General features: G+C 41.5%; 4 protein-coding genes and 3 pseudogenes across 12 annotated transcripts; 5 read left to right on the top strand and 2 right to left on the bottom strand.

The window, feature by feature from the left end:
* The first annotated feature begins 45,187 nt into the window (after positions 1–45,187).
* Positions 45,188–57,760, top strand: CAVIN1 (caveolae associated protein 1). The gene is made up of 2 exons (XM_037810062.1): positions 45,188–45,828; positions 55,232–57,760. Exons 1-2 carry the CDS (start codon positions 45,358–45,360, stop codon positions 55,931–55,933), a joined length of 1,173 nt encoding a protein of 390 aa, XP_037665990.1. The 5' UTR covers positions 45,188–45,357; the 3' UTR covers positions 55,934–57,760.
* Positions 57,761–75,738: 17,978 nt separating this feature from the next.
* On the top strand, positions 75,739–158,590 carry STAT3 (signal transducer and activator of transcription 3). Of its 8 annotated transcripts, none has more exons than XM_037808176.1 (24): positions 75,739–75,967; positions 129,563–129,691; positions 131,044–131,188; positions 131,812–131,910; positions 138,592–138,687; positions 138,850–138,931; positions 139,121–139,215; positions 139,387–139,538; positions 140,992–141,150; positions 141,259–141,351; positions 142,160–142,219; positions 146,692–146,721; positions 146,821–146,914; positions 147,021–147,068; positions 148,890–148,973; positions 149,921–150,019; positions 150,181–150,316; positions 151,074–151,126; positions 151,305–151,399; positions 151,522–151,661; positions 152,161–152,373; positions 155,337–155,379; positions 155,665–155,777; positions 156,449–156,504. In XM_037808176.1, the coding sequence occupies exons 2-24, from the start codon at positions 129,564–129,566 to the stop codon at positions 156,502–156,504; spliced, it is 2,313 nt and encodes a 770-aa protein (XP_037664104.1). In that variant the 5' UTR covers positions 75,739–75,967; position 129,563. The 8 variants fall into 8 exon arrangements, with proteins under 8 accessions (XP_037664104.1, XP_037664102.1, XP_037664103.1 ...); XM_037808174.1 differs by having other exon boundaries at positions 129,541–129,691; XM_037808175.1 differs by lacking the exon at positions 75,739–75,967 and adding an exon at positions 121,374–121,447 and having other exon boundaries at positions 129,541–129,691.
* Positions 84,426–108,101, bottom strand: LOC119514776 (annotated as a pseudogene).
* Positions 158,591–160,007: 1,417 nt separating the features above from the next.
* On the bottom strand, positions 160,008–177,939 carry LOC119513188 (signal transducer and activator of transcription 5A). 2 transcript variants are annotated; one of them, XM_037808170.1, is made up of 21 exons: positions 177,834–177,939; positions 176,949–177,096; positions 176,559–176,659; positions 176,131–176,307; positions 175,633–175,789; positions 174,428–174,517; positions 173,637–173,811; positions 169,566–169,696; positions 169,137–169,288; positions 168,514–168,669; positions 167,901–168,080; positions 166,536–166,623; positions 166,311–166,433; positions 165,864–165,956; positions 165,180–165,386; positions 164,468–164,562; positions 164,237–164,367; positions 163,618–163,773; positions 162,856–162,907; positions 162,466–162,573; positions 160,008–161,453 (listed from the first exon to the last, which is right to left on the bottom strand). In XM_037808170.1, exons 4-21 carry the CDS (start codon positions 176,256–176,258, stop codon positions 161,291–161,293), a joined length of 2,385 nt encoding a protein of 794 aa, XP_037664098.1. In that variant the 5' UTR covers positions 176,259–176,307; positions 176,559–176,659; positions 176,949–177,096; positions 177,834–177,939; the 3' UTR covers positions 160,008–161,290. The 2 variants fall into 2 exon arrangements, with proteins under 2 accessions (XP_037664098.1, XP_037664099.1); XM_037808171.1 differs by lacking the exon at positions 176,559–176,659.
* On the top strand, positions 176,807–193,740 carry LOC119513192 (annotated as a pseudogene).
* Positions 193,741–195,864: 2,124 nt separating this feature from the next.
* On the top strand, positions 195,865–253,371 carry STAT5B (signal transducer and activator of transcription 5B). The gene is given in 23 exon segments (XM_037808180.1): positions 195,865–195,984; positions 229,935–230,072; positions 232,564–232,720; positions 233,871–233,960; positions 234,836–235,010; positions 237,686–237,816; positions 238,095–238,169; positions 238,171–238,250; positions 238,725–238,752; positions 238,755–238,811; positions 238,814–238,884; positions 239,327–239,506; positions 239,879–239,966; positions 240,046–240,168; positions 240,741–240,833; positions 242,812–243,018; positions 244,172–244,266; positions 244,372–244,432; positions 244,435–244,504; positions 245,330–245,500; positions 249,651–249,702; positions 249,987–250,094; positions 250,646–253,371. Coding segments are annotated over 22 exon segments (2,367 nt in total). The 5' UTR covers positions 195,865–195,984; positions 229,935–229,944; the 3' UTR covers positions 250,773–253,371.
* LOC119513193 lies at positions 246,833–249,643 on the top strand (annotated as a pseudogene).
* Positions 253,372–254,665: the final 1,294 nt, after the last annotated feature.

Here is a 254,665-nt window from a genome sequence, read left to right as displayed (position 1 = left end):
AGCATGAAGGAAGGGAAGAAGTCAAAATGACCTGAGCGGCGCGTGTGCGCGCGCACTCTCAAAAACATTATGTTTTTTAGTTTTGCGGATGAGAACATTTGAGCTCCCGAGTAGGGAGTAATTTGCTTAAGGAATGACTTGCTAGGAGAGCGCTTGTAGTCATTACCGCCTTAAACAAGGTCTCGTTCGCTTAAGTATGAAAACCTCTTTCTGAAAAGGTACTTGATTCTGTGTAGCAACTACAGGGTCTGTTTTTCTCCAATGACCAGTGGGAATAACCCCATAAAATCTTATGTTGTGAAAGAAAATTTTCATCTTGTTTAGTGGATTCATGTGGACTCATTTGACTAGTTGGGGTACTTTTATTCCTCAGAAAAACATAACTTTTTTTATAAATGCAAAAGTGATACATGCTTATTATTTTTCAAAAGGCCATCCTCAAATGATATTGGTTCCCTTTTCTTGCTCTTCTTACAAGGAAGGAGTAGGGATCCCACGTTTGTAATAACCAGAACCATATCTAGAAAAACTCGGAAAACCGGTTATTAAGTCTCCGTGGGTGGTGGAAGCCTATTTAGATTCAAGTGTAATAAGGGAGATACTTCAGATAAAAACCTGATGCTGATAATTTAGTCACCCTGGCAGAAACATTATTCGTTTCAGTTAAAAGCCTAAACGAAATAATGAAGGGCAAGAATGGACGTTTTATTTAAATTTTCTGCCTCACTTTATGAGTGAAGATATAACTTGACTGTAAGATTTCCTTGAGAAGCACCTTGGAGAGACACAGACCTTTCCTGTTCCTTGTCCTCTCAAATGCTTTCTCAACTTTCTTGGCAAGGCAGATAGGGACCTACATTTGAAAGCCTGCCAAGTTTTAGAAAACTATTACACAATTACTGTCATTTCCTTCCTCTGAGACTAAAAAAAATAACCTAGGAGTCAGCTGCTTGCTAACCACAAATTTTTCATACTACACCTTTTAAGACAGCCTTTCGTCTGGACTCACCTCATTTCCCTTGACTTCCTTGAAAGTGCATTTTCTTAGAGCTTCTTTCCTAATTTCATCCCCTGCCATCAATCCTTCGCCAGTGTTATATTTCTTTTTCCTCCATGCTCTCTTCTTCCTTGGCATCTTGTCTGTGTCGGGCTTAAATGTCTGTGTGTCTCTTATATCTGTTTTTTCATCCATCTCCCTTCTCCAGGGCTCAGAGATGGAATTTCAGCAGTCTGCTGGATAATGCCTTGCAGGCAAGAAATGCTTGCTGAGGGACTACTATGTGCCAGACGTGGTATTAGGTGCTGGGCATAGGAAAATGAAACGGACACGCTTCCTTTCCTAGAGGATCTCACAGTTCAGTAAGAAATAATTTTCTAATAATTACAAGAGAGAGAAGAGTGCAACAATTAGTACTTACTATGTGCCAGGCACTTTTCTAAGTGCTTCATAAATATAAACTCATGTAATCCTCACTACAGCCTTAGGAGGCAGATAATAGTATTATCTCCATTTAACAAATGATGAGCTGGAGGCATGATAATTGGTCCAAGGTCAGTCAGTTGGTAAACGGCAGGGCTAGATTCAAACCCAGCCAGTTTAGCCCCAATTCTGTGCTCTTAGGTGTTGCATTATTCTGCCTCTCTAAAGAGTGCTATCTCTGAATCCTTCCTGAATTCAAATCTTGACTTGCCGTTTAATAGCTATAACCTTGGGAATCTCTAAGCCTCAGTTTTCTCATCTGTAAAATGGGGTTAATGAGGGTACTTACCTATATAGTTATGGTGTGGAATGAAAGGGACTTGGCACATCCCTGGCACTCAGTAAGCATTCAAAAACCGTTAACTGTCGTCATGGTCATCATCATCGTTGTTGACGTTGTTGAGATACAAAATATTATATAATGGGTCTGAGTGTCAGAAAAGATTACATCAGGAAGTGACATTTGAGCAGAGTTTTGAAAGATTATAGTTCTTACCAGATGAAAACTGTTCCTTCTCCTGAAACCCTTAATCTTGCTAATGACATCACTGTTTTCCTACTTAGCCAGGCTCCAAGCTGAAGCCATCTTTAATTCCATTATTTCCCTTTCTTTCCACATCTAATCAGTTGCACTGTCTTGTTAATTGTGTCCTCCATTATTTCTTGCCTCTATCTCATCCTCTTTATTTTCATTACTGCTGACATAGCACAAGTCCATTCTCCATCTCTCAGGTAACTAAAGGAGTAGTCCATTGGGAGGCAGTATGTTGTAGGGTAGTTGAAAGACCACAGGCTTTTCAAACGGCCTAAACACCTTGAATCCTAGTTCCTTCATCTATTCCCTCTGATATCAAATGTAAGAGGAATAGATCTCAGCTCTAACAATAGAGCAAGTTAGTTCACCTCCGTGAGCTTCACTTTCCTCTCCGGAACCCTCGGGATTTTATCTGTATCTCTTTAGTGGAAAGTAGTACTTTCTATCTGGCTTTTTGTTTTTTCTTATTACTAAACTGTGAACTCTTTTTCCCCCTTCATTGGCTTTATTTATTCAATAATAAGTATTGTTTATTGAATGAATGAATGAATGAATGGATAGAAGATCCTGAAAGAAATGTAGGCCTCCTAATGGAAATCTCCTATCAATAAAAGAACAGAATCATACCTTGCCTCTTTTCTCTATTTCCCTTTTGTTTTATGGATTTCATTATCTGTGGGGAGGAGAGCTTATGACAAATGCTTGTATTCTTGTAACAAGAATATGAGGGCACTTTGGGAAAGGCTCAGAGGAGACAATAGAATGAGAAAATATGTGTGGAATCAATGAAAGCTTTGAAGGATCATTAAGTCCAATATAATCACAGTGTTTACGTTTATATTCCATTTATGGTTTTCAAAGTTATTATACCTATAGAGCGTACCTATGAGGAAAATGATTTTTAAGTTCAATGATGAAGAATATTTTTATGAATAGCTTTCAGTTACCAAAAATCTATCATTCCTTTAGCAAACATCTAGTAAGTGCATGGTGTATATCAGGCATATTGCTTGAAACTGAGAACACAAAGATGAATAAAAAGCTCAAAGTCTATCAGAGACAAACCACTAAATGTAACATAACATACATAATACACCAGTGATTGGAACAGAAGGTTAAGGAAGCCCAGAAAAGAGAGTTATTAGTCCTGTCTAGGCTCAAGGAAGGCTTTAAGAGGACCCGACATTTGAGATGGGCATTAAAGGATGAATAGGGGAAGGGGGAGAGAGGCTAATAAAACAGAATAGAAATAGTGCTAAGATTAGGCTAAAATTAGGATTGGTTTAATTTTCATCATGGTCAGGAAGTACGCTAACTTAGCCCAAAACTGATTGAAACATTTTCATCTGTAGTAATCAAGCAGTCATACTGATTTTATCTCTAGTTACCTGTATGCGTCCCTAGGAAAAAGAAGACAAAAAGGATTGTCTGGATTGTGCTTAAGTCTTTCTGTGACCCTTGAACAAGTACAGCATATGTCCAACAAGAACAAGTGAAAAATGTTGCTGACACACTTAGAATTTCTAGAAGAGCAATTCCTCAGGAGGCTTAGGCAGTAATGTGGTTCTGGGTATCTAAACTGAGTTATTCCTTAGCATTTGTGAAAATGTCTAAACAACAGTTACAAAGCTTGGTTCTTCACTACCAAGATAAAATAGACAACAAAGGCAGTGATCTAACCAATGAAATCTCAAAAAAAGTTACAAGAAGTGTCAGCATAGTAAAATGAATAAAATGAATGTGAGTTTTTTTTCCTGACTTTTTTCCTCTTTCTCATTCTTTTTCTTTACTTTTTAGTTTGAACAAACACACAACTGTCCAAATTTCCACCATTGAAGGGTCAGCTCCTGTTAGCTTATCCAACTCAGACCCTAGATAGGGCCTAGAGGAGAATGTTGATGTTAAACAACGTGTTTTGAAATACCTATTTTGCTCAAATGTCTCTCTGTTCTATATGCTTCCCCTTTTAATTTGGGGGAGGAAATTTTGCTGTGCGTAATTTTCCTATGTACCTGCAAGTGGTTGGCAGCAAAAGATAAAATTTTGCTTTAAAATTTTACTTCTGTTTGTCTGCTTCTTTGAGATGACAGTAGTTCAGTTCAATGATCATCTGTGTACAGTCAAATAATTTTTTTGTTTTTTCTTTTTTTGTAAAATTAAACTCTAATTCTTAAACTATTCTACCAAGGATCCAATTTGAGTGTTCAGTAAGAGAATTCTTCTACCGCAAACTTTAGGTGACCTTTTATAACTTTTGACCCTTGTTCTTGAAATTTTGATTAGCAGGTTCCATAGAAATTTCTATAGATGTAGTCCCTTTTACAATTTCACTATGAGTTCCTCAAAATAACACTTCTGCTCTTTCTTTCAAAGTCTGTGAGTATTTAAAATAAAGGACTTTTGTAAGAAGTAAAAGCCTCTTCAAAATAGATTTTGAGGCTGCAATAACTGGAATGTCGGCTCTGCTAATGATTATATTAACAAGGAGATATGAATGAGCCTAACGCATGTGACATTTATGCAAGCCTCATGACTTGTATGACTGACACATGAGGCAGGAAACCTTTTATCTTGTGGGAGTTAAGGATGCTGTGGAAAGAACCTTCTTTAAAAAATGAGATTTAGAATATATGAGAAAACTTGAGATGAGAGGAAGGAAAAGATTGAATAACAGAGGGCAGAGAAGCCTTGTTAGGATTGTAGATCTGCACTATGTGCCCAGGAAAGTGAGAAACTAGTTGAAGGAGACTTCTGAAGTGGAGAATCTCACAGTGTTTCTGTATTGGGTTTCTAGTGACTTGAAGGAAGGGGGTGAAACCAGGAGTTAATAAATGCATTGGAAAATTCCAGTAGAAAGGATCTAATTGATTCAGTGATCAAAGGATTGATCAAACTTGAAGTAAGACAGAAAGCTCCAGGAGGGTAAAGAGTCCTGTCTTTCTCTATTACTGTTGTATGCCCAATATTTAGCTTAGTGCCTGGCATTCAGTAAATACTTAATAAATATTTTTGAAAGAAAGAAAATAAAACTGGGAATGTAGTTTCTTAAACTGTGGGCAAGTTGATGTCTGGTATTTGCATTTGTATTCACATACTTATTTGAAACTTGAGATTGCCATGCTTTATAATTGAATTATTTTTGTTTTATGAAAGTGGTTTACTGGGCTTATGTGATACTTTAAGGAGGGAACTATGGAGAAGGGAGCCTGTAGAAAACATGAAGGGAAAATGTATAAGGGCATGGCATTCAAAAGAAATATTTTCTTAGAAGAGGCTGAAAGTTATCCTAAAGAGAATCTTCTGTTGGTTATTTCTTTTCATTGGGAATTTTAGAGATGATGAATACAGGTGAAATGAATGAGAATTGGTTTTAATCACAGATACAGAAGAAATGTAAAACTTATGAGAATACTATGTAAAATCATAAATATAATAAATATAAATATTAATAAAATTTTAAAGTATGGGATGCTTTTATTAAAAATTTTATAAATGAGACAACTGGCTTTCTTTTTTTTACATTTTTTGTTAGATTTATATCTAAGTACTTCATAGTTTTTAGCAATTGTAAATGATATTGTATTTTCAATTTCAGTTTCCATGTGTTCATTGCTAATATTTAGAAACAAAATGGATTTTTGTATGTTTATCTTGTATCCTGCAACTGTGAACTCACTTGTTAGTTCTAGGAGTTTTTTCATGAATTTGTTGGGGTTTTCTATATGCACCATCATGCCATCTGCAAATAGAGTCAGTTTTATATCTTCTGTTCTGATCTGCATGCCTTTTATTTCCTTTTCTTACCTTACAGTGCTGGCTAGTTCTTCCAGTACTATGTTGAATAAGAGTGGTAAGAGCAGACATCCTTGTTTTTGATCTTTGGAGGAAGGAATTCAGTCTTTCACCATTAAGTATGATTCTAGCTGTAGGTTTTTTGTAGATTTTTTTATATAAAGGAGAGGAAATTCACCTCTATTCCTAGTTTTCTGAGAGTTGTTATCATGAATTGGTGTTGAATTTTGTCAAATGCATTTTCTGCATCGATATGATATGATCATGTGGTTTTACTTCTTTACCTTGTTAATATGGTGCATTACATTGATTGAATTTCAAATATTGACTCAGACTTGCATCCTTAGAATAAATCCCACTTGGTTATGTGTATAATTCTTTTTTATTACACTGTTGAATTCTATTTGCTAATATTTTGTTAAGGGTTTTTGTGTGTTTATTCATGAGTGATATTGGTCTGTAGTTTTCTTTCTTTTTCTTTCTTTCTTTCTTTCTTTCTTTTTTTTTTTTTTTTTTTGTACTTCCTTTGTCTTGTTTTAATATCAGAGTACTACTGGCCTTATTGGATGGGTTGGGAAGAATTCCCATCTATTCTATTTTCTGGAAGTGATTATTTAGGATTGATGTGAATTCTTCTTTAAAAGTCTGGTAGAATTCTCCAGTGAAGCCATCTGGGTCCAAAGATTTCTTTCTGGGGGAGTTTTTTAAATTACATAATGAAGTTTCTTAACTTTTATTTATAGGGCTACTTAACTTTTCTACTTCATATTGGGTGACTTGTAGTAGTTCTGTAGTAGTAGTAGTTTGTTTTTTTTAAGAATTGGTCCATTTCATCTAAGTTATCAAGTTTATGTGTATAGAGTTTTTAATAATATTCACTTATTATCCTTTTGATGTCTGCAGGGTCTTTTGTGATATCCCCTATTCCACTCCTGTTAGTGGTTGTGTCTTTCTTTTCTTTGTATATTTTATAGACTTAAAAAAAATTTTTGTGTGTGTCATTGATATTCTCTATTATTTCTCTGTTTTCATTGATTTCTATTATCTTTGGTTTTTTTTCCATCTGCTTACCTTGAGCTTATTTTGCCCTTCTTTTCCGAGTTTCTAAGTTGAGAGCCAAGGCTATTGATTTGAGACATTTTCTTTTTTCTAATGTGAGTGTTAAATGCTTTACATCTCCCTCCAAGACCTGTTTTAATGCACAAATTTTGATATGACTTAATTTCATTTTCATTCAGTTCAATGTATTTTTTTATTTCCCTTGAGACTCTCTTTGATCTGTGGATTACTTAGAATTTTGTCTTTTAGTTTCAAGTGTTTGGAGATTTTCTTGTTATATAGATTTCTAGTTCGATTGTGTTATGGTCAGAGATGTATGATTTCTGTATATTTCAATTCTTTTAAATTTGTTGAGGTTATGTTTTATGTTTTATGATCAGGATATGTTCCATGGGTGGTAGAAAATAATGTGTATTTTGCTGTTATTGGGTACAGATTCTATAAATGCCAATTAGATTCTGACGGTAAATTGTGGGGTTGAATTCTACTATGTTTTGCCGATTTTCTGTCTAGTTTTTCTATTAAATTATTCATAATAGCCAAATGGTGGAAACAATCCAAATGTCTATTAACTGATGATAAATAAAGTATAGCATATTCTTACAATGGAATATTGTTTAGCAATAAAAAGGAATGAAGTATTCATACATTCTACAACATGGATGAATTTTGAAAACGTGCTAAATGAAAGAAGCCAGTCACAAAAAGACCACTTATTGTACAATTCCATTTTTATTAAATGTACAGAATAAATAATCTATAGAGACAGAAAGTAGATTAGTGGTTCCTAGGGGTAGGGTATGGATGGAATGGGAGGGTTTCTTTTTGGGGTGATGAAAACATTCTAAAATTAATTGTGGTGATGGTTGCACAACTCTTTGAATATACTAAAAAATATTATGAATAATATCTCAATAAACTTACAAAAAATGATTCAGCAGATTTGAAAAAAATTACCATATAGAATATTTAGTAATGAAAAATACAGTAAAATTAAGACTCAGTAGATTAAAGCAACAAAATTGGGGAGGTGCCCCAGAACTGAATGCAAACAAAAACAAATATTCCCATAAGTATTTCAAATGAATAGCAGCATCAAACTGAAGGAAAAGAAAAATAACTCATTTAAATAACTTTTGAACAAGGTATTTTGATTATATGCTCTCAATCTAAGCAGAAAACAATGAACTGCAAACTATTTTCTTGAATTCTTCTTAATAGTTTGTTTTTCATATTGGTATGGGAACAACAATTATGAAATTATACTGTAGAATTGAGCAAATTGACATAAATAAGTTGGGAACCGGAGTTCTCACTGGGGAAAAAGGGAGATACAAATGCAAGCAGGGAAGGCAAAGAAGAACCTTGAAAGGTGGAATTGGAGGCATCAGTTTAAAACCCATGATTTCTTTAAAAAAAAAATATCTATATAGCTAGATACATATTCTAGATGTCTGCTGAAAGGGCTTAGAGCAATAACATAATGAAATAACATGCACACCTGGTGCCCAGCTCTTGGTTTCTAAATATTATTCCTTACTAAAAGGAAAAAGGATTTCTTGGAGAAATGAATGACTCCAGTGCTGGAACAGGGAAAGTACAAGTTAAGCTTGGATCATCCTGTTTGGATAGAAAGTAAGGACGTGCCCTCCTCCACCCCCAAATGATGGGAGCATGTCAAAAGGACACAAAGGAATTTCCACTTCCAGTAATGGCTGAGTAATTCCTATCAGACCAAGCTTTCTGCAAATAAGGACCATATACTCTGGGGAAAATATTGTTTAAACTACCTGAAGGCACTGGTGAGCAAAAGGAGGAATAGTTTGGATGGGGATTGATACTTGGAAGAAGGGAAAAGCACTGGATAAGTTTCCTGTTTTTTACACCTTTTAGCATGAGGGCAGTTCACAGTCTGCAAACTGAGCGGTTAAAACTTAAATGCAAAACCCACTATCTTATTGGCTTGAAGCACTAATAGGCAGAGTTCAGGGCAATCACAACAGGTGGAAATTGTATGTAAGCATGTGTGCATGTGTGAAAACTCAGAAAGGCAACAACCACAAAGAGGGAGTCCCAAATTCTGTGCATAAATTCTGCCCAAATATCTAGCTATACATGCGTAGAGCAGCCTTTAGCTAAGGCTAAAATAATAGAACTGAAGTTTCAACGTTTCTTTCCTACTAAAACAAAAATATCAATACTCCCCAGAGAAACATGACAGAATCCAAACTCTCTGCAAAGTATCATTCACAATGTTCAGGATACAAACCAAATTACTAAACATGAGCAAACAGGACATATGACTCATACTCAAGAGAAAAGGAAATCAAAGTTGACCAACCCTGGGATGACACAGTTGTTGGAATTAGCTGATAAGGATTTTAAAACAAGTATCATAACTATATTCAAGTACATAAAGGAAAATATGGTCACAATAAATGCAAAATAAGAAAACTCAGCAGAGAAAGAGAAGCTATGAAAAAGAAGCAAATGGAAATTTCATAAGTAAAAAATAAAATATCAGGGTTTACAGTCTGATACATAAAGAGTTTGGAATTCACCATTCCCATCCTCACAACAAGAAAAAAAGCTGAAAAACTGAAAGCCAAAAACTCTTCTTAGACCTATCAGAGAATTGAGGTCACAGGGAAAACCATCCTCCACCCCAAATTTGAGAGATAGACAGATGCAGAGAATCACAGCTAACTGGGAGCAGAAACCACAGCTGGAAACAGCATCAGGTAGGAATACTTAGGTAATTGACTAAATGCTGGAGACTGAGTATAGGCTAGCCTGAGAAACAAAAACTAGTGGAGGCAACCTTAGAAGGGCCCCTGTGCCAGTTTGAATGTACTGTGTCCCCCAGAACGCCATTATCTTTGATGCAATCTTGTGTGGGCAGAGGTATTAGTGTTGATTAGATTGTAATTCTTTGCTTCCATGGAGATGTGACCCACCCAACTGTAGGTGATAACTCTGATTGGATCATTTCCATGGAGGTGTGGCCCCGCCCATTCATGGGCCTTGATTAGTTCACTGGAGCACTATATAAGCTCAGACAGAAGGAGCGAGCTTGCTACAGCCAAGAGGGACATTCTGAAGAATGCCCAGGAGCTGAGAGAGGAACTGCAGATGAGAGACAGTTTGAAGACGGCATTGAAAGCAGACTCTTACTCCAGAGAAGCTAAGAGAAGACAAATGCCCCCAGAGAACCTGAGAGTGACATTTTGAAGAGGAGCTGTGGCCTAGAGAGGAACATCCTGGGAAAAAGCCATTTTGAAACCAGAACTTGGAGCAGACGCCAGCCACGTGCCTTCCCAGCTAACAGAGGTTTACTGGACGCCATTGGCCATCCTTCAGTGAAGGTACCCAATTGTTGATGTGTTACCTTGGATATTTTATGGCCTTATGATTGTAACTGTGTAACCAAATAACACCATTTATAAAAGGCAGTCCATTTCTGGTGTTTTGCATTCTGGAGCATTAGCAAACTAGAACAGCCCCCATACTTTCATTAGTTTAACCTCAAGTAAACCCACCATCTTTCACTCTGAAGATCTGAAAGAAAAATTCTCTCATGTTTCTGGCAGGGAAAGGGGAAAAGCAGTGTATTGTTATTTGAGAGTCTTTGTCAGACAAAGACTTTACTAGGAAGAAAGATTTTAGAAAAATATCTCTCATGATCATAGATGCAAAAGTACTCAATAAAATATAGCAAGTAGAATCCAACAAGGTATAAAAAAAATTATTTTCTGCAGCCAAGTGGGATTTATTCCAGGAATGTAAAACTGGTTTGACATTCTAAAATTGATTAATGTAATTCATCACATTAACAGGGATAAAGAAGAGAAAATCATATGATTGTATCAATAGATGCTGTGATGGTTGGGTTCATTGTGTCAACTTGTGGCCAGGTGACCCAGCTGTCTGGTCAAGCAAACACTGGCCTAACAATTGCTGTGAGGACGTTTGAGGCTGGTTGATAAAACCAACAGGCTGGTTTAATTTGGATCATCAGTCAATTGACTGCAGCTGTGACTGATGACTCATCAAAGGGTGTGCCTTCCACAATGAGAGAATGCAATTGGCTGGATTTGATCCAATTAATCAGTTGAAGGCTTATAAGCAAGACAGATAGAGGACCTTCACTTCTTCTTCGGCTGCCCAGTGGAGCATTTCCTGAGGAGTTCGTCGAAGTTGCCAGTTCGTTTCCTGAGGAGTTCATCGAACACGTTCGTCGAAGATCCCAGTTCATTTCCTGAGGAGTTCGTCGAAGTTGCCGGTTTGTTTCCTGAGGAGTTCATCGGACATCTTCCTTGGAGTTCACAGTTTGTTGACGGCTCTACAGAATTTGGATTCGTGCATACCTACAGTTGCATGAGTCACTTTTACAATTTGATAATCAGAGACACCTCTCATTGATTCTGTTTCCCTAGAGAACCCTAACTAATACAACTTGGTACCAGAAGTGGTTCTTGAGAAACAGAATCTTAAAATGGGCTTTTACAATTTGTTTTCTACTCTGATTAGATTCAGAGGCACTAATGACTCTATTTCCAATAATCAGGAGGGCACTGACAGTCCATGGCATGAGTTGGGAAAGAAAATACGCAAAATAGCACCATTTGATTCTCCTAATCATACTCTAGTACGAAGCAAGGCTCTGGGTGACAGTGTTTTCGACACTTTCACGGAGTTTTGCAGTATTAAGAGGTATAATGATGTTGGCTGGCTGCTCTTAGATACTTTGGATACAGTTGTAAGAGAAAGGGATGAGCTAAAGGCTTCAAATTCAAAACTTAAACGCCGTATGACAGATGTAAAAGTTTCCATGTGTGCCCTGAAAGAAAATCTTATATCCTGTGCCTGCAGACTGGAAGTTTCTGAAAACCAGATGCAGTCTCTCATTGTGCGAGTAGCACATTTACAATGTAAACTAAAATCTCAACCTCTCAGGGTGTCTGCTGTTAAAGTAAAGGCATTGATTGGAAAAGAATGGGATCCGGAAACTTGGGATGGGGACATACAGATTGATAATAATGGCAGTGAGGACATTGGAACCCTGGATTCTGCTGGGTCATTGTTGGATTTACCTGTAGAGGGCTGTCCTGGGGAAACAGCTTCCCTACCTCCAGTCTGCCCTAAGGAGCCTGCCACCCAACCCCCACCTAAGGAGATTAACCCTTCAGTGCCTGCTAATCCTGTAATCACCTGCCCTGAGGAAGCAGCCCTCACTCCTTTGTCTGGAGAGATTAATCCTGTTTTAAGAGATGAAAATGCAACAGAATGTCCTGAGGTGAATGGCTTGAGAGATAATTCTAACTCTTTTCATGATCCACCCCCACTACCAGTTTTTGCTTCAAGACCTATAACTAGGCTCAAGTCCCAACAAGCCCTAAAGGGTGAGGTACAAAGTGTGACCCATGAGGAAGTACGCTATACTCCAAAAGAACTGTATGAGTTTTCCAACTTATACAGACAGAAACCAGGGGAATATGTGTGGGAATGGATATTAAGAGTGTGGGATAATGGTGGAAGGAATATAAGGTTGGATCAGGCTGAATTTACTGATATGGGTCCACTAAGCAGAGATTCTGCATTCAATGTCATAGCTTGTCAAATGCTTTTTTAGCACCTATTGAGATGATCATTTGATTTTTCCCTTTTGATTTGTTAATGTATTGTATTACATTGATTGATTTTCTTACGTTGAACCACCCTTGCGTCTTGGGATGGTCATGGTATATGATTTTTTTAAATGTGTCTTTGGATTCAATTTGCAACTATTTTGTTGAGAATTTTTGCATCTATATTCATTAGGGAGATTAGCCTGTAGCTTTCCTTTCTTGTAGCATCGTTATCTGGTTTTGGTATTAGAGTGATGGTGGCTTTATAAAATGAGTTAGGTAGTGTTCCATTTTATTCAATTTTTTGAAAGATTTTGAGTAGGAATGGTGTCAATTCTTTTTGGAAAGTTTGGTAGAATTCCCCTGTGAAGCCATCTCTCCCTGGGCTTTTATTTGTAGGAAGCTTTTTGATGACTGATTGGATCTCTTTACTTGTGATTGATTTGTTGAGGTCTTCTATTTCTTCTCTGGACAGTTTAGGTTCTTCATGTGTTTCCAGGAAATTATCCATTTCTTCAAAATTGTCTGTTTTGTTAGTGTACAGTTGTTCATAGTATCCTCTTATGATTTTTAAAATTTCTTTGGGATTCATCGTAATGCCCTTCTCCCCCTTGCTCATTTATTATTTTGTTTATTTGGGTCTTCTCTCTTTTTGACTTTGTCGGTGTAGCTAAGGGTTTGTCACATCCCAAGCCAAGTGCTGAGGAGGGTGCCCAGGGCATGGAGGGCTGTTCCCCTCCATGCTCATCAGTCAGCTCCAACCGTTCATTCTCTGGTGGCATTCCAGGCTGAACATTCATTGGTCTTAAATGCAGTCTCTCAGTTTCTCCAAGTCCATACTCACTATGGGTGTAGAAGTCCCTGCCTAGCTGGTAGAACCCTGAAACTGCTGTTCTGGAGCATGTTCTGTCCTTTATCTAGTGTTTTTATGGAGGAGAGTTTTGTTCTGTCTCTCCTAATCCACCATCTTCCTGGAAGCCCCCCTGTGTGCCCTTTTACCAAGTAAAAGTGCCAGGTAACCAAGCTCCTGGCTTTTCTGATGATCATTTTTTTTCCTTTCCTTTATGATGAACAAAATTCTTAATTTTAATGTTTAATTTATCAAATTGGTCTCTATTTTATACCTTTTTTGTCCTTACCCTTAAGTTGGGGAAAGTGGAGCAGAAAAAATGTTCTATGTTATCTTCTAAAAGCTTTCTTTTTCTAGGTATCTTACTGTTATTGACTTTCTAATTAAATTCTATTTTGGACAGAGAACATACTTTGTTAATTCAATCCTTTAAAATTTATTGAGACTTCTTTTTATGGCTAAGCATATGGTTTATCTTGGTGAATATACCAGTTACACTTGAAGAAATGTGTATTCTGCAGTTATTTGGAGTAGTGTTCTATAAATGCCTATTAGGCTAAGGAGGTTGATATCATTGTTCAGATTTATATCTTAACTGACTTCTTAAATCTAATTGTTTTATCAAGTGCTGATAGAGAGTGTTAAAATATCCAAGCATTGGGGTTTGTGCCGGTTTGAATGTATTGTGTCCCCCAAATGCCATTATCTTTGATGTAATCTTATGTGGGCAGATATTATCAGTGTTGATTAGATTTGCATGGAAATGCGCCCCACTGAACTATAGGTGATAACTCTGATGAGATATTTCCATGGAGGCATGGCCCCACCCATTCAGGGTGGGCCTTGATCAGTGGAGCCATATAAATGGGTTGACAAACAAAGGGAACTCAGTGCAGCTGTGAGTGTTGTTTTGAAGAGGAGCTACAGCCAAGAGGGACACTTTGAAGAAAGCACAGGAGCTGCAGATGAGAGAGTTTGAAGATGGCTATTGAAAGGAGACTCTTGCTCCAGAGAAGCTAAGAGAGGACAAATACCCCAAGTACAACTAAGAGTGACATTTTTGAGGAACTGCAGCCTAGAGAGGAACGTCCTGGGAGAAAGCCATTTTGAAACCAGAACTTTGGAGCAGACTCCAGCCACATGCCTTCCCAGCTGACAGAGGTTTTCCGGACACCATTGGCCATCCTACAGTGAAGGTACCCAATTGCTGATGTGTTACCTTGGACACTTTATGTCCTTAAGACTGTAACTGTGTAACCAAATAAACCCCTTATAGAAGCCAATCCATCTCTGGTGTTTTGCATTGTGGCAGCATTAGCAAACTAGAACAGGGTTTGAATGTCCCACTCATGACATTTCCAAGTTTTAATCCCCAGTCCTGTGCATGGGAACTCATTTATAATAGGCTCTTTGGAAATCCTGTTTAGATGAGACCAACTTGAATAAAGGTGGGCCTTAATCCATTATGACTGGAGTCCTTATAAGGAGAGGAAATCTAGACAGAAACAGAAGCCAGAGGAGACAGAAAGAGAAAGATCGCCATGTGACTAAGGCAGATTGATTGCCAGTAAGCCACCACAAGATTGCTACAAACTTTGAAGAAGGCATGGCTAACCGATACCTTGATTTTGGACTTTCAGCTTCCAAAGTGTGAGCTGCTAAATTCCTGTTGTTTAAGCCACCCAGTCTGTAGTATTTGTCATAGCAGTCCTGACAAACTAAGACACCATGTATAATTGTGAGGTTGTCTATTTCTCCCTCTAATTATGTCAGTTTTTACTTCCGGTATTTTGAAGCTCTGTTATTAGGCATATTTATATTTATGGTCATTTTGTCTTCTTGATTAATTGACACTTTCATCATCATGAAATGCCCCTCTTTATCTCTGGAAATACTCTTTGTCTTGAAGTCTACTTTATCCAATATTAATATAGCTACTCTAACCTTCTTATGGTTACTATTGTATGCCTTTTTCTATCCATTTACTTTCAATCTATCTGTGTCTTTATATTTAAAGATAGCATGTAGTCAGTTATTACTTTTTTATCCTTTTTGACAATCTCTGCATTTTAATTGGATTATTTAACTCAGTGATATTTAATGAACTTGATATGGTTGGATTCAAGCTTATCGTTTTACTACTTTTTTTCTGTGTTGTCTCCTTTCTTTTTTTAACTTTTTATTTTGAAATAATTTCAAATTTACAGGACAGCTACAAAAATAATTCAACTCCAACATATCCTCTCCCCTCCCCCCAGATACCTAGATCCACCAATGTTTACATTTTGCCACCATTGCCATATCACTCACTCTAGCTACCTATCTATCTATCTATCTATCATTTTCTGAATGTTTGAGAGCAGGTTGCACACATTGTCATCCTTGAACACATAATATTTCCGTGTGCACTTCCTATGAACCAGGATATTCACTTACATAGTCACCTTACTGCAGTTATTAAGTTCAAGAAATTTAACTTTGATGTAAAGTTTATACTATGTATTCCAACTTTTTCTTATGTCCCAATAATGTCCTTTTGAGCCTTTTCTCCTCCATTTTTAGATCCCATCCACTAACATGTATCGCCTTTAAATAACATTATCTCCTTAGGTTATCTTTCCTTTTTTAAAAAAAAAATTATCTCCTTTCTTTTTTAGTAGTCACTTCAGAGATTACAAAATAAATCATCAACACTTTACAGTCTTTTAAAAGTTAATACTATACCACTTCCCACAAAATGGAAGAATATTAAAATCATATAGCTCTATGTCCCCTCTCTCCTGTCCTTTTTACAATAGCTGTTATACATATTTTATCTACAAACATTGTAATCCCCATAATTCAATGTTATATTTTTTACTTTAAACAGTAATATTGTTTTAAAGAAATGAATAAGAAAAACTAGTCTTTTATATTTGTCCACATACTAACTATTTCTGGTGTTCTTTGTTTCTTCCTGAAGAGACAGGTTTCTATCTGGTATCATCTTCCTTCAGACAAAAAACTTCCTTTAGCATTTCATGTAGTATAGATCTAGTGGTGACAAATTGTCTTAGCTTTCACTTATCTGAAACATCTACCTTCCTTCCTTCCTTCCTTCCTCCCTCCCTCCCTCCCTCCCTCCCTCTCTCGTTCTTTCTTTTTGTCTTCCTTTTTGAAGAACATTTTCACTTGTTAAAAAATTCTAGGTTAACAGTTATTTTACTTTAGCACCCTAAAGATGTCCTTTGGCTCTTATGGCCTCCAGTGCTTCTGATGAAAAGCCAGAAGTCATTGAAATAATTGTTCCTGAATATGCAATATGTTGCTTATCTCTAGCTGCATTCAAAATTTTCTCTTTTCTTTCATTTTTAGCAGTAAGATTATTATGTGCTTAGAGTGTTTTTCTATGTATTTTTTCTGCCTGTAGTGCCCTAATGCATGGATTTCACAAACTTGGGCAATTTTTCAGATGCTGTTTCTTTAAATATTATTTTTTCTGCCCATTTCTCTCCTTCTAGAACTCCAATTATACATATGTTAGATTTTTAAAATATTGTTCTTATAGGTCTCTCAGATTCTGCTCATTTTTTTTCTGCTCTACAAATTAAGATCAAATAGGATAATTTCTATTGATCAATCTTCAATTTCACTAATTCTTCTGTTTTCTCCAATCTGCTGTTAATCTCATTCAGTGAATATTTTGATTTTTTTTAAGATTTAAAATCTTTTTCCCTTTGAATTTTTTAATACACTCTATTTTTTAGAGCAGCTTTACATTTACAGAAAAATTGCAACACCCTCTCACCACCTGTGATGGTTAGGTTCATGTGTCAACTTGGCCAGGTGATGTGATGCTGCAGCTGTGACTGATTACATCAACAAAGGGTGCGTCTTCCACAATGACAGAATTCAATTGGCTGGATTTAATCTAATCAGTTGAAGACCTTTAAGTGAGACAGATAGAGGACCTTCACTTCTTCTTTGGCTAGCCAGTGAAACATTTCCTGAGTTCATCAGAATTGCCAGTTCACTGCCTGAGGAGTCCATTGAACACCTTAATTGGAGTTGCCAGTTTTCTGCCTGCCCTACAGAACTTGGACTCATGCATGCCCACAGTTGTGTGAGACACTTTCATAAAATCTTATATTCATAGACATCTCTTGTTGATTCTGTTTCCCTAGAGAACCCTAACTAATACCACAAGTACTGGGAGTAGTTCTTGAGAAACAGAATCTTAAAATAGGCTCTTACAATTGGTTTCCTACTCTGATTAGATTCAAAGGCACTGATGACTCCATTTCCAATTATCACAGTGGCACAGTCCATGGCATTAGTTGGCAATGGAGCTACGCAAAATATCACCATTTGAGTCTCCTAATCATACTCTTGTATGAAGCAAGGCTCTGGGTAACAGTGTTTTTGATACTTTAACAGAGTTTTGCAGAGTTAAGAGGTATAATGATGTTGGCTGGTTGCACCTAGATATGCTGGATAAAGTTATAAGAGCTAAAGGCTTCACATTTGAAACTTAAGTGCTATATGACAGATGTGAAAGTTTTTATGTGTGCCCTGAAAGAAAATCTTATATCCTGTGGCTGCAGACTTGAGATTTCTGAAAACTAGACCCAGAGTCTCATTGTGCAAGTAGCAGATTTACAACGTAAACTAAAATTTCAACCTCGCAGGGTGTCTGCTGTTAAAGTAAAGGCATTGATTGGAAAAGAATGGAATCCTGAAACTTGGGATGGGGACATATGGACTGATAATAATAGCAGTGAAGACATTGGAACCCTGGATTCTGCTGAGTCTTTGTTAGATATACCTGTAGTGGTCTGTCCTGAGGAAACAGCCCCCCAACCTCCATTCTGCTGTGAGAAGCCAGCTACACAACCTCCAGCCTGCTTTGATGAAGCAGCTTCCCAATCTCCAGTCTGCCCTGAGGAACCTGCCATCCAACATCCACCTAAACAGATTAACTATTCCGTGCCTGCTAAACCTATAATCACCTCTCCTGAGGAAGAAGCCCTCACTCTTCTGTCTGGAAAGATTAATCCTGTTTCATGAGGTGAAACCGCAACAGAATGTCCTGAGGTAAATGGCTTGAGGGATACTTCTAATTCTTTTCATGACCTACACTCACCATCAGTTTTTGTTTCAAGACCTATGACCAGACTAAAGTCCCAAGGGGCCCTGAAGGGTGACATACAAAGTGTGACCCATGAGGAAGTATGCTATACTCCAAAAGAACTGTATGAGTTTTCTGATTTATACAGACAGAAATCAGGGGAATATGTGTGGGAATGGATATTAAGGGTGTGGGATAATGGTGGAAGGAATATAAAGTTGGATCAGGCTGAATTTACTGATATGGGCCCACTAAGCAGAGATTCTGCATTCAATGTCATAGCTTGAGGGGTTAGAAAGAGCAACAACAGTTTGGGTGGTTGGCTGAAATGTGGATCAAAAGGTGGCCAACATTATCTGAGGTCAAAATGCCAGAACTGCCCTGGTATAATGTAGAGGAGGGGATTTAAAGGCTTAGAAAGATTGGAATGTTAGAGTGGATTTATCATGGAAGACCTGCTCACACATCCCTGGAATGTCCAGAGGACACACCTTTTACCAGGACTGTGAGGAATAAATTTGTGAGACTAGTTCTGTCATCCCTGAAGAGCTCTGTAGTCACCCGTCTCTGTAGGTCAGATACTACTGTGGGAACTGCTGTCACTGAGCTGGAATCCTTAAACACAATGGGGATAATCAGATCCTAAATCAGCAGAAGCCACTTGGCAACAGTTAATCACCAAAGACAAGGTGGGCATGGCTACCATAATGGAAAATAGGCCCAAAGCAGCAGTCAAAATAATCTGACTCATAGAGACTTACGGCATTGGCTAGTAGATCATGGAGTACCTAGTAGTAAAATAGATGGGCAGTCTGCTGAATTCTTGTTTGATCTGTATAAGCAGAAGAATTCTAGGTCAAGTGAACAAAAGTCTCCCTTGAATTACAAAAAAATAGAGTAATGGCCCCTAAATCAGTTCCCAGAGTTGAGACATTTTACAGATCCAGAGCCCCTTGAATGAGAGGAACGCCGGGTACCCTTGGGGAAGGACCTTGTTATACTGCCAAAAATTTACACTTAATCTTCCTCCCAGCCTTCCCCAGGGGGACCTATGCCTTTTACCAGGGTAACTGTGCATTGGGGAAAAGGAAATGATCGGATATTTTGGGGATTATTAGACACTGGTTCAGAAGTGACATTAATTCCAGGAGACACAAAATGTCACTCTGGTCCACCAGTCAGAGTTGGGGCTTATGGAGATCAGGTGATCCATGGAGTTTTAGCTCAGATCCATCTCAGAGGGGGTCCAGTGGGTCCCTGGACCCATTCAGTGGTTATTTTCCCAGTTCTGGAATGCATAATTGGAATAGGCATACTCAGCAACTAGCAGAATCCTCACATTGGTTCCCTGACTCGTGGAGTGAGGGCTACTATGGTGGGAAAGGCCTGGAGGAAGCAGCTAGAACTGCTCCTGCCTAGCAAAATAGTAAACCAGAAGCAATACTGGATTCCTGGAGGGATTGCAGAGATAAATGCCACTCAAGGACTTGAAGGATGCAGGGGTGTTGATTCCCACCACATCCCCATTCAACTCTCCTATTTGGCCTGTGCAGAAAACAGATGGGTCTTGGAGGATGACAGTGGATTATCATAAGCTTAGCCAGGTGGTGACTCTAACTGCAGCTGCTGTTCCAGATGTGGTATCATTGCTTGAGCAAATCAACACATCCCCTGGTACCTGGTATGCAGCTATTAAAAATTGCTTTTTCTCAATTGCTGTTAATAAGAACTACCAGAAACAGTTTTCATTCAGCTGGCAAGGCCAGCAGTATACATTCACTGTGCTACCTTGGGTGTATATCAACTCTCCAGCCCTATGTCATTATATTGTCCACAGAGATCTTGATCGTTTCTGCCTTCCACAAGACATCACACTGGTCCATTATATTAATGATATCATGTTGATTGGACCTAGTGAGCAAGAACTAGCAACTACTCTAGATTTGTTAGTAAGGTATTTGTGTGGCAGAGGATGGGAGATAAATCCAACAAAAATACAGTAAAAATTCTAGGTGTTCAGTGGTGTGGGGCATGTCAAGTTATCCCTTTTAAGGTGAAGGATAAGCTGTTACATCTGGCCCCTCCTATGACCAAAAATGAGACACAATGCTTAGTTAGCCTCTTTGAATTTTGGAGACAACATATTCCTCATTTGGGTGTGCTACTCCAGCCCATTTACCGAGTGACCACAAAAGCTTCTAGTTTTGAGTGGTGACCAGAACAAGATGAGGCTCTGTGACAGATCCAGGCTGCTGTACAAGCTGCTCTGCCACTTGGACCATATGATCCAGCTGATCCAATGGTGCTGGAAGTGTCAGTGGCAAATAGAGATGCTGTTTGGAGCCTTTGGCAGGCTCCTATAGGAAAATCACAACGCAGGCCCTTAGGATTTTGGAGTAAAGCTTTACCATCCTCTGCAGATAACTACTCTCCATTTGAGAAACAGTTGTTGGCCTGCTACTGGGCCTTAGTAGAGACAGAACGCCTAACCATGGGCCACCAAGTTACCATGAGACCTGAGTTACCTATCATGAGCTGGGTGTTGTCTGACCCACCAAGCCATAAAGTTGGGCGTGCACAGCAGCACTCCATCATAAAATGGAAATAGTATATATGAGATAGAGCTCGAGCAGGTCCTGAAGGTACAAGTAAGTTCCATGAGGAAGTGGCTCAAATGCCCATGGCCCCCATTCCTTCCACCTTACCTTCTCTTTCCCAGCCCATAGCTATGGCATCTTGGGGAGTTCCTTACAGTCAGTTGACTGAGGAAGAGAAGACTCCGGCCTGGTTTACAGATGGTTCTGCACGATATGTAGGCACCACCCGAAAGTGGACAGCTGCAGCACTGCAGCCCCTTTCTGGGATGTCCCTGAAGGACAGTGGTGAGGGGAAATCCTCCCAGTGGGCAGGACTTTGAGCAGTGCACCTGGTTGTTCACTTTGCTTGGAAGGAGAACTGGCCAGAGGTGCATCTGTTTATTGATTCCTGGGCTGTTGCTAATGGTTTGGCTGGATGGTCAGGGACTTGGAAGGAACATGATTGGAAGATTGGTGACAAAGAAGTCTGGGGAAGGGGTATGTGGATAGACCTTTCTGAGTGGGCAAACAACATGAAGATATTTGTGTCCCATGTGAATGCTCACCAGAGGGTGACTTCAGGAGAAGAAGATTTTAATAATCAAGTGGATAAGATGATCCGTTCAGTGGATACTAGTCACCCTCTTTCCCCAGCCACTCCTGTCATTGTCCAATGGGCTCATGAACAAAGTGGTCCTGGTGGTAGGGCTGGGGGTTATGCATGGGTTCAGGAACATAGACTTCCACTCACCGAAGCCAAACTGGCCACAGCCACTGCTGAGTGCCCAATCTGCCAGCAGCAGAGACCACACTCAGTCCCCGATATGGCACCATTCCCTGAGGTGATCAGCCTGCTACCTGGTGGTAGGTTGATTACATTGGAGCACTTCCATCATGGAAGGGGCAGCGATTTGTTCTTACTGGAATAGACACATACTCCAGATATGGGTTTGCCTTCCCTGCACGACATGCTTCTGCCAAAACTACAATCCGTGGGCTTACAGAATGCCTTATCCACGTTCGTGGTATTCCACACAGCATTGCTTCGGACCAAGGAACCCACTTCACAGCAAATGAAGTGAGGGAATGGGCACATGCTCATGGAATTCTGTGGTCTTACCATGTTCCCCATCATCCAGAGGCAGCTGGGTTGATAGAACAGCGGAATAGCCTGTTGAAGACTCAATTACGGCGCCAACTAGGTGGCAATACCTTGCAGGGTTGGGGCAGTGTTCTCCAGGAGGCTGTGTATGCTCTGAATCAGCGTCCACTCTATGGAGCTGTTTCTCCCATAGCCAGGATTCATGGGTCCAGGAATCAAGGGGTGGAAACAGGATTGGCACCACTCACTATCACTTCTAGTGATCCACTAGGTAAATTTTTGCTTCCTGTCCCTGCAACCTTAAGCTCTGCTGGTCTACAGGTCTTGGTTCCAAAAGGAGGAGTGCTTCCACCAGGAAACATAACAATAATCCCATTGAACTGGAAGTTAAGACTGCCACCTGGCCACTTTGGGCTTCTTATGCCTCTGAATCAACAGGCAAGGGAGGGGATTACTGTACTGGCTGGGGTGATTGATCCTGACTATCAAAGGGAAATAGCACTGCAACTACACAATGGAAGTAAAGAAGAGTTTTCCTGGAATTCAGGAGATCCCCTAGGGCGTCTCTTAGTACTACCATGCCCTATGATTCAAGTCAATGGAAAACTGCAACAACCCAATCCAGGCAGGGTGACCAATGGCCAAGAAACTTCAGGAATGAAGGTTTGGGTCACCCCACCAGGCAAAGAACCATGGCCAGCTGAAGTGCTTGCTGAGGGTAAAGGGAACATGGAATGGGTAGTGGAAGAAGGTCATGAAAAATATGAACTACGGCCACGTGACCAGTTACAGAAATGAGGACTATGATGACATGAATATTTCCTCCTCGTTTTGTTATGATTATGTTTGTATTTGTCTGTAAAGCAAATATCTTTGCTTTCTTCTCTGTCTTATCCCCTTATCATATGGCATAAGCTGTAATGTTCATTTTGAAGGTACGGTTTTAGGTGATGTGTATAACTGCCAAGTTGACAAGGGGTGGACTGTGATGGTTGGGTTCATGTGTCAACTTGGCCAGGTGACCCAGCTGTCTGGTCGAGCAAACACTGGCCTAACAATTGCTGTGAGGACGTTTGAGGCTGGTTGATAAACCAACAGGCTGGTTTATTGGATCATCAGTCAATTGACTGCAGCTGTGACGGACTCATCAAAGGGTGTGCCTTCCACAATGAGAGAATGCAATTGGCTGGATTTGATCCAATTAATCAGTTGAAGACTTATAAGCAAGACAGATAGAGGACCTTCACTTCTTCTTCGGCTGCCCAGTGGAGCATTTCCTGAGGAGTTCGTCGAAGTTGCCAGTTCGTTTCCTGAGGAGTTCATCAAACAAGTTCGTCGAAGATCCCAGTTCATTTCCTGAGGAGTTCATCGAAGTTGCTGGTTCGTTTCCTGAGGAGTTCATCGGACATCTTCCTTGGAGTTCACAGCTTGTTGACAGCTCTACAGAATTTGGACTCGTGCATACCCACAGTTGCATGAGTCACTTTTACAATTTGATAATCAGAGACACCTCTCATTGATTCTGTTTCCCTAGAGAACTCTAACTAATACAGATGCAGAAAAGCATTTGACAAAATCCAACACCCACTGTTTCAGTTTGCTAAAGCTGCTGGAATGCAATATACCAGAAATGGGTCGGCTTTACAATGGGGATTTATTAGTTTACAAATTTACAGTTCTAAGACCATGGGAATTTCCCAATTGAGGCATCAACAGGATGATACCTGGACTCTGAAAACAGGCTGCTGGCCTCCAGGATTCCTCTTTCACATGGGAAGGCATATGGCCAGCATTTGCTTATCCTTCGCTCCCAGGCCTTGTTGCTTTCAGCTTCTGGTTCCAGTGGCCTCCTCTTTGAGCTTCTGTGGGTCCTCTCTCAGCATCTCTGGGGCTTTTCTCTCCAAGCTCTCTGGGTGTTTCTCTCTCTCTCTCTCTCTCTCTCTCTCTCTCTCTCTCTCTCTCTGTTTGTCTCTCTCTCTCTCCACGTTTCTCTTTGAGCTCTCTGGGCTTTTTCTGTCTTTTATCCTCATAATGGATTCCAGGAAAGGATTAAGACCCATCTTGAATTGGGTGGGTCGTGTTTCAATTGAAACAACCTAATCAAAAGGACCACCCACAATAGATCTGTATCTGCAGGAATGGATTAAAAGAACATGGCCTTTTCTGGGATACATAACAGCTTCAAACCAGCACACCCACACAAGAAAAAAAAAAAAACAGAAATAAAGGAGAACTTGACATGAATAGGAACATATACAAAAAACTTACAGCTAGCATCATACTTAAGGGTGGGAAACTAGAAGCATTTTCCCTAAGATTAGAAACAACAAAAGGTTGTCTTAAATATTATTAAGATGTCATTTCTTCCCAACTTGATCTATAGATTCAGTACAATTTCAGTCCAATTCCCAGCAAGTTATTTTGTGGGCATTGGTAAATGAATTCTAAAATTTATGTTGAAAGACAAAAGACCCAGGATCACCAACACAATACTGAACAAGCACAGTTAGAGGACTAACACTACCCAACTTCAAGACTTACTATAAAGTTACATGGGTCAAAACACATGTTATTGGTGAAAGAGTGGACAAATAGATCAATAGGACAGAATAGAGAGGCCAGAAATAGACCCACACAAATACAGTCAATGGATCTTTGACAAAGGATAGTCTTTTTAACAAATGGTGCAAGAACAACTGGACAGCCACAAGCAAAAAAAAAAAAAGAATCTAGACACAGACCTTATGTCTTTCACAAAAATTAACTCAAAATGGATCACAGACCTAAATGTAAAATGCAAAATTCTAAAAGCTTTAGAAAATAATATGAGAGAAAATCTAGGTGACTTTGGGTTTAGTGATAACTTTTTAAATACAACACCAAAATCATTAGGGAATTGCAAGTTAAAACAATAATGATAACACCACACACCTATTAGAATGCCTGAAATCCAAAACACTGACAACACCACATGCTGGTGAGGATGTGGAGCAACAGGAACTCTCATACATTGCTGGTGGGAATGTACAATGGTACAGCCTCTTTGGAAGTCAGCATGGCAGTTTCTTACAAAGGTAAACATAGATTTACCTTATGAATCACATTCCTAGGTATTTACCCAAATGATTTTAAAACTCATGTCTATGCAAAAACCTGCACATGAATGTTTATAGCAGCTTTATTCATAATTTCCCTGAATAGGAAGTAACTAAGGTGCTCTTCAAAAGGTGAATAGATAAACAAAACTGTGGTAATCCATACAATGGAGTATTATTCAGCAATAAAAATAAATGAGCTGATTGTATGGTGTGTAAATATATCTCAATAAAATGGCTTAAAATACTATACAAACTATAGAGACAATAAAAAAATTGTTTTCTGGGGTTCAGGGGAAGGAAGGAAGGGATGAATAAGTGGAGCACAGGGTATTTTTAGGAAAGTGAAACTATTCTGTATGATATTATAATGGTAGATACATGATGTTATGCATTTGTCAAAACCAATAGAACTGTATAACATAAGGAGAGCAATCTAATGTAAACTATGGACTTTAGTTAATAGTAATGTATCAATATTGGTTCATCAGTTGTAACAAATGTACCACACTAATGCAAGAGGTTAATAATAAGAGAAAACTGTGTGCAGGGTGGTGTATTAGTTAGGGTTCTCTAGGAAAACAATCAACAAGAGATATCTATGAATATAAGATTTTATAAAAGTGTCTCATGCAACTGTGGGTATTCATAAGTCCAAATTCCATAGGGCAGGCAGCGAACTGGCAACTCCGATGCAGATGCTTGATGAACTCCTCAGGAAATGCTTTGCTGTCTGGCTGAAGAAGTGAAGGTCCTCTATCTGTCTTGCTTAAAAGTCTTCAACTGTGATTGGATTAAATACAGCTGACTGAATTCTTTCGCTGTGGAAGACACACCCTTCGTTGATGTAATCAGTCACAGCTGCAGCCATTGACTGATGATTTAATAAACCAGCCTTCTGGTTTATTAACCAGCCACAAATGTCCTTTCAGTAACGGTTAGGCCAGTACTTGCTTGACCAGACACCTGGACACCATCACCTGGTCAAGTTGACACATGAACCTAACCATCACAGTCCACCCCTTGTCAACTTGGCAGTTATACACATCACCTTAAACTATACTTTATCTCTAAGTAGAGAACAATGACAGACATATATTTTTCCTTTCAATACCCCCTGTCCTGTGTACAACCAAAAACACACTAAATCTCTCTAGAATAGGGTGCAAGTCCTTGGGTGACATTAACTCTCTTAAAATTGATTTCCTGTAACTTAAATACTGCAAAATGAGCAATACAACTTATGTCATATGATAAGGGGATAAGATAAAGAAGAAAACAAAGATATTTGCTTTACAAACAAATACAAACATGCTCATAACAAAACAAGGAGGAAATATTCATGCCATCATAGTCCTCATTTCTGTAACTGGTCATGTGGTCATAGTTCATATATATCACTACCTTCTTCCATTACCTGTTCCATGTTCCCTTTACCCTCAGCAAGCACTTCAGCTGGCCATGGTTCTTTGCCTGGTGGGGTGACCCAAACCTTCATTCCTGAAGTTTCTGGGCACTTGGTAGTCCTGCCTGGATTGGGTTGTTGTAGTTTTCCATTGACTTTAATCACAGGGCATGGTAGTACTAAGAGATGACCTAGGGGATCTCCTGTATTCTGGGAAACCCTTTTTTACCTCCATTGTGTAGCTGCAGTGCTATTTCCCTTTGATAGTCAGGATCAATCACCCCAGCCAGTACAGTAATCCCCTCCCTTGCCTGTTGATTCAGAGGCATAAGAAGACCAAAGTGGCCAGGTGGCAGTCTTAACTTCTAGTTCACTGGAATTATTGTTGTGTTTCCTGGTGGAAGCACTCCTCCTTTTAGAACTAAGACTTGTAGACCAGCAGAGCTTAAGGTTGCAGGGACAGGAAGGAAAAATTTTCCTAGTGGATCACTAGGAGTAATATGAGTGGTGCCAATCCTGTTTCCACACCTTGATTCCTGGACCCATGAATTCCGGTGTTCTGGTTTGCTAATGCTGCCATTTCACAGAATACCAGAAATGGATTGGCTTTTATAAAAGGGGCTTAATGGTTACACAGTTACAGTCTTAAGGCCATAAAGTGTCCATCAACAGTAGGGTACCTTCACTGGAGAAAGGCCATTGCCATCCAGAAAACCTCTGTTAGCTGGGAAGGCATGTGGCTGGCATCTGCTTGCTCCCAGGTTGCATTTCAAAATGGTGTTCTCCAGAATGTCTCTTTGTCAGCTTCTCAGGGCAAACTCTGGGCTAGTACCTCCAAAACTCTGCTTTCAATGGCCATCTTCAAAATGTCTCTGTAAGTTGCAGCTCCACTCTCAGCCCCTGTGCATTTTTCGAAGTGTCCCTCTTGGCTATAGCAAGCTCGCTCCTTCTGTCTGAGCTTATACAGTGCTCTAGTAAACTAATCAAGGCCCACGCTGAATGGGCAGGGCCACACCTCCATGGAAATTATCCAATCAGAGTTATCACCTACAGTTGGGTGGGTCACATCTTCATGGAAATAATCAAAGAATTAAAGTCTAATCAACACTAATATGTCTGCCCACACAAGATTGCATCAAAGATAATGGCATTCTGGGGGACATTAATGCATTCAAACTGGCACACCTGGCTATGGGAGAAACAGCACCATAGAGTGGACTCTGATTCAGAGGATACACAGCTCCTGGAGAACACTGCCCCAGCCCTACAAGGTATTGCCACCTAGTTGGCACCATAATTGAGTCTTCAACAGGGCATTCCACTGTTCTATCAACTCAACTCCCCCTGGATAATGGGGAACATGGTAAGACCAGAGAATTCCATGAGTATGTGCCCATTCCTTCACTTCATTTGCTGTGAAGTAGCTTCCTTGGTCAGAAGCAATGCTGTGTGGAATACAATGACGGTGGATAAGGTATTCCGTAAGTCCATGGATGGTAGTTTTGGCAGAAACATTTCGTGCAGAGAAGGCAAACCCATACCCAGAGCATGTATCTATTCCAGTGAGAACAAATCACTGCCCCTCCCATGAGGGAAGTTGTCCAATGTAATCAACCTGCCACCAGGTAGCAGGCTGATCACCTCGGGGAATGGTGCCATATCGGGGACTGAGTGTGGGTCTCCGCTGCTGGCAAATTGGTCACTCAGCAGTGGCTGTGGCCAGGTCAGCGTTGGTGAGTGGAAGTCCATGTTGCTGAGCCCATGTATAGTCTCCATCTCTACCACCATGACCACTTTGTTCATGAGCCCATTGGGCAATGACAGGAGTGGCTGGGGAAAGAGATTGATTGGTATCAACTAAAAGGGGCATCTTATCCACTTGATTAAAGTCTTCCTTTGCTGAAGTCACCCTCTGGTGAGCATTCACATGGGACACAAATATCTTCATGTTCTTTGCCCACTCAGAAAGGTCTATCCACATACCTCTTCCCCAGGCTTCCTTGTCACCAAGTTTCTAATCATGTTCCTTCCAAGTCCCTGACATCCAGCCAAACCATTAGCAACAGTCCAGGAATCAGTATACAAAAGCACCTCTAGCCAGTTCTCCTTCCAAGCAAAGTGAACAACCAGGTGCACTGCTCAAAGTCCTGCCCACTGGGAGGATTTCCCCTCACCACTGTCCTTCAGGGACATCCCAGAAAGGGGCTGCAGTGCTGCAGCTGTCCACTTTCGGGTGGTGCCTGCATATCGTGCAGAACCATCTGTAAACCAGGCCGGAGTCTTCTCTTCCTCAGTCAACTGACTGTAAGGAACTCCCCAGGATGCCATAGCTATGGGCTGGGAAAGAGAAGGTAAGGTGGAAGGAGTGGGGGCCATGGGTATTTGAGCCACTTCCTCATGTAACTTACTTGTACCTTCAGGACCTGCTCGAGCTCTATCTTGTATATACCATTTCCATTTTATGATGGAGTGCTGCTGTGCACGCCCAACTTTATGGCTTGGTGGGTCAGACAACACCCAGCTCATGATAGGTAACTCAGGTCTCATGGTAACTTGGTGGCCCATGGTTAAGCATTCTGTCTGTACTAAGGCCCAATAACAGACCAAAAGCTATTTCTCAAATGGAAAGTATTAATACAAGATTAATATGCAAAAGTCAGTAATGTTCCTATACACTAGAAATGACCTAACTGAAGAGACACACTCAAGAAAAAGATTCCATTCACAATAGCAACTAAAAAAATCAAGTACCTAGGAATAAATTTAACCAAGGATGTTAAAAGACATCTACACAGAAAATTACATAACTTTACTAAAAGAAATGGAAAGATATTCTATGTTCATGGACAGGAAGCTAAACATCATTAAGATGTCAATCCTACCCAAACTGATCTACAGATTCAATGCAATATTAATCAAAATTCCAACAATCTACTTTGCAGACTTGGAAAAGCTAGTTATCAAATTTATTTGGAAGGGAAAGGGGCCTCCAATTGCTAAAAACATTCTAAAAAAGAAAAATAAAGTGAGAGAACTTACACTTCCTGACTTTAAAGCCTACTACAAAGCCACAGTAGTCAAAACAGCATGGTATAGAGGCAGGGCAAAATGGTGGCATAGAGAGGTGTGGAATTTAGTTAGTCCACTAGAGTAACTAGTAAACAGCCAGGAACAACTAGCGTATAGTCTGAAACAACTATTGGGGGAAATCCGTGACTGGACACACATCGTACACCAGCCCGGAATGGGTGGAACGGCTGAAATTGCAGCATAAATTTGTCATTTTTTTCACTCTTTCTTTTACTTTTTACTTTTTTCTTTTTTTACTTTTTTCACCTCTTCCTCTTTGTGGAAGAAATAGAAATGTCCTTACATAGATAGTGTTGGTGAATGCATAACTATGTGATTATACAGGCAACCATTGATTTTTTACTTAGGGTAGAATGTATGGTGTCTGAATAAAACCATCTAAAAAATAAACAAAGGGATACAAGCACTGGAGAAAATGTGGAGAAAGGGATGTACTTAATCCCTTTAGGGAAGTAGAATGGTATAGCCCATCTGGAGGGCAGTGTGGTGGTTTCACAGGAAGCTAAGCATGGGGTTCCCATATGGTCCTGCAACTTGATTATTGGGTATACACTTGCAAGAAGTGAAAAGAGGGACATGAATGGATATTTGCACAGTGGGGTTTATGGTGTCAGTATTCATGATATGCAGTGGATGGAGGTGGCCTAAGGTTACACCGATGGATGAATGGAATGGTGAACTGTGGTGTATATGTACAATGGAATATTGAGCTGCTACAAGAAGGAGTGAAGTTCTGAGTTGAATGGACATTGAGGACAGTATATTGAGAGAAATAAACCAGAAATGAAAAGAAAAACATTATAATGTCTCACCAATATGGACTAACTATAATATGCAAGCTCTGAGAATTGAGTCTGAGAGCATAAGTTATCAGGGGAAGGCTTATTGTGAAGGTTCCTAGATTGTAAGCACTTACAGCAGTTACTTCTATTTCTGAGTTGTAATGGTTATTTCTAAATTTTGAGATGCTGAGCTCTTTGTGTATAATCTGGTCAGTTTCTGGAAATTTGGGTATCTGTGTGACACCTGAGATTCAGAGCCAGAGTCTAGCAGCTATGAATGTCAGCATTACCCCATATAGAAAATGTTAAGGAGTCTGAAAAAAGAGATCAGACTTCAATTAGAGATATGAATGAAATGGACTTGGTTAGAACTAAGGTCAATTAGACTGAAGGGTAAAGGATGATATTGACGGTGTTTTTAAAACTTCAACTTCTGTGTGAGACCAAAGGAAGAGATGTTTATTAGGTACAAAACCTATATTTTTTGTAACACACTATGTAATTTAACTTGTATGGTCAGTTTATTCAAACAACATAATTACATGGAACATTGGATAGGAAGTGAAATCTGGTTGGTTGGTACAGGTTAGTGTGAAGCCCCAATACATCCCAGAGTAATTTGGGCAGAGAATAAAGATGTATTTGCAACGCCCCCTTGAGGGACTGGGGGAAAATGTGGAATTATTAAATTTCCCCATAATAATATTCTCACAAGCATTGGGGGCTACTAATTTAGAAGGCTGAGACCTTGATCTTGGTGCTTGCCCTTATGAAGTTTGTTATTGCAAACGGGAGGCTAAGCCTACTTAAAATTGTGCCTAAGAGTCACCCCAAGAGAGCCTCTTTTTTTTGCTCAGATGTGGCCTCTGTCTCTAAGCCAACTCTGCAGGTAAACTCACTGCCCTCCCCCCTATGTGGGATGTGACTCCCGGGGGTGTGAATCTCCCTGGCAATGTGGGACATGACTTGCAGGGAATTGCTGGGCCATGGGATTTAGAAAGCTTTCTTGGACAAAAAGGGGAAAGAGAAAGGAAACAAAATAATGTTTCAGTGGCTGAGATATCTCAAATAGAGTAGAGATCATTCTGGAGATTATTCTTATGCATTATATGGATAATCCTTTTTAGTTTTTAGTGTTTTGGAATAGCTAGAAGGAAATACCTGAAACTGTTGAACTGCAACCCAGTAGACTTTATTCTTGAAGACGATTGTAAAACTATATGCTTACACTGTGTGACCATGTGATTGTGAAAACTTTGTGACTCCTACTCCCTTTATACAGTGTATGGAAGTAGATGAATAGAAAAACAAGGATCAAAAGTAAATGAATAATAGGGAGAGATAGAAGTATGGGATGTTTTTGGTGTTCTTTTTTACTTTAACTTTTATTCTTATTCTTTTTTGTGTGTGGTAATGAAAATGTTCAAACACTGATTTTGGTGATGAATGCACAACTATATAATAGTACTGTAAACAACTGATTGTACACCATGACTGATTGTATGGTATGTGTATATATCTCAATAAAATTGAATTAAAAAAAAAAAAACCAGCATGATATTTGCACAAAGATAGACATATTGATCAATGTAATTGAATTCAGAATTCAGAAATAGACTCCTAGATCTACAGTTGACTGATTTTTGAAAAGGCCCCCAAATCCATTGAACTGGGACAGAACAGTCTCTTCAACAAATGCGGCTGGGAGAACTGGATAGCCATAACAAGAAGAATTAAATAGGACCCCTACTTCACACCTATACAAAAATTAACTCAAAGAGGATCAAAGACCTCAATATAAGAAACTGTACTATAAAACTTCTAGAAGATACTGTAGGGAAATAACTTCAAGACCTAGTATTAGGAGATCACTTCTTAGACCTTACACCCAAAGCACAAGCAACAAAAGAAAAAATAGATAAAAGGGAACTCCTGAAAATTAAAAGCATCTGTATCTCAAAGGAATTTGTCAAAAAGGTGAAGAGGCAGCCAATACAGTGGGAGAAAATATTTGGAAACCATGTGTGTCGCTTTGAATGTATTATGTCCCCCAGAAAGGGCCATATTCTTTGATGCAATCTTGTGGGGCAGACATAATAGTGGGGATTAAGTTGGAACGTTTGGATTAGGTTGTCTGCATGGAGATGCGCCCCACCCAACTGTAGATGATAACTGATGGGATATTTCCTTGGAGGCATGGCCCCACCCATTCAGGGTGGGCCTTGATCAGTGGAGCCATATAAACTTGCTGACTCAAAGAGATGGAACTCAGTGCAGCTGTGAGTGATGTTTTGAAGAGGAGCAAGCTTGCTAGAGAGGAACGTCCTGGGAGAAAGTCATTTTGAAACCAGAACTTTGGAGCAGATGCCAGCCACGTGCCTTCCCAGCTAACAGAGGTTTTCTGGACACCATTAGCCATCCTCCAGTGAAGGTACCTGATTACTGATGTGTTACCTTGGACATTTTATGGCCTTAAGACTGTAACTGTGTAGCCAAATAAACCCCCTTTTTATAAAAGCCAATCCATGTCTGGTGTTTTGCATTCTGCAGCATTAGCAAACTAGAACACCGTGTATCTGGTAAGAGACTGATATCTTCATATATAAAGAAATCCTACAACTCAACAATACTACAGACAGCCCAATTATAAAATGGGCAAAAGATATGAAAAGACACTTATCCGAGGAGGAAATACAAATGGCTAAAAAACACATGAAAAAGTGTTCATCTTTACTAGCTATTAGGGAGATGCAAATCAAGACATCATGAGATATCATCTCACACCAATAAAAATGGCTGCCATAAAACAAACAGGAAACTGAAAATGCTGGAGAGGATGTGGAGAAACCGGGACTCTTATTCATTGCTGGTGGGACTGTATAATGGTACAGCCACTGTGAAAGACAGTTTGGCAGTTCCTCAGAAAACTAGATATTGAGTTACCCTACAATCCATAATTTCACTTCTCGGTATATACCCAGAAGATCTGAAAGCAGTGACACAAACAGATATTTGCACACCAATGTTCATAGTGGCATTGTTCACTAGTGCCAAGAAATGGAAACAATCCAAATGTCCTTCAACAGATGAGTGGATAAACAAAATGTGGTATATACATATGATGGAATACTATGCAACAGTAAGAAGGAACGAAGTCATGAAACATATGACAACATGGATGAATCTTGAAGACATAATGTTGAGTGAAATAAGCCAGATACAAAAGGAGAGATATTGTATGTTACCACTAAAGTGAACTCCATGAAAAATATAAAATATGTATCTTATAATGTAGAATATAGGGGGCCTAGAGATAGATAAAATTTAGTGAAGGGAGAATGATAATCTAATATGTACAGATATGACAAGGAGGATGAACTTAAAGGTATGGAATGGTCAGGTGTGACTATGGTTTGCTAATGGGATTTTAAGGATCGGTGACACATTGAAGGTAAACATGTTCATAAATGGTTGTTTAAAGGCATGTAACCCCCCACAGAGTAGCATCAGAAACCTAAATAAGTGTTAACATGATATACTTACAAGGTATGACACTGGTGCAGAGGGTTAACAACAGAGTGGTATATGGAAAAACTACCCATTACATATTATAGACTATATTTAATAGGAATATCTTACCAACACTATACTAATACTAGGGATGAATAATTAGCAGCTGATAAGAGCTCTGGGATGTATTATGTTATGATAATTGTTTAAAGTTGAGAGTGATGAAGATTGTACAACTCAGTGAAGATTATGTAAGAAACTGACCATTTATCTTGGGATAGAATATATGTTAAGTGAAATTAGAAACCCACTACTTAATAAATCAAGCCCTCAACTTGAGGTTTGCTCTTGTGAAACTTAGGGTTGTAAATAGGAGTCTGAGCCTTTCTATAATTATGCCTAAGAGGCACCTCCAGGGAACCTCTTTTGTTGCTCAGATGTGGCCTTTCTCTAAGCCCAACTTGGCAAATAAATTCATTAACCTACCCCCCATGAGGGACATGACTTCCAGGGGAATGAATCTCCCTGGCAACATGGGACATGATTCTGAGGAATGAGACTGACCCTGGCAGCGAGGGATGGAAAATGCGCACTTGACCAAAAGGGGGAGAAAAGAAAGGTAACAAGCTGAGGTCACAGTAGCTGAGAGATCCCAAATAGAATCAAGAGGCTATCCTGGAGGTTTCTTTTATGCAGGCTCCAGCTAGACATCCCAAAAGGCCACAGTATGCCATGCTCTTACCAAAAGTAGTCCCCAAATACCCAGGTCCCTACCTGAGATTCTATAAAAATGCACTCACTGAGTTGTTTTCTTTTCTTTTGTTTTGTTTTTACTCTCTAAGTTTTATCTTTCAGAAACTTAAATCCACCAGAGTGTTCCTATACCAGACAAGTCCTAAAACCCAGAGGCAACAGTCTTTTTAAGAAGAACAATCAGATGCAGTCCCCTTCCCCATACTGTCAACACCCCCTTTCAATATGAACAAGTTAGGGTGCTCACTGCCTAGACAACCCTGAAAATGGAGAAAGAGATTAAGTGAGAGGAAGGGGCAGTAACAAGCAAGATAAGATTTAACAAAGGTCTACGAATACTAGAACTTTATATCTATCTATCTATCTATATGTGTGTGTGTATATATATATATGTATGTGTGTGTGTATACATATATATATATATTTAGATGTTGGTGTGTTGAAATAGCTGGAAGGAGGTAAATGACACTGTGGAACTGTAACCTATAATATACTTTAAAATTTGCTCCATAGCTACCTGTTATATTGTGCTTTGAAAGTTTTCGCCTTTCTATATATACCCTATATTGCATAACAAGGAAATAACTGAAACTGTGAACTTTAACCCATAACAATTTCTGAAATTACCTTTATAACTGCTTCTTGAGCTGTACAACAAAAGTTAACACCTTTCTGTATGTATATTTCACAATAAAGGAAATAGCTGAAGTTGCGGAACTGTGACCCATGACATTCTTTGAAATTTGCTCTCTAACTCTTGTTAAATCATACTTTGAAAGTTACCACTGTTATGTATATATGTTAAAGTTCACAATTTTAAAAATGCATTTTAAAAGAAGACTATTAGAAGAAAGCATAGGGGAAAATCTTCAGGACCTGGATTTGGCAATAGTTTCCTAAATATGACACCAAAACCACAGGCAACAAAAGAAATAAATGGGACTTCATCAAAGTTAAAAACTTTTGTGCATCAAAGGACACTATCCCAAGTGAAAAGACAACCCACAGAAAGGAAGAAAATATTTTCAAATAATATATCTGATAAGGGATTAGTACCCAGAGTACATAAAGAACTCCTACAATTCAACAAAAAAAACACAAATTACCCAATTAAAAATGGGAAAAGTACTTGAATAGATATTCTTCAAAAGAAAATATACAAATTGCCAGTAAGTACATGAAAAGACGCTCAACATCATTAGTAATTAAGGAAATGCAAATCAAAATGACGAGATACCACTTCACACTCACCAGGATGGCTATTATCAGAATGGAAAATAACAAGTTGTTGGTGAGGATGTGGTGAAAGAAAACTTCATGCATTGCTGGTGGGATGTAAAATGGTACAGTCGTTGTGGAAAAGTTTGGAAGTTCCTCAAAGTGTTAAACATAGAGTTACCATATGACCAAGTGAATCCACAACTAGGTTTATACCCCAAAGAATTGAAAACAGGAACTCAAACAGAAACTTGCATGCCAGTGTTCATAGCAGCATTATTCACAATAGCAAGAGGTGAAAACAACCCAAGTATCCATCAACAGATGAATGGATAAAAAAAAATCTGGTATGGACATATAATCAACTATTTTTTAGCCATAAAAAGGAATAAAGTTCTGACACATGCTACCAAAAAAAAACAAAAAACAAAAAAAAAGAGCATGCAGGATTTTTCTAGTGTACTGGCAATGTTTTATTTTTTTTTCTTTTATTTAGGTGGTAGTTTCATGAGTGTTCTCTTACTAATAATTTGTTAAGCTATATATTTATGATTTGTAATTTTCCTGTGTGCTGTTTTATTCCCCAATAAAAAGTTTTCTCTTTCTTTTTTTTTAAAGGGCCAGACCCAATCATCACTAACCACATTGGCTTGAAACAGCCCTCGTGCCAATCTGAGAATCTGATAAGACAACAGATTCTGTTGTCTTGACAACTTACTCAAATGGTTCAGGAAAAAAATAATTCTTTTGTACTTAAAAAATATATTTTTTCTGTAAATTTGAAATAAAAAAATTTAAAAGTGGAATTTGTTTTCCAGATAGCTTTTCCCATCTTGATCACTCTCTTATTTTGAACTCCTAAGCTTTGATGGGTAGAATTTTTATCTTTTTATAATAGATACCATCTATTTGTTAGAGAACACCTCTTCTACTTCTTAATGTATTTATTTCCTCAATGAGATTATTAATACCCAATGGACATATTATGCTTTTATTTCTTTTGAATTCCCTTGTGGTATCAAGTAGCCACTTTTAATAACCACTTGTAAACACTAAAGGGTTTTGACCAGGAATTATCTGAATAGTTCAATTGCCTCTTTCAATTTAAATCCATGGAAAAACCATTTAAATAATCTCTCCTTGAGTCATATGATGGATGTAGGAACCAAGTATGTGCTGACTGCTCTTTCGCACCAATCAGTGGCCCCTGGGATTCACAGAAATATGTGTCTTGGTGGAAAAATGAGTCACTCCTCCAACACACAGCTGGACTCTCACACCCAGAGCACAATGGGAACGCGAAAATTGAAGTGGAGCAGAAAAAAATCTATATCCGAACAAGAGTTCACACCTTCCTGTTCTGTTACATTGTGAAATGGAAACATGGTTTCCTGGGAAAAGTGCCAGATTCCACAAATGAAATGCTTTTGCTTAAATGTGCACAGCTGCTAAATACTTACTGTGCTTATTCAGAGTGCCTTGTTTTAAAGGTCTGATCTTGGTTCCAACTGGAAAGCTGAAAGGAAGGGACTCCTCTTATGCACAACAGAATGAGTTTTACAGAAAGAGTCTTCTTGATTGCCAGTTCTTGACTGGTTCAAGAGAGAAAGGGTAAAAGGGCATGAATATTTCTTGCCAACCATTTTGCACCAACCATTTTTATAGCTCCTGTTTTAGTTTGCTAGGTTGCTCAAAGCAGATACCATGGAGTTGGTTGGCTTTTAACAATGGGAATTTATTAGCTTACAGTTTGAGGCTATGAGACTGTCCAAATCAAGGCATTATCAAGGTGATGCTTTCTTCCGTGCCGGGAATCCTTGAGTCCTCCGCCACATGGCAAGGCACATGGGGGCGTCTTCTGGTCTCTCCTTTCTCTTCCAGGTTTCATTGCTTTCAGCTTCTTGCTTCCCTGGCTTTCTCTTTGTCTGAATTTCATTCTCTCCTACAGGACTCCAGTAAGAGGATTAAGACCCACCCTGGGCCACACCTTAACTGAAGTAATCTCATCAAAAGATCCTACTTACAACAGGTGTATACCCAGAGGAATGGATTAGTTTTAAAAATATGATTTTCTGGGATACATATAGCTCCACACCAACACTGCTCCCTTTACATATATGACCACATTTAATCCTTGAAACAACATTAGCATTCTTTATTATGAGAAGTTCAAATGCAGACAAAAGCAGACAGAATAATATAATAAATTCCTATGTACCTACTACATTGCTTCATCAATTATCAACACATGGCCAATCTCATTGCATCTGTATTCCCAACCACTTCCCTCCAGATTAGTTTGAATCAAATCCCAGATGTAGTATCATTTCATCTGTAAATACTTCAGTATTTGTCTCTAAAATATAAGGATTCTTTTAAAAATATAACTACAATGCCACTATCATACCTTTAAAAATAACAATAATTCCTTAATGTTAGCAAATATCTAGTCTGTTCAAATTTCTGTGATTATCTCATGAAATTTTTTGTTTACAGTTTGTTCGAATCAGGATCACAAAAGGTTGTAATTAGTTGATTGACTTTTTCTTTTCTTTCCTCCCCCCCCACTTTCTTTCTTTCAGATAGGATTTTGAAGTCTCTTTTAATTTAGTGATGTCCCCTTCATCATCTTCTCTTGTTTTCCCCATCCCCCACCCTACCCCTCTCTCTCTCTTGCAGTTTATTTGTTGGAGAAACTGGGTTGTTTGTCCTATAGAATGTCTCACATCTGGATTTTGCTGACTGCATTCCCACAGTGTTGTTTAATATTTTTACGACCCCTGTATTTCCTACAAACTAGCAATTATTAGATCCAGATATTTGGTCGGATTCAGGTTTGATTGTTTTGTTCTTTTTTTTTTTTTGTCAAGAATAATTCACAGGTGGTGTTGTCTACTTTCTTTTACAACACATCCCAGGTAGATAATGTCAATTCTCTCTTTTTTTGTGATAAGATTAATGGGTGGGTTTAGGTATTCTTCTATTACAACAATTGTAGAGTTCCCCATCAGTTTTTCTCCTCACAGTTTTAGTAGGCATTAATAATGATTATTTAGATCCATTATTTCACTCAAGGCTGCAAAATTTTAACATTCTAACTCTATAACCAACTAGTTAGTAACCCTGAGGTACATTTCCAACAGAAAAGATAGGATAAATGCTTAATTATTTTACTTTATTTACCAGATTTAAGAATAATGTGTTGGTTCTCTAGCATTTTCCAAAGGTTATCAATTAGTTTTTTTTTCTTTGTTTAGCTTCACTGTGAACTCATGAATTTTTAGCATATTTGATGTATATTTACCTGAAACCAAACAACTGAAAAGGCAAATTAACAATGCTTTTCTATGCATGCTTTGCTACTTGTATAAGAAAAGAGAGAGAGGTCAATTATTATATAAATAAATAAGCCTACATCAGGAATTTATTTTTGAAAGCATTGTCCAGGGTATAGCATAGGATTAATACATCCTTAATCATCTATGGCTTCTAGTACTCCTACTAAATAATGAAAATTGCAATATTTCAGACTTCCCCTCTCCCTCATCCTCTACATGCAAGAAATTCATGAAGGGTCTGGTTTTTGAGGAAAGATATAACGTTTTGTTATATGTGTTGAATCGGGGATGATGCTGGGATATCCAACCAGGGCTGTAAGCAGTGGGAGATGAGGGCCTGGCATTTGGGAGAGGTATCAGAGCCCAAGGCTGATTGTTAACAATATCAAAATAATTTTGGACATCTTGGAAAATAACCACAGCATCAACCCAGACCCCGCCCCCACCCCAAGAATCCCCCAGAATCCTCCTGGCTGCCTGGGATTCAGCAAACACTTGAGGACCCCCTGGGTAATGCTGGGTCCAGCAGGGTCCCCAGAATCCTGCTTTAGCACTAACAGGCAACAGCATCCATTCTGACGAGTTGATGTCTGTGCCACTGGTTTCAAATATTTTTAATATCTCTCCATTTCAGGATCAGACACAGAGTTTAGAGTCATAGTAAAGCGTAAGGAAAAAGGAAAGTGACTGAAACTAGAGCAGAGGGATGGAGACAGAACATACATTAAGAAAATGGCACAAATGTTCACAGCAGCATTTTTCATAATAATCAAAAAGTGGAAACAACCCAAATGATGGAAGAATAAATAAAATGCAGTATATCCATATGATGGAATATTAGTCAGCCAAAAGGAATGAAGTACTGATGCATGATAGAAGATGGATGAATCTTGAAAACATTATGTTGTGCAAGGGAAGCCAGGCACCAAAGACCACATATTTGTGTGATTCAATTTATGTGAAATGATCAGAATAAACAAATCCATCAACAGAGAAAGTGGTTAGATTAGTAGTTGCCAGGAGCTGGGGTGGTTAGGAGGAAATGGGAAGTGACTGCTAATGGATATGAGGATTACTTTGAGGGTGAGTAAAATGTTCTAAAATTGATGTGATGATGGTTGCACAACTCTGTGACTACACTAAAAACTATTATACATTTTAAATAGGTGAATTGTATAGTATGTCAATCATATCTCAATAAAGCTGTTATTAAAAAAAAAGAAAATGAAGGGAAGAAAAAATAAGCTAGCAAATGGACAAGAAATAAATAAAAATAACCCAGGGTCACAAAGGCCAAGAGGGGAAGAGTCTTAAAGACAAATTGGTCAGCAGTGCTAACCCTGAGAGTGCAAATAAAATTAGAGGAGAGGTAATTAAAGGGATATAGAGATTATTATTGACTTTGAAAGCTTTTTTGGCAGAGAGAAAGCCACCTTTCAGATAAACTGTAGAGGCTTAAGGACTGAATTGAGGATAAGGGATCAGTAACAGCAGCTGTAGAACACAACTGGTTGGAACAGGAGAAAGTGGACGGACTGAACCTTGAGGAGGCAGGATGGTGTTTACTTGGGGGTGTGTGGGTTTTTTTGTTTTTTTGTTTTGTGTGCGTGGTTTTTTGTTTTTTGTTGTGTTTTGTTTTGTTTTGTTTTTTTTAGGATAAAAGAGACCTGTGCATGTTCAAGGAACAAGAAGAGGAGTCAGGAGGAGGTTTTACAGCATTTTCATGAAGTTAATTTGTAAGGCTTCCCTGAGGCTAAAACTCTCACCTTGCAGCAAACCTGCTGTGTTCTTTCATGTCTAGCACCAAACTGTGTGCAAATTAACACTTAATAAATAATTTAGATTGATAATCTGATTCAAAAAAGTTATCCTACACATTAATGTTTGAAGGGGAAGAAAGGAAAGTATTTTTCTGGAAGAGAAATATATAAATGTTATAGGTACTTTTCATATATGTGAGAGACACAAGTATAGTGCCTATGAAAACAGAAGGAAAATAAATCAGCTGGCTGTGACAGCCGTGAGCCAGCTGCTGAGGGCTAGTCTTCCGTGCCGGATGGTTTTCCTGACATGAACACACATCATTCATCCCAACCATTTATTATTAACAAAGCACACTATCTCCGTGAGATCTCTCCCAGCGTGGACCCCATGAACTCTCAGGGTTAGCACTGCTGACCAATTCGTCCTTAAGATTCTTCCCCTCTTGGCCTTTGTGACTCTGGGTTATTTTTATTTCCTGTCCATTTGCTAGCTTATTTTTTTCTTCCCTCCATTTTCTTTTCTTTTCTTTTTTTTAATAACAACGTTATTGAGATATGATTGACATACCATACAATTATCCCAGCATGGACCCCAAGCTGAATGGAACATATTGCATGCTGCGTCCCTCACAATTGTTGGACCTCCACATAAATAAACTAGAAAGATTTATGGCAGAACCACAATATGAGATGAACAATGGTTGGCTATTCCCTCACTTTCACATCTCCTGCTGCTCCTGCCTGGGATATCCCTTCCCCTCCTTTACACTGAACATTGTCCTGTAAAGCCTTCTCTGCTCCCCCAGGCTGCAATGGCAAACTTCCGTGGGCTGGAGCACCTACCCCATGATATCAGAAACTATTTGAGCAGCCTGTCTGTCTCCCCTGCCACACTGTCAGTTTCTCAACAAGAGGGAATGGACTTTATTTAAACTCATTAAAATCCCCTATCAGCCAGCTGATGGCAAGTAGTCACACTTCGCTGAATGAATGAATGGATGGAGGAGGATGAGTTACTCTAGAGGGTCTGCAAGTTTCCTGCTGCTGACAGGATTGCATCCTGGTGTTCTTTTTCTAGGCCAAAGGGGTTGTTTGCTTCATCCTCTCTAACCCTTTCACAGACTCTCTGAGCAGCTGAAAGAACACAATGGAGCAGTGTGCCTTTCAGCAAACAGAGTGAGCAATGGAAAATGCAAATCATGAATCCTGAATGCAAGCAACGACTTGATGAATGCAATTATAGCTAAAGAGAAACTGCCTATTTTCCCTGAAATAGAGCAAAGCGCTCTGGAAGAAGTGTTCTGCTCCAGTTCCGGGTGTCAGCATTAGTAAAGCTAGTGTGCCAAAGCTCAGCATGCCCCCTGGTGGATTTAGCTGGCATTCGATAAGAAGAGGAACATGAGAGAAACTTAATGTGGATACTTCTTGGACGTAGGAATGCAAGGGTAGGGCCCTTTCTGCAAAACTCTCTGTTAAGGAGGCAACAAATGAGTCAGAGATGTACTCACTGGACTATCCCTGGGACCTAACTTGACTCATCCACAAATACTGCCATTCTTTTTTTTTTTAGTTTAAATATTTTATTTACACCAAAAGCAAAATTTATTATAATTGCACTTTCCTGGCTTTTAAAAAATTGTAGTAACATTTATAGCATAAAATTTTCCACTTTAACAATTTTAAATGTACAATTCAGTGGTATTAATTACATTCACAATGTTATACTACCATTACCACCATTCATTACCGAGACTTTTCATCATCAGAAACAGAAACTCTTTACTTTTTAAGCAATGACTCCCCATTCTCCTTCCCCCCAGCCACCATTAACCTCTAATCTGCTTTCTGTCTCTGTGAACTTGCTTATTCTAGATATTTCATGTAAGTAGAATCATACTATACTTGTCCTTTCGTCTCTGCCTTACTCCACTTAGCATAATATTTTCAAGTTTCATCCATGTTATAACATGTATCAGAACTTCATGACTGTTTATGGCTGAACAGTATTCCATTGTAAGGGCATACCACATTTTGGTATTTCTTTTTGAATCAGGGGAATAAAACTACTTTCTTGATAGGAAAGCCAGCGAGGTGTGGACTTATTTCTTTTTAGCTAGTAAGCAACCACAGAAACAAATCAACCACTAATAGTCCTCAACAGCATCATCCCCAAAAATGAGGATTAAATTGTAATCTGTAAATGTCCAATGATACGGAACTGGTTAAATAAGTATAGCTAAATTTACATAAATACGAGACAGCTCCATATGTAATGACACTGAACAATTTATGAAAAAGTAAGGTATAAGCAATATATATATTTGATCATACATGCAGAGATGTTCTATAAAAGGTTACAAAAGAAAATGTTAACAATTGTTGCCTCCTGAGAAGGAAACTAGTTGCTGAGGACAGGTAGAAAGAAAACTTCTTTTCACATATTTCCTTGTGTGTTATGTGCAATTTGTATCTTGTGTGTCACCTGTTAGAATAATGTAATAAATTTTTAAATGTAAGAACCTTATGAAGGTCCAGTAAAGTTCTCTACTGTCTCTTGTTTTTTCTAGAAGTCATATCAATTCTCAAGGAAGCAACTTAAATTGTTATAACACATTTTCTCTTAAATTCTGAAATAAATTGGTAGTTTGTCAGTTCTAGTAGCTATATGTATATACATGATTTTATATACCAGTTCATTCTACTTGAATCTGAAATGAGAAAGCCACTTGTTCCTGAGGAAATAGCTACTGAATTGTTAGGAGAAATATCCTATTCAATAATCTTTCAGGCTCTGCCACAGACGCTGAGCTGTGGAGCTGCTTTCCAGGTTGGTGGGTTCTCCCACCATGTTTATGGGGCCTGGGGTCCTGCACAGCAGTTTTTTACTCTTCCAGACAATAGATGCCACACTAGAAGTGACCTTTTGCCGAGACCATCAATCATCCAGATGGGGAAACCCAATCTTGGTTTCCTAACCAGGGAAAAGGTTTGTAGCTTTTCTGTGGGGAAGAGACTGGTGATTGCAGAGAACTTAGCTCCAGTGCCTGCTAGAGAGCAAAATGGGTATGTGTGTATGAGGACTCACAGCCTCTCTTTCTCTGGACTTCTGCTCTTCAGCTAAGGGCTCTGCTTTAGCCCAGAGCTGCCTACATTGCTCCCATGATGGTTGAAAGTATGTCTATAGTTAATCCTCAGACCAGCAGGCTTAACCACTGAAAGATATAGAGTCCAAGAAAGCAGGAGTCTGGGGAGCTGGGTTCACCTGCCTGTGACCTCTGGCAAGTCACCTGCCCTCTCTGGGCCCTACTTTTCCTGTCTGTCAAATGAGGAGGCAGGATTCCATCATCTTTCTGGTCCATGAGCCTTATTCTCCAGGATCTGGGGGTGAGGGTGGGGGGTGGACTCCTACGGCTTACTTAGTGTCTACTAGGTCTCTGGGGCAGGGGGAGCACAGAGAAATAGAGAGAAAGGTTAGAAGTGGGTAAAAGGCTCTACTTCCTATGTTATTGCCCCTCATAATCCCACAGTTTCAGCAATCTCAGAGGAAACTAGGGGAGTTTCACAGTCCCTCACCACAATGACCTCGACTTAAGTTCTCTCCTTCCCTCCCGCAAACGACCAACAGTGTTTGGTAACTTTTGGGGGGAGTTGGGGGTCGGGGGCCCTTGAAAAGATTGTGAAAGTCATGGATACTTTTTCTCTCAAAAACTGGGCACAGGTAAAAGCAATATTTTGCATATAATTTCAGGGTCTTGGGGTCCACCTGACGCCCAGTCCTAGAACTTAAAAGGTTGAGGTGAGGTTGCCAGGGAGCAGAAAAAGCGAGAAAGAAAAGTAGAGCAACACTCTTAGGTCTGGGTTCCCTCCCCCAGCTCACATTCCTCAGCCTCAGTCCCACTCCCGCCGCCCCCGCTGCCAGCAGAGGCCCTGATCTCCTGCGCCAACTATTCCAACCATCCTGGGAAGGGTGGGGCCCTCGGTTCTTGGGCTCCCCTCGTCTCCCCCCTCATCGGTCTCCCCTTCTGCCCCAGTCCCTCCCTTTCTGGGGTGAGGCCAGCCAATGGGCGAGGAGACTCCGGGGTTTGGCCTGGGAGCCGGGGAGCTCACCGATTCCCCTCCCCACAGTTCTGGCCGCTGTCCCGGTGCGCACGGACGTGGCTCCAGTTTCCTCTACTCTCCGCTCTCGCCCGCTCGCCCTCCTCCCGCTCCTCCTCTCCCTGTCTCCAGCTCCAGATCCAGCTCCACTCAGCCGGCCCCGCGCGGCTCCGGGTAGCCATGGAGGACACCCAGCTCCATATCATCGAGCAGCCGCTTCCCGGGTACCCGGACACCGGGAGCCTGGGGCCCTCCCCCATGGGGGCGCCGGCGGCGGAGGAGCCGTCGGGGGCCGGCTCTGAGGAGCTGATCAAGTCGGACCAGGTGAACGGAGTGCTGGTGCTGAGCCTTCTAGACAAAATCATCGGCGCCGTCGACCAGATCCAGCTGACTCAGGCCCAGCTGGAGGAGCGGCAGGCGGAGATGGAGGGCGCCGTGCAGAGCATCCAGGGCGAGTTGAGCAAACTGGGCAAGGCGCACGCCACCACGAGCAACACCGTGAGCAAGTTGCTGGAAAAGGTGCGCAAGGTTAGCGTCAACGTGAAGACGGTGCGCGGCAGCCTGGAGCGCCAGGCCGGCCAGATCAAGAAGCTGGAGGTCAACGAGGCCGAGCTGCTGCGGCGCCGCAACTTTAAAGTCATGATCTACCAGGTGAGCAGGCTGGGCGGACGGCGCCCAGAATTCCCGCGCCCGGCCCGCGTCCCTGGGCTTGGGGTAGGGGACCTACGCCGCGGCATGGCTCTTCTGCCAGCCCGGCCCCGGGCGCTAGGGAGACCCGCCCTCCTTCCGGCGAGCGCAGCTGGGGTGGGGAGAGCGGCGGACTCCTGGGGCGCGCAGAGGGGCGCGCTCCGCACCCGAGCCTTCTCACCCAACCCCCTCCCTCCGGAGTCCAACTTGCAGTGGAACCGAGTTAGGGAGCTGGACTCGGAGACGCGGCCCCTCGCAGGCGGATTCTATCGAGGCTCTGTCAAAAGTCTTCCAACTTGGGGGAGAGTTTCGGGGAAAGCCAGGCGTCCCTGGCTGCTGTTGGGGTCCGCTGTAAACGGACACTAGCGGCGGGGCCCGCGTTGGGCCCTCCCGCGCGGCCGACCCGATATAGCGGGTGATTCAGGGCTCAGGCATGCACCGGCGGGGGCTGCGCCGGGCGAGGGACGGAACCGCCACCCCCTCCGGCCCTGCGCCCCCTCATCAGCCTCGCTGCCCACCCCGTCCCCTCGCTGAGGTCTGCCCCGGGCCTCCGGACACTTTCAGGCCCTTGGGGCTGCCGCAGCCCGTGACGCGCCTGCACCCTCGGCCTCTTGGAAGCAGGCGGAGCCGGGGCTGGAGGGGGGTAGCCGTGGCAAATGCAGGCGAGGAGAGGCGGGCGCGCCCAGGCCGCTTGTTGCTTCCTCTGCACCTCTCCCCATTCCTCCCGCCTAGATAAGAATGTCGTTTTTGTGCCATAACCCCAAATAAACCTGGGAATCTCAATGTTGCTGCTCCTCTCCATTCTCCCTCCCCAAACCCACTGGGGACAGCCTGAGCTGAGGGCCTGGTGGCCTTGGGCTGGGCGGGAATGTCCCCGCCCTGGCCTCTTCTCTGCTTCCTTCTCTGCTTCCCTCCCTGCCTCCGGGGAGCCTGGTCTATGCTCCCACCCAGTGAGGTGGAATCATGGTGGACTTCATCTATGCCCCCTCTTCTCCTTCCTCTCCCTACGGAAGGGAATGGAAAGAAAAGAAAGGAAGGCTAGATTTCCCACATGCCCTAAGTGAGAGGGATTCACTGATTGCTCTGTGGCCTGATCAAGCTGGGTTCTGAGGCACCATCTGGGGTGATATATCCTTGACTGGGTTTCTCTAAGAGGAGCCAAGAGAGATGCAGATGACCAGAGTTCCGCAGTGCAACATATTGTCAGTGGAACAAGTATTAGGGGAGAGTAGACACAGGGAGGTGGGGGAGCTGGTACCTAGCACTATCTCAGGAGGTGGTTATGGGTCAGAATTCCCCCCTCCCTTTCCCACTGCTGAGGCACTTGGCCTTCAAGAAGGTTTTCCCCCACTTAAGAGCTCATTCTGGTAGAAAATGTTTCCTCAGAGCTGTTTCCATTTAGTAATCTAGCTGCTCGGAAGAAGTGGGATTGAAGTGGTGGGTGGTGGTTTGGTACATGCTTTGTGAGATGTTTTAAGAAAACCACCTAGCACTGGGGAGCATGGAGGAAAGGAGAATAAGACAGGTACAGGGACAGCAAGCCAGCTCGATCTTTTCTCCAGAGCCCAGTGTGGTGGAGGATCGCCATGAAGGTTTGGATGGGTGGCCCTACTCACTCTAAATGTCCCAGATGTAGAACCTGAGAAAATTCTTGGACTCGAGGTGAAACTCCCTATGGAGATTCTGAGAGAAGGACAGATACGGAGGGAGAAAGGCTTCTGCACAGAAGCCAAGGGCATCCTTCTGTTATCTGCTCCAGCAGTTGGCAGGGATCTGTGTAAATTGTGGGGGGTGGGGGGTGGGGGTGGTGTTAATCAAAGGGTGGCTTTGACTGCATCTGTACTAAACCAGGCAGAGAGATGAGGTAGAAAGAGCGGCTCACACTGAGGGCCCTGAGCCCCCAAACCACAGGGGAAATAACTAAGAACTCCCTGGGAGGAGCCAAGAGATAAAGAAAAGATTCTATCAACAGGGGTGGGGCTCGGGGCGGTGGGGAGGTGGGGAAGGAGGGTGGGCGGGAAGCAGAACTTCCCTGAGTGGCTGAGCAGATGTTCCAGGTGGGGGAGATGGGGTGGGGTACTCAGCTGCTAGAGGAAAGCAGAGGCCAGGTCCTCCCTGAGGTCTGCAGGCCTGGAAAGAGAAAGAGGTAAAAATAGCTCTGCTCCTTGGCAGACCTAATAGGGAAGACTAGGAGTGGTAGCATTTATGGTAAAATCGAGCTAAAGGGGTAGGATGCTTGGGTGGCCAGGCAGCGGGAGAGAGATTCGGAGAAAGGCCTCCCAGGATGGTGCGAGTTCTTCGGAGTGGAGCAGGGGGAGGGGATGCTGTATTTCCCACTCCAGATGTGGGATGTGATGATGTGGCTTTGGGGGTGGGGTGGAGGGGAGCACAAAGGGTGGGAAGGCCCCAGCTATAGGATCATGCCATCTAGCTTCCATGCCCTATTCCTGTGGGAGAAAGAAGGAAATCCTCTGAGTGGAACTCCTAGCCATAAAGAATTCATAGGTTATGTTTGCATTTGGCCCACCTCTACACACACCCCAAAGAAGAAATTCAGCATCCCCCATCCCAGGCAATCAGAGCCCTAATCTTGAATTCACTTCCGAGACCTTAATTGTCCTTCTCTGTTATTTCCTTCCCTGTTCCCCAAACAAAACTAGCAGTTGAGGTGCCACCTAGCTAGGCAACAGTTTGTGAATGAGTTAAGTGAATTCTACTAATAACGAGGGGTTCATGGGCTGAGGATGCTGGGAGATCAGGCCAGACCTTGGCCTGGAAGTGGTTGCTCTAAACCACCATGCAAGTAAGGGGAGCTGTGATCATTAAAAGGCAATTCTTACAGGCAATGATTTGGATGTTATCAGAGTTCTAGAAACCAGAAAGGGGGATAAAATGGAAATAAATGTTCTCTGGAGCAGTTTAGACAAGGCAAAGTTAGTGACCCAAAAAAGGTACCAGCAGCCAAGACTTATCAGACCTGCTCTAAGTACTTGGGGACAGGACTGGGAAGCATTTAAGGGATTAAGTGGCACATAGGCATTAAAGAGGAGGCTACCAGGGCTGGAATGACGACCTGCTGGCTTCCCCTGCCCAAATCCTAACCCAACCTTAGCTCCTTCCTGGACTCAAGGCCAGTAGGAGTTGCCTTATCCACAAGAGCACCAAACCTTTCCCCAAAAGTATTCCCAACCTCAGGTCTGGTCCCTCTCACCCCCTAAACCTAGTAAACATGGGAAGAGTGCCATGCCCTCCAAAAAGCTGAGTTTAGGTTGTTTTTCCTGGTCACTGGATCCACCACAGGGAGGATGCTTTTAGGGGTTCCCAATTCTAAAGGAAATCATGCTATCCCCCTGCTCCTCCATATACATGTAAAATCTGACTATTGTAAAGATCAAAGTCTAAATGGTGAGGAGATGGAGACAGCAGATTGGGCAATGACAATGAGTGGGGAGGGAGCATTGTTGCTAGGCAACTGGCCCCAAAGACCAGCAGTGGTTTGTGCTGTCTATTTGAACCACTGTTAATATTTCATCATTCTGTCGTTACAAAATATTTGAGCTGAAAGAGGCCTTAGAGATAATCGATTAACTTCAACTCCTTCACTTTGTAGCTGAGGAAGATGAGGTTCAGAGAGGGGAAGTCAGTTGCCTATAGTCACTCAAGTGATTGGGGAGCAAAGCTGGGGTCAAACCCAGGTATATCCCTTCTTCTGCTACCCTTGCTGCTCACTTCCTCCTCCCACTCCTGAGCTTTGCAGCAGGAATCAGAGGGAGGCTACCTCTATTGAGGATTAGTTCTAGCTCCCTCAGTCTGAGGCAGACAGTTCCAAGGTCCTGGTACAAGGTCTGCTTTATGTGTGTGCAGCGGTGGCTGGGAGTGGCCAAAGCTGGTGGCCATTAGCTGCTCAGCTTCGAGAGTGCTGAAGTAGAGGCACTGTGTGGTCACCTGGCCCAATGACAGTGGGAGGGGAGGGTCCAGGATGTAAGGAGTGGCGTTCCCTGACCAGACTCTGCAACTGGCTAGGAGAGGGCCTCCCTGCCACTCCCCACCTCTTCCCCTGCACCCCATAGGGCAGGTTGGGACCTGCTGCTTTGATTTTTGTATGGCTGCAGTCCTCAGCCATCACCACAGTTGCCTGAGCCTGGTAATGCCCCCAACTGTTCCCTCTTCCCTGACTTCTCCTGATTGCACAATGCAAGAGCAGCAGCTTAGCCCATGAAGAAGGAGAAATGGGAGCTGTTGCTGGGTGCCCCAGGATGCTGGCTCACCTGTCATAAAGATAACTTGATTTTTGATCCTGATTTTTCTGTGTCCAGTATCCCAAGTCATGGGTGAAGTGAGGCAGGAGGTGAGAATGTAGCCAAAGGGAAATGGCTAGGATGTCCTTCTTCCATGCCTTTCCCTCTCCTTATCCAGGGTGGCACCCAGTACCCACCCTGTGGGGGAGAATAAGGAGAATTGGAAGTAGCAGCTTCTAACTCTGCAGACAGTGAAGTTGTTTGCTTTCACTTTTACTCATCTGAGCCTCCTTAATTCGAGTTCAACAATTGGTCTCTCAGAAAATCCCTTCTCCCCCAAGTAGCCTTTTTCCCACACCACTCAAACTGCCCAATAGCACCATCCCAGGACCACACAGGGTAGGAATAGAGGGTGGGGGCCCAAGGGCGGGACTGGAGAAGACTGTTGACGGAGGAAGGGAGGGGGTTCACAGTGAAGGTTGTGTTTATTAATTCATGTGCCTGCATTTGTCCCACCCCTTTCCACCTCAGGGCCCTCTTGATGAAGCATTTAAAATGTGGTTTCTTTCCACCCTAATAGATTGTGTGCCCCATTCCCCCTCCCTACTCACCAGTCCCAACTCTGCATGTCCACTAAGGCCTCTTTCTCTCAATCCCGTCCACACCCATCCGAAGCCCCATTTAAACCGCTTTTCCTCATCTTAGCCCAAGAAGAAGCTGAATGCACCCTCTGACCCGGCCACACCCAAGATCGTGCCTTTTGACCTGCCTGAGACTGGGCCCTTTGACCTGAAGCCTGAGACAGTGCCTGAGCTCCCACCCTTTGACCAGACGCCTAGGACACTGCCATATTACCCAGAGCCTGGGCCTCTGTCTACCCCAGTGGAGCCGACATCCGGTGGGGGCATTTAGGATTCCTTGGGTCACACGGAGCTGGGGGCATGGGGTGCTACTCAAGCCCATCATCAGCTTACTGCTGATGGTGGGCCTCTTCTAAGCCATGCTCCTTGTGGACAGGTGATGGGTATTGTGAAACTGCTCTCACTTTATGAAGAGCAGGTAAATGTGGTGTGTGCAGTGGGGGTGGGAGGCAAAGGGAAGGGACCCACCCCCACTTTGTTTTTGTCTTAATAGATCTCCAGCATACTCTAGCTGCACCCAAATGCGCTCCTGTATGAAACTGCATGAATCTGGCCATGGCTTCTGATTCTCCCTTCCCTTTCCCTTTCTGCTTCCTCCTCAGGGACAGGCCAGTTCGGCTCAAAGCTTGACTCTCTGGAGAGGGCCCTCATGGGGGGGGCCCAAGCCTAGGGTTTGCTCTGTGCCCTCTCCACCCCCTCCCTGTAGCTGGAGAAAACATTTACACTTATTTTTTCCAGTTTTTTTTTTAAATGTTTTGCAAAGAAATTCCTTATGTTTGCCAGTTCCTGCCTTGGGTGGGGCACCCATAAGCTGCCAACTCAGAGAAGCCAGGAGGGGGGACATTTTAAGCTGGTTCCAGTTTGGAACTCCTGACTTCTCTATAGTAAAGTGCTTCTCAATTTTTTTTTTTTCATTTTCATCCCCTCCTAAAGTGACTTTTAGGCTTTTTTCCCTAATTGTCCCCCTTCCTCATGAACTTTTAATGCTATAGATACATTGTATCTCTGTTCACATACCATGACTCTTTGGAACACCATAAACCATTGTAATATCTAAGATTTTTTCTCCACCACCCTCCATAATAATGTTTGCCCTCTTGGGGCACTATCACCCTGGGAGAGAATGCATGCAAGAGCCTCTGGTGTCTCTCATCCCCTTGTCTCAGCAACCAAAAGTGGAGGTCCTGAGTTTTTAAGACCTTCCTGCCTTTCATTCCTCCCCCCATTAGTAGCCTATTCTGATGTTCTCTGAACTATCTGGGCCTCTGAATTACTCACTTCCCCAAAGTCTTCTCTGGCCATTTCATGCCAGGGGTTGGGGACAGAGCTGGTTAGCTCTAAGTAAAGAGAGGCTTCTACTCAGAGCTATGTGGCACTGGTCCCTTCTCCCTGACAAACTGAATAGGTGCTCAATTAAATCATAATCTTATAAAAATCTTCTTCCTAAGTCAGAGGGTCTTAAGTTTATACAGTAGGGTTTGGGAGTTGGGGTGGAGCCAAGGAAGAGGCTGAGAGCCTTCCTGGAGTTCCTGTAAAGTCATCCTAGACTGATGCCAGTCCTTGGGTGGGGGAGGGAGCTGTGGGTGCTGGATGGGGAGTAGGGGGAAGCTGTGCATGCTTTTGTTCAGACCTGGTCATTAAAGGTAAATATGGAAACCAAGCCTGTTGGGAGTGGTGGTTTTGTTTAATAATAACGGGAAAACAGAACAAACAGAGCCCTACCTCCTTGCCGCCTCCTGGGGACCCTCCTTTGGCTTCAGAGCTCTGCCAGGGAAGTGGGGGTGGGACAAGGGTGCCTGGCCTACGTGCCTGGTCTTTGGGGGGTGGGGTGGGGGGGGTTGCTTTTGGATTGTTTTGGTGGTTGTTGTAGCAACAGGCAGACTCAGTCAGCCCAAGACAACACTCCAGGGTTGTGAGTCATGGGGGAACCCTGACCTGGAAAAGGGGAGAAAAGGGAAAAGCCATTAATCGAAGGGAAAAGCTAAGGTTACTGTGGTATACCCTCCCCAGAAGCTACTAGAATCAGGGACTCAGGCCAAAATGCTTTTTCCCTAGCCTATGTCCCCCCCAGCAGGAAGACAGCTGGCTCCTCTGGTGTAAGCCACCACAATGGGGAGTCCCACAGTGAATGGGTTTCTATCCTCCAGGAGTCTTTTCTAGACTGTGTAAGACCCTCAGCCCCAAATCTAGTATTTGCTCCTTGATGTTCTGGCTTGAGACCTTTCATCAGGTACTAAGTAGATTGGGTTGGCTACCAGAAGACTGCAACTCTCTCCCCAGCCCTGATCTCTTTCCAGCTCAGCCGGCAAAGATCTTTATCTAGGAAACTAGAGGCCAGGAAAACCAGCCAGCTCAGACGTTAGGGATGGGGTGGAGCATGTGGGAGAATCAGGGATGCTGGGGGTGGAGCAGGGAGACAATGTGGATTTGTTTTCCAGCCACTGGGACAGTTTCCTGACCATTCCCAGCCTATAACCCTTAATCCTTTCCCAGCCAGTCCACATTATCTGAGTTTAGTGAAAGGAGGGGTTCTCATGAGTGGGTTTTAATCTGGGAGGTTGTAAAAGAGATTGAGCTGAAATTTTTTGAATTTTTTTGATACTGGGGCTGCAGGCAAATTCTGGGTAGAGATAGATGTAGAGGCAGCTCAGAGAGTCTAGTTCCTGAGACTCCTAAAATGATATATAACAGAGAACTAGAATAGCGGCCAGGGAGAGGGTGATTGTACAACTGGAAATCAGCAGGAATGCTAAGAGAAATTGTCCCATGCTTAGAACAAGAAAAATGCCCCTTCAATGCCTCTGTGAGTGCTAAGAAACAGGGAAAGACAGAATGCCCTAGGAGGCCCACAATAGTGCTAAGCCAGTTATGACAGGTGGAGACTACAAGTCCCAGCATGCCCTGTGCCCAGGTCATCTTGCCTGCTGGGAGGTGTAGGAGAGTAAGCAACAGCCTGAGATGGCCTTGTGCCTGGTACAGCTGATGCCAGTCTGGGAGGTGGAGCCAGCATTCCCTCTTTGTCCCTGCTAATGCTATTGACAGGGAGGGAAGGAAGTTGGGAGGGGGTGTTCTAGTTTTCAGTGTAAACCAGGAAACCCTGAGGGGATGTGGATGGGGAGGGAAGAGGAAGGAGGTTGGGGGCTGGGAAAGGAATTTCTGTAGCAGGTGGTACAGAGAAACCAGGCTGCCTATGTGCATGTGTGCTTGTGTGTCTATGAGAGGAGTCATCTCATGCTACCTCATCTTCTAAGGAGTCAGGATTTTCTTATGATTTTGGGAAACAATCTTCAACAAACCCATTATAAAAACTACTGTCTCTCATTCCATTGTCTGAATTCCTAAAGAAAGTCTGGGCCAAACAGGAGGTCCTGTTCCTGTCCTGGGTTATGCCATCTTTCCTTTTCTGTGCTCAGCCTCCCTTATCTTCTGATGGGAGGGGATTCTGAGATTCTGAAATGTTGGTCCAGAGTCAGGATTTTGGAAAATCTTCCCGGAATGGAAAACAATGCTGATGCTGGGGTCCTCCCTGGGGAAGACAGAATAACTAGCTTTGAGCTCCTGGATCACAGGGAATCTGGGACCCCCATGCTGCTCCTGGGCCCTTGAGCTCAGGTCTGGGAAAAAAGCAAGAACAGAAAAGTAATCCCTCCCCTCCATTCCAAGGCAGAGAAGTCAGAGCCAGAGGAAGGAATTTTAAGATTGGGGAGAAAACATGTCCTTGCCCCCTAGCCAGCTTCTTCCTCTTTATTCAGTCAATTTCTTTAAAGGAGAAATAGAATGACCACCGGTGGAGCCAAACAGTGGGCAGATGTTGGGACATGGGCCCCAGCCCTCCTTCCCCGAGGCTGGTCCTGAAATGGTACAGGTCTGGTAAATGGACTCCTTTACCTTGCCTTCAAAATACTATACTTGAGGGCTGTCTGAGATTGGTTGTGAGCTCATCCCTCTACCCCCATCCCTCAACCATAACAGAGTCTCCCAAACCCCTGTGCTTTTGGGCCTGGCTCCAGCGGTGTGTGACTTCTACCACCAGAGGGCACTATGCCCATTTCCAAAGTTAAGTTGTGGCTCCTGGGACTGCAAAGGGTGAGGAGCATTTTCGTAAAATAAGATGGGCGAAAATAGATAGGGAGCAAGGACAGGGTTGGAGGGTCCCAGAGATATTTAGCCAAAGTGCAATTTCAATGCAGGCCAATCTCCGACCTGTGATGCTCTTCAAAACGCTCGGTTCCCTGACAAAAGCTCTCTCTTCGCGCTGTCCGTATTGTTAACATTCACTCGACACATGTACCGAGCGCCCATATTGTGTCCAGCTTTGTGTTAGACTCCAGGGATACAAGAGCGAACAAGTCCAGGCCGATTTCAAGGGTCCCACGAAGTTCCCCTCCTCTCTCCACGCACTCCCGGGGATCACCCAGAGTCCTCCAAGTCTCCCGCCCAGCCCTCCGTCTCTGCCCTCGCTCAATCTTCTCTCTCATCGCCCCTTAGGATGAAGTGAAACTACCGGCCAAAGTGAGCATTGGCAAGTCGCTGAAAGAGTCGGAGGCGCTGCCGGAGAAGGAGGGCGACGAGATGGGCGACAGCGAGCGGCCCGAGGAGGACGCGGCGGCGCTCGAGCTGTCGTCCGACGAGGCGGTGGAAGTGGAGGAGGTCATCGAGGAGTCGCGCGCTGAGCGCATCAAGCGCAGCGGCCTGCGGCGTGTGGACGACTTCAAGAAGGCCTTCTCGAAGGAGAAGATGGAGAAGACCAAGGTGCGCACCCGCGAGAACCTAGAGAAGACCCGTCTCAAGACCAAGGAGAACCTGGAGAAGACACGGCACACCCTGGAGAAGCGCATGAACAAGCTGGGCACACGCCTCGTTCCCGCCGAGCGGCGCGAGAAGCTCAAGAGCTCGCGAGACAAGCTGCGCAAGTCCTTCACGCCCGACCACGTGGTCTACGCGCGCTCCAAGACCGCGGTGTACAAGGTGCCGCCCTTCACTTTCCACGTCAAGAAGATCCGCGAGGGCGAGGTGGAGGTGCCCAAGGCCACCGAGATGGTGGAGGTGGCCGTCGACGACGAGGAGGGCAGCGCGGAGCGCGGCGAGGGCACCGACCTGCTGCGCGGGAGCAGCCCTGACGTGCACGCGCTGCTGGAGATCACCGAGGAGTCGGACGCGGTGCTGGTGGACAAGAGCGACAGCGACTGAGCAGGACGCCGGGGTACGGCCCAGGAAGGTCGCGCCGCCACGCCCTGCCTCTCCCTGCCTCTCCCTCCCCCCGCCCCGATTCCTCTCCCTTCTTGAACTTTCTCTTTCGCATTTTCTCTCAGCTCCTAACTGGCTGAGATTTTTCTAAATTTCAAACACCTCCCCTCAAGAAGCACGCGTCCAAGTCTTACAGCCATCCAAAAAGAAAAAGGAGGCGTGTCCCCCACCCCCTTGGACAGCCCCAATTTGGGCATAGTTTGGGTTGGAAATGAGAACGGCAGTGACTCATTTCCTGGTTGTCCAAGTCGGGGATCCTAGAGGAAATGAGTCGCTGTCATTTCCACATTTGGGCCCTCTTTGGACAGGCTGCCCCGCCCCCCAGTCGTTCCCCCCTTGCCCTCGCTGCTGTCATTCCTGCTCACAGAGCTGTTCTCCTTCCTCCTTGTGATCCCTGGAGACTTTAAAGCCAAAATTACCCTAAGAGGGAAAAGTAAATGCTAAGGGGAGCTCTTCCCCTACAGGAAGGATATGAAAGCAGCTTTTGGGGGAAACTGGGCAAATGGGAGAGAGAAGGCAAAGTGAGGGTCCAGCCTGGGCTATATTTGCAAAGGGTCCCAGCAAGGAAGGCTGGAGCCAAGCAGAGCCCTGGGGAAGGGAGGTGGGTGGGGAATGACATACATGTCTGGGGAGGGGCACGTTTATGCACATGCACACAGGAGCACATGGCTATGGCTTTGGGAAGGAGCATGGGGAAATATAGGAGGTGGAAATGGGTGAAGAGAAGAGAATTCTCCTCTCGGCATGAGGATGATAGAACAGGAATCCCATTTCACTGGGGTCCTCGGGAGAGCAAGACCACCTTCAGGATCAGAAGGGAGGACAGTGGGAGAAAGCGATGATTCGAAGAGAAAGGAAGGGAAACATCACCCTACCCCTAAACTGGGGTCAGGATGGTGCCCCCAGGAGCAGCCCATTTCTTAAAGCCCAGAGAAATTAGGCTCCCAGAAGGGGGCAGCAGCAGGCTATGGAGAGCTGGGAGTTGGGAGGGAGGCTGACTGGAAGGAAAGCAGGGTGCAATGGCCAGGTCACCAAGCTGAGAGCTGGAATGGCGGTGGGGAGAATGTCGTATCCCTGTGTTTAGAGCAACCCAGCCATAGCTCACTCCTTGCAGTTGCTTTTCAAGATCGTTCCCTAGAACTTGTGAAGACCTTGTTGGTTTCCTTGCTTCTGTGGGTGCCTTTCTTGAATCTTTGGGGGATAAGGAGCATCCTGCCTCCAGTCTGAGGCCTGATTTTTGTAGTCCACTGACCAGGTTTTCCTCGGGACACTTTAGTCCCCCCACCCTGTTCCTCCCCATTAAAGGCAGCTTGTCAGAAGCGAGGACAACCAGTCCTCCCCACACACACCCCCCTCCCCTGGTCAAAACCCAAAGGGGAGGAATGGAGACTCCCTTCTTCTCCCTCCTCTCTGGCTTTATCTTCCTTGTTTTGCTTCTTAGAATTGCAGCTAATTGCTTTAAGGAGTGGGGGGAGGGAAGAGGGACTGGGGGGTGGTGGGCACAAACCTTTTATACAATACAAAGCTTTGTTTTTTTTCTTTTTTTTTTTTCCTCCTCCTTTTCTTGCTTCCTTTCTCTCCTCTGAATTGTTGGAGACATGTCAGCTGACTGAGGGAGGATGGGGATTCTGGGACAAGGTCCCTTGGTGCTGATGGGCTGAAGGGGGCTGAGTTGTGGGCAGATGCAGTTTCCTGCAGGCTCTGGTGAGCCTCTAACGTTGCTGTGTCCTGGTGAGCAGCCCGACCAATAAACCTGCTTTTTTAAAAGGATCTGTGTTGGATTGTATTCTCTGGAGGCAGTTACAAAGGATGAGAAATAGAATGAGAGGGAGTCAGAGAGAGAGAGGGAGGGAGGGATTGAGAGAGAGAGAGGACTGTTTGTATAAGCATGTCTCACTTGCCTATGTGAGGAGTGATAATGGTAACCAATTTCTTGAATGCTTACTATCTGCTAGGAGCTGTTCTAAGCACTTTTACATACATTAGCTCATTTGATCTCATAATAACCCTGTGAGATAGATTCTACTATCAGTATCCCTGTTTGAGAGATGAGGAAGCTGAGACAGAGTGACTTGTGTAAGGTGACATAGCTGGTAAGTGGCTGAGCTGAGATTCAAGGCCAGGCAGCCTGGCTCCACAGTCTTACCTAACCCTACCCTGTACCACCTGGATCCACTTAGCTGTGGGGACATTTGCCCTCCAGACAGGCTGTTACTCTGCTAAGCCTGGGCTTCCCCTTTATATACCCTTTAGAATTAGAGACCTGGAAGAGGCCATCTGGGGGAGGAAGAAAGTCGGAGGCCCTGACTCTGAGGGCCAAGTATCACAGGGAAAGGATGCCAGTGTGTGCTACCTGCCAGTCATGCCCACACTGTGTATTTAATTCTCCCCACAAAATAGTTCACTGTTTGAGCAGCCTGTCTTCCCTATGACTGTCTGCCCCACTTGCCACAAGATATGGGTTTCTCATGCAGTTTCTCTGCATGAGAATCACCTGGGGAGGGGTGTCCTTGATAAAAGTGTCATTTCTTGGGCTCTACCTTAGCCTCCTGCCGCTACCTCAAACAGGCCGAGTCCTGCCTCATGAGACTGTGATCTCCTTCCCCCAGCAGCAAGCTCTAAAGCTCCCAGAAGGGGTTGGCTTTCCACCAAGAGAAAAGGAAAATGCTGTAAATGACAGTTCTGGGAGCCAGGAAACTTCCCTCCTACTAAAAGAGACAGACCAAGGCTCCTTCAGTGAGATCCAGATGTGCAGCTGTGCGAAGCAGGGAGTGACGCCTGGACCCCAGCTGCAGAGTAATAAGCCCAAAGGAAACCCAGAAAGACCCATCGTCTAAGTCCTCTCACCTAAAGGGGCCCCTCTGCCCCTCTCCCTCTCTGCCACAAGTCGCCCCTCTCACTGGTCTACCCTCTGCCACAGTTTCAATTCTCATCAAGTTGCTTTCCTGTACCTTTGGTATTCGGTTCTATTCTGCCTACCACTTTGCTGAGAGCAGTCCTAATTCTCTGCACAGCCACTTTTCTCTTAACCCCTGCACCATGGCATTCTTCCTTTATGTCACGGTGTCAGATTGCCAGTGCAGAAGCTCTTCCAGAACCAGAAATGACTCATTTTCTTCTGGGTCTGAGGGCTGGTCATAGGCTTTGGTGAGATAGTCAACTGCCTACGTGGTAGGACTTGATGGGCATTCCAAGGTCTCACTCCCACAAAGCAACTTTTCCACCAGCCAGTCATGAGCTGGCCGACCCGTCATTAGCATTATTTCCATGGGTTAGCATCCAACAATGAGTGAGGGGTATTGTTGCCCAAAGGATCATGTTAAATATTACCTGGGATTTAAAGATGTTCCTCTTCAGCCTCAGATTGCATTATCATGTCTCTAAATGGCATCTCCAAGGGCCCTTGTCTTTAAGAGGTAACTGTCTTCTTGGGCTGGTCCAGACACTCATCTGCTCTTGCTTGGAGTATTTGAATTGACTTTGGATTTTATTGTTTCCAATCCATTTTCCACATTACTGCCAGTGATATATTTTTTGAGAAATAAAACTAACTTTACAGTTTAAACACCTTCCTTTAACCAAAAGATTAAACTCCTTGGCATGGCTCACAAGACCCCTCAAGAATCTGGTCCTTCCAGGACAAATATAAACCAGGAAAAATAAGAAAACATGATCATGCCAGCTCCAGAAAAATTTCATCTTTATCTCCCATAAAACAATGAGTTGTGAACTGGATGTTTTTGATTGTTTACAGTTGATTTTTAAAAGAATATTTTCACAGCTCAACCAGAGAGCAAAGTAGGTGGTGTGGTAGCTTGGAATTATATACCCCAGAAAAACATGTTTGTAATATTAATCCATTCCTGTGGGAGTGAACCTATTGTAAATAGGACCTTTTGGTGCAGTTACTTCAGTTAAGGTGGGCCCAGTTGAATCAGGATGGGTCTTAATCCTATTACTAGAGGCCTTACAGAGAAGGCCACAGAGAGAGAAGCCATGGGTGCAGCCAGAAGCTGGAAGCCAAGGGAACTCAGAGGAGAAAGGAGAAGGCATTGCCATGTGCATTGCCATGTGACAGAAAAGCCAAAGAACCCCAAGGACTGCTGGCAGCCAGCCCCAGAATGCTGCAGTCTTTAGGGAGAAAACATCACCTTGCTGACACCTTGATTTTGGACTTCTAGCCACAAAACCATGAGCCAATAAGTTCTCATTGTTTAACACCCCCTTCCAAAAAAAAAAAAAAAAAGAAAAGAAAAGAAAAGAATCTGGTCCTTGCCCCAATTCTTAGTGTTCTTCAGTATGCTTATTAGGGACTCTGCTGGCCAGAACTGGACCATACATGTTTATCCCTGTGGGTCTTGGCTCAGGCTGTTCCCCCTCTCTAGAATAGCCTCTCCATCTCTACCTCCCTTCTTGAACCAACCTCTTCCCCTCCTCCACCCCATACTCATCATTCCTTTCTCAGAACTCCCATAGAACTTTATGTCAATAAACGTGTGTTGAATAAATGAATGAATGAATGACAGGGCTCTTTCCATTGCAAGTTCATCAACTCATCTCAAACTACCTTCGGCAAAAACCCCAAAGCTGAAAAGAAATGCAGAGGGAATGAATGTAATTGAAAAAGTCTCTGGTATTAGATCCAAGGTTGACTGGATCCAGGTTCTAATGTAATACCATTAGGACTTGCTCTCTTTTCATGTCTTCTCCTTTCTCTAGGTTTGTTTTCTTAATGTGCACTCCCCATGTGGTGGCAAAGATGTTCATCAATAGCTGTAGGCTTATGGCCTAACAGCTGAGCAACCCCAGTGAAGGGAGTTTCTTTCCAGATCCTTCTTGCTAGAATCTCAGATATATATGATGCCCATTGGCTCACATGTCCAATCACCATGCCTCTGACCAAATCTAGATCATGTGATCACTTCTAGAACCCACCTGAAATGTAGAACTGAGAGTGAAGAACTGCTGATTTCCCAAAGGAAAATTGGGTTGCTGTTGTCAATAACAGAAAGGGGAAAGTATGATGGGCAAACTAAACAACAGATGTTTTTTTCCAAATGGTCTCTTTGTGATACTGTGTGCTAGGCATCAAGAGACTAAAAAGGCAATAGATCTAATCTTGATTTTAAAGAGTTTGCAATTAGTGGGAGAGACAGCTGTTCAAAATAGCGCAGAGATGACTGTAAGAGAGGTAAAGCAGAGTGCAGTGGAAATATACTAGGAAGAAGTTAATCCTGCTTGGGGAATATGGGAAAACATCAAGGAGGAAGGGGCTTTTAAGTTGTGATTCTAAACATGGGTAGAATTTCAATAGATGTTGCTCAAGGACAGAGGCAGTATTTTATTCAATTTTTTGTGTCACCAGAGCCTAACATTGTCTCAAATACATTGTATTGGTTGATGATATTTGTTGAAAGTATAAGAGTAGGACATCGGCTAGCTTACGTGGAAAAGGGAACTTATTTTGGAAGGCTGCTGAGATATCCCATGGAATCCAAGGAATCACTGAGCAGCCAGGCTAGGAAGAATGGGAATCAGGAGATCTCCAGGGACTTCCACAGAGAGAGTTGATGGACTGCCCTCTTTAAAGTGCAGACATTAATGCAACTTAGCTCTAAGATCTCCCAGGCTCTGTGCCTCTCAGTTTCAAATTCCAACTTCCTGGCAGAGAAAATCTGATTAGGCCGGTTAAGATCAGAGTTCAACCCTGGATTTAATAATCTATGGTCGGGAGGGCAGGATCATGTAATACAGACATGGTTGAAGGGATCCATTCCAGTGTATGACTCAGGGAGGGATGGCAATTCCCAGGAAAGGAGGACTTGGCTGTGGGCCAGGCAGGACCCCAGCTGTATCTATTAAAATAGCAGATATTCAGTACATGTTAATTAAATGAAAGCAGTGATGTGGGGCAGGGGAGGTTCTCCAGGCAAAGTGAACAGTGTGCAATAAGGTACAGAGACAAGAAGGCTGAAGGCATAATCAAGGAACAGTGAATAAAATTATGGAGGGTTAGAACTAAAAGGGGGCTTGTTTTATAGATGAGAAACAGATGAGTCATTTTATAGAGGAAGTTGCTGCCTACCCAGGAGAGAAAGTAATTTATCTGTACCTATGAGGCTCAGTATAAAAGAGTTATTATCAGAAGAGAGGTGGTCATTCAAGGATTAGACAAGGTGGGTTTGCCAAGGGAGGAAGCTTAGGAAGAGAAGAGGCTGGAATTTAGATTTAAAGGCAGCAGTATCCACCTTTAAGGGGACAATGAGGGGGAGGCAGCAAAGCAGACGGTGAAATGGTAAAAGAGGGAGAAGAACATCCTGAAAAGGCAAAGGGTGGGAGTATGGGGCCTGCTGGGTGCAGGGCACTTTCATAAACATTATCTCATGTAATGCTGACATGTATTAAGTGGCCTTCTGCTCAGAAAAGCCCCTGTCCCTTCCCTCCAGGGCTTGATCTCTGTTGAGCGACCAGGACAATGGATACCTAGTACTAACCAAATCCCTCTCTACCAGGAGTTTAGAATTTTGAACTGACAGGCATAGAGACTGAACCTTTGGGGGCAGGATCAAGTCATGTCATGACAAGGGAAGGGCAGAGCGTTAAGGAACGTTCTACAAACTCCTCTCTGGTGAAGTTCCTGGAATTGCCCTTCCCAAGGTGTGGTTGTTCAGCTTTTTATTGAAGTTTGGAAGAGAGCTCAGTTTCCTTCCAATAAGCTCCCCGCCCCCCACCCCAACTTCTTTTTTTTTTTTTCATAAGGTAATAATAGCTAACATATGTTGAAGGGTTGCAATTACCAGATGCCATGTTGAGTGTTTTGCAGATTATCTCATTAAACCTCACAGTAACCTATGAAGTAGGTCCTCTCATATTACCTATTTCATAGATAAGGAAATTGAGGCTGAGAGGTTGAGCAACTGGCCCAGGGTCACATTGCTGTGTAGGTAGGGTGGCTGAATGGTGGACCTCATCAGGACCTGGTTTTTATTTACCATACTGCACAGTCAGCTTGAGAGTATCTTCCAACCAAACATACTTTAATGCAAACTTCCCCAGGTCCAAATTATGTTCTCCATGTGCTGATGAGGGTGCTGAGGCTCAGAGAGGTTAATGAACTTACCCAAGCTCACAGAGCTCCTTCTGTGTCAGAGCTGGGATTCAAGTCCAAATGTGTCTCACTCCGGCTCCAATCAACTGTGATTGCTTCTTCTAGCCACTGTAATTTTTGGAGGAAGAACAAGTATCCAGGAGGGAGGAGGGGGATAATCAACAGCACCAGAGGCTACAGTGAAGTTAAGTAAACTGACTGAGAAGACACTGGTTTTGATGAGGAGGAGGTCCCTGGTGACCTTCAAGAGAGCTGTCCTGTGGCAAGGAGAGGGCAGAAGCTGCCTTGGTGAAGCAAGTTGAGGGTGATAACATGGTGGCAAAGAAGGGAAAGAAGGAATAACTTGAGGGAGTATCAGGACCAAGTCAGGAAAGAGGGAGCATCTTTAAGGACAGAAAGGAGAAAACAAACGGAGAAGGTGCAAGAGGGAGGGAATAATTGGTTAAATTCAGGGAGCAGAGGGGTGGAACAAAGAGCACTTCCAGTCATTCACTAGGTATTTATTGAGCACCTACTATGTGCCAGGCACTGGGGAGACAATGGAGCACAAAACAGACAAGATCTATGTTCCTGGAACTTATAGTACAGTGAGGGAGACAGATAAGAAGCTATGTAAACAGATGAATAAAATGTGAATCGTGCTAAGCATTCTACAGGAAACAAGTTCTAGAGATGGTGCTTAATTCGGGAGCAACTTTAAATGGGGGTTGTTTTGGTTTGCTAAAGCTGCTTAAATGCAATATACCAGAAATAAGTTGCCTTTTTTCAATGGGGTTTTATTAGGTTACAAATTTACAGTTCTAAGACCATGAAAATGTCCAGATTAAGGCATCAAGAGGGAGATACCTTCTCTGAGGAAAGGCTGCTGGCATCTGGGGTTCCTGTGTCACATGGGAAGGGACATGGTGATGTTTGCTGGTCCTTCTCTCCTGGATTCTGGTTTCAATCACTTTCTCCACCCTGAATGTACTGGTCACCTCTCAATTGAACCAAAAGGTCCCACCCACAATAGGTCTGCCCCACAGGGATGAATTAAAAGAACATGGCCTTTTCTGGGGTATATAATAGCTCCAAACTAGCACAAGGGTGATTAGACAAGGCCACTCTGAGGAGGTGAGACTGGAAGGGAGGGAAGGAACAAGCCATGCCAAAGCTGCAGCAAGAAAAGGAATGGCACATGCAAAGAACCTGAGATGGGAAGGGGACTGGCTGGATCTTAGCAGACAGGAGGGAGGTTGGTGAGGCAGGCTGGGCCTTGAAGATGACATAAAGGACATCCCCTTTATCCTATACCCCAGGGAAAATCACTAAAGGGACAGAGTGACATGATATGGGAGATGTTTTAAGCAGCATAGGAAAAAATATTTAGCCTTGAAAAATACTGAGTAGGGGTACTGTGGTTCAGGAAGAAAGAGAGATGCTTAGATGATGATCCCTGAGGAGACGAAGGTCCAAGAGTTTGTGTTGGATTGGTCTTCTCTATGATGTTAGTGATGAAGCCCTGTGTCAGCCTTTCTGTTGCTGAGGCCCTTAGGAGTCCTCTCACCTATCCAGGTTGCTCCTTGCCCCCTTTTTTCAGTGCAGTGATCTGCCACCCAATTACCGTCCTTGATGGTCTCCTCTGAATTTTCTCTTCCTTGCCATGCCTTCTTTTTGATTTAGGGCTTTTCTGCTAATTCCTCCGGGGAACAGAGAGTAGACAAAAACACAGTTTCTAGAACTTTACAAAGTCTGAGCAGTCTCTATTCCTCATCCAGCCTATAGTTGTTTTTTTTTTAACTTTTTATTTTGAAATTCTTTCAAACTTACAGGACAGTTACAAAAATAATATAAATGCTGCACAGAGAACTCCAGCATACCCCTACCCCAGATACCCAGATCTGCCAATTTTAACATTTTGCCATATTTGCCTTTTCTTCCTTCCTTCCTTCCTCTTTCTTTCTTTCCTTCCTTCTTTTTCTTTCTTTCTTTTTCTTTCTTTCTTTTCTTTCTTTCTTTTTCTTTCTTTCCTTTCTCTCTTCCTCTCTTTCTCTCTTTCTTTCTCTTTCCTTCTTTCCTTCCTTCCTTCCTTCCTATCTATCTATGTATCTATCTATCTATCATCTGTTTTAGTTTTAGTTTTTAGTTTTCCTAGGCTTCTTAAATCAGATACCATGAAATGTGTTGGGTTCAAACAATGGGAGTTTATTTGCTTACAGTTTTGAGGGCGAGAAAATGTCCAAATCAAGGCCTCATCAAGGTAATGCTTTTTTTCCCAGAGACTGGCTGCTGGTGATCCTCGGCCTCATGTGGCCTTCATCCCCCTACCTTTATGCAGTTCTTGTGACAGTGGAGTTACAAACCAAAAATACAATAGTACTGGTATTTATATTTACCCATGTTGTTACCCTTACCGGAGATCCTTATTTTCTTCATGTGGCATCAGTTTATTGTGTAGTGTCCTTTCATTTCAAATTGCAGAGCTCTCTGTAGCATCTCTTGTGTGGGGCTGGCCAAATGATGATGAACTCCCTCAGTTTTGTTTATCTGGGGAGGTTTTAATCTCTCTCTCATTTTTTTTTAAATGCAATTTTATTGAGCAACCTCAGGCTACTTTCCTGCTTGCTCTGGATTTATCTGTGATTGTAGCTTGTATTCAGTAGTCCAAATTTGTTAATTAAAACCACAATTGGAACTTAGTTCAGTTACTTTCCCTTGCACCATGTAGACTGCTTCTTTTTTCCTCAGGGAAGTATTCCAACTCAGCCTGCTATGTCGGTTGAGGAAGGGCGCCAGTTCCATAGTTTGAGGAGCTTTACTTACAGTTCTATGCTGAAATCTCAGCTGTTCCACCCATTCCAGGCTGGTATATGATGTGTGTCCAGTATTGGATGTCCCCCAACAGTTGTTCCAGACTACTAGCTGTTCCTGGCTATTTCCTAGTTACTCTAGAGGACTAACTAAATTCTTTTTTTTAAATTCATTTTTATTGAGGTATATTCACAAACCATGCAGTCATACAAAGCATACATTCATTTGTTCACAGTACCATTATATAGTTGTACGTTCATCACCAAAATTAATTTTTGAATATTTTCATTACCACACACACAAAAATAATAAGAATAAAAATTAAAGTGAAAAAGAACAATTAAAGTAAAAAAGAACACTGGGTGCCCTTTTTTTTGCCCCCATTTTTCTACTCATTCATCCATACACTGGACAAAGGGGAGTGTGATCCACATGGCTTTTCTAATAACATCGTCACCCCTCATAAGCTACATTTTTATACAATTGTCTTCAAGATTCATGGGTTCTGGGTTGTAGTTTGATAGTTTCAGGTATTTACTGCTAGCTATTCCAATTCATTAGAACCTAAACAGGGTTGTCTATATTGTGTGTAAGAGTGCCCATCAGAGTGACCTCTTGGCTCCTTTTGGAATCTCTCTGCCACTGAAACTTACTTCATTTCCTTTTACATCCCCCTTTTGGTCAAGAAGATATTCTCCATCCCACAATGCCAGGCCTAGATTCCTCCCTGGGAATCATATTCCATATTGCCAGGAAGATTCACTGCCCTGGGTGTCAGATCCCATGTAGTGGGGAGGGCAGTGATTTCACTTGCCAGGTTGGCTTAGCTAGAGAGAGAGGGCCACATCTGAGCAACAAAGAGGCATTCGGGAGGAGGCTCTTAGGCAGAATTATAGGCAGGCCTAGCCTCTCCTTTGCAGCAACAGTTTTTCCAAGGGCAAGTCCCATGGTAGAGGGCTCAACGCATCAAACCACCAGTCCCCTATGTCTGTGAGCACATCAGCAACCATCGAGGTGGGTAAGCCCAACACCCCTGAATTCTCCACCAGCTCCTCAAGGGGGCTCTGCATATTTTTTTCATTTTTTTTTAATTAACTCTTTTTTTTAGATTAACTATATCAAAATAAAAAAATAAAAAAAAACATACAGTAAAAAAAACATTTCAAACAAACCATAACATAACAAGGGAGTTAGAAAAAGACAACTAACCTAAAATAACTACTTTACTTCCAGCATGTTCCTACTCTACCCCAAGAAAATAACCAACATTTCTGTGAACTTGTTCCTACCATACCCATCAGAAATTAACAACCATAGTCATTTCTGGGCTTTCCCAGAACGTTAAATTTACCCATGATAGCTTATCTGTTCTTATTGGGTTATCATTTCCTCTCCATTAATTACTCTACATTCTACATTATAAACCATTTATTTTACATTTTTCAATGTTCACATTAGTGGTAGCATATAATATTTCTCTTTTTGTGCCTGGCTGATTTCACTCAGCATTATGTCTTCAAGGTTCATCCAAGTTGTCATATGTTTCATGACATTGTTCCTTCTTACTGCTGCATAGTATTCCATTGTGTGTATATACCACATTTTATTTATCCACTCATCTGTTGAAGGACATTTGGGTTGTTTCCATCTCTTGGCAACTGTGAATAATGCTGCTAAGAACACTGGCATGCAGATATCTGTTCATGTCTCTACTTTCAGATCTTCCAGGTATATACCGAGAAGTGCAATCGTTGGATCGAGGGATAACTCTGTATCTAGTTTCTTAAGGAACTGCCAGACTGACTTCCAGAGTGGCTGAACCATTATACAGTCCCACCATTGGAATTGAATAAGAGTTCCAATTTCTCCACATCCTCTCCAGCATTTGTAGTTTCCTGTTTGTTTAATGGCAGTCATTCTAATTGGTATGAGATGGTATCTCATTGTGGTCTTAAATTTGTATCTCTCTAATAGCTAGGAAAGCTGAACATTTTTTCATGTATTTCTTGGCCATTTGTATTTCCTCTTCAGAGAACTGTCTTTTCATATCTTTTGCCCATATATATTTGGGCTGTCTGTACTACTGTCATTGAGTTGTAGGATTTCTTTATACATGCAAGATATCAGTCTTTTGTCAGATATGTGGTTTCCAAAAATTTTTTCCCATTGAGTTGGCTGCTTCTTCACCTTTTTGACAAATTCCTTTGAGGTACAGAAACTTCTATGCTTGAGGAATTCCCATTTATCTGTTTTTTCTTTTGTTGCTTGTGCTTTGGGTGCAAGGTCTAGGAAGTGGCCACCTAATACAAGGTCTTGAAGATGTTTCCCTACATTATCTTCTAGGCGTTTTATGGTACTGTCTTTTATATTGAGATCTTTGATCCACTTTGAGTTAATTTTTGTGTAGGGTGTGAGGTAGGGGTCCTCTTTCATTATTTTGGACATGTATATCCAACTCTCCCAGCCCCATTTGTTGAAAAGACTGTCATGTCCCAGTTCAGTGGCTTTGGGGGCTGACTAACTAAATTCTACACCTCTCTATGCTGCCATCTTGCCCCACCTCTCATCTCCTCCATTATTCTCTCTGCCCCTTTTTCCCTTCTCTTCTCCTTCTGGGACACCCATGACATGCATATTTGTGAGCTTCATGTTGTCATTCAATTGCCTGAGACTCTGCTCTTATTTTCCATTCTTTTCTCTATCTGTTCTTTTGTGTGTAGGATTTCAGATGTCCTGTCTTCTAGTTCCTGAATCCTTTCTTCTGCCTTTTCAAATCTGCTCTTGTATATCTCCATTGTGTTTTTCATCTTTTCTATTGTGCCTTTCATTCCCATAAGTTCTGCCAATTGTTTTTTCAAACTTTCGAGTTCTTCCTTATGTTTGCCCAATGTCTTCTTTATATCCTTCATCTCTTTTGCCATATCTTCCCTCAACTCTTGGTTTAATTTTTGAATTGATTTAGCATATTTGTTTGAAGATCTTTAATTAGTTGTTTCAACTCCTTTATCTCATTTGAAGTGTAAGTTTGTTCCTTTGACTGGGCCATATCTTTGGTTTTCCTAGTATGATTCATAATTTTTTGTTGTCTAGGCACCTGGTTTCCTTGTTTGTCTCAGTCAGATTTTCCCAGACTGGATAGGCCCAGGACTCAAGAGGAGGCTGTATTCTCCCTCACTTTTGAAAGACAATTTTGCCAGATATAGAACTCTTGATTGGCAGTGTTTTGTTTTTTTTTTTTTCCAGCACATTAAATAGTGCCCTCATGGTTTCTGAGAGAAATTGGCACTTAATCTTATTGAGTCCCCTTTGTAAGTGATACATTGTTTGTGGCATTTAGAATTCTCTCCTTATCTTTGGCATTCAATAGTTTGATTATAATGTGTCACAATGTGGGTCTGCTTGGATTTATCCTGTTTAGAGTTTCTTGAGCACCTTGGATGTGTATATTCATGTGTTTTGTTAAATTTGAGAAGTATTCAGGAATTATTTCTTTGGATATTATCTCTGCTCCTTTCTCTCTCTCTCTCTCTTCTTCTTCTGGGATTCCCCCAATGTATTTATTGGTACACAGTTTCTTCAGGCTCTGTTCAGTTTTCTTCATTCTTTCTTCTTACTGCTCTTCTGATTGGGTGATTTCAATTTCAATTGCCTTATCTTCAATTTCACTGATTCTTTCTTCTGCCAGCTCCAATCTGCTCTTGAACCCCTCTAGGGAATTTTTAATTTCTGTTACTATGGTCTTCAGCTCTGTTTGGTTCTTTTTCATAATTTCCATCTTTCTATTGATGTTCCGCTGTGTGTTCCACTATCATTTTTTTTTATTTCCTTTAGTTCTATGTCCATGTTTTCCTTCAGCTCTTTGACCATATTTAGGACTATTTTTTAACCCCCCCCCTTTTTTTTTTTGGTATGTCCCAAGTCTGGTCTTCCTCACTGATGTTTTCTAATACTTTAATCTTCTCCTTTTCCTGGACCATCACTTCCTGTTTCTTAGTGTATTTTGTAACCATTTGTTGAAACCCGGACATTTTGATACTTTGATGTGTTATTGCTGGAATTTAGACTCCAAGGCATCTGTTCCTTAATCTAGTATCCAACTAGTGTTAAGACAGAGCTTTTCTTGAATGCCAGAGTCTAACAAAACAAAACAAAACAAAAAAAAAGGGAAAAAAAGAAAACACCTTTCTTAGTCTTTGCAGATTGGTATCTGTGAACCCTCTCCTTCAGAATTTATCCATACAATGAGTTTAGAGAACAGCCCCAGGCGAAAACATAGGGGCTGCACTGACCCTTTTGGCCATGCATCTTTTCTTGGCCATGCATGTGTGGCCCTAGGAATTCTCCAGTTTACACAGATATAAAGGTCCTGGTCACTGTACTGTATATCTTACAGCCAGCAATTCTCTTGCCCCAGACAGCCACTTACCTCCTCTCCCATAGTGTTCTGTATGAAAGCTCTGTGAATTGCCTTCTACACACAGGGAAAGTTCTGGCACAGCAAGTCCCTCAGGCCACCACCAGACAGATTGGGCCAGACATACATGTTAACAGTATATGAGATAGTTACTCTGCTCCCTCCAGAACTGGGACCACTAGTAACACCAAGCCAGTGAGGGGTGAGAGAAGGGCCAACCAGGGCACCATGAGATCCTACCACTTTTAAATAGCCTTTTTCTTGATGCAGTGCTTGCCTTGTTACTGTAGTCCTTTAACTGTTGTTTGCAGCTTTGAGAAAGATGTTTCTGCCAGTTCTTGCTGGTTGTTCAAAGCTTCTGTGGGGGGACAGAGCCTGAAATGTCTCATTCTGCCATCTTGATCCTCATTCTAGCCTATAGTTTTTGAGTCTCTCTGAGGTGATACGTAGAAACCTATCCTGGTTATCTACTGCTGTGTAACAAACCATCCCCAAATTTAGTGACTTACAACAATGACAACATTTATTTTGTTTATGAATTTGTAATCTGGGTAGGGCTTAGAGAGAATAAATCATCTCTGCTCCCCTTGGTCTCAGTTGGGGTGGCTTGAAAGCTGGGAGCTGGAATCATCTGGAAGCTTGCTCATTCACAGTTTATGCTTGCTGTCGGCTGGGCTTTATTTAACTGGTATGTCGGCCAAAATGCCTTCACGTGGCTTCTACATGTGGCTACATGACTTCCTCATGACATGGTGGCTGGTTTCTCAGGGTGAGTGCCCTGAGAGGGAGAGTCAGGTGGAAACTATACCAATGGCCTAGCTTCAGAAGGCAGGCAGCATCTGTTCCATTGCAATCTATTTGTTAGAAATGAGTCACCAAGGAAGGGGAATTAGACTCTACCTATGAGTAGGAGAAGTGTCAAAGAATTTGCAGACATATTTATAAATCACCATAAGCTCAGTGGGCTTCTGCATTCTGCCTTTATTCACTTGGTGGGTAGAGGGGAGGGTGCCTTCACCTTTTTCCCTCCTTCAATCCCTTCCTTGGAGATCCAAGAGGATGGTTAGTCCTAGAGATACAGTCAAGGGAGAACAGTTATGCAGGCTTATGAATTGGACATACTTGGATTTGAATCCTGGCTCTGCCACTTAACAGCTCTATGTTCTTGTGTAAATCACCAGAACTTGGGTAAGCCTCATTTTATTCATCTGTAAAATTATAGTATCCTCTTTGTGGGGTATTGTAAGGATTAAAGGATTAAATAAGTTAATAGATGTGTAACGAGTGAATACATGCTGAGAAGTGTCTAGTACATAGTTAAATTCCATAAATGCTAGCTATTGCTGATATGATTATTCAACACATATTTATTGATATTGAATTAATTCAGTATTAGGTGAGCTCTGTGCTGGCTGCTAGGTGCTGGGATTATGAAAAGGAGCATTATGTAGTTCAAGCTTCCAGGAATACTAGAGTTGAGGGTGAGACGCTGTCTAGCATGGGAGCACAGAACACAGCCAGACCTGATTCTCACTCTGAGTTTGCTCCTTGTTTCTAGCTGAGTGGCCTTGGACCAGTCTTCAACTTTCTAAGTCTTAGTTTCCTCAGGTGTAAAATGAGAATTACAATAGTACTCACCTCACTTCTTGTAAGGATCAAATGAGATAATCTATGTAAAATGCTTGGCATAGTTCCTGGAACATATTATATGTAATTTACTACATAAATGTTAATTATTAATTTTGTTTACCAGGAAGTAGGCTAATAAGTGGATACATTAAAGTTCAAGGAAGTGAATGTTATGCTAGATGTGGCAACAACCTGCTGAGGAAGTCCAGCAGAAGAAGAGATTAATTAGGCAAGGAAGAATCTAGGAAAGCCCAGAGCAGGTAATGTTGGAATGGGGCCTTGAAGGATGAGTGAGAGGTTTTTGGGCAGGGAATTGAGGACAGAGATCTTCCAGGAAGAGGGAGTAATGCCTGCAAAGGCATGGAGTTGCAGAAAGTGCTGACATGTTTGGAAGAAGGTAATAAGTCCAGTGTGGGAGCTTAGGGTATGTGGGATGGAGTAGATGAGGCTGGAAAAGGGGGTTTAGGCCACACTACAATGGCTGTTATTTTAAAAAAGGAAAATAACAAGCATTGGCAAGGATGCGGAGAAATAGGAATCTTTGTGCATCGTTGGTGAAAATGTAAAATGGTGTAGCTGCTGTAGAAAACAGGTTGGCAGTTCCTCAAAAAGTTAAACATAAACACCAAAAATTGCTGGCAACCACCAGAAGATAGAAGAGAGGCACTGAACAGATTCTCTCTCAGAGCCTCCGGAAGGAACCAACATTGCTGACACCTTAATTTTGGACTTCTGGCATCCAGAATTGTGAGAGAATAAATTTCTGTTGTTTAAAGCCAAAAAAAAAAAAAAAAAAAAATTAAACATAGAACTACCACGTGACCCAACAACCCCGCTTTTAGGTATATATCCAAAATAATTGAAGGCAGGGAATTGGATAGAGATCTGTACACGAATGTACATTATGTTTAGGCATTATGTACAACAGCCAAAAAGATGGAAGCAACCCAAGTTTCCATCAACAGATGAATGGATAAACAAAATGTGGTATAGACATACAACGGGATATTATTCAGCCATAAAAAGAAGTGAAGTGCTGGTACGTGCTCTGACATGGATGAACTTTGTAGACATCATGTTGAGTGAAATCCAGACACAAAAGGACAAATATTTTATGATCCCATTTATATGAAATAACTAGAATATGCAAATTCATAAAGACAGAAAGCAGTTACAGTGTACCAGGGGTGGAGGTGGGAGTGAGGAATGGGGAGTTAATGCTTAATGGGTACAGAGTTTGTTTGGGGTAATGGAAAAGTTTTGGTATGGGATAGCAGCAATGGTAGCACAACATTGTAATTGTAATTAACACTACTGAATTATATATGTGAATGTGGTTAAAATAGAAAATGTTATTTTGTGTATACATATATTACTATAAAAATAATTAAAAAAATTTTTAACTAATCAAATTAACAAAGGAGGGGCAAGATTAGGCCAGACTCTGTGGGATTTTATGAGTCAAATCCAGAGGGGGGAAGAAGAAACATTGATTGAGCTCCAACCATATGCCCAGCACTGTTAGATGCTCAACATGTTTCATTTTGTTTGGATTTTATCCTGTAGGTAAAAAGGGGACAGTAGAGATTTTTAAGCAGCTGTAACATGACCGGATATTTATTTATTTATTTATTTTAGGATGATGTCCTTCAGCCAGGCGAAGGACAGATTGGAATGAGAATAGTCAGGAGGCCATGGCATTGGTCCCAGTGACAAAAACTGCCAGCTTTAACCAAGGAGGCTTTGATGGCGGTGTGGAGAAAGGCCTGTGGCTGGGCTGGAGAGAGGTTTTGTAGGTCAGGTGGATAGGCTCAGGGACAGATTTAGCATGTGAGGTGGGGATGGTGAGGGAAGTAAAGCCCAGCTGCTGAGGGATCAGGGGAGAAGGGCAGGGTTTGAGTGGCGGGAGCAAAGCTATGGTATTTGGAGTCCAAAAATCTGGCTCTAAACCCACCTGGTTTATTTCTGAGCATCTCTGCAATCGAGGATGTCATGCTATCTTGGCCTTGGTTTCCTATCAGTGAATAACATGGCTTCTCCCATTTGCCATACACGACTGTTGTGAGAAACTAAAGAGATAATGGGTGTGAAGTGCTTTGTAAGCAGTAAACCACTAAAATGTTGGACACTATGTTATCAGAAGGGCAGTCAACTGCAGGGGATAGCACAGCTAAGGCAGAAGTTAGCTGAGGTAGAAGGTGGGAGATATATGTCCCTGGTGTGGAGGTAAGATAAACACAACAATAATCATAAACACACACAGACACACACACACATACACATGCACAATACAGATAATTACAGCAATTTCTACACTGGGCTGGGTGTACAGGAGGGCAACCGGAGACCCTCAGTTGTCCTACAGATGCTTTCACCTCTCATTTGGATATAAGGTCATCCAAGAGGTCTGAACCTGGAGTCTTCAGATGAGTTCAGGTAGCCAGGGAACCATGTGAATTTGTAAGAGCTCATGCTATATTTTTCTGGTGTTAGAATCCAGTTTCCACTCAGACTCTCAGAAGGGTCTGTGACACCTCCCCCCAAAGGATAAGAGTTATTGATTTTCTCACCAGAAATTAATAAGAATAGTCATTCTGGGGTAACTGGTGAGAGAAGGGAGAGGAAGAGATTTTCATTTTTCACTTTCAACCTCTCCGAACTGTTTGAATTTTCTAACCATGAATATGTATAAGTTTCATTTAAAAACTGTTTATTAGGGGTTATCTGGGTGTTAAGATAACCGGCACTTTTTAGATTTTGTCTTTATACCTGTTTGTATTAAACAAACACAACAAACACAAATACTAATAACTTATTTTTTTAAAGCCCTGATACTATCAGCCAAGCAAAACAAAACAAAACAAAAAATCACTCCCTTACACAAAGTTCATCCTTTATTAAGTAAAGCAAAATGTCTACACTTCCTACTGACTACTAGCTTCAATTCAGTAAAACCTGCATACGAAGTAGATGAGGTGGAGAAGAAGCAAGCAGGCAATTTCAAGTATTTCAACTTAGACGCCCCAAATGTCAAATACTGTGTTTACGTGTCAACCTGCATTTCTATTGTTTTCTGCATTCTCGCTTACCGGCCAATGGGCAAGCTGTTGGGGTTTGATACTTGAAGCGACGGAACGGAGGACAGGGTTAAATCCACTGTCTCCCCACGCACTCTAGTAATTACTCTATTTCCACGTCATGTTTCCGGGTGTGTGTCTGTCCCGACTCACGCAGAAACTTTAGTTCAAAGCAAACAGGAGTCACCCATGTTCTTTATGCTGTCGCCAGAAATCCAGCTCAGAAGTTGTGAGCCCTGAGGATCTGGCGATACCTGGGGACTGTCTAACTGGCTGATTCCCACGTGGTAAGACGCTCCCAACCTCGTCCCCACGTGGTGCCACGGACCTGGAACAGAGGGAGCGGGCGGGCGGGAGCCGCATAAGGGGCATTTAAAGTGCCTTGACGTCACGCACTGCCAGGAACTCAGCTGAGTTTTCAGCAGGACATTCCGGTCATCTTCCCTCCCTCCCTGCCGGCTTCTGGGCCGAAGGCCTCTGCTCTTCCCTGGCTGTTGCGGAGGGAGGAGCACGACGCCTTCCGGAACAGCCAACGCAGGGGCGTCCCCAGCGTTCTTTTGCCTCCGCCCTTTCCCCCATCGGCCCTTCTCATTGGTCAGTGGGTGTGGCTTCGGCTGCACAGAGAGCGCAGTGGGGCCTCGTGTGGCCGAGAAAACTGGCCGTCTCATGAGTTATGCATAAAGGCGTGTCTAGGCCGGGCTGGGGCTGGGCGGGGATTGGCTGCAGGGGCTGTAATTCACCAGTTTCCGGAGCTGCGGCCGCGTAGACCGGGCGGGGGAGCTTGGGGTTCCGACGTCGCAGCCGAGGGACCGATCCCGAACCGGATCCTTGACGAGCACCCCCACTCGGCGCTCTCTCTCCGCCGCTGCTAACAGAAGCCTCGCGGCCTGAGGGAGCCCCGCGCCCGCACGCCGGCCCCTGCGCAGCCCCCGCCTGTCGGGCCTCAGCCGGAGAGACAGGTGAAGGGGGTAAAGGGTGGGGCAGCCTCCCCCGACGGCCCCCAGGCCTGACGCCCCGTGGCGGGCGCCGGAAGGGTTGGGGGTGTCTGCAGATCTTTCGGGGAGGGGAGTTTGAATGGAAACTTGAGTGGGGCGGGGGGATATGAGGGAGCACGGGATCATTCTGAAGGGACAACTCCCAGGGACGACAGGAGCGGGCCTCTGAAGGCAAAGGGGGCGCTGGAAGGAAGTTTCGTTCCTGTGAGAAAGGGGAGAAGCCGGGAAGAAAGAGAATCAGCTTGAAGGGGTAGCCGTGGGGCGAGGGCAGTCATCTGGGATGGGGGTGGCAGGAGTGAGGGACAGCTCCCCGACTTCCTGCTCCCTGGGGCTCTGGAGACGTGCCAGCCTCCAGAGCGACTTCAGGCTGGCGGAAATCACTGTAGAGGGGCGCGTGGGGAGAGCCTCCTCGCGCCCCACGGACAGGGATCCGGCAGCTCCGGGCAGAGTCACTTTCTCGGCCTGGCCGGGTTCCCGCTGCTTTAGGAGCCAGTTGTGCTCCTCTGGAGGGAGAAATAGGTGTCTTCCTCCTAGAGCCTCACGGGCTGGTTGGTTGTGGGTTATTGCATAAGAATCAAGTTTCCTGTAGGGAAATTGACAGACGAGCGGTCTAAATTTCCTGGCATCTTTTTGTAGTTGAAGTCGTGCTCCCACCTCCCCCCACTACTGTTCTAAAAACAAAACAAAATAAAACCCCAGTCAGGCCAGCTCTAGAGAGGAATAAACCTCTTTCCTCCTTGACATTGTTCTTTTATAAATACCTGGTAAACACGGCTAGAAGATAAATAATTGAGCCATTGCACTTACTGGATTATGGTGTTGCTTAATTGCATAGGACAGAATGAACCAATCGAGAGTGGGAGTTTTCTGTCTCAGAGCCAAGATCTTGGGTAAATGCAGAAGAGAGGGAAAACAAAGACAGGCTGGCCTTGGCAAAGCCGTGTGTGCAAACTTTACCTGTGTTTGGGGGGGTGTGGTTGTGCTTCAGTTAGCAAAATTAATAACGTCACCCAAGTTGATTTTTCCGTGTTTATAGTACATCACTCAGTTATATCAAGTGGGTGTGTTGACCCAATCGGTGATTAGTTGCTTTTTCTTATTAAAAATGTATTTGGTGTGTATCTGCTGGTTTTTATTGTGTGTGTGTGTGTGTACATGGTATACTTATTCTGTGCCTGGTTTGTAACTTTTTGGCTGGCTGCGCTAGTAAAGCATTGGTTTGAATAAGTCAAAATGGTAAATTATCTTGTGTATGTGGATTTACACTGCACTATGACTTGATTTGGCCAATTTTCTCTTTTAGTTTATATTAAAAATGTCTGTGTTTCTTGAGTCATCAATTTATTTCCTTATCACATGTGCCAGACTGGAATAGTAGCAGAATTTTTGTTCAAGCATTTGTACAGTGAGATGGGGGAAAGAAGTCTGGAATAATGAAAAAAAATTGCTGTAAAGGTCAGAGGGTTGATCTTAGTCTCTATATTTATTAGCAGACTCATCCCAAAGAACTGTTAGCAAATTCATGAATCTTTTGTTTTTATATATAGTTCTTTTGGGAAGAAGAACCAGTTAGAAATACCCACGGTTTTGACTTGACCCACAAAGGGCTTGTGAGGTGGGTAGTTCATGTAACATTCACCCCATTTTGAAGATAAGAAGTTGAGGCCAAAGGAAGAAGATACTTGCTCCAAGGGAACAGAGTGCTATAGTGGTGGAACTAGTATCTTCTGTACACTTTGTTTTCTTTTGACTTTCAATGCTTACGTATTGGACTTGATTTAGTGTGAGTGTAGGCCTTGCTTGGGAAAAATGTCAATGAAATTCTGTCATAATCTGGACAATGAAATATTTCCAACACTCTGTAAGATTTAAAGGAAGACAAAGATTGATTCAATAAACAGGTGAAAAAAGAAGTACAAATAGTGTTTGTTTAGGTTATTTTTCTATCTGTGATGTCTAACTTTAGAAGGGATAATTAAAATTTAACTATTTGGCTAATGAAAAGAGGTATTTAATTAGGGAAGTTTGTAGGTGAAGGGCAGTTGTGACCTAAATGTCACATAAACCAGAGTGCTTTGTGGCTTGAGCACTGGTAGTTGTATTTCTAGGAAGGTGTTTTCTTCTCTTCTCCTTGCCTCTGCGTGTCTTGGCATTTAGATGTAAGATGGAGTAGAGATGTTGACCATCCTTCCAGATGTCTAGTTTATGGCTTCTAAGAGGTGGGGTACAAATAAATCAACAAATATTTACTATTTGCAACTTTGTGAAAGTTGCTGGTGAAGAATAAAATGTATCTTGTTTATAGAACTTGCTATTTAGTAGGAAAACTTGATAAATGGTTTAACCATCCAGAACAACATGCTGTCATCAAAGGGATGGTAAGTTCACCAAAGCCTGTGCCAGCAACAAGGAAGCCATTATATATAAAAGAACATTTAGTACAGATATAGAACGTTTCTGTTATCTAGATAGTTCTACTGGACAGCACTTGACTAAGTGCTACAGGTCTTGAGAGGAGAAGTTATGAGGGTTGGAGTTGTCTAGGAACTCTTTTTAGTAAAGGATTGATATGACCTGGGTTCCATATGATGGGTGGAATTTGGATAAGTGAGGAGGTATGGGGATATAGCATGAACAAAATCCTGGTAGTTCAGGAAAAATAAGTAGGGGAGGAAAAGGACCTACTTATAAAAGTTCTTGAATGTGAGACCAAGGAATGTTAGTTCTGTCCTTTCATAGGGAGAGCCCTTAAAGGTTTTTGAGACCCAGTATTAGTGTTTAATTATGGAGTGCCTAGAGAGTTGTCACTTGAGGATGATCTTACAGAATGGGTTGGCATGCAAATAGAAGTGTCCTGACTTATCATACTTGGTACTTTGCGTTAAAAAAGAGCATAGTGTGCTTAAATGTTTTTGAGGCTTTTTGATTGGTACAGATGACCACTCGCATTTGATCTCTTTCATATTAAAAGTTATTATTTTTTTTTTACCATAACTTTTGGGAAATTGATAAACACTACCAAAAAAGCACTTGAGGAACAACCTCAAATCCTGAAGAGCTCCAGGTGCCCTGTAGGTTATGGTGAAAAGAAGTAATATTGTGGTTAAACATTTGTTGGTAGGAACTTTGGCTTACTAGTGTGCACTTTGGTGGTAAATTTTTTGAAATGTTTCCAATTTTAGAAGAAATAACATATAGAAGAATGAATTTCTATTATGGTCATTTCTCACTTGTCATGTTAGGATTACTTTCAACTTAATTCATAACAGCATACATATTAAATATTGAGAGTCAATTACTGTGCAAGGTGGGTTCCAAGGATGAATGAAATACAGTCCTTATTTTCATGGAACTGGAGGTATAGCTGTGAGGACCAGGGTGGGCTCTGTGTCAGTATGGGTTTAGGGCAGGGGGTATGACATGGTAATGGTTCAAGGCCCAGGCTCTGGAATCAAATAAATCTGGGACTAGATCCTGGATCTGCCATTTCCTGGTCAGAATCTGAACCTGTTTCCTTATCTGTAAGAGATCAGGATGAAAATAATACCTTGATATCAGTGTCTTGTAGGATTGTTGAAGATTAAATGAGATAATGCATGTTAAATTCTTAGCATAGTGCCTGGTACATAGTAAGAGCTCCATAAATCTAAGTTATTATGAAATGTTCAAGAAAAGAGATTATTTCTCTTCCAGGGTAAAAGAAAAGGCTTTATCACAGTGGTGGGGACACCTGAATGGGGTTTTGTGGGATGAATAGGAATTCTCCCCACAGTGTTGAATGGTAAACAGTTGCATTCAGGGCCAAGGGAACATTAATGTGCAGAGGATTGAATCAGCATGATGTGTTCAGCTATTTGGAAGTTCTTAATTTAGGAGAACTAAACCTGGGGGAAAGGAGGCTGCTCAGCTACAGCTCTTGTTCCTTCTCTTCTGTTAATAATTAGATTCAAATATCATTAAAGTAAGTTTTGTCCTGTTTACAAAAGTAATTCAAGTTTATTGTGAAAAAAATGTAAATTTGTAGAAATTTTAAATGTGTATATTTTACATATATATCCTGTTGGTATCCTGTTAGTGTATATTCTGTCAGATTTTTTTGCAGCCTTTTCTACCTACTAATTTGTTTTGGACATATTTATTGCAAATTCCTTTTTAATAGTCCAATAAAAGCATACTTGGGAAAGCAAATCTGCCCCCAAAATAAAATAATGTTTGGATTATCTGGCTTTCTGTCACTCCCACTCATAAGAATAAGTGACTTTACCAATCACTGAACTTTTATGTGACCTTTGACATTTTAACTACATTGGCCAAGGGAACATATATTTTGAGCTTTTCTTAAGGTAGGTATTATGGTAGTGCTGAAGTGCTTGGCACAGAGTATTTGTGGGTTTCATGGTTCAAAAATTATATAGTAGTAAAATTGGGCCATGAGATCAGATTCCTTGAGCTCTGATCCCAGATCTACCGCCTCTTAGATCTTGGGCAAGTGGCTTCAATTTCTCTGGGTCTCAGTTTCTCTATCCATAAATGTGCATACCAGGTCTACACTGTAGGGTAGTTGTGAGGAGTAAACAAGATAATGCATTTACAGTACTTTGCAGTGACTGGCAAATAGCTAGCATCTATCTAACTACTAAGTCTGGCAAGTTATGATTCACAGTAGCCGGTCCTGACCCAGAGGAAAGGAGTACTTGGGTGATTCTAGACTCGTAGGGAAAAACTAAATGTATAGGGATGCAGGGGATTTACATTGTGGTGGAGGAAATGGAGGCCAGTCACGTGAAAGGAATAGGCAAGGCAACCCATAAGTCCCTGTTTACACAAATGCCCTTGTGACAAGTCTCTTCACATCTTCCAGAAAGTGTGCTCATGATCCATTTATTTTAAGTCATATTCAGCAGATTAAAGATTTGTTATCACTCAGAAATTTGAACAGTCCCTTAGAGCTCTTCACGACACACAAAGTACAGACAGTATTGAAGGCTCGAAGGGGAGAGGAATGATTAAGGTTGAGTGTGTCTCAGATAGGAAGAGGCTGACAGGAGGAACCTGAGTTTTGAGTCAGGAAAGGAGAGTGGGACAGCCTACAGGTTGGGGATGACGTACCCCACATGGAGTGAATGATCTGTGTGAAGCTGGGAGGTGATTTGCTGTGCCCTGTTCTGCTGAATTAGAAGTCCCATCACATTTATGTGTGTGTTAATTGCAGGAAGAGAACTTGGTTTTCTTGTCTTGTAACTTTCTCACCTGTATTCAGAATAGCCTTGTGGTTAAGAAGAACCACTCAGCTTCTCATTAAACAAGTTCTCTCATTCTCACTCTCCTGTTTCGGATTGGAGAAGCAGGAAAGAAAAGGCCTCCCAGTTGCTTCTTGGCTGTATGTGGGGCAGGAGGAAGCCAGCAGAGCTTGAAAGAGAAAGTAAACCTTCTGGTAAATAAATGGCTTCCCTGCTGTGGAGGAGGAGTGCAAATTATTAGGGGGATGTTTCGGGTAGTTTTTGTAGAGGCCATTTCTGAAAACTTACTTGGATTAATGAAGGTGAGCCCAGTTGAGGAAAACCCTGCCCTGTTTGGTGTTAACCACCTGGTTTCCCGCTTTGTTGATTAATTTTATTAGTTTGTGGTATCCTGACCTCTCATTCTTGTTATGAGAATTGGAGGATTTGAGTCTGAGCTTGAGCACCTGCTTAGATGAAAGCTTCCTAAAATGCATGTTTTTTCCATCTTTGCTCATGTTAATTTTGTTTTGCTTATAGCAAACACTGTTTTTCTGAGAGAATCTAAAAGCATTAGACTTTTGTTCTCCCTTTTTCCCTCCCCGCAACTACCCAAATGTAATTCTCAAAACCTCAAAACCCAGATGTTAGCTGTGTAATGACCTCTCCTATAAACCAAACGAAGTACAATATTGCATCGAGTTAGTGTTAAAATAGTCAGCCTTTGAATTTTTTTCTACTTGTGGTTTAGACACAGTAAATATTTAATCTCAGACTGACTTTCCCTGACAAATCAGTTTTGTATTTGGGCCTCTTTTTATCAGTATGTTTAGGGAAAGCAAATTTATTGAAACATCAACCTAAATAAAACAATTCAGATGGTAATGCTCTTTTGCTTAGGGGCAGGTGGAATAATTGCATTCTGAAACCAAATGCCAATATTTATTCTTAATTCCATGTTTGTTTGTTTTTTAATTCCTTGTTTTTTTTTTGTCCCTTTCCATTAGAGTGACTAAATAAGAGTGAATTGTAAGTGGGAGGGACACTTTAGGGTGCTAATCACTAAGTTGAAGAATCCTAGGTTGGTGGGACCATCCGTCTGTTTCCTCTTTCTGCAGAAGTATCTGAGGGTCTTGCGTGGGAAGTGCCTCATAGCCTACTGTGTGATTCCAGGGACTTCTACCTTCAGTTTACCTTAAACTCTACCATGAGAGTATCATTCTGTTATACTCAGTGAGAGAATGTTTTCTGAATAACCGAGAATGAGGTTGGAGGTAGGGATAGAGAAGTCCCGTACAGTCTCTATCAAAGTGCTTCCCTTTCCTTAGGAAAGATCAATGCCAGTCTTAACCACAGAGTTGCAGTAAAAGTATATCAAATATTAGTCCTTCAGTTACAAACTCCAGTTTTCTTTATTGTAAAAGCAATATTTTAGAAAAAAATTGAAAATAAAATTAATCAGTGTGGAAGAGTATGCAGTAAGTGGAAAGTTAGTCTTCTCTCCACCTTATCCTCTGAACTTTCTTTCCCAGGGACAGCTAGTTACCTATTTTTTTTCTTATCTTTCCAGAGTTATTTCATGTGCAAGCATGCAAACATACTCTGTTTTTTTTTTTCCTTTCATAAATAATAGCAAATTATACACATAACTTTGTATCTTATTTTTTGTCACTTTGTCTAAGAGAACACTCCATGTGAAAATGAGATTGACCTCACCTTTAAGATCTGCATAGCAGTATTCTAGGCTATGGATGTGATAGTTTAATCTCCTAATGATAGGAATAGTTTATGGAATTTAAAAGTAGTAATCGATGTTCACTAAATATCCTCATATTTGTCTTTGGGCACATGTGAATAAATCTACATATATATTTTGATGTTTTAATCATAGTATGTATACTATTTGGAAATGTGGCTTTTCAGTTGACGGAGTGAACATTTTTTTTTCTTTATTGGAGAAGTTGTGGGTTTATAGAACAATAATGCATAAAATTTAGGATTCCCATATGCCCCCCTACCAACAACAACTTTCGTTGGTGTGGAACATTTGTTACAATTGATAATAGCACATTTTTATAATTGTATTACTAGTTAAAGTCCATGGTTTACCTTAAACACTGTGAGTGTAGTTCCATGGATTTTTAAAAAAATTTTTATTCTGTTACCATATATACAATCTGGCATTTCTCCTTTTAATCATATTCAGATATATATTTCAGTGCTGTTAATTGTGTTCATAATGTTGTGCTACCATCACCACCATCCATTACCAAAACATTTCCATCATTCCAAATAGGAACCCTATGCATTTTAAGCCTCAGCTTTGCATTCCCTATCCCCACCCATCCCCTAGTAACCTACAGAGTGTACATTTTAATCCTTAAACTTAAACATTAATTCTGAGTAGAGTCTAGCTACCTCATTAAATAAAATTTCAGTGTGTGTCTGTGATTTGGGAAGGCAGGAATTGTAGCCCCCCCACCCAATTATTTTTTAAAGGTTGCCGTGCCTACACCTATGGTGTCATGGCCCAGCCTCTATCCATCTCAACCCACTCCATCCCCAAAACACAACAAACAGTTTTGCTTAAGAGCCATTGCTGCTTTAGCAAGTGGGAGGAGGGACTTTTTTGGTTTTGGTATTGTTCCCATGGATTTTTTTTTTCCTTTTTTTAAAGAGGACTTATGGAAGAAAAACTTTAATTGCTGTTGCAAAAAAACATCTGTATGAAGTAGAAAGTGGTTTCAATAACATTAGTAGGAATATGTTCTAGAAACTGGAGGTAACTGGATGTAAAATTCAGGCTGGGGCCAACACCTAATACAGATGCAAGCCTTGTCTATGGGGAATTTTGAATGATACCTGGAGAACTATTACACTGTGCATAAACCAAATTGAATTATTTTCACAAGCGTAAAGTTTAATACAGTAAAAGGATTTTTCTACATGCACTTCAATTTCACAACAAGATGGCACAGAATACCTAAACATAGAAGAGAACATACATGCAATATATCTAATTCCATGATATAATAATGCATTCAACAATTCAAAGTGATTACACTATGATTACAATTAGGGCTTCCTTCAACTACAAGGTTGTGGTTATGGAAAGCCTGGCCCCCAGTATTAATATGTAGAAAGCAGCCACTGCCTTCTTCTATGAGTGTTCTCTTTTTTTGTTTTTTCTTCATTTTTCGTAATCAACTCTGCTGTTGTTACTGATTCTTAGCTAAGCTGGTAAAAACAGAGTTGTAATCATTGAACATAGCATTCTGACAATCAAGGTGTTTAAAATTTACAGTCTTCTGGGGGTGAAGAAAGCACTGTGTGAGATTTGGAACTCTGATTTACAAACAAGGTGGTCATGATTTTTCCTGGCTTGAAGACTTATACAACTTTCCTGACTTAAGTTTGTTTCCAAGCTAACATAAGACAATTCTGGTTCTGGAGTGATATGAATAGTTCAATAAGTTCCATTTGATTTCATTCCATTCATTGAATACCCACAAGGATTGAACAGTGTGGCATCAATGACAGAACCTGGTATCAGGTCATGAAGTCCACTTTCACAAGTGACAACCTTTGCAGTAACCATCTTTCATGTAGAACTGGTCTATAACTGCTGGGTTCACACTCGCTCATGAGAATTTCCAGGGTTTGTTCTGGCTGACTGATTACACAACTCTCAGGAATATCCAGAATATATAAGAACCAACAGTCAGGATTCATCCATCCCATACAATATTCTGCTCCATTTGGGAAAACTGGAAATTCCGGTGTGGGTACCCTTGGTGAGAAGACTTCATGAAATTCTTACGAGAATTAAAGAACCTTTGAATTGAGTCAAACCCACTGTAATCCCTAACAAGCTTCAACAGGGAAGCTAGTACTTTTAGTAAGAGGGTGGTACCACATGTCTTAAAAATGAAACGTTTCTTGGAGACAGATATGTGACTGTCACTGAGTACGTAAGCTTCCTGCTTGTCAGTTTTTGTCACACTTATGATTGAACATTGCACATCCTTCAAAAGTATATCCCACTCAGATCTTGGGATGGTGCAAAGATCCCCAGATCCTTGGTTTTCCTTGGGCTGCTGCTGGGAGAACCAAACCTCCAGCAGCTTCTTAGTCCCTTCAAGAAAAAATTTGCAGCTTCCATCACCGTGAGACTAGTGAACAACCAGCAATCAGGAAAAAATCTGCTAAATTAAATCTTTTCTCCTGCCGCTGCAGATTGTTCCAGATGTGTTACTGAAGTTCAAGTTCCTTTTTTTGCTCTAATTTTATATTAACTTTTTTTTTAAAAAAAAGGATTAATAAAATTTTCCCAGCTCTTTTTGTGAGCAAAAGTTGATCATAAGTCTGTTGGAAATAAGAGGCAGATACAGTTCAGTCTCTAGTAGCCCACTGCTTCCCTGTTACAGAGAGTAGAATGAGCTAATGTCGCTGGCCATACTGTGTTAAGCTGGGTTGCTTATTGATGTTTCTGTTACACTTTTCTATGGCAGCAATTTCAGAGTGCTGTCCATGGACTCCTGGGGCCTCCTGATAAAAACTGTTTTCAGAATATTGTTATTTGCATATTTTACTTTGCTGGCATTTGCACTTGTACTAGTAGTCATTGTATGCTTCATGGCTATGCCCTCACAGGAAAAAAAAAATGGGTTTCACTTAAAAATGTCCTTGATGGAATCGTAACACTGCTAATTTCATTACATTTCAACCCTCAAGTAAGTGTCTTTTTAATACTCTGTGTGTTTAAACGGGAGGCACACATAATGCACTTCTGGTATCAAAATGTGATTGTCTCAAGGAAAACATCTGTGGAATTGTTTCAGTTGTGATTTCAAACTCTAGCTACTTTTTCCATGAAATACCGTTTTTATTTGAAAGAATGACTGACAGACCAACTGGGGTATTGGCACATATTTTCTCAAAAATGAAAGAAAGGAAACTGTTCAAGGAAAACAACTGACAGTATTTTTTGCCAGTGATAACATTTGAGCTTTTAAGTGAAAAATAGAATTTGAGAAAACTTGTATCCACCACTCTCTGTGAGCTTGGCAGCTTCCCAATATTGACAAATGTAATTTTCCTGATGTTAATGAATGTGATTTTTTGATACTGTATAAAATGAAATGTGCCAACATTTGGAAGATCTGCATATCTCTGAACCATTGTTTTCCAAATGACTAATGCACGATTTTACAAAATCATGCATGGGAAAACACCATTCAAAATATAGGATAGACTAATGGATTTTAGTGTAGTTGAGAATGAAAAGTTCATTGATATGTTTCATATTCCACATTGCAACTAATCTTTAAGAAACTACCAGTTGTCTAGTTTTGTGTAATATTAAAGAATATCAAATTATCTGAAAAGGCTTTAAGATACTCCTCCCTTTTCCAATTACATATCAAATATCATTACATATCAGTACAAATATAACTGCATACAAATTTTCTTCATATACTTCAATCAAAACAAGACATACTGCAATAGATTGAATGCAGAAACAGATATGAGAATGTAGCCTAAAGAAATTTGTAAAACTGTAAAAAAGTGCCACCTTTCTCACTACTTTTTTTTTTGTTTTGGAAAATATAGTTATTTTTCATTAAAAATATAATTTCTGTTAATATGTAATATGTTTATTATTTTAATGAATTAAATAAATATTTAAAAAAATTTTGTTTTAATTTCTAATACAGTAAATATTGATAGATATAATCTCCAGAAATAAAAGTTTGAGGGCCTCCATTTTTAAGAGTATAAAGAGGTTCTGAGATCAAAATATTTGAGAACTGCTTGTCTAAATATCTTAGCATAATTTTCTCCTGGATTGTTTGTTTAAAAAAAAAGAAAAAAAGATACTATGGTTCTGTATTAGTTAGGGTTCTCTAGGGAAACAGAACCAACAAGAGAGATCTGTAAATATAAGATTTTATGAAGGTATCTCATGCAACTGTGGGGATGCACGAGTCTGAGTTCTGTAGGGCAGGCAGCGAATTTGCAATTCCACAGAATGTGTTCGATGAACTCCTCAGGTCTCACTGGCTAACTGAAGAAGAAGTAGTGAAGGTTTGCTGTCTTTCTGCCTTTAAAATCTTCAACTGATTGGATTCTCTCATTGTGGAAGACATGCCCTTTGTTGATGTAATCAGTCACAGGTGCAGTCAGTTGACTGATGATTTAATAAACCAGTCTTCTGTTTTATAAACCAGCCACAAATGTCCTTGCAGTAACGGTTAGGGCAGTGCTTGTTTAACCAGACACCTGGACACCATCACCTGGCCGAGTTGACACATGAACCTAACCATCACAAGTTCCAAATCAGAATCTGATTTAGTAGGTTTGTGATCATTTTAACAGGCACTCCAGGTATTCTGATGCGGATGGTCCTTGGTCCTTAGTTTGAGAAATGCTGCTCCAGAAGGATCAGAGACTATAAATTCTTCTTCGGATTAATGAAATCACATCCACAGCTTTTAGAAATCACTATGAGAGACTACTTTTGAGATTTCTCTTTGTTGTTTACTTTTCTTGGTGTTCATGAACCTGAATATTAATCAAGGATGGATTATAACTATCTAAAAAATCATGACTTTACCAAATTAAAGTTCATTGATTTTACTGGTTTTATTGATTTGACTATCCATGAACATTTTAAAACAGTTTCTGTCTGCTTGGATTAATTTATAGAGACAATTAGAGAATTGTCTTCAAATTCTGTAAGAAGTGGTGATCTATTTCAGACATATCTTACAGTTAACTTGCAGTTATTATATGTAATGCAAGTAAAGCTCTCATTTTCCTTATAATTGTTTGTATAACAAATTCAAAGAGAAATTACTTTTCAGAGATCTTACAGCAGAGATAAGATTTGAAAACAGATAATTTGACTCCTCTGGCCTGGGAGTTTGAAGTCTCCAAGTTTCTGTTCTGGCTCAACCATTATCTGTGTGACCTTGGTCTCTTAACATTTCTGACCTTATCTGTAAAATGGGCATAACATCTACTTAATGGGGTTGTTACATTATCTTGGCCACCTCAGGGTTCTCTTTGGCTGAGTGATTGACTGGAAAATCCAATGTGAATTCATGCTTTAGACCAGGTTCTATATGGAACTTAGGTCATGAGCTACCCCCAACACAAACTGGAATAATGTTTCTTTCTAAACACTTCATTTTTTTTTTTCTAAATCATGGCCACCACATCACTCATATTATTGGATTAAAATTTCATGAATAATTGAACCTTCTCTTAACCTTCTCTTCTGTGAGAGCTAATGGATAGGATCAGCTGTTCTCTGGAGAGTGCTTACATCATGCAAAGCTATGGTGTATGATGAGGTCACTTATTTTTTGAAGTATATTATTCATTTTGATAAGACGTAGAAAAACTTGTCTAATTGGGGAGCTAGTCCATTTTTCATCTCAAATATAAATTTTATGATTCAGGTTAATTTTTAATGTTTTTTTCCCCTTAAATTTTTTTTTAACTGGCATAAAGTTTGCTTCTAGAACTCAAGCCTATGTAGACATTCAACTTTGGGATGTTTGTGGTTAGTGCATGAGGGACAAGGAAATGAAGTATTTGCCTTTTTTTCCCTCATAATTTAATTTTTAAACTCTTCCTGGTTTAGATAAGACTGCCTAGAGGGCCTTAGTCCAGAGTCCAGACTTCGATTCTGTCTTTGTTTTGAGTAATCTGATCTCTATGTTTAGAGTAATCTCTTTGCCTTTTATATAGTATGCTGAAATGGAGTATTGGTTCCTCCTTAAAACCTAAATATTTCTGAGCCTAGGTGGATTGGAATAGTGGAGGAATACTGAACATTTCTAAATCTTTTGAGAGACAAGAATCACTACTTCTAGATGTCATTCTTCTTGGGACCTTTTTAATCCCCCCCCCCCACCTTTTTTTGTTCAGATTAAGGGTCATAAGAGGGAAGAGACTTTTCCAGGGCGTTCTGGGAGCCTACAAGGTAATCAATCCTAGGAAGAAAAGGATGGAGTGGACTTCAGAGTGGTTAATATCATGGATTTGTCTTGGATTCCAGAACATTAACCTAATGCTAAGGGGAGGGAATGGTGGGCTGGAGTGTTACTGCTGATCTCCACATTACCAAATTGAAGGGACACCATTTGTTGCCATTTTGCTCACCCTTTCAGTGGTGTTAGATACAGTTGAACACTTTTTTTCTTGAAACTCTCTCTCATCTTGGCTTCTGTGGCAACTTATTTCCCTGGTTTTCCTTCAGTCTCTCTAGTCCTTCCCAATTTCCTTTCCTGGTTCGTCCTCCTCTGCCTGAATTCTAATGTTGAAGTGCCTGAGGCCTCTGGTGCTCTTTTTTCTTCTCTTTCTCTATATTCTCTAACTAGGTTATCGCATTCATTACTTTGGCTTTAAGTATCGTATCTATCCTGATGACTACCAAGTGGGTATCTCCAGCCCAGACATCTCTGGGCTCCCAGTTCCCATATCCTACTGCTTACTTGACATTTCCCCTTTGACAATTTGTAGTTGTCTCCTATTTATTTTATCCCAAACAAAACTCTTAAATGTTCTCTCTACAAGCTTGTGCTCCCTTCTCCTCTATGTCCTGCCTTCACTATCTTAGTAAATGGTATCATCATCTATCTCATTGTGCAAGGCAAAGATCAGGAATCATCCTTAATTCTCCTGTTCTCTCATACCCTTGCTTCTGGTCAAATCATGGGTGAATTCTGTTGGTTGTAACTTTAAAATATTCTCAACTCTCTTTACTTGTCTTATCTTGATTTCTATTTCTGCTCTGTGGTAGACTAGATATCCTGAAACACTCCTACACAAAACACCTAGAAATACTGGATAAACTGAGTTCTTAAGAAAATCAGAGACTTTTTCAGAGGCAAAAAACAAGTGTAACCCCATAAATGAAAGGAGAATAAGGTAGCCTTTAATGGGGGGCTTTTACCTAACTCCATGACCAAGTACTTTTGGTTTAACAGCCACTCTAGGTAGGAGTCAGCGAGGCCTTTGTCTTGGTGAGGAGTTAGAACTGCAAGTCTCCTAAAGGAATTTCTAAGCACAGGCCTGCTTATTTTCGGGTTTGAATTTACACTTTCTTTTTTGTCCAGGAAACTCCAAACTGAGATTTTAACATAAAAAGTCTGTTTTTCTTTAAGATTCAGAACAGATAGTTGCATCATCCAAGAAGCCTTCCCCAACCATCTATCTAAAGTATGCCAACCCAACCCAGTCAATCTCTATCACTTTTATTGCTTTTATCATAAGTGGTAATTATCTTCTAGTGTACTTGTCTGTGTTCTTCCATCTCAACAAGTTCAGGGACCCCATCTGTCCTGTTCACCATTGTATCCTGCCCTTGATAGCAGGCTGAGCACTTTTAATTTTTGAATGAGTAAACAGATGAATGAGTCAATTAAGTGGGTTCTTTCTGAGGAAAGGTAAAATGTTACTTAGATTTTATTTTATTTTATTTTGGTATTAAGCACTTTCCTTTAAAAATAATTTTAATCTTTATCCAAGTAATACAAGCAAATAATTTAAAAATCAAAGAATACTGAAAGGCTTATATTGAAAACAGCAGTATTCTTTCTCATCCCCCCTCACTTCCAAGAATTGCTTCCCAGAGGCAGCCACTTTAAAAGCTTTTAGCTTTTTCTGCTGGAATTTTTCTTACGTGCTTCTAGGTAATGTGCTTGTGCCAGTTTGGATATATTATGTCCCCCGAAAAGCCATATTCTTTAATGCAATCTTGTGAGGGCAGACATTAATCTTTTGATTGTTTCCATGGAGATATGACTCAATCAACTGTGGGCAATCTTGTTAATGCCTTGAGTTGGACAGTTTCATGGCCTAAGAACTAAATTGTACTTAATAAGTCCCCATTGTAAAAGCCAACCCATTTCTGGTTAATGCATTTGGGCAGCTATAGCTACTACATGTAGTAGTCAAGCTGTCAAATGCCAAAGACAGTGTTTCATGTCTGAGTGTGGTTGCCTTTGAGTTATCCTGCTTGGGATTTGTTGGGATTCTTGAATGTGCCTATGTTGTCTTTCATTAAATGTGGGAAGTTTTCTGCCATTACTTCTTTGAATATTCCTTTCTGCTCCCTTCTTTCTGTCTTCTCCATCTGGGACTGCAATAATGCATATATTGGTACACTTGATGGTATCCCACAGGTCTCTTAGGCTCTGTTCACTTCTTTTCATTCTTTTTTCTTTTTTTTTTTCCTTTTTTAAATGCAATTTTATTGATATATAATTACATAACATACAATCATTCAAAGTGTACAATCAGCTGTTCACAGTATTGTCATATGGGTATGCTTTCATTACCACAATCAAACTTTGAACATCTTCATTACTCCAAAAAATAAAATAAAAATTAAAATGAAAAAGAACACCCAAAACATCCCATTCCCCTCCTCCCCCCATTGTTCATTTACTTTTTTCCCACTCATTCATTGTTTTTTAACTTTATCAAAAAATTAAAAAACAAAGAATAAAAAAACATTTCAAACAAAACCAAAACAAAGGAATAAGAAAAAACAATTAACCTAAAATAACTACATTGCTGCCAACTTGTTCCTTCCATACCCCATTAAAATTAACAAACCATAGTCATTCCTGAGCATTCCCATGACATTAAGTTTACACTCCATAACTTACCTGTTCTTGTTAGATTATTGTTCCCCCTTCACTATTTGCTGTCTATCGCTAGGTTCCCTACATTCTACAATATATAAACCATTTATTTTACATTTTTCATAGAGTTCACATTAGTGGTAACACACAACATCTCTCTTTTTGTGCCTGGCTTATTTCACTCAGCATTATGTCTTCAAGGTTCATCCATGTTGTCATATGTTTCATGATCTCGTTCCTTCTTACTGCCGCATACTATTCCATCATGTGTATATATCACATTTTGTTTATCCACTCATCTGTTGAAGGACATTTGGATTGTTTCCATCTCTTGGCAATTGTGAATAATGCTCCTGTGAACATTGGTGTGCAGATATCTGTTTGTGTCACTGCTTTCAGATCTTCCGGGTATATACTGAGAAGTGAAATTGCTGGATCAAAGGGTAACTCGATATCTAGTTTTCTAAGGCACCACGAGACTGTCTTCCAGAGTGGCTTTACCATTAGACAATCCCACCAGCAATGAATAAGAGTTCCAATTTCTCCACATCCTCTCCAGCATTTATTGTCTCCTGTTTGTTTAATGGCAGTCAATCTAATTGGTGTGAGATGATATCTTGTTGTCGTCTTAATTTGCATCTCCCTAATAGCTAGTGAAGATGAACATTTTTTCATGTGTTTTTTGGCCATTTGTATTTCCTCTTCAGAGAACTGGCTTTTCGTATCTGTTGCGTATTTTATAATTGTGCTGTTTGTACTATTGTCGTTGAGTTGTAGGATTTCTTTATATATGCAAGATATCAGTCTTTTGTCAGATACATGGTTTCCAAATATTTTTTCTCATTGAGTTGGCTGCCTCGTCACCTTTTTGACAAATTCCTTTGAGGTACAGAAGTTTTTAATTTTGAGGAGTTCCCATTTATCTGTTTTTTCTTTTGTTGCTTGTGCTTTGGGTGTAAGGTCTAGGAAGTGACCTCCTAATACAAAGTCTTGAAGATGTTTCCCTACATTATCATCTAGGAGTATTATAGTACTGTCCCTTTTATTGAGGTCTTCAATCCATTTTGAGTTAATTTTTGTGTAGGGTGAAAGGTAGGAGTCCTCTTTCATTCTTTTGGATATGGCTATCCAGCTCTCCCAGCCCCGTTTGTTGAGTAGTCTGTTATGTCCCAGTTCAGTGGTTTTGGGGGCCTTATCAAAGATCAGTTGACCATAGATCTGGGGGTCTATCTCTGATTTTCAATTCTATTCCATTGATCAATATGTCTGTCTTTGTGCTAGTACCATGCTGTTTTGACTATTGTGGCTTTAAAATAAGCTTCAAAGTCAGGGAGTGTAAGTCCTCCCGCTTCGTTTTTCTTTTTTAGAATGTTTTTAGCAATTGGAGGCATCTTCCCCTTCCAAATAAATTAGATAACTAGCTTTTCCAAGTCTGCAAAGTAGGTTGTTGGAATTTGGATAGGAATTTCATTGAATCTGTAGATGAGTTTGGGTAGAATTGATATGTTAATGACATGTAGCCTTCCTATCCAAGAACACAGAATATTTTTCTATCTTAGGTCCCCTTCTATTTCTTTTGGAAAAGTTATGTAGTTTTCTATGTATAGGTCTTTTACATCCTTGGTTAAGTTTATTCCTAGGAAGTTGCTATTGAGAATGGAATCTTTTTCTCGAGTGTCTCTTCAGTTAGGTCATTTCTGGCGTATAGGAATGTTACTGACTTACGTGCATTAATCTTGTATCCTGCTACTTTGCTAAATTTGTTTATCAGTTCAAGTAGCTGTGTCATCAATTTCTCCAGGTTTTCCAGATGTAAGATCATATCATCTGCAAATAATGACAGTTTTACTTCTTCCTTTCCAGTTTGGATGCCTTTTATTTCTTTGTCTTGCCAGATTGCTCTGGCTAGCACTTCTAGCACAATGTTGAATAACAGTGTTGACAGTGGGCATCCTTGTCTTGTTCCTGATCTTAGAGGGAAGGCTTTCAGTCTCTTGCCATTGAGTGCTATGCTGGCTGTGGGCTTTTCATATATGGCCTTTATCATATTGAGGAAGTTTCCTTCATTCCTACCTTTTGAAGTGTTTTTATCAAAAAAGTATGCTGGATTTTGTCAGATGTTTTTTCAGCATCTATTGAGATGATCATTTGATTTTTCCCTTTTGATTTGTTAATGTGTTGTATTACACTGATTGATTTTCTTATGTTGCGCCATCCTTGCATGCCTGGAATGAACCCCACTTGGTCATGGTGTATGCTTTTTTTTAAAGTGTCTTTGGATTCAATTTGCAAGTATTTTGTTGAGAATTTTTCCATCTATATTCATTAGGGAGATTGGCCTGTAGTTTTCCTTTCTTGTAGCATCTTTACCTAGTTTTGGTATTAGAGTGATGTTAACTTCATAAAATGAGTTAGGTAGTGTTCCATTTTCTTCAGCATTTTGAAAGAGTTTAGGTAAGATTGGTGTCAGTTCTTTTTGGAAAGTTTGGTAGAATTCCCCTGTGAAGCCATCTGGCCCTGGGCATTTATTTATGGGAAGCTTTTTTTTTTTTTTTTTTTGAATTGAATTTTATTCACATATGTTCACATACCATACAGTCATACAAACCATACAATCAGTTGTTCACAGTACCACCATATAGTTGAGCGTCCATCACCAAAATCAATTTTTAAACATTTTCATTACCACACACAGGAAGCTTTTTGATGACTGATTGGATCTCTTGACTTGTGATTGGTTTGATGAGGTCTTCTGTTTCTTCTCTGGTCAGTCTGGGTTGTTCATGTGTTTCCAGGAAATTGTCCATTTCCTCTACGTTATCTAGTTTGTTGGCAAACAGTTGTTCATAGTATCCTTTTATAATTTTTTAAATTTTCTTTGGGCTCTGCAGTAATGTTGCCTCTCTCATTTATTATTTTGTTTATTTGGGTCTTCTCTCTTTGATTTTGTCAGTCTAGCTAGGGGCTTGTCAATCTTGTTGATCTTCTCAAAGAATCAACTTTTGGTTTTATTTATTTATTTTTGTTCTCCATATCATTTATTTTTGCTTTAATACTTGTTATTTCTTTTCTTCTACTTGGTTTAGGATTAGTTTGCTTTCATTTTCTAGCTTCTTCAGCTGTTCTATTAGTTCTTTGATTTTAGCTCTTTCTTCCTTTTTAATGTATGCATTTAGAGCTACAAATTTTCCCCTCAGTACTGCCTTCACTACATCCCATAAGTTTTGATATGTTGTGTTCTCATTTTCATTTGTCTCTCTATATTTAGCAATTTCTCTTGCTATTTCTTCTTTAACCCACTGATTGTTTAGGAGTGTGTTGTTTGATCTCCAGATGTTTGTGAATGTTCTAAATCTCTGATGGTTATTGACTTCTAATTGTTTTCCATTGTGATCAGAGAATGTGCTTTGAATAATTTCAGTCTTTTTAAATTTATTGAGGCTTGTTTTATGGCCCAGCATATGATCTATTCTGGAGTAAGTTCCGTGAGCACTAGAGAAGAATGTGTATCCTGGTGATTTGGGATGTAATGTTCTATATATGTCTGTTAAATCTAATTCTTTTATCAGATTGTTTAGGTTTTCAATTTCCTTATTGGTCCTCTGTCTGGTTGATCTATCTATAGGAGAGAGTGATGTGTTGAAGTCTCCCACAATTATTGTGGAAACATCAATTGCTTCCTTTAGTTTTGCCAGTGTTTCTCTCATGTATTTTGTGGCACCTTGGTTGGGTGCATAAACATTTATGATTGTTATTTCTTCTTGTTGAATTGCCCCTTTTATTAGTATGTAGTGGTGTTCTTTGTCTCTCAAAACATCCCTGCATTTAAAGTCTATTTTATCTGAGATTAATATTGCTACACCTGTTTTCTTTGGGCTGTAGCTTGCATGAAATATTTTTTTCCATCCTTTCACTTTCAATTTCTTTGTGTCCCTGTGTCTAAGATGAGTCTCTTGTATGCAACATATTGATGGTTCATATTTTTTAATCCATTCTGCTAATGTATATCTTTTTTTTTTTTTTTTAATCATCATTTTATTGAGATACATTCACATACCACGCAGTCATACAAAACAAATTGTACTTTCGATTGTTTACAGTACCATTACATAGTTGTACATTCATCACCTAAATCAATCCCTGACACCTTCATTAGCACACACACAAAAATAACAAGAATAATAATTAGAGTGAAAAAGAGCAATTGAAGTAAAAAAGAACACTAGGTACCTTTGTCTGTTTGTTTGCTTCCCCTACTTTTCTACACATCGATCCATAAACTAGACAAAGTGGAGTTTGGTCCTTATGGCATTCCCAATCCCACTGTCACCCCTCATAAGCTACATTTTTATACAACTGTCTTCGAGATTCATGGGTTCTGGGTTGTAGTTTAATAGTTTCAGGTATCCACCACCAGCTACCCCAATTCTTTAGAACCTAAAAAAGGTTGTCTAAAGTGTGCGTAAGAGTGCCCACCAGAGTGATCTCTCGGCTCATTTTGGAATCTCTCTGCCACTGAAGCTTATTTCATTTCCTTTCACATCCCCCTTTTGGTCAAGAAGATGTTCTCCATCCCACGATGCCGGGTCTACATTCCTCCACGGGAGTCATATTCCACGTTGCCAGGGAGATTCACTTCCCTGGGTGTCTGATCCCACGTAGGGGGGAGGGCAGTGATTTCACCTTTCAAGTTGGCTTAGCCAGAGAGAGAGGGCCACATCTGAGCAACAAAGAGGCATTCAGGAGGAGACTCTTAGGCACAAATACAGGGAGGCCTAGCCTCTCCTTTGCAGCAACCGTCTTCCCAAGGGTAAAACTTATGGTAGAGGGCTCAACCCATCAAACCACCAGTCCCCTATGTCTGTGGTCATGTTAGCAACCATGGAGGTGGGGTAGGCGAATACCCCTGCATTCTCCACAGGCTCCTCAAGGGGGCACTACATCGTTTTTTTTTTTGTTTTTTTTTTTCCTTGTTTGTCTTTTTTCTTTTTTTTTTTTTTTAACTTTCCCTTCTTTTTTCAAATCAACTGTATGAAAAAAAAAGTTAAAAAGAAAACAAACATACAATAAAAGAACATTTCAAAGAGACCATAGCAAGGGAGTAAGAAAAAGACAACTAACCTAAGATAACTGCTTAACTTCCAACATGTTCCTACTTTACCCCAAGAAAGTTACATACTATAGCAACATTTCAGTGAACTTGTTCCTACTACATCCATCAGAAATTAACAGACCATAGTCATTTCTGGGCATCCCCAGAACGTTAAATAGCTTATCTGTTCTTCTTGGATTATTGTTCCCCCTTCCTTAATTGCTCTCTACTGCTAGTTCCCCTACATTCTACATTATAAACCATTTGTTTTACATTTTTCAAAGTTCACATTAGTGGTAGCATATAATATTTCTCTTTTTGTGCCTGGCTTATTTCGCTCAGCATTATGTCTTCAAGGTTCATCCATGTTGTCATATGTTTCACCAGATCGTTCCTTCTTACTGCCGCGTAGTATTCCATCGTGTGTATATACCACATTTTATTTGTCCACTCATCTGTTGATGGACATTTGGGTTGTTTCCATCTCTTGGCAATTGTGAATAATGCTGCTATGAACATTGGCGTGCAGATATCTGTTTGTGTCACTGCTTTCCGATCTTCCGGGTATATCCCGAGAAGTGCAATCGCTGGATCGAATGGTAGCTCTATCTCTAGTTTTCTAAGGAACTGCCAGACTGACTTCCAGAGTGGCTGAACCATTATACAGTCCCACCAACAATGAATAAGAGTTCCAATTTCTCCACATCCCCTCCAGCATTTGTAGTTTCCTGTTTGTTTAATGGCAGCCATTCTAACCGGTGTTAGATGGTATCTCATTGTGGTCTTAATTTGCATCTCTCTAATAGCTAGTGAAGCTGAACATTTTTTCATGTGTTTCTTGGCCATTTGTATTTCCTCTTCAGAGAACTGTCTTTTCATATCTTTTGCCCATTTTATAATTGGGCTGTCTGTACTATTGTCATTGAGTTGTAGGATTTCTTTGTATATGCAAGATATCAGTCTTTTGTCAGATACATGGTTTCCAAAAATTTTTTCCCATTGAGTTGGCTGCCTCTTTACCTTTTTGAGAAATTCCTTTGAGGTGCAGAAACTTCTAAGCTTGAGGAGTTCCCATTTATCTATTTTCTCTTTTGTTGCTTGTGCTTTGGGTGTAAAGTCTAGGAAGTGGCCTCCTAATACAAGGTCTTGAAGATGTTTTCCTACATTATCTTCTAGGAGTTTAATGGTACTTTCTTTTATATTGAGATCTTTGGTCCATTTTGAGTTAATTTTTGTGTAGGGGGTGAGGTAGGGGTCCTCTTTCATTCTTTTGGATATGGATATCCAACTCTCCCAGCCCCATTTGTTGAAAAGACCATTATGGCTCAGTTCGGTGACTTTGGGGGCCTTATCAAAGATCAGTCGGCCATAGATCTGAGGGTCTATCTCTGAATTCTCAATTCGATTCCATTGATCTATATGTCTATCTTTGTGCCAGTACCATGCTGTTTTGGCAACTGTGGCTTTATAATAAGCTTCAAAGTCAGGGAGTGTAAGTCCTCCCACTTCGTTTTTCTTTTTTAGAGTGTCTTTAGCAATTCGAGGCATCTTCCCTTTCCAAATAAATTTGATAACTAGCTTTTCCAAGTCTGCAAAGTAGGTTGTTGGAATTTTGATTGGGATTGCATTGAATCTGTAGATGAGTTTGGGTAGAATTGACATCTTAATGACATTTAGCCTTCCTATCCATGAACATGGAATATTTTTCCATCTTTTAAGGTCCCCTTCTATTTCTTTTAGTAGAGTTATGTAGTTTTCTTTGTATAGGTCTTTTACATCTTTGGTTAAGTTTATTCCTAGGTACTTGATTTTTTTAGTTGCTATTGAAAATGGTATCTTTTTCTTGAGTGTCTCTTCAGTTTGTTCATTTCTAGCATATAGAAACATTACTGACTTATGTGCATTAACCTTGTATCCCGCTACTTTGCTAAATTTGTTTATTAGCTCTAGTAGCTGTATCGTCGATTTCTCAGGGTTTTCTAGATATAAGATCATATCATCTGCAAACAATGACAGTTTTACTTCTTCTTTTCCAATTTGGATGCCTTTTATTTCTTTGTCTTGCCGGATTGCCCTGGCTAGCACTTCCAGCACAATGTTGAATAACAGTGGTGACAGCGGGCATCCTTGTCTTGTTCCTGATCTTAGAGGGAAGGCTTTCAGTCTCTCACCATTGAGTACTATGCTGGCTGTGGGTTTTTCATATATGCTCTTTATCATGTTGAGGAAGTTTCCTTCAATTCCTACCTTTTGAAGTGTTTTTATCAAAAACGGATGTTGGATTTTGTCAAATGCTTTTTCAGCATCTATTGAGATGATCAATTGATTTTTCCCTTTCGAGTTTTTAATGTGTTGTAATACATTGATTGTTTTTCTTATGTTGAACCATCCTTGCATGCCTGGAATGAACCCCACTTGGTCATGGTGTATGATTTTTTTAATGTGTCTTTGGATTCGATTTGCAAGTATTTTGTTGAGGATTTTTGCATCTATATTCATTAGGGAGATTGGCCGGTAGTTTTCCTTTTTTGTAGCATCTTTGCCTGGTTTTGGTATTAGATTGATGTTAGCTTCATAAAATGAATTAGGTAGTGTTCCATTTTTTTCAATGTTTTGAAAGAGTTTGAGTAAGATTGGTGTCAGTTCTTTCTGGAAAGTTTGGTAGAATTCCCCTGTGAAGCCATCTGGCCCTGGGCATTTATTTGTGGGAAGATTTTTGATGACTGATTGGATCTCTTTGCTTGTGATGGGTTGGTTGAGGTCTTCTATTTCTTCTCTGGTCAGTCTAGGTTGTTCATATGTTTCCAGGAAATTGTCCATTTCTTCTACATTATCCAGTTTGTTGCCATACAGTTGTTCATAATATCCTCTTATAATTTTTTTAATTTCTTCAGGATCTGCAGTTATGTCACCTTTTTCATTCATTATTTTGTTTATATGGGTCTTCTCTCTTTTTGATTTTGTCAGTCTAGCTAGGGGCTTGTCAATCTTGTTGATCTTCTCAAAGAACCAACTTTTGGTGATATTTATCCTTTCTATTGTTTTTTTGTTCTCTATGTCATTTATTTCTGCTTTAATCCTTGTTATTTCTTTTCTTGTACTTGGTTTAGGATTGGTTTGCTGTTCATTTTCTAGCTTCTTCAGTTGATCCATTAGTTCTTTGATTTTGGCTCTTTCTTCCTTTTTAATATATGCGTTTAGTGCTATAAATTTCCCCCTTAGCACTGCTTTTGCTGCATCCCATAGGTTTTGGTATGTTGTGTTCTCATTTTCATTCGTCTCTATATATTTAGCAATTTCTCTTGCTATTTCTTCTTTAACCCACTGATTGTTTAGGAGTGTGTTGTTTAACCTCCAGGTATTTGTGAATTTTCTAAGTCTCTGATGGTTATTGACTTCTAATTGTATTCCATTGTGGTCAGAGAATGTGCTTTGAATAATTTCAATCTTTTTAAATTTATTGAGGCTTGTTTTATGTCCCAGCATATGATCTATTCTGGAGAAAGTTCCGTGAGCACTAGAAAAGTATGTGTATCCTGTTGATTTGGGATGTAATGTCCTGTAGATGTCTGTTAAATCTAATTCATTTATCAGATTGTTTAGGTTTTCAATTTCCTTATTGGTCTTCTGTCTGGTTGATCTATCTATAGGAGAGAGTGATGTGTTGAAGTCTCCCACAATTATTGTGGAAACATCAATTGCTTCCTTTAGTTTTGCCAATGTTTCTCTCATGTATTTTGTGGCACCTTGATTGGGTGCATAGACATTTACGATTGTTATTTCTTCTTGCTGAATTGCCCCTTTTATTAGTATGTAGTGGCCTTCTTTGTCTCTCAAAACATCCCTGCATTTGAAGTCTATTTTATCTGAGATTAATATTGCTACACCTGCTTTCTTTTGGCTGTAGCTTGCATGAAATATTTTTTTCCATCCTTTCACTTTCAGTTTCTTTGTGTCCCTGTGTCTAAGATGAGTCTCTTGTATGCAACATATTGATGGTTCATTTTTTTTGATCCATTCTGCGAATCTATATCTTTTAATTGGGGAGTTTAATCCATTTACATTCAACGTTAAAACCGTGAAGGCATTTCTTGAATCGGCCATCTTATCCTTTGGATTATGTTTGCCATATTTTTCCCTCTCTCTATTAATATCCTTTATTGTACCCATACCGAATCTCTTTAGTACTGAACCTTTCTCCAAGTCTCTCTGTCCTGTCTTTGTTTCTCTGTCTGTAGGGCTCCCTTTAGTATCTCCAGTAGGGCAGGTCTCTTGTTGGCAAATTCTCTCAGCATTTCTTTGTCTGTGAAAAATTTAAGCTCTCCCTCAAATTTGAAGGAGAGCTTTGCTGGATAAAGTATTCTTGGCTGGAAATTCCTCTCACTCAGAATTTTAAATATATCGTGCCACTGCCTTCTCGCCTCCATGGTGGCTGCTGAGTAGTCACTACTTAGTCTTATGCTGTTTCCTTTGTATGTGGTGAATTGCTTTTCTCTTGCTGCTTTCAGAACTTGCTCCTTCTCTTCTATGTTTGACAGTGTGATCAGTATATGTCTCGGAGTGGGTTTTTTTGGATTTATTCTATTTGGAGTTCGCTGAGCATTTATGATTTGTGTATTTATGTTGTTTAGAAGATTTGGGAAGTTTTCCCCAACAATTTCTTTGAATACTCTTCCTAGACCTTTACCCTTTTCTTCCCCTTCTGGGACACCAATGAGTCTTATATTCGGACGTTTCATATTATCTATCATATCCCTGAGGTCCATTTCGAGTTTTTCAATTTTTTTCCCCATTCTTTCTTTTATGTTTTCATTTTCCATTCTGTCATCTTCCAGGTCACTGATTCGTTGTTCAACTTCCTCTAGTCTTGTACTATGAGTGTCCAGAATCTTTTTAATTTGGTCAACAGTTTCTTTAATTTCCATAAGATCATCCATTTTTTTATTTAGTCTTGCAATGTCTTCTTTATGCTCTTCTAGGGTCTTCTTGATTTCCTTCATATCCCGTACTAGGGTCTCATTGTTCATCTTTAGTTCTTTGAGTAGCTGCTCTAGGTGTGTCTCTTCTGGTCTTTTGATTTGGGTGCTTGGGCTTGGGTTATCCATATCGTCTGGTTTTTTCATATGCTTTATAATTTTCTGTTGTTTTTGGCCTCGTGGCATTTGCTGACCTTGATAGGGTTCTTTTAGGGTTTGTAGACCAGTTGAAGTCCTTATCTCTAATTTATCAGATCTACAGCTTCGTGGAGTACACTTTCTCTAACTAACCAGCAGGTGGCGTCCACGAGACACCTGTTCTCCACAAGCCAGATCTCCCCTGCTTAGCCTTTTTGGTGAGTGGGGGAGTGAGTCTTGTGGGGCCCAATTGGTGTACCAAGCTTGCGTGTGTAGTTGGTGTTGCCTGCCCTGTATGTGGGGCGTGTTTCTGGGCAGTCGGGGAGGGGGGGTGGCCCTAACAATCAAATCTCCCTGATGATCCTAGAGTTTTAAAGCTACTGCAATAGTCTAATCCTTCAGTTCAGTCCTGCCACAGTTTGTCTCTGCCACTGACCCACAAGTCTTTGGTATTGGCGTATGGCTCCTGAGACTTGCAAGTGGGCCCCTCTTCCAGGCTGTGCACCCCGGGTCCTCTGTTGAGGGATGACTGTGCTATGTCGCAGGTGAGTGCCGTCCCCCCAGGGCAGTTCTGGGCTGCTGGGCTGTGTTGGGAGGCTCCCAGTCTACTCAAATGATGGCTGAATGGGGCTCTGTTAATTCACACTGCTCCCCCTTCCCAGCTCTGGGACATTCAGCTGAGGTTGCAGGGAAGGCTAATGTCCACGCCCAGTTTTGTGGTGTGTGCCTGTTATTTGAAGCACTTCCGTCACACTGGGTTGTCTGGGGCAGCTCTGGGCTATGGGGCTGGCGATGGGCAGGAGTGTTTCCTGTCCACCAGGATGGTGGCTGTGAGCGGACACCCCCCTTTTCTTGGGAAGTTGTGTTGTTTAGTGAATTTTCTCAGCCACTGGATTATTGCCTTTTGTCTCAGAGCTCTCTTAGTTCTGCTCTTGACTTGACGTGCCCAAATTTCAATTCTTTGAAGCTTTCTGTATTGAGCTTCTTAGAGTAATTGTTTTAGAAAAAGCAAAAAGGATTTAAAAAAAAAAAAAACAAAAACAAAAACAAAAACAAAAAAAAACGGCCCTCCTCAGAGATCTAATGGGTTATTGAAATGCTAATAGACAAAGCAACCAGGGCCATTAAGGAAAAGTGCCCAGGGCAGAGAGATCAGCCTTGCTTCGGGATTTGCATATGCGCCTCAAGGCCTGATCTCCACCCTTCCCCTTTCTGTGTTCACCAGAACTCCAAAAATCCTCTGCTTTTATTTTGGAGTTTTTCGTGTTGTTTTTTTTCTATGCCTGTCTCCTCTCTGCTGGGCTGGCTGCTCTCAGAGTCTCTGGTGTCTGGCCTCAGTCTATCTATGGTTGGAGTTTGAATCAGTAGAATGAGTTTCCGGTAAGAGCAGCCACTGCAATTCTCCCTTCTCCTTCCTGGAGCTGACAGCCCCTCCTCCTCCGGGACTGAGCCTGGCAGGGAGGGGCGCGGGTCCCCTGGCCGCAAAAACTTACAGATTTCGCTGATCTCAGCAGTTCCACGTTTTCATGAGTGTTGTATGAAGTATGCCCAAAGACAGATTGCTCTGTGGTGTCCAGTCCACGCAGTTCCTGGCTTTTTACCTACTTTCCTGGAGGAGTAACTAAAACATACAGCTCACCAGTCTGCCATCTTGCCCCGCCTCTAATGTATATCTTTTAACTGGGGAGTTTAATCAATTCATATTCAATGTTATTACTATGAAGGCATTTCTTGAATCAGCCATCCTATCCTTTGGGTTTTGTTTGTCAGGTATATTTTTTCCCTCTCTGTCTTTATTTCCTTTAACATACTCTTAGTAAATCTCTTTAGTTCTGAACCCTTTTCCATACCTCTCTCTCTCTTGTTTCTCTGCTGGTAGGGCTCCCTTTAATATCTATTGTAGGGCAGGTCTCTTGTTAACAACTTCTCTCAGCATTTGTTTGTCTGTGAAGATTTTAAGCCCTCCCTCAAATTTAAAGGAGTGCTTTGCTGGAACATCTTCTTGACCAAAAGGGGGATGTGAAAGGAAATGAAATAAGCTTCAGTGGTAGAGAGATTCCAAAAGGTGCCAAGAGGTCACTCTGGTGGGCACTCTTACGCACAATTTAGACAACCCGTTTTAGGTTCTGATGAACTGGGGTAGCTGGTGGTAGATACCTGAAACTATCAAACTACAACCCAGAACCCATGAATCTCGAAGACAATTGTATAAAAATGTAGCTTATGAGGGGTGACAAAGGGATTGGGAAAGCCATAAGGACCACATTCCCCTTTGTCTAGTTTATGGATGGATGAGTAGAAAAATAGGGGAAGGAAACAAACAAACAAACACACAGACAAAAGTACCCAGTGTTCTTTTTTACTTCAATTGCTCTTTTTCACTTTAATTATTATTCTTGTTATTTTTATGTGTGTGCTAATGAAGGTGTTAGGGATTGATTTAGGTGATGAATGTACAACTATGTAATGGTATTGTGAACAATCGAATGTACGATTTGTTTTGTATGACTGCGTGGTATGTGAATATATGTCAATGAAATTAAGATTTAAAAAAAAAATTTAAAGGAGTGCTTTGCTGAATAAATGTGAACTCTTTTATAGGACTCCAGTGATTTAATTAAGACCCACCCTGAATGGGTGGGGTCCATATCTCCATTGAAATAATTTATTTGAATGTTTCATCCACAGTTGATTGAGTCACATCTCCATGGAATCACTCAATATAAGGATTCCAATCTAATCAACACCAATACATCTGCCCCCATAAGACTGCTTTAGAGAATTTGACTTTTGCTGGGACACAATGTATCCAAACTAGCACGTCTTCCTGTTTCTATCTTTACTCCCTCATTTGTTGAAGCACATATTCTAGTAACACTATCAAGAAAAGGTGTGTAGGAAGTAGATTTTTTTGAGTCATTGCATATCTGAAATGTCTTTATTTTCTCTTCATGCCTGAACCATCTGTTTAGGTAGACATTGAATCTAGGTAGAAAATTAAATGCTCATAATTGGCTTCTAATCCTTCAGTGTTCATATTGAAAGTCTGATGCTTTTCTGATTTCTTATTCTTTTTAAGAGACCTGTTTCTATTCTCTGGAAGTTTGTGTAGTGTGTCAGTTTGAATGTATTATGTCCCCCAAATGCCATTATCTTTGATGTAATCTTGTGTAGGCAGACCTATCAGAATTAATTAGATTGAAATTCTTTGAGTGTTTTCATGGAGATGCGCCCCACCCAACTGTGGGTAATGACTCTGATTGAATAATTTCCATGGAGGTGTTGGCCTGCCCATTGGGTGGGTCTGAATTAAATTACTGGTGCACTATGTAAGATCAGACAGAAGGAGAGAGCTTGCTAAAAGCCAAGAGGGACTCTTTGAAGAAAGCACAGGAGCTGCAGATGAGACAGTTTGAAAATGGCTGTTGAAAGCAGACTCTTGTTACGGAGAAGCTGAGAGAGGACAAGTATCCCAAGTGCAACTAACAGTGACATTTTTGAGGAACTGCAGCCTAGAGAGGAACATCCTGGGAGAAAGCCATTTTGAAATCAGAACTTTGGAGCAGATGTAAGCCACGTGCCTTCCCAGCTAACAGAGGTTTTCCGGACACCATTGGCCATCCTCCAGTGAAGGTACCCGATTGCTGATGTGTTACCTTGGACACTTTATGGCCTTCAGACTGTAACTTTGTAACCAAATAAATCCCCTTTTATAAAAGCCAATCCCTCTCTGGTGTTTTGCATTCCGGCAACATTAGCAAACTAGAACATGTAGCTTCTTTTTCCACTGAATTTTCACACAGATGACCTTTGGTGTAGGTCTATTTTCAGTCATTGCACTGGATACTAGGTGGGTCCCTTTCAGTCTGGAAAGGGAAATTCTTCTTATTTATTTATTTATTGGTAATTCCTTTTTTTTTTTTTTTTTACTATGTTCTTTCTTTGGGGGGTGGGTGGAATCTCTCTTGGTCAGAAATTGGATCTCCTAGACAGATCATCTAAATTTTTTCTTTGCTTCCCATCCCCCTCCACCCCTTATTTTCCATCTTTTATTGTTTTGTTGTAGATTACATTCTGAGAAGTTTCTTTGGCTCTGTATTTCAACTCATCTATTTAACTTCTAATTCTGGCTATCATGTTCAATTTCAAGGACTCTTTTCCCGGTTACCCATTTTTATCTTTGTTTTTATCTTATTCCTGCTTAATGGGTATGATTTATCTCTCTGAGAATATTATTTATAGTTTTATGAAGTTTTCGTTTACCCCTTGTTTTCTCTGATTCCTGGATTCCTGTTTTCTTGAGTTTGGCTCTTTTTTCTTGGAGGTTTTCTTCAAAAGTTCTTAGTACTGTTCACTAAAAAATTGAATGGAAGGCCTATGTGTTTGCTTGTTTTGTTGTATGTTGGGTGTCACTGTGCAGTCATAGGGGAAGGCTTTGGCTCCCAGGGTTCTGGTAGCTGAGTGGGGTTTGTATGTAGTACTGGCTTATATTAGACTCTACCTAACTCTAACCTAATCCCTGTGTTTTAGTTTGGAGACTCAGTTGTCCTCAGTTGTGCCTGATGTCTCCAAGCCCAGGCTTTGCTTTCTCTAGAGAATAAGAATGCTTTGTCTTGCTGGAGAGTTATCTGACTGTGCAGGATGGAGGAGGGGATCTGGGGAGTCTTAAGTGCTCTTTATATAGGTTTTTTTTAACCATTCCTCCTGTTTCCAGCCCAGCTCTGTCCCTTCCTTCATCCATACCTGGTATCTCTAAGTTTGAGCTTGTCGGGATTATAAAGCAATAATCAGCATACTTCTCATTGGAAATCCCTTCTGCAGGCACCTGCGATTCAGTTTTCTCAGCTGATGCCAGTTACCATCACTTTACTTTCTGTGTTTCAGAATTTTATTGACATCTTTTGTCTGCTATCATCTCATTTTCCATTTTTTGTCCTTGTGGTTTTATACCCATCAACCATTTTCGTAGGCTTTTGGGAGAAAGCAAAGACACATGCATGGGTCATGTTAACCAGAAGATCAGTGTCATGGTCTCTTAAGCATTCCTGTGTTTGCACAAGTTGTTAGTACAGCAGTCCTGGTGAGAGATGATGGTGGCTGGGATTCAGGTGGTAGCAGGGAAGGTGGTGAGAATGCTCAGATTCTAGATATATTTTAAAGATACAGCCAATAAGATTTGCTAATGGATTGAATGTGAGGGGGAAAAGGGAGGAAGAGAAGAAAGATGGGGGAGAGAGAGCAGAGAGGGGAGTCAAGGCTTATTTGAATGTTTTTAGCCTGAGTATGTGCAAGAATGGACTTGCTTTTTGCCAAGGTAGAGGATATTGGAGGAGAAGCTGGCTGAGAGAGGTTTTTAACTGAGAGGATGGTTTTGGATACATTAAGTTTGAGATGCCTGTAAGACATCCAAGTGGAGATATTAAATAGGCAGTTGGATATAGCAGAGTTCATGGGAGAAGATGGGGCTGGAGATATAAATTTGAGAATAGTCAATGTATAGATGTAATTTTGAAGGAGGGAGTGTGGTGCATGATGGGCGAAGGGGTGGCCCCCTTTCCAGCTGCACTCTGTTTCCTGGGAGGAGGGGTTCTCTGCACCAACATGGTCCTGACAGTGATGGGGTGCAATGCAATGGTATGCTGGCAGAATTTCAGGGGGCAGCATGGGAGGACCAGCTATCGGAGGCCAATCGAGGTGCCACAGCGCTGCCCTGTTGTTCCTCCTGGGCAGGATTCTGGCTTAGAGGTGTTCAGTCATAATCCCACAGATGGTAGCTTTGCCCCATTGGCTCTTCAGTCAATCACATATGCCAGATGTCTGAACCTGCGTTTCCTTTGTACTGAGCAGGATTACCATGGCAACAACACATCATCAGTAGGGTAAAGCTAACCTGTCTCACAACAGTCTAATCCCAGTTCGTGTTCCCTATTAGTGGGTGAACAATCCAGCGCTTGGTGAATTCTGCTTCACCATGATGGGAAGAGCCGACATCGAAGGATCAAAAAGCGACATCGCTGTGAACATCTGGCCGCCACAAGCCAGTTATCCCTGTGGTAACTTTTTTGACACCTCCTGCTTAAAACCCAAAAGGTCAGCAGGATTGTGAGGCCCCGCTTTCATGGTCTATATTTGTGCTGAAAATCAAGACAAGCTTTTGCCCTTCTCTTATGTGCCAGGCACTATGCTAGTTGCTGGGGGTGGGGGTGGGGGTGGGGTGGAGTGGGGAGGGACACATACTAGTGAGGAAAAGCAGAGACTCTCTCTTCCTGTCCTCGGGACAGTGTATAGATGTTATTTAGAAAGTAAGTGCATAGAGAAAAGAAGAGGTTTACCATTAAAATAGTTTAACAGCAAACTTTTTCCTTAAAAACTACAAGTTCTTTGTAGATGGAATTTGGACTCTATAAAGGATTCCTTTCAATGACTATGTTATAGTAAAAATGTTGTTTCAGTTATCTGTTGCAGCAAAATAAACCACCCCAAACAATGGCATAAAGCAAGAAGCATTTTATAAGGATTTAGTGGATAGAAATTCAGATAGGTACAGCAGGGTGGCTTGTCATAGCTCCAGGATGTTGGGGGCCTCGGCTAGGAAGACTTGGAATATCTGGGGGCAGTAATTATTTGGAGGCTTCTTCACTCACATATCTGATGCTTGGGCCGGAGTGATTCAAAGACTGATCTCAGCTGGGACTATAGACCAAGTAACTACATGTAGCCTCTCCTTCTGGCTTGGGCTTCCCACAGAATGGTGGCTTGGTTCTGGAGAATGAGTATTCCAAGAGAACTTGGAGGAAGTGGCATAGCTTTGGAAATTACAAAGCAACTCTTTGCTATACTCTATTGGTTGACGCACACTTGGGCTTTAGCCAGATTCAAGGGGAGGAGACAAATATCCCTCCTCTCAATGGGAGGAGTATCAGAGAATTTGGAGCCTTGTTTTAGAACCACTACAAATGTCCTTTGAATTTGAGGTTCTACCCCAAACACATGGTTACTTTGAAGGAAGGAGTGCTAATACCAGATCCATGGATAAGGATTCTTAGCCTCAGATACCCATTTCTCCACGCTAACTGACCAGGATTTCCTTAATATCTCTTATAGGAAAAGTGACCTGAATTCATTTCAGCAAAGGTTCTTCTCTCCTGTAGGCAATGAGCTATATTATGGATTTGTGACTTTGAGGGTCAGAAATTTAAGTTCCTTGTATCTGCTTTATTTCAATTGCCTGTCTTAGAAGAATATTGACTTATATAGCATTCTGGATTAGTAGATGCTTTTGTGACTCTTTCATTTGGGTTTTGGCGAGAGATAGCAGTACCCACTTGCTCTTCTCCCTTCATTTGCCCTCAAGTCTAGAAATTTTGACATGATGGTTTACTCGCCCAACCTACAATTATTTCTCAAGTTATATTCCTTCTGTTTTAAAAAGTTGGCAGCCTGCCCTTGACTCCTGTGAGGATGGATCTTAGCGTTTAAAAAAAATTGTGGTAACATAGATATAATGCAAAAGTTCCCATTGTAACCGTTTTTAACTGTACACTTCCCTGATATTAATTACATTCACAATGTTGTCCTACCATCAACACCATCATTACCAAGACTTTTTCATGATTCCAAACCTATTAAGCAATAATTCCCCATTCCTCCCCTCCCCCGACCCTCCAGTCCCTGGTAACCTCTAATCTATTTTCTGTCTCTGTTAATTTGCTTATTCTAAATATTTCAAATAAGCAGAATTATACAATATTTGTCCTTTTGTGTCTGGCTTATTTCACTCAACAGTGATTTCAAGGTTCATCTGTGTTGCAGCATATTTCAGAACTCCATTGCTATTTATGGCTGAATAATAATTCCATTGTATAGATATGCCACATTTTTGTTTAGCCATTCATCTGTTGGTGGACATTTGGGTTGTGTCCACCTTTTGGCTATTGTGATTAATGCTGCTGTGAACATTGGTATCTAAGTATCTGTTCAAATTCCTGTTTTCACTTCTTTGGGTCATTTACCTAGAAGTGGAATTGCTGGGTCATGTAGTAATTCTGTGTCGAACTTTTTAAGGAACCACCAATTTCCCACAGTGGCTGCTCCATTTTACATTCCCAGGTCCCTCAGCATTTGCAGCTTATTGGAAGAATTTTTTGCTTTTCTCCAGAAAGGCCTCTGAGTTCTAGATAACCAATCATACAGGGTAGAGCCGATCTTGTTTTTCTAGTTGCACTTGCCATATTGGTTCTATGCTTTTCTGTACCATGGCTATCAGTTTGTTAGAAACTTCTGTAATGGGGAGATGGCATTTATGTATATGTGCAAGTGGGTGTGAAGGAAAATATAAAGGAAATGCTCGTTCGGCATCTTAAATTGAAAGTCCTCTTGAGGCTACAGGAGCAAGAGGTGGTTGAAGTTGGTTGTGTAGTTGGGGAGCCTTAGACAAAGTTAAAGTTTTTGGATTGGGCAATGAGAAGTTAATGTATGTTTCTGAGCTAGGGGATTTTACTCTTATTGAAAGGTCACTGAAGAATCATTCTTGAATTTTTCAAATAGCAAAACTGAGAGTTGGTCTTCTCATCAGGATATTTTTCTGCTGGGTGCAGTGCCTTCACCTGGGAAAATATGGCTCACTCAGTTTAGTTTAATTCATACCAGTGGTTTATTCATTCGCTATATGGGTTTGGTTTTTTTTACATTTTTAAATTGAGATATATTCTATTCACATACCATACAATTATCCAAAGTGTATGATCAGTTGTTCTTGTTCACAGTATCATCATATAGTTGTGTGTTCATCACCACAGTCAATGTTTGAACATTGTCATTACTAAAAAAAAGAAAACAAGAATAAAAATTAAAGTAAAAAAAAACACCCAAAACATTCCCCCTGTCCCCCATTATTCATTTAATTTTTGTCCCCATTTTTCTACTCATCTTTCCATACACTGGATAAAGAGAGTGTGAGCCACAAGGTTTTCACAATCACACGGTCACACCGTGTAAGCTATATTGTTACACAGTCATGTTTAAGAATCAAGGCTACTGGTTGCAGTTCAACAGTTTCAGGTATTTCCTTCTAGCTATTCCAATACACTAAAAACTACAAAGGGATATCTACACAGCACATAAGAATAGCCTCCAGAATGACCCCTCAACTCTATTTGAAATCTCTCAGCCACTGAAACTTTATTTTGTTTCATTTTCTTCCCCCTTTTGGTCAAGAAGGCTTTCTAAATCCCATGATGCCAAGACCAGGCCCTGGGAGTCATGTCCAACATTGCCAAGGAGATTTACACCTCAGGGAGTCATGTCCCACGTGATGGGGAGGGCAATGAGTTTACCTGCAGAGTTGGCTTAGAGAGAGAGGCCACATCTGGGCAACAAAAGAGGTTCTCTAGGGGTGACTTTTAGGCACAATTATAAGTAGGTTTAGCCTTTCTTTTGCAATAACATGCTTCATAAGGGCAAGCCCCGAGATCAAGGGCTTGGTCTTCTAAATTGGTAGTCCCCAATGCTTATGAGAGTATCAGTAATTCTCCAGGTGGAGAAGTTTAATATTTCTACATTTTCCCCCTGTTCCTCAAAGGGGCTTTGCAAATGCATTTTTATTCCCTGCCCAAATTACCGTAGGACGTACTGGGGCTTCACACTAACCTGTGCAAACCAACCAGATCTCACTCCCTATTCAAAGTTCCATGTAATTATGGTGTTTGAATAAACTGACCATACAAGTTAACTTACTGGTGTTCTACAGAAAATGTAGATTTTGCACCAAATAAGCATGTCTTCCTTTGGTCTCACACAGAAGTTGAAGTTTTAAAACACTATCAGTATCGTCCTTTACTCTTTAGTCTTGTTTACCTTAGCCCTAACCAAGTCCAAGTCCACTTCATTCATATCTCTAATTGATATGTGTTTTGTTTTGCTTTGTTTTGTTTTGGGCACTGTTATGTGCCAGACACTATGCTAGATGCTGGGAAGGGAAGAGGGTCACATACTAGTGAGGAAAAACTGAGACTCCCTCTTCCTGCTCTTGTGGCGCTTGCAGTCCAGCTCAGTGGTTATGAGTGCAAGTTATGGAGTCACGGTGGTTGAGTCCAAGGGAGGGTGATGGTGATAGAAGGAAGGCATATGCAAGAGCCTGAGGCAGGAAGGAGCTTGGTGTTTTTGAGGTACTGAAAGCAGAGTAAGTGCCTGGATCTCAGCGAGCAAGCTGGTGCCAGGTGAGGCAGGAGAGGCAGGGCTAACCAGGCTGTTGGTTATATTAATATTGCTAACACTTATCTAGTGCTTACTATGTACCACTTGTTCTGAGTGATTTGTATATCTTAACTCATTTAATACTTACAGTAATCCTGTGAAGTAAGTACTGTTTTCTCCCTTTTTTACAGATGAGGAAACTGAGGAAGAGGCTAAATAACTGACATTAGGTCACAGTGCATGTCTGAGTTGTCTAAGTGGTGGAGCCAGGATTCAAATCCAGGCAGTTTGGCTTCAGGATCCATTCTCTAAGCACAAAACCATTATGCCTTAATATTTTGTTTTTTTAGCCTAAAAATAATGCAGAGTCATAGATCAGGTTTTTTTTTTTTTTTTTTTTTTTTTTTTTTTCACTGTTACAAGGTGTTTATTTAATTTACAGAATTTACTTCGTTTTACATATTCATCGTTGTACGGTGCATGCAACTTTGCAATCTAACTTTTCCTTTACATAAAACCATGAATATATTCCCATGCCTTTAAACAGTCTTCATAAATATCATTTTAAATATTTGCATTATAATCCATGAGTGATCTGCCACAATTTACTTTGCCATACAGTTTTTGGACACTGAGGCTATTTATGATTTTTACCCAATTTAAAAATAACAAAATGGTGAAGTAACTTTTTTGTTTGCTTGTTTTATTATCTGGAAATTTTAGCTTTTGATGGTGTGGGATTATGGGATCAAAAAATCCTGTTTAGTGCTCTTGGTATAGATAACCAATTGCTTTTCAAAAGAATTTTACCCACGTGTAGTCCAGATGTGGATGTGTGAGAATGCCCATTTTCATTGTACCCTCAAGTAGCACCAGACCTTTTCATTGTTTTAAATCTGTGCTAATTTTATCAGGAAAAAATGAGCTCTAGCTTTCATTGGTGTTTCTTTGATTATCAGTAAGGTTGAACTTTTCCAGTATGCTTGTTTGCTCATAGTAATTTCTCTTGTTAACTGACTAGTCATACTCTGCCATTTGTCTGTTCCAGTCTTTGTAGTCTCAATTACTTTATATGGATTCTTTATATGACATATATCCTTTTGTCACATCAGTAGGCATTACATTTCTGTTCTCTGCCTTTTTCTTTTTATATGTAGAAGATTAAATTTTTGCATAAGTCCAGTCATCTTTTCCTCTGTGATATCTTCAGTCACTTCCAAGTTGAAAGGGAAAAACTGCTGCAGGGTCTCTAGAAAGGCCTTTGCTTTGTTGATATACGGCACAGACGTGGCTGCTGCTACCCCTTCCCCTTTATCTTGAATTTGAACAAGATTGATGCCTGGAGTTGTGTACCATGAGAAGGAAAGCAAGAGGACAAAAAGCCAACATGCTAAGGATAGCAGAGCAGAAAAACATGCAAGAGCTTGGGCTCCTGAACCAATACCAGATACTACACAACTCCAATCTCTTGTTAACTCCAATCTCTTGTTTTGTGATAAAAACAAATCCTTATTCAATTAACCCTCTGTTGGTAGAGTTTTCTGTTACCTGTAGCCAAATATTCCTCTAACCAGACACACATTTACCCTGTTACCCAGCCATTTCTACGTGTGACTCCATCCTAAAAACATGAAAGCACCAGTGTGTAAGATTTATATACAATTTATGTGTAACATTGTTTTTGGAAGCAAAGAACTGAAAACAAATGGAATGCCCATCAACAACCATGTTGTATGTTTACACAAGAAGATATTGTATAACTATTAAAAAGAATGATTTGGATTGACACCCTATTGACCTGGAGGTCTGTTCAAAGCAAGTTGAATAATTAACATTTATTGTATGATCTCTTATTTGTGAAAAATTCTAAATACATGTACACATATTTTTATATGTGTACACAAGCATAGAAAAAAAGGGGTAGACAGAAATCACAAATTCAAATGTCTGTAGGGGTGAGGGAAGCAATAGAACTGAGTGAAACAAATCTGGTAGAAAAACATAAACAGCTGCTTTAGTGTCATCAAACTTTATTGAACTATGAAAAGTATGTAATGTGATATAATAATACATGATATTGAAGACTGTTTTAAATTGAGTAAAAGAAAAATTTTACAATTCTATGTTTCTTTTCCTTATAGTTTCTTATTCCTTTTTTCGTGGGACATGAATTCCAATTTTTTCCCTTAACCAAGAATTCAAAGATAGGTCTTATTTCCTTCTAATGATATGAAGGCAGAATTCAGTCTTGAATTCTTTAACCAGAGGTGATATTTAGTTTTCAGAATGAAAAACATCTGTTTTCAAAGTGGGGTACTTCTGAACAGAGATACAATGTTTGCACAGTTTTTTTTGTTTACTTTTAAATAATTAATCATTACAAAAACACTTTTGAATTCTAGTACACCAATATGTTCTTATTTAGTTTTCAGCACCTGATTTTAAAAACTTCTCTTTGTAGTTCTTCACAATAGATCAGGTTTTAAATAGGGGAGTGGCGAGATCAAATTTATGACTTGAAAAGGTCTCTAGCCTCAGTGTGGAAAATGGACTGGAGAGAAGCAAGCAGTTATGGGGAGACAGTTTAAACGTGTACTCTGGGTCTAAGGTTTCTGCTGATATTCTTTCCCCTTTGACTCCTTTCCTAGGGGAACCAACAGAGTTTATCAGTCAGTTGGAGTACAAATCCATAGCCTTTTTGATTAAATATCAACTTTCTTTTACTGCAGCACCCACCTTAATGTCTAGAGGGAATTGAGCCTGATCATAATTTATAGACTGACTAGTCTTTAGAGGCCATCTAGCCCAGTTGCTCTCCCAGCATTGGAATTACTGCTGTGACATTTCTTTATTTGAATATGAAGTGCTGCAAGAGCTTGAGAGGTTGTCCCTTAATCTTCTCTTTCTCTGAGTCACCTTCAGTGTTCGACCAGTCACCAAGCCCTGGCACATCTACCTTTTTAAAATCTCTGAAAGATGTTCACTTCAAAGCATTCCTGATGCTGCTACCCAAGTTCCGCCACCATCTCTCACCTTGATTATTGCAGCCTGAGGGGTCTTTTTGAAACGTAAATCAAATTGTTAATTGTCTGCCTAAGATTTTTTAGACTTCCCCATTGCCCTTGGAAGAAAGTTCCTATTTCTTAATGTGACTGACAAGAGTTTCTCACGGGTTTGGCTCCTCCTTACCACTCCAACCTCATCTTGTGCCACAGTATCCTCATACAGCCTCTACTGTGTTTTGGGCCATGACAACTGGACCCCATTCCTGGAGATTGTTACTCAGACCTGGGGTAGAGACCAGCAGCTGGCTTTTAGAGTTCCTCAAATGATTCTGATGTTCATCAGAGTTGAACCATGATCTAGCTGCACATTAGAATCATCTAAGGAGCTTTTAAATATGGAAGCCTGATTCCTACCCTCAGAGAATCTGATTTGGCATCTGGTTTGATTTCCAGGGATCACTTTTTTTATATATATATCTGCCTTTTTAATTCTAGTCTGCAGCCTGTATGGGGAACCTGTGCATTATAGAGGGATTACTATAGAGGGCAGAATTCAGGAGTGGATTTTATTCTTTTATGATCAGATCTTCAAGAATTGGAAGAGCCACTCCTGTAATATATCTTCTCCTGTCAACCCCACTTCCTGCTCCCTAAGTAGGGCAAAAAGATCAAGTTCTTGGATTCTTTATACTCCAATTGTCTCTCCCTGGATGTATTTGTTTTTTAGCACTCCTTTTAAATTTGTGATACATACAATTAGAATAGCATTCTAGATGTGGATCAGTTACAGCAGTACTAATATATCCTTGAATTTGAACACTACGTGGTTGACTCATGGGTTACTTAAAATCAACTTAATGTACTTTGTATGTCCTAACATTTCTAGGTCTGGACGGCAACTCTAAATACAGTTGAGTCAAGTTGGACTCGGGATGAAGCAGCTTCCTTACCTCTCATCCCCTTCTTGGTCATGCATAAAACAACATGTGAAAAGGAATATCACTAAGAACCAGTGAAACTTGATTTACAGTAGTGTCTCTGAGCAAAAATATCCTGATATTCACAAGCATAATTTAAAGGTAGTAAAAGTTATGACTAATGTTAAAAAAAAAAAATCAACTTAAAACTCTCTCTATAGCTTAGTGGTTAAGAGCAGGACCTCTGAAACCAGACTATCTGGATTGGATTAGATTGTATTAGGATCACAGATCTGTGATTTTACTACCTTTGTGACCTTGAGTAAGCCACACAACCTCTCTGTGCCTCAGTTTCCTTCTTTGTAAAATGGGGATAAAAATAGTATCTATCTCATAGGGTTGTTATGAGGGTATGAGTAAATATATGTCAAGAGTATAAAAAAACAGTGCCAGGCACACAATATGTGCTATATAGATATCAGCTATAATCATTATTACTGGACTGTTCTTCAACCAAGATTCTTATTTCTCATCTTTGTTCTTTCATTTTGAATATCACTTAGTATTTTACTTTTAGTCTTTTTAGGACATGGAGCTATCCTTAGTTGAAATATGTATGAAGCTATTTGGGACACCACCCAACCCTCCCAGCCTCCCCGTGCATACCAGGCACCAAATCACAGCATTACCAATTCTCTCCCTCAGGATATGATAAAAAGGCCCATTAAAATGCAGGCATTTTACATAGCAGGGAAAGCTGACTAAGCAATTATCACTCAAAACCTAGCTAATCTGATAAATTAATTTATGTTTTAGTGCTTCCCAGGGCTTTGAGGCAATGTTGACGGCAGGGCCATCATGCAGAGAAGGAACTGCAGAAGCACTGTCCAGGAGAGGTGCTATGTGCCCCTTATTTCTTTTAACTTTTCTCCTTCAATGGAGGGATAGTTCTCAGCTGTTCAGCAGTCAAGTAATTTCCCCCAAAACAAATAGGTGATAAATGGCAAGCAAGATGTACGCCCAGGCCATGTGGTGTCCCAGCCATGTGGTGTCCCAGCCTTTCCGTTTCTTTGCCTCATACCACACTGCTTTGGAGGAGTGGGTCTGGTCATGGATGGAATGTGGCAAAGTGGGGAGGCCCCTTGATGCACAAACGTGGTCTGTTTTGTGGTTTTATCTAGAGCTCAGACCTGTTCTTAGGCAGCTTTAACCATAATCTGTGCTCTCAGTAATGGACAAAGCATATCTAGTCCTGTTACTTTCCATTCAGAGGGAATTGGGTTTGTACACTCTTACCCCTTAATCTAAAATAGTTGTGATCAAATATGACGGCTATCCCAAATCAAGTATGGAGAATACATGATTTAAGAAAAATTCCTGAATGCTATTACATTTGAAATAATAAAGGGTGATGGCAATTCACAGTCTTCAAAATCTTTTTCTCAAAGATAGCTGGGTGAGTGCTAGATTTTGGGTAGTTCTTTGGTTTTGTTTTTTAAATCCCAGTTGTCCTTTCATTGATCAGTGCACTAGGTTTTCTTTCCTTTTGCTGTTCACATTCCTGGTAGTCTCCACCTCTCACAAATACTGTAAATTTGATGCATTTCATTCTCTACATTTCTGGATATAAACCAGGTAACTGCACAAAGGTAGCGATAGTGGTAGGACCTTACAAGTGTGTTAGGAGTTACAATGGGAAAAAAAAAGTACCTAACTCAACAGTGTTCTTTAATTGCTCCAAGAGAAAGTGGAATAATGGATTTTTTTTGAGTTGGAGTGCTCCTGAGTGTCATTAAAAATTGTTCTTTCCATCACTTCTCCAAACTCTACTTCCCACTACTTTAGTACTCCTTTCATACATTTAAATTTTATTCATATTAGTAGAGATCTACAATTCATGTTCTCTTAAATCTAAGTGCCCATTTTCACAAGGAAGAGTTGGTTTCTGACTTTAAAGTAAATCTTATTATTTGTAATTGAATATAGTTGAAAATTACAGTAATTATATTAATTTGTTTCAGATTGGGCACTCAAGGTTTAATAGTCTGTCTTTTTGGAAAATGAAAATTGGATTTATGTATACACTTCTTATTGTAAAGGCAGATATCCAGTCTTAAGTCTTATAAAGGTACTAGCTGGATTTGTAATTAAATATTTAGTGAGTGTACTTATTTTGAATTATAATTTAAATTTTCTTTTTTTATTTGAAATTCCAAAGGCTTAATGTTTAATTATAAATCATGAACTGAAGCTACAATATTTAAATGTAGACTCCCTGCCATCCATTATGCCTTTCCTCCTACAGTGAGAATTTCATGAAGGTTCAGTGTCTTTCTCTAGCATTAATTGCCTTCTCTTATTTTTTCTCTCTCTCTCTTTTTTTTTCTCCCTAATCTACTTTAAGGAGTTTGCAGCTACCTAGATTATTTTTGGAATGTAGTGTGGTGAGGATAAATAAATTGGAGCTTGCAAATAGAAATAAATTCTATGACCCTCAATGAGATTATCAAAATTATATTGAAAACATTAATAGAAACCAATTTAAAAGAGAATACAAAGCTGTAAAAATACTATGATTCCATTTTTTTTTTAAAGAAATAAAATATATATACACATTTTGAGAAAGAGTAAAAGGAATTACATCAACATGTCCATTGTAGTTCTGGATAGTGGGATAGTGAGTTAGAGGCTATTTTATTATCTTTTCTATATTTTTTCAAGTTTTCCACAGTGAACATTATTAATTTTATAATTTTTAAAACATGTCTTCTTAAAAAGCCTATTGTTTATAGAAATTAATGCAAGTCGTTTTCTGTTACTCTATACTTTTATTCACTGTGCCTTTCCCAACAGCAAAGAGGAGCTTAGTGTATGCAACAGATGAAATATGAATATAATCTATTTAAAATATAGGTGTTCTTAATATAGAGTATGGATGACACCCAAAGAAAAATCTCGTGACACATTACAAAGTTTAACAGAAATTATCTTTAGATCACTTCCTGTTCTGGATTTTTGCATGCACTTAATTTTCTGTTCCTCTCTTCACCTTCCCTCACCTCTATCAGAAATCCACTGGTGCATGGATGTGACGTACAAGTCTAAATGTGTAAAGAAGTTTTATGAAATGATGACATGAACTCTTTTGTAAGTGGTCCTGCCTTGTGTTTCTCAACATATCCTTTGGTTTCTTTAGATTGGAGTATATAAAGAGAACTGTGACTTTGGACAAACTTTAAGTGATCTTTACAGTAATAAGTTCCCCATTAGGCAGCAGTTGTTTGTTTGCCTTGCGACTTGTTGGTAGGTTATCCCCAAAGGGTTGAGAAATTCCTGTTTTGAAAAGTCAAGAAAGTCTTTGGTGACTTGCTGTTTCATTTTTATTTTTCTTTTCTCTTCAGTTACAGAAAACAGATACAATCACATTCACCTTTCCTTTATATGTTTCCATCTACTTTATGCTAACTGAGTTTGGTAAACACTTTAAGCTCTACCTAATGCCCTAAACCAGCCACTGTACGGAATGAATTAATTCTGCTCCTGTGCAACCAGAATGGTGTTACTCATATAGCTGTACACATCACTTTTTGTATTATGGGGTTCAGTGAAGTGTTATTAAATCATAGGCTTAGAATTAATTGATAGATAAGAAGTTCTTCATTGTGAGACGTGCAGCTAGGTGGATGGATCTTGAGAACAGCATTTTGAGTGAAGTACGCCAGAAACAAAAAGGCAAAAATTATAACGCCTCACTAATATGGACTAACTATAATGTGTAAACTCTGAGAGTTGAATCTTAGAGCACAGGTTATCAGGGGAAAGCTTATTGTAATGCTGCTTAGATTGTAAGCTCTTACAGCAGTCACAGCTATTCCTGAGTTGTAATGGTTATCTTCAAATTCTGAGATGCTGAGCTCTTTGTGTGTATCCAGGTTGATCTCTGGAACTTTAGGTATCTCTGTGACACCTGAAACTCAGAGCTAGAGCTCGGCAGCTATGAATGTCAATGTTACCTCATACAGCAACTGTTAAAAAAGCTGAAAAAGAGTTCAGACTTCAGTTCGAGATATGAATGAAGCGGATCTGGTTAGTACTAAGGCAAATCAGGCCAAAGGGTAAATTGACTGTGTTTTAAAATTTTGACTTCTGTGTGAGACCAAGGGAAGAGATGTTTATTTGGTGCAGGATCTATATTTTCTATAGCACATTAAATAATTTAACTTGTATGGTCAGTTTATTCAAACACCATAATTAAATGGAACTTTAAATAGGAAGTAAGATCTGGTAGGTTTGTACAGGTGAGTGTGAAGTCCCAATTTATCCCAAAGTAATTTGGGCAGAGAATAAAAACGTATTTGCCGGCTCCCCGCCCCCACTCAGGAACTGGGGAAAAATGAGGAAATGTTGGATTTCCCCCCTAGGTTATTACTGATATTTTCACAAACATTGAAAACAGCCAATTTAGTGGGTCTTGCTCTCAATCTTGGGACTTGCCCTTATGAAGCTTGTTACTGCAAAGGAGAGGATAAGCCAACTCATAATTGTGCCTAAGAGTCTCCCCCAGAAAACTTCTTTGTTGCTCAGATGTGGCCCCTCTCTCTCTAAGCCCACTCGGCAGGTGAACTCGCTGCCCTCTCCACTATGTGGGACATGACTCGCAGGGATGTAGATCTCTCTGGCCATGCGGGACATGACTCCCAGGGATGAGCCTGGACCTGGCATTGTGGGATTGAGAAAATCTTTTTGACCAAAAGGGGGAAGTGAAATGAAACAAAATAAAGTTTTAGTGGCTGAGCGATTTCAAATGGAGTCAAGAGGTCACTCTGGAGGTTATTCTTATGCGCTATATATATATCCCTTTGTAGTTTTTAGTGTGTTGGAATAGCTAGAGGAACTACCTGAAACTGTTGAACTGCAACCCAGTAGCCTTGATTCTTGAAGATGATTGTGTAACTATGTAGTTACACTGTGTGACTGTGTGATTGTGAAAACCTTGTGGCTCACACTCCATTTATCCAATGTATGGATAGATGAGTAGAAAGATGGGGACATAAATTAAATGAAAAATAGGATGGGATGGGGGGGGATGGAATGCTTTGGGTGTTCTTTTTTGCTTTAATTGATTCTTATTTTAATTTTTTTTTGGAGTAAGGAAGATGTTCAAACATTGATTGTGGTGATGAATGGACAACTCTATGATGCTGCTGTGCCCAGTTGTTTGCACACTGTGTATGATTGCATGGTATGTGAATATATCTCAATAAAACTGAATTAAAAAAAAAAAATACTTCAGTTAGAATTTGGTGAAGTTCTTTAGATTAACTTGTAATTTGTAATATCAGAATTGAGACTATGAAGTAAAGTGGGCTCTTTTAAATGTTTTCCAGTAAAACAATTACAACAAAGCTGGTTGGCAGTGGTTTTCCTAGACAGTTTGGCTAGTGATTGCTTAAAGATTTGCTCTTCTTATGTAGAATGTTTGATCTAATTGTTCTGTGGCTGTTGTTAATTATATATGGTTTGTAGCTAAATAACCTGTAAGACTCTAAGGAGGTCACTATTTGCTTGTATTCTCCTTGTAAATATATCTGCTTTTGGGGTTTAATGTACAATGACCTTTTTTTTTTTCATGTAGGATAGTTATTACAATATTACTTATGGGGAGTAGGCTAAGAACATAAAATCAGTTATTCTTGGTGCTTTATGTATGAGAAAGAATTACTAGTCTCATTCTGATTTAAGAAATAGCACAACTATTGTACTACTTACTAGCCCTCGTCTGCCCCTAACTAAAACATCAAAACAGCAACAAAAACAAACAGTTCTAAACTATGGATTAGAAGTGGATCAATTTTCAACTACTTGTAATTTTTTTATGGTGTTTTGTTTTGAAAATGCAGATATACAAGGCATGACCCCAGTGTTAACCTGTAATTGAACAGGTGTAGTGGGATTCTGCTTTATGGTTTTAAATTGGAACTTCAGGGAATGGACTGTGATGGCTCTGCATTTGTATACAGTATAAAAATTAAATAGTGTACTCTTTATTAATTTATAACACTGGAGTTTATTATGAAAAGCAGGTGACTATTTCTTTAAGTCCTTTATTGGGAGAACCACTTCTTTTTGGTTACATAGTTTATAGCAGTGCTGTCTAGTAGAAACAGAACACCAGCCACATATGAAATTTACAAATTTCTAGTAGTCACATTAAAAAAAGTAAAAAGAAATGGTCAAAATTGATTTTAATAAATTATTTTTTAATGAAACATATCCAAAATATTATCATTTCAACATTCATGGAATATTTTATTTTTATTTTTTAATTTTTTTAATTTTTTTAATTTTTTGATTTTTGTACCAAATCTCAGTTTGAGTCAGCTCCATTTCAAGAGCTCATTAGCTATGTGGCTAGTGACTATTATATTGAACTGTGCAGGTCTAGTTTCAGTAAATCCCCATGCAGTAGAACCTACATAAATTATGCAGATTTATATGTAAATCGTTGTAAATTAAGTCCTGAGAAACATAAGGCAGATTCTGATGCTGTTAGCCTGCCAGGCAGATTTTAACTTGGCCCTAATGCAAATACTGTAACAGAGTTTAAATGGCCTTTGACTTCTTGTTGAGGGTAATACATGCCCTGGTTACAATGCATCAGCATGGAGTGTGCAAGACAGCTGCTACTTTTATTCCATACAGTGTATCTCTGCCCAAGCAGCCTCTGTGATATGGCAGGTTTTTCTGGGGGTGGGAGATGGCCAGGAGAGGGCAGCTGCAAAGGAGTGGTTGCTGAAAATATCTTGGTAGGTGGCTAAGAAAAAGGAAGGCACTGTTAAAAAAAAAAAACTAAAAACAACAAGAAGACAATCCCAAGCACCCAGGAAACATTATTCTCTAACATTGTCAAAAGATTTCATTTGTTTATGGAAATGTATTGGCATGATTGTGGCAAATACCTCACTTTGACATTCTCATTTCTTTGTTTCACTGAACTTTTTCACCAACAGAATTAAAGTTCTTGGTACTTGAGGAAGGAAAATACCTTAGATTTATGCTGTAAGTGAAAAATATACATGGGATTTGAAAGACTTAGTTAAAAAAAAAAAAAGTATGTGAGGTATCTCAATTTTTATATCATCACGTTTAAATGATAACTCTTTGGATATAGTGGGGTAGATAAAATATATTAAAATTAGTTTCACCTGTTTCTTTTTACTTTTTAAATATGGCTATGAGAAAACTTAAAATTACATATGTGCCTTGCATTGTATTTCTATTGGATAGTGCTGCCTTAGAGTAACAGAAAAATTGAATGGAGTAGAGCCCTTATCTTAGTCAATGTAAAAGGCTGCTTGGAAGGTAATACCTGTGCTTTCCTGAATATGACTAATTGATGCTGTCTTTGCTGTGGGGGATTTTGTGTCTGCCTTCTTCTCTGTTCCCTGCCGCCAAAGACAGAGGGAGAACTGTAACACAATCTTTTCGCATCTTATCAGGAAACCTGATCCTGGACCACTATAGAAAATTAAACTTGCCACTTTGAGAACAGGAGAAAGACCTCTTGGTTTTTCACTGGTTTGCTGAATCATTTTTATGAAGGGGCCAGTGTATAATTAGGTGCCTCTTCATGCCTTCTCTTGGAAGTAAATCAAGAACTTCAGTTAATTATGTATGTTTGCATATATTGAATCTTTCATGAAATGTTCTCACTATTCCAGAGAAACATCTTAGTTTACTTTGGTCTGAACACAACTTAGTCTTTACCTATTACTTGTAGTTATTTTAAGAACTTTTTGTGACTACTTAGTTCTTGGCTATTGATATTTCCATGACACAAGCCATTCAGAAAGAGGACTAAAACAAGGGGATTTAGCAAGGTTGCTTTCTCATACCTGAGCATTTCACCTAAATATTCATGAACCTGGGGACAACTTGTATCCCTAATATTTAACTTCCATCCTTTCTCATTCCAGACTGAGAAATTAAAAAAAAAAAAAAAAAGTTAAACCCACAGCAAACATCACACTCAATGGTGAAAGACTGAAAGCTTTCTCCCCTAAGATCAGGAAGAAGACTCCCACTGTCATCACTGCTATTCAACATCCTACTGGAAGTTCTAGCCAGAGCAGTTAGGCAAGAAAAAGAAATAAAAGGCCTCCAAGTTGGAAAGGAAGAAGTAAAGCTTTCCTTTTTTGAATGCACATGACATGATCTTATATATAGAAAATTCTTGGATTTCTGGAAGATGGCGGTTAGGAGAGACAGGGCAAAAAATCACCTCTATTGAAAAATAAGGACACCAGTTCCAGTGATGCACCAGCTGGACAAGGTCTGCTAAATCCACAGGGACCATGCACTTGGTGAAACCAGGAGTCTGCGTTCTGAAGCGAGTGAGTAAGCCTGCTGAATATCTGGCAGCCATGCTGCGGTGTGGGGAAACCATGGATTGGCGTTTGGAGTCAGGCTAGTTCTTTTTTTAAAAAAAACCCAAAAGCGTCTGTGGAGATGGCAGCGAGAACCGCACAGTGAAGCCCGGCAGGAACGGACTGTGGGTACACCTCCATATCTGGCGTGGATGATAGCCTTTTGCGCACCTGCTGCTAATTGTCTCGGAGTGAGGCAGGCAGAGGTGAGCCAAAAGGGGAAAAAAACCACACCCCTTACAGCCATCTTCCCAGCGGGCTGGGAACGCTCCTGCCTGACGCCGGTGCCACAGCCCAGAGCCACGCCAAAAAACCCAGTGTGACGGGAAGTGTTTCCAGCATCATGCGCACATGCCACAGTATCGGGCATGGACAATAGCCTTTTGCACCATCCACAGCTAATTGTCCTGGAGCTGGGAAGGTGGAGCTGTGTGAAAAGCGGGAAATTAACACACCCCATACAGCCATCCTTTCAGCAGGCTGGGAATGCCCCACACGTCGTGGTGGCCCAGAACTTCCCTTGGGGGACGGCACACACTTGTGACATAGCACAGCCTTCCCTTAGCAGAGGCCCTAGGAGGGCACAGCTTGGAAGAGGGACCTTGGAAATCCCAGGGACCATACGCCAATACCAAGGACTTGTGGGTCAGCGGCAGGGACAATCTGTGGCAAGACTGAACTGAAGGTTTAGACTCTTTCAACAGCCTTAAATCTCCTGGAACACCTGGGAGGATTGATTATTAAATCTGTCCTCCCTCCGTAACCGCTCAGACACATGCCCCACATTCACAGCTGACAGCACCAACAACACACCCAAACTTGGTGCACCAATTGGACCCCCACAAGACTCAGACCCCCACACACCACAAAGACAGAGTTGGGGAGAACTGGCTTGAGGAGAATAAGTGGCTTGCGGATGCCATCTGTTGGTTAGTTAGAGAAAGTGTACGCCACCAAGCTGTAGATCTGACATTAGTCTTTGAATTAGCCTACATATCCTAAAAGAAACTTATCAAGTTAAGCAAATGCCAAGAGGCCAAAAACAACAGAAAATTTTAAAGCATAGGAAAAAACCAGAAGACATAGATAACCCAAACCCAAACACCCAAATCAAAGGGTCAGAGGAGACACAGTACTTGGAGCAATTAATCAAAGAACTAAAGATAAGCAATGAGCGCATGGCACAGGATATAAGGGACAATGAAGAAAACCCTAGAAGAGCATAAAGAAGAAATTGCAAGAGTAAATAAAAAAATAGATGATCTCATGGAAATAAGAGACTGTTGACCAGATTGAAAAGATTCTGGATACTCATAGTACAAGACTAGAGGAAGCTGAACAACAAATCAGCAACCTGGAGGATGAAAATTCTCAAAAATCCACAGCAAAGTTATTAGAGGTAATAAATGAATTCATCAAAATGGCAAGGTACAAGATCAGCAGGTGAAAATCAGTAGTGTTTCTATACACTAGTAATGAACAAGTTGAAAAGGAAATCAAGAAAAAAATTCCATTTACAATAACAACTAAAAGAATAAAATATCTAGGAATAAATTTAACCAAGGATATAAAGGACTTATACATGGATAACTACAAAACATTGCTGAAAGAAATCAAAGAAAAGATAAATAAATGGAAAGACATTCCTTGTTCATGGATGGGAAAACTGATTATTGTTAAGATGTCAATTCTACCCAAAGCAATTTACAGATTCAATGCAATCCCAGTCAAAATTCCAACAGCCTTTGCAGAAATGGAAAAGCCACTCATCAAATCCATATGGAAGGGCAAGGGGCCCCAAATAACCAAAACTATCTTGAAAAACAAGAATGAAGTTGGAGGACTTACACTTCCTGATTTCAAATTTATTACAAAGCTACAGTAATCCATATAGCATGGTTCTGACACTAGGATAGACATATAGACCAATGGAAGAGAACTGAAAATTCAGAAATAAACCCTCACATCTATGGCCAATTGATTTTTTGATAAGGAAGCCAAGTCTACTCAATGGGGAAAGACTAGTCTCTTCAACAAATGGTGTTGGGAAAACTGTATAGCCACATGCAAAAGAATGAAGGTGGACCCTTACCTCATACAATGTACAAAAATTAACTAAAAATGGATCAAAGACCTTAATATAAGAAATAAAAGTATAAAACTCCTAGAAGAAAATATAGGGGACCATCTTCAGGACCTTGTATTAGGCAGTGGATTCTTAGGCTTTATATCAAAAGTACAAGCAAAAAAATGAAAAAATAGATACAGAATATCCAGAATATATAAAAACTCCTGTAAATATGTATATAAAGAACTCCTACAACTCAACCACAGAAAATATATTTAAGGATTTGAATAAACATTTCTCCAAAGAAGATATACAGGTAGCCAGTAAGCACATGAAAAGCTGCTCAATATCATTAGCCATTAAGGATATGCAAATCAGAAAGAACCGCAATGAGAGACTACTTCATCCACTATAATGGCTATTATTAAACAAACAAACAAACAAACAAGAACCAGAAAATAAGTGGTGGCAAGTGTGCTGGTTTGAATCTATTATGTACCCCAGAAAAACCATGTTCTTTTAATCCAATCTTGTGGAGGCAGACCTATTATATGGGATCTTTTTGATTACGTTGTTTCCATGGAGATGTGACCCACCAAATTGTGGGTGGGACCTTTTGATGAGATTATTTCCATGGAGATGTGACCCCACCCATTCAAGGTGGGTCTTAGTTGGTTTACTGCAGTCCTTAAGAGAGCTCAGGGAGAGAGAAAGAGAACTCAGAGCCAACACAGACCCAGATGCTTGGAGATTCAGACAGAAAGACATTGGGGGATGCTAAGCTAAGAGATGAAGCCCAGAGTTTGCCCCAGAGAAGCTAAGTGAGAACTCAGAGATGCTTAGAGAGAAAATGCCCAGAGACATTTTGAAGACAGCCATTGAAACCAGACCCAGGAGAAAAGCTAAGAGATGAAATCCAGAGTTTGCCCTGGAGAAGCTAAGAGAGGATCTCCAGACACTTAGAAAGAAACACCCTGGGAGAAACAAGCAGGGATGCACAGGTGCTGAGAGAGAGCAGCTAAGATAGAAGCCCAAAGACATTTTGGAGAAAGTAACAGAAATGAGATGCTCTAACCCTGGGAGAGGCCCAGCAGACTCCGGCCATGTGCCTTCCCATGTGACAGAGGAACCCCAGATGCCATTGGCATTCCTTCAGTGAAGATATCCTCTTCTTGATGTCTCAGTTTAGACACTTTTATGTCCATAGAACTATAAATTTGCAGCGTAAAAAATGCCTTTTATAAAAGCCAATCCATTTCTGGTACTGTATATTGCTTTATGGTAACTTTAGCAAATTGGAACAGCAAGGATGTGGAGAAATAGGAACCCTCTTTTATTGTGGATGATAATGCAAAATGGTGCAACTGCTGTGGAAAACAGTTTGGAGTTTCTCAGAAAGTTAAGTGTAGAATTACCATATGACCCAGCAATCCCACTTTTAGGTATAGACCCAAAAGAATTGAAAGCAGGGACTTGAACAGATATCTGCATGCTAATTTTTACAGCAGCATTATTAATAATTGCCAAAGGGTGGAAGCAACCCAAGTGTCCATCAGCCAGTGAGTAGATAAATAAAATGTGGTATATTCATACAATGGAATATTACCCAGCTATAAAAAGGAATGAAGTTCTGATACATGCTACAACATGAATGAACCTCGAAGACATTATGCTGAGTGAAATAAGCCAGACACAAGAGGACAAATATTGCATGGTCTCGTTTATATGAAATAACTAGAATATGCAAATTCATAGAGTCAGAATTAGAGTAAAGATTACCAGGGCCAGGGATTGGGGTGGGGAATGGGAAGTTAATGCTTAATGGGTACAGAATTTCTGTTTGGGGTGATTGAAAAGTTTTGGTAATGGATGATGATGATGATAGTACCACATTGTGACTGTTATTAACACCACTCAGTTGTATATTTGAAAGTGGTTAAAATTGGAAAGTTTATGTTGTATATGTATGTATGTGTTACCACAATAGAAACAAAACAAAAAACAAACAAACCATAGAACAGTACAACACAAGAATGAACCAAATGTAAATTATGGACTTGAGTTAATAATATAATTATAATTATATTGCTTCATCAGTTATGACAAAGGTACCACACTAATGTAAAATGCTAATAATAGGGAAACCTGTGGGGGGGGTAGGGTATATGAGAATTGTACCTTCTGCATTAACTTTCTGTAAACCTACAACTGCTTAAATAAAAGAATAAAAAGAAAAAAGAGTTGTTTTTCATTGAGTGAGAGAATCCCAGACAGATCCTTTCTCATACTTTTAAACCTATAGTCTTGGAATTAGTTTTCTGTCCTCTTCGTCCTTTATCAACATCCACAGTCTACATTTTTCTTATTTCAGGTTTACTATGTGTATCTCCCAGTTCATCTTAAAGGTGGTGTAGGATGGAAAGAAAGGAACCGACATTTGTTGAATGTCTGTTATGTACTTTGCACTCATCTGGCTGCTTTAGAAATATCTTAACAATCCTGAGGGGTGAGAATTATGGTCTCAATTTCATAGATGAGGAAATGGAAATTAAGTAATTTCTCCCAACTTCACACCGCTGTAGTAGATAATGGATTCTAGAATTTGGCATTATGCCTACCTACTCATCCCAGTTTAGAAGAAGTTGGGATTTGATTCCACATTCATAGATTGTGAATGTGTATAAATCATTCTAAATTGGGAGAAACATGCAGGATCCCTTCCAAAGCATCTCTTTTTCCCTACTCACAGGCCTGATACCTGCATTGGGTAGATAGGGGTGTTTCTGGTTTGTTTAGCCCTGCTGGGGCTAGTGGTGACCATTCGCATACTTTGGTTTACAGTTGGGTCCCCTGATTCCAGCAGCATGGCACAATGGAATCAGCTGCAGCAGCTTGACACACGGTACCTGGAGCAGCTTCATCAGCTGTACAGTGACAGCTTCCCAATGGAGCTACGGCAGTTTCTGGCCCCTTGGATTGAGAGTCAAGATTGGTAAGTCCTTCATGAGAAACTCCCCAAAGTAAGTTCTGGCTTGAGTCTGGAGACATGTTCTGCTCTATCTTCATGCTTTGCTAATTATTTCATCAAAAAAACTTCTCAGTATGGATGATACGTGAGAGAGATGAGGAGATAAAGAGGTTCTCTTAGTCTCGTAAAACTTTCTATTTTAGAAGGGCATATGGGTCTCAGCGCAGCCTGCTTGGTAGTAGATGTTTCGAAGGTTGATTTGGATTTCATTTACCTGGTGAGATCTTCTTTATGTTCTGATACTCCAGGGACATGGTTGAAATATTTTTGTTCTGTATGAGAATTCTGTCATGGGTAGAAGTTTAGGTCCACACTTGTGATTCCCCTTTAATTAAAGAGAGACAGGGTAAGGGAAATAAACTCTGATCACAGAGTCTTAGTTTCCTGACTGCCGAAACAAATACCATACACTGGGTTAGGTTAAACAATGGAATTTCTTGGCTCAGGGTTTTGAGGCTAGGAGCAGTCCACAATCGAGGTGTCAGCAAGGCAGTACTTTCTCTCCACACTCTGGGACTAGCTGCTGGCTTTCTTTGGTCCTTGTCTCTTCTGTCACATGGCAATGCACATGGTGATGTCTTCTTTCTCCTCTGGGTTCTGTTAACTTCCACCTTCTTCTGTATTTTTTCTCCCTTTGTCTGAATTTCTTTGTGTTTATGAAGGACTCCAGTAATCCAGATTAAAGCCCAACCTGAATCCTTTGAGCCACACCTTAACTGAAGTAACGTTTTCAAGAGATGTTATTTACAATGCGTCCACACCCACCAGAATGTAGACCAAGACCAAGAACATGTCCAAACTGGGTTACACAACTCAATCCACTACAATAGAGGAGATAATGACATATTAATCCAATAGCTGTTTCCTTCACTTAGTTTAATCTGGTTTGCCTACTAATTTTGGTTTGATTCAGGCTTATATTAATATAACTTTGTTTTTCCCTGAATCCATACCCTTATTTCGTGAGGGGACAGGGAGGTGATTCAAAGATGCTGGAGACAGGCCGTCCCAGCCTGGGATTGCTTATTTGCTACTAATTGACTGCAGAGTGACTGTGAATTTAAAGCAAACAGTAGATCTATCCACTTTACTCAAATATTTTGTAAGTGTAAACTATGGTAGTGATTAATAATATCTGAAGTAATTGTTAATAATTATTAAATTAATGGTATTTATTGTTGAGCAAGAGGAATCTAAAATAAGTGGATTATAGTATCAGGTTTGCCTTGGTCTCCTTCTTCCTTCTTGATGCTGATTTCTATGTATGTGTACATGTAGATTTCAGAGTCATTCTTCATTATTCTTCCTTTTCCTAGGGCATATGCTGCCAGCAAAGAATCACATGCCACTTTGGTGTTTCATAATCTCTTGGGTGAGATTGACCAGCAGTATAGCCGCTTCCTACAAGAGTCAAATGTTCTCTATCAGCACAATCTGCGAAGAATCAAGCAGTTCCTTCAGGTATGATGAGAAACTGAGTAGAAGGAGAAACTGAACCTGTAGAGTAAAGATTTGGCTTTCTTCCAGGAAGTATTTCTTTTCTCATTTGGCTAAGTAATGAGAACAGAGCCTCTCTTGTGCTTTAAATCAAAGGAGAAGTGATTAGCCCTTTATCAGATCTCTGTAAACTACCCTTGAGCATCTTGCCTGAAATTCACAGGCCAGCTTTGTCTGCCACAGTAGAAGTAGGTAACAACATAATTGTAACTAGGTTCTCTCATTGGGAAATGACCCTTACTATTGAATGTTACACATTGGACCATAATTGTATACTCCTTGACAAAGTCGGTTGCCTCCCTGTAATACCAGGATTACACTCTGGTAAAGACTCAGACTAATGTGACTTCTCCCATAGAAATAGCACAGCTCATCATAACCCCTCATTCTTCTCTTTTCCCTTCATCTCCCACCTATTTCAGTCAGGCTAAGGCCTATGTTTTATTGTTTTGTGTAGTAAATGCAATGCTTTCCTCATCTGGTGAAAATGAGATGGAAGAAATACTTATTTGGGCTCTTATCATAAGTATGGTTTACATCTCCGTATTTTACTGATGTTTTTCATTCTCCTTCTCTCCTACTTATAGAGCAGATATCTTGAGAAGCCAATGGAGATTGCTCGAATTGTGGCCCGGTGCCTGTGGGAAGAGTCCCGCCTCCTCCAAACTGCAGCCACTGCAGCCCAGGTGAGACTTGCGAAGAAGCAAAGCACTGCTGAGGCTATGCTTTTCTTCTCGTGTACAAAGATGCCGTTGCTCCTGCAGCCTGTACTCCAGGGTAGAAATAAGTGCAGTAGTGGTTTTTTGTTCTTTTTAATACAGTGAAAATAACTTTATTTTTTTCCTGAATATACAATGCAGTTTTCTTTTTTATTTATTTATTTTTTTAATTTAAACATTACAGGAAAGTACAAGGAAGAAAGTTTAAAAAGTTCTGAAATTCCATTCACTCCCCCTTCATTGTCTCCTTCCAGGAAACAAATTATTATAATATTAATAGTCTAGTATGTATTCTTTACTACCTTCCTTGAGGCTCATATAAACACATAAAGGAAAGAAAAAATGTGTGTGTTTGTTTATTACATTTAAGGGGATTTTACTTCTCTGTATCTTGCTTTTTACCCCTTAATATTACGTCATGCAGGTCCTTTTAATTCGAATAGTTTAAAGCTAACTCATTCTCTTTATTTGCTGCATAATATCCGATGGTGTAGATTTGCTTTAATCAATTCATTCATTCCCCCACTGATGGACATTCACCCATTTTGTTTTTTCCACACTACTGCAATAAAATTCCCTATATGTTTTTATATACCCCTGCTTTTACTTCTCTGGATATATGTACAGGAGTGGAATTGCTGGCTCAAAGGGTATTTATATTTCTAATTTTTTAGGTAGCTCTAGATTTCTTTCCCCAAAGGCTGTACTAGTTCTCAGTTCCATTTGGAAGGATATGATAATATAGTATTCTCCTTAGGAGCCACTTAAAGATGGTTTGGGGTTGAATCATTCAAAGTTCTTATGCATTTCCCTTTTGTGGTCAAGTTTGAGACACTCACTAGAGCTAGAGATGCCGTTTACTTAGGGAATAGAGTTTCTGTGACACTAAATGGCCCATTGAAGGAACAGTTCATACCACTGGCTACATCATTTATATTGATTTAGGACATATTTATCTATGTCTATAACTTCTAAAACATATCTATTATATGTGTGTGTGTATTATTTCTTATGTTTTTATATCCTTTAATGCACTAGTTATTATAACCCCTGCTTTAGAGGAGGTTATGGTTTGGGAGAGACAAAATCAAACAACTTCACAATGCAATAAAATATAAATTATTAACATGTTTTTAAAAAGAAGGAAAAAACTTAAATAGATCAGTAACCATAAAAATGCATTGAAAAAGTTTTGTTTTTGTTTTTTAATTTTACACCCCCCCCCAAAAAAAAAGCCAGCAGGCCTACATGATTTAAAAGTTATATTCTAACAAACTGTCATGACACATATTGTTCCAATATCATTTAAACTCTCCTGCAGTGTAGGAAAAAGAGATGGTTTCCAGCTTATTTTATAAGGTTGGAATAATGCTAATATCAAAACCTTAAGAAGAGAAAAGTAAAGAAAATGGTTAGGATTTTTGTATCCTGCCTATTCTACAATGCACAGTTTATATTCTAGGACTGCAAGGATGGTTTAACATTAGAAATTCTATTAATATAATTCATTAAATTGGTAAGTTCAAGAAGAAAAATAATTATTTTTTGTTAGATGACAAAATTTAGTCTCCATTTGAGATTAAAAACAACAACAACAAGGGGCTTTCTTAATACAATAGAGAATATTTGTCGGAACCCAAAGGGAACGTGATGCTCAGTTGTGAAACACTTTAGTATTCTTACTAAACACAGCACAAGGATGCCTCCTACCACCAATACTTTTCTGAGGGGGAAAGGAATGGAGGTAACATACAAGAAATGTCATTGATTATGTTGTCCACAGTAGTCCAGTTACCAAAGGGTTGGCTGTCAGTGTAATGTATGTCACTATGAAAATTTTTTAAAATATATTTTAATTAATGATATTCTCTTTGAATATGAAAAATAATGGAGTATTATTTGGAGAAAGTTTTAACTAGATGAAAGATGACATATAAATAAAATAATGTACTACTTAAAGTCTATAGTCTTATGCATCTTTTCAGAGCATATGATAAAAGTTAAGCCTTCTAACTCCCACATTGCATTTTAAAGAGTAATTTACCAAAACAATATGTATATCTTTTGATTGTACAGAGGTTGCTCTGTTCTAATTTATAAATCATGGACAATAGTTTAAGAATTAGTGATAGACAAAGGAGAGTCTAAAGTTGTATATAATGGTGCCTAAGAGTCTCCCCCTGAGTACCTCTTTGTTGCTCAGATGTGGCCCTCTCTCTCTCTAACTGAGCCATCTCGACAGGTGAACTCGCTGCCCTCCCCCCTACGTGGGACCCGACTCCCAGGGGTGTAAATCTCCCTGGCAACGCAGAGTATGACTCCCGGGGATGAATGTGGACCCGGCATCGTGGGACTGAGAGTATCTTCTTGACCAAAAGGGGGATGCAAAATGAGACGAAATAGTTTCAGTGGCTGAGAGATTCCAGATGGAGTCGAGAGGGCACTCTGGTGGACATTCTTATGCACTATATAGATAACACCTCTTAGGCTTTAATGTATTGGAATAGCTAGAAGTAAATACCTGAAACTACCAAACTCCAACCCAGCAGTCTGGACTCCTGAAGACAATTATATAATAATGTAGATTACAAGGGGTGACAGTGTGATTGTGAAGACCTTGTGGATCACACCCCCTTTATCTAGTGTATGGATGAGTAGAAAAATGGGGATGAAAACTAAAGGACAAATCGGGTGGGATGGGGGGGTGGTTTGGGTGTTCCTTTTTTCACTTTTATTCTTTATTCCTGTTCTGGTTCTTTCTGATGTAAGGAAAATGTTCAGAGATAGATTGTGGTGAAGAACGCATAACTATGTTATACTGTGGACAGTGGATTGTATATCATGGATGATTGTATGGTGTGTGAATGTATGTCAATAAAACTGAATTTAATAAAAAAAAAAGAATTAGTGATAGAAAAAGGTACACTAATCAAATTACTTGTCATTTATTTTACTAATTAAAAGATACTACCAACAGAAACTACAGTGGTATTCATTAAGTGTAAATTTTATTTTTTTAGAAAAACAGTAATATAAATGTTAGATGGCAAGAGACAGAACTATTATTATTTACAGATAGATAGGTCTTCTTAGAAAATCCAAGAGAAACAATTGGGAAAAAAAAATTAGTACTAACGAGAATTCAGAAACATGATTTCATTCAAGATAAATATTTTCAGAATCGGTAGTTTTCCTATACAGTAGCAGCAATAACCTGTTAGAAGATGTAATGAAAGAAAATATCTGATTCATAGTAGTAAAATTAAATGTATGCAATAGGTATATATTATTGATACATGTGAGAAAAAATTCTGGAAGGCTATATAACAAATCATTAAAATAGTTGGTTATAGGAGACTTTTTTTCTTTCTCTGAGGGGTTTTAAATTCTTGTATTATCCTGTAATTGGGGAATTTTTTTCTTTTTAATGACAATGTAGCAGGAACATAGAAGAAAGATTCCCTAACTCTGAGGGAGTTGGGGAAGGCATCACAGGGAAAGGAGGTAGCGTTTGAATTGAGGCTTACGGTTGGGTGCAAGTGCAGTCAGGCAGATGGTAAAGAGGGTGTACCAGGCAGAAAGAAGAACATGTTCAAAGATGTGGAAATTGAATGCATATATTCTTGGAGAAGTGCAGAAAGTTCAGCACCCAGCTGGAAAGCAGAAGATAGTTAGTAAGGGGTCACATCATGAAGATCTTTTTTAGTTAGTCCTGCTTAGCAACTAAGCTTTGGAAGGGCAGTTAGTTTATCACAGAGGCCCTGGGGCCAGACTGCCTGGTTTGAACCCCAGCTCTGCCACTTGCTGTGTAACCTTGGGCAAATTGTTTACTCTCTATATTACTCCAGTGATAGTACTACTACCTGCTTTATGGGATTAAATTAATTCATATGTGTAAAATTCTTAGAATGATATCTGACACATAAATGAGAATTAAATGTTAACTTCTTTCTGCTGCTGCTGTCATCATCATCATCATATTGTAGGAAATATAGATCCACTGAAGAATTTTGAACAGAAAACGGGTATGCTCAGATGTGGACAAGGGGTTAAATAACACAGATAGCATTCACTGTCTGAGATCCTGGACACAGGGAAGTTGGTGAAGAGCCATTTGCTCATCTACTGATAGAGTTTTCTATTGCGGAGAACCTTTATTTTCCATGATGTGCCATAAGATAAAAATGTTTGATTTAAATCAGTTTGGATAGAGTCTCGAACTTAACCATGGGAGACAGGAAAGCAGGAAGTCAAGAATGTTTTCAGTTATATAGAACAGGGCCCACTACTGCCCACAGCCCCAGAATAGCCTGCCACTCACTCTAAATAAACTTTTATTGGAACATAGCCACATTCATTCATTTATGTATTGTGCATGTCTGTTTTCACGCTGCTGTGGCAGAGCTGAGTTGTGATGGAGACTGTATGGTCCTCAAAACCTAAAATGTTTACTGTCTGGTTCCTACTGGAAGTATGCCAACCCCTGATATTGAGTTACAAGTTGGATAATTGAGGCCTCAACCCAGGCTTTATTGTTACTTTCTCGTTTATACCATCTGGCATATTCTTAAGTGTTTACTACGGGTAAAGAACTAGGAGATAGGAAGATGAATAGATGTAATCCTTGCTACCAGGGGACTCTCAGTTTAGTTGGAATTATTGGTACACAGACACTCAAAGTGAGAACAACACAGACGAGGATGTGAGTAATTTTACCTAGGGAAGCTGAATAAGATTTCACAGGAGAGCAAAACATATGAACTGAGTTTGAAGGTGAATGAGTTCAGGTTTGCTTGGGCAGAAGAGCATGCCATGTTAAGGGAATAGCATATGGGGAACTAAAGTGGGAAAACTTGCTGTATGTGGGGAAGAGTGGGTAGTTTGGGATGACCAAAGCACAGGAAGAGAAGGTTTAGGTTATTATCAGATTATGTGAAACATCTTTTCATTCCAGGCTGAGGCATGTGTATCTGGAAGCAGTGGGGAGCCAGTCAAGTTTTTAATTGATATTGGAGGCAGGATTCTGTGGGTGATAATCACATCTCTTTTTTCCTTCAAGTTCTGTACCAGTTGATAGACATGGGAGTTGAATACAGATTAAAATATCACCTGTACTGTGGTAAAGCTAGTCTGTAAAGGCTGGCTTGGACAAGTAACCATAGGGGCTTTTTAATACCTGTCCCTTGGGTTAGAACTTGGGGTGGAGACATTGGGTCTGCAGAGCAGCACTTTCCCAGCCTCTGAATATGGAGATTCAGAGACCATAGACTAATACCTATTGAACACAGAGAAATGGCCTTCTAGAAGCCAGGTTCTAGCTTCTGTTCCAGGTATGACCCAAGAAAGCAGGTGTGGGAGGAACGAAATACTAGCTCTTCAGAGATGCATCCTAGAAGGGCCTGATCTATATGTGCACAGAGTCCTCATCCCATTCTCACCAATCAGATGAATCATTCCCCTTGTAGCGAAACTGAGTAGGGATGGAGGTCACCTTCCCAAACTTCTAAGTTTGTATTCTTTGGGCTTGGGTAGGGACCATGGAAAAGGGAGAGAACGCTCCTCTAAAACTGGGATGTTTCACACCTGTTTTGGAGACTCTGGTAGCAGTGTAGAGAACATACTGGAAGTGAGAGAGATTAGAGGCAAAGACATCCACAATTTGGGCTTGAACTGAGCCACTGAGCTGTAGAGATTGATTTTAGAGATTGTAGGGTTTAGATTCATGAGGATTTGGTGAAGATGAAGGCAAAGATGACTGAGGATTTCTAGCTTGGAAAACTGGATATATAATGTCTTTTCTGGACTCTATTCTGTTCCATTGACCTTTAAGTCTGTCTTCATGTCAGCTCCATTCTGTCTTGATTACTGCAGCTTTTACATGGTCTCTATTTTGCTAGAGATGTGCTATAAATTTTCTTTGACAAAACTTGTCACTTTAAAATTTTATGTGTCATTTGATCTTATCAAGGCATTCTCCCCACTGAGATAATATCTTTCACTTTGGAATTTCATCCCTGGGACAGGATGGTTTTTTATTATCCCAAAGAAATGTGTTGGATACCATGTTTAATTAGGTGTCTGATATCTGCTATCATAAATTGTTCCAGTGTTTGAGTTTTTGATGTACTTAACCTAAAATGACAACTTTTTGAAGGCAGGGACCATGTCTTAGCTCAACATGTGGTCTTGAAGTCTGCATAGTCTACCTACTTTATATATTTAATATATATATATTATATATATATATTATATATTTATATATTATATATATATATTATATATTTATATATATTATATATAAACTTTATATATTTTATATATATATATATATTATATACATAGTCTGCATAGAAGGGGTTTATAATATGACTAGATAAGAAGCCAACAACACAAGTAAAATTACGTGACAGCTTCCCTGGCACCACAACTGGCAGTACCTGAGGTGAACCTGAAGCTTACTGGCAACTACTTACCTGCCAATTATAATGCCTGGCCTTGCTGCCTCTGTTTTCCTTCCCCTCATGATGGCAGTAGCATCTCACAGCAAACAGGAAGGGTAGGTGGGGTGGGATGGAAACTGGATGGAGGTACTTTTTTCCCCATATTTCACGTGTTCATGTGTGTGTTGACTCCTTTTTTTTTTGGCAGCAAGGGGGCCAGGCCAACCACCCCACAGCTGCTGTGGTGACGGAGAAGCAGCAGATGCTGGAGCAGCACCTACAGGATGTTCGGAAGAGAGTACAGGTGAAGTGAAGCAAGAAGACTTTTCTTGGGAATATTATGTGGGGATCCTGCATGTGCCTTTTTTGAAGTTTTGGCTTCATTTTAATTCTTAGAAATTTTCTTTTCCCTTTCCCCAGGGAATTCTTTTTACTTCTGTTACTTTTGTTTGTTTGTTTTAAACAGGATCTAGAACAGAAAATGAAAGTGGTAGAGAATCTCCAGGATGACTTTGATTTCAACTATAAAACCCTCAAGAGTCAAGGAGGCAAGTGAATATTAGAGACATTAAAATCTTTGGTAGAAAGTGAGTTTGCATTACTTGAATTTAAGGACTTGTTTGTCTTGACCATGTGTTCTGACTTTAGAGGGGCCAGAGGCTACTGGTGTTTAAGGGAGTCCAGTTACTAAGGATAGGAGTATTCCCAGAGCTTGAGGAGTTTTCCTTCCTCCACAGACATGCAAGATCTGAATGGAAACAACCAGTCAGTGACCCGGCAGAAGATGCAGCAGCTAGAACAGATGCTTACAGCACTGGACCAGATGCGAAGGGTGAGAGTATTGCACACTTCCTCTGCAGGTCACGCTCACCTGTGGGACAACGGCATCTCGTGGCAGAACTTGCCTGGTTTCTAATAAGTTCCTCTTTTGGAATTGACTGAAGAATGTGGTTAGAGACACCCTGAGGAAATGTTTTCTGACCTTGTTTTGGTTTCCAAATAGAGCATCGTGAGTGAGTTGGCAGGGCTTTTGTCCGCAATGGAGTACGTGCAGAAAACTCTCACGGATGAAGAGCTGGCTGACTGGAAGAGGAGGCAACAGATCGCTTGCATTGGAGGCCCTCCCAACATTTGCCTAGATCGTCTAGAAAACTGGTAAAAGACAACAGAGAAGCTTTTTCTTTCCTTCTAGAAAGTGGGGCTAAAATGTGATGACTGCAGGCCCAAAGAACTGTACTATATCTCAAAGGTGGAGACGTCTTCCTGCTTAAATTTAGTCCAAGAGTTAAAGCTTTTTGTTTATTTGGACAAATTTTTAATAAAAATATACTTATATTATTATACTTTAAATGTATTTTATTAAATGATTTAAGTATAGCTTTCAATTTAACTAATTTAGACTAAATTTTTAAATTTTTGTTATTTTAGAAATCTAAAATGATACATGCTCTTTGTAAAGGAAAAAAGTAAGTTCAAATGCAGAAAATAAAGAGAGGAAAAGCCTTTAAAAATCTAATTATTCAGAGGTACCTACAGTTAAAATTTTGCTGACCATCATTCTAGACATCTGTCATTATACACACACACACATACACACACTCATAAAGATACGAATCTATACATTTTTTATCAGTGGGATCTTCTGTAATGTACTCTTTATTGGGTACCCTCGACTTTCAAGGCCCAATACTGAACATGTTGCACCAGCTTAAACTATGATAAGAAGGGGAACCCAGATACATGGAGCATGAGAATGGCTGTTTGTTCATATCCTGACTAACCTTGAGTTTTGTGTACTGAAAACATTTTTAAATACTTCCTTATCAAGAAACCAAAAGTTCTGGGAATGAGAGGATGTAAATCCCAAAAGAGGCAGGGAGCTCAGAAATCCCTGCAACTGCTCTCTTCTCCCACTCCTTTCACTTCCTTTCTTTGAGGTCTTTAGTCTTTGTTAAACTAATGGTAGGCCATCAAAGAGACACTAATATTCTCTATCTTGGGGCCCGGCTTAATTAGCCTGTTTCCCTGTCTATTCACTTTTTTCTCTATGCATGTTATCAACATTTTGAAACATAATTTCATGTCCTTTGATCCATTGAAGGCTGGCATTGAATAATCTCGGGGATCATACAGTTCAACCCTCTTCTCTCTTGAAAGGGGACACTAAGGCCCATGATCGTGAAGGGCCCTGGCCAAGCTTGCCCAAATAGTAAGTGGCAGAGCTGGTCCAAACCCCAGTATTCTCAGACTGTGTAATGTTTCCCCCATCCTCCCATTTTGGTACATGACAAATTAGGATGAGGAAAGAGAGTGCCAAATTCCACATTTCATGTTCTCCATATCTTGGCTCCAGTGCTTGTCACTTAACAATGGTAACTCCGTTTAATGCCTTCTAGTAGGATAATTTTTGACACTTCTTCCTCTCTGCCCCAACCCCTCTTTGAAATTTGAAATTTTAGGAAGGACTATTAAAAAAAGCAAAATAAATCCCTGTTTATTATGTTGGAGGACTGCTGGGTGGTATTTATACCTATAGTATTCTCTTTCTCTTCTCCAGCTCACCTGCATCTGCTCACTTAGGTAACTGGTAACTTTATTTTATTGGCAGGATAACCTCATTAGCAGAATCTCAACTTCAGACCCGCCAACAAATAAAGAAACTAGAGGAGTTGCAGCAGAAAGTTTCCTACAAAGGGGACCCCATTGTACAGCACCGGCCAATGCTGGAGGAGAGAATTGTGGAGCTGTTTAGAAACTTAATGAAAAGGTCATTTAAAATTCTTGTCCCTTTCCCTAATCCAAAAAAAAAAGAGAGATTGGCTCACTTCAGAGGCACAGTCTTCTGTAAACTGCTGTCCTTCTCTTTCCCTTTCAGTGCCTTTGTGGTGGAGCGGCAGCCCTGCATGCCCATGCATCCCGACCGACCCTTGGTCATCAAGACTGGTGTCCAGTTCACTACTAAAGTCAGGTGGGCAACAGCATGTTCGGCAGATATTTTTATTCAGGAATACTCTCAGCACGGAGATGGAGTTGGTGGCCAGGGTTGTTCTTTCCAGGCATCATAGGCAGTAATACTGTGGGTATAGAATTTGTTGACAGTAAGAACAATTGATCCTGATGCCAAAAGCCAAAGAACAGTAATCTTTTTGAGGCTACCTGGGCATATTTCTTTGATTCCAGGCCTAGAGTCTTAAGCCATAGCTCTTCCTTCTGCCCTCCAAATAAGGAAAAAGGATGTCTGTTCTTTGAGCCTGAGGATTTTAAGAGAAAGAGTAAGGCTTAATAATGGAGAAGTTAAGAGACCACATGGCAGGTAGATGAGGTGGGTAGTGGACCTGTGGGGTGGACTTTTACAGGTATATTGAGGTACTGCTCTTCTACAGTGAAATTTCCCCCCTCAGAAACTTAGTATGGTGTTGGATTTCAGTTTAATAGAAAGAATGAGTTGCAGAGCATGTATTCCCATAAGATTTCTCATTAAATAGCTTTTATTATGCATTTGTGAATCTCTCACAACTTTGTCAAGGTCTTAGTTCTCAGGCTTTTTTTTCAGTACCTTTTGGTCTGAAGGAGTGATGCTCAATTTAAGATTGACGATGGCATTAGCTGGAGGAGGAATTTGTGATTGTGATTTATTCATCTCTTAGAAATGTAGAGTTAGGAATTTTGCATTTCTTAAGTAGAAGTTGCTGGTGGAACCGACTGACTTTCCTTTTTAGGTGGATGTATTTTTATTTCCTTTGCATGAAAACTTTTTTTTTCTCTTTTTGAAACAGGTTGTTGGTCAAATTCCCTGAGTTAAATTATCAGCTTAAAATTAAAGTATGCATTGACAAGTAAGTACTCCTAATCTCAAGAGTCTCTCTCTCTTTTTTTTTTCAAATGAGGGACAGAGAAATGAGAACTTTGATAGGCATTATTTGAAATTAGATAATTTATCTCCATCAGAGATCTTCATTTTGTGAACAAAGGTTTTTAATTTGTTGTCATTTATGTGCCCGAACAAAACCCCACGATAGTGATGCAGATGTTAGTTGAGATTGCTATTGTGACCTTCAGTCCCTCTTTTTCTTTTAGTTTTTACTTGTAAATGTGATTTATGAACAATATAAAATGGAGAATATTTGGAAAAGATGGGTGATTTTTTTTTTTAATTCTTTCACATGCCACTATTCACCATCAGAGTAAACTTTTTTTTTAATCTAATTTTCTTAATGGATCTACATGCCTTTTGCCATGTGTCATAGACTGGGTTTTCCAGGTTAGAGCTTTAGAAGATATTTATATTCTCCAAAGCGTGGTACTTAACAATTTTAAACTGCTCCCAGGTGCTCTCTGGTGGTCTCTGGTTATGACTTTGTAATCATTCTAGTCATGCTTTCCATTAATTATCAGTATAATCAAAACTTATTTAATGCATACTCCCATAAAACTTATTTTTCCATAAAATAGTAACTCTAATTTTAATGTTAACTATTTATTATAATTACAAAATACATAGTAAGGTATAGTATGACTGTATAGTAGGTATCCTTTCTCCTTTGGACTAGCATTTCCATTTTGGAGTTTATCCTAAAGAAATAATTTGACAGTTTTGCAAAGTTATATATTTAAGGATGCTCACAAAGCATTGTTTATAATACCAATATGATGATACAAACAGAATTAGATAAATTATGCCACAGTCTTGTGATGGACTTTTATGTAGCCATTTGAAATGAAGAATTAGTTGAAAAAAAAGCAGATTATAACTCATTATGATCTACCTCCATTAAGAATTAAAACAAAGATTATGTTCATGTGTACATAATCATGAAAAGAGGCTAGTAGCTTATATACCAAGATATTAACATTGGTTGTCACTGGAAGTGAGATTATGGGGATAAAGGGTTGTATTTTTGTTCTGTATCACTTTTAAATTCTTTTTTGCGATGTACATATATTAATTTTAAGATCAAAGTTTAAAATACAAGTTTAAGTATATTTAGTTGAAGAGTCTAGAGAAATAAAATAAACCTAAGGAAAGTGGAAAGAAGGATTTGTAAAGATAAATAAATGAATTACAGAACACAAAAATGGTGTTTCTTCTACCTTTATCTTATAAAACATTAAAAAATAAAAAGGTGACACCTGTTCTAGTTTGCTAATGTTGCCGGAATGCAAAACACCAGAGATGGATCAGCTTTTATAAAAGGGGGTTTATTTGGTTACTTGGTTACAGTCTTAAGGCCATAAAGTGTCCAACAAAGGGTACCTTCACTGGAGAATGGTCAGTGGTGTCCGGAAAACCTCTGTTAGCTGGGAAGGCACATGGCTGGCATCTGCTCCAAAGTTTTGGTTTCAAAATGGCTTTCTCCCAGGATGTTCCTCTCTAGGCTGCAGTTCCTCAAAAATGTCACTCTTGGTTGCACTTGGGGTATTTGTCCTCTCTTAGCTTCTCTGGAGCAAGAGTCTACTTTCAACCATCGTCTTCAAACTGTCTCTCATCTGCAGCTCCTGTGCTTTCTTCAAAGTGTCCCTCTTGGCTGTAGATCCTCTTCAAAATGTCACTCTCAGCTGCACTGAGTTCCTTCTGTTTGTCAGCTCATTTATATGGCTCCACTGATCAAGGCCCACCCTGAATGGGCAGGGCCAAGCCTCCATGGAAATATCTCATTAGAGTTATCACCTGCAGTTGGGTGGGGTGCATCTCCATGCAAACAACCTAATCCAAATGTTCCAACTTAATCCCCACTAATATGTCTGCCCCACAAGATTGCATCAAAGAATATGGCCTTTTCTGAGGGACACAATACATTCAAACTGGCACAGCACCAAAACCTCAGCCATTCAACAGTGTTTAGGAGGTTCCAGCCAGAAATATGGAAAGAAAGAAACAATTATGTTCTGCAAAGAATTATGATTTCATATTTAGAGAAGCCTAAGAGAATCAAGCCAAAAAAATGGCTTAAATTAATGAAGGAATTTGGAAAGATGTATGAATACAAGATAAATAAATGAAAACCAAGGCTTTTCCTTATATACTAAGAAAAAACAAAAATAATTTTTATAAGGGCTTACTTAAATTTGCAACAAATGCTTTAAATTAAAATAAGCGGTATTAAACATAATAAGACAAACCATATTGCCAGATTATAGACTTATTTATATTGTAAACATTTTAATTCTTCCCAGTTGATGCAGCACCAATCAAAATGTGTATAGGATTTTTTTTAACTCTACAGAGTTATTTTCAAGTTATATATTAGATGAAAAAAATAAGCAAAACTAGTAAATTTTTAAATAAAAAATGAAAATAATAGGCGTTGGTGTGGGAAGCTGCCTGTCAGATATTAAAATGTATCACAAAATTTCAGTTACAAAATAGTGTGTTACTAGGGCAGGAATAAAACGATTGATCATTGAAACAAAATCAGAAGTTCAGAAATAGACCTCAAGTTTATATAAGAAATTTATATATGTTAAAAATGTTATCTGAAATCAGTGAAAGTGATTTTGGAGATTTGAGTGGGAAGTTTTTATTGTCCATCAAAATAAACTCCAAATGATTTTCATGTTTAAAACAAAACTATTTTTAAAACATAGGTGAACAATAATGCCATGGTGGTTAAATGGCAAAATGGTGCAACCACTGTGGAAACAGTTTGCAGTTTCTTAAGAAGTTAAACATACACCTATCCTATGACCCAACTATTTCACTCCATATATTAACCCATGAGAAATAAAAGCATGTCCACACAAATGTACTTGAATGTCCATTAATAGGTGAATGAACCTTATCAGGTGAATATATAAATAATTTGTGGTATATCCAGACAATGGAATAACACTCATCAATAAAAGGAATGAACTATTGATATGTGCATCACATGGATGGCTCTCGAAGTAATTGTCATGAGTGAAAGAATCTAGAAAAAAAAAAGAGTACTTTGTTTCCATTTATATAAAATTCTAGAAATGCAAATAAATCTGTAGTAACAGAAAATAGTTCAGTGGTTACCTGGAAACAGGGGTGGGGTGGGATGGGCTGTGTGATTGGGAGATAGATTACAAACAGGTCCGAGGAAACTTTGGGGGTGATGGATATGTTCATTGTCTTGGCTATGCTGATGGTTTCATGGGTGTCTGTAGTTGTCTGTACATATATCAAACCTCATCAAGCTGTATATTTTAAATGCATGCAGTTTGTTGTTCATCAGTTATATTTCCACTCTGTAATACAAAAAAAAAGGATGTGCAAAAAAAGAAAGAAAATATAGATATGTGGGAGAACTTCCTGAAAATGAGGACGATTATGTTCTAAAATGTATATGGAAAATGTCTTTTGAATGACTTAAAATTTGATCAATTTTAAGCTGTGTAACTATCTAGAATGCACTATTTAAAAAAAAATTTAGCTATTAACTCTAACAGCGTATGTAAATATATAGCAGAGGAGAAAAACTTTTTAAACATCTCTCAAAATAGTAAAAAAGGAAGGACAAATGTGACTATATAAAAAGCTATATATTCAAAAATACAGAGTTAAAAGAGAGGAAACAATCTGGGGAAAATATTTCCAGCTATATTGGAGAAGATGCTCGGAGTTGTGGGTAACAGTAAACCTCTACAGAAAGCCTAGAGTGGCTTAAATAATAAGGAAATTTCAACCCAGAGTAACTGGAAATGCAAAGTTAGGATAAGTTCCCCACGGTGAGATCAGTGACTCATTGAGGACATCAAGGACCCAGGATCTTCTCTCTCTCTCCTCTGCCATTATCATTGTCACTTGCATTTTAAAGTTCCCCTCTGGATTGAAACATGGTTGCTTAGAGCAGTTAAGGCTACATGCTTTCTTGCTCATGTTCAGCTGAAGCAATGAAACATAAATGCAGCCTGGAATATAATTCCTTCCCTTCAGACTGATTAAAATGATGTAGGTCATGTCCTTATCCCAGACCATTGCTCTGTGGGCATGCTGTGTTCTCATGGCTTAAATCGTCAGGATCCCCTGGGGCTGGGGCTGGGGCTGGGGGATGGATGCCTGAGTTGAATCAAGGTACTCTTAGGAAGAGGGGAAGTAGATGTTGGGTAGGCAACCAACTGTGTCCAACACATAAGCATTTATAGGGTTGTTACATTTCACACATAAGATGTAATTGAATAGTTAGAAGTTGTTCCTGGGACCACAGTAGTTTTCCCATCAGAGTAAATAATGAGTGGTCAAAATAGGCTTCTTTTCCCACTCTGTGTTGTACAGTTCTATGACAGTAGGCTTTTTAAAGAAACGTGGAACCTATTTTATTAACAAAGTTTGTGTTCTTAACAGAGACTCTGGGGATGTTGCAGCTCTCAGAGGGTAAGTTCAGCCTGGAGGCTTCCTTTTGTTCTGTTTAATCTAACTTTGTCTTCTGGCCACTCAGTAACCTGTGTGGTTGGTTTTTCTCCTGTGATTCAGATCCCGGAAATTTAACATTCTGGGCACAAACACGAAAGTGATGAACATGGAAGAGTCCAACAATGGCAGCCTCTCTGCAGAATTCAAACACTTGGTACGTGGGAGAAGCCTGGACTCCCCCTTCACAAAGGGAATCTGCAATGTGAGTGTTAAGAGGGGAGAGCCTTTTGTGACAGAGGTGCTTTCTGTTTTTCTTACAGACCCTCAGGGAGCAAAGATGTGGAAATGGAGGTCGAGCCAATTGTGACGTAAGTTTTGGTGGGGATGAAAACCACCTTGGAGGATTTTCTTTGAGGGAGAGAGAAGAATGAGTCTTCTTTTTACCCAGAATTAGAGACATCAACCTGCTGTTTCAGCTGTAGTCATGCCGGAAAATCACCATGGGCCAAGTGATATGATCAAAAGTCATTTATGCCTTAGAGTTCTCTGGCTCAGAGCTTTTTCTTGATTGTCCCTGGAGTTAGCTCATCACTAAGGAAAGTCCCTTGCTGGGTAGTTATCCACACCCATTTGGTAGAAAAGAAGCTTTCCACCTTGCCTGGGGCTTTCCAAATTCCCCTCCCAACTTCTGCCAGTGATGGCACACTGCTTGGATCTATTTGGGGCCCTGTTTTTCTCACTAAGGTGGAATAAAGGGTGTAAAAATAACAGATTTGAGGTTTTTAAAAAGCAGAAGAACAAAATCTTTCTTATTCTTTACCTCCCTCGTTTCTTCTCTGCCTCCCATTGGTTCAGATTATTGAATTATTTAGTGAATAAGGAAGTGAATCACTATCTCTGAACTCAAAAGTAAGAAGAAAAGAGAGATCACAGAATGTATGCATTTTGGTCAGGGCAAAGACACCTTGTTCTTTTTTCTGATGTTTGTATATTTCCTATTCCCTGGAGCCCATCTTTCCTCTCTAAATGGTAGCAGACCTTTTTTTTAAAAAACAAAAACAAAAACAAAAAAAACAAAAAACAAATTGAATTAGAACAACATAATATTTGAGTACAGTTAGTGAGGAACTTTCTATGCAATGATATGGAAAAGTGCATGTAACATATTTGTTTAGAAAAAGCAAGATGCAAAATAATTTGAGTAGTATGTTAGTATTTTTGTTTAAAAGATACACTGCAAACTGTTTTATGTATATTCATGTATGCTTTAAAAATTCTGGAGGGATCTAAACCAAACAGTGCTTACATCTCAGTGGTGCTGTCGGTATTTGAGTCTACTCTATACTCTCTGTAATATTTGCATTTTAAATTGAACATTTTAAATTTTGTAATCAGAAAAATAGAATTTAAAAAATGAATTGGAATTCTGTTTCTGAGAACCGTTCTGGTAAGTCTTGTTCAAAATAAGGGTGCTGTACTGCTGATGGTAGTCGCTATGGAAAACAATTTGGCATTATAAAAATAAACATATATACCCTAAATAGGGTTATGTAGCCCATAACCCTGCAATGTCACTCTCAGGACTATACAGTAGAGAAATCTTTGCATATGCATGGCAGTACACATGTACAAAGTATTCACAGAAGCCTGTTTGTGAGCTCTAAATACAGCCCTAGTAAATACCCATCAACCCTTCATTGGATGAATGATTTGTGGTGTAGTCATACAATGGAATACTCTACAGCCATGAAAGTGACTAAATTGTGGCTATAAATAACCACATGGATGCATTTCATATCAAGTGAAAAATAAGTCCCAGAAGAAAATGTAGGGTATGATACCACATGTTTTAGGTTCACAAATATCCCAAACTAGACAATATGTATGTTGTTTAGAGATGCAAATGTGGTTAAACAGACAAACAAAAAACCCACAACTAGTAGTTAGTTCTGAGGGTGGAGGAAAATGGGACTGGGAGAGTAAAAGATCAGGTAAAGGATCATAGCATTAGAGAGTCTAGTGTTGATGAGAACTGTGCCCAGCATTGTATCCCTGGTAGTTTTCTTGGGGCAGCCTGGTAGAGTACCCTTCTTACTGTAGTGAGGCCACAGATGTCATGTTCCTCAGCTGCAGCTGGTAATACCGAATGCCGTTCTCTGAGGAAGAGAATATCCTTCTCGTTATCTTAGGCCTCCCTGATTGTGACTGAGGAGCTGCACTTGATCACTTTTGAGACAGAGGTGTATCACCAAGGCCTCAAGATTGATCTGGAGGTGAGTTGCAGCAGAATTGGGGTAGGGTTGCTTGAGTGTTTAAAAGGTACATATATTCAGCTTTAAGCAAATGTGAATGAAAATCTATATTTAAAAATTGATTTTAGGTAATTTTTATAAAGTTTCAGCAAAATAGTCTTCAAATAGCCATTTTTTAAACATATAAAAAAACATAATAAAAAAAAAAACAAAACATGGCAATCTTTCAGTGTATATTCTTATCTTAGAAAGCATGAGGGAACACACACTGGAGAGAAACCCTTTGCATGCCATACCTGTGGGAAAGCCTTCACTTATTCTTCTGACCAAAGAGAACATGAGAGAACTCACAGTTGAGAGACACCCAATGAATGCCAAACCTGTGGGAAAACCTTCACTCTATATTCTTATCTTAGAAAGCATGAGAGAACATACACTACAGAGAAACCCTTTGCATGCTATACCTGTGGGAAAGCCTTCAATGATTCTACGTGTCTTAGATAACAGAAAACACACATTGGAAAGAAGTCATGAGAATGTATTCTATATAGGAAAATCTTTATTTTTATATACTTAGACAACATGAAATTATTCAAACTTGAAAAACAAAATGTCGTTTAAATTTTCTTTTCCCAATTTTCTTGATCTTTAAATTAAGATAACCTGAAAAAGCCAGAGTAATCTTTGATTCCAGGAACCTCTCTTGGTTAGTTGGAATATATAGCTTTGCCATCTTAAGTTTTACAAATGGGAATCTGTGAGCAAATCAGATTTTACAAGTTAATGGTTATGTTCAGATAACAACCCAAGTCCCTTAGGTCCTATTGGGCGTTCTTTCTGCTCTGGGTGGAAAGCTGTCTTAGTCACACTCCTCTCCTATAATTCTTCATGTGAGACAGGGGTGAAAAGATTTTTGAATCCGGGAGGATCTTTCTGCCTTCCTAACTCATTCTCTGCTAACTCCACAGACCCACTCCTTGCCGGTCGTGGTGATCTCCAACATTTGCCAGATGCCCAATGCCTGGGCCTCAATCCTGTGGTATAACATGCTGACCAACAACCCCAAGGTTAGTGCCCTGTCCTCTTGAAAACCGTATTCTCTTGTGGCTTCTTGTGGTTTAGTGCATGTTAAGGGTACCTAGTGCAGGTCAGTAAGCACTGCCTTCTCATCTAAATTAGCAAATGTGTTGGGGTTTTGTTTTTGTTTTTGTTTTTGTTTTTTCAATAGAACGTGAACTTTTTCACCAAGCCCCCGATTGGAACCTGGGATCAAGTGGCCGAGGTGCTGAGCTGGCAGTTCTCTTCCACTACAAAGCGAGGGCTAAGCATTGAGCAGCTGACTACACTGGCTGAGAAGCTCTTAGGTCAGCATTTTACCTCTTCTCCCCCATCCTCCTCAGAAAAGGAATCTGCCAATGGGCCTTTCACTCAGAAAATATTTACTGAGCATCTGTCTTGAGCAAGGCATTGTGCTGATTCCAGAAAACGTGCCCTCCATTGGGGTGGGGAACCAGGAGTAGGAGGAAGTTTGCATCCTGGTTACCCTTTTTGTGAGGTGGGAGGCAGATTCTTTTTTTTTTCTTGGTGACTGTCCTCCTCACCCTTCCAGGGTGCAACTTCATCTAACCTTAGGAAGATATTATGAGTGCATGTTAGAAAGCAAAGGTAAAGGCTTGACATTCCCTGTCTGTTTCTTCAATAAATTATAGGCTTGTTTTTACTTTTTCCCCTGGAAAAAATTCTAGAAAAATATTTTATGTGCTACCTAAATTATAGGTAGCTATGTCCTGTGGTCCCACCAAATACAACCCTCTAACATCGGGTATCAGCTTGTTAGTCTGTGTTGCCAACCTGAAGACCACCACATGAGGCTGGGAAAAGAGCAGGGGGACTTGGGGACTTGATGGATTCTCCACCACCTCTCTCGAGCAAAACAAGTTGGTGGGTCCAAATGATGGTGTGTGTGTGTGTGTGGATGGATGGTGGTGACAGCCCTCAAATACATGAAAACCAGTGGTTTCATAGCTTGGTATGGAAAAATATGTATGTATTGTTCTGTTTTAAGAAATAATATCTTGATTCAAAGCTGAAAATTATACTACTATTTTTTTTTTCCTTCAGGACCTGGTGTGAACTATTCGGGGTGTCAGATCACATGGGCTAAATTTTGCAAAGTAAGCAATCTTGTTAAATCCTTGTGGCTACCTCTTGGGAGTGGGAGAGGGAGGGAATGCTCACCTGTGTGGTTACCATGGGGGCGGTGGGCCTGAAGGCCCTGAATTCTCAGTCCATCCACCAGTAGAAAAGTCTGGGTGGTGATACACCTGGCTTTCACATTATTCTTTTCTCCAGGAAAACATGGCTGGCAAGGGCTTCTCCTTCTGGGTCTGGCTGGACAATATTATTGACCTTGTGAAAAAGTATATCCTGGCTCTTTGGAATGAAGGGTAAGTGGAAAGGCTTCTGTCTGGCAGAGAGTGCACAGGTGTAGCCACATCACCGGGCTCTCTCAGCAGGCCAGTGGCAAGGAATACCCTCCTCACCATTATGTACCCCACTCTGGCTCCAGGTACATAATGGGCTTCATCAGTAAGGAGAGGGAGCGGGCCATCTTGAGCACCAAGCCTCCAGGCACCTTCTTGCTACGATTCAGTGAAAGCAGCAAAGAAGGAGGAGTCACCTTCACCTGGGTGGAGAAGGACATCAGTGGTAAGCTTGGACCTTGCCCACCCCACCTGGTGGCCATTGCTGCTGCTGCCGTAGCTGCTGCTAGTTTCAGGCACCTACTGCCCCCTAGTGAGCAGGCACTCCTGCTCTTGGACTTAAGAAACAGATTTGGGTGACTTTATCTTTGTTTCTTCCAACTGAAGGATTTGTTTGCCAATTTTGTTTTGCTTGCTCTGGTGGCTGATATTTACCAAAAATTGCAATTTAAATTTTATTCTTTATCCTCCTTTTTACCTACTCTGTTAATATATCCTAGGCAAGTAGTAATTTGAGTTTATTGCCTGTGACCCAACTGGATTGCCTCTCCAAAAGCCAGCCTAATATTTCCACAGTGCAAGGCCACTGGGCAGGATATTTGAGGTCTCAGGCTCTGGGATGGCATAAGTCATCTCCCCTCGAGGAAGGGTTAATCAGGTAATGTTTCCTCTGAGATCACCGAATCAAAGGTGCCATTGTCTTCCCTTCCCTTATCCCATGACAGGTAAGACCCAGATCCAGTCTGTAGAACCATATACCAAGCAGCAGCTGAACAACATGTCATTTGCTGAAATCATCATGGGCTATAAGATCATGGATGCCACCAACATCCTGGTGTCTCCGCTGGTCTATCTCTACCCCGACATTCCTAAGGAGGAAGCTTTTGGAAAGTATTGTCGGCCAGAGAGCCAGGAACACCCTGAAGCTGACCCAGGTAGTCGTTGATTTTCCACATTTCAGACATTTAATTCTGGGGGAAAGTAGGAACTTACAAGATCCTTGGAGGATAGACAGGTAATGTCTGAATAACTTGGGGGGGGGGGTTGTCTTTATTCCTCTTTATGGGAAGAGAATTTTGTGTAGTGAGTGCTTTGGGGGTGGCTGATGGGATTAAAGAGGGGAAAGGAATCAGTCATCAGATTCCGCACCATAGGGATCACCCAGTCTAAAGGGGGCAACAGCCCTGCCCCCTGGCCCACTCAAAACATCCTAAAACACTGTGAAGAGAAAGTGAGGACAGGATTCTTTAGTAACAGGATGCTAAGAAGCACAGCGCTTCTTACGTAATAGATGCTGGAAGGTTTGAGACTCAAACCTCAGTCTAGCATGCTTCCTTTTCCCCATTGCTGAACAATGTAAACAGTGTCAAGTGGAACGAATGAAGGCTTTTTTGGAAGAAATGATTGTTAGCAGCATTGGAACATGGTTTAACAGCATAATAGGTGGGGAGTAATGTTTGAAGGAAAGACAATAACTGGTAGGGAGGTGTGTAACTGGTATTTAGACTCTGCAGCTATTTAGACTAAGATGTTTTGTAATGTGCAAGAGCATATGTGTTTGTATGAATTATATAAAAATTATCTTACTTAAAACCTGAAATTTCTAGCACTGTCATCAGCATGGAGGGATCAGAGCCCCTGGTCCATCCCCATTCAAAGTTTGCTGCTTTGACTCTCTGGGTTCTCTGTCCAGATCCTGGTGAGGAGTCTATGAATTGCCATTGTTTGCTTTTATTTTAACTTGTCTTTATTGCAGAGCCTAATGGTGGGCTCTTTAAAATGACCCTTTGAGGTTAACTTGCCTGCCCCAGTTGTTTTTTTAAAAAAACTGTTTTTGTACAATGAGACACACACACATGCATACACGCACACACACACACACCAAGCTCCCTTCTATTTTTTCATAAGAAATCCCTCTGAGCAATTTTCTTGGGGTGGGGAAGAGTGGGGCATAGAAGAGAGAATTTGAGCTAATTGATAATTGCTTTTCCTTTTTTCCTTTGTTCTGTTATTGAGTTTTGTTCATAATGTAGAAGAATTTAACTCTCACTTCCTGTCTGCTACTTATCTCTCTTTCCACATTGTGCTTCAGTTGGGAGATCTGTTTATCAGCCCCTAACGCACTACTCTTTGTTCCTTCCGCAGAGGACATTTACATCCAAGTGCTGGTCCTTGAACTAATTTTGCTTTCAAGGTCCAAGCTCCCAATCTGAGGTTGCATCCTCCATTACCATCATCCCGGCCTACTGTGACCAGGAGGCCAGGTCCTTTCTTGTTGGAGACATCAGTGTTTTCTCAGGGGCAGGACACAAATCAGGAGAAAAAGATTTAATTACTTGAGTGATTTGCCTGCCAGTGTAAGGAGTGTGTGCTGAGGGGCTTATTATGAGTGTGGAAATGGGTCATAGTATGTTCGTAGGGTGTGTGTGGGAACCCGACATTAAAATGGAAGAAGGGTCTGTGACTGTTACCTCTCTGCTTCCGTGGCAAGAGGGTTACTTATTATATGGGAGTCTCTTTCAGAAATAGATTGTCTTCCCAGGATTCATAGGTCTTTTCTCCTTACTTGTCTACTGGAAGCCCATACAATATTTCCTTCAGGGAGGGATTATGATCCACTTACAAATTAGATAAATTACATTTACAACCTTGTATGGAGTCACACATAAATCAGCTTTTAGTCTCGATTCTCTCTTGCTTGCACTGTTCCATCTCGGGCTGAAGTTATTTTTCTCTGTTACTTTGATCACTGGAGAATGAACTGCTTTTCTGTCCAGAGTATCAGCTCCCTTCAGGTCTGGGCCAAAGTGGTTGGGGTTTATAAGACACTAGAACTCCGCCTCAGTAGCTCCTTTGAATTTTGCACTACGTTAATCTTTATTTCTTGACCAAAAATAACCTCAGGTGGCATTCTTAAAGCCCCTTTACACTTCTTTTCTCAGAATGTCATTGTACTTTGTGATCCCTCAGTCTCTCTCTAAGCCTAAGCTTTATAACTGCTTCTCTGGGCCCAGTCCACCCCACACCATGCCTCCGCAGTGACTGTTCACCTGAATAGCCCAGACTGCATGCCAGCATCTCCACGGCTCCCTGATCTCTGGGTGTGAGTGTTTATCATCTAAAATTCATTTATTCCAATCCTCACATTTCTACCCGTAGAACAAAAATTATAAATGACAGGGATCATAGAGAATCACACTTCCCATCCCAACCCACCCCCTTTTATTTTATACATGAGAGAGAAAGTGTCTTGCCCCAGGTCTCCTGTCATCCAGTCCTGAGATAATTGTTCTGCATGACAAAGGCACGCTCCTAGCATGTAGAAGCCACTTTTTGTTTGATATTTTCCAACTGAGAGGTTGTAAAGAGCGGCAGATTAGTGCTTTTAAGAAGAGAAGGTATAACTCAGCATTGAAGCCACAAACATGAGCAGTCTCTCTGTTCTTTTAAAGGCTCTGTGATGTTGGTACCTGAGCCGGACACCATGCAAAGACTGTATAGGCTTGGTTCCTGTGTGCGGAGAAGTTATCAGAGATACAACCAGGCCAGAATGGAATCCTTCAGACCACATATAGGCAGTTAAACGTTTTCATAATCTAGGTAAAGAATGAACACAGGGCTGGCATTAGTCTAGGCTCCAGTGGGACAAGGGGATGCCAACAAGTCTCTGCCACCCAGGAAAGCTTTGTGGAAGGAATTGAATTTCAAAGCAACAAGTGCCTGGGACATCCCGTGGTCTGTAATGAGGGAAGGGTGACTCTGAAGGAGAGGTGAGGGTCTCAAAAAATCTCTGTTTAAGGATGTAGTAAGTTTTGAGTTAGCCCACATGGGGCAGACACCTTCCTCCTGCCCTGTCCTCAAAGTTGGGTCACAATCAGTAAGCCCGTTTTCTTCTTTCCAGGTGCTGCCCCATACCTGAAGACCAAGTTTATCTGTGTAACGCCGTAAGTAGCTTCCCTTCCCATTTTGCCTTCATTTCTAATGTCCTCAGTTATCCTCCCGGGAATAGAACGCTGGGTGAGAGTTATCCTGTGACGGGTTGGAAGTCCCTGGGCTATGTTTAGTACTCAGAGTGCCCTTGTGTGTTTAAAAAGCTTGAGCTTTTATTTTTCTGTTGGATACCAGAGTTTGATGGCTTGTGTGTGTGTGTTCTGTTCTTTTTTTTTTTTTCTCCATTGTGTCTTGTCAACCCGGCCCTTTCCCCTCCTGCTGCTCCCCATTTCCTACAGAACGACCTGCAGCAATACCATTGACCTGCCGATGTCCCCCCGCACTTTAGATTCATTGATGCAGTTTGGAAATAATGGTGAAGGTGCTGAGCCCTCAGCAGGAGGGCAGTTTGGTGAGTATTTGGTTGACAGACTTTGTCCCTATGAGGGAAGTTGGGGCCTCTGTGTGAGGCTCACTTGCGCAGAGCCGAGAGGTGGACACGCAGATTGGTAGGAGGAGGCTCTAGAGTAGCACTTTCCAAAGGAAACGGAATGTGTACCACTTGCATAACTGTCACTATTCCAGCAGCTGCACTATAAAACCAGTAGAAAGAAACAGAAGTTAAATTTAATGTATTTTATTTAACCCAATAAAGCCAAACTATCGCTTCAACATGTAAAAAAAAAATTGATGTGATATTTTTACATTCTTTTTTTTTTTGTACTTAGTCTTTGAAATTCCGTCATTGATTTAGACCAATGGCACATCACAATTTGGACTACACATTTCAAGTGCTCAGTAGCTACATGTGGCTCAAAGCTCCCTATTGGACAGGGAAATCTTAGAGCGTCTTTAAAATAGAAAGCTAAGAATGAGTTAAGGTAGGATGGAGACTGAGCCCCTCCAGAGGGCAAGTTCCTGTGGTGAGGAAAGTAAATCTGGGTTATCTGACCCTGTGTCTGCCTTGAGGGGCAGGAGATTGGGTGGCGGTGGCAGCCAGAGCCCCTGTGCTCTGAATAGCTGGGGCTGTGTGCCCTGCAGCTGCAAGGCTCAGGCACTGACCCACTTTCTCTGTTCCTCCAGAGTCCCTCACGTTCGACATGGACTTGACCTCGGAGTGTGCTACCTCTCCGATGTGAGGAGCCGAGAACGCCCGCTGCAGAGGGATGTGACTGAGGCACCGACCCCATTCCACCGCCCCTTACACAGCCAAACCCCAGAGCACCTGAAACTCCTAACTGTGTGGTTCCAGATTTTTTAACTCCCACTTTTGCTGTCTTGGGCAATCTGGGCACTTTTTTAAATAGAGAAATGAGTGAACGTAGGTGATGAGCTTTTATCTAAAAGCAAATGTGTTCTCTGAGACTAATCAGAGGATGTGGAAGGGGTGGCAAGAAGGAGAAGAAGGAAATGTCTCATATTTTCTGTTGTTCCCCATTCTCCTCTTTCAGTAGCTTTTAATTTCTTTTTCTGCTAGACAAGTGCCTCCTGGTGCCAGCAGCATCCCTCTGCCTGACTTTGTAAACTAATGCCACAGGCTGCCTCTAGCTACATACTCCTGGCATTGCACTTTTAACCTTGCTAATGTCCAGGTAGAAAGTAGAATTGTCAAAGCCCATAGGTTTCTTTAAAAAAAAAAAAAAAAATTAAAGGGCAAAAGATAAAACCCTGTATCAGCATAGCCTTTTCTGTATTTAAGAATACTCAGTTAATAGCCACCCTGGTGCTTTAAGCATTCTCCTTTCTTCAGGCTGATAATTTATATAAACCTTGAAATGGACTTCAGATGAAACCTTTAAAAGACATCTGAAGCTGTGGCTTGGCCTTTGGTTCTAAGACAAGAAGGTTTAAGGAGAACGTAAATATTTTAGGCTTTTTTTATAAACAAGATTTTTCTTTTTCCCCTTTAATGCATTGGCCTATTTAGTGGGTAAGGCTGAGCAGGCGAGTGCTTAAAACCTTTACCCCAGAATTTAGCTCCTGTTTCAGAGCCTGGGTGTTTCTGGGGGTGCCTTATAAGGGCTAGGATGATTCTTCCCTTCTACAGGTCCACCTGACCCTCCCAGTGGTTTGTCGGCTTCCCATGGCTCAAGTCTCTCGTCCTGCTTGCTCTAGGATCCTGGTCTCAGGACCTCATGGAATAAGAAGCAGAGAGTTACAGGTTAAACATGACTCAGACTGTGGGGCTCCAGCAAAGTGTCTTGTTGAGCTCAGGGAATATGGTTCTTGCCCCACGTTCTTACTGATTTCCAGAGCACCTTAATCACTTCTTCACTTGGTTAACCGCGGGGCAAAGGCTTACTGATAAACCAGAGGTCTGTTCCCTGTTTGTATACCCTGGCCTCCCTCCAAGTCTGGTGATTTGTCTTCTCACCACTGGGGCCCCATGTATGAGGCAGAACAGCTAGTGCCTGAACCTCTTATGGCGTTCTGTGTCTGCCCACCTGCCATCAGTCAACTGAGTTTCGCTGTGCATTTTGGAATACTTACCAGTGTTCTGGGTGATGGACCCAGATATTTGGGCCTCCTCTGCCCCAGAGTTATGGCTGGATTTGGTGGCTGAAAGCCATCTTGTCTCAGTTAACCTGAGCTTCTTTGGAATTCTATTCATTATACCCAAGTTAATTAGCTAGTTTTCTGAATTAAGGGGGTGAGGACCTTTTCTCCAAGACAAACATGGTGTCCCTCCTGACCATTCCTATCTTGCTGCCTAGAAAAAGTTGATGTATAGTACAAAGCTCTCCCTTCTCTAGCAACACTCTAGTTCTTAAGCTTACCTCATAAGCTGAGAGAATATTTAGAAAGGTGAGACTTGGGCTTTCCATTGGGTTTATGTCATAGGGACCTAGGGAAAGGATGTGGAATTCTCTGGAGCAGATATTGTAAAGTTCATGGCTTTAGGTAGCATATGCATGTTTTTAACTCTGATTATAGCTGAAGTCCTGAGAGGAGCTGAGGCTTGTTCTGGCCCCTCCCTCAGAGAACAGAGTCCCCCAGGACCTGCCTGCTTTCCACCGTTGCCCTCCCATCCCCAAGCCAGCCAAGAGATTCCCATGGATCACTTAACCCATCTACAGTGGTTTTTAAGCTGCTGTCCTGGGCACTGCATTCAAATTCCAATGTATACTTCATACTGTAAAAATTTATATTATTGTTTGTTTGTTTTTGTATATTGCTGTATCTACTTTAATTTCCAGAAATAAAAGTTACATAGGAACCATCTGATAACCTGTTGGCTCTGTCCGTGGTTGGGAAAGGTTCCCGTTCCCCCTGATTAAGTTCTGAGTGTGTGTGTGTGTGGGGGGGGGGGGTTACAAATAGGTTGAGCTTGGGATAGGAAGGCGAAAGGAAAGGGCCTTGAGAGGAAGTGGTTGTCCCAGCTCCTGGGCTGAGGATGTGCTGGCCTCTCATCCCTGAGCGTAGCCCTGTCCCATCCTATGTCAGCCAACAGCCTGGAGATGTGGGGTAGCCCCTGAGGAGCGAGGGATCATCCCCCACTGGCAGAGTAGACACCTCCTTCCTCCTTCATGTGGCCTTTACAAACTGCTGTGTCCTGTTTGGGGTCAGATAAGCTACAAAAGGGAGGCCCCCCACCACCCAGGGCCTCCTCTTGCACCGTTGGCTCCATTATCACTTTCTCTTCAGTTCACTCCATGGGGACAACAAATCAACATTTAGCTGGCCAGTGCTGCAGGGCCCCTGGGCAGCCGGTGGTGATAATTCAGGGAGTGCTTGTACATCGGCTTCAGAGCCCACTCTACCCTCTCCCTACCACTCCCCTCACGCCTGGAGTACCCTGGAGACTGAGACGGGGTCTGAGATAGGAGCTGCCTTCCCCTGCAAAGACCCGAGATGAGTAGATTAGTGCCGCCTCTTCTCGGGGCTGCTGGCTGGCGGCTGCCTGCTTTCCCTCCCCACCCACCCGCCAGCCCCGCACTGGGCCCCCGCACTGGGCCCCGCACCTTTGTGCCTTTGGGCCGGCTGCAAGTCCCTGCCCCTCTTCCCCTTGCTTTGAACTCTGAAGAAAGCTAGTCAACAGGTACTTCTCCAACTGCCCCACCCCTAGGAGGGAGAGCGTGTTCAGAGCCTGGGGCCCCGGACAGCATCTGCACCAGCTACCGCTCGCACCTGGGGAGTCTGGACGGGGCTGCTGCTTGCTCTCTCCGCCCGCGTCCCTCTTCTCAGGCCCGCTGTTTGAAAACACAGTGGCAGCGGGATGGTGCCCCCTGCTGGTCTCTGGGAAGAGGCAAGGGGAGGACGGGACAGCTGCCGCAGCCCTCACCACCCTGTGGCCCTCAGCTGCCAGCTTCCAGATTCCCTGTAGTTGCAGCCGAGGAGAGGAGGCCCGGACCCCACTCCTTCCCACCTCCCATGTGCCACCCCCCACCGTAATTTCTACCTCACCTTTTCCCAAGACCTGGAGTCCCCTGCATTCAAATGTATGCCCCTGACCTAGTTCTTTTTTAGCCTTCCAAGACACACAGAGTGCTCAGCCCCCTTAAAACCACAGGAGAGGGGGAGAGTAGTAGCCTCAGGTGAAAAATTACAACACCAGCAAGGAAAGAACCAAACCACTCCAGCTCCAGTGACTCCCACCACTTCTAGGGACACCACCACCAGCTCCCCAAACCATATTGGCAAATTTATGAAAAAAAATATTTTATTCAAAAATCAGTTTGAGTTTTACGCAAATGTGTGGTCGATGTACAAAGTTCCAAAGCATCCCTCTTTTGGTTCCCACCTTCCTTCAGCGATGCTTAAACCCGGGACCCCCGTTTTCCCACACTCAGCACCCTGGCTGCTTGTCATAGAGCCTCTGAGGAAGGTGTGTGGGGGGGCTGGGAGCAAGACCGACTCAGACCATGGGCCTCAACCACGGCGAGGCCTCTTCCAGGTGCCACCTCCCAGGAGAATCCACCGAGATCAGCTTTTACCCCTTACTCCAGATTCCACAGGCACATGGCAAGTGGCTGTTTTGCTGCTTGACTCTGGCTTCCCAGGGTGGGGGTCAACTCTGCAAGCCCCAAGCCCTGTTCACCATGTCCTAGACCAGTCCTTCCCCCTCTCACCCACCTCTCCTGGAAGCAAGGTTGCAAACAGAGGCAGGGCAAGAAAGCAGGGGCTGGATGGAGGGGAGGGGACCTAGATGGAAAGAGAGCAGGAAATGTGGGCAAAGGCCTCAAAGGCTCAAGACCCAAGCCCCCCACCCTCCAACCACCACACCCCAGCTCAAGGCCAAGAAACCACATACTCAGAGCAGCTCTGACGGCCATGACTCAAATCATCCCAGCTCTACAGTGTAAACCGCACAGCCATGGCCCAGACAAACTCTCATAGAGTTCACAAAAAGTCTGGGGTCCATATTCATTAGATAGGGTATAAAATATTTCTAAAAAAAAACAAAAACAACAACAACAAAAAAAAAACAAACCCCGGCCTCCCTCTTGAGGGAAAGGATCAACAGACCAACTCGTGAGAACAGATGCACATATGCATAAGTACATGCACACACACACACACGCTTGGGAGGGCAAAGCTTCTTACTCATAAGTAAAACTTCAGCTTAAAGTTGCTGCCTTCCCCTTCTTGGATAACTTCCTCCAAACAGCTGCTGAGCAGATAAAGGTGCCCGCATCGAGCACCTGCAACAACAGAAGCTCAATCTCTTCCTCGATAGAGACGGATCCCGTGGACTCTCAGCAAGCCTTCATCTTAAGAAAGAGGTTGCCACAGCTGCAGCCACATACCCACGACTGCAAAGGAGAGGCAGGCTTGCCTTGTGCACGAACTCACACACACACGCACACGCACGTGTAACACGCCACCTACAAAGGCATCTGTATGCACAGAAATACTAAAATCCCGACTCCTATTAACCCTTCACGTTGAATATCGTTTCCAACAAGAAACATGGGGTTCAAATGTTCATGAGAGCGAGCCCCGGGCTGAGGTAAAGAGGCCAGCAGGTGGGGAGAGGCGGGGGTCAAGATTGTCCATCGGTCGGCGTAAGAGCTCCTCCACGTGCCTCGCGACATCCATGGTCTCATCCAGGTCGAAGTCCCCATCCTGGTCGAGGACAGGGTCAGGGCTGGGAACGAGAGAGGGGATGTCAGAGGCCTCAAGTCCCTGGGCTGCTCTCCCCACTAAAACCAGCGTCTCGTGGGCACAGAACTAGTTCTGGCTAGAGCCTTCACCCCAAAAGGGGTGAGCCACTACTCCCTGGGAGACACTCCAGTTCTAATCTCATCTCTCGCTCCCTCCCTGGGTGATCTTAGGGAATTCACTCCCCCTCTCCTTGTCCTCATCTGTGAAGAAAGGTGGTTGGGCCCACGAGCTCTGGCCACCTTCCATGTTCTTCCACAAAAGCAGAGGCCCACTCCCTGGGCACCTACAATGGGCTGGGCCTTTCAATCCCATTTCTCTAATCCTCACAGCCTCCTGTGAGGTAGCTAGTTCCTCATTTTACAGAAGAGGAAACTGAGGCTCCGCCATGTTAGGGCACTTGCTCAGGGCCGCCTGGTTGGTAGGTCGGGGGTCAGGGTTGAAAGGCCAGGCCCTGTGACTCCCCTACCCATGGCTGTTCCAAGCAGTGCGCTGCCTCCTGGACTGAGTGCAGCCCAGTCCACCCCCACTCAGAAGAGAAAGGAGCCACTGAGAAACCACTCCCACCCTACTCTGAAAAACAGCACCCCATTAATAGCTACCAGGTATCCAACCTTAGGAAGGCCACACCCGCGCAAATGCTTTGCTTGCCCTGCCTCATTTAATCCTCATCGCAATCCCTTCGGCCAGGTATTCTTGCCTCCGCCTTTTAAAGATGAGGAAACTGAGAGTTTCCATTCTTTTCCCAGTACCAGGGCTAGGACCCGGTTCCTGCTACGTCCGGCTCCAAAAGCCACGCTCTGTGCGTCCTGTGGGCTGAATCTCTCCCCCTAGCCCAGGAACGAGCAAGAGCCCGGGCCTAGGCTGGGTGGCCTCAGACCACCAGAGCTCTGCATTCCTGTGACTCTGCATTCCTTTGACCACTGGCCGTCTAGGAGTCCAGCCCAAGGCCAAGTCCCCAGCTCCTCCCCTGCAGACCCCACGAGAACACCACCTACTTCTGTGGGTACATGTTATAATGGGCCTGGGGGCACACAGCTGGGGATGGGGCCTGGTCCATGTAGGCTGCACTGCCCCCCGCAGAGTCTGCTGACGCGTTCACAAACCTGTAGAGAGAGCAGGACAGGGCCTCAGCTGCCAGGGAGCCGGTTCAGAGGGTCATCTTTATGACTTTTTCGGGATGTAGGGGGACAGTGTGCCCCTCTTGTCTCTGGAGGGTCCCGCACCACATCATGACCAAGCCCACCGCCTTCCCCAGAGCTGAGCCAAGTTTCTGGGGGAATGTGAGGCACGTGAACAGGAGGGGCAGCAGTGGGGGGGGGGGGTAGGAGAACCAGGAGAGGAGGAAAGAGGTAGCAGGGGACCCAGACCCAGCCCTCAACACTTACTCAGGGACCACCTGCTTGATCTGTGGCTTCACGTATCCGTCAACTGCTTTAGCTGCCAAGGGGAGAACGGTGGTGAGAATGAATTTGATGATGAGAACCAGGTGGGGTGGAAGACCCCCCACCCCTGCCCCCCAAGCAGTCTGCCTCCTCCCCACATCACCCTGGGGCCTTGGCAGGGAAGAGATTCCCAAGGACTCCCAATAAACACCTGCTGAAGGACCCAGCCCAAGGGTCACAAAACCCTTGGCTTCAACCCCAGCCCTTCTCCTGGTTCCTTTTCTGGCCATCTACCATCCTCTCCCTGCCCCCACACCACCAAGGAAACAAAATCAACAAGAAGCAAATCCAACCATGGATTTAGGGCAGGTGGAAGAGGAAAATCCTGTCCTATTGCTTTCTGGGCTCCACTTGAGGGCGGGCAGAGGTGAGAGCAGGTGACTGGAGTGGGAGCAGTGCACTCTCTGGGGGTCTGAATGGTCCCAGCACCTCCCTCCAGTCCAGCTGCTCTTCCTCCAAGGGGGCAGGGGTGAGAACCTGCTCGGCTTTCCACTTTGCAGAGGAAAAAGCCAGGTCCCGGTGCTCTCTCTCTCCTGCTCCCAAATTGTGAGCTCTGAGATCCTCTCCCCATGCTTTCCACCATTCCCTGGACCAAAACCCACAGGGGAAATGGCATCTCAGGGGGACCTCCCACTGCCCAGCCCCAAGGACTCTGTCTCTGGGCTGGGGAAGGGCCGGAGGGCAGCCCAGGGCATCAGGACGCACCGAGGACAGGAGTGTAGTATTTGGAGAAGACCTCATCCTTTGGGCGGTCAGGAAACACATAGATGAGATAGTTCAGGTCCCCCAGCCGGTCGGCCAGGGACCGGATGGAGAAATCCCGCGTGGTGAAAGGCTTCAGGTTCCATAGGTTACGATCAGCTGTGCAGAAGATAATCTCATTCCCACAACCCACCACCATATGGAGGAAGATCAGAGAGGGGGGACTTTAAGGCAGGCTTGCAGAGACACTCAGGCTTTCACCAGCCTGCACCACGACTCCACCCCTGTGCTCCTCAGCAGAGGGCAAGGAAGCAGCTGCAGAGACATTCTACTCACCAAACTAGCTACCAGCAAGGCTGGGTCACGGCAGAGAAGGCACCGCATGAAACTGCTGAAGGACTCACCCAGAAGCTGGGGAGCCAGGGGCCCAGTGATTTTAGGTTCTCCAAAATGGAAAATGATAGAAAAGGAATGCATTTCTGAGCAACACTCTCACTCTGAGCTCAGTTCCCAGCTTCCCTGGCAGCTAACTTCTAAGGATGCAGGCCTGATGGAGAGTGGAGAGAAAGGAAATGGAAGGCACAGCAACTGGGACCAGAGTGTGTGTAAAAAAGGTACTCACGAGAGTCAAATTTCCAGGCAATGGTGATGCCCCCAATTTCGGAGTCGCTAAAGCGCAACAAGAAGGTCCCATCGGGCTTGTTGATGAGCAGGTCATGGGCCTGTTGCTTATTCACAAAACCTAGGATGGCCCTGGGTGACAGAGCATGCAGAGTCACTGCTGGGCCACCAACCACCCTGGGTCCTGCAGCCCATGGCCAGCCTCCTAACCCCCGGGCCCCCCACTCCTCACCCGTCATTCCAATGGGGCTTGTGATGCTTCTTGAGCACTTCCATTACCCCGTCGAACCACTGCCAGAAGGTATAGTTCCAGCCCGGCAAGTTCTCCTGAGAGCCCCCCAGGAAACCCCAAGTCAGGGCTTGTGCCCCCATTGTCCCAGATGCCAACCCATGTCCTCTTGTCCTCACCCCTATCTGCCCCCAACTCCTCACCCCTGCTTGCCCCACACTCCAGCAGGCCATGAAGCAACACAGCCTCCAACCCATATCCCAGACCCTGGTGAGGAGACTTGCCTCATGCCTCTAAAACGCAGTGGCCCAAGACAACCCTACAGGGTAGGGTAGGAGGTGCAAAGATTTGTTGGTGCTAGACGGGACCTCCAAAGTCATTCCTGCCCATTCCCCTACCTCATTTTAAAGATGGGGAAACTGAGGCACAGAGCAGGGAAGGGGCCTGGCAAACTGGTTCACAGATCTAGGACCCAAGCCTGGAACCCTGACTCCCAGCTCTGTGTTCTTTCCATTGCCCTGCCCCGGTTCCCACAGCTAAGCGGAATTCCTTGAGCTCCCCTGCTGCATTTTGGGGGGTAGAAGCCCCTGTCCCTCCCAACTGTCAGGGGGTGGAGGATGGGCGGTCAGCCCTGGGCAATCACCCATCTGTGAGGTGGGGGTGGGGGTGGGTAACTGATGGTCCCAGCAGGCAGCTGGCGTCACGTGCTCCTCACCCTGTTGAACTGGGACCAGGACACGGACATGCTGCTGTAGTCCTCGAGGTGGCTGCTGCTGCTGTTGAACAGCTTCTGCGCCAGGAACACGAGGTTCTCCTTGGTCAGGCCCCGGCTGCTCTGCACTTCTGCCTTGAATTTCATGTTGAGCGCATCACACAGCTGCGGCCACAGCACCTTGTCAGGCACGGCAAATGGCACCCTGCCCTGGGGGAGAGAAGAAAGGAAAAAAGGCAGATAGAGGGAGTTGGAAACATTTACACAAGCACACAGTAAAAAGCAGAGGCACAGATACCAAGCGAGAGGGATTGAGAAAGAGCTAGAAAAGGAGACACACACAGGAGTACAGAAACACAGGGGGACACAGCAAGAAGAGTGGGCATGCAGGGACGGAGACCCAGTCCAGGGGACGGAGGACAGAGATCAGGGATCCAAAGCGCAAGCTGAAGAACAGAGCCCAGGGACCAAAGACCAGGCTGACAGACCCAAGAGACCCCTAGGTCTGAGGACATCCCTGAGGACAGGGGAGCTCACCATCGGCTGCCCTTCTCACCTCCCCTCGGCTCTGCTCTGGTCCTGGGATGGGGAAGGACCACTCAGCAGGGGACCAAGGGGTTGGGGCTGACCCTGAGGAGAGTCCTGGGGACTAAGGGGGGCCGAGGTGGGGGTCCCATGGGAACTCACAGGCTCAGCAAATGCATTGTCCCACAACACGGTGGCAGTGGCATTGTGGTCCTGGCTGCCGTGAACAATGACAACCACAGGAAGGGACAGGGTCTGTGAGAGCCGGAGTCACAACAGATGAGGGGCGTGGCCGCCATCTTGTCCTCTGCTCAAGGCAAGACCCAATCCTCCTACTTCACCCGCAACCCTGACTGCCAGCCCTCCATGCCCCTCCCCTCCCCCAAATCCCAAAGCAAAAGGAACAAAAAAGCACAATGTATTTCTTCCTGGCTTGCTGTCCAAGTATTGAGAACCGGTGCCAGCTTTTAACCTAGCAACCAGGGACCAGCAGAGCTGCAAGAGATTTCTCACTGGCATCACGGGTAACTGGTCCGAGTCCCCTGTGAGGTCTCAGAACTCTCTGCCTTTCCTAAACCAGCCACGTGGCCTCCTCCAGACGGGCCTCACCTTCACCTGGAACACAAGCTCGTTGCTGCCAACACTGAACTGAGACTCAAACAGGACTGTGAATTTCTCCTCCGTCACGGACTCTGCACCCCGCCGGTCAGCACGCTTGATCCTCTTTAGTGACTGTCGGGTGGGAGGTCAGAGGAGGACAGGGAGACAGCGGCTGGTTACAAGGACTCAGCTCTGGGCAGACCCTCCCTCCAGTGGGCCAGGCCCTGCCCTCACCATGTTCCTGAAGTGGGCGCTGAGGGTGCCAGTGGCTTGGTGATACTCCATGACGCAGCAGTTGTTCAGGATCTCTCCACTGGAATCGCTGCCGAGGAGAGGGGACCCAGCTCCACACAGGCCCAGGGTGGGAGCAGGGTCCCATCTGGAACTTGGTCTGGGGTCTTCGCTCCAGAAAGCCCCACCAGCAGCCCCCACTCCCTAAGAGTAATCCTTGGTGTCATTTGGGTTTACTGTCTTCTCCATCAACCTGAGAGTGCCCAAGGCCAGATCTTCAAGGGTGACGTCTGGGTCTCTCCCATCTAAGTTAAAAATCCACTGGGAATCGAGATTGATGCAGGAGATTTGGGAGATTCCAGTAGCTTCTAGTGAACTTAAAATAAAACCCATGACCATGGCCTATAAGGTTGTGATGATCTAGCCCCTGCCCACCTCCCCAACTACACTAGGTACCTCACTCAGAACATGCAAGCCATGCTGGCCTCTTCTGTCTGCTGAATGTGCCCAAGTTGGTTCTTGTCTCAGGACTTTTGCATGTGCTCTTCCAGTTCCCCCAAACAATCTTGCCCTTGCCCTCATTCAGGCTTCCCTGTCTAGTGTTGCTGAACCCACCGTACATCCAGATGCTACAACATCACCCTGTTCTAACTTTCTTCCCACAGTCTGTCACTTTGTGCAACTGCCTTATTTTAAAAAATGTATTGTTGTCCATCTCCCCAGCTAAAATGTAATCTCTAAAAGAGCATGAACCTCATTTGACGTCATCATTCTATCCCCAGATCACATGGTAGACACTCAATAAACATTTTTAATTGGATGACAAAGGAGGGGAATCAAGTCTCCTGCATCACTCACTCACTCAATCATCCAGTCATTGCACACTCTGTGGGTGGCCTGCCCTGCCCCTGGGTCCTCTATCCACACATGCCTTTCTGGGCACCGTCAAGATCAGGCTCATGCAATTCTCTCTGCCTGCAAAAGTCTTCCATCCCTATGTCCTTCCATCAGCTACCTGCTTGTGGTCCCGCAGCCTTCACCACCCCACCTCCATCACTTCACAGTGCCCTACACTTCTCCCTACTCCCAAGCCAACACTTGCCCAATGTCAGCTGCAATCCCTGCCAGGCAGTGAGTTAGGTAAGAACACAGCCAAGTAGTATCTGGATCAAACTGTATTAACAAAGCTTAGCACCGAAACTGGAGCACTGCAGAAGCACAATGCTGTTGACCTACTATGTGCTGGGCACAGGCAGGCACTGGGGTGAGGGGGCTATGGGCGAGGAGCACATTGTCTTCCAGGGCACAGAGAGCACTAGGAGACAAAAGGGCCAAGACCTGAACTTGGGGAGGGAGTAGCACAATTACTTGCGGGTGTTCTCGTTCTTCAGCAGAGACTTGGCCTGCTGCTCACTGATGATCGTGGCCTTCACCTGGGGTGGGTTCATGTGCACATTCAGCTTCCCGCCCACCAGCAGGCGCACGGTGGCCGCGAACTTGGTCTGGGTCTTCAGGACCTGAGGGGGCTGCTTCTCGATGATGAAAGTGCTGCAGGGGCACAGGACCAGAAGACAGCGAGATGCTGGCTCAGGGGAAGGCTCCAGCTCTCTGCACCCAGGAGCCCATCTGGCACAGGGGCTCAGGGGGAGAAGGAACAGCACGTGGGGCAGCGTCTGTTCCCAGGGAGGCTGCTGGGAATCGAGGGGAAGGCAGAGGCATGCGGGCAACGGAAAGGAACTTCTCAGCAGCTGGCAGGTGCTGAAGGGGTCAAGGCAGCCTGTGAAATGCCACAAAAGACATGGGGCAAGGGCAGCGCCAAGCAGCCATAGCAGCCAGAGACAGAAGGATGGTGGCGTCTGGCAGAGAGAGATCAGGAGTGGCGTGTGAGCTCCTCATCCGGGAAAGCACCGCTGCCTCCCGCATGCCAACCACCACGGGGGCTGACCCTGCCCTCTGGGCATGGCCCAGAGGCAGCAATCACCTGGTCACCAGGGCTGAGATGATGTCTGTGATGGTGGCGTTGACCTCAGCCAGCATCTCCTCCACTGGGCCAGGGATAGGCAGCTGCTGGCACAGGTGCTCGGCCCTGCGGATCTGCTGCCGGTTCTGCCAGATGATCTCCGCCAACTTCTCACACCTGCACAGGAGCCCCAAGGCCAAGGGAAGGACAATGGCTTCACACACCCCACCCCAACTAACAAGAGGCTGAGAGCCCCCCAGCCTGGGGAGACCCCCCAAGACACAGGCCCACCCTTGCCCAGCAAGGCCTCGCCAAGGAAGGCTTTGCACTTGAGCCACCACACCTGTGCCTTGGTGCAGAGCAGAGCTGCCCTACCTCACAGAATACAAAGAAATGCAGAAGTGCTGGGATGCTAATGTGAGCCCAAGCAGCTCCAGGGTCACTCTGCACACTCCCAAGACAGTGACAGCCTTTCTGAGAGAGGTGGCACAGCAGGAGGGAGCAAAGTCTGTGCCACCATGACCCACAATCCCGAGGAAGCACGCTGCACTTGCAAATGGTAGAATAAATGGCTGGCACCACAACCCGGAGCCCTGGCCTCCCCCCACCTCCCTCCTCGCTGCTGCCTCCCCCACGCCCATTACCAGGACTGTAGCACGTCCAGGCTGCCTTCCGGGGGCCCTCCATTCCCTGCCAGCTGTTGCCGCCGCTTCCACTGAATCAGTTCGTCATCCAGAATGATGGTCTGCTGCTTCCGCAGCAGCTGCAGGGTCTTCTGGTGCTTCTCGGCCAGCTCCTGAAGGCAGGTGGCAAAAGCAGGCCCTTCTGGGCTCCTAGACAGCAACCCTGCAGGGCCTCCCCTAGCAATGGAGGGGATGGGGCCAGCCTCATCCACAGGCCTTTCCCCTCCTGACTGCTCTGCCCCACATGCCCCCCACAGGAAGGAGAGTTCTGGCCTTCTGCTCTCCTGACCCCTGCCCTCTTCCTGGCTCTACCCAAGGCCTCTGGTCCCCCAGGGAGCTCGGGATGTGGACCGCCACATCTGAGAGGAGAGGGACGCAGGACCCACTCACCACACGGTACCGCTGCAGCGTCTGGGCCTCACGCTGCAGCCAGGCCTCCAGGGACACCTGCTTCTGCTGGAGGGCCGTCTCCCGGCTCAGACGCTCCTGGGGGCTCAGCTGGGCCAGCTGGGCAAACTGAGCTGGAGGAGGGGACAGGACACCCACAACCATGTTCTCCCAGCTTCCAGCAGGAAGCCCAGGGACCCACACTCACCTGTTTGGGAAAAAACACCCTCAACGGGACAGTAATCCCATCAGTGCTAAGGGGGCCCGGGACGATTGGGCCCCTCAGAAGGCAGCCTCTGGGCTCCACCCCATGTGTCCTTGCTCTGAGCTTCCCCTCTGGGGACTGAGTGGGAGACGGACACCCGGGAGTGTGCTAAGGATTCCTGCGACGTGGGCCTCGGAGTCCGTGGCCCGCCCTCCCCACCCCACCCCACTCAGCTGCCTGCCCGGCCCTCCCCACACGGGGTCAGCCCTGGAGCCAGACTGCCTGGCTTGGAAGGGTGCCCTCGCCGTTGACTGGCTGGGCCAAGGTGGGCAAATCACTTTGCTTTCTCATGCCTCAGCTTCCCCACCTGTAAACTGGGGAGAATAATGGCACCTGACATTAAATAAGTGATGATGTGGAAATGCTCAAGGAACCACCCGGCACACAGTAGGTGCTATGTGCGAGTCAGCCCTGACTGGCTGCCAGTCACAGGACGGGCCCACCCCTCGCACAGCACATCCTCCCGCGAAGGCCTGGGCTTCGTCCCATCTCGCGGCACAGCAGTTTCTCCCCAGGGAAGAATGAGCTTCCCCAGGTGCTGGAAGGTACCTCGCATGTGTGTCCAGGCTGGGTCACAGTGAGCTCTGCCAGTCAACCCCCAGCGAGAAAGAGAGAGCAAGACAGAGTGAGCAAGCAAGAGAGAGAGAGCCCAGTGTCCACTGGGTTCACAAACCCAGAAGGTTCTCTTATAGCAATGATGGTCAGAAAAGGTGGGTGGAGGGAGGTTTCTCTCCACACTAGCTGAGAGGAATTCTCATTAATGGCAGGGAGAAGGATTAAGTGAAGCCTTAGTGCTTTTCTCAATCTACTGTTAAATACTTAAGACATATGGAAGGTAGAAAGAACAACGCAAGAACAGTTATGTATCAACAGCCCAGCCTAAGAAGTCAGCCATTTCCACTGTGAAAACCATTGTACTCCCACTCCTGGTACAAGCCTGCCCGTCCCTCCATGAGATGACCACCATCCTAAATGCTGGGACTATTAGTCCCTTCCAATAACTTGGGCTGAGTCAAGGAGATGAGAGATCCGCACATCTCGGTGGAGCTCCAGGTTGCCTCTGAGGACCACGTCACTCCATCCTAGCCCCTGCCCATGTAACGCACAAGCTGGGACAGACAAAAGCCACTCTAGACAGCCAGGAAAAGCCCAAAGAACTAGAGGGAGCTTAGAAAAGTGGCACTGAGCAGGAAGAGTATGATCCAGACATAGAACCTTCAGGATAGTCAGGACGGGGCAGGTGTGGTGATCTTTCATGTGGGCCTCACTGTGTCAGTGACCCACTTGGGTCTCTCCTGGCAAATGGGAGAAGCTTCTGGAATGGAGTCTGGGGAGACATGAGGCAACTGCTCTGCCCTGCTGGAAGGTGCTGAGCCTTTCCTTGCACAAATGGATCAATAGCTGTGCCTCTGATAAATGTGATAAACTGATTATACATGATGGGTACAAACCCAAAGCAGAATTCAACCCCAAACCCATCCACAGGAAACAGAAACCTCAGTACAGGATCATAAATATTACTAATCAGACAAGGGCTTAGTAGAAATAACGAACTGAAATCTCCTGTTCCCACTTTAGAAAGGAGCCAGACTTTCCCTTGGATCAGACTGGGAAGAAATCAGATAGAAGACATGCTAGAATCATCCCAGCCACATTTACTCAACATGAACTGTGATTCAGGTAACATACGTGCAAGGCCTCAGTGTGTAGAAACACTAATAGGACAAGGCTAGGAAAAGAGCTTCAACTGTTAAATTAAAATGAATTTCTAAAAAATATTTAAGTAATTCTATCCTCCAAAAAAGGCAGGAAAAGAAGAACAGAGAGACAAAAAAAGAGAAGAAACTAAACAGAAAATAAATAGTAAAATAGTAAATCTCAAAATAATAATAATTAGATTAAATGTTAACAGATACAAGGCAAGACTCAACTATATGCTGCCAGCAAGAGACATATTTAAAATTTAAAAAGCATGGAAGAAAACATATTATGCGAAGTGTATGTATAAGAAGAGTGGAATAATTATATCAGTATCTGATAAAGTAGACTTCAAGGCAAAGAGTATCACCAGAGAGAGAGAAATTTCATAATAATTAAGGTGTCAATCTATCAGAAAGACATTATCAGCATAACCACATACGCAGGTAATAATGAAGCTTCAAAATACATCAGTGACATATTAATTGGAGAAAGAGACAATTCCCCAATCATAAAGAAACCTTGACACTTCTCTTTCAGCAACTGGTAGAACAAGTAGACTAAAAATTGATAAAAGACATAGATGACCAGTGGTTTTCCAAATGTGGACTGGGGATCTCTGGATGGCATCTGAGACCTTTATCAGGGATTTGCAAATCCAAAACTATTTTTATAACTGCATAATATATTTCCTTTTTTTCAGTTTTAATCTCTTAAAAAGGTAGAGTTTTCCAGAGGGTAAACAATATGTGATATTACAACAGACTGTATTTGCAAAATTATAAAGCAATGTCACTCTACTCACTAAATTTTGTTTTGGAAAATATGGTCTTTTTTTTTAAACTGTACTTTTATGTTAATATTATTGAGTTTACTATTATTTTTAAATGAAATAACTGTAGAATATACATTCTTCTCAAGTGTACATGATATGTTCACCAAGATAGAGCATATTTTGGGCTATAAAACAAGTCCCTAAATTTAAAAGGATTAAAATCATACAGAGTATGTTCTCTGACCACAATGGAATTCACTAACAAGACAATATTGAAATCAATAACAACACAAAATGTAGAAAAAACAAATATTTGGAAATTAACAGCACACTTCTAAATAGCATATGGGTAAAAGAATCAATCACAAGAGAGATCAGAAAATAATTTCAAACTGAATGATAACAAATATATAATATATCAAAATTCATGGGCTGCAGCTAAAGCAGTGCTTAGAGGGAAATTTATTCTTTTGAATATACATATTCAAAAATAAGAAAAGTCTAAAATTAATGACCTAAAGTTCCACTTTAAAAAGCTAAAAAAAGAAGAGCAAAGGAAAAAGCACCTTGCTATTTCCTGTCCTCACTAGGATGGGGTAGTATATCTCTGGGGTCAGTATGGAATGACCCCATGAGATTAAGGAAGATGGGCTATGTCTCAACACTCCTCAAATTCCTTCCAAAAAGTCCAGTTTTCTCTCCCCACTCCCTTATCATGGCAGCCATTGGCAAGCTACAGATTCAGGAGATAAGAGAATTTTCTACTGTCTCCCTCTCCTCCCAGCCCCATTTTCCATCTGTGGGGCTTAAGAAGGGGTACTCCTAGAGTTCCACCTTTCCCCAGGCTGGTTCAACCAAGGAACTTCCAACCCAAGTCTTCCCTCTGGTTGGGGACTACTTTGTCCCTGTTCCTACAGCCATTCATTCTTTCATTCATTCATATATTCACTGAATACCCACAACTAAGGAGAGACTATTGGTTAGCAAAGTGCAGGGATTTTATGACACATGTCTACTTTTGAGATCCAGCTCTGCAACTTACAAGCAACCTAGGGCAAGTTACTGGCTCTGTTTGAACTTCAGTTTTACCATCTGCAAAACAGAGATAATATAACTATCTACTTCATAGGCTTATTGTGAGGGTCGACTTGGATAATGCATACACAGAGCTGAGCACAGAGCATGGCCCACAGCAGGGGCCTGATCACTGGAGACACTCCTACCAGGCTCTGGGCAAGGGACTGGGGAGACGGAGACATACCCAGCCCCTGCCCTGGAGGAGCAGACAGTCTGTTCCTCAAGCCCACCCTTGACACTCACGCTGCACCAGCCTCACCTTGGATCCTCAGGCTCTCCTGATACTGGATGATGAAGTACTCTTGAGTCTGCTGCAGCTTCTTCAGCTCATTCTCTGTGTCCTGTGTGACCAGTCGCAGCTCCTCAAATGTCTGGTTGATCTGAAGGTGCTTCTGGGACATGGCGTCAGCAAGGCTCCCAACTGGAGAACTACCCTGGAGACAGATTGGGTGGAGGTAATAAGCAGCACTGAGCTGGGCAGTGAGGATGGGAGTAAACTCCAGCCTCAGGGACCCCCCAATACTAGAGCAGGCAGCCTCAAATCTAGAGTAAGAATGAAGGGTCATCTGGACCAGAAGGATGATCATTTGCCAGAAGTGGGGTGGAGGAGAGAAAGGAGGAGGAGAAACAGATAACCCAGCAAACTAGGGCACTTTCATAAAGCACTGGAGAAATTTCTATTTCAGATCTGGCCTCCACCAGAGGTATCCCAAACAGGGTCCATCTAATTCCCTTCGGGAGAGACTAAAACTTAACATGTCCCAGGCATCATCTGAGTTTTCCTACTAATGATGATGATCCCTCATTCCACATTGATTCGTTGACCCAAGTCCAAGGACCACACTAAGTGTTGGGATATGGTAGGGAACACACACAAGGACTACACTAGGTGTTGGGATATGGTGGGGAACACACACAAGGACTACACTAGGTGTTGGGATATGGTGGGGAACACACACAAGGACCATACTAGGTGTTGGGATATGGTGGGGAACACACACATGTGGAAGGACTTCCCAACTCCTCTCCCTACACCCATGGGATACTCACATTGTTGGCTTCTCGGACCAGCCTCTGTTCATTGTACAGAATGTGCCGGATGCAGCGGACCAACTCCATGGGGCAGCGGTCATATGTGTTCTGAAAGAACGCAACAGCAGCCACCAATGACCACCCTCTGCTCCAGCCATGCCCACCCTTTCCTCTGTTCCAGCTCCTGCCTCAGCCTTCCCAGGGAAGCCACATGAACTATCACCAGCTAACTCTAGTCTCTCCTTGACTCAACTTCCCCTCCCAGATCCTCATATTTGGCTTGCAGTGAACTAGAAACTCACAATTTACAAAGCATTTCCAATCTACCATCTCTATGACATTAGCTGAAATTATTATCCTCTTTTCACAGAGGAGAAACCTGATGCTCCAGGAGGGTGAGTACTTATCCAGACGCAAACAAGTAAGCGAGTGGCTGACTCAAGGTTGAGACTCAGGGCATCTGAGGTCAAGGTCTTTTCCATCATTCTCCTGCCCCTGGCTTTGTCTGTTCCCCACCCTCAGGTTTTCCTGTTTCCTTCCTCTTCTGGGATAGGCTTTTTATTTCCCTGGCACCCTGCTGCTGCTATTTAAGAAGGGCTCTCTCGGAAATAAACTGAGTTCCAATAAATACTTAACGACGCTTACCACCCAAGCCCCTTTCCTGCTTCCACAAAAATTCCCTCTTTCCCCATATTCACCCCACCAGGTGAAGGAGAAGCTCCAACTTACATTAAAACCTTCATTCAAAGCCCTTTAATCCAGCCTTTGCCTCTAGGGCAACTCTGCTCCTCTCTCACCCCAGTTCAGCAACTTTCCCTCATTTAAAAGAGCCCCAAGAGGGATGCCTGGTTGCCTCATCCCCTTATTTATAGAATGTGCCATCTTCCATCCTTCAACAGGGGACTCCTGACTCAGGCTACCTCCATCCTTTCTGTTGTCACTTAAGTTCCTTGATCTGTCCATAATGTTGTTTCACACATCCCCCTTCTCTTGGGGACAAACATGCCCCCTCACCACTCCTTGCTTTGCAATATGCTCAAGGAACCTGAAGGGTCTGATTTAGAATGTGGGGGTGGGGGAAACAAGAAGAGAAAAGTTGCCGATAAGTTCAGGGCCACCACATGGTGAGTCAGTGGCCAGGCCAGGAAAAAACCCAAGGGTTCTGGTGCTAGAAAGAGAAGGTGGAGGCTGCCTCCGTGACATGGCCCAGAGTTCACACCCACCTGGAGCTGCGTGGCATAGTGCCCCAGCTTGATCTTCAGTAAAAACCCATCTTCCCCAACTTGGTGCTCTGCCTTCTTCTGCAGCTCCTGTACCAGGCCCTCCAGGAGCTGGGTGGCCTGGGCTCGGTCCTGGGGATTGTCCAGATCAATGGCATCCCTTGGGGCAGGGCAGGGGAAAGCAGTTTAGTAGGTCACCTTCTTGGGCAAGGAGATGGGGCATCAACAAGGACATGGAAATCCCAGGCTTGTGACTAAAGGTGCTCCAGGACCACAAGACTTATTCCTGGCAGTCCCACAGGCTTTAGAGTCTAGAAACATCCCCTCTCCCCTCCCAGGCCCCTGTTTCCCTGTTCCCCTTTCCCAAGTACACCACCCCTTCCGCACAGAGATGGACAGGCAGGATCAGATGCACACCAAACCACAAAGAGTAGGCCTCTGGGCCAAGGATCCTGGCTGGTAGCCTCTGGGAGAGGGAGGTAGAGAGCAAGGGGCACCTACCACGGTTGGCTCTCGATCCACTGTGCCAAGTAATGCCGGACCTCAATGGGGAAGTGCTGGCCATACAGCACCTGCATCTGGCGCAGCGCATCTCCCTGCAGTTGCTGGGCCTGAATCCAGCCCGCCATGTCCCTGCACCTCGGAAGAGCGCCCCTCCCCTTCCACAGACGGGCTTTCCTGTGCGGGAAGAAAGATGATGAGTGGGGGAGGCGAGGCTTTCCCCTCCAAACAAGGAACCCGCTGAGGCTTGGGGAGGGGCTCTCGAAAGTCAGGTGCCTCCCCCTCTTCCTCTCCCCTCGCCCCACTGGGGCTTCCCCGGGGAGGGGGTGGGGAGACAGCGAGAAACTGAAAGAGAAACTCTGCAGCAGAGGCCCACGGGCCCTCGGGGAAGGGCTGCAAGAATCCCACCACCCCACGCCGCCTCGAACCTTGAGTTCCAATTTCTAGAAAAGCCGGGTATTCTGGCCCAAAGTTAGGGCCGCACCAGCCACGGTTCCCACTCGACGGCTCGGTCCCCGCGGGCACGTGGCTGGGGTTGGTAAAGACAGACGATTGGGGGGACTGACGCTCCGCCCCTCGGCTGTGCCCCCTAGCTGTGCCCGAGACTCTCCCGTCCAGCTCTACAGCGCCCCATCCCCACTGTGGGCGAGGACCCCCTTCCACCATCCACGCCCGAAGTGCGCGCTGCGCCGAAACTCCCTCTGGATCCCGGGGACCGTTCCCCTGTCCCCCGCCCGTCGGGCCCCGGAATCTCGGGCCAGGAGTCGAGCGCCCCCTCTCCGCACGCGCCGCCGGGGACGCGCCGCCAGGCCACCCACCTGGTCAGGGCCGAGCCGTCAGGCGGCGGGGCCGGCTCTCCGCTCGCGGCGCTCGCACCCGGCGCGGTCTCCGGGCTGTAGCGGCGGCGGCGGCTGTTACTACAGGAAGGAGCAGAGAGCAGCGATTTCCTCCTCAAAGGTCAGCTGCCTGCGATAGACCATACACAGCGCTCGAGCTCTCGCCAACACCCTTCCCTGCCTCCGCCCTCGGTCGCTCGTTCCTCCGCGAGTGCGCAGCGGCGGCCGCGGTCCGCGTTCGGGGCGGCGAGGCGGGGCGGCGCCGGGCGCGGGGGCTGCCCCGACGGCGAGGGCCCCCGGGCGTCCCGGGACGGTCGCGGGCGAGAGGCGCAGCAGTAGCCGTGGGGGCGGGGGAAGGTGGGGGGACCGGGAAACCCCAGGCTCTGGAAATCCCAAACCAGAGCCTCAATTTCTCTTATCTGTGAAAACGGAGGAGGCAAGCGTTGGCCTAACTGGAGGTGCCTCCCGGCTCTAGCGTTTGTCACCTTTTGAGTCTAGATGTAAAAAGTGTGTGTAGTGTGTGTATACGCCTGTACTGGAGGCAAAGTTTTATGACCTCAGAGACAAAGCCATCACGAGGGGAAGGACTGGGGATTCCAGAAAAGCCGAGCTCACCGCTACTACCCCACCTCCCCTCCTTCCACTACTCCCACCACCGTCGACTCAGCCGCTGTAGCGGGAACAGGAAAGAATCTTGACAGATGTTTCACCCCCTCCCGCAGTTCTGCAGATAAGAAATTGAAGTCCAGGGAGCAGAAGGGGCTTGCCCAGGACCACACCGTGGGCACAGGACAGAGCTAGTACGAACCACGAATTGTTGCAGCCCTCCATTTACCCCCGCCCAGCCACACCTGACGCTGCGCCTACCTTCAGAACGATCCGGGGAGGAGTTGTTGGACCCCACCCACAGCCCTCGCAGCCTCTCCCTGGCCTTGCTTCAGCATCCAGCACCCTCCAGGAGAGGCTCGGTCGCAGCTGCCCTTCTTGAGCGCCCCCCCTCCAGGGCCCACTGGGTTGGGTAAGGCCGGATTGGAAGCCTTCCATCCCCTTTGCCCAGCTTCCCTCTCCTGGGGGCCTCCCCTTTGCCTGGCAGCTGGTACTGGCAGCACCAAGGGAGGGGCCAGCCTCGCTGCCCACTCATGGCCCAGCTGGCCCAAGACTACATGTCCTGGGGGACACTCTCTCATCTGCCACCCTCCCTAATTGCTTCTTGGATCTGCCCTTTCCCCCCAATTCCCTGTTCCCCTCTGCTGTCTTGCGTCTCCCTGATCCCATTACTACCTCCCCCACTTCCACTCTTTACTTCAGAGAAAAACTGCAGAAGCTGGAATGTCTGGGTCCCGCCCCACCCCCCTTCCATGTGTGGTCACAGTCTCTTGGTTGGCAAGGTCACAAGGAAAGGAATTGAAAACTGTGAGGGGGTGCGTGGAGGATTGGGGAAAACTTGTTCTGCAGATGTTCCACAGGAGAGTCCTCAGGAGGAGGAACCACAGCCCCTGTGCTCCACTTCTCCCTGCCCCCGGTGCAATGGATTTGGCATCAGGAGGTCAGACACACAGGGAGGGAGTCACTTGGAGTGAGAGCCATGTGTCAGAGTTGAAAGTGACCATAAAAATGATTTTACAAATGGGGAAACAGAGGCCGGGGAGGGGAAGTGACTTGGCCAGTGTCACACAGCTAGTTGGTGGCAGCGGCAGATCCAAACCCATTGCCACACAGTGGGTGGGCCCGACTCAGCAGCACCTGTGCCCTCCAGCCCAGACAATTCAGGCAGGTGGGTAAACCAGTCATAGAAGCCAATTCTGTGGGTTCTCAAGTCCTCTGAGTTGGGTCTAGAGGGCAGAGGAGGCCCCCTTGCCATGTACCCACCCCTACTCCAGGCACACAGGAGAAGGTGGAGTGGGGTGCTGGCTCAAGAGGGTGGGGGCTCTGTTTCTACAGGCAGCTGCCTCCCCCAGGGCCTGCATGGGCTGCTGCCCCAGCTGGCAGCCCCACCCACCAAACATCTGGCTGGGTTGGGCTTGGCTTGGTTTAGTCCTGGATCCTAAAAAACTGGCATTGAGGTGCCAGCGAACAAAAGGGAAGGGATTAGGGGTTGGCCCAAAAGGGTGTGCCCCAGTGCTGTCAGAGTGCTCACATGCTCCCCTTACCCCTACCCCATGCCTTGTGTCCAGTGCCTGACCTCTGGTTCTCTCCCCACTTGGTCTTTCTGTCTCTAATGAATCCCAGTGTCCTTCATTGCATATTTCCCCCCTTTGCTCTGATTCTTTCTCTCTCTCCCTAGGTCTCTGTCTGGCCTTCTGTTTGATTCTGCCTGGGTTTCTCTCCATTTCTTTGGGCCTCTGTTTTCACCTTGAGATTCATTGGGGTAGGAGAGGAGCTTTGGGCAGAGGTCATCCAAGAGGATGGAGGAGGGAAGGGTGTCAGACTTGAGTTGGAGCCAGAGTTAACTGTGGCTGGAGCTCTGGATAACACAACTACCCAGAAATGTCAAATTTGGGGTTTCATTTTGCTTGCAGTATCCTGGTTTTGTCTCTGCTGTTTTCCACCACAAAGCACCTGGGTGGTTTCAGGGGCCCAGGCTATAGAGGAGAAAACTGAGGTGTAGGGGATAGGGGTTAGGAAAATCAGAAACTGCCTAGGGCCTGGACAGAGCTGGGGTCACAGGCTGGCCACCTTGCCCCTAACTGCCCCTAATCCCCATTAGGTGGGGAGGGAGGAAGGATTAAAAAATCTTACCTGAATACTTTCGCCAAATATTTTCGTTAGGAATAATAATATTCCCCAACCTAGTCTGTAGCTAGCACGTTGTACATATACCTTGAACTGAATTGTGGCACATTCATGCACAAATGGTTGTACTCTTCAACTCAACTGTGGTACTCTTCCAACAACCTTGGAGGTAGGCAGGGCCAGAATCGTCCCCTTTGATTAATCTGGCAAAGAGATCTGTCCAAAGCTGTCTGACCAGTCAGCATGCAGCTGGCCCCAGGATCCAAGTTGCCTGGCCCTGTGGGCAGGGTCCCAGTACAACCACTCTTCTCCCATCCCCAGTAGACACCCACAGAGTGGGTGGGCTAGCCCAGAACTGTTCTGTGGTGCAGAGCTTGGCACCCCCAGCCTCACCCCAGCCCTCGCTCTTACTCTGTTGGAGAGAGGCAGTGACCTGGACTTTGTGTGGAGGTGGGTTCGAGCCTATGAAGGAAGGGAATTATCCCAGGTCCCCTCTCTGCCTTGTCCTTGGAGACCAGGTTAGCTGAGAGGCCTTCTGATGCCCGCACCCTGGGGGGAACAGATTGAGGTCACCTTGACATAACCATCCTGGGGGATGGGGGGAAGTGGTACAGAGACTCCTTTGTTTCCTCTGCACCATGTCCCTTCTTCAAGGAGAGTTCCTGCTGCATGGGAGCCAGAGAGGAGGTGGGGTGGGGGTGAAGGGCCTTCCCAGGAAAGCTGGAGGCATTCCAGGAAGCAGCTGGGCACCCCAGCAGAGGGGGGAGAGCTGAAGCCCTTGGGCTCTTAAACCTGCTTCACCCCTGCTTTGCTCCTGCTTGCCTTGTCCACTTCCACTCTGGCCTCCATTCCAATGCCTCCTGAAGCCTCCTAGAAGTAGGTGCCACAGGCCCATTCTCAGCATGCACCCCCCCGCCGAGACCCCTCACCCTGGTACCTCCCTGTAGAAATGACCCCCCACCCCATTCTTGTCCCTGAAGACAGAGCTAGGAAGGGTATGTGTGTGTGTGTACTTGGTGAGGAATTCCTTGTGGGTTTGGGGAAGGGGAAGGGTGATGCCGCCAGCTGGGTCCCGGACAATGCCCGTTCTCCTTTCTTGCCTCTGTCCCCTGCTGCCCCCACCCCCCATTCTTCAGAGAAGCCAGTTTATAATGAAGTCACGCAGAGAACACAGGGCCATCCCGCCTGAGGCATGTTGACTAGCCTCTGTTTCTGGGAACAGGGGGAGGGGAGGGGTGCAGGACTGGACAGGGTGGGTGGGAGGGGGAAATCCTGCCTTCTTTTGCCCAGTGGCCCTGCCCAAGCGCCTTGGGGGAGAGGCTCGCAGGCTCAGTTCCCTCTGGGCAAGGGGTGTCTGTGCCGAGTGCACGTCTCCTACCCAGCACCCCGGTGAGGTGGGCAGGGGGAGTCCTCCCTCTGCCCATGTTCCTCTTTGCAGGGGCAAGCCCTGGAGCTGGCGGGAGAAGAGGGGTGGATCACGCGCAAACCGAGCTGGGCAGCTGAGTGGGACTGGCCGCCATCCTGGGCAGCCTGGGTCGGCCCAGCTTCTCATCCTCAGCCAGGACAACTCAGGCCCTTCTTCCCACTGAGCTCATTTCTCCCCCTTCTAGCCCAACAAGAAATCTTTTGTGCCACAGCCAGCCCAGGACCTGACCTCAGGCCCCTGGGGGTTGTGTGGCAGAGGGCTGTGCATCTCCCTCCCTGCCAACCCCTACCCCCCGCCCTGCTCTCCCACTCTCCTTTGTTATGACTGGAGGGGATTCCTCTGTGTCTGTTTCTCATTGTTCCCTGGTTTCTAAGTGCTCAGACCCACCCACATCTTCCCCGCCTGTTCTACTGCTCTAAGCCTTAAAAAAAAAAAAAAAAAAAGGGCTCCCCAGCCCCAGGAGGAAGTGGGGGGTATGAAGTCCAAATGAAGAATGAGCCAATGCCCCATCCCCTCCTCTCTGGCTACTGGCCTGGTCTTCATTGCCTGCTGAGATCAGCCCCAAACATGGGCCTTTCCTTCACTCCCTGCTTCAGCCGTGGATGCCCCGATATCCTGGCCCCTCTCCACGCCAAGTCTTGACCCCTCCATCCCTCCTACCTGGAGAGCCATTCGTGCCTTGGCCGCCTGGTGAAATCCTCATCTTTCAGAGAGTCATTGTGGTGTAAGGGAAAACACCAAGATTTTCCAGTCATGTGGACGTGGCCTATATCCTGGCTTTTGCCTTGGGCTTGCTGTGTGACCTTGGGCGGGTGAGTTTCCCTCCCTAAGCTGAGTGTCCTCATTTGTAAAAGGAGGACAGGACCCACTTCCTGGGATGGCTGCTAAGACTCAAGTCACAGTGCCCAGCACATAGTAGGTGCTCAGGGAACTGGGCCAGCAGTTGGGCATTTTCTCCTGTGCACTCCTGTAGCCCTTCAATCCTACTTCTGTATTGCAGGCCTCTAACTAGTTGCCTAAAAGCATGTTTCCCATGCCTTGTTTCACAATAGATGCTTCATAAATATATGTTGGATTAACAATAGTCCTGAAAATATCACAGGACTTCCCTAAACTCTGACAGTTCAGGGGTTCCCCGGCACTAGTGCAGACCCCCATTCCCTTTTACACACCCTGACCCACAGCACCCAGAGGGCTCTCTCCTCTGCTCTCCTGGCCTCTGTCTACTGTGGTTCTGCTGACCATGGCAGTGGTAGTAGCAGTAGCCACCTCTTCTTGGCCTGGTGCTGAGCTGACTTGTGAGTTGTTAACCTGCCCAGCAAGCCAGCTAGATACCTGGCTGGGTAGCACTCTGCTTCTCCTCTGTGTCAGCCCTGCCCTCTGAAAATAAAGCAGCATTGCCCCAGGACTTTAGGTGGCAAGGGCACGGTGGCCCTGGCTCAGGAGGCACCCCTTTTGCTCTGGCTGGAAGGGAGCCCAGATAGGTGAGGCACACAGGAGCAAGCATGTGAGAATCTCCAGGTGGTGACCTATTTTTTGCAAGGACCTGCACATCCATCCCTTATGCCCCCTCCTCTCAATGTTCCCTCCTGGCCCAGGAAGCTGGCTGGGGTTGGGCTGGGGGCAAGAAAGGTAGAACATGCTCATTTATCGAGTGCCTTCTACTAAGCCGGGCACGGTGCTTAGCTGCTTTCACAAATGCTATTTGTCAGTTTTTTCCTTTACAAGCTTTTTGTTTTATTAATGTTTTAATAGGTAGTACATGCACATGGTACAAAATTCAAAAGACACGAAAGGATATATGGTGAAAAGTTAGTCTCTCCCCTTTCTGGTCCCCTAGAGCCCCTTTGCAGAGGCAACCACCAGTTGTAGGGTCTCATGTGTACTCTCGGAAAGAGTCCCTGTATTTACAAACATATACTACACTTTACCTCCCAACTGTGACTTACATGTGAGGGGAAACTGAGGCTCCGAGAGAAGTCATGCACTTTGACCAAGGTCTCCCAGCTGATTAGCTGGCAGAGGTGGGGTTTGGAACCAGATTGAACTGTAATACTCCGCTCTTCTCACTGTACCCATGCTCTGGCAGAAGTAAGCTCCTGCACCAACACGGCCCCTCCCAAGCCATTGGCTGTGACAAACGTCTATTCTGAGGCCCCGGAGATCTGGGATCTCTACCTTCCTGCCTGTTGAGTGTCAGATGCCTCTTCCCCATGTCTCCAGGGGCCTGTTCTGACTTAACAGGGAGGAATCATCCCATAAGGAAAAGGGGAGGTTCCCCCAAATGCCCTTCCTGGGCTGTGTAGCCGTTGGTCCCCCAGGCAAACCTGATTCCTGGGATTCAGAGGGACTGGGGAGGCAAGCCACATAAGCCAAGCATGGCTCTCTGGCTAGAGAGGATTGTGGTTGTGGTTTCAATTACGTTCCCAGAAAATGGCCTCATGATCTCCCAGTGGCTGGGCAGGGGTGAGGGAGTATGTGCAGTGGGGCAGCTGTTCTCTGTGGTTCTCATGTATTTATCCATGAGAGTGAAGGGAGGAGGCTGGAGGCCATCCCTGGTTGGGGTAGTTCTGATGTTTGGATAAGGGTTGCATTCTAGACTTCCAGGCTCTTCCCTCAAGCCTCTTTCTCTCCTGGGTCAGGACAGGGTAGACTAGGAGATGAGACCGAATCTCTTGCTCCAGTGGACATCTCTGCACATCCAGGCATCTCTCTGGGACCTTTCTATCTGGGTCCTCTGTGGGCTCTTTCTAGATCCCAGGTTCCTGTTCAGTTTCTTTCTCTCTAGGATTCTTCCTGTGACATGGCTCAGTCTGGTGTCCCCTCAATTTAGGGCAATATGTCCTTAAGGCCTAGGAGAAGGGGATCTCGCCTCATCTGAATTGTCAAGCAAGGAGAGGTAGGTGTTGGGCCTCCCTTCCTGTCCCAGGTTGACAGCATTCTGTTTTGCTGAGGTCATCACCCGGAACGTTCCATCCTTTGTGTCTGTGCATACAGCCAGCCAGGTCTAGGTTGATGCCTGGTGATCAGAGATGTGCTGTGAGATGCAAGAATGCAGAGGCATGAAGGCGCGGCTGAGCGGCTGACCTGCTCCACCCTCCAGGGCACTCACACTGACACCCCTGCAGCCGGTGAGCTCCTCAGTGGCGAAGACAGCCGGATTGAGTGCCAGACCTTGGCTAGCCCTAGGAAGAGGGGTATAAAGCTTAGCTGATACTGGGGAAAAAAAATAGCAGCTATATGGTGTCTAAAGTACTTTACATGTAAGTGTAGTCACAAGCTCAAAGTCACACAGCTCAAGGAATTGACAGGGGGTCTGGTTGTAGACTCTGTGCCCTTAATTACTACACAGTCCTTCTGGTTTCCATTTTCACCTATCTAGAGTATAGGGATGCTCTGCAAATATTTATCAGGTGTCTGATCTGGATTGGGCATGCGGTGGGAGGATTTGAAGGTGAATGGAAGATCAGGTTTGTCCTTGGGAGTAGAGAGACATGTAAACAAGAAGGTGCCCTTCAACATAAGCTATACCATAATGGAGGCATGAACAATCAGTGGTGGGAAGCAGGGAGGGCGAGGTTCATACCGCCAGTGAGAAGGGCAGGCAGCGAGAGGGCAGGAGGACATTCTAGGCAGAGGGAACAGTATGTGCACAGGAATGAAGGCATAGAAGACAGCAGGGACAGTGACTGTCAGAGGGGTTGCTCAGGGCTGTGCTTCCATGCAGCATCCTGCTCTGGCCTGTCCTCCTGTTGTGGCCTCCAACATCCCTGTGCCTCCTCTGTGCAAAAGTACCATGCCAGGTGTTGGCCGAGTGTGGAATGGGAGCAGTAGCCTGGGTGGAAGAGAAGGACTTTGTGATCAGCTACAGACAACAAAGACCTTTGTGGTTGGTGTTATCCTGGAGGTGAAGGGAAGAGTGCTGGGAAGAGCTGCCAAAGGAGGCTTTTGGGAGAACTCAGGGACTTGAAGATCTTGAACATGAAGATTTGTAGCTGGACAACCTGTAGGAGACTACAGGGACGGGGCACTCTGTGTGTGTGTGTGTATTGGGGGGGGGGTGTCTCTCTCCCCTTTTTGCATGTGGGTTTCTGAAGACCTAATAGCCTTGCTTTGGTGCTGGCCCGTGGAGGGTTGCCAGGGAAACCGTTGGCCAGCTCCGGAGATGTATACAAAGGGGAGGGGAGTGGGTGACTCAGGCTGCCTTCTCTTGCACTGCACCACCTCCCCATTACATGGGAAAAAAGTCTCAAAGCCCCCCTCGCCCTGGATCCTACCAGGGTGATCCTTCTCTGGACAGAGTAGCCCCTCTCTCAGCTCTCACTGGTGAGGACTAGCAAGATTCCCTGGGGAGGGATACGGCCTCAGATGCCCCGGTTCCCCATTGATTTACCCTGGAACAGGGGGGAGACTCAGTCGGCCTGGGCGAATTTAAACTCCTGCTATGCCCTTTCAGAATTCCGCCAGCCCGCCTGCTTGGGTGGGAAGCGGCGGGAGCCCTGGCTGAGACGCCCTCCGGGGAGCAAACCTGGGATAATTATTGATCAGGGCAGCGATGGACTTCTGACCTCGGCCCTACAGGGAGGGGTCCCAGAACGCCGGCCCCGGTCCCAGGGGAGGGAGGTGGGCGGGCCGTGGAGGGGGGCCAATCAACACGACCACAACAGTCCAGCCCGAGCGCTGCTAGTGGTGGTCGACCCTACCCAAACAAAGCAGCATGTGCTCGCGGCCCGGGGGCCCGGCTGGGGACCCGAGTGGGGGAGGCACCCAACCACCATAAAAACGAGCTGCGCGAGGCGCCGGCCCACCCCAGGGCGCCTCCACCCGGGCGCGCCGAGGGGGTTCGGGGTCCTCCAGGACGCCCTGGCCGCGGAGGGGGCGCGAGACACCAAGGAGCTCGCGAGCGCGCGCCGGACGGAACCAGGAAGCGGCGCGCGACGCCGCGGGACAGCTCTGGGCTCCGGGCGGCGCGCGCGACCGGGCCTCCGCGCGAGAGCGGCGCGCGCGTCCCCGTGGGTCCCGGCGGGAGAAGAGTCGGCGGCTGGAGCCGTCACCCCGGGCGGGGACCGAGCGCGGGCGACTAACGCCGCCGTCCTGCCGAGGGAGGGAGCGAGCGAGCGGACGAGCGAGAGAGGGGGTCCGGAGGCGGCCGCTGGCACCCGAGGGGGTCGAGCGAGGTAGGAGGTGCGGGGCGAGCCCTGGGCTCGGGGCCCGGGGGAGAGAGGCCGGGGAGCCCGCCCGGGCGGGGCCCCGAGCTTCGGCCACTGAGACGCCCGCCTGGGCCGCGCCGCCGCCATCGCTCCCGGGGACGTGACGGGGCCGCAGTGGATGCCCGCTGGGCGATGGGGTGCCGTAGGGGCAGAGGGGGTTGGGGGCGCTGTTGGCGCTGTAGGGGTGCGCCAGGGTCGTGCGGAGGCTGTGGCGCGGCGGAAGGTGCAGAGAGAGTAAAGACTGCGTTCGCGTGTGCCTCAGTGGGTGTGTGAGGGACCCCTCGCCGAACCCCTGTGAGCGAGGGGGCCGCTGTCGTCCATGTCACACCTTTATGTTGCCATTCTGAATGGACCGTGTCGTCTCCTTGCTTTTCCTTTTTTTTCGGAAGAGGTGTCTGCCACCTCCGGGGGTGGGATGAACCCAGGGGTGCCTGGCGGGTAGTAGTAGTAAAGCTTCAAGAACAACAGTGCCTTATAAGGAGTCGAGACAACAAATACGAACATTTTGATAAGGCTCTGGTGTGCGGGATCCCACATCAGAACCCGCGGGGCCTGAGTTTGTATGTGTGGCAGTGGATACGGTGTGTTATTTTTTTAAGCCAGGAATAAAGAGTTAAAAAAATGCTCCTGGTGTTAGGGGTAGATACGGAGAGTCTGAAGGGGAGTCGTTGTGTTACGAAAGCTGGTACTGAGGCTAAAGGGATCTGGCAAGATGATCAGATTGATCAAAGAGGAAAGAACTTGTGTGGAGCAAGAGGCGTTTGCAAACACTTGTAGACAGCAGTGATGGGAAGGGCAACGAAGAAGAAACAGTGCCAGCTTTTAGGAAGACAGGATTAAGGAAAACCACCAGAATTTTAAAGGCAAAAGAGATACCTATTCTCTCTTTCCCAAAGAGCCATGCCCAAGCTCTTTTTCTTCTTGTCCCCTATGGATCCCAGTCATACCTTTGTATCAAATAAATGGGGTCCAAAGTGGGTCATAACTGTTAGAGCTGGAAAGGACCTCAGCGATTATGCAACATTGTTTTATTTTACAGATGAGTAACCTGAGGCCCAGCTAGATGGAGTAAGTGGCCTGCTCAGCTCATATGGCTGTTTAGTAGTTTGGGGACTGACGTTTAGGTAGAGGACTCTCAGATCAGAGCTTTTCCCAAAGCACAGTGAAGTAGTAGAACTTTACCTAAATACAGTTCCATAAACTGAGCGTGGAATGCCTTGGTGGGTGGGGGTGTGCCCCTTGAAAGGGTTACTGTGTCACCAAATATTATACTGCACTTATATAATTTTTTCAGTCTTCATATGGTGTTTATAGTCTCTTTGTATCTTAGGTTTCCAAAACGATTGGATGGTTACCTGGGCCGTAATAAGCTTTCAGCTGTTGTGTCTTCATTCTCTCAAATAGTTTTTTTTTATTGTTCAATGAAGATAATAGAACTGGCCTCTTTTCCCAACATTCTCCTGTTATTGTTAATTTGTTTATATTATATTATAATGTTTATATCCATTGGCTATTGTTTCTTGAAGAGGGTTATTTTATTTAGGATGCCTTTTGTGTTTTTCTAATTTCATTTTGTAACACTTCATGAACATTGGCTAGACTCTTATAATTTCAAATGGGGGAATTTTTTTTTTAACCATTTTCTGTCTCATGGAAGGTCACAGAATTGATTGTGCTAAATGCAAGAAGGGGCTGCTGATTTTAAGAAAAATTTACTATGGGGCAACTTGTGATTCTGTCGTGTTAATTAAAACAACACCACACCTTTGGCCAGGTAAATGTTATCTAGAGAATTATTTGATTTCCATAGCCTTTGGAAGATGAAAAATTTCAAGCACCTGGTTAAGACACTGAGAAGGAATAGAGATACCTTCTTTCAAAAAAGCAAAACATCAGAAAAAAGGAGTTGATTTCTATCATCAGCAGTTAGGTTATTGCATAACTTGGAGCTAAATTCTGCACAAAATCTTTGCTGTAGACCCAACTAAACAAATTATCCTACCTTCTCACTAGTCCTTGCCTCTTCAGTATTCATAGTTCTGTTGACAGGATATTAACATGGGTTGTGTTAAGAAATTTAAGGTAGATATGTTTCTTAAATGGGTTTTCATGATATGAAGGGGAAAAAAGTGTTCTCATCGCTTGGAGTGTTACAACATAAATATTTCGGTCAGCACTTCCTATTGTACCCTGACTTCTCATTTCACCTCCATTTTCTTGCTGTCAATTGATTTTGCCTTTTTTATTTACGTATGCAAAAAACAGCAAGACTAGTAAAGGGTGTCTATTGCTTTATTTGTACTCAAGTCAATTTTTTTCAACTTACATTATTATTGGTAATCAAATTATTTGTGATTTCTGTTAGGTTTATATTTATGAATATGCTTGTGGCTTGTTATTGTATAAGTAAAGGGAAGATATTATAAATATGTAAATAACATGGTCAAGATTAGATTGCAGGTTGAATGTAAAATCAAAGGAAGCCTAACTCTCTTCTAGTGCCCTATAAATGTGTATGTATCTCATAAAGTTATTCAGATTATTTCCCCTCTATTAGAGTGTAGATTACCACATTATTACTACAAAAGGAAGCAAAAAAGGGACAACAGTTTTTATTCATTCATTGTGAGCATTTGAAACTTGCTTTTTTATTTTATTTTTGAAATTTACTTTTTAAAAACGTTATGTGACAATGCCAGTTTACTGGGCTCTTCAGAAGAATGTCCTTTTGCTATATAATAAAGTATCAAAATACTTTGAATTTGGAACTTCTTAATAAAAATAGTGTTTAAAAATTACCTTTGGTAAACCTACAGCTTCCCTAATAAAAAATTATTTTTAAGAAGTTATCCGTGGATGGATGAAGGATGCTCCATGGGCCTTACTGGTCAGGCTCACCCTGCAGCTACTGGTGCCCAGGGCACTGTTGGCTGCCCGGTCACTGACCACCAGTACTCCCAAGCCGCCATCCTGAGCTCTGCAGGATGGCATCAGAATTAATCTTACTACCTTGAAAGATAATGGGGAGGTATCTGAAGAACAGGTTGTTCTTAACATAACCTATGAGAGTGGATCGGTATATATAAATGACTTCCCTGTAAATAGTGGTGTGACCCAAATGAGCTTTCAGACTTGTATAGTGAAGGATGACAATCTGGAAAATTTGTAAGAAAAGGGATATTTTGGAATTGTCAGTGTAAGGATTTTAGTTCATGAGTGGCCTATGACATCTGGTTCCAGTTTGCAAGAAATTGTCATTCAAGAAGAGGTAGTAGAGATTGATGAACAACAAGCTCAACAAATGGATGTGATTGAAATTGATATTTTAATTAAGAACCAGGGAATAAACAGACATTCAAACTATGTCCTTCCTTTGCAAGAAAGCATGCTGTTCTCTATTTCCTGAGGCAGTGACATTTTATTCACCCTTCCCAACCTCTCTAAAAGAGTAGGAAGTGTCAGTTTATTGCAGACCACCAACTAGGATATTATCGGGAAAGTGGAGACCACTATGGAGGAGGATGTGCTACCTGGCAAGTTACCCAGAAGGCCTCTCTGAGCAGAGCTTCCATCCTTCTAGAAGTTCATGTGTCAGTGATGGAAAGCTTCAGAAAAAATTTGTGCAGCTTCTGGCAAGTGTTTTTCTAATGTTCTTAATGTTTTTGAATGCCATGGTAGTTGGAATTAGAGGAGCAGCCGTGGAAATAACCATCTTACAGGTGTATTTCTTGGTTTGTGAATCCAAATATAATAATATAAAACATCCTTCAGCTGGACAGAGTGATTGTTGTAGCTGCGACAGTCATCAACTTACGTGTGTATGAGAAAACAAAAGAAAACACTGAAGATAAAACTTCTCAAATCACAGACTCTGAATTAGTCTGTTGGCTCTAAATTTTCCACTTGAGTATAATTTTCTTTAAATCATGAAGAACTTGTTTATAAACTACAGAAAGTGCTCAATTCCTAAGATTGCCTAAAAATTGGCCTTTAAAATGACACATAACAGATCATCTTATTCTATAGCAGAGGTGGATGTTCAGATGATGAATTGTTAAGGAAAACTTAAACAAAATGGAAAAGAAGACATGTAAAGAGTTGTTGGAATTACAAAAAAAGGGGGGGGGCAAGACAAAATGTCATTTGCCAATAACTTTTCAAGGTGCATTTGTTAAGGAAATTATATCCATTTAATCACTATTGCATATAAGACTATGAAAAGCATTTTATGAAATTCTAATTTAAAAGCTTAAGAATTTCACACTTACTTTTTATTCAATACATGTGCTTTTATATTAAGTATATGACTCAGTATAAAATCACCAAAGTGTTATCATGACTTTATTGTATCCTGTACCAAGACTATTTACCTTGAAAACACCAGGATAGGATTTAAAAGTAAAAAAAAAAAAAAAAAAAAGTTATCTCTGAAGGATCGCTGTCCCCAAATAAAGGAAAAAAAAAATTTTTTTAATCTGAACTTTGTGAATAGAACTGTTCTAAAATCAGAAGTATTTTTTTCCCCTTCAATGTTGGAAACACAACAGTTTTATGCTAGCTTCTGGGAATAAGGTCACATTTAACAATCTAGTTTCCATTGATCAGACAGTTTTTTTGAACATTTAAATCATAAACATCAGAGTGATAATTTTTTAAAATTGCATTCACTCTTAATTATAGTGCCCTGATTTGAAATAAAATATTGACCTTAGATGTTTTCTTGTTAGCGATGATCCTTTGTATTGGAAAACCCAACTAGTGTAGAGAAAATTTTACATATCCAAATCTATGATATTTTTATTAATCAAAAGGAAAGAGTAATTTACAGGTGTTAGATTTTTAGTTGGTTGAAAGAGACCCTCACAGTTGGTGGTTTCAGCATTTTAGATGATGTTTTATTACTTTTGTTAGTTTTGGTCACACCCATGACTTCCTTGGAAGGTATCTCTGAGGTTTGGTTTCCTTTTTTTTTTAAATGGTAATATTGGGGTTGGGGTGCTTCCTGTTTGTATTTTCAAAATTAGGTCCACGTGTTAACCTTCTTGTAGTGTCACATCTTTATTTTAAACATAAAGCCCAACATGGGATGCCATGGTGGTTTGTCTCTGACACATTGGGCTGGTTCATGGCAGCTTTACTGAGCTAAGCCTGAACGCTCCCTTGCATCTCTTCGCAGCCGTCTTCAAGGTTTAGCAAGTACCTGGAAAATCTGCACCACCGAGAGAGCTGAATCATATTATGTGGAGCCTTAAATGTCAGCGCTTTAAAGAGGGGTCGCCATAGATGTATGCAACACAGAACCCCACATGTTAAGCAGTGACTGTAGCAGTTTTTCTGACCTCAACTAAAAGCCATACAGAATGTCATGGAGAAGTTAAAATAAGAACAAGAAGAAAGTTAGGATATGGTAGAGCTCCGGAGGAATCACCCTTAGTCATAAAACTCTTCCTTGACCCTGCTGTAAAATTTTAAGTAGTCACTTTTAGTATAATTGTTGGAGAATGATTTATGAGGAGCACTGAGGAGTACATCCTTGAAAGGAGTACAGATAATATTGTTTCAGTGATTGAAGCAAGTGGTCTTTTCTGGCCTTTAACTTTATTCCAAGAAGTGTAAGACTCCTAATTAAATTGACATTCAAATGTGTTTGCAGTTTAGGAGTGGTTTAACTCTCCTAAATTTTCTTTTGGATCACCTTACTAAAAGCAATGCTTCATTAGCGTACTACACAGTGAATGCAGAATGCAATTTGCAAATGAGTTTATTACATAAAATATCTTGACCTCCCATCCACCCTCCCAAATATTCAAGAAAGGAGTAATAATTTGTCATTTACAGGATGTTTCATCTTTGGTTTATTTGTAATTAATGTCCATTTTACCATTTGTTATAATACCATTAAGGTGAAAGATGCATGTATATAAAGAATATTTATCTTTTTCTACCTGCTTTTGGAAGCTAGCTTGCAAAATCTACTGCAACACTCACTCTCCATTTACTCTTTCATTGCCTTCTGCACTCTGAATTCAAACACTTTTAAAAATTTTTGTGGGTTTCTCTTATGAAGAGAAACATCTCCATATTCTGTGCACTTTTAGTTTTTTGAGGTGCTTGTGCTGACTCATTTTTTAAATTATACTAAGATATAGAGTATGGTTTAAGAACAGAAATGAGATTCTCAGAAAACATGAAAACTTTCCTTTCTGACTTGTTAGAGAAAGGTTGGGGAGGACAAGGGGAAATACATCAGTGGGCCAATCAATTATTGTTATTTGTTGGGATTAATTTGGTGACTAATAATTTCAGTGCCCATCAGGCTAGTAAAAGTGATTTCAGCCTTACCCAGCAATGATAACAGGACAAACCCAAGTGTTTTCCAATACTGCTTGTTTTCCCCTGGAGGGGATTTCTTTTGCGTATTTGCGTATGGGAAATCAAGCCAAATTACCACTAACAGTCACATCCATGATTTGTATTAAAAAATCATGATTTGTCTTACCACTCTAAGCTATAACTCTACTTATCATGGGCTCATCTGGGAGGATATACTAATTACCTTATATAATAATTGTTACGCCATTCTTTTCAGAAATAAATAGAAAATTAACTTTAAAAGAACTCAAAATTATGTCCAAATCTCAGAGTTTGAAAAAACTGTTCCAATGCCTGAAAGTATAAAGATAATAAAAAATAATACTTAATATTGCACAGTTGCAATGTGATAAGCAGACACCGTTTTAAGTGCTTGCCATGTTTGAACTCATGATCCTCGGAGAGCTAGGTATTATCCCCAGATGGAAATAAAGAAACAGCCCCAGAGAATTAAGTAACTTGTCCAAGGTCACATTGTTAGCAGTGGCAGGGCCGGATACAGACCCAGGACCCAGGCAGAGCTGACTCCAGAGGCTGCATCCCTAACTGCTGGGCTGCACAGGAGACGGGCAACTGCAACTTTCCAATAAGACATTTGTTTTCTTAAATTTCTTTGTGTTCCAAAATGGACTCTTCTGTTGTTTTAATAGAAAATATTTTTACATGTTTTTTTAAAAATTTATGAAGATGATGATAAGTATTTTTCCAACTAGAGAATATAATCCTAATGGAAATCGTATTGAAACAGGAGTGTTATTTTTACCATAAGTTGTCCTTTACTGTTTTTCCATAAGTATACCATATACATCCTAGGAAAAGAGTTGTAACCTATCTCCTTGGCTCTGTTTACCAACAAAAGGATCATTTGTGCCAATGGGGTGGAAGCAGTTCTGTTGACTGAGAACTGTAATATCCAGCTCATTTTATTTACAACTGTATTTTGAAAGGATTTATAGTCCTATTTTTGTTTTATTGAAGCTTTTTAGAACTAATAGAGTTTCTGATGTAGAGAGACTTAAGAATTTTAATTATTTGGGCTAATTTTTAAGGCAACAGAACTAATTATTGTGTATTTAGAGCTTTGTAACTAGTCTCAGAAATGTATTCCTTTTCAAATCTGATGCTTATTTTCTCTCAGCACTTTTCCTTGATGGTGGGTCTGGGGGGTGATGATGGGGGAGTGGGAGGTTGAGTAGTTAATTCGTGGAAACCTAACGTGCAACCCTCAAGTATAGTGATTTGAATTTGGGAGATCCAGTATAGGGACGAGAAAAACTTCAATTCCCTGCACTGAGAATATAAATTTTGCCAAATAAACAGAGCATGTTGGCTTCCAGGATTGTCAAACTGTCACCTTTGACCAGGGTTGAATTTTCTTTGAATGTTGACAGAAGTTACAATGTCAGTGGAAAAAGCATAATGTGAAATATCTATAACTCAGAATTTCCTTGTTTGTGTCAGTGGGACCCTACAATTAAAAAAAATATTTTTTTTCCTATGTCTGATGAGTGTAAAAAACCTCCAGTGGGGTTTTCCAGCCTTTAGGTGAGAGTAAATTAGAAAGTTTGTGAAAAACTATTTTGCATTGTCTAAAATTCAGAGTCTAAAACCAGTGGCAAATCACTATATTTTTGTGAAGAATAGGATTTTTGAAATCCAGCCTGGGGGGAATGTTTTAAATAGGCTACCTTCAGACATGTCATGGTAGCATATATGAAAAGAAACTGATGAGCACTTAATCTGCTAAAGTACTGAAAATTGGAGTTTATCAGCTTTATAATACAGCATTCTGTAAGATATTCATAACTTTAAATATTTGACAACATATTCTCTCAGAAATAATGTTATCTCCATTCTTTTCTCTTTTTTCTTTTTCTTTAATGTTTTTGAAAATCTTTGGGTCATCATTTAGCTTGGAAAAAGTGTCAAGCAAGAGATCTACAGAAATACACAGCTCTTTAGAAAACGAAATAGTCAGTTTGCCCTGTGGCTTTATGTCTTTAGGATTTGTGATCTCATTCTGGTGGAAAGGGAGGGAGAATTACAGGGAGAATTGGACGTTGTAGAGCCTAACCCGCCAAAACAGGGAAGGTCTAGTATATAGGGATACACCCCAAGTATCCCCCTCCTTTTTTTCTGTTGTTATTGTTTCAATTATGTAACTATATATGGAAACCCTGAATATAGGCATATTTTAAAGGTAAGAGTTTTTTTGTAGTGAGTTTATCAACTAAAATGCCAATTTCATTGTAATGTATATAGAGATCAGTCTTCTTCCTTAACTGTTGGAGTCAAAACAAAATAGAAAATACTTGCCTTCCTGAATGACAACTACAGTTAACATGTTGAATTGGTGATGAAGCATGATCCGTTGATTTTGCAATACCAGAGAAAGCACATAGTTTTAAAGGAATGGATCCTTAAGTCAGATAGCATTACTTTAAGCCCACATTTAAAATTTTGTGCTGAATTGAAATTTTGTATTGAATTCTTATAACCCAAACATAAAGAGGTCCAGTTTGGACAAAACATAATATTGGTAATATAGTAGAATGGTAAATTTGAACAGGACAAAAGTAGCTTGTATGGAATAAACCATTAAAGAAAATATTGATCAATTTTACTACATAAATATTAAAACTTCTTTATGACAAAATGCTGGAAACGAAAGGTTAATGTTGAAATAAAAATATTTTTAACAGATATGACAAAGTATTATGGGTTGATATTTTTAACATATAAAGAACTCATACAAATAATGAGAACAAGATATTTCTCCCAACAGGAAAATGAACAAAAGAAGGAACTCAAAAGGCCAATAATTATGAAATTATGTTCTACCGCACTAGAAATCAAGGAATACAAATAAAACAATGATCATTTTTTTTTCAGTTAACAGATTTACAAAGATTAAAAATATTGGGGGAAAAAGTGTTGCTTAGGACTGGGGGGAAACTGGGACCTTCATACCCTTCGGTCACAGTTTAAATTGGTACTTTTTTTGGAGAGCAGACTGATATATGTACTGACAGCCGTAGAAGTGTGCAAGCCCTTTGACTTAGCAGTTTCATTTAGATGAATTTCTTTCTAGGACGAAATCTGAAAAATGCTCAAAGATTTGTGTACAAGTATGTTCTTCACAGTGTTATTTATGGTAGCAAGAAATTGGAAACAACCTCAGTGTTCAGCATTTGAAGACTGATGAACTAAATTGAGATATAGCTGTACAATGGAATACTACAAAAAAAATCACATGCAATTGTCCTTGGAAAAAAAGGTAACAATAAGCATTGAAAAGAGAGTGGTTACTTCTGGGTTGTGAGATTCTGAATTTTTTTTTTTCACTTTCTATTATTTTCATATTTTTCTATAATGAACAGGTAATAATGAATAGGGAATAGTTTGTAATCAGGAAAAATGTTACTTTTAAAATAGTTTTTGTGTATTGATTTACCTTAGAATGCAAAACCTGTTTTTATTTTCAATTAGTGTTTCTTTTTTAGGTGCAAATTTTGATGTTTGTGTTAGATTTTTGGTATGGTATTCCTGCTATATGATATCTTTTGTTGAAGAACTATCTTAAAATCATCCAAATTGTTTTGAACCTTTTCAGAGTTAAAATAATTTGAGCTTGGGGAGTGAGTTATTTCCTATTCTTGGTGAAAGGCTCCATATTTTTACATAGACACAATGGAGAATTTTATTATTTTACAGTGTATGTGTGCTGCTGAGTTGCTGGTTATTTCATATTTAAGATGCGTGTTTGTTTTTCAACTTTTGAAAAAAATAATTTGGCCTAGATTATTTTAACTTCTTGCAACCCTGAACATTGTATTATTCCGATATATTTTCTACATTTGCTTTTGAAATGCTTTCTTTATCATGATGATACCTACAAATGCTGCTCAGCTTATAGATTTCTTTTTCTTGTAATTCCATTAGTCATACTTAATGACTTTTCTACATGTTTTTTACGACATTTCATTTGGGAGTATCTGGTAAAGGAAATGTCTAGTGAAAGATACTTTCTCTTGGGTGTATGGCATTGCTAATGCCAGAGACATGTATTGTGTTCTGCCTTAATTAAATTCACATTAAGATGTTTCTTTGTAACTAGAATTAGTGTTTAAAAGCATTTTAACATTTTAAGAAATTTAAAGAATGAAAGTAAATGAAAAGGTGATCTTTTAAGAGAATTTTGGAGCACAGCTATTCAGGTCTTATCACTGTGACAAATAAAATTACAATCTTAAAAAATAAGTTTTTGAGCCCAATAGAAGACCTACTTATTTCATGTAAAATTCAAGTCAGTAAAAATCTACCTTGTAAACCTACAACTGCTCTAATAAAAAATAAATAATTAAAAAAAATCTACCTTAACTTGAATTGTGCCTAGTAATTTATAATGTGAATTTTCTAAGACAGAATTTTATGTTAAATCAGTTTGGGGAATACTAAAACATAAAAGAAGTCATTTCTACTTTTAAGTGCTTTTTAATCCTAAACCCATAAGTAGTTAATTAAAATTCATGTAGGTGAAGAAATGTTTTTGCATATTAAAGATAAAGCTATAAGCATATACTACTCAATATGCCTATGTAAATAAATCCTTCTGTTGAGTTTATAGGGTTTTTTTGCTTATCATTTCTTATCTCCTCTATCTCTTGAAAATGTGGTGTTCTCACCTAATCCCAAATCATGTTTTCCTTTATTTCAGTTCATATATAGTTGCTGATTTTCCCTGTAGTCTTCTTTATTAATATATTATTATTGTGACCAGTTAGAATAATCCCCTTTCTTCTCTTATATATCTGATTCATTGTCACCAAACTATGAGATAGTTTTAAAAAACAGGTAAATTTGGGGCCTCAAATTTGACATCATATATTTTATAATATGACATCAATAAATTATAAAACACTTTTTAAAATATATGAAATGATTTATTATTTTCTTCATTTAGAACTTGTTATGTGGTTATGTTCTAGTCTTTATGTGATCTGTGAGGACTTGGGTATCCTCACAAATGTCAGTCTTTGTCCAAGCCCATGAATCTTAAAGTTATATCCATTAAAGGAGCTTGAATGTATGCAAGGTTCAAAAGACTGTAAAATAAATTAAAATTACTTGTTCCAGAAGTTTACAATATAATTTTATTTGAAACTCGTCTGTTTCTTAGCTGCCTAGAGGATTTTGGGGGGTTTTGTATGTATGTGTTTTTTAAAAATACTTCCAAAGAGAGTAAAGAAATTTATGCCAAAATTTTGTAGTAATTGGACTACTTAGTAAGTAGTAAGTAAATATTTGTTGACTAATGAGTGAATGAGCTGTACAATTACATATACTTTTTAAGGTAAAGTTAGACAAAAACTTGATCCGCCTAACCATTTGTGGATCAGGGGACTTCTTGAGACTAATGAAACCATTGTCTCTCTATGCATGCTCATAAAATTTTGCATACATTTCAATGGGTTCATGTTAAAATACAAGTTAAGATCCCCTAATATAAACAACCAACTCTACATTAACAGAGATAATGGAGGTGAGTGAATATGGAGAGATAATCCAAATTTATGGCTAAAACACACCTATAGTCTGATCTTGTCTAGGGGCTCAGTCAGGACTTGTTTCCCCAGGAACTCAATAAATATTAATGTACTTTATCATTTTAAAAGACTACTTTCCATTTCATACCCCTACCATGATTTAGTTAATACATTAATATCTATTAATGGATATTTAGGTTGTTTCTAATTTTTCACTTTTATAAACAACATCGTGGTACAGATTCTTATACTGAGTAGGCCTTTTCACTTTTCACTTTGTAGAAATGGAATTGCTGAGTCATTTTCATAGTGCCAGACTGCCCTCCAAAAAGAGTGTCCCAGTCTGCATGCCCATAGTCAATGGTGCATGAAGGTGATGGCCATTTCCCCACATCCTGGATAACTGTGTGTTGATAGTTCTTTTATCTCTCAGTTTTTCTTTCTTTTTTTTTTTGTATCTCTTTGATTTCTAGCAAGGTTGGGCATAGCTTCATATGTTTATTGGCTATTTTGTTTCTTCTTTGTGCTTTGCCTTCTGACATAACTAGCCTGCTTTTCTATTGTAGGTGTTTGAGTTTTTCCAAAGATCCTTTTGTCTTACATATTACAAATAATGTCCTTCCATTTTTGTTTTTGGCTTTCAAGATTGTATGGTATTTTTTGCCATACAAAATTTTTTAAATTGTATGTAGTCTAATTTAATAGTCTTTTTCTTTCTGGTCTGGTTATCAAGCCTTGCTTAGAAAAGCCATCCCTATTTCATTAATAAATGAAAGATTATTAAACATTCATTTATATTTTCTTTTAGAATGTTTTATGGCTTTTGGGTTTTGTCAGGATTTTTTTGCATTAAGACTCTCAATCAATCTGGAATCTATTTCTGAATAAGAAGTAAAATGGGAATTTAGCTTTATTTTTTCTCTAATTATAATAATTAATATTCATTGATCTCTTACTATGCGCCGGGCACTGGGCTAAGTGTTTCTCATATATCAACAATTTTAGTATAAACCAATTCCAAATGGCTAGCCAGTTATCCACAGTACCATTTATGGGATAATTCCTATTTTCCCCACTAATTTGAAAGTCCATCATTATAATATACTAAGACCTCATATATGTTCAGATCTACTTCTTGTCTGTTCTGTTCCATAGATGAGTGTGTCTGTGAATGTACCACAATGTTGTAATTATTAAACCTTTTTGTGGATAGTTAAAATTTTTCTGGGAATAAGTTAGTAAGATGAGGCTGCTTCAAGGACTACATTTAAAATCTGCTTTAGAATAGATTTTAAATATGACTAGAAATTCATGCAAAATGAATTTCACGTTCTTTGAACAGATGGCAGATGATCACCAATAGTTCCATAAAATAATTACTACATTTAGTCTCCTTAAACATATCTTTCTGTAGGGATTCTGTAACAGAATAGCAATTTTTCAGAGTAACACTCTGAACACTTATAACTCAAATAGTATAATTTCCTTCTAACATAATAAATACAGTAAGGCCTTCTTAGAATTGCTTTCAAATGTTTTCTTTCTAAGCAAAGCATAGAAAGAAAGTTATAAATATTTGGATAAGACATCTATGAACTAGAAAATTGCAAGCAAGAATTATATAGGAATATGTAAAATATTTATGTTACAGACCAGTGCTGTCCAGTACAAATATGCTGTGAACCGCAAATGTGATTTTTTATGGATGAATAATAAATAATATTCTATTGTGTGTATATACCACATTTTGTTTATCCATTCATCTGTTGTTGGACATTTGGGTTGCTTCTATCTCCTGGAATAATTCCACTCACTATGAATGTAGGTGTGCAAATATCTGTTTGAGCTTCTGCTTTCAGTTTTTTGGGGGAGCATACCTAGAAGTGGAATTGGCGGGTCATATGGTAGTTCTGTACTTTCTGAGGAACTGCCAAACTGTTTTCCACAGCAGCTGCACCATTTTACATTCCTAACAACAATGAATGACTGTTCTGTTTCTCAGTATCCTCTCCAACACTTGTTATTTTCTGTTTCATTAACAGTCATTCTAGTGGATGAGAAATGGTATCTCATTGTGGTTTTAATTTGCATTTCCCTAATGGCTAATGATGTTGACAGCTTCTCATGTGCTTATTGGCCATTTGTATCTCTTCTTTGAAGAAGCGTCTGTTCAAGTCCTTTGCCCCCTTTTTTTTTCTTTTTAGAGTAAGCAGGCAGAAAATTTATTCAGTACGTGTGTGAGAGGAACGTGTGGGCACTCTCACAAAGACAGAGGTGAGAAAGGCAAGAAGCCCCAGTAGTGTGGGGCCATTTGCTTTTATAGATTATCTTTACTTACTCCCCCTCCCCGTTCCTTATTCAGGGCTTTCTCTTTGCCTCCCTTTTGCCAGAGTGGTGCCTGGTGGTAAATAGTGCACTTGGGTGGGTCAGTTGGTTCCACCCTTCTCCATAGATGACACACTTAGGTGGGGGTCCTTCGGCTCCAGGTGATATCTTTCTCCTTGGGGCCTGACTGCTTTGGGGAATTGCTCTTTGCTCAGCCAAGCCACTGCCCTAATTGTATCTCATTTCCCCCCTCAGAGACTTCTAACCCCCCTTAATCTTCAGGGAATTTGGGTCGATGGTCTGTCTTCTGTAATTGCTTCAAGCCATCAGTGGGGTTGAAGGCCCTACTTGTAGGAGCATAGAAGTCTCTGGCTATGCTACTGAGGGTGGCTAGTTGAGCCTGGGGAACAGGAGAGTAGCCTCTGGCCAGAAGATTGTTGTGAAAGGCTTTTAATCTGGAAGAAACGGACTGGGCGAGAAATTATATACACATTCTGAACAGAAGCAGGAGCAAGGTGGAGCTCAGGGTATTCTTTAGAGTTTTTAGGGACACTGTTGGTTGGGACTTGGTATCCTTCAATGCAAGGGCCAGGTTCATCTTTAAGAGTTATGTTTTACGTTGCTAGGGAGACTTAAATCCCTGGAAGTCATGTCCCACATAGGGATAAAGGTAGTTTATTTGTAGAGTTTGGCTTAAAGAGAGAGAGCATATTTGAGCAACAGAAGAGGTTTTTTGAGGGTGACTCTTAGGCTTTAATTATAAGTAGGCTTAGTTTTGCTATTACAGAAATGTTTCATAAGGGCAAGCTTTAAGATTAAGGGCTTGACTTACTACATTTGGAGCTCTTATTACTTAAGAGAATAGTAGGAGTTGGTGGGGAATTTTAGTAGTTTCATGTTTTTCTCTAGTCCTTTAAGGGACTTTACAAATACATTTTATTTTTTGATTAAAATGTTATTCTTTATTTTAGGTCCCATGTCAAATAAAACTGAATTAGGTTGTTTTCATGATCTGTAACTTTTCTAAGAATAACTAAAACCATAGACTAACAATATTTAACATCACACAGATCAGTATTTGGATATAACATGCACAGTGAGAACATTGTTAAGTTTTTAGGAATTTTATACAATTTTTAAATATATGAAAAATTGTAGTTTAACAGAAGGATAGAAAATTATGGTAATACTTCCTAAACACTTTCTATGTGATATGTTAAACTATTTTAGCATTTCACTTTTACAAAGTAAAAGAACAAATTCTTTGTAACAGTTTTCCTTTAATAAAGAGTGAGAAGACTTGTCTTTTGAATAAAGGATAAGGTCAACATAAGCATTAACAAGGATATTATTCTAATAGAATGTAAAATTTTTGTTTTCTAGACAGTACTAATAAAAAAGAAAACTTTTTTATTAACCTTCATTCTTAAAGATATAGGACTATTTTGAAACCCTTGGTCTTTTGCCCATTTTTTTTTTTTTTAATCTTCATTTTATTGAGATATATTCACATACCACGCAGTCATACAAAACAAATCATACTTTCAGTTGTTTACAGTACCATTACATAGTGGTACATTCATCACCCAAATCAATCCCTGACACCTTCATTAGCACACACACAAAAATAACAAGAATAATAGAGTGAAAAAGAGCAATTGAAGTAAAAAAGAACACTGGGTACCTTTGTCTGTTTGTTTTCTTCCCCTATTTTTCTACTCATCCATCCATAAACTAGACAAAGTGGAGTGTGGTCCTTATGGCTTTCCCAATCCCATTGTCACCCCTCATAAGCTACATTTTTATGCAACTGTCTTCGAGATTCATGGGTTCTGGGTTGTAGTTTGATAGTTTCAGGTATCCACCACCAGCTACCCCAATTCTTTAGAACCTAAAAAGGGTTGTCTAAAGTGTGCATAAGAGTGCCCACCAGAGTGACCTCTCGGCTCCTTTTGGAATCTCTCTGCCACTGAAGCTTATTTCATTTCCTTTCACATCCCCCTTTTGGTCAAGAAGATGTTCTCCGTCCCACGATGCCAGGTCTACATTCCTCCCCGGGAGTCATATTCCACGTTGCCATGGAGATTCACTCCCCTGGGTGTCTGATCCCACGTAGGGGGGGAGGGCAGTGATTTCACCTTTCAAGTTGGCTTAGCTAGAGAGACAGGGCCACATCTGAGCAACAAAGAGGCATTTAGGAGGAGGCTCTTAGGCACAACCATAGGGAGGCCTAGCCTCTCCTTTGCAGCAACCGTCTTCGCAAGGGTAAAACCTGTGGTAGAGGGCTCAACCCATCAAACCACCAGTCCCCTATGTCTGTGGTCATGTTAGCAACCATGGAGGTGGAGTAGGCGAATACCCCTGCATTCTCCACAGGCTCCTCAAGGGTTTTGCCCATTTTTTAATTGGATTGTTTTTGTTCTTGGGTTGTAGGATTTCTTGATATATTTTGGATAGTGAACACTTGATGGACATGTGGTTCCCAAATATTTTCTCCCATTCTGTAGGCTGTCTTTTTAAACTAACATGATGAAATCCCATTTATCTATTTTTCTTTGTTGCTCATGCTTTTTGTGTAAATTCTAAGAAAGCATTGCCGAACAGAGTTCTGAAGATGCTTCCCTGTGTTTTCTTCTAGGAGATTGATAGTTTTTGGTTCTTATATTTAGGTGTTTTATGTATTTTCAGTTAATTTTTGTAAGTGGTGTGAGGAAGGGATCCACCTTCTTTCTTTTGCATGTGGATATCCAGTTTTCCCAGCACCATTTGTTGAAGAGACCATTCTTTCCCTGTTGAATGGACTTGGCATCCTCATAAAAATTCAGTTGGCCATAGATGTGAGGGTTTATTTCTGAACTCTGAATTTTATTCCATTTTTTGTGTATCTGTCCTTATGCCAATACTATGCTGTTTTGTTTACTGTGGCTATGTAAGAGTTAAGAATGAGTCCTCCAACTTCTTTCTTCTTTTTCAAGATGTTTTTGGCAATTTGGGGCCCCTTGCCCTTCCACATAAATTTGATGATTGGCTTTTCCATTTCTGCAAAGAAATCTGTTGGAATTCTGATTGGTATTGCATTGAATCTGTAAATCACTTTGGCAGAATTGGTATCTTAACAGTATTTGGTCTTCCAATCCAGGAACATGGAATGCCCTTCTACTTATTAGGTCGTCTTTGATTTCTTTCATCAATGTTTTATAGTTTTCCATGTACAAGTCCTTTACATCCTTGGTTAAATTTATTCCTAGATATTTGATTCTTTTAGATGCTATTGTAAATGGAATTTTTTCTTGATTTTCTCTTCAGATTGTTCATTGCTAGTGTCTAGAAACTTGACTGATTTTTGCTTGTTGATCTTGTACTCAGCCAATTTGCTGAATTTATTTATTAGGTCTAGTAGCTTTGTTGTGGATTTTTTGGGGATTTTTTTATATCTGATTGTTCTAGTTTGCTAATGTTGCTGGAATGCAAAACACCAGAGATGGATTAGCTTTTATAAAAGGGGTTTATTTGGTTACACAGTTACAGTCTTAAGGCCATAAAGTGTCCAAGGTAACACATCAGCAATCAAGTACCTTCACTGGAGGATGGCCAATGGTGTCTGGAAAACCTCTGTTAGCTGGGAAGGCACGTGGCTGGCGTCTTCTCCAAAGTTCTGATTTCAAAATGGCTTTCTCCCAGGACGTTCCTCTCTAGGCTGCAGTTCCTCAAAAATGTCACTCTTAGTTGCACTTGGGATATTTGTCCTCTCTCAGCTTCTCCGTAACAAGAGTCTGCTTTCAACAGCCGTTTTCAAACTGTCTCATCTGCAGCTCCTGTGCTTTCTTCAAAGTGTCCCTCTTGTCTGTAGCTCCTCTTCAAAATGTCACTCTCAGCTGCATTGAGTTCCTTCTGTTTGTCAGCTCATTTATATGGCTCCACTGATCAACACCAACTCTGAATGGGTGGGGCCACGCCTCCATGGAAATATCTCATCAGTTGTTACCTACAGTTGGGAGGGACGCATTTCCATGCAAACAACCTAATCCAAACGTTCCAACTTAATCCCCACTAATATGTCTGCCCCACAAGATTGCATCAAAGAATATGGCTTTCGTAAATAAGGAAAGTTTTACATCTTCCTTTCCAACTTTGATGCCTTTTATCTGTTTATCTTACATAATTGCTCAGCCTAGAACCTCCAGTACAATTTTGAATAACTGGTGGTGGCAGCCATCCTAGTCCTGATTTTAGAGGGAAAGCTTTTAGTCTTTCACCATTGAGTATGATGTTGTGCCGGTTTGAATGTATTGTGTCCCCCAAATGCCATTATCTTTGTGGTCTTGTGGGACAGACGTTTTGGTGATGGTTGGATTTGCTTGGAATGTGCCCCACCCAGCTGTGGGCAATGATTCTGATGAGATGTTCCCATGGAGGCGTGGCCCCACCCATTCAGGGTGGGCCTTTATCGGTGGAGCTATATAAATGAGCTGACTCGGGGGGAGGAAAGAGAGTGCAGCTGGGAGTGATGTTTTGAAGAGAAGCAAGCTTGCTGGAGAGGAATGTCCTGGGAGAAAGCCGTTTTGAGGCCAGAGTTTTGGAGCAGACGCCAGCTGCCTTCCTAGCTGGCAGAGGTTTAAAGGACGCCATTGGCCATCCTCCAGTGAAGGTACCCGATTGCTGAGGTGTTACCTTGGACGCTTTGTGGCCTTAAGACTGTAACTGTGTAGTGAAATAAACCCCCGTTTTATAAAAGCCTGTCCATCTCTGGTGTTTTGCATTCTGCAGCATTAGCAAACTAAGACAGATGTTAACTATGGATTTTTCATATGTGGCCTTTATCATGTTGAGGGAGTTTCCTTCTATTCCTAGTTTTCTGAGTGTTTTTATCGAGAGGTACTGGATCCTGTCAAATACCCTTTCTGTATCAATTGAGATGATCAGTGGTTTTTTTCCTTTGGTCCTTTAATGTAGTGTATTGTTTTTCTTATGTTGAACTACCCTTGCATACTTGGGATAAAGCCCACTTGATCATAGTATATAATTCTTTTAATGTGCTGTTGAATTCGGTTTATTAAGAATTTTTGTATGTGTATTCATAATGGGTATTAGTCTGTAATTTTCTGTCTTTATCTGGCTTTGGTGTTAGGGTGATGTTGGCCTTATTGAATGAATTAGGAAGTGTTTCCTCCTTCCACTTCAATTTTTTGGACAGTTTGAGCAAGATTGGTTTTAATTCTTCTTGGAATGTTTGTAAAACTCACCAGTGAAGCCATCTGGTCCTGGGATTTCCTTTGTCAGGATGTTTTTGATTACTGATTCAACCTCTCTACTTATTACTGGTCTGTTGAGGTCTTCTCTTTTTTCTTGAGTCAGTGTAGGCAGTTTGTACATTTCTAGGAGTTTGTCCATTTCATCTAGGTTATCTAATTTGTTGATGTGCTGTTGTTCATGGGATCCTCCCCCCCTCTTAATTAGAGAAGTTGTGGCTTACAGAACAATCAGGCATAAAATATGGGATTCCCATACACCACCAACACCTTGCATTGGTGTGGAACATTTGTTACAATTGATGATAGCACATTTTTATAATTGTACTAGTAATTAAAGTCCGTAATTTAACTTAGGGTTCCCTTTTTGTGTAGTGTGGTTCCATGGATTTTTTTAAAAAATTTGTTACCTTATATACAATCTAACATTTTCCCCTTTTAATCATATTCTGATATGTATTTCAGTGCTATTAATTGCATTCATAGTATCCTCTTATAATCTTTGTTATTTCTGAATGGTCAGTAGTAATATCCTCCCTTTCATTTCTGATTTTAGTTATTTGAATCATCTCTCTTTTTTTTGTCACTCTAGCTAAACATTTGTTACTTTTATTGATCTTTTTAAAGAACCAACTTTTGATTTCATTAATTCTCCTTATTGTTTCTTTATTCTCTATTTCATTTATCTCCACTCTAATCTTTATTTCCTTCCTTCTGCTCGCTTTGGGTTTATTTTTATCTTCTTTTTCTAGATTCTCCACTTGTGAGTTTAAGTCTCTGATTTGAGATCTTTCTTCTTTTGTAATGTGAGCATTTATAGCTATCAGTTTCCCTCTTGGCATTGCCTTTGCTGCATCCTATTAGTTTGGGTATGGATTTTTCATTTTCATGTGCCTGAAAATATTTTCTTATTTCCCTGGAGCTTTCTTCTTTGACCCATCGGTTGTTTAAGAGTACACTGTTTAATTTCCACATATTTGTGAATTTTCTGGTTTTCCCTATTATTGATTACAGCTTCATTCCATTGTCGTTGGAGAAGATACTTTGTGTGTTTCAGTATTTTTTAATTTATTGAAACTTGGCTTGTGACCTAACATGTGATCTATCCTGGGGAATGACCCTTGTATACTAGAGAAGAATGTGTATTCTGCTGTTCGTTGGAGAATTCTATATATGCCTGTAGGTCTAGTTGGTTTATAGTATCATTCAAGTCTTCTGTTTCTTTACTGATATGTCTAAATGTTCTATCCATTATTGGAACTGGTATATTGATGTCTCTTACTATTAATGTAGAACCGTCTATTTCTCCCTTCAAATCTGTCAGTATTTGCTTCATATAGTTTGGGGCTCTGCGATTGGCTGTATATTTATTTATAATTGCTACTTCTTATTATTGATTTGACCCCTCTTTGTCTCTCATAATAGTTTTTGATTTAAGGGCTATCCCAGCTTTCTTTTAGTCACTGTTTGCATCATGTAATCCTTATTTGTATAGCCATCCCAGCTCTCTTTTGTTTACTATTTGTGTCGTGTAATTTTTTTCCATTCTTTCACTTTCAGCCTACTTGTATCTTTGAATTTAAGATGAGTCTTTTGTAAACAGCATGTAATTGTAATTGACCTATGCTTTTTATCCATTCTGCCAATCTTTGCCTTTTGAGTGGAGGGTTTAACATTTAAAGTAACTACTGATAATGCAGGACATTCTTCTGCCATTTTGCCATTTGGTCTTTGTCAGCCTTATACCATTTTTGTCCCGCCATTCTTCCATTAATGCCTACTTTCGTATTTAGTTGATATTTTGTATTGTACCATTTTGACTCCCTTTTCATTTCTTCCTGTATGTATTTTTCATATATTTTCTTTATGTTTACCATGGAGCACAAATGTAACATCCTAAATCTAGAACAATCATGTTTGATTTGGTACCATCTTAACTTCACTAGCATACACATATGCTGTTCCTTTACCCTTCACCCCCTCATCTCTTCTTTGGTGTATGTTACAGATTACTTTAAACATTGTATGTCCAAAATCATAGATTTATCATTCCTTTTTATGCATTTGCATTTGAGAACCTGTAAGAAGTAAAAAGTGGTGTTACATACCCAAAAATACAGTGCAGTAGTACTCACTTTTATAATTACTCATATGGTTATCTTTATCACAGGTCTTTATTTCTTTATACCACTTAGATCCACTGTTTAGTGTCCTTTCCTTTCACTAGGAAAGGGAATCTGAAGAACTCCCTTTAACATTGCTTGTAGGGCAGTTCTAGTGGTGACGCACTCCATCGACTTTTGTTTATCTGGGAATGTCTTAAACTCTCCCTCATTTTTTATCTCAGATATGAAATTCTTGGTTGGCAACTGTTTTTCTTTCAGCACTTTAAATATTTTTTCCCACTTGCCTCTTGCTGCCATGGCTTCTGATGAGAAATTAGCACCTATTCTTATTGGGTCTCTCTTGTATATAATATGTTGTTTTTCTCTTGCGGCATTCAGAACCCTCTCCTTCTCCTTGGAATTCAGCATATCAACTACTGTTTGTCTGGGCATTGTTCTCTTTAAGTTTATTCTGTTTGGTTTTGGTTGGGCTTCTTGAACGTGCGTATTCATGTCTTTCACCAAATTTTGGAAATTTTCTGCCATTATTTAAGTATTCCTTTTGCCCTTTTCTCTCTCTCTTCTCCTTCTGGGTCTTCCATAATGCATATATTGGTATGTTTCATGGTGCCCCACAGGTCTCTTAGCATCTGTTCACTTTTTTACATTCTTTTTTTCTTTCTGCTTCTCACCCTAATAGTTTTAATTGTCTTGTCTTCAAGTTCCCTGATTCTTTATTCTGCCAGCTCCAATCTGCTGTTGAAACCCTCTAGGGAATTTTTCATCTCATTTATTTTGGTCTTCAACCCCAGCATTTTTGTTTGTTTTTAAAAATATCTCTCTATATTGCGATTTTCATATTGTTCATTCATTGCTTCCCTGATATCTTTTAAATCTTTCTCTGTTTTCCAAAGAGATCTTTGAGCATAGTGAGGGTCATTTTTTTTTTTTTTAAGACTTTGTTTTGTATGTCCAAAATCTTGTCTTCTTCACTTATGGTTTCTGGATTTTAATCTTGTTCCTTTGGTTGGGCCATGATTTCCTATTTCTTTGTTTGTCTTGTAATCTTCTATTGCATACTGTACTTTTAAATATTTTAATGCTTTAACTCTAGTATTTAGTCCCTGAGCTATCTTTTCCTTAAGTTTGTATCCAGATAATGATATGACAGAGAATTTCCTTCAGTGCCAGGAACTAACAAAAACAAAAACCAATGCAAAAACCACTTTTCACAATCATTGTGCGTTGGTTCTGTGCCAGCTGGTGCTCTTCCTCGCAGTTTAGCCCTCCTATCAAGATCAGTGCAAGGTGAAAGTGAAGGGCCAGGGCACTGTCTTTCTGAGCCTGTCTTGTCCTGGGAATGTGCTTGTTCATGGCCTTGGGAATTCCTCCATTTATAGGAATTTGAATCTCTTTGAAATAGAATTTCTCCTCCTCCCAGTGTTCTATTGTATGTTTTCAAGCACGTATGCCTTTGCCCCAGGCCGCTTTGACTTCATTGTTTCATCCACTACTTTGGTTGTCCATAAGCTGCTTCAACTGCAGGGCGCATTCTAGGAGGGTGAGCCTGAGAGAAGGTATCCTGGTTTGGGCTTTCAGATTGCCACTTGATAGATTGACACTAACATACGGGCACTGAGATATGCACACAGGAGTTATTCTGCTGCCTTTGGAACAGGGCCAGGGACCCACAATGGGAGAACAGACTGGCTTCACACTGTGCAGAGAGGGATGGTTGAGGGTCCAGCAGGGGTACCACAGCTTTCCCTATTGATTTTTAAAGCCATGTTTTCTTGATTCAGCCCTTGCCCATTATTGCCACTCTTAAGCTGTTTTCTGGCATTCTGTGGAAGATGCCTCTGCCAGTTTTTGTTAGTTCAAAGATCCTGTGGGAGAATGGCACCCTGGGTATCCTATGCCGCTATCTTGGATGATGGGCTGAGCACCATCTTTTATGTTTATATTTAAATTAATTAAATGAAATAAAACTAAAAATTCAGTTCCTCAGTCTCACTAGCCACATTTCAAGTGCTCAGTAGCACATGCAGCTGTTGACCCTATTTAACAGCGCAGTTATAGACCTCCTAAGGAAATAAAAGAATATATAGGCTAGCTCCTCCTTTATAGCATCTAGCTTACAAAAACTCAAATACAGATGGAGTCGCTTGCTTCTTTGGGAACTGAAGCCACTGCTTTCTAAGGGACCAAAAATTTCTCTTACCTGAAGCAAGTAAAACCCTTGATGCTTCCCACCAGATTCCAACTCCCACCCCAAAACACACGCAGACATACACAGATGCACTCTCTACTTTGGAAGATGCTGCAACATTGCACGGTTGAAGCATTAAACATCCTTGGAGCTTCTGCTATCAGGGTCCCTTCTGTTTTCCTGGAAGAAGGAAAAGGACAGGCTCTGCTATGTGTGGGTGGGAATGGGAAACAGAGATAGAGGGATTATTTTTTTATTTTGGTATCTCTGGATAGAAGTTCTAATATATTTTCCTGCAGAAACAAAGTTACAAAGAATAAGTAGGTTGTGTAGGATTGTAGATCAACTAAGGTTTTGAGAGCTCACTTCGGAATCTCTCATCTCTTTAAAATTTTGTTTCTATGGGGAAATGTTCCATGTTCCAAACAAAAAATGTTCAAAGGAATTTTGGAATATGGCTCCATTTGTGAGGGAACTGGGTTGTTGTTGTTGGTGGTGGTGGTGGTGGTGGTGGTTAGGGGTTGCCTGTTGTTTGTGTTATGGAAAGGTACAGTGGTCTGGGTATTGAACTTTGATGCATCAGCCTAAATTGTCTTTTGTCGCCTACATGACCTTGTTCCACAACTCTGGAACTAAAACAACCACCCTGTTTGAGGTATACCTCAACTATCAGATCACTTTTAGGCAAGTTTTTTTTGTTGTTTTGTTTTGTTTTTGTTTAGTTTTTGAGATAGTTTGCCTGGAAAATAATCTTACTCATCTCTTGGTCTTTGCTATTATTCATTTTCTGGAACATATAGTTTATGCTTCCAGTTTTCTGACATCTCCTAGTTACAGATGAAAAATTTCCTTTCAGAAAAGACTTTTTTTCCCCAAAGTTTTTTTAATCTTAGGAGATACTTTAGGGAGAGAAATGACTTCGGGTTCCTTATAGATGAAGTGATGGACAGTGGCCTGTCTAAACTGCCAAGCCCCAAGATAGCTGATAACTCCAACTATATATGGAGAGCTAAGCAAAAGAATTCCAGAAGGTCAACTTGGTAAAGAGATTCTGGAACCTAGGTAATGCCTAAGCTCCACTTCCCATTTGGTGTATCTTAATGGTCTTTTTAGGTCTTTGATTGTAGAAGAAACCTTTGAAAAAATGTATAGAACTTCATTGTTGCTTTGAATATTGGCTATCTAAGCCAAATTACTTAGCTTTTTATTATTAAAAAAAAAAAAACAAACACTCAATAGCTTTTACTCCTAGGTGGGTTTTAGGAGCTCCTTTATTTTAGTATAGTGACAAAAGTAGATTAATTATAATACTTACATCCTAATGCAGTTTATTGAATTTAAAATTATTCCTCAGTAAAATTGATGAGGAAAAAAATCCCTTTCTTCCAAATATATTGACAATCTGTTTTAGAATACTTAATATATTTCCTTAAAGATGAAAATTTAAAGCAGGCACAAAAGTTGTTATGCCCCAAGGAGTTTGATTCTATTGTTTTAAAATTCATTATATTGAGTTGACAAAAAGATGTGTTGAATTGAGAAACAGGTTGGATTCTGTTCAAATATTTCAAAATCTTTTTATTACTCAGAGGTTTTCACTCTGATGGTTATTGTTTTAATAGAATTTGACCTATATTTTATTTTCTGAGAAAAAGGAGAAACCAAACATTTGCTAGACAACCTCCACCTTTTGCTGCTATTCATTTGTGGGAAGGCACTTGAGTCCTATTGTGAATTTTTAACACCATGCTTGTTTTAGTTTCCTCAGCTGCTCAAGCAAATCCCATGCAATGATTTGGTTTAAGCAGTGGGCATTTATTTGCTTACAGTTTTGAGGCTAAGAGAAAGTCCAAGTCAAGTCATCATCAAGGCGATGCTTTCTTCCCAAAGATTGGTGTTCTGGGACTGGCTGCCAGTGATTCTTGGTTCTTAGCTTTTCTGTCACATGGCAGTGCACACGGAGGCTTTTCCTGGCCTCTCCTTTTCCTTCCAGATTCCATTGATTTCAACTTCAGGATGTTCCCTCTGAGGCTTTCTTCTCTCTCTGTCTGAATTTCATTTTCTTACAAAGGACTCCAGTAATGGGATTAAGACCCATCCTCGCTGAGGTGGGCCACACCTTAACTGAAAAACCTCATCAAAAAGTCCTACTTACAATGGATTCACACCCACAGGAATGGATTAAGTTGAAGAATGTGTTTTTCTGGGATACATACAGCTCCAAACCACCACAGTGCTCTACATTTTTAGTACTTTATGGTGATTGAATCTGTAAATCATCTTTGAAAGAAAAATGATTTGATTTCATTGTGACAGGTATGAAAGTTACCCACTAAATAAAACCATTCTGAAAGAAAGTTGGACTAATGTCACACTAGAATGATTGTAACTGTGGGAGCCTTGGTTTAGACCCAATTTGTTGTACACATGCAGTATCTCTATAAAGATGATCAGCTTTCAACAAGGATGAATAGATGTCCTGGTTTTATCAGATACTGCTTTCACAGTTTCAGAGCTTTCACAAAAGCCAGTAAAGTCCCCCATCATTATCTGTTTTTGATGAAATGCTTTTACAATATTTTTCAAAATATTGGTTTAAGTGGACAGAATTTGGTTTACCTATAAGATTTCATGCAATATTCAGGTAATATCCTTTACCCCAACAGAATTAAAGAAAAAAAATAAAAGCAAAAATTAAACAGTATAGCATAGGCTGTATTTGTTTAAACTTTAAAATATTTAATATCAGATCCTAGACTCTAAGTTCCATGTAGGACGTGTGTTTTGTTCCCTGTTATATCCCTGTACCTGGAACAGAACCTGGTATGTAATAGGTACCAATAAATATTGTTAATTAAACTCTTATGTTTCTCTAAGAGGATTGATCTAATCATGTTTGTTTATAGCAGGCAGATGCTCATCTCTGATGATGTTGAAAGCAAAGGTTGGTGTTGAAGAAACCTTGATTCCGTTCATTCCCCTTTAACTTCTATATGGAAGCTATATCCAGAAACTGCTTTAATCTTCAGAAGTTCTGAAAGTGTTCCCTTTACTGTGAAAGAAAGAAAAAAGGAGGGGAAAACCAATGTCTTGTCTCTGGATTTCAGAGTTAAAAATGGAAGAAATGGCTTTTTTTTTTAACTGTTAAACATGACCCTTTTGTCTGGATACTTGACAAGACAAGACAATTTTTCTTTCCCCTAGTTTTTTGCTTTTTGCTTTGTACCTAAACCTAGCCAGTGATGAACACACAATAAATTTCTAAAGACAAGTTAACTCAGTGGCTTGTTGCATACACTAGGGGGTTATTAAAGCTTTGAAAATGTGATTCCTGATCTGTATGTCTGTAGATTTATCTCCTCCAAGTCTTGCTGATAGATCTGCACTGACAGTAATACCAGAGATTAGTCTTTCTCCATGTTCCAAAAAGCACATTATTCTCTGTCTTATCGCCTGATTACGAACTGGAAAATTACTGGTACATTGTTGTAATTGTTTATATAGGCATTAAGACAAGCTCTATATAAGGTACCTCAGCTACAAGAGAGATTTCAGTTGCAGCTTCATGAAGAAATTATATGTTCATACACATTTCTTTTCACTTTTTTTTCCCAGTCTCATTATCTTTCCCTTTCCTTCCCTCCCTTCCTCTTTCCCCTCTTCCTCTCTCCCTCTATTACCCCCTCCTTCCCTCCCTCCACTCCTTCCTTCTTTCTTTGTTTCTTTTCCATTCGTATTTTTCTGAGTTGTTGCTAGAGAGAAAACCTGACCCTCTCATCCAAACCATAAATAGAATAGTCATGGCTCTCTAGATGGAGAAGGAAAAAGGGAGTAAGAGAACAATAACCAAGAAGGAAATATCCTTAATTTTTTTAAAGGACTGAAACTAACTTTGTTCAGAAAAAAGATAAAACTACTAGGAGATCTGATTGGAAAAGATGAAGTGAGAAAGAGAGAAGGAGAACCTTGAAGAATGATTTGAAAAGTAATGTGTGGGATTTAGCTCTCAAGAGGGATCTTGGGCTGTGTACTATTTTAGAATCTCTGAAACAGAACATTGAGCATAGAGCTGGTAAAGTGATTTTCTACCACCATATCTCCTGCCCTCCTGCTCATTTCATTGGGCAGATCACTTCTGCTTTCTTTGACTCCATTTTTTTCATCCTGTAAAATAAAAAATTATATTCAAAACCATCAGAACTTGAACCAGAGCCATTAGACAGAAAATGAAAGGCTTTTTTAAAATACAATTTTTGTAATATCTACAAATGTGGATGTTAGTTTGCCAGGGACAGAACTTTTGACAATGAAAAATTATCCCAAACCAAGATTGGATCTTACTGGAAAGGTGGAAATGCATGCGATACAATCCACTAACTCAGGATCCTGGGTATTTCTGTGGACTTTCAAGATGTGTTAGGAAACCCTTCTAGTCCTTCCTGTTTAAATATGAATAGACATATATTGCCATTATTGCCCTGCCCCCAGTTCTCCCAAATTTAGATTGCCAGTATTTATAAAGTTTTCCAGTCAAAAAATAAATTCTTGCATTTCCCATTCCTCGTCATAGGGCCCTCTTTCAGTTCAGTATGCTTTTATTGGCACTAACTTTGGTTTTCTTTACAGCAGCAACTGCTAATTAGTGACAGTTTTTGAGCAAACAGCTTGTGATTTTTGGCAGGGGTAGGGGACAGCCATAGCAAGTCAGGACTATATTTTCATTTGCTAAATTTCTTTTGCTGCGTGGAAATACATCTTGAATGAAAAATAGTCTGTAGTCAAAGGTCCCTGTGTTTACTGAAATATTCTCCTGAGTTGACATTCTGTCCTGCAGGTGAAGAATTCTCAGGAGATAAAAAATAGGTTCTGTGTCTATCCGACCGATGTCATTAGTGCTGAATCATCCTAACGTTAATCTGCATTCTGGATGTAGAACCTCATCATCTTTTTTTGGCACAATAATAAATCTTTCTGGTCTATATTTAGTTGTATACATGGTAACTGAAGGAATGGATTGTTGATAAGTGTTGTGCTTCTGTTCATGCTCAACTTCTTTCCTGAAGCATAATTAAAAGAAACAGTTTAGTTTGCATAGAGAAGCAGCTTTCTCTGGAATCTCAAATCATATTAACATCATCATATTTCATGTAATTCTGTCTTTGAAATTGCTACAACTATGTGTTAGCTCTATTTTACAAACTTGTCACGATGTTTATAGAATGGTACAACTTGCGATTATATTAACCTTGATTAGCACCAGTGATGAGTCAAAACTTCTGTCACAGTTTCTATAAAGTGTGATTCAGTCCCATTATTCCAGTAATAAGGATTCAAGTTAATGACCTCTACAGTACTAAAAATAACACTTTGAAGGAAATAACAGACCTACCATCCATTTCCCCAAATTTAGGTTCTTTTTTTAACATGGAGGTCTAACAAAACTGTGTTTAATTTAACAAGCATTTACTGAATACCTACGAATGTACCAAGTACTGTGTTGGGGAAATCAAAATGAACAAGACATGGTTCTACCCTGGAATAACTTACAGTTTAGGAGTGGGACAATAGCTGACTCAAAATTGCTTTGGTTCTAATGCACAGAGTGTAGGGTAGATTTTAATTATAGAAGAGTAAAGCATCCCTTATTTTAAAAATGGAAAGATCAACATGATAAAAGGCATAGAATGCAAGTATTGTGTTAATTCTATTTCTAGCTAAAGGTGTTAAATATTGTGTAACTATTGTATGAGGCACCTTCATAGGATCATGGAATTGCCAGGTCTTCTTGTCCCACATTTCCCCTTGACATGTTGCACGGCACTATTAAATTTAGAAGTTGTTTTCCAGAGTAACTACTTCTTAATGGGATGACTTGGTGAACCCAGATGATCTCCTAGCATTCAACTAATATTTAATGCACACTGTGCACAGTAACTTAGTCATTTCTAGATTTGCATATTAGCGTTTATCAATTATGGAAGGAATTTATTGATTGTACCTTGCCACTTCATAGGCAGATTACCATTAAATAAGTTGATGTTTAATTGGCATAATTTGAACAATTATCCAGATGACAACTGACTTCAGTATCCTTTACTATCCTCTCTTACCCACTAGAATATTTCACAAGTTGTTTCTCATTGTATTAAGGATATTGTCCCCATATAAAAGTGTTTTCTGCCAACAGAAAACCTGAGTTTAGGATGATCATTGATAAGTATCGATGATGGATAATAATGTATCTAATGGGACCCCAATGAGGAATTTGAAAACAAATATGAGGAATACAGCAACTCTGCTTCTTAGAGGAAATGTCACAGTGCTAACTCTGACCACAGTTAGTCAGGATCTAGGTTTTGGCCTCATTGGAAAGTTAGTCACCTCTAGGACTGCTCTCATTCACCTCCCACTCCATCTTACAGTCTAAAGATTCTAGCTCATTTCCGATTGACTTAGAAGAATGAAGGTGAACCACCAAACCCCAAATATGACTGCCTTCTGTTGTGTTTGAAGGTTTGACATCTTGGTACTCTCTGACCCTTAGGGAAGGGGGTCCCATTTAAAGCTTTTTTGGATTGTCAGGTAATCTTTTTGTACCTATTTGTGAGTGGTACTTTGTGTTAAATCACTTTGTAGCTTTTATCATAAAGCAGTCTTAAGCCATAGGTATCATTGTTAGAAAAAACTCATTTGGTTAGGTGAGGATTTTTTAGTTAAGTAAAGCACCGTGGTTGAGAGCGTGCATTCCAAAGTTGGGCTGCCTGGTTGCTAATCCCTACTCCTTCACTTAATTGCTTTGAGAGTTTGGAGAAGTTTCTTAACTCTACTTAAACCTGTTTCCTCATCCATAGAATGGGGATAATAATAGTACTTCCTCCTAGGGCTGTCGTGAGGATTAAATGAGGGCTCATATAAAGTGCATACAACAGTACATGATGTGTGTGCTAAGAGCCCCATGGCTGTTTATTAGTAGTACTATTAATATTATTACTGTTATTACTACTGGGAGTTCTCCCTTTTCCTCCTCTTCTGTGCTAATTCCTGTGATGTTATTTAAGGTTTGGTTATGAAGTTGGGAAGGGCTTGGAAATTAGATAGTTTATTTTCTTTCCAACATGAAACAGTTTTTAGTGTAGGTAGCAGTAGTTAATTTATCGTATATGACAATCTAAAAAGTTTTCCATCAAACCTCCAACTGTTTTCATTTTAAACTAGTTATTCTCAGAGTAGAGTTTAATGCTATCATCAAAGCCTAGAATCTTGGCAACAAGAGCTTGTCTCAAAAAACCCTGGTGTCTGCTGCCACCACAACCTGAAACTATCAAGTTACAAACCACATAGAAGCCTATGACATGCTGTAGGAGCCCTTCCAAAGGACCCACATTTTCTTACAAGTTGTTTAGATAGTTAAACCAAGAACTGATCTGGTTGAGCACATTTTAGAAATCTCCTTTCTTTCCTTCTGTCTCTTTCACTTTTATAATCAAGTGGACCTAATTTTGCTGCCTGTAGGAAGATTAAGAGCATGGTCTTTCATATAGATTGATGCTCTCTTAATTTAAGGAATCTATGTAAGAATACTTTGTTGTTTCTTTGGGGAAGGGGGTGTTCAATATTGTTCCATAACTGTTCAGGGTTTTTAGCTAAATATGATTTAAAGTTGCATTTCTTATCTTATTCCCCTTCTTGTGATTAGTTGTACAGTCTCTTTTCCACTTCTGATCTAAGAAACTATATTCATGTATGTATGCTTCTAACGGTTGTCAGCATTGAACCCAGCCAGTGCCTTAACATGTTGGACATCTTGACTTGACTTCAGTTTTCAGAGAGGAAAGCTAAAAATTTATTTTTGTATCGATCAACTAGGGATCTTATGTTTTGTCAGATTCCTTATAACCAAAATGCCATCTTATTTTTAGGTGAAGACTTCTAGAGCATTAGTGTAAAACCTAGGATGGTTCCAACCCTGTCCTTTCCCTCATATTTAGTTCTACATTATACCTGGCAGTTCTTAAGAGCTTCACTGCTTTTTTTTAAGTGTAGCTCCATGTGATCTTACTGACATTAGTCAAGTGAGACACTTACATTGCATAGAGTCTGGGTCTCACATATGCTTTGTTTTGCTTTGGAGCTTTACTGGAAACCAAATGCTATTGCGTACTCACTGCAGAAGCAGGAGGGGAAGTTGGCAAGAATTTACTGCTTTCTGTTTGGTCTGTCTGAAGCAGCTGACCTTTTGGAAGGAAATCGCTGCTCTTTGCTTCTTCCTGTAACAGTGCAGCCTGTGAAAGAGCACACACACAGAAGGGTTCTGCTGTTATCCTGGCTGATGTCCTGGCATAAGCCGATAGATGCAGCTGTTGTGTATTATAGGAATATGCACTCATGTTCATGGTGCTCAATTGTGTATAGGGATCCAGTAAATATATAGCAAGGGAAAATCTGTTTCCAGACAAAGAGGTTTGTTTTAGCAAAGGTATTGGATTTTATTCCAAAGTCCCAGCATCAGTGCTATAGTAAATTTGGACACTTGCTTTGTATACAACTTTAATTCCTGTTAACATTAAATGTTCTAATATAGGTATTGCTTCTTACATCTGGATAATCTCTTTTTTCTGACTGACCAAACATTTTAATTTTCTAAGAGACGAGCCTTTATTTAAATGTCATTTCTCCTTAGAATTAGAATTAGCTTCTTAACAAACACTTGCTACCCATTGTTGGCTCCACCTTTTCTGCAGGACTTGTTTTACTTAAACACAGGTAGCATTGTACCCCACACATTGGCATTATCTTTAGGAAGCCCCAGCCTGGCTTCATAAATAGATTATCACTTATTGAGCAAACAAAGGACCTAGCGTTGAGGCATTTCTCTTTTAAAGGAAATTTTAGTCTTCCATTATTTTAACCAAAAACATATTTAGATTAATTTTTTATTTTGCTATTTGAAAGGACTTATATTCAAGTAACTGTAAGCAAAGATGGAGTAGATTATGATTAATAGTAAACACAGAGAGCACAGCTACCTGAAAAGAGGGGCAAAAATACCATATTATTTTGCTTTAGTTCGAGTTTATACAATGGATAGATGTGCTTTTCCACCCTATTTTTGGTCCTTTTCCTTGGTTTATTGTTAATAGCAAAAATTGTTAGGTAAGGGTTGGTGTTGCTGTACATAAAAGATAGAAGAAGTAATGTGAGTAGAATTATCACAGGCCCTTCTTACCAAGATTGTCCTACAGGGCTTGTCTTCTGACCTTGGAGACTGGTTGGATCTGCTCAACTTTTCTGAGATGGTAAAGAATCCTGGTTATATTACGGTAGGTGGTATAAACCCCGCTTTGGTTTTAGATGTAGGTTCTTGGCACAAAATAAGTTGATATGAATAGAAGAAGAAGGTATTTGCCTAGTTCTGTTAGCATTTGAGTAGGAACTAAGTTAGGAACCAAGAGCCAGGGCTTTCTGGTGCTGATCTTGTAAGTAGAACTTTCTAAAGCCTTTTAATTGTTACTTTTGAACTGTCATAAGCCTTAACCTAGGCCCATTGTGTTCAGGTGTTTTTAGGGCTAAGGGAAGTGTATTTTTTGAAAAAGGAATTCTTGCCCTGTTGCAAGTAGTTTTCTGTGTGTTTTGTTTACAGCTGGTACAAGTTTTGCAGGAGGCAGTTGCTTAGTCATATCAAAGATGAAAAAAGAGCCAGAATGAATCTAAATCTATTATATGATCTTCTCAAATATTTTTTTTTCTATTTCCAGGTTTCTTTCAGAAATCACAATAAAACCTCCTAAATTCAAACTCCAGTACCTCTGAGATCTTGAATCTTCAACCTGGTCTGAGTTCCATTTGCCTTTTTTTTTTTTTTTTTAATTCTTAACTTTTTGGTATGGACATATTCAAATACACAAAAAAGGAGAGGATAGTGTATGATGAATGTGAATTCATCACTCAAGTTAAAAAATTTCCAATATTTTGCTAATATTTTTCCATCTACTCCCCACATACACATTTATTTCTTCTGGACTGTTTGTAAGTGTATCTCAGACATGTCATTTCACTAGGCAATTTTTCAAAATAAATTTTTGTGCCAGTTATTTTTATACTGCTTCCAAAAGAAGGGTTTATTAAACAAAATAATAATATAAAGTTATTGAGCAGAAGACATAAAGGATTTAAATAAAATATTAAATGATGTCAAAATGACAAATTAATCTTAGATATTAATAGTCTTGAACTTCTTAAAATTGCATTTCTTTTAAAAAATATTTTATAATTTTGAATTTTAACTCTCTCATGCCCTACTTAAATCAAGAATACAGGGTCTGTAAAAGTGCCATATCCTGGATATTGCCTTGTTGGGAAGTATTTCTTTCCGTGTCCTTTGCCTGTTCCTTTGTACTTGCTTGGTTCCTGTGGGATAGGAAGTAGTATAAATTGCCAGGATTATTAAATTTATATTTCAAGTTTTACATTTTAAACAAATTTAATAAATAGAAAAGCTTTACAATAAAATTGTACCCAAACTCCTTTACTTAAATGTAAAAACCATTTACATTTCTCTTTGACCTTTCTCTGATGTTTGTCCTCTAGCATACATACTGTGTATGCTTTTCATTTAGCATTCTTTTTTTTTATACTTTTAAAAAATGTGTCTACTTGACCTTTATATTTCATTTAAATGTTTGCACAGTATTCCACCAGATCAATATATTATACTTTAACTGTTCCCCTACTTTAGACATTATTTCCAGTTTCTCATTATTGTGTATTATTCTGTCTAATTCATGATTGTCCCTGATTGTTAACCTAGTGCAAGGTGCTCTTCAAGGCATATTTTGCTAAGTGGAAATTTAATACTGTAATTCTCAATAGTGAGAGGGAGGTTATGAACTTTAATGAGGAAAATATTGGGAACATGTGTAGAGCTATTTTTTTTTTAATCTTGAGAACTAAAGATTCAAACTATATAAGAAACATTCTAAAATGAGTTCATCTAGGTTAACAGTATAAAATGGGTACAGAAACTTTCATTAGAAATTCTGAGGCTAACAGAAGATTCTTAGAATGTTTAAAACTTTTCAGAAAATCACACAGAACTATATGGCAGCCTCAAATCAGTTCTTGTTTTTCCATAATGCAGATGGCCATTATTTGTGGGATACAACAAATGATTTTAGTGATCCGGAAGACAGTATTGATCTAGCTTCTTCCCAAAGGGCTTGTTCAAGTTGTTTGCTGGATTTCGACACTAAAATAATGATACTGCACGTGCATTCAAGCTGTGGGCCAGGGTGGCACAAGGGAGCCCAGTTTGTATGACAGCATCCTTCCGCACACGGTCGCAGCATGTTGTCTGAAAAGTCCAGATTTTCATATATTGCAGGGACAATTTCAAGATGGAAGGGAAGCCTCTACTCTCATTGCTTTATTTTTCTTTTTTGGAATTTTTGCCCTAACTTTGATCTCGAAAATTTTTTTAATTACTGAAAAGTCGAAGGAATAGAACATTGAACACCCATATACACTTCACCTAGATTGACCAACTGTTTGTCACATTTGCGTTATCACTCTGTCCCTCAACACACACTCCCTTCCTCTCTTCTTTTGAAAGAAAGTTGCAGACACCATGGCTTTTTACTCTTAAATACTTAAGTTTGTACCTACTAAAACAAAGGCATTCTCCTATATAACCTTACTACCATTCTCACTCTCAAGAAATTTAACTTGGTACAATAATGTCTAATAAACAGGCCATTTAAATTTTTTCTTAATTGTCCCAATAATGTCCTTTAGAGCTGTTTGTTGTTGTTGTTGTTTAATTAGTCTCTAGGATCTGATCCAGGATCACACCTTGCATGTAGTTCTCATGTCCCCTTTAATCTAGAACAGTTCTGTCTTTTTTGGTCCTTCATGAGTGTCTCACAATTTGGATTTGTCTGATTGTTTCTTCATGGTTAGAGGTAAAACATTTAGTGTACATATTCTTTTCAGTACCTCACATTTGGAGGCACATACTGTCAGTTTGTCCCATGACTGGGATGTTAAGTTTGATTACTTGGTTGAGGTATTGTCCATCAGATTTTCCTACTGGAAATATGTAAAATGTGGGGCAATGCTTGGAGACTTTGTGCATATCCTTTTCCCCCAACTATCTCCTAATAGTTTCAGCAGCTTTGATGATTCTTGTCTTAGTCTACCCTGTTTATTTTTGAGATTGCATATTTTTGGCTAAGATGTCTTATATTTAGGTGCAAGTTTTAAACATATGATAACCCACTGATGAAGACTTGATTTTTATATTCAGCAAACAGCTCTCCTCTCTCCCTCTCTGTCCCTCCCCCTCTTTCTCTCTCTTTCTTCCTAATGTAATATGTAAGGACTTGGCTGTAGTGTAAAGATTTATGACTGATTGTCTTCCCAGAATACTATCATCTCTATGTTGCCTGGGAAAATTTTTCCTTGTTTGTTACTTTGTGAATACTTTTATTATTTCTGTTCTCTTCCCATCTGTTTAATAATCTGATTTTGTTAGAGATTTGCCTTCCTGATTGCTTATGAGGTAGTATTTGGAAATTTTTTTTTTTAAAGAGCAGATGGCTCTGGTATTGACCTACTTGTAGATGAGATAATTTTACTCTTACCTTCTTACTTGATGTTAGGCCAGTTTTAATATTAACAAAGTCTTAATCCTTTATTACTACTATTTAATATTTTTCTGTCCCTCAAACTCCTTGCTACTGGGTAACTACTGCCACTTAATACATGGAATAATGTTAGTATTGACAGTAAAGGGAATTTGCTCTTTATATTCTATCCAAAGGCCATTAGTCATTAAATAGTGCTGATCGTGTTTAACAGTTCTGAATCCTGATTCCTCACCTTATACTTTTCAGATCAGAAGCATGCTTATACACCTTCCATTTTATCTGCTAACTAGTCCTGGCCTTTGCGAAAATGAGAGCCTCCCCGTATTCGGTTTCTTGTTCTAATTTTTCTTGAATTATGAAATATAACAAACATACAGAAAATAACATACAGAAAACACCACAGGTTCTCAGAACAAAGGCAGCCTGGTGCAGTGGTAGAAGCCTAAGCGCTGAGCCAGACTGCCTAGCCCCAGTTCAGACAGTTCCACTTAGTAGCAGGGTACCTGAGGCAAGTATTTTACCTCTCTCTCTCATTCTCTGTCTCTCTCTTGTTCTTCCCCCTCCCCGCCAATAATGGCTTTATTGAATCACATACCATACAATTCACCCTTTTAAAGTGTACAATTCAGTGGTACAATTCACAGAATTATACAGCCATTTCCACTCTTTAATTCCAGAACATATTCATCATCCCCCAGAAAATTCCCTTACCCATTAGCTGTCACTCCCCACTCCCATTCTCCCAACCCCTGACAACCAATAATCTACTTCCTTTCTCTGTGGTTTTGCCTATTTGGGACATTTCAAATAAATGGAATCATACAATAAATGGAATCATGCAATAGCCATTGCGATCTGGCTTTTTTCACTTAGCGTAATGTTTTCAAGGTTCATCCATGTTGTAGCATGTATCAGTACTTCATTCCTTTTAATGGCTGAGTAATGTTCCAATGTATGGATATACCACATTTTCTTTATCTATTTGTTTGATAGACATTTGGGTCATTTCCACTTTTCGACTATTATGAATAATGCTGCTATGAACATTCATGTGCAAGTTTTTGTGTGGAGATATGTTTTAATTTCTCTTGGGTATATATCCAGAAGTAGAATTTTTGGATCATTTGGTAACTCTATGTTTAACTATTTGAGGAACTGCCCCATTGTTTTCCAAAGTCACTACACCCTTTCGCAATCCTACTTAATCTCTCTGAGCCTCCATTTCCTCAACTATAAAGTAAGGATAATACTAGGGTCTACCTTCTATGATTTTTGTGAGAATTAAATGAATAAGTTCATAAAAACACTTACTGTAATAAATAATATAGGAAATACTCAGTAAATGTTAGCTCTTAAATCTGGGTGGTAGATAATAATAATAGTAACATTAATAAATATTATTTTAATCCATTTCTCAATCTTATTTCTGAAGTTCATTTTTTTTTGTATGCTCATCAAAATTTAATTGTATACTCTAGGCTCTTCCATTTCCTTAATTTTTTTTAATTCAATTTTATTGAGATATGTTCACATACCATGCAGTCATACAGTTGTTCACAGTATCATTATATAGTTGTGCATTCATCACCAAAATTAATTTTTGAACATTTTCATTACCACACACACACAAAATAAGAATAAAAATTAAAGTGCAAAAGAACAATTAAAGTAAAAAAGAACACTGGGTGCCTTTTTTGTTTGTTTGTTTGTTTTTGCCCTCATTTTTCTACTCATCCATCCATACAATGGATAAAGGGGAGTATGGTCTACATGGCTCTCGCAATCACATTGTCACCTCTCAGAAGCTAAATTTTTATACAATCGTCTTCAAGATTCAAGGGTTCTGGGTTGTAGCTTGATAATTTCAGGTATTTACTGCTGGCTATTCCAATTCATTAGAACCCAAAAAGGGCCATCTATATTGTACGTAAGAGTGCCCACCAGAGTGACCTTTCGGCTCCCTTTGGAATTTCTCAGCCACTGAAACTTACTTCATTCCCTTTTACATCCCCCTTTTGGTCAAGAAGACGCTCTTCATCCATGATGCCAGGTCTAGATTCCTCCCCGGGAGTCATATTCCACGTTGCCAGGGAGATTTACTCCCCTGGGTGTCATATCCCACGTAATGGGGAGGGCAGTGATTTCACCTGCCAAGTTGGCTTAGCTAGAAAGAGAGGCCACATCTGAGCAACAAAGAGGCATTCAGGAGGAGACTCTTAGGCACAACCATAGGCAGGCCTAGCCTCTTCCTTGCAGCAACAGTTGAAGTTTATTTTTATTTCTTAGATGAAACAAAATATCTGTTGCTTATATTTTTAAAGGCAAAAGAATAAATGAAACATACTTCAAATTTTATTAGTTGTCTTTTGTACTTTAATTAGGACTCAGATATGTCTGTCCTTGGAAGGAATGGAAAAAGGCACAGCTCCCTGCTGGCTTAGCCTTTTTTGTCAGAAGAGTACATCTGAATGATGTCTCTTTGTTTGTGTTTGTTTTTGTTTTGTTTAGTATAGTATGGCAAAGTCTTGCTCTTGTCACACTACTCTTCACAATTCTCAGTTCTCTCATTCAGAGGTTAGAGAACCAGGTCCTTATAGTGTCTGTCTACCATTCTGCATGGGTTCCAGTCTATAGAAGTCCTTATGCCAGTGCAATTGAGTAAGAAATGGGAATGTCTTCTTTTAAAAGAAAGGCAAAGTTTATATTGCAGGATATTGGCAAAGCAGAAGGATAGCATGAACTATATGTGGTGGATTGGCTTTGGAAAGGAAGTTTATTGAATTGAATTGCAAACAGGGGTGAAGAGAGGGAAGCCATCTTTTTAAGTTTAACGTTATAAAATTAAGAATAACTGTAGGTCCTTATAGAGCATTTATTTGTTCTGTAGCTAAATTGTAATTTGAAAGTTATCACCTTTTTTTATAAATGTAGTATTTCACAATAAGGAAATAATTGAAACTATGGTACTGTAACTCATAACATTTTTGGAAAGTTCCTACATAGCTACTTGTTAAATTGTACTTTGAAAGTTATTACCTTTTTGCATATATGTTATATTTCACAATAAGGAAATAACTGAGTCTGTGGCACCATAACCCGTAACATTCCTTGAAATTTGCTCTCTAACTACTTGTTAAATAGCACTTGGAAATGTATCACTTTTATGTCTATATGTTATATTCTACAATAAAAAAATGATTTTAAAAAATTATATTTAGGTGAGTTTACCATTATCTCCAGAACTTTAACCCTATTTTGGAGACTTTGGATCTGGTATGGGGTGGGGTTGTGGTGGGATAGAGAATAGAATTTACAAAATGCTTTAAATTATGCACATGAATCCAGCAAACTAAATCTCTGCACACATTTTTAACCCCCCACCCAAGTTAGAAATATTTTCAAATCATTCATTCACTCATCTGACAAATATACATTGGGAGCCTTCCCTTGTCACACACGCTATACTTCTTTTCCCCTCACAGTTTAGCTTTGGCACAAGCTTGGCCACAGTGTTCTAGAAGCTTTCAGAGAGTAAGGTTTTTCTTTATAAAAGTTTATATTTTACTTTTAAAAAGAAAAGAATTATAAAACGATTCTTATTATAAAGACAAAATTCTCCCAAATCCCACCCACTTACTTATGTTGGTAGAGATTCATTTTTATGGTTCTCATTTAAGCCTTTAATACTGTATGCTATCAGTCTTGAAACCTTTAAAAGTGCCTGAGGGTATGCTTTGTTTGAAATCTTAGCCCTCAGATGCATCCAGGTAGATAAGATTGATGTGGTGTGTTATGCTTTCAGCAAGTACAGTGCCTTCAGCATCCAGGGTAGAACAGCTGTTTTAAGTTGTTCGAGATGCTTGTGAACACTGAGAGTGCGACTAAGCAGAGCTCGAGTAGTTCTCATCTTTGGCCTGAAAATAAGATTGCGAATCCATTTCCCAGTCTTTAGAGAAGCCCCTGTGATGATCTCTCAAAGATATAAACCACTTCCCTTGTCAGAACATCACGCATTGAAGATGGAGCAGCTTGTAAATAAGCAGAAGAGAGCATGTATAGCAGACAGGGGTGCAGTCTGTGTGCACTCGACTGTGTATGAAGAGTAGAGTAGCACTGGGTGGAAGATAAACACTGGTGAGGAGGGAATCTGCTTACAGGCATAGCCTAATAATGTACATGAGGAGTTTGGACATGTATGAAGAAAAGCATGAAGATTCTAGGTTTTCTTGATATAATTGAAAACTATTTTTTTCTGTACTAGATATTTCAAATCACTACATAACAATCTAAGTAAGTCATCTCATAATTCCCTATGTATGTAATTCTTGGTTAAAAAGTATAATAAATATGATTATGCACTATTTAGTGTGCTTTTATTCTACATTTTGACTAGAAATCTGTTTTCTAACTCTGTCAAAACATTTTATGTAATGATGTGAAGTATATTGTGTTTATCAAAATAAGCTGATTGCCGCCTTATATTTACCAGCTATTCTTCAAATGGGATATTTTAGAAAACATCTGTTATGACATGTTCAGAAATAGGACCATAAAAAAATATTCTGACAGTTCTGAAGAGTTTGGCATTACACTCTTTGATACAAACTAAAACATAATATAGAACTTAAGACTAAATAGCACATAATGAAGGTGTCAGGAATTGGTTTAGGTGATGTAATGGTACTGTGAACAATCGAATGTACGATTTGTTTTGTATGACTGCGTGGTACATGAATATATCTCAATAAAATGAAGATTTTTAAAAAAAAGACTAAATAGCACAAAGTTTTATAATACCTGTACATATGAGGCATATCACCATAGTATTTCTTTCTTAAAACAATGATAGACTCCTATGATGTGCTTGGCTAACAGGGCATGTAAAATATTATTTATGTATTCATTCACTCAGCAAATATTTATTGACCACTTACCATGTGCAAGCTACTGTATTAGGTGCTGGGAACCCAGGAGAGAGTAAGATGTGCCATCTGCACTTAGCCCCTGGAGTTCAATGGGAAAGATAAGACAAAAACATATTAACAGAAACTGAAAGGGATAATCACAATTGTGGTATATCTTATTAAGGAATAAATAGACCATTGTTAACATAGATTCATCCAAATTGTAAAAGTGAAATAGATCAAAGTGAAATCTGTTTCACTTTGGTATTCCTACTGATCTCTTGATCCATAACAACTTTGGAAACTACTGATAGATTTGACCAAATTGTGTGTATTCATTCATTTATCCAACAAAACAATTATTGAATGCTTGTGTGTCCGGCAGTGTTCTAGACCCAAGAAGAAGAGCAGTGAGCATCTCTATGGTGATTTCATCCTAGTAGGAAGACAGTCAGTAAACAAGTATATAATAAAATGTTAGGAAGTGATAAATTATGTGAAGAAAAATAAAGCAGGGTGAGAGGATAAAGACCAGAATACAAGCAAGGAGTCTGAGGAGATAAAATTTTTTCCACCATTTTCTTTCATTTTTCTCTTGGTCAGTTCAGCTAAATGAATGTGGAATGATGCAAGATGAGTTTTGTATCTGCTGGTATCATTTACATATTGATTAAGAGAGCTATGGTGAGGTCCTACTTCTTTCCAATTCCTTACCACTAAGAAAAATTAATACCTGAATTATTTTCTTCATTCCTTTGTCATTCTTTCACACCCTTAAATGTCTAAGCACCTTCACCCACCCATCCCTTCACCCTTCATCCATCCATCCAAAACACGTGATTTGGTATCTCTTGTGATTTTCAAAAATCTTGGGATGTAATTCATTTGGTTCAAAATATATTGTATAATTAAATGGTTTCCAGATATGCTATTTGATTATTAAGTGGAATTACTTTAGGAGAGGGCTGTTTTATCCAAGCGTTTCTTCTAGTAAACTCTTAGCCATTGAAATTTGATGTCTTGGGTGATCTTACAGTGATCTCAGACTTAACGCCTACAAGTTGTAAATAAAATACGTGCACTGCTCAAGTGTTCTATAGCATTCACAAGTCTAAATAAGTAACTGGCACCCACTCCACTCCTCACTGTTGGCTAACTGACTTGTTCCATAAATAGCTCAGTGTTCTGTGATCGGACAACTACAGCTAACAGGGATTTTTGTTTCCTAACTCACAAGTGCAGTATCTGGTATTCAACAAAATCCAGGTCCGTTCATTGGACCCTAACTGTAACATAGTCCTTAGGCAGACTGTGCGAATAGTAGCCAAATTGTTTTGGATAGGATTCCAGATCATCCTGCCTTACACCAAATTCGATGTTACAGAAAATAGTGTTAGCAAGATTCAATTTTCATCCCCTCCATGTGTTTAGTAGTGGTGCGGCCAAGTGAGTTAAAAATTCTCAGGTGAGTCAGAGGAGGCATCATAATAGGTTTATAAAATATTTTTTTCTGAAATCAAGAGCATGTTAAATAAACCTACCTACTATTGGAATATAAGGGTTCTTGTTTCTTTTAGCTGGAATTCCAGTGTTGTTTTTTGTATCTGAAAAGTTTTAAAATGCTATAATTAAACAGAACATTGCTTCATAAATTCTGTACCAGTAACTGATGGTGTGACGCGGGGTGTTTTTCCTTTGTGTGCAAAGTGTTGCTGCTTAGGTAACTAGTGACAGTACATAGGGTTCAATCCATGCTTTAGATATTTTCACTTTTCCTTTACGGGGCTTTTTTTCAAAATGGTAGTATGTTTTTTGTATTTCTAAAAAATCAAAATACCACCAAATCTAAAACAATGATTAAGACTCCCTCTGCTAATTATTTATCATTACGGTTGGAATGCTGCTTACAGTTGCTGACAATTTTGAACAAAATTGAAGAATTTGTGATAACAAAAATATTGGCAGTTCTTTCCCTATTGCTGGTTTTGTACTTTTGCTTTTAGGATTTCAGTATGTTACAGTTAGAGCTTTATAGATCCAGTTATGTACCTTCCCATGGTCACAGATAATGTTTACATTTTGAAAACATTGTAAAACTAAAATTTAGTTTGAGAATACTGATCTTTAGTCCAACAGAAAAGGCTAAAAACATTTGTTTTATGTCCAGCTTTTATAACTGAATATTGACTCTACTGAATTTAAAAGGAAAAAAAAAACACCACCCAAATTACTGTTTGTTTAACAGATTGTAAGCCATGGCTATGTGGATACAAGCCCAGCAGCTCCAAGGAGATGCCCTTCATCAGATGCAGGCATTATATGGCCAGCATTTCCCCATTGAGGTGCGGCATTATTTATCCCAGTGGATTGAAAGTCAAGCTTGGTAGGTCAACAAAATATTTTACATCAAATAATTGTGGATATTTTAGTGAAGCACAAGAATATTGATATTTAATTAGAAAGATAACATAACTGAGACTTGAAAAGTTGTCTGTTTTTAAAAATTTTTTTATGTGACTCATTAAGTTTTAGGGAGATGAATAACTTTGGGAATTTTAAAAACAGGATTTGTTCCCTTTAATAGCGAATATGGGCTAAAAGCATGAGAGTTGTTGCTACTAATGCATAACAATGAACAAATATGTTTTGAGCGCACACAGGGAGCCTAGAAGTGTCATAGGTAGTAGGGTTCATATGAAAAAATTAGAGCCCTTGTCCTCAAAGAATTTTGAGTTTAATGGGGCAGATAAAGTATATATGTATATAATCTAATAATTGTATTATTAACAAATTTAACATTGGATATATTGGAGTGTTTTTTTATTTATATGTATCTTATATATGCACATAAAGACTAAAAAGAATACACCAAAATTTTAACAGTAGTTATTTATAGGTGGCAGATTTAAAAAGCATTTTAATTTTTCTTTGGTTTTCCAAATTACTGTTTACAAACTCGGGGAGAAAATTGTTTTAAAATTCTTTTAGAATTAGTAAAATGCAGTTGACCAGCAAAGCTTTTTAACGGACAGCGTTGTTGCACACCCGCAGAAGGTTGCACGCAGCTCTGCTTAGCGCCTTCGTGCCGGCTGGTTGGTTACCAGGTTGTCAGTCTCATCTGACATTCATCAGACACGTCAGACTTCCACCATCGTAGCCATGGGAACTCTTCTACAGACTTTATGCTACTGTTCAAAGAGCGTACAGTTCAAAAAGAGCTAAATACACGTCAGTGATGTTGCCTTGGAATCATTGCAGTTGCCTGTTAGTAATTGCTTTCTGTTGAGAAACTAGAGAGCACCAAAGGAATATATTTTCTAGGCAATTAAAAAAAATCTCAGCCTCATGTAATTATGTGAGAAAAAAAACAAGCTAAATATGAGAATGTCAGCTGCACCTTGTTTAGTGCTTTTCCATTTCTTTTTCATTTTCTTTTCTGTTTTAATGATTTAGGAGATTCAGAAAAACATCAGTAGGAAGTTTCTGTTTATTTGAAGTTTCATTTAGCAGATTTTCCATGTGGTCTTCTCACAAGAATTTTAAAATACTTGTTGATATTAGTGAAAAACTGAATTTTATTTAGTTTTGGTTTTCTTATGAATGTAAAAGTTATAACAAAAATCTTCACTTCTTCATGTTTAAGCTTTCTAAGCAAGTCTCTTTTTAACAGAGAATTAAGTTTTCAAGTACAGAACTCAGTACTTTACTTCCTTGAGTTTTGCTTAGAGATTTGCATCTTGTAAGGGTCAGTTCCCCGGACGAGGAGCATTGCCCATCAGAACAGAAGTGCAGAGTAGCCCTTCTTTCCTTCCAAGCTTTTATTTAATATATATTTTATTTAATACATAGCATGCATATTTAAAGTTTGGCTTTTTTTTCACTGCCTTTTCAACATCAGATTTGGGTATATTATTTGATAAAGTAAAATATCAACATTTTGATCCACCTGTCTGTGCCTCTGAAATTAATCACTAACTTCGGGAATTTATAGACAAGAGAGCCTTTTAGCTACTGCTAGATCTCTTACTTAGATCCAAACCATGTTAGCAGTAATTGAATGTTATTTCAATCTGACAGCTGTTTGTTCCTTCAGTGAGCTAAGTAATTTAGTACTTAACCAGTAGCAATTGTTTTGCTACATCACTTTTAAAAAAGAAGGAAAGAAATACCATCCATCCCTGTCATAAATGGCTCAGAATTAATTTAAAGTCCTTTCTCTAGTTCTCTAGAAGAGTTAGTATTGCTTACAGGTCCCAAATCTGAAACTAGTGGTATAAATGTGTAAATACCTGTAGGCGTCTTCTGCCTTAATGTCTCATTTCCAGGGCTCCTTACACATGACAATAAAACCATTTTACACACACACACATACACACACACTCTTGTTTCACCTGTGTTTACTTAAGCAAATACTCCGTGTGAAATTAGCAACACAGTCATAGAAATCATTGGGGCTGGAAAGGACATGTAGAACATTCTTGACCTTGTGCCCCTTTCCACCCTCGAGGGGGTAACTATAAATAGGAAATATCAGAGTCCTTATTTCCTTCAGGGTACACAAAGCATTTTCCTTTTCCCTTCATTTCTAGGAGCAGATAGCGTAAGCACCAGAGCGAGTCAGTAGAAGGAAGGAGAAAGGGCAATATACGGTAAAAGAAAAGAAATGAAAATTTACTGTACAACCACAAATTAGAAGATTAATAACAGATTAATGTAACCATTTAGTCAAGTTGTGTTGAGTTGTTTCCTAAAATTTGCAGTGAGCATTATGAGGAAATCACTTTAGTCAAAGAAAGGTGTGATATGTTGAGGCTGCATTTACACAGGCTCATGTGCATGTATGTATACATATGTATGTAATTTTTTCCCCCTAGGGACTCAATAGATCTTGATAATCCACAGGAGAACATTAAAGCCACCCAGCTCCTGGAGGGCCTGGTGCAGGAGCTGCAGAAGAAGGCAGAGCACCAAGTGGGGGAAGATGGGTTTTTACTGAAGATCAAGCTGGGGCACTATGCCACGCAGCTCCAGGTGGGTGTGAGCTCCGGGGGTCACACTTAATTCTCTTTCCTAGGAGGGATTCTTCCTTCATTTAGGACTTCCTTTACAGACTTTCATTCTCTTCTTTAACCCAACATTCTTGAGTTATATTTTACATATATAAGATTATTATTGTTTGGGTTTTGTGGTTGTACTTGCTTTTTAAAAACTTTTTATTTGAAAATATAAACTTATAGAAAGTTTCACAAATGATATAACAGACTCTTGTATACTCAGATTTACATTTTTTGTTAACATTTGCTTTATCATATTCTCTCCCTTTGTGTATGCACACATGCACACACGCAGGCACTCACTTTTGAGTCACTTAAGAGTAAGTTGCATGCATCATGCCCCTTTACCCCTAAGTACTTCACTGTGCATTTTCTAATAATATGAACCTCTCTTACATGTTTATGGAACAGTTATTAGCCTCAGTAAATTTAACATCTGTACAGTGCTTTTAGGTAACCATCTGTCTATATTTTCATTTTGTCAGCTGTCTTAATAATGTCCTTCAGGGCATTTTCTTTCTCTAGTACGTAATCCAGTCCAGGAACACAGATTGCTTTTAGTTGTCATGTCTCTAATCTCCTTTAATCTGGAGCCATTCTTCAACCTTTCTTTGTCTTTCATTATATTGACATTTTATAATAATTCAGCGTGCCCCCACACACACAACTTTTTAAAGATAAATATTCCTTATTTTTGGTTTATCTGATGTTTCCTCATGATTAGATTACAGTGGGAATTCTAAATAAGCAGTGGCACCTGCTCAGCATATTCCTTCTGGAGACATACAACATCCATCCCCATTGGCAATAGTAATTTTGATTGCCCAGTCAAGGTGTTGTCTCCTTTCTCCTCTGATGTGGTCTTTTTTTAAACTTATTTATCTTGTTTCCAAAAATAGTGCCCTACTACTTTAGGTGAATTAGCATGAAATAAAATAATCTTTCTTTTTTACTGTAATTAGGTTTTCTAAGAGGTACTTTTCTTGTTCCCACTGGTGTTAGAGGAACAGCATTTCTTAGGATCATTCCACAATGTCTCCAGGAGTCTCCTCTGTCAGGGGAGCTCCCTGTCCTGAGACGGGGTCTCACCCTGGAACAAAATGATGTCTGCTCTTGGACTCTTTCAGAACACGTATGACCGTTGCCCCATGGAGCTGGTCCGCTGCATCCGGCACATTTTGTACAATGAGCAGAGGCTGGTCCGAGAAGCCAACAATGTGAGTGGCCCATGGGTATGGGGAGAACAGCTCTGAAGTTCTTTCTTACACACCTCTCTCTGGACCCAACTTTGTCCAGGTGCCTCAGTGTGCATCTATTGTGTCTCTGTACTCAAAGTATTGTCCTAGGTGGCAAAAAGAAATAGAAGATGTGGTCTCAGATCTTAACTGATATATAACCTTAATGAAATTGCAATAAAACAATCTGAACAAGTACAAAATAATTTAATGCCAATGGAATAATTTTTGAGTGAAGGCCTACTTGTATTCAGATGAAATTACTTAGGAAAGACTTCTACTTGTGTCCTTTTGAGCAGGTGTTGAAGGAATGGATCAGACCATGTCACTTAAATGGCTAGGTCCACAGAGGCCTTGTTGATGCCTCCTCTGTAAACTTTATTTTCTGGTCTTCAGGATGCTGGAGAAGTTCGACCTCTTCCCCAGTGGAAGTCAAATGTACCCAGTCATAGGAAGGGTTTTGCATAAGAACACAGGTGATGTGTGTTCACACAGCTTTGTTGCCACCATATCCGCAACATCTAGCACAGCCCTGGGCATTGGGCATTGGGTCAATAAATGAATGTGGAATGAGGGATCATCGTCATTAGTAGGAAAATCCAGGTGACACCTAGGATGTGTTGAGTCTGAGTTTCTCCCCAAAGGAATTAGACAGACCCTGTTTGGGAATACCTCTGGTGGAAGCCCAGATCTGAAATAGGAATTTCTACTATGTTGACTCCTAATTTAGCTTTTGGGGTCTGTAACTCAGTTAAGGGTTCTGCTGGCCCTTCCTGAGTACTAAGGGCTATGACTTTCTCCTATCCTCACTAACCAGCTCACTGCTGCCTGCACCCTTCCCCCGGATCTGTCTCCAGGGTAGTTCTCCAGTTGGGAGCCTTGCTGACGCCATGTCCCAGAAGCACCTTCAGATCAACCAGACGTTTGAAGAGCTGCGACTGGTCACACAGGACACAGAGAATGAACTGAAGAAGCTGCAGCAGACTCAAGAGTACTTCATCATCCAGTATCAGGAGAGCCTGAGGATCCAGGGTGAGGCCAGTGCACTGTGAGCAGCATAAGTCTTGAGGGTGGGAGGGAGAACTAGAAAGAAGCTCAGGTCAGAATGGAAGAGAACCAGTTTTCTGTTCTGAGGCATTTATCTTTCTTTGGAGTGAACAGGAAATCATTTGCATTGAAGATATTGCTGAGAAGATGAGGAATAGGAAGAGGAGATGACAAGGAGCTTGCCCTGGGAGAGTGTGGGATCTTCCTCAGGCTTCCCACACTCGGAAGCTCCTGCTCTGCTGGGGAAGGCATTTCTTCCTCAGGGAAGGAGCTCACGGTCTAAGTAAACAGTACCAAAGATAACCAAATATAATATTTTATATATAGCAGGCATTTTATAAATGCTGCTTTACTGAAATGGTGAAATAGGAGATACATAATTATATCTTAAAAAAAAAAAACTAAGTAAGGACAGTATAAGGGCCAAAGAGTCTGTTTGTGGGAACCAACATTTAATGTTGTTCTGTGCCATTGTTCGTCACTCATGCAACTCAGTTAGCCCTTAGAGAAAAAAACCTCCCCATTCCTGGTATGAATCCTGCTTGGTGCCTGGGAAGAGACCTTCAATCAATCTAGAGGCTGTGACGCCCCACAAGCGCCCCCTCTTGTCCCTGTAGGAATTCGACACTTGGAGCTCTAATAGTTTCCTCTCCTTGCTGGCCTGCTGAGCTCAGAGTCTCCAAGAAGCCTTTGCTCAGCCAACCAGCTCACACAAACCCATATGCAAACATATACCATGTGCTCCTCTAAAACCATGAATGTAGGCTCCATCTTAAAACTATTCTAGTATTATTCCTGTCCCCACGCACTGGACCATGCATGCCGTGAGATGAGCTCATGTCTTATCTCTGCACCCGAAGGCCTCAAACATTACCTGACTCATAGTTCATGTTGAGTAAATGTGGCTGGGATGATTCTAGCATGTCTTCCATCTTATTTCATCCCAGTCTGACCCTAGGGGAAGTCTGGCTCCTTCCTAGGGTGGGTACAGGAGATTTTAGACTATTATTTATACTAAACCCTTATCTGATCAGTAATATTTATGATCCTGTACTGAGGTTTCTGTTTCCTGTGGATGGGTTTGGGTTTGAATTCTGCTTTGGGTTTGTACCCATCTTGCAAAATCAGTTTATCACGTTTATCAGAAGCACAGGCTGTTGATCCATTTGTGCAAGGAAAAGCTCAGCTCCCTCCAGCGGAGCAGAACAGTTGCCTCATGTCCCCCATACTCCATCCCAGAAGCTTCTCCTGTTTGCCAGGAGAGAACCAAGTGGGTCACTGCCACAGTGAGGCCCCACTTGTAGGATCACCACACCTGTCCTGTCCTGAAGGTTCTATGTCTGGATCATACTCTTCCTGGTCAGTGCCACTTTTATAAGCTCCATCTAGTTCTCTGGGCTTCTCCTGGCTGTCTAGAGTGGCTTTTGTCTGTCCCAGCTTGTGCGTTACATGGGCAGGGGCTAGGATGGAGTGTCATGGCCCTCAGAGGCAACCTGGAGCTCCACCAAGATGTGCTGATCTCTCATCTCCTTGACTCAGCCCAAGTTATTGGAAGGGACTAATAGTCCCAGCATTTAGGATGGTGGTTATCTCAGGGAGGGACGGGCAGGCTTGTACCAGGAGTGGGAGTACAATGGTTTTCACGGTGGAAATGGCTGACTTCTTAGGCTGGGCTATTGATACATAACTGTTCTTGTGTTGTTCTTTCTACCTTCCATATGCCTTAGGTGTTTAGCAATAGATTAAGAAAAGCACTAAGGCTTCACTTAATCCTTCTTCCTGCCATTAATGAGAATTCCTCTCAGCTAGTGTGGAGAGAAGCCTCCCTCCACCCACCTTTTCTGACCATCATTGCTATAAGAGAACCTTCTGGGTTTGTGAACCCAGTGGACACTGGGCTCTCTCTCTCTTGCTTGCTCACTCTGTCTTGCTCTCTCTTTCTCACTGGGGGTTGACTGGCAGAGCTCACTGTGACCCAGCCTGGACACACATGCGAGGTACCTTCCAGCACCTGGGGAAGCTCATTCTTCCCTGAGGAGAAACTGCTGTGCCGCGAGATGGGACGAAGCCCAGGCCTTCGCGGGAGGATGTGCTGTGCGAGGGGTGGGCCCGTCCTGTGACTGGCAGCCAGTCAGGGCTGACTCGCACATAGCACCTACTGTGTGCCGGGCGGTTCCTTGAGCATTTCCACATCATCACTTATTTAATGTCAGGTGCCATTATTCTCCCCAGTTTACAGGTGGGGAAGCTGAGGCATGAGAAAGCAAAGTGATTTGCCCACCTTGGCCCAGCCAGTCAACGGCGAGGGCACCCTTCCAAGCCAGGCAGTCTGGCTCCAGGGCTGACCCCGTGTGGGGAGGGCCGGGCAGGCAGCTGAGTGGGGTGGGGTGGGGAGGGCGGGCCACGGACTCCGAGGCCCACGTCGCAGGAATCCTCCTCAGCACACTCCCGGGTGTCCGTCTCCCGCTCAGAGCAAGGACACATGGGGTGGAGCCCAGAGGCTGTCTTCTGAGGGGCCCAATCGTCCTGGGCCCCCTCAGCACTGATGGGATTACTGTCCCCTTGAGGGTGTTTCTTCCCAAACAGGTGAGTGTGGGTCCCTGGGCTTCCTGCTGGAAGCTGGGAGAACATGGTTGTGGGTGTCCTGTCCCCTCCTCCAGCTCAGTTTGCCCAGCTGGCCCAGCTGAGCCCCCAGGAGCGTCTGAGCCGGGAGACGGCCCTCCAGCAGAAGCAGGTGTCCCTGGAGGCCTGGCTGCAGCGTGAGGCCCAGACGCTGCAGCGGTACCGTGTGGTGAGTGGGTCCTGCGTCCCTCTCCCCTCAGATGTGGCGGTCCACATCCCGAGCTCCCTGGGGGACCAGAGGCCTTGGGTAGAGCCAGGAAGAGGGCAGGGGTCAGGAGAGCAGAAGGCCAGAACTCTCCTTCCTGTGGGGGGCATGTGGGGCAGAGCAGTCAGGAGGGGAAAGGCCTGTGGATGAGGCTGGCCCCATCCCCTCCATTGCTAGGGGAGGCCCTGCAGGGTTTGCTGTCTAGGAGCCCAGAAGGGCCTGCTTTTGCCACCTGCCTTCAGGAGCTGGCTGAGAAGCACCAGAAGAGAACCCTGCAGCTGCTGCGGAAGCAGCAGACCATCATTCTGGATGACGAACCTGATTCAGTGGAAGCGGCGGCAACAGCTGGCAGGGAATGGAGGGCCCCCGGAAGGCAGCCTGGACGTGCTACAGTCCTGGTAATGGGCGTGGGGGAGGCAGCAGCGAGGAGGGAGGTGGGGGGAGGCCAGGGCTCCGGGTTGTTGGTGCCAGCCATTTATATTCTACCATTTGCAAGTGCAGCGGGCTTCCTCGGGATTGTGGGTCATGGTGGCACAGACTTTGCTCCCTCCTGCTGTGCCACCTCTCTCAGAAAGGCCTGTCACTGTCTTGGGAGTGTGCAGAGTGACCCTGGAGCTGCTTGGGCTCACATTAGCATCCCAGCACTTCTGCATTTCTTTGTATTCTGTGAGGTAGGGCAGCTCTGCTCTGCACCAAGGCACAGGTGTGGTGGCTCAAGTGCAAAGCCTTCCTTGGCGAGGGCCTTGCTGGGCAAAGGGTGGGGCCTGTGTCTTGGGGGGTCTCCCCAGGCTGGGGGGCTCTCAGCCTCTTGTTAGTCGGGGTGGGGTGTGTGAAGCCATTGTCCTTCCCTTGGCCTTGGGGCTCCTGTGCAGGTGTGAGAAGTTGGCGGAGATCATCATGGCAGAAACCGGCAGCAGATCCGCAGGGCCGAGCACCTGTGCCCAGCAGCTGCCTATCCCTTGGCCCAGTGGAGGAGATGCTGGCTGAGGTCAACGCCACCATCACAGACATCATCTCAGCCCTGGTGACCAGGTGATTGCTGCCATCTGGGCCATGCCCAGAGGGCAGGGTCAGCCCCCGTGGTGGTTGGCATGCGGGAGGCAGCGGTGCTTTCCCGGATGAGGAGCTCACACGCCACTCCTGATCTCTCTCTGCCAGACGCCACCATCCTTCTGTCTCTGGCTGCTATGGCTGCTTGGCGCTGCCCTTGCCCCATGTCTTTTGTGGCATTTCACAGGCTGCCTTGAACCCCTTCAGACACCTGCCAGCTGCTGAGAAGTTCCTTTCCGTTGCCCGCATTGCCCTTGCCTTCCTCCCCCCGATTCCCAGCAGCCTCCCTGGGAACAGACGCTGCCCCACGTGCTCTTCTCTTCTCCCCCCTGAGCCCCTGTGCCAGGTGGGCTCCTGGGTGCAGAGAGCTGGAGCCTTCCCCTGAGCCAGTGTCTCGCTGTCTTCTGGTCCTGTGCCCCTGCAGCACTTTCATCATCGAGAAGCAGCCCCCTCAGGTCCTGAAGACCCAGACCAAGTTCGCGGCCACCGTGCGCCTGCTGGTGGGCGGGAAGCTGAATGTGCACATGAACCCACCCCAGGTGAAGGCCACGATCATCAGTGAGCAGCAGGCCAAGTCTCTGCTCAAGAACGAGAACACCCGCAAGTAATTGTGCCACTTCTTCCCACTCTTTGCTACTTTCCTTGATAGGTTGAAGTAGGAGGAAAGTGATCCTGCCTGCTAGGAAACTGTCTGGAACCTCCATTCTTATGTCAGACCCTGGTAGTCCATCTGCCTCCTCTATCGGAGAAAGAAGATAGGGGTTCTCTTTGAAGATACCATAATTTTGTTTCATTTAGTAGGAATACATCCAAGAAAAAATTTTGGAAATTTTGTATAACCAACATTTTCTCTGGATGATCTAAGTTTTTTTTACCATCCTTTTTTACCCTAAAACATACTACCCGAAACATATTCTCTATACTCATACTGAGATGTGGTATGGGTTTGGAGCTGGCATTTGTCTCCGCTCTGCAGCGATTCCAGTGGAGAGATCTTGAACAACTGCTGCGTCATGGAGTATCACCAAGCCACGGGCACCCTCAGCGCCCACTTCAGGAACATGGTGAGGATGGAAGAGGAGGAAGAACACGTTTTATCTGATTGGTTGAGGACTTGATCATCTTTTTTTTTCTCTTCTGCAGTCTCTGAAACGAATCAAGAGGTCTGACCGTCGTGGAGCTGAGTCTGTGACAGAAGAAAAATTTACAATCCTATTTGAATCACAGTTCAGTGTTGGTGGAAATGAGCTAGTTTTTCAGGTCAAGGTAAAGCAGTGTGTGTGGGTGTGTGTACTTTATATGAAAAAAGGTTTTTTTTTCACATAGTGCCTTCTTTTTGACTATTTATGAACAGAAAATGGGGAGACCTCATCCTTAGAACTGCATCTCCTAGATTCTCTTATGACATGAACATGAACAAACAGTAATGAGCCAAAATCGCTGAGGATGTAGGTCAAAAAAGAATTATGAGAAGCATCACTTAAGATGAATTTGTTTGACTAACAGTTTTTTAGTAAATTTTAGACATTTGTTCTGTGTTATTTTTTTCCCAAAAATATCCCCAGACTCTTTTCTTCTCTTTCTCTTGTTCTCCATATCACTTGAAATCCTTCAAGAAGTATCTAAGCAACATCACATTAAAAACATCCAAACTTTCTAAGATTGTGCCTGTGTGAAAAGTCATATTATTCTCGGAGCCATTCATATTCTGTTTCCTAGGATGACGTTTACTGAAACTTAAAGAGAATGAAAGTGTTGTGATACAATCAGAGAAAAGGAAGAGAAGGGGAGGACTGTGAGGCTCGTGGGCTCTCAGCCCTTCTCCTGTGTCTTTGTAGACCCTGTCGCTCCCCGTGGTGGTGATTGTTCATGGCAGCCAAGACAACAACGCCACAGCCACCGTCCTCTGGGACAACGCTTTTGCAGAGCCTGTGAGTGCAGAACTCAAGATCTTGATATTGGTCTAATGAATCTCTTTCATGTATTATTCCCCCAAAACAAAAAAATGCGGAAAGAGCATGGGCTTTGCAGTCAAGCCAGGATTTGAATCCACGCTCTGCCATTTTCTCACTGTATGAGCATGAGAAATTCAACTTCTCTTGAGCTTAAGTTTCTAAAACATACAAGAATAATCATGTGCAATAGGGCTATTGGGAAGACTAAATTAATAACCTACAAAAAGCCTGTAATGTAGTTAATAATCAATATTATTTGGAATAATATATAAAATGGATGAAATCCTGGGTGGGATTTGGGACTCCCAAGTTCGTTCTAATCCATCCTCTCACGAGGTTGCTTTAGCCTGGATGTTGCTTTGTGTCATCTTCCTTCCAGTAAGTGGGGATAACTTTTAAGGTTCTTTCTAAATTTTAGATTCTGTGATTCATTCCAGGTCTCCCGTGAAGAATAATGAGATGCTTTGTTTAAAGAAACAAATATAATTTTGTGGATTTATGTACTGAAATACTATGTGAATATCACTAGTGTGTTGCTTATGAGTACTTTCAAAACATTTCATTAGGCAAAACTCTTATGTATTGCATATTTCCAGTAGACATTAGTCCATAAAAGTATGATAAAAGGATTATCATCATTATTCCACCCTGAGTATAATATGGTACATAATAGTATGTCCTTTTCTAATGGCTAATACAAAGAGTCTTACTTAGCATTCCTAATGTTCTCCTTTAGAGAATATTTTTACTGCAAAGGAGAGATTTTATTAGAGATTCTACCATCGTTTTGCTGCAGACCGTCAGTTTGAGGCTCGTTTTTAAAATATCTGCCAATATCTTGTCCTGATAAGCCTCCTGGAAGGATTGCCACATCTTCCCTCCTTTCCTTCCCTCCCTGTCCAGATATCTCACTCCCCGTATACCTTGGCATCTCCTGTAACATGTAATTGCTAAAGAACTTGTTTAAAGAAATAAGCTTTTTCTTTATTTTCTGCAATGTTGACTATTCAGTATTTTCTGCTATGTTGACTAGTGTATTTCTTATGCTATTTTAAAGTAAATAAATTTACTGGGAATTTATTCTACAGATATGTTTGCATATTGAAGCATTATTTATAATAGCCCAAAGTTGGAAGCTATAACATAAATGCCTATTTACAGGTATCTTATTAAATATATTACTGTTTTTCCATATAGTAGGATATTTAGCAGCCATAACAGAGAAAGTGGTATTTCTTTATGTACTGATATGAGGCCTAGATGTAGTAGTAAGTGGGAAAAGAGAGACGCAGAATTTGTGGGCTTTATGCTACCATTTATGTACAAAAAGGGGGAAATTGTTGAATTTTCTGTTATGTGAAGGAATCACCTAATCAAAAACAAATTATAGTAATTAAAATAAGTAAAATGAAGTACTATAGCTGAATGGAATGAAAAGCAGTTTAATAAAAATTTATATTCTAACCTATTTCTTTACTAGCAAGTCATCCAACTTGCAATTTCCTTTTGTCCATACTAAGTTATTTTACTTTGAGCTAGACTTCTTGACACGTATCAAAGGCAAGTATTACACTGTGCACACACGTGTGTACGCACACACTCACACTTGCTCTCTCGGTACCTAGTGAACCAGTCTTTTAGATTTCTAAATTCCCAATGAGGTTACAATATAAGAGCCAGAACTTTGTTATGTTTTGTTTTCATGACTACTAGAACATACGAATGGATGGTTGGTTTTCACAGGTCATTTACAAAACAGCATGGATAGCTTGGGGGTTACTTTCTTAGTTGTGTGTAAAGAAGGTCAGATGGAACCTTCTGAATTTTAATTTATCCTCAGGCTTTGTAAGACAAAGGTTTGTAACTACTTTCAGCCATAGATTTGTTCTTTTCCAGGTTGTGGGAATAAATCATGCAACTATTTTCTCATAAGGGTCTGGCTTCTCTCCCCCAGGGCAGGGTGCCGTTTGCTGTGCCTGACAAGGTGCTGTGGCCGCAGCTGTGTGATGCGCTCAACATGAAATTCAAGGCAGAAGTGCAGAGCAGCCGGGGCCTGACCAAGGAGAACCTCGTGTTCCTGGCGCAGAAGCTGTTCAACAGCAGCAGCAGCCACCTCGAGGACTACAGCAGCATGTCCGTGTCCTGGTCCCAGTTCAACAGGGTGAGGAGCACGTGACCCCAGGTGCTATCTTAGATCAATCCCTACCTTAAGCCTTTGTTCTTATTCTAATAAAATGTAACACAAGTAGTAGGAAGCTTCTGGGTAGATGTACTGCTTGAGAGTTGCCTGAGTCTTAAATGGAAAATTACATCTTTGCATACTTAAGTGAGATTTTGGATGCAGTTAGTGCACTGTATTCCTTTATAAAGGAAACAGACAAGCAAACCGTTAGTTAAGGCAGCTCAGGAGAAGTAAAGCTTTTGTGATGATTAGAATTACATCACTCTGTCCCATTAACTCTCTGACATTCCCTGATTTGTAATGCAAAATCAGGTCTCCATGGGACCCTCTACCTATAAGAGGAGATGCTGACAAAGGGACCTTTTCCTTTAGTGTCTGGTAGTTCAGATGTCACATGTCAAATCTTTGATTGACTTTAAAGTTAACTTTTGTTAACTTACTATCCTCCCTCCCCAGGAATGTTTTAAATGCCCTTAATTCGGATAGCTGATTATCCTTGAGTCTTTAACTCTTTTAAATGGTTTTATGTTAACAAGTTGGCCACCAAGGATTGCTGGTAACCAGGGGAGGTTTGATAGGGAAGCTGGAGATCTGTATAGTCTGTCTTTGCCATTGCAGTGAAGCTTCTGCCTTCCAGTACAATCAGGTAACTGTATTTTGCTCATGATTATTGGTAACAAGCTGTGTGATGGAGAGGTGTCTTTGGCCTCACAGTGTGATTTAAGCCAGTTTAGATCTGCAGATCACATGGGCATCTTCTTCAAGTGTGGGCCCTGATTCAGCAGGTCTAAGATGGGGCCTGAAATTCTGCATTTCTCAAAAGTTCCCAGATAATACATTGAGAAGAGTGAGGGACTAGTCAGCCCAGATCCAGGTGAGGGTGTTGGTAGTGAGGCTTCACTGGGTGTTGGTAATTGCTCTTCTTTTTTTTTCTCCTTTTTCTGTTTTTTTCCACTCTATTCTGTTCTTTGGTTGTAGGACTGTTTGGTAAAACTCAGGTAGGCATATATATCTGTATGCTTCTGACAGTGTAGATGTTTGTTTCCCATTTAATTTTTTCCCATTAAAGTGTATGCAGATTAACATAGCAAGTTTTTCTTGCTTTCTTGTGTTTCAATGTATATTCAACCAGGAGAATTTGCCAGGACGGAATTACACTTTCTGGCAGTGGTTTGACGGCGTGATGGAAGTGTTAAAAAAACACCTCAAGCCTCACTGGAATGATGGGTGAGAATTGTAATTTCTTAGGTCAGCAATTAGAGTAAGAAGGTCTTCTTTCTGACATTAAAATACCACACTCTGCTTCTGCTCCTTTGGCCTGTGGTGACCCAGGGCCATTTTAGGTTTTGTGAACAAGCAACAGGCCCATGACCTGCTCATTAACAAGCCCAGATGGGACCTTCCTGCATGAGATTCAGCGACTCTGAAATTGGTGGCATCACCATTGCTTGGAAGTTTGATTCTCGTGAGTACTTCTCCCTTTCTAACTTGGCTCTACTTAGCTGCTTTTGTTGCTAAATTACTTTAACAATTTATTGAATACTTATTATTTCTTGGGGCCAGTACTAATTGTGGGAAACACAAATGTATAACCATGATATAGCTGCCCATAATTCGACAGCCTATGTAAAAATCTAATTATGGGAAACACCAATGTATAACCATGACAGGCTAACTATAATACAGCAGCCTATGCAAAGTCTCAGCTGCTTCCTTTTGAAATGTTTGCCTTATCATTTAGTATTTATTATTTCAGTGAAAAATTGCCTTGATGATTTGGAGTCATTAGAGTAGTAATGTCATGCTATTTTAATTTTTCTTTGTCCTAATTAACATAAGGGTTTTGCCATTGATCATTTCCATCCAAGAATGTTAGTTTTTTCCTCTGGCCCTCACAATAAAGTAAGAGTAGCTTAGCTTGATAGTTTGCTTGTTTGTTTGTTGTGATTTAAAGTTTTTAATAGCTCTCACGCTGCCTCTGGCTATGCTTCCCATCTTTCATATACTTAAGTACAGGGAATCAGGTATTGTGGTCAGTGAGAACCATTTCTTCTGGAAAAGAACTTGAAACCACCTCAGATCATTGGCTCTCTAGGGGAGTGATGTATGCGTTATCAGCTATCTACCTGTGACTTCTTAAAACTTCTTTTTCTGTAACCTGTGGTTGTTTCCATGAAGATTTTTATTGGATAATTTTAATGAAGGGCTTTAATTTATGGGTATATTTGGGTTTTAAGATTTCCTTTTAGAGACCATGTTTAGAATGTGATTATTCTGTTTATTGGTTTAGAGGAAAGAATGTTTTGGAATCTGATGCCTTTCACCACCAGAGACTTCTCCATCCGGTCCCTGGCCGACCGCCTGGGGGACCTGAATTACCTTATCTACGTATTTCCTGATCGGCCAAAAGATGAAGTGTACTCCAAATATTACACACCTGTTCCATGCGAGCCTGCTACTGGTAACAATGTTCGCATTCTGATTTGATTTTGTTGTGATTTTTGTTTGTTTTTGTTTTGTTTGTGTGTGTCTCTCTTGCATGAAAACTTCAGTTATTAGTATTTGCGAGTTATCCAGAGCAGACGTAAATCCTGTAAATCCTGGACCATCTTCTTCAGTCGTGTAGAAAACACATCTGCCGCTAACCCCAAAAATCAAATTGAAGGGAACAGATTGCTTTTAACACAAGCTTAGATAAAACAAAATTAGGAAGGTAAAATTTTGTTTTTCAAAACAGAGATGATTTTATTGTTTTCTGAGTATTACATGTTTGTTGTAAAAATTTCAGAAAACACAGACAAGTATAAAAAGGAAAATAGACATCACACAATACCCTCTATTCTAGAGCAAACAATCACAGCAAACAATTGGGTGGATATTCTGACAGTCATTCATTCAGTCAGCAGATGCTTATTGAGTACTTCCTGTGTGGGGGTGACAGTCTAGGGAAGGAAGGAAGACAATAAACAAGTAAACAAATAAATATATTTATTTAGTGATGGATGGTTTAAAGAAAAATAAAGCAAGGTCAAAAGATAGAGAAGTGAGTGACAGGTAGGAGGGGAGAGGGGTAGCGTTTAACTGGAGTGGTCGGGGAAGGTTTCCCTGAGGAGGTCATGTTTGAATAGACCTGAACCAAGGAAGGAAGCTAACCATACAAAGATCTAACAAGAAACCACTCCAGGCAGAGAGAGTATGCCCGCCCAGAAGCCCTGAGGTGGGAGTGAGCTTGGTGCATTTGGAAAACCTCACAACATCGTTTTGGAATTCATTCGTCTAGAATTCCACTGTATGGTGATTCCATGATGTATTCTGTGTTGGTTATTTAACATGTTGGATTTTTAAGTTATTCACAATTTTTTGTAAATGATTAGTGTTGCGATAACCTGGTACATGCATCTTCATGCATTTGTTCAACTGATGCTTTGATAAATTCCTACAAGTAGAATTTGTGTCAAAGAGTATGTACTTTTTAAGCATTTTCACATATCTTTTCAGAGTTGCCCTCCAAAAAACTGAATCCATTTTCACTCCCCACCAGATGTTTTGAGTGTCTGCTTCTCCATACTTTCTCCAAACATAGATTCTGTTCATCAGTTTGTTTGCCATCTGAGTGACATAAAAATAATCTTACTGTTCTTATTTTCATTTTTTAAAATTCTAGGTAATGTCCAACATCTTTTCATATGATAATAATAATGAGTATGATAATAATAGCAGCTAGCATTTATTGAGTGCTTACCATGTGCCAGGTACTTCTCTGAGCACTTTACATGTAATATGTCATTTAATCCTCAAAACAGCAGATGAGGAAACTGAGGCACAGATAAGTAAATAAGCAAGTAAAATAATTTGCCAAAGGTCACACAGCTAGAAAGTGGCCAAGCCAGGATTTGACCTCCAGCAGTCTGGCTCCAGAGCCTATGTTTTTTAACCACCACATTATTGGTTGGTCATATTTCTTCTGTGAACTGCACGGGTTATGTTCCTTGCTCATTTTCTTTTGGAGTTTCTTTTTTTCTTAACAAGTTGGTATATTAACCTTTTATTATATATAGAAAATATTTTTCTCAGTGTGTCATTGTTCTTTTAACATTGAAATTTTATTTTGCTGGAGTAAAACAGACTGTACTTTCTATTTAGCCCACTCTATCAACCTTTTTTCCTTTATCGAGTCTGTTCTTTGTATCATGCCTTCCATTGCAAGGTAATGGTTGTATTTCCAGGGAGGGAAATAAGCCAAACTATTTTTAGGTTTATGTGGTATTTTGGATTATCCCTATCATTTTCTTTTTGTTAGCACAGCTAATATAGATTTTTAAATCCCTTTTCTTACAGTAGTTTTTTTTTTGGTTTTTTATCTTTTCTATGAGTCTATAAAAGTCTCTGTAGACTGTAAAACACAGAAAACATGACATGTTAAGAAAAGGTAGCTCCTGACCTCTGAATCCCTAGAAGAGATTAGGATAACAAGCAGTTGGTGAACCAGGTAGCATTTCACTGTTTGAGGCTGTTTAGCTCACAAGCTCTTCATCCTATTGATCATACTGTAATCTTAATCGTCTAATATGGTTAAGGTTATACTGATTCCCAGACTCACCCACAAACAAGACTTTATACACTGACTTCAGACTGTCACATTCTTACTACCTATTTAACTGGGTTTCCATAATCAGCCTTTTAAGAAAATAACTGTGTCGCTATCCTGAGGGCTGTATGCCCGACTGCATTTGCATGGTCCTGAGTGGGCCAGGCCTGAGAGCCAGGGGATATGTCAACTGATAGCCTCAGGGCTGGGCCGAGCACTGCCACACCATGAGGCACCAGTATTTAAGAAACCCACACCATTAAAAGGCAGAACTTTTGTTATGTGGTTCCGTTGATCTTCCTAGAAAAAGGATCTCTAATTTCACTAATCAGAACATGAAGGACATTAAGAAATCTCTAAAACAGTTGGCTGCTTACATAAATAGAATCACTGAGTAAGCTGTGAAAAGCCCAGATAAATGGTAAGGTGAGCTGTTGTGGAGACAGAGTTTGTCATCCTTTTCCAAATCCTTGTTACAGAATAAAAACAGTCCCCTAGTTGTGGGGGCTGCAAATAATGACAGTGAGCCGGCTTGTGCAGACCACCTGCCTGAAGTTAGGTCACGAACAGGAACAAGTGTTGTTCAGCAGGAATTCGAGATTGAATGTGGCTTTAACTTCTGGAGGAAGAGAAGTGCAAGTGAATGTGTATCCTAATAGGCAAGGAAAGATCTTGGAGTTGTGGTGGATTGCCTTCCTGTGCTCAATAATAGTTTATAGGAAGGAAAACAATACATCTTACTTGGCTGCCTTGTGGACTAGTTTAATAAAGACACTACTTAAAAGCAGATTTGAGGAACAGGTAATAATTGATTTAAACTAACTCCAAGCAGCCATAAAAAGGTAGTGGTCAGAACTATCATACAAAATGGAATTATAAATGAGGGAAATATTCAGATTTTAAAACAATTAAGTGTACTGTGGGATTAGGAACACCATATTACTTTGGTTCCAAGATATACTGGTAATATAGCTAAGGGTGCAGGTAGATGCTTATTTATTACAGTTGAATTGAGAGGTTTTTGTCTACTGAAGAGTGCTTGGGTATTCAAAATATCCCTGGGGTGTATGATTTCCAGAAAAATGTCTTGTCTAAGAACTCTAAGCTTGTGGAAAAAAACAAAACCATTTTATTATTTTAAAAAGCCACATAATGAAACCACTAATGAAACCCTAACAACTACTTCATATTGAAGTGGGAAATATCCAAAAGAAACAGCTTCAACTTCAGTGAGGTGCAAGTGCCCTGGGAAACATTGTTGAAGAATGACCAGGTCTTAATGCAGTCCTGCGTGTTGCATCAAAATGTAGTTTATACTACATGAGAAACTAATACAGTCCTTATTCATCAATTTTTTTAAGATTGTGCTTTACACTTATATATGTGTAACCGTTTTCTTTATGTTGAAAAGACTTTCACAGTTTAAAGCCTCATAGCAAATAATCAATATTCAAAATTTTTTGTCCATACTGAATACTATGAATGCAAATACCTTAATTACTAATAAGCCAGTGTGTGTTGATACCAGTATCTGTTAAAAAAAAAGAATTAAAACCAACCATTCTTCTGGCATAATAACATCCTGCAATTAAATCAGGAGTTGACATTCATGTAGAATGTTATTTGAAACCTATTCCACACCATTTTAAAAACTTGAGAATTTTTATAGTATCTCTGATTTTTTTTTTTTTTTTGCCAGAATCATTATTCATGAATGTATGTGTTATGCCTAGGTTAAAGGGGAAAAAAACGTGAATATAAATTTATATGAATGCTTAATTAGAAATGTCCACAAAGTCGGTTAGCTAACTTCAAAGATATCTTAATTTGCAGTTTTAGTATTGAGGTTTCTCCTGTACAAGACTTCTTAACAGATTGTCAGAAAAATCAAGAGGTTGTATCATATCCTAAAATAAAATTAGGTAGTTGTGTCTTGTCCTAAGAAGAGATGTGATTCTTAAGGGAGATTGTATTTTTACTTCACTTGACAACTTCATTCTCACCACCGTTCTCCCCTTGGCAGCTAAAGCAGTTGACGGATACGTGAAGCCGCAGATCAAGCAAGTGGTCCCTGAGTAAGTGTTGAGGGCCGGGTCTGGGTCCCCTGCTACCTCTTTCCTCCTCTCCTGGTTCTCCTACCCCCCCCCCCCCCACTGCTGCCCCTCCTGTTCACGTGCCTCACATTCCCCCAGAAACTTGGCTCAGCTCTGGGGAGGGCAGTGGGCTTGGTCATGATGTGGTGCGGGACCCTCCAGAGACAAGAGGGGCACACTGTCCCCCTACATCCCGAAAAAGTCATAAAGATGACCCTCTGAACCCGCTCCCTGGCAGCTGAGGCCCTGTCCTGCTCTCTCTACAGGTTTGTGAACGCGTCAGCAGACTCTGCGGGGGGCAGTGCAGCCTACATGGACCAGGCCCCATCCCCAGCTGTGTGCCCCCAGGCCCATTATAACATGTACCCACAGAAGTAGGTGGTGTTCTCGTGGGGTCTGCAGGGGAGGAGCTGGGGACTTGGCCTTGGGCTGGACTCCTAGACGGCCAGTGGTCAAAGGAATGCAGAGTCACAGGAATGCAGAGCTCTGGTGGTCTGAGGCCACCCAGCCTAGGCCCGGGCTCTTGCTCTTGCCCAGGCTGGGGGGAGAGATTCAGCCAGAAGATATTGGTAGTTGGAGCAGAGTAATGATTGGACAAATGTCATCTGTTCCCCTCTCCCAGAAAGGAGATTTTTCTTGCTCTGTCTTTGGACCAGATGTGCCTGGACAGCCAGTATTTGAGCAGAGTCATTTAATCTGAGTCCCTCTGTACAACTAGCTAGGAAAGGACTCTTCTGCCCCCTAGGATTGATTGAGATCAGAATTAGTTCTTTTCCTATGAAGCCCAAGCTGAGGGTACAGGCAGTCTTAGGTCCCTGTACCTGGTGGTGTGTGGGATTTGGGGGTGGTCTCTGCAGCTCGTCATTTCTCTCTGGACTCTGACAACCTTCCTCCCTCCCTCCCCTCCCTCTTTTTCCCTCCCAAGCCCCGACTCTGTCCTTGACACGGATGGGGATTTTGATCTGGATGACACAATGGACGTAGCGCGGCATGTGGAGGAACTCCTAGGCCGACCCATGGAGAGTCAGTGGATCCCCCGTGCGCAGTCGTGACCCCAGTCTCTCATCTTCAGCTTCTTCATCCTCACCAGAGGAATCACTCTTGTGGATGTTTTAATTCCATGAATCGCTTCTCTTTGGAAACAATATTCATAATGTGAAGTGTTAATACTAGTTGTGACTTTAGTGTTTCTGTGCATGGGGCACCAGTGAAGGGAGTGTGAATGTGGGTGTGCGTGTGTATGTGTGAGAGCTTGCACGTTGAGGTGTTTCTCCCCTTGCTGTCCAGAGTTTAACTGTAGCACCAGGGCCACAAACAGAGGCTGTGGTTGTTTTTACCTTGTGCAAAAAATGACAGTCAGTTCCATGAACCCTGGAACGTGGCCATGAGTCTTGAGGATGGCTGAACTTTGAAATGTGGCTGTTTGAGTAGGAGAAGGATGAGGGAGGAGAAACCACCTCCTCTGGTGGGTCTTTATTACTATGGCTGCCAAGCAATCACTATATAACTGTGAATGTCTGCTATTCCTCTGAAATTTAGTTAACTGCCTTTTGACAAAGAAAGCCAGTCCTCCCTCCCACCCTCCCTACACCAGTTTTCCTGGGTAGGGATAAGAAGAGGGTCAACATACAGTGTTGCTGGGGCAAGGGGAGTCACAGGTTTTCTGATGGGTGGTGGCTTTGTAAATGACACTTAACCCATCTTAACATCCTCTCTCTGTCTTTCTATCCCTCACTCCTTCCTTCCCTCCCTCTTTCTCTCTGTCTCTCTCTCTCTCTGTTGGTGGAATTGCCACTCATTTCCTATATGTGCACACATGTGCAGACACATTTGATAAAACAGAGGAAAGAAAAGAGGGTCATGTAACTCAGAGCTCATGGTATTGATGTCCTTTGTATTTTGGCTAGAGAGGAATGCCCAGCCCTGATGTCCAGGTGCTGAGAATGTTGCCTTGTCACCTCGGGGAGCTGCTGTTCTAGTCTGCCCATCCTTCCTCTGAGCTTGCGGAGGTCCAGCCTGTGGCTTTCTTAAGGCTTCTTGATAATGGAGTTTTGCAAATATTGAATGGTGTTTTGTTTCCCAATCAGATCTTTTCTGTTTCTCCCTTCCCACCCTATTTTGGCATCAAAATTCTCTCTTCTGTGTCAGGTCCTGTGCCATTCATTCAGACCAGGTCACTTCATTTCCCTTCACTACTCACATACGGTGTGTGGTCTGATCCTAGGGTCAGCTTGTTCAGCAGATAGCACTGCCCACCTGGTGCCAGGTGCTGGGTATTGGTATTTTGGGAAATGGAGTAGGCAGGTTTTCTAGGAAGTTTGATAAACTGCAAAAACACAACAGAACAAAAAGACTCATCGTGATCTTGTTCCACAGTTTCTCCCGTAGCTTTACACCTGTAGAAAGGAATGGGCTAAGGCAGGGCTTTGGCAAATGGGTGGGAAGAAGGGGTGAGCAGGCACAGCTTACGGGTAAGGCCTGTAAGGTAACCCGCCCTCCTCTCCAAAAGAAGTGTATGAGCACACCCAGGAGAATATGGCTCTAAAAGCCTTATTTTTATACATGTGAGTAAATAAACAGATATTTTTTTTACAAAAATAACTTCTGAATTTATCAGTGTTTTGATGTTAAAGGAAAATATTCCTCTGTAGTACATTATTTATTGGAAGATGACTTCTTCAAAGCTGCTGTTTGCCTTGGCTTGGTATCATACACTGATTTATTTTTCTATGCCAGGCAGTAGAATCTCTCTGCCTCTGAGGAGCACGCAGATCCCTCCACGGATACCAGCATTGTTGTAGGATGCTGCTAAGCCTCTTCCCTACCCCTCAAGACCTGATGAAAATTCTGACCTTGAGGATGGGAGTGTAGGGAAAGGGTGAAAGGAAAGCCTCACTGCACCAGGACCCAGTCTTAAAGAGCCCTTCCTGCCGCCTTCACTCACAGATGCTTCGATGACACCTGCCTCAGAATGATGGCCCTCTTTGTTTTAGCAACCTGTTGGGGGGGTGGTGAGCAACGGGGGAGGGCGACACCCTTTCAGATTTGCGAGGACCCAGCCCCCGGGCAAGGAGGACCAGCAGCCTGGGCAATCCTGGTGGCTCTGGGCTCACGCTAGTGTTTACAGTTGGCAGGGGGGTGGGGGAAGGATATAGAAGAGTGTGGCTTCCCTGAATGTGGGATTCCATTGCTTGTTTAGTTGCTGAGTTGTCCTCAATTTTCCTGAGGCCTTGCCTTTAGATGGGAGAGACTTTTGACTGAAAGATGTTCTTGCTATCTGCATTAAATTTTCTTTGTTCTCCCTGTTCCTGCAAACCACAAGAAGAGGCAGTGGCAAGTCTGGACCGCCTCAGCCTCTCAGCCTCTCACCCTCTCCCAGACACACACACAAAAATCATACAAATGTTTCAGCTCAATGTGTGGGATGTGCAAGGGTTTGTAGGGGATAGAGGGGAGACTGAAGGTGGATATAACTTAAAATGAAAGTATACTTTTTATAGTTTTTCTTTTTAAAACTTTGTGAAATTATTTCAGATACATATTTTAGTGTTGAGGCAGATTAGTATATAGTCACCAAAAAGTATTGTGAACAATTTGGGGCAATCATAAAATTGTGTATTTTATGTTACAATAAAGGCTTCCTCTAAGGAACAGTGCTGAGTCCTGTTTTTATTTTTTCCATCAGGTGGAGAGGGAGGGTGGCTTTGAAAAGAAGAAGTTTGAAGTCATTATTGTGACCCAGAAAAAGGGAACTAGGGAGTTGATGCTTCCAGGGGTAGGGCTAGAAGTTGAGAGGGTGTGTTGTCAGTCTTGGTGGTGGATGGGGGGAGGGGGTACAAGATCAGCATGCAAAAATCAGTAGTGTCTCTAGACACTAGTAGTGAACAGTCTGAAGAGGAAATCAATAAAATTCCATTTACAATAGCAACTAAAGGAATCAAATATCTAGGAATAAATTTAGTATGTAAAGGACTTATACACAGAAAACTAAAAAACATTGCTGAAAGAAATAAAAAAGACCTAAATAATTGAAAGAACATTCTGTATTCATGGATTGGAAGACTAAATACTGTTAAGATGTCACCTCGTTGCATGCCTCACAACCTCACAACAAGTATTGTATGGTCTGAGATATTGTCTGTGTGTTAAAACTTCAACATCTGTGTGAGACCAAAGGAAGAGATGTTTATTTTGTCCAAAATATAAATTCTCTGTAACATACAATCTAATTTAACCTGTCTGGTCAGTTTATTTAAACAACCTAATTACACAGAACCTGGAATAGGGGATAAAATCTTGTAATTCTATACAGGTTAATATAATACCCTGTGACATTCCAGAGAATTTTGGGCAGAAAATAAAAAAGTATTTGCAAAGTCCCTTGAGAAAAATGTGGAACTAATAAACTTCCCCACCTGCAGAACTCCTGATATTGTCTCAAGTGTTAAAGACTCCCAATTTAATAAGCCAAGCCCTTGATCTTGAGGATTGCAAAGCTAAGCCTACTTATAATTATGTCCAGGAATCACCCCCAGAGAACCTCTTTTGTTGCTCAGATATGGCCTCTCTCTTTAAGCCAAACTCTGCAAATAAACTCATACCCACCCCCCATGTGGGAGATGACTCCTAGGGGTGTAAGTCTCCCTGGCTATATGGGACATGACTCCCATGGATGAGACTGGCCCTGGCATTGTGGGATTGAGAATGCTTTCTTGACCAAAAAGGGGGAAAGAAATAAAGTTTCAGTGGCTAAGAGATTTCAAATAGAGTTGAGAGATCATCCTGGAGGTTACTCTTACACAAGCTTCAGCCAGATATTTCAATTTGCCACAGTATGCCAAGCCCCAACCAACAGTATCCCCCAAAACCATGAAGAATAATACCCTAGGTTCTATCTAAGACTCTATAAAAGTTTTACTTATCAAGTTTATTTTTTCAGAAACTT

The sequence above is a fragment of the Choloepus didactylus genome, chromosome 18 (assembly GCF_015220235.1).
Source record: "Choloepus didactylus isolate mChoDid1 chromosome 18, mChoDid1.pri, whole genome shotgun sequence".
NCBI classification, from domain to species: Eukaryota; Metazoa; Chordata; class Mammalia; order Pilosa; family Megalonychidae; genus Choloepus; species Choloepus didactylus.
Note: the sequence above shows the minus strand (reverse complement) of the source record. Positions and strands in the feature narration are given on the sequence as shown.

Excerpts from the sequence above, each read along its gene's own strand:
- LOC119513188 (XM_037808170.1), bottom strand. The coding sequence starts at position 176,258 with ATGGCGGGCTGGATTCAGGCCCAGCAACTGCAGGGAGATGCGCTGCGC. Across the intron at positions 169,697-173,636 it reads GGAGAGCCTGAGGATCCAAG|CTCAGTTTGCCCAGCTGGCC; the intron begins GTGAGGCTGGTG and ends CCCCTCCTCCAG. Across the intron at positions 162,908-163,617 it reads ATACTACACTCCTGTCCTCG|CTAAAGCAGTTGACGGATAC; the intron begins GTGCGTCCTGAT and ends TCCCCTTGGCAG.
- CAVIN1 (XM_037810062.1), top strand. The coding sequence starts at position 45,358 with ATGGAGGACACCCAGCTCCATATCATCGAGCAGCCGCTTCCCGGGTAC. Across the intron at positions 45,829-55,231 it reads TTAAAGTCATGATCTACCAG|GATGAAGTGAAACTACCGGC; the intron begins GTGAGCAGGCTG and ends ATCGCCCCTTAG.
- STAT3 (XM_037808172.1), top strand. The coding sequence starts at position 129,564 with ATGGCACAATGGAATCAGCTGCAGCAGCTTGACACACGGTACCTGGAG. Across the intron at positions 131,189-131,811 it reads GAATCAAGCAGTTCCTTCAG|AGCAGATATCTTGAGAAGCC; the intron begins GTATGATGAGAA and ends TCCTACTTATAG. Across the intron at positions 155,778-156,448 it reads CTCAGCAGGAGGGCAGTTTG|AGTCCCTCACGTTCGACATG; the intron begins GTGAGTATTTGG and ends CTGTTCCTCCAG.